Genomic DNA, 267,648 nt, shown 5'->3' with positions numbered 1-267,648 from the left:
CCATCGCAACGAAAATACGGTATTTTACCGCCATGACAGAATATTTGTAACTCCCAAAGCTGTACAGGTCCAAATATGATTTTAAGGTAAAGTAACTATCTTATCTGTGCGATGAGTTTTTCGAACACCACTAAATGTTACACACACAAATTAAACCAATATTTACATTCCAAACTAAACACATGGCTAATAGGAAACTTTTTTTCTTCCGTAAATGCTGTTTTTCGTTCGAATATTACTAACACATGACTTTGTCAATTTCCCGAAATGACTACGAACGTATACCTTGTTCAACAAATAATTTTTTTTAAACCGTCTCTTTCAATACCATATTATCTTCACTGGTTCTAATACAGAAACGCTAAAATTATTAGCACTATTGAAACAAATAATTGAATCGGGTAATCGTCGATTTAGGCCGCCGACTATAGAAACGTCCTGCGCAAAATACTAACTGTAAGTTTTAAACGGTTTATCACAAACCCAAGACATCAAAAAACACAGTACCACTTCACGAAGCACTGGGGTGTACGGCATTCCAGCACATGCATAAACTTCGCTCCAACCTCGCCGACACAATACTTTGGTGCGCTAGGAGTTAATCATTACTAACATAAAACCCTGGAGTGAATGCATCCCGATGCATTAAATCAGTCGGCGGGTGTGGGATGACATTAGCTGGTTGCAAATCAATGACGAAAAGCATTTACTTCAACTTGCCCACATGGCTGCGCCGTTAAGTTGATGTTTTACGGGCAAAAGCACAAAACCTATTTGACCCCGGAGCCCAACGCAAATAGGCTAAAAGTTATGAGTCTGTGCAAACACATTATACAAGATTTGAACTCAAATAGAGACTAATCTTTGCAAAACCGTTGCCATTTTCCAACCTTGATAAATCGAACTATAGATAAATGGAAACAATTGTAACTTTTTTAAATATTACCAGGTTAAATTGACTCTGTTTTCTGGCAAACCAAGGAGAAAATCTATTGGCAGTGTCAAATAAACCATAAAATGCGATAAAATTCAGCTCTTTGGCACCGCTCAGTGAATAGAATCACTGTGGTGGAGACTTATCTCTCAAAACTGATGAAAAACTGTGTTTCATAAGATTTAAATTAAACCCACGTTTCTTACAACAACAAATTTTACTTAAACATTTTACCAAATATGTATATATTAATCTTTTGCAAATGTGTATGTCCCCATTCGTTTGTCGAATTCTTAAACTATTTATAATGATAATATATGGCGCTTCGTAAATTGGTTTTATCGGAACCTTATTCAAATAGAATTTTAAAAACATAAGATGATTCCTTCAAGTAACTCAAGGGCAAACGAAGGTCAGTTAAATAAATTCTTATCGGTGAGAAGCCAGCACGGTGAACAAACATTCACCAAAATGACGTCATCACACGCTGTGACATCACAAACAGCGCACGCGTTTTGGCTGTACCTAAAACAAAGCTCAAGAACAGCCACAAAAGCATTTAGCGTTCGTCTTGGGTCAACAGCGTCCCAGGAGACGTCCAGTGGCGCCGGTGGTCAATGTAAACATCAGTAATAAGGTGATGTTTGGATTTCAGCGGGTGGTCGATGATAATAAGATACATTGTGTTGGTTGATAGATTCGTGAGACCGAGGAGAAAATAAAGGCAAAAATCTACGTTTTTTGTTTGACAAGCCTGAGTTGCCAGATTGCCAGAAGTAGATGATTATAAATCTTGTTAAATCCTACACCAAAAACACATATGTTTTTCATGTGTACTTTTAAATCTAGAGTTCTGTTTAAAATGCCTTTATTTTCTTTTGTAAGGTAAAATTTTGCTGGCTTTATACCTTTGGACGGCAAATATTAACATTTGTTTTTTCAGTTAATCGAAAACCCAGCAAACATTTGTCAAAAAAATTGAAACGTGAAAAAAATCTGTATTGCTTTCATAGGTTAGTTTGACCGACACTTTTGACTTTAATATGATTATCCGAAGGCAACTTTCAAAGTAACAGAGACTTGTTAAGAAATCAGGTCAAATCGATAAATCGCTTTTTGCCAATTTCAAAAGTTCGACGTTCCGGAAAAAATCAGCGCCGTGTTGTTGCAAAAAGGGAAAAATACGGAGCGTGAAAACAATATTCGAGGCTAATGAGTGATTAATCCCATCACGAGTTTGGAAACGTCCGAATTCAACTCATTGCGCAATGCGTCACGAGCGTGAGACGTGATCATTCTCGTCTCATTACACAAAACGTCACTTACAATGGTTCGCTTGATTGGGCGGCCGCTGACCCAAAACGGTTTGAGCCAGAATGTACCCTCCCCCTTTTGTTCAAAGCGTTTCCCAAGCCGTGCAGCTGAATAAGTGGAATCGCTCCGAGCCAAGGGCAGCCCCGCCCCTCTCGACACCCTCTTGTTTTGTTACGTCACAATGCCGTCTGGCAAGGTTGTTTACCTTCAAACTGCTGGATGCAAAACACATATTTGGGGGCGTGTACGGTCTGATGCGCGGTTTTTGGTCTGGATGCATTTTTGATGAAACACAATATGTCCGGTTTTTGAACCAATTCTTCGCAATGCTGCTGTGCATGGTAAGCGAGCACATATTAATTCGCCTTTAAAAAAAATTTTTTTTAAATGAATTGGAAATTATTTCAATGTTAAAAAATGACACATTGCTAAGAAACTATAACTTATCAAAAATATAATACAAATCCTCAAGAAACCAAACCAATATACTATTAAACTCATAAAACACCAACATTTTTTCAGGTCAAATTGTAAACCAAAAACTATTCCTTATTAACGAAATGCGATTGGCCACTTTCATATCCTTACTAAAGGTATTTGGCCCGAAACAGTGAATTGGTTCACCGCACGACATCACAATCAACTTTAAAAACTCCAACCGTTTAACAAAATTTCACTGTGTGAGTTTTGTAGGCAACTTAAAACCTTAATCTCCTGTCGGATATCGAGTTATTAAAACTATCCGGATTCGTTAAATTCTTAATATTATTCCCTGCGTGTGTTGTTTCTTTATAAAAAGGCATTAGTTTAAATTAAGAAAAAGAATCAATTTAGCAACTACAATATAAAAAGATACACAATTTTCAAAGCCCTGATTATTATTTTACTGTGCTTTATTTTAGGACAAGACTGAAATCAAGATTTCCTTGACAAATTGCCACTGAGCTTTACAAAATATAGAGAAAAACACAGAAAACATGTCTGTCTTTTAATCTGTCAAAATCTTTAAATCAAAAAACAATAAAACCTCCCTGAAAAAACGAAAAATAGTCTATCTAATTATATTTGACCACCTAGCAAGCTAATACAGATCAACAAATGTTAGAATTTTCGACAAAATTCTCAATCAGCCTGGTGGCGTGATATTGGAAAGGAAAACATAATTTCTCCTTAAGAGCGAATCTTAACACGGAATGCTCCCACCGAATCGGGAGTTTATACAGCAAGAAGAGCTGGTACAGTAGAGCCAGGGTCCCTCGATCTATGTAAACTTTTACAGAAATTCCCTCGATTCGTAATACGAACCTCTTGATAAGTCATTCGTTTTAAAGTGTGTTTTTCACTAAACTTGGTTTGAGTTTTTAATGGAATTTTGCTCCAAAATAGTTGACTTCAATTAAATGTTGTAATTATTTATTTTTTTAAATGACCAAAAAACCTGGTATGTACTGGACAATTCTGTTGCAGTAATAAAGAAAGGTGGTAATTATATATTTCTATTACATAATCCTCTCGGGTGGTTTTATTTGTGATCATTGAGGTCATTTTTACAATTTTTAAAGGTCATTTTTAAATCAATGGACAATATACTTCAACCAATCATTCATACTGTTTTACGAAAAACTATCCTAAATTTATAAACAATTATGAAATCCCAAAAGGTGTTTACGAATAAACGTTCCCCCTTTCGCCACTTTTCACTTTTACGACTTCGCACGTCTAATCACCGCCGGCACTTAGAAATCCAAACAAGTCGGCGGCGCTCACCGACTCTCCCAACATCACCAGCATCCACAAACTTTCCAACATTAAAGCCGGTTCTGGCGTTCAGCCGGGTGGAAGGGGCTCTCGACACCACGACACCCCTGTTCTGTAACAACACGGCCGGTGTGAAGCTGTTCTCGCCCGGGCACTTGTCCTAATTTGTGGGTCGCGTAGTTTGATAAATAGTTTTACGATGGTTCCCTAAACGAACGCTGGTTTTTTAGAGATATGTCGCTGCAAGTACCAGGGCGCGACACCTTTTAAAAGGTTTCTGGATTCGGAACGGCTTGCAAGAGGCCGTTTATGCATTTGACTTTACACAACCTCTGGAAAGCGGGTAGTTTTTACTGCAAATGCCACGTTCGCGTCTATGTACTGCAGCAAATAAACAATCAAGGCACATGCAAGTTGCAAGTAGGACCGGGCTTGACGGGTCGAGTTAAGGTTTCGGCTTAAGTTTGAATATAACGGTCTTGATTCGGATCTGACTTTAAACTCGGTATCTTTTGTGCCACAATTTTATCACTTGAAGGGCCTATTTCGACTTTTTTTAAAAACAAAATAGGAATTTGGACCAGATTCCGGGCTTGTTAATAACAATTAAAATACTTCTTTTCAAGCATAGTTGGTATGTGGTGACGATGCGTAACCTTGGAGTGGTACGTTACCGCAGAAGGTTGAATCACTGTTCTAACGCAACAAAACAGTGTTGAACACGGTTATTGTTAAATTGGTTTTTACCCATTTTTGCATTTGCGCATGTCATACGCTTTAATTCTCTCAATTGCTTTTAATTTTCGATCGCAATTTAATTCGGTAGGACAGGTGACGTCAAACATATCGTCTGTTACGCAATCGCAACGATGTTGCGTAGTGTGGGGGTGCTAAAAGTGGGGGGGATAAAAGCCCACTATTCCTCAGTGGAAAGATTGTTTGTCCACGCCTCTGAAAATAGTGGGTCAATTTAAAAAGCAGCGGCTCTTAAAACTCAAGGCTCGAAGCGTCAGTCGCAAGAACCTGCCTCGCACCACAAATTGTGTTAGCTCAAGTAGTTTTTGTGTTACCTAAAGAAGCTGATTACAAACGGCCGATGTGTTGTGCGCCTTCCAGGTCGGAAACCGAAGTATCTTCACACGGAAAGATTCGCGTTTCGTACAGGCGTCCGCTTTGTTGCTTTAATTCATTTGATTCATCGTTAACTTAAAAACACAAAGGTCTTACGGAAAGACATTTTTCTCAACTGAATCATATATTGTTTATATCGATTGCAAACTGATTCTTTTATATGAAACCTGTTTAGGCAATACTGAACCCCAAAGAACTAAAACAACCATTTGACAAAAGATGTTCTTTGTTTTTAGACATGGTAAAAAAATCTTTGTTGGATGAATAATGATAACTTCGGTTTATCACAAATTCAAAACTTTACATGCAAAGTTTGCCTTTCAGACACAAAATTCAATGTGTTGAACGCGATAACTTACATACGCAATTTGGAGGTTAACGAAAAGGCGTAATCTGATAAAAATAACTAACAAACGAGTTTTGTCGCAGTGTGTTTACTCATATGCAATTCTATTCTCGTACGGATCTAAATAGATCAAAGCTATTTTAACTTGAAACCACACGCAAACCCACGCCGCTAATATCAAATGCGCGTTTGCAAAACAGCTCGTGGCAACCACCTCAACGCCTTCCAACAAAACGCTCTTCATCTTGCAAATGTCACTCTAACGCACATCAAGAAAACCACAAGCACGTCTGACGTATTGCTAACTGCTGACAGTAAACCTGACATGAACAACTTCACCACAAACGGTGGTTGTTGACCACAGGCCGAGTACAAAAGCATAGGAATACACTATTTCTGCGAAAACAGCGCATTTCTATTCCAAGCGCACCCTGATCTACATTTAGCTGCGGTTTCTCGACCTTTGACTGTTCGAGGGCCCACAGGCACCTCACGCCCAATGTGGGCTTTCTGGCAAATTTGGAATCGCTGGAATGGCGATTGCCGGAAGACAATGGGCTTCGATCAGTGATCAGCTATTGTCTTCTACATCCGGACTTTGGAAGCTGTTTTGTCTTCCAACGCGCCTGTAGCTGTTTGTTGCGGCTTCTCTTTAAAACCGACGCAAGGTGTTTGTTGTGTTGTAAAGCTGTGCGCTCTGATGCTTGACAAGGGATTAGCCGTTTAAGCCGAGTAGCATTTTCTAAACACCGGACTATTTTCGAATTGTGTTAAACTTGGGGCTAATATTTTACCATTTTTTTTAACCAAAGTTGAAAATATTATCAAAGCGATGTTTGCAAATGACTTCACACAATGGTATTAAATTAAGCCAGAGAAATAACGTTATTTTACTGGTGCCACATAACTTTTTTGAGCACATTTTGTTAAAACTCCCTGTTAAAAGGTACAACGCTTCGGACAGGGCAACAAACACTGATGCCTTCCAACAACTCTTTGACAGCAAATTGCCGTTATCGTGCATAGGAAACAGTATTTAAATGCCTCTCGCAAAAGTTGTTTCAATTTTACCATGAGAAATCAAAGGGCATGATAGTATTGACCCTATGGTCATGCCAAGGACCAGTCGGAACGGCGACTACTACACGGACATGATAGCATCTTTCCAAATGGAATATTGCGCATTCTCATCATCAGAAAACATTGTTTGTCGCCTAAGTTATTTCGGGAGCAGAATAAATACCCTTTGGCGTGTTGACTGCTTCAGACGCAACTTTGTTTCACAACTTGTCATAATTCTGCGACCTTATGTTGCAACGTGTAAGATAAAACCATGCAATCATTATGTGAGCGTGTTTGGAACGTGAGGTCAGATAAAAGGGGCGCTGTGACATGGGAAATTTGCCTGGTGTAACCTACTACCCATAGAAATACTGTCACGTGTCCATATTGCGCAAAAGGACGTATTACTATATGCTGACGTCACTGAAGGATAATTACGTAGATTACGTCAGGTTTGCGTGGAGTAAATGTTGTACTTTACCCAACTCTTGTTTAAGGATGGGGTGGTTTGGGTGTGCCAACACTACGTTGTGTAAAACTCTTCCCAATTTTAGACGCGTTAATAGTTGTTAAACGACGTTTTGTCACCGTGATACAATTTAACCTAAAAAAATTTGAAAGAAGTGAAAAAGCTTAAAACGTTCGTATTGTCATTTGTTTGACACTTAATTTCGCACAAAATCGTCGTTTTTAAATGCAATGTGATATGAAACCTACCAGGCAACCACATATAAAACTTCTAAAAGAAACATTAGGCTGTTAGTAAATGTAACCAGTTTGTGTTTAGGAGACCTCTGTAGGTCAAAGGTTACGATAAACAATTTCTGATATCTGTGCCACATGCGAAATTTTAAAAGGGGTTCGAACCATTCTTGACCAAAAGCAAACGTACGTTGAAAAGTAATAGAGCAAAACAAAACAATGCCCAATGCAAGATAAAGTCCTTGTCATAAAAAAATGACCCCTGTAAGCAACTGTTAAAACAAATGTAGCCTATACAGTGTTTAGTTTTAACAAACAAAGCTATCGAATGAAACAACAAACAATTGTTTGCACACAATGCCTATGTCGAAGCAAGCAAGGACGGCCCAACCCAGGCATTTCACACATACCAGGGATGTTAACAATTCCTATTGTGATGTAATCAATCCCAGTGACGTATCAGGCGCGTCTCCGAAACTTTCGTTTGCCTTGTCTGATACAGTTTGTCCCTGGGACCATTTTAGTAGACCGCGTTTTTTTTTAGTTCTCAGGACAAATTTGCGTATAGCTTTTCAACACATGTGAATTAACTGTTCTTCATATCAACGATCACAAACCTATATATAGCCTACTTTAGAAAACCTGACAGAAATCAACCGAGGGATCTTAAAATTTTGCATTATTTTGTATGTGGGCTCATTGTAAGTCGATTCGTCCTCATTTTAAGCATATTTGTCTTCAGCGGTGTTTAGTGTGCCAAAAATCACTAGAAAAACTCGATCACCACAGACGTAAAATCAGGCCTGGATTGATTCCAGACAGACTTGATACTTGCATCATTCGTGAAGTAATTTCTGTAAATTTAGGGCTAAATGTGCTGTATTTAACAAAAAAGTCCCGACTTCAGCCCTCTTATAATTCTGAAACACCAAATCCGTGATTCTAGGACCTACAATCTAGGTAGAGAGTCGGGAAGTGACTCCAGGGCCCTGAAGAGGAAAAACATGTGTTAGTGCGAGTAATTTTCTGGACCCATACTCGAACACTAGACAAAACCAGATTGGAGAAACTAGGATGACAAATGGTACGGTATGATGCAAAGAGCCCCAAAGTACACCGTCCAACACCAGAAGGTAAAACAAAACAAGCGACAGCCAGTGGTGGGATTCAATTTTTTGTCAGCCGGTTCTACCACAAAAGTCATGTTTTTCAGCCGATACTGGTTCTGTTACTATTGACAGTAACCAGTAATGCTATCCGGTTGGCTGATCTCATAAAATTTCGTGAGACGGTTCTATAGAACCGGTGCGAACCGGCTGAATCCCACCACTAGTAACAGCAGACCTGGTAAAATGACCCGGATTTTAAGTAATGGACACATTAAATCACAACGGTCCATGATGTCCAGACACCGCATTCGTTTATTCACAAAACCGTCACCGCGCTTCACGGTTGGCTGCACACGCGTGAAGTCACGTGAGAACGCATCCGACAGGTTGAAAATTGAAAACAGTGCAACTGTACAACAAGTGTAAAATTGAATAAGAACGTGATCACATATTCAACACAATGTCGAACTGAAGGGCAGTGCCAGGGTTTGAAAAGAATGAAAACTGCCGCAAGATTTGAGCTTAGATGCCGAGGTCCTTCTTGTGTGCTTTCCACAATTCTTTGATCCACTGCAAAGCAAAAACAACATGTAACTTATTAGAAATTTGATTAAGTTTTGACCTTGCCAAACAGACTCAACAGAAAGTTATGAACACAATTTGCAGCAAACAAGTACAAACGTAGGACAAATAGGGCAATTTTTGGAACAAACTTTAAAGCAGCAACGACAGCAAAAATTAATGCTTAAAATCCCTTGCTAAAACGAAAAACTCAACAATAATTTATACTGCATAAAAAAAATTATAGCAAAATTGTTTTACACAAAATGTCAGCATTACCAACTACAAAGGCTGATAAAAAAGGGACAATGAAAAATCGTACCTCATCGTTCTTGACTTTAAACGCTGATTTCACCCAGTTGCAGAATTTGTCTTCCTTGCGTGGCTTGCCGCCGGGATACTGGAAACATATTGTTACGTCACAATGATGTCATATACTGAACTCAATTACGCAGCATACAATTTTGATCATGCGGCAAAAACTACAGAAGAGCTGCGAACTACCACAAGTTGTCACAAATAAACGCGGGTTACCTTTTTGATAGCAGCTTTTACTTCGTCAACGGATTCGTAAACTTTGCCAGGTGTTTTCTTGCCGCTCTGAAACAGAAACAATGATATAAAATGGACCTGTCACAGCAAATGCAAATACAGTAAACCTAGGTTAATCCGGACATTCGCCTAATTTGGACAAAATTCTAGGTACAAATGATTTGTAATGTGGTAAGGCTTTAACTAATCGACATTGGTTAATCCGGATCTTCGCATAATCCGGACAGTTTTATCGTCTAGGGTTGCATAATTTCAAAATGAACCTTACCAACCATAAAAGGCCTAATTTCAGACGAAATGCATTTTGCTAAAAAGTTACCAAAAGTTTTGGTTCAAACAAATTGACTGCTGACAAGACTCGAATTCTGAGAGTTTTTTTAGGGGTTTGTTGCTACGACTAAAAACCATTACCAACTTGGTGCGTTGTTTTTTACCCAAACACAAAAGTCAAGTTAGTGTCACTTTTACCCGGCTAACACATAATAATATAATTTCCCATTTTAAAGATAAAACAAATTAAAAAAGCAATATTTTTGATCAACACTAAGAGGCTACTTTTTGAACCCAAGTTAAACAATATTTTGTATTTAATCGACATTTTTTTCGTTTTTTTTTACAAGACAAAAGTATTTTATCATTTTATAAAAAAAATCACACGACCTAAAGAATTAGCTGGTCGGGGTTAGAAAACTATGATAGGGCTACCATATCTGAGTGATTAAAATTCCGGCCGGTTTAAATAAATATATCTGGGGCACCACCAAACATGCGTTACATCACATGTGGTTGCATGTTACCAACCAGAACAGTCCCATTTTTGACATAAAATGGCATTACTATCACGGATATAAAAAGCGCAGGTTTGTTTGAAAATAAGTTACAAAACAAAAAGTTGTCACAGGATCCGGTCCTTTTAACAGAGTATCGTCAGCTTTTAACGCGCCAAAATCAGTAAATAGTGTTTAATTTTAAGTTGTTTTGCATGAATGTTGGTCATACATCAAAATCAGCACATACAATAGGTGAAACGTAAACCTTTGAGTACCACAAGAATATAATTGTGAGAACTACTGAAGGTTATACGCTACATGACGCTAAAATTCCGGACGTTAAAGAGTATTTTTAAAAATTATTAATTCAAAGCCAGAATTGCGGATATGTCTGCAAAATCCAGGACGCTTGTTAACCCTAAGGCATGATTGCAAAGTTGGCAAAGCGTCAAAATCAAATTGTTTGCAACAAACGCCTAAGCAAGAACCAAGCGCCGACTACGGTAAAAGAGAGATACGTGACCGAATCGACGATATCACAGAGACTTGTAACTTTACATGGAATCGACCAAGACCACTGATCCCAATTAAATACGAGCAACAAGTAGCGAAGTTAAGCGGCCTGGCATTGTGAAGAAACAATAAGAGCGCGTTAACCACGTAAAGTCAAGTGTTTGAGCAGGCTTTTCGCTTTGTTCCGAGCAGAATGGCTGTAGCAAAGACGAAAGGCTTCAGGGGTTGGGGCCGGCGAGCCTAAGCTACACTCTGGGACTGCTTTCAAGACCCAATATTCCGTTGGAGGGTAAGAGTAAACACTAGAAACTTCCGGGAGTAAAGATCACTGGGACATTGAGTTGTGTACAGGGGTGAGATAAAATTTTTGATGGGAAAGGATTGGGGTCCGAAAAGATAGGTGGTAAATGGTTGTTATAAAATAAGACCTGTTCTGGAGTTTGTCACTGAAAAATTGTACATTGGTGTTTTGAAAGTTTGGAAACGTTTATTTACAGGTTAAATTATGTTTGCTTTTTTAATAATATATTTTGCAATAAAAGCACAGTCTGTGTCTATCATTCCAGAAACAATTTAACTAGAATCTACAAGTTTTTCAACGAGGATTTTTTTCGTTTTAGCATAAAACAAGTAAATGTTTAACCACAACAGTCCTACACGTTTGAAATAATGTAACCACAAATGACTTTAAAAAGCATTCCGTATTTTCTATTAACTACAAACATGGAATCATATGCAAGAGGTCTGGGTTCTATTCGACAACTTTATTTAATTAGACAAGAAGTTAAACGCGATTGTTTTCTTTTTAAAAAAAAATGATGCTTAACGCCTTTGTAAATGTGTGGCAGAAATTATATTTTCTGTGGCACATTATGACAATGTTTACGCAACGTAATTTCACTTCCCCATAGCGCGTTTTTAACATGGTTGTTTCACGCGAAATTTCAGCATAAAGTTCGTTGAAATATAAAATCACGCCATACTACAATGCGAGGCTTCTACGCTTTGACAGCAGTGCTTGTTACAAATCAGAGCGCGGTAGCAAAACCGCAACGCAAATGAGCCGCAAAACTGTCATTAATTAAGCAAGGGGGTCGGAAAACTACGATTTTACCACACAAAATGGGCGGCATAGACGACAGTCGTAATGAGATGACAAGCAGTTTTGTGGCGTGGGAGTGTACTTGTCCAGATTCGAATGGCTTTCCAAATAACAATGGCGAGAGGCGTCAATTTGCGTCAATGCATTCGCGGGGACAGAGCGAAGGAGGCTTAAGACTTTAGTTAAGTCGGGCGCATTGTTGAAAGGGGGCAACGTGGTTTTCGACGGCATGTCTGTCTGTGAGACTGTTACTAGATGGAGTTCAGGCGCGGATTTTAGATAATATTTTGAAATGTTTTCAACTCTTTGCAATGTAACAAATGAACAAAGTATAAAACTCATTGACCATGTACTTTCGCAATTACATCTGTTTTTGAGGTAACATGCTTTTAGGCCATGTAGGTGAACCGCTGGGTCACGCAGGGGTCAAACACTGGGAAGACTTCTCGTTTCGACCCAAGTTCCGAATAAGGCGTTTGAGGTGAATCGAGGTTTTCAACTTTTTATAAAATTTCTTCAAACACCTACAAATGCAAACCAGAGTGATTGGACTAAAACGCTGTTTTAAGACAAAATAAAAGGATATTTTTCCTTGTTACGTCACAACTCACAACCAATTTTTATTTAAAACACTCCACTTTAAAATGTCAAAAGAGGTCTGACGTGCAAGTCGCACCCATGTTTGTGGTAAAAAACATGGAAAACCCTGTCTCAAATAATCCAAAAACTACAAATTACAAATTTTCAAAAACAAATTTCTTAAAATTTAAATAAATGGTTGCTTTAAATTAACCAATAAATGCTTTACACAATTAATTTGGCCACTTACAAAACGCATGCGCTAAAATTAATTGAATATTTTTCTCCCTAGAGACAGAAATAACCCGAGCAGCGGTTGTTTAGCGTCGGGACGACACTATTATAATGGAATTATCATATTTTCAACAGACAGTCTGGCACGAGGCTAAACGTTTTTAGGAATTTTACTTAAAATGCATTGATTGCATAATAAGCAAGTAACTGAGCATGCAATAATGTAACAAAATATTGTTTTGTGCACAACAACTTACTTTCTAAATCCCTTCTGATACGTTGAAATACGTGATATTTTTATGATTTTCTGTTATAAACTGAAAAGTTTTTGTTTTTTGGTTGAACGTTACTTTTTTGCGGTACAGTTGGTTAAAAACGCAAACGTAGTTTGAAGACATCAATTTGCAGATTTATTTTGAAGAATGAGTTTTCTTTTTAGCTACAATAATGTAAAAATGAGGCTATATTATCGTCGTTTCGTACATAGGCCCTAATACAAAAATGAGTCGCATCATATGAAAGAAAATTTCGCGGCATACTTCACAACCCCAGACTACACACTTCAAAATCTACTGATTTGTTCGTCGAGATTTTTTTTCCGACAAAAAAGGTTTTTTTTGACAAAATATTGTGCAAACTACCATGCCTGTAAAAATTTATTAAAGTCGAACTTGTTTTCAAAAAAAAATTCTAAATCCAGTCAATTACATAAACAAACGTATCATCATCATAAATCACATGAGTTGACAGCAGAAGGAAAATGACACTCGAAATTCCGCCGCCTCAAGAAGTTGACTAACAATGGTAAATGTCGACAGCAGACGTGCGCGATTCGAACTTGCGCAGAAAGCGCGTTTTCATTTATTTGAGTGCAAGGCGCATACGCTTGACTTAATTGCCCCACCTAGCGGATCGGGTATTTTAAAAACATTGTCACCAAGGCTTGATCAAGAGCCCTGGACCATTCGGCTTGAGTACAAAAAACTGATTGAGATTTGTACTCAGGGGGTTGTGAAACCAAAGCCCGCAAATGGTGGCTGAAACAGACAGAGTGAGATTTAAATATTTTGAATGACAAGTCACCACAATAAAAGGTCAAAAAAGTTACATAATGTAATGGCACATAAGTTCCTAACATACAAAATTTGGTCAATTTTCAAACAACGAATTACTTTTCCCCAAGGAAATAAGTTGTATTTGACAAAGACACTGCTGTTCATGTATTTGACAAAGAAAAAAGAAATTCCTTTGAATCATGTAAATACATCTTTTGTAACTATGCTTGGAAAAGACAAATTCTGCTTAACTTAAGTGGTTTACATTGGATGTTTTTTTTTCACGAACCTGTGGCGTTTTATTTTCTTTTTGCTGCAGTGGTGTTGTGGGAGTGGATTCACTGTTTTTCTTCTTTTTTTGCGAAGGTGTGTTATCGGGTTTCTTGTTCTCATCACCAGCTTGTCCATTGGTCAATTTACGCTTCTGCGTGTCAGAAAACGTTAAGGGTTAATACTGGTGTGTGGACTAGAATGCTTGAACATCTTTGGCTGCGCTTACACCTTGCCATCTGTGGGAATGCTTGGTGAATTCGGTATGATGCCTTTAATAGATCTGTCGTACTAGGATTTATGTACGAGTGCAGGGGCGTATCCAGAAATTTTTTTGGGGGGCCCAACATTTTTTCGGGGAATTTCCCTAATGACATCATTAGATCTGGCAAATTTTCGGAAAATTTGCCACACAAATGTCCTAGACCGCAGACTGAATACCTAATTCACACGTCAAACTGCCACTAAATTGTTCCATTGCCTATTTCGTTTTCTGGTTCAAAACGACACGTTAAGTAGCAAAGCACTTTTTCCAAAATTGTAAGTACAAGACCTAAACCCGGCCTAACTTTCGACTTTGGCAGTTCTCTACCCGTCCAATTGACAGGAAGAACAGTTAATTTTAGCGAAAGCTTTGTAGTTTTCTGATTTCGCCGCTGATATCTAGCTTACTCAACAAAACTGCAGCTGCAAAATAAGCGTGACTGTCAGGTGATCAAATCGTCCAGACCCCCCCTCCCTGGATACGCCACTGTACGAGTGCCTTGTTATCACGAGTTGCATACACACTTCTGGGCTGATCTTAGTATTGAATTTATATTCATCTTACAACAGTTTAAGTACTAATTGGGGTCACATAAAAGGTTTTAGCAGGTCTTTGTTCTGGAAAATTTAAGTTTTAAATATCTAAAATGTATGTTTTGAATTTTCAATGAATTGTAAAATGCAAAGATCATTAAGTTTGTTTGAAAGTGCATTGGCCATAACTTTTTTTGTGCTATTAAATGTGTACATATTGTCAAATTTCATTAGACTGTTTATTTATTAAATTTGTTTTTTTAATTGTTTTTTACAATATCTCTTCTGAGATGTGAATCGTTATCCTAAAAATTACAGTTTCTTAACACGGTAAACTGTCACTAGAGCCTGGACTACATCTGAATAAAAAAAGGGATCCACTATGTGTAACAAACATGAGAGCTGCTTGTACCTTGTTTGGGGTTTTCTTTGCTTCAACTTTTACTTCTGGAACATCTTCTTCCATGCTTTCATCATCATCTTCATCATCGATGTCCTCATCGTCAAGACTAGAAATTTACAAAAGTTACCATATACAAAACAATACAAGTGTATTTAAATGTTGTTGCAGCTCCGACGTTAACCTTGTGTTAGTGTTCTGTAGAAACTGTTTGGTCAGTGTTTAGTTTAACTTCCTTATTGAATCGTTTGCAAAATATGCGTATGTTTATTTAAATAAAAACATAACTGCAAGAGAACTTGGGATATAGAACAGTAATTTGATGACAACAGAGATCGTTGAAACTGGTGCCCTAAGAAGTATATAAATTACCTGCTCTCAGGCAGTTCTGTTTTCGATTAAATTCGTTTTTAAGTGTGTATATTGTTCCTATGTATGTAGGAATATTGTTTATCGAGTATATAGAAATGCAATAAAAACTTTTGATCAACATTTTTTCCAGTTTGTCCAAGTTAACACTTTAACACAGTGGTTCCCAAACTTTTTTCTTTTAAGGCGCATTTTAGAAAAAAACAAAAATTAATTGGCGCACCTCGAACATTTGAATAATTTTTTCAGCTGACAAAGGCACTAACTATGAGGTCATAAAGCCGCTATACATGTCACTCTCATAGTTAAATAGCCTAGTTGAACATCTCAGAGACGTGGAGCATGTTGGCCTAGTGGTCTAAGCACCTGGTACTACTACTCTACTTGATTGATTTTAATTTCAATATTTTTTGCGGCACACCTAATGACATCTCGCGGCACACAAGTGTGCCACGGCGCATAGTTTGGGAACCACTGCTTTAACACCTAACTTAATGCCCCTCCAAAACATTGAGGTTTTAATTTATAGTAACCCAGGCCCATTGAAGGCCTTATAACGAATCAAGCCAGTCTCTCAAGCAATCCCATATGGTAAGACGCAGACTGGAGAAATCTAGCCTGCGGTGGGATTCCAAACCCTGACAGGAGTCTTTCCTGGACTAGCACATTATCAACTGAGCTACAAAGGCTCAGTGGTGAACCTGCCGAAGTCAAATCACAACACCGGTGCCTACCTCGTATGCTGCAAATTACCACAGACTAAAAATCTAGCCTGCAATGGGACAACTTTGGGTCCAGGAAATACAACTAGATGTTTCTGTGCCTTGCCATATGGAAATGCTTATATATTATATATGAGTATGTCATGATTGCTGGTCTGCATCGATCAGTGGTTCTCAAACCGCTGGAACTTTTTTTGTGGTACGCAAGCAGTTTTCTGCTACACTTAATTTAAGTCAGATCTAAAATTGCAGTTCAACTGACCCAACTGATCAGTTCTGGTTTGGGCGAAACTCTTATTTTGGACATTCTTTGAAATTGCTAAATATGCTAGCCAGGTTGAGAAAGGGACCTATTTCTTGGTCTATCCATTCAAACAGGGTTTAGTGGTATGCAGCGATAGAAAAAGTTGTCAGACGATTGTGTACGTGATCGATATTAGTTTGAGAACCACTGGCATAGATGCTTTACAGCTGATCCCAGTTTGAATGTATTCCCTTTATCTGAATTTTTGTTTTAACATTTGTTAAAAAAAAACTAGAAGATTTCTTACTCGTCCTCATCATCTTCTTCAGGTTCGACCTTCACTTGTTTCTTCGGTTTTGCATCACCCTGCAAAAAATGCAGTGAGTTTTGTTGGTTGAAGCAGACTTATTCATGTGAACTTGCGTATAAGGTGCAGTACGATAGAAAGTATGATTATAAACTTTCATGTGCATTATTCACATTTGCAACAATTTAAAACTGCAAGTAATATACTTTATTTATTTAAGCATCAATTTATGTATATATATATATATATATTAACTCCGAAACATTATATTCTGTGTATATATGTTTTTACTAATCATATTTTTGTTGGATTTAGAAAAGGTTTTTATTTGGTTCAAAAATGTTCTTTTAAAATTAAAGCATATTTCTACCCCAAGTGAAATTCTGTTTGATCAAAATCATGACAAACAAGATTACTTCAATGTTTTACCTTGGCAGAAGCTTTTCCTGGTTTTTGTGGTTCTCCCTTTGTTCCTTTTGGTTTCAATTCGACCATCTTCTCGTCCTCCATATCTGAGAGGTCACCTTCTGATACATCTTCCTCTGAAAAGTCTTCCTGCTCATCATCTGAAAGGTCATCTCCCTCATCTTGTGAAACAAGAGATCTTGGCATCAGGGATGGGCCAAAACTTTAAATGCTCTGTTTGGTTGAGCATCGAGCATCTCACATTATTGCTCGGTGCTCGGATAAACATGCTCAGTGCATTGAGACGTCACAAACATTCCCAATTCCACCTAGTTTGATAGCTTTTGCTTGGGTCAGTTTGTGCAACTGCCCGACCGAGCACCGAGCATAAAAAACAGTAATGTAAGTACTCAGGTTCTGGCTTGACTTGGCCCATTCCCTACTCGACATTTATTATGTGTTTATTATGTATACATTTGCAATGGGTAATTTGCTTGAGTTGGTGCAAAATAAATGATTGCTTTGTTTTTTGCTGACAAAAAAGATCAAATAGAATACCCAGGCATAGATACTTTGGTCAATGACATATCAATGCAACAAGTTTGTTTTACCTCAATTCACACTTTATGCATCTTACTTTTTTTCACTTAAGAAGTGTCTAATGATGTACAGCTATATATATCCTGGTAAATATTATACACCAAATCACTTCACTACCTTGACAATATCTTGTCACAAGTGTGTTCTACTAGTTGTACATCTAACATAATAATTTCAGTTCAATAATAGTACAAACTTACCCATCATCATATGATTTCCAACAAGATGAATTGGTCCACTACCTGAATTGTAATGTAAGTTGTTTTAATGGGGAAAATAACTAAACAATACAGGGTATGAAAACACACACTAAAGTAAAAAAGTGCTGAGAAAATTAGGATACGCTCACCAAACAAAAAAGAAGTCAATGAGCAAACTTTATACCTTCAACGAGTTTGAAAATGGCTGGTGGAAATATCGTTAAATCACCCAGACTGACATCCTCTTGTCCACCTCCTCGCAAACAACAAATGCACGCCTCAATCTTCTCCTGCTGATAGTCAAACGATGTCACTTCCACCAAATTTCTTTCACCATCCTTGGCACCCTTACCCAGACAAGCCTGTGAAAAAGCATTAAAATTGTAGAATTTACCATTAGCAGATTCGACAGCCAATTAGAAACACCACACAGAGGCCAAGAGGGGTGTAATTACCACAGTTGCCAACCTGTTTATACTGTGTGACTGCTGTGGCCAAGCTGTGTAGGTAAATGAGACCCGGGTAAAGTGTTATTTCCCTCACCTCAACCCATACCTCTAACTGTCAACGCTTTTGGTCACACTAGTCACACAGTATATACAGGTTGGCCACAGCATTTAGAAAGTGTGTACAGGCTGGCCATACCGGCCACCGCAGTCAAGTGGCATTTACATATAGCCGCCAAGAGGTGTCATCTCAGTAAATTATTTGCCTTGTTTGATTATAAATGTGATTTCTCTTGAATAATATTTATTACCAACGCTTATCCCAGGGTTGGCCAAACTGCGGCTCTCGAGCCGCATGCAGCTCTTTGAGCCTTTGATTGTGGCTCTTTAATGTTGCACATTCAATAACTGCAAAGTGTAGCCAAAAAAAAACGTTGTTGAGAAATAACTGCAAAAAAAGAATGATAAACAGAAAAATACTTTTAAAACAGAATGGGAGGAGGAGTTCGCATTCATTAATAATGGAGTTAAACCTGTGTGTCTTATTTGTCCAGTTTCGCCCAATCATTACAAAACTAGTAACTTGAAACGTCATTACGAAGCTAAACACAAAAACTTTCTCATCATATCAGCCTAATTTCAAACACCTTGCAGCCCAGGTGGAGACACACAGCATCACCATACAACAATCAATATTTGATAGCGTAGACTTCATTGTGAGTGAATAAATTCGTTTTTGATTTTTTGTCTTGCGGGTCTTTTTAAACTAAGTTTTGTGATATGCGGCTCGAGCATGAAGCAGGTCTGGCCACCCCTGGCTTATGCCATCATCGGTGCTTTTTCATCTAATTTTCTTGGGTTACTAATTTTTATGTTCCCCTGAGTTTTTCTTGTGGTTTCAAGTTTACCAATAAGATGCATGTTAATCACATAGCCTGTATGACCCCCATTAAAAAACCTATAAACTTTTTTGGTGTTGAGATTTTCAGTTGTGCAAACCAAGCAGTGAATCTCGATTCTGCTAATTTCAATCAATTGAGACAACTATTTTTACATTTAGTTTGGTTTGTAACATACCCTCTTTAGCACAAGCTGCTCCAGAACTCCGTCATCTCTGCCTTCCCACTGGTTTGTCTTTGCTGAAGTTCCTAACTTGGCACCTATAAGTAAAAAAATTGACTTACATATTTTTAGCAAATATTTCCAGGCCAAAAATTGTGAACACGTTTTATCGTAAATTGCAAAAATACATGTTTAAAAAAAATACTATAAATACTCAAATGTGGTATTACGGCGAAGGGACAGATATCAATTCCATTATGCCACATATATTATAGTTACAATACTAATACTTACACCACAGAAATTCTTTGCTTTCTGGTCCCACGTCCATTTTGAATAAGTGCAAACAAGTTTTTCTTTAAATTACAAAGAGAAAATACAAGATCTACTGCAACCCAACAGTTAACAGTCAAACTAGCACGTTGCAATTTGCTACACGAAAAGACCCACGTGTTTTCTCGAAGAAAAATACTGACTAATCCACAACGCAAGGGTTTTTTGTTCCTCGTGGTCTTGTCATAGAAATCATAAAATATTTTTTTTAAATATATCTACAAACTGCAAGTGCTAAGTAACCTCTTTGGCTAGCATTTTATATTGCACATAAACTTTGTCCATATCAGCTTATCTTAATCAAATCTTTTTTGTGGTAATATGCAGGTTGCAAAGATGTCAATTTAATCCATAGCAAAGCACTTGCTGTGCTAGTGCTAAAAAATATTCATAGCTTTTTTGACAACAATAAAAAATGTAATGAATAAAAGGATGCATAAACATCAGATTTGCAATAAACGTGTACTGCATAAACTGCAAAATAGGACAATACGTCAAAACTAGTACACCAACAACAATAAAACGGAAAAAACGAAAAAAAAACGACTTGTAAATCCAGAAATTAGTCATAAACGTCACTGATTTTTAAGGCGAGACAAAAGGGAACATAACGTGTTTAGACCAAACAAAAAACCGCTATCGCAACCACGATGAAGTCTTGTCTTATCTTGACCGGTTTTGCCAAACGAACAATGAGCAAAATCAACCAATCCTACTTTAATTAGCGGTTGGTCTCCATTCTCTCGTTTTACTTGGCCCCAAAGCTCCGGATTTGCGCCCTCATACAAAATAACGAGAGAGGTTCCAAATAATCTATAGTTATCAAGGCTTGATACTGCAGCAGCTAGTAATTCTATTTGTCTAATGATTGCATTAATAACATTTGTTCTAATTCCTGACTCATCGGTAAAGAACAGGCGAAGTGCTTCAAAGAATCCTTCCTCGGAAAGGCCACGCCCAAAGAATTTGTCCCTACAGACGTAACGAAAGTTCTGGAAGACCTGTATACAATGACACCGTGGTAAGTTACATTTAGCAGTAACTATAGCCTACATTGTATACATCTATTATATTCTTTCGGCTTATTGTTCTGCCAAAAGTACATTTTTTGTAACTACCTGCAAACCTGACAAACGTAATCCTAGTGACGATGTCGTTGACAAAAGGTTCTTTTCGTTGTGACGTAATATCTTATCACGTGGGCAGTCGTCACCATAGAGACGCGTGCCTATCTTCAGATCGAGTATGCAGGGATGTTTAAACTTGCACGAGAAGTTTTCAAGCATAATGCAAGCTTTTATGAGCTTACAGTTAAGGGAAATTAATTAACAGATTCAGTCATTTAGACATAAAAACATTTCGACAGTTTTTGTAATGTTGCGCATTTTGTTCCTAGATTGTTTTCCTCATGTCGACAGAGTAACATTTTTTTCCTAAAGTCGCTCAGGTTCATACGATTTTAGTGTAATGTCGATATCACTATTTTATGAAAACAAAACGTATTGAACCTAATGCATTTAAATGATTGTAGCTAACGTTGCATTCGTTAGTAAATTTGTGTGTAAAGTTGTGGATAAAAAGGTATCTTCTTGAAAGGATACGAATGATTTGTTCACCGGTTCCATTGATTTTGTTAATGGTATGTTGTTGGACCCGTTTGGCCCACGGATTTTGACCCAATCCAGAAGTGTCGGCTCTCGGGTCCTTATCCATCGTCCACCGGTTTTGTTGAAAACCAACGTTCCCATCAAAACTAGATCTTTCCAATCCACTGGTCCAGAAAAAAAAATTAATAAAAATACAGAAAAAACGACTAAAAACAAAACTAATTTGCAAAAAAAGAAGTGCATGAAACCGTAAAAGGTATACAACTGTTGTAGCCAATTTTTACTTACTCGTATGGGATTTGAACGTCACGCTCATCCGCTCTAATACTGTTTCTTGTCTTATATCGACCATTGTGACGTAATGGTATCTTTGCTACACACGTGACTTTGCCGTTTACTTCAGTGTACTCAATATCTGCGACGCCTGGAGTAGTAAAAAAAGATTGTGACGTTACTGAGCCAACACAATTTTTTTTAAGAATATTTATAGGGTTCTTGTCCGCTCATGTGGTAATGATTTGAGCCGTAGTCTCATTACGTCCTAGCAGTTACTATTTAAGTTGGTATTTTATTACTCTCTGTCTAAGTTAGTATTTACAGACCCATAAATTCACCCACTTTATTCGAGCAGTCATTACATGAAATGAATTTTAAGAGCAAATATACGATCAGCACAGTCGTGTTCCATTTGATCTTAATTGTATAGCGGTCATAAAATGGACATACGATTTTTTGTGTGTTTGTAAATGTTTTCATTTGCAAACAAGCGTAAAATGTTTACCTTTAACTTAACGTTAACAAGTAACATATTGTCTTTTGTCGTTCGGTGCTGCTAACCAAGAGTTTGTTTTGGGTATGCAGTAACTAACGAATCAAACACAAATTGACACAAGATCGGAGAAAATACACTATTACATTCTGACCTCTGAACTCCGGGGTGAAAGGTTCAAGCAATCGCGGCATATTGGCGTAAAAATCAAGCTCGGCAGGTATCAAAGGCTTCATTATGACGTCACAATTTTCGGTTGTCATGAGACCCGCGTGACCGCTCACCTAAAAATCGTAATGTCACGTGACAAGGTACTAACTATTTGCACGTTTTACATTCAAAATAATACATTACAATTAATTATCATGACCAAGTAACCTATGCGAAGCACAAACTTTTAAATATAAGTTATCACGGGATATACACAATGGGAAATCCGTACTTTGTTGGCTTATTTATCAAATACGTTAATTTATTGTGTACAAATTAAAGTCACAATTCAGTTTTACCAAGCACAAAATAACTGAAATTTAATTTGCCCTGCGCAACTGCTACAGTGCATTATACTTCATAGTTGACCCATTGATAGTAAACATGATGCTACTTAGGCGAAATATATTTCGACAGATTCTGTTTTAACCAGAGATTATTTCGTCTATTGGTTTTACTTTGTCGCATTGACAGTAGTTTGTTTATTCCTTTCACGCAGAAATATACATTTCATTTCACACCTACCTGATGTTGAAAAGGTCTTAAATTGACGAAAACAGACATCTTCAATTAGCAAAGCTGTTCAGAAGCTTGTCAAATTATACCAATCTGTGTTCTCTAAGCTTTCAAACCATCCGCTTGTAGAACGCAAAACCACATTCCTGGCAAAAATGCTGTTACGAGTCGGGTAGATAATTTACTAAATTGGGCACACATCTGAGCACACAAACCAGTTGCAATAACTTTTTCACTCTATGCTTTATATACAGTGCTAAAGGATAAGTAACTTTCGCTAACATACAATTCCATTATGTGAACGATAGCATGTATAAACGGTACGGGGTTATTTCCTGAATTGAATACGTATTCACATGCAAGAACTTTTGCCTAAAGTTTACATACCAACTTTAAAGGTTGAACGTGTGTTGGTCACATAAACTGATGTGTAAAAATTGTGGTTTAAAGTTGCCTGCAATCGTGATGAAATTTCATGAGGCAGCCTGGGGCATTAATGCAAACAGGTTGAGTTTAATGTAGAAGCGGTAAGACGCAATAATCACACCATCTGCATTCCTTCGTAAAATTCATAAACCATAAAAATGGACCTTACACTGTTTGATGCACATACCTTCTTGCAATGAACTGGGCTCAATAGAGAAACCAAGTATGATCGTTTCTGATGTCTGGTAAAATACGCTTTTAAATTTAACGTGCTAACATTGGCATATAAAATCCCCCCAAACTAGTTTGTAAATAACATGTGACCATTGAACTACCACTATGGCCAAAATCTGTCGCAACCGAATAAGTTTAAATTTTAACAAGCAGCCATTTTATCAGGGCATAAACAAAGTTTTAACCTTAGTTAAAACGGTATTTGTTTTGCAAAACTTCAACCCAAACAGCACCAACCGTCAGCATTTTAAAAGAATTGTACTTTTAAGTAGACTCTGCAATCATACAATTTTAAGTTGATCCAAGCGGTCACGGAGCATTTACAGGCCGGCCACTGTGGTCACAACGGTTAAGCGTTGTTTACAGACACCACCTGAAACTGCATGACTCCATTTCATGCCTGCGGTATGCTTTATATCACTGCTCGTTACTCTGCCAAGAAGCTTTACCAGTTTATACCCTACAAATATTTTTTAGAAAATCAACAGGACATTATCCGTGACAAATTTAAGCCTAAAACCAAAAGAACAGTTACAGTGCCAGTGCTTAATAAAACAAACACGAATATTTTAAAATAGTGTAGACTGCATGTGTTATCTAGTATTACGATGTTGTAGCTTATAAGGTATGTCACCGATTTTTACAAGTCATATGCCCAAGTAAAGTATGTAAAAACGGTGGCCGAGCTGTTGCCTGATTTCGTGTTTCACACCAACATTTCCCATCAACAATAAAGTCATTCAGTAACCGATACAAAACTGTATCCATGCGAAATATGGAAAACGCTGCCGTTACTGCTAAGTGTAAACTGACTTTCAACCCAATAGGCTACCCTATACTTATCTTCATATTCCATATCAGCTGGTTGGGTGCGAAGAAACTCGATCAAGCTTATACATAACTTAATTGCAACACAATAAAAACTGTTTTCCTTATTCTTCGAGTCTTGTGTTCTCAGCACATAAAAAGCAGAAAAATGGCTGAAAAGGCAAGCTGTCATACGCAAAATATGGTTAACTAGCATCAACAGACAAATTGTCATGTTCCTTAACCCTTGCACGTATTATTGCATCTTTTCTGTACCGATTTTTGCGGCCGTTTCCTGTTTGAGGCGCACACGATTTCAACAAAACGTTACCTATTATACGTCGTTGCATGCGCAGCAAAAAAACAATGCATATAGCCTCTTGAATTTTACGTTTTGGCGTTTCATGGCATTTTTTAGTACCTCCTATCCCTTTTAAAGACAAACTGCAAATCATATTTACTTTGTGGACAATGTTTCGTGCTGGAAAATTTCCCCTGTATTAGTCGCATAAATGATAAATTTTGCCGTGTGGTTTTTTTTATTTAACTGTTCAATTTTCAGCGCCCCTATAACTCCCAAACATGCCGAATTTTTATTTACTGTTTGATAGGTACGTTAAATCGTTTTGTTTTGGGGGCTCGTGAGGTAAACACTGGGTCGAAATATGCAAAATTCGACTTCAGATAACTATTCATCACGTGTGGAAACCTCAAAACGAAAAATACTCTCTCTATTGACCAAACAAGTGAAACAAACCCGAACTTGACTATCATACGGGTACGAAACGATTGTTCTCTTGAGGAACAGGGGACCCATAATAATTAAACATACATACAATTTATTACGCACACAGACGTTCGTCAAATGTGTTTATTTCCTGCATAGCGTGTTAAGTACTAGTAAACAGAAAACATCACCATCCTATACATTAAACCGCATACGTGCTATAGGGCGTATTAAACACCATCATTTATCAGCACCGTCCAAATTGACAACAAGCTAATGATTGTAGTTAACCATTGCCACACAAAACCGCCGACCGACTAGGATGTGGTTAACCAAACCTACATGGTAAAAGTATTTTACTCACAACAAGCACATCTATAATGCACTGCAGATAAGATAAACGAATGGGGTGTTACGCGAACAATGTCCACATAACAGACCATAATACGTTCACTGCATGCAGTCATGATACGGTTTGTTTTGCATTTATTTATTTTGGTAAAGGAAACAACGTCTGAAATTGCTGTAGCCATAACAGATGTTGTATGTTTGACTACGTGCAAGTTAAAATTTATTTTTATGTATTTGTGGATTTTTGTCATAAAGTGACTTTACAATATAGGATTACCACATCGGCGTAAGCAAAATTCAAGACGGTTTATTAATAAACTTAGGCGACACCAAAGTTGCGTTACAATGCATTAAATGGCATGTTGTTACACTTTAACAACCCAAAATAGTGCCATTTTTGTTAAAATATCATTACTATCCCAGAGACAAATAGCGCAGTTTTGTTTTGTAATAAGTCACTGAAAGTTTGAAAAAAACTGAAAGTTTTACACGATCCGGTTCTTTAATAGAGCATCAATAGTTTTCAATACGCGTTTTTTCGCATGAATGCACGGCAAATACAACAGTTATAACCAGTGGTGGGATTCAGCCGGTTCGCATAGGTTCTATAGAACCGTCTCACGAAATTTTATGAGTTCAGCGAAGTGAGCGAACCGGTGGTTTTACTGGTTACTCTCTATGGACTGTTTGTAACAGAACTGACTGTAAAATATGACTTTTGTGATAGAACCTGCTGACAAAAAATTTGAATCCCACCACTGGTTAAAACATTAACCTTCAAGTCCCCCATAAAATGAGAACTGCCGCGGGTTTGGCTTTAAGAGACGTTAAAATTCCGGACAGAACGAGAGTGTTTTTGGAAAATATTTCAGGACACAGATTTTACGCCAATGTTCCGCACATATCCAGGAAATTCCAACTGTCTGGCTAGTTTAGAATTAGATATAAACCTTCCTTATCAACGTCGTTTTACTAATTCTAAAATAAACGGAAAAGACGGGCTTCGAACTCATATCCTTGCGACTAATAGATGACACAAAGTTGCAACTGTTTTAGCAACCGAAAAACCTTGTTTGTCTTAGTTGAAACGATATGTCAACCTTCCGGCAAAGACAACACACATAATTTAGTGTGGACTTTTTTTTAACACGCTTAAACATTTTACGCCTTACGCATAGAAGCACAGGAATTGCACTAACGGAAAACGGGCGGATCATAATATGCAAAACACAAAGCAAATGTGGCATCACAGCGAAATGCACAGATCAGCTGACAGCGGTAACCATGACGACGATTTGTCATTGCTCATAGTTGGAAACATACAATGCAAAAAACTTTAAATTCCACATAAAGTACATGACTTGCTACAAGCTCAAAAATGGTGTAACTATTCTAATTTAGGCTACTGTTACCTATAGGCAATTGTTTACGTCGAGATTTATAATAGGGCAGCACATAGCTTTTCATAAAACATATTAGGTAGATGATTGGTTCCACAACATGGTTATCTTAATCAGGCGTGAATATCATTACTATAATTTAAATTTAAGAAAGCAAAAGTTCATAATAAATGCAGAAGGTTATGACAAATTTTAAGACTAAACTTTAACAACATAAAAGCCCAACAAGACAGTTAAACACGATTGCTCAATTGTGCCAGGGGTCTCCAAAGGACGTTCCGTCGGCCAAGCCTATTTGAAAAACTATGAAACAAACGTTAAAATGTATGCCAAAATCATAGAATGACATCTGGTACTTCACAACCCTATTCTCGACACCCAACCCACGAAATGTAAACATTTGTATATTTCCCCCAACCAAATGTATTGCACATTAAGAATTCCCACAAAACCCGCCCAGAAAGGTATTAAATTCAACAGTGTGGCCAAACTTTGGAAACCCCTGCTGTAACATTCATACAATGCACAATACAAACAGGTTGATGGCCTATATGTAAATTATACATGTCCGGTGGTAACAACAGTTTGCGCATCTTAACAATGCTTTATTTGAAACCATTTTTTATTTAGTAGGTATCTTCAACAGAAGGCTACTTTATTGAAACAAGAAATATTGCAAAGCTATCAGCAAAAAAGCTCACCATAAAATCTATAGCACTAATCCAGTGGTTATCAACCAACAAGCTTTTATAGCTATACTACATACCTTCTAAAAAAATTTGAAAGGCCGATTTTGCTTGCCCTGTATCGTATTATGCTGTAAACTTTAAAATTGTTTTGGAGGGAAAGAATATCGGTTGGGCAACCGTAGATGGAGAACCACTCGATTAAATGTGTAGCAGAGATTGGGTTCATAGTTAAGTACTTATACAACCACGCTAATCATATAAAGTCTACCCTATGAAGTCGACATGAGAAAAAAATCAAATAAAGCACGATATTATAGGTCTATAGCATATATCGCGATATTGTCACATACAGAACTATTTTACTAAAAATTTCTTTCCTAGTTCTACATTGAACCAAATGGCTTGGACCTTCGGGTATTTGTTGCCGTTTGTGTAAAAAATCCACTTTAACGCATAAACATATGAGAAACCATATGTTTGGAGGTATTTTACCCTAAGCATGTGCAATTCCGTTTGATTCAGTAACTTACAAGCAGCAAGTATTTTACTACGTGCTTCAAAAACTACCAGACTTACAAACAAACGTATTATTTGAATTTTGTCCCAACAACACTAGAGCCACCACTTTCACATTACTAATACATTTCTTTCCCAAATCAACAATCGTTCACATTCGCCAAGCAGACTTTCTCCAATGGCCAACTACATCGCTGAGGGGAATCCCCGCGGGACGATTCCCTACCGTTCTTCAGAAGCGGTTCCAGATTTTGTTTCACTGCAGAATTCCGCTGTCGCCACTCAATCTGCCAATGCAGTCAAGCAGCAGTTTGTACGGGGAATCCCCTGTGTGTGACGACGCGGCAGTGCTGAATGTAGCATGGAAAGACCTTCGATCAAGTTCCTCGCTTAGCTGAACATTGAAGCAAGTTTTAACTTGATAAAGACTGTTGTGTTAAGTAGAGACAATGAGGAAAGTAGAATGTTTTTTACCGTAACGAGTCTAGGGATGTGTCAAAACTGCAAATGTCCTGTTTGGTCGAGCACCGAGCATCCCACGTTAATGCTCAGTGCTCGGCCGAGCACGCTCGGTACATTATTACGTCACAAAATACCCCATTTTACGTTAGTTTTAGCTCTACAAGGTCTCTTACGTCACCAGCGGTGTAGCTGTACATGCCCATACGCGTTTTCCACGATCTAATATATTTGAAAAATCATTCGTTTTTGTTCATAGACACTCTTTCGAACACTAGTTTGGTATATTAACAGGCCATGAATATACAAATTTAACGCTCGGGTCAGTTTGTACAACTGCTCGGCCGAGTACCGAGCACCAAAAACAGCGATGCTCGGTACCGAGTACTCGGGTTCTGGCTCGGCTCGGCCCATCCCGTTATTTAACCCGTTATTTGTCAAAATTTTCTGTAAATTTCAACCTTAATTTTTACGAACACGGAAAGAAAAACAACAAGTGAGGGGTAAATAACACAAAACAATCGCAATGACAAAATATCAGACCTATTAAGCACGTTATATCAAATCAAGCAAGTTTCCAAAGCATTCCCTTCTGGCAAGGAAGCGATGGGATTTGAACGCACATACTTTGATTTTCAAGTATGTCATAATTGCTGGCCCAGTGATGTATGCACATCATAACATAACTGCGACGAAGTATTGAAGAAATTATCAATAGAATTCGAAAACTATCTACGGATTTTTCTATAAATTTATGATTTAGTTTCGCTAATATTCAACGCTGTTCCGGAAAATATTTTTTACCGGATAGGCGTTCCTGACCATTCAGGCTTAATTCCAAATAGAAGCGAAATTTACTTACTTGAAATCGGTAAAAGTCAAGTGCGGTTTTGCAGAAGAAATCCCAATCCTTTTCTGGTTCAACGCGGTTTCTGCGCACTGAAATCACTGGAAGTCTGATGCAAAGGTTAAAGAGTGTAAAGGTATTGGGAAATTTAAACAATGAAAATTGATAGAAACTACAGCATATGTTGGACATAGGTTTGAGAAGTACAGGTCCTCTTTTTGACTTCACAAAAAAGGATTGCATAAAAATCCTGACTTATAGCTCCTCAGAAATGTTTTTGTACGTAGGTGATTAACTAACTATGAAGATACAGTCAACTGGTAGAGTAACAGATTTTGCACAAATCAAGAAGTTAGAACGGTGACTTTCCTATATACCATTTTATATACTCCATATCCTACATTTACTATGCACACCATTTGATTTACACACATGATTGTTTTTCAGCGTTAAACAGACGGGAAGGGGACCCAATTACTTTTCGACAAAGCGGTGTAATAAAACAAATGCTAAAATTACGTAAAACCAAAGCTGTTCAAACAGTACATAGCTCTACTTACAGTGAATTGATCCATGGGTTGGTTGAAGCGCACGCAAAGAGACAAGTCAGACACCAGACAGCGGTAGAGAGCGGTGTGCGTTGGATAACGTTGCCTAGAGACAACATGACCCACTCTTGTACGAGCTGGGATTGGTCGCGGTTGTGAAGAGCCTGAAAGACCTGAGCAAAAGAGACACAAGTTATTTTCTAGGTATTATAAACTCAGGTTGTACAAGTCAACATCAAAACAAGGTCCGGAACATTATTATAGCAAGGTACTGGGTTTAATAAGCTAGATTTTTTAGGGTTTATGTATCAACTATTGAAACCGATTTTTTTTTAGAATTTGTGGATTTTTTTTTCATACCTTCGAAATTAAAACCAATGCACCGAAAGATTGAAGTACGCTGGGTCTGCAAGAGGTGAATTTAAGAAACTAGTTGATCTCATTGCGACGGGGTGTAGACAAAAATAAATCTAGCCTGCGGTGGGATTCGAACCCACAAAAGTAGCCTATTTCAGGTTGCCGCTCTACTAACTGAGCTACACAGGCTCCGTGGAGAAACCGCCGAAAGTTGAACTATATTGTCTAGTTTAGATAATAAATATATCGACGTATTAATGGTTTGTTTTACATAGGGTGTTTAAAAACCAATAGCGTGTGTACCAGTCACATTGAACACTAATTTATATATAAACCACTTTAGTGTCTGTTGTAGCCTCAATAGGCTCCTGTAGTGGGTTTGAATTTCACCACAGGCTAGATGTTTCTAACCTATACCATGTCATACCGGTATACTTGAGGGGGCCGTGATCGCAGGTCTTAACGCGACGCTTTAGGGCCGATCCAACTATGGAACTTATGTTCATCTTATCTGATCAATGGTCGAACTGGCGATTCAAGTTTAAACAGTTTCAGACTTTTTGTGAATATTACCTGGTTAACAACCTCAGCTATCAGGTCAGGAAAAGGTTGAAACGTTGAGATGAATTCGGCGATGACTTTATTCATCACATCCTGAGGAGGAAAGAAGTCATCCAGAAGGAGAGGAAGGATCCGAGTCATCACTCTCGCATCCCTGGAAAATCCTCTGCGGACCCTGGATTAAGAAAAATAGATTCAAAACGTTTGTACACATGATATAATCCATAAAAATAATGACTGATTTTTTTAAACATGGATAATGTTGGGGTGGCAAAATTTGACTTTTTTTTGGGTTTTTTTCGGTTCGCCCTGAATTAAAAAAAATTCCAAATCGCTGCTGTACAGTACTAATACACTAGCTAACTAATTAATTATTACAGAATAGGTTTAGCTCATACGGCCGATCTGCACTGATGGGACCTTGTAGACCGAATTAGGGTGCACTGTCTGTAGCTTGTTTTTGAAGAGATATTAGATAGACGTTTGTCAAAAATAATCTATGTTGAAACCGCTTTATAAACGCGGCCACGGACCTTTCAAACAGTAGTGAAACTCTCTCCATAGCGAGAAGTCGAATTTCCACTGCGTCCTCTTGCTCTGGTGCAACACTACCGCCCTCTGCTGGCGACGTTCGCATCCGTTCTGTGAAAACCAGGGTTTAATTTGTTATAATATGTTGCCTATGGCCCGCTATAGTGCTATAGTTTGGATTTTTGGGTTGTGACGACTTGATGCGACTTAAGCTTTCCATGGAACTTTATTTACCGGCAAAAAACAAGTATACACGGTGCTGACGCAACAAAAACAAATGTCCTTAAATCCCGTATATTTATGTTCTAATTCTACGGTCAAAACCATTAAAAAAGTGTGGACACCCTAACGCCGAGGTAACTTTTGTACTTACCACAATACATACATGTGAGCATAAGTCCGCAGGCCGCAGAAGATCTCGCAAGTTGAGTATTGTTCTGGAATTGTTCGGCTGCCGTTTTCAGCACAACATCGCACTCTAGTGACGAAAGTGCAAAAGCGAGGACCAACCGCTCCAAGCCATGCGTGACGGCGTGGTAGACACGTGACGAGGTGGGCGATGACGTAGATTCGGGTGTGGAAAGAAGTAAAGTGGACGCCTACGTCAAGAAAAAAAGCTGTTTAGTTATATGCTCTTTAGTTTAGTGGTTCTAACCTTTTTCGACGAATTCCTTCCCTAATATCTCAAAACATTTTCATTACTCTCTAATAGTAGATGGTAAGCCACACAGAGATCATTGAAAATTGGGTCTTTCATCAATTTCTCAAGTTATATTAATGAAAATAAAATTGCTGAGTTATATGCAGTTCAGTGGTTCCCAACATTTTTCAATAACATTTTCATTCCTCAATAATAGTAAATGATAAACGACACAAAGATTATTTAACATTGGGTCTTTTATTAACTTTACAGGCCACGTTCCCAAAGCTTAAGTGTTTATTTACAAATTACTTGAAAATTTGTGGTTGAGTGGCTGGTTTCTTAAATTTAATTCTGACTCATAATTATTTTTCTGGTTTAGCTACTTTTCAGTCTTAGACTTTGTGCAAAACACCGAACATGTGTATGTGTAGCGTTGGCAGATACACTTTTACGCCTATTCACTTTTCTGCTGGCCCTAAATATGGCTTGACCAAAGGAAAAAAATTGCAACTGGCAACTCTTGCCAAACAGACAATTACGTTTTCAAAAAAGCCATTTTCTTTCAGAGACTGTGGTACCGTTTGATTGAAAACACACATTGCAGTAGAATTCCACACTAATTAATTAACCTCAATGACTTTGGAAAAAAATACAATGAATTGGGGAATTTAAACTGACACATTTTTAATCACCTGGACAATGACTGAAATAAATTGGGGTGGAATCATTTCCGAACACTTCTCTATGACGTAAAAGGCTACTGACGCAAGCATGATGACGTAATCTTCGTTGTATATTGACTTCGATCTGAAAAAGACGATGATTTATTTTTTAGTTACCTTTATTTTAATTGGCACACATTTTTAGCTAACAAATTGTTTTTGGGTTAATTTTTGTTTAATTATGGGTAAAAACAGATTTATCCATAGAAACCAGTTACCTCAATTTTTAAATGGCACACATTTTTAGCTAACATATTGTTTTTGGGTTAATTTTTTTTAATTATGGTTAAAAACAGAAATATCCATAGAAATCAGTTACTTCCATTTTTAAATGGCACACATTTTTAGCTAACACTTGTTTTAGGATTATTTTTTTGAATTTTATATCGACAAAAACAGAAATATCCATAGAAATCAAATTTGCCCACGTGGTGGCGTTGACGAGTTTGGCGGGAATAAACTCAGCGAGTAAATCCACGATCGGTTGCAGATTGGCGTTCGGTGACCGCTCGAGGCAGTAGAGGGCACCTTGCAGTGCAGAGATATGCCAGGACACAGACGGGCAACTAAAACAAGGTTCCAATGCTCGTACCACAACCTCTGAAACATCCATGCTCTGTCAAAGCAAGAAATAATGGGGTCAGACCTATGCAGCCGGTGTGCCGTAAATGATGCTGTTACTTAAGTAGGAACGATATTAAGCTATACAACCGGCAGGCTACACAAAACCAGCTGAGATCTGTTAACAACAAGTGTTTTTGGAAGAAATGTTTCAGACTACAACTTTTGATTAGTTTAGAGTTTGAAATCTCTCTTAGAGTTTAACTACATCAAATGAATCATGAACGCTAGAAGCTTTCTAAAATGGGACACTATTGTAGTAAAACTACAGTACTTCGGGTCTGTAAAGACGTTATACCGAAGCGGAACGATCGAATTAATCCCAATTAGCTGCCGGGATGAGATATTTTTCACCCTTTTAAATACTGCAAATATTTTAGGTTTTTTCTTTCATTTAAATGTTTAAACATGTCGCTTTTTTCGGCTATTTGGGTCGTTGTATTCGTCACAAGACTGCTCTAATTGCCTTTAATTGATCTTCTTGGCGTAGAGTAATAGGTTTACATAGATTGCAATTGTTTTCACAAACAGTTTCGAAACGGACGTATAACCCACCAAGCCCAGCACTGATCCAGCTTTACAGATTGACGTCACAATGTACTGTAAAAGTATTTCGTCTTCTGGAGGTTGAACACTGAATAGAATTCAAAAAGTTCAATGGAGGTCTTAAGCAAATTTTACCTTCAGTATTTTAACTTGTTTTTGTTCGATGTGAATATCTACAATAGTTCCATTAGTTTATGAGTTCCACATACGAAAACACACACTTAACGCACAACAACTTTGTCCTGGTAACTAACAATGCCTATTCAATGAAAATGCAACTCAAGATTTTTTAATGGGATCATGTCAAATAACTAAACCTGTCTAAAAACAGCGTTCACTAATTTTTTGAAGGCGGTAAAATGTGCTAATATATCATAAGTTCAATTTCACAAAATCTAGAGGGGTAAGTAAAATACAGATTATTCGCAATCCAGATCATCACTTTTCAAGCATTTTTACAGTGTAATTTCGTTGGTAATTATTTACCTGTGCAATTGAATCAAGGCCGAATACATCCATTCGAATTGTTGTCGTTCAGTGAAGAGATCTGAGATCAGAAGTAGAGCTCTGACGCTCTCGCACAGGATTGGTCGAGCGATGGGAGAGGGCGGCGCTTGACCGCTACCTGGTTGCGTCTGATTGGCTTGCGCAGCGGTGCGAAACCACTCGGTGAAAAGGTCGAGAAGGAATTGCACGCATGAGTGCACATCGACACCGTCACGCACCTATGAACACGTGCAATGTAAATTAAAGTTTAACGAGAAAAAAATTGCAATGCAAAAATACGTTTAGCTTTGAGAGTTTTTGCGATTTAAGATGGTCTAACTACTCAAAATTAGACAATGCCCTATTATTTGTTTCTTTAACAAACTTGATTATGTTTTTAGCGTTTGAACATTGAAAACATAGCTTTTCAGTCGTGATGAAACTATTAAACGCATTAGAATGAAGTTTCAGATTACTTGTAACACTAATAATGGTATGAGTTAATTCCAACCGTTTTGAATATAAACCTGTATATTTATCACAGAACTTCAAATTCACTACAAAATCGAAAATCTACGTTATTTCTTGTGTGCACTTACACGAAGCGGAGAAAGTGCCACAGCTCCAGTCGACTCCGATCTTTGTTGTTGCTCAAAAACATCGCTAGCATCGCTCTCATCGCCTGCAACAACAGCTTATTAAGTCTGTTGTCAGCAATCAGTTATATGTTATTAAAAAAAGATTTATTATTCTTTTACCATCGACAAGCGACTGGTCCGGGCCGGATGACGTCACAGCCGATGAATCGTCATCGGACGAGTCGAAACTTGTGACGTCATCGATTGCGGGATGGATGCCGTAGACCTGTTGGAAGGCTCGAATCGAAACCTGAAATGTAAGATTAAAACCAGCGGATGTTATAGTTACAATTGGAGCAAATTACCCATTGTTTAAAACCCCTGGTTCAAAAGATATGTTAAAGTAAAATATTTGGGGCAGCATGTGTAAAAAAACAGATGCAAAACAACCCTTTGAAGAGACCATCAAAAAGCGAAGGACAAACTTTCAAAAGAAGGACAAAAAAGATCACCTGGCCAACTCCATATTCTGTGTTTGAAGTTAAAACCCGTTCCATGTTTTGTTCCAACCAATCAGCGGTGGCGGGGTCACGTGAACAAAACTGAAAACAACTTTTTTAATTAGGATTTTTTTACACACAATCATGTCTATAACCTATTCTAGAAGGCTTTTCTAGCAGCCAACAAAAGGTGTCGCCACGTTAAATTTTCAAAAGCGCAACTTTGCTTTTCAAAACTAGCCACAAAAGCCAGTAAATCAAAAACAGGCCTAATGTACGGTAAATTAATTGCTGATGAAGATACATATGTCAAAATGCAGGTGAAAACTAAAAAATTGATCTTTTGACAAACCGCCTAAAAAGCGCAACCCACAACTCGATGTCAAAAAGGAGCCCCAATTGGGCCACAAAAGCGCTATTTGGGAAAAAATGATAACAAACACTGTTGCACATAAAGTCAATACTTTGTGCTGTTTGTTCGCCTAAAAAATATTTATTGCTCAAATAACTACACAGTTTTTGCATGACCATGTACAGAACATTACCTGACTTACTTAAATTTAAAGAGTTCATACAATCCAAAGAAAAAAAGTGCACTCATGTGTTCATTACAATACGCCAGGGTTTTTTCACATACGTTGTAATGGTGGTGAGTGTCCATGTGATTTCGTTGGGCAAGCAAGGCGTTGATTTCTTCGTTCAAGATTGATCGAACGCGCAACAATTGTCGACCAGGCCGGGTGTGTGCAATTTTTAACGGGGTGTGCCTGTGAAGGACCTGTCAAATATGAAGTTGTGATTACAACAATTTTCACGAGCTGTTTGTGCTATAGGTGCACAGAATGTAGCCCTTGAAAAGTAAAATTGCCATGTAAGGAAAAAAGTAAAACAAAACTACTTATAAAAATTTTCTCTAATAATGAATTCTTCTTTCAAGTTAAGCATTTTTTTGTTTTTCAAACACTGACGGTGCTTATACGAAACGAAATGCATTTGTTTTGTGAATCAATAAAGTACAGCGACTGATTTAGTGTTTCCACTTTGAAATTTTCTTCAAGACAACTCTTTGTTATGTTACTTAAATAAAAATGTTCATAAAATGGATTTTTGTTGATTGGTAAAGTTCGCAATTATTCATTGATAGTGCTATACTCTGTAACGTCACTGCTTACCTCGAAGGAACCTGTTGCAGTTTGGCCTCCGTGTGGCAGCAGAGAGCAGTTAATAACCAGTGATGTCAGAGCTCGAATGGCGATGCAAGAAAGTTCGATGGCATCTTCGTTCTGAACACAAAGCATTGGACGAAATAAAACAAATTGATGTTTTTTTTAGAAAAGTATTGATAACAATTACATATCTATATGCAGGAACGCCGAAATTATTACATCTGGTCTTATTGATACGCAATCTACCACCAAACTAACTGTAGAAAAAAAACGAAAATGTTTTGCCACGTAAATGATGCTCAGTCGAACATGTTAAAGTTGTTAAGTAACAAAAGATTCAGTGGTGTTATTATTACCGGAATGATACCTTTCTTTATTACTACCGGAAAACTTTCGGATAAACTGAGTTTGATGAAGTTTACAACTGCACAAAGTCTTAATGACCACGAACTTTACAAACCTGTACTTCACCTTCAGAATCAACAACAACTGGTTGTGACACGAGAACTCCAAGCAAGCTGGCCCACGTTTCTTCGTACTGAGTTCGTCGGATCCAACCTTAAAATAAAATACAAACATTTTTTTAAGCCTTTTGCATGGCATAAGGCGTCACATTAAACACGATACCTGCTAAACAGATTTGATTTGTGACACGCTCAGAATCAAACAATATTGCGTTTTTAAAATACAAAGCAGCATTTTTTCAACTCAGTTTAAAGTAATCGATTTTTAACTAGTGTTTCGTGAAAGATCGTCAGGTGTTTACACCAGTGTTCCATAAAAAACAGAGCGAAAAATCGTTAGCATAACACAATGGGCGGAAAGAGCTTTTCTTTTATGAAACTAATTATCCACTATCACTGGTTTGAATGTTCCAGCGTGATTTGCCTCATTTATATTTGTGTAATAATATGAATGCAATTACATGAATCTGTCTCTCTGCATGCGTACAATAGTTGAGTGTGAGGTTGCTTATTTTATTGCGTTGTTGCACAACAATATTTTAATTAGGCGTTGCGTTATTAAAGAAAGGTTGAAAACACTGCGTTAATCAATTGTACATATACACAGCCGTAAATAAAAACTCAATATTATTTATGGTCGTCCTGGATTTGAACCACCACCTATCAGACTTTCATTAGCGGTGAAGCTCTTACTTAAATAGCATTCCACCATCGGGTACAGCCATCAACAGTTTTAAAAGCTTACCAAAACCAGCTACCAACACTAACTCTATCCATGCAAACACGTACACCGTCACAAGTTGGTCAGATCAAGGGCAGTATATTTCCATACTTACCTATACTGTTGATGATGCCCACAAAGTCTTCCAGGACATCTTTCTCCTGCAGATATTCAGATGGCAGATCTGGAAATGTGGTTCCATGTTCGCCTGTGATGGCCGGTTGCCATCCGAATTTCCATAGCAACCGTGGCACGCGCACGTAAGAGTTCGTATGTTGTGACGTCGATAGGTGAAGTACCTAACCCACAAAAAAGTGGAAAAAATAAAAAATTGTGTTTGTTTTGAGTACGGCAACTTTTTTATGAACGTTTGTACACGCAAATTCCGCAAAAGAAAAAAAAATATATCTTCTTTTTTTTCCAATAAATGTGTTTTGAATGTGTTTTTGAACAAAAAAAAGGCAATTTAAAAGTTTTTTTGATCCAATTACAAAGTAAGGGTTTATAAGGGTTTTGTTTTAGCAAAATAATATATTATATGTGAAAAATACAACTTTGTAGCCTTGGTAACGTACCAGGTTCTTGATTGGTCGAGCAAATTCGCCAGGCAACGAAACGCTGGAAACTGGAGCATCGGTTAAGTTTCTGAAGAAATCAACAAGTTGGGAAAGACGAACGCACGCAGAGAGAGGGTTCCCCGCGTCCGAAAGTATCTCGTGCGCTTGCTGTTTGCTCGTACTCTGAGGCAGGAAGGGTTTGTGCAGAGGGAGTTCCCCGATGTCTGAGAATCAATATTTTGTGAATGGAGACCGTGGGAATGTGATCGTGGATTAACTTACAATGCTGAACGACGTGAAACAAAGTTTGCGTCACACAAATCACAGATGGGAGATGCTCTAAGATCGACTGTCGGACCCCGTCATGCTTCAGTAATTGCTGGAGAGTCTCCACACAGGCAATGACGTCACTGAGACTCGGGGAAGTCCCACTGTGCAGTTGCCAGTAAAGAATCTGTTGAAAATAGGAAAAAAACGATCTTCAGCTTTCAGCTTGTGTTCGGTAAACATGTTTTACAGATTGTTAAAAGCCACTTAAGGTTTGACCGTTTTGCGTTTCATCATTAGTGTTTGTCCGAAGAATAATACACGAAAAGAGTTATAAAAGTTCAACCGTAACTATATTCCTATGCAACTGTAACATGATTTTATGATTTTAATCTCCCATACAACCTATTTGCTCATAGGCATACATAGCCTATTTACACTACCACTCACATTTACACTACTTTTTATAAAATTAAAGCTATATTGTGTATTGTAGGGCTAAGTTGGTACTAGGGATGGGCCGAGCCGAAACGGAACCCGAGTACTCGGTACCGAGCATCGCTGTTTTTAATGGTCGTTGCTCGGCCGAGCAGTTGCAAAAAATGACCCGAGCGTTAAATTTGCATATTCATGCCCTGTTAACATATGAAACCAGCGTTCGAAAAGGGTGTCTATGAACAAAAACGAATGATTTTTAAAATGTATTAGAAAGTGGAAAAACGCGTAGTTAAAGGACATGTACAGCTTAATAAAACACCGCCGGTGACGTTAGAGACTTTGTAGAGCTAAAATGTAGAAAGGGGATTTTTTGTGACGTTAAAATGAACCGAGCGTGCTCAGCCGAGCACCGAGCATTAAAGTGAGAAGCTCGGTGCTCGACCAAACAGAACATTTGCAGTTTTGGCATATCCCTAGTTGGTACCCATCAATTGTACAAAATAACCAGAGACAGCGGTTGCATCGAGGGTTTAGAAGCCCTGAATAGGTGACATCGGCAAAAATTTGTTGCCGTTTCACAACAAATCAATATCTGACAGTGTTACCTGAAATGCCTGCATTGATATTTTTTCACAGCTTTTAAACAATGTTGGTTGGAGCTGACATTCCGACGGAAGCAGTTTGTTGTATTTCAACTGCAGAGTGAGATTCGTGCAAAGTGCGAACACTTTATCAGTCCAATCCTCGTTCAGATATTCTTCCTTCAGTGGTTCACGAAAATCTGAATGAAAACATTTTTCGTGTAAATTCGTCTTTGTTTTTTATACATTTCTTCTCATAAATGTACACAGGTCTGAGATGCGTAACAAATTTCAGAAGATAGCTAAGTATAAAGCAAAGGATAAAAATTGCCTGTTAATCTTACGTATCTGCTCGATTTAATCATATAATTATTCAAAATGTTATTTGTCAATGGGGTCATGCATTTTTAGGGTCAGTCAGATAACAAAAGTTTGACAACCTCAACTAGTAACCGTATACTTTTTCGGGTATTTCTGTGAATAAATGATTGTTTTTATAACACTTTTACTTACCCGTCAGAGGATCGATGTACTGAGCAACCTCTTCCACGTGATTTGCCAACACATCTGACGCACACTTCATAATCGGGCTGCTTTGGTCGTCAGGGTATGGTGCTGCGCCTGAGGATAAATTCAAAGACTCGCGAACGCCAAAAGACAGGCAGGGTGTCAAGTAACGCAGTTTGAAATGCTAGAAAAGGAAAAATGCAAATGTTCATCCGCTAAAATATTAAAATTTATCCGACACGAGAAGTGATTTTTGGTTCTACATTCAATACTTTTGTTGAAAACTTGTAACAGTTATGTTTAAAAAAATTGTGCGCACCTCGTTCCGCATCACTTGCGCTATGTCGTCATAATCGCAGTTAGAAAGCGCTTTGGCGCACTCTGGTGTCCATGTATCTCTCTGACAGCCACCGATTAAAAATTGTTTGAACCAATCCTGTGACAGAACAAATCAATACAGATACAGTCATTGTGACCAGAATGTTTTGCAATACGAAAGCAAAGGTATTGTTTAGAAACCTACAACATCATAATAAGTTTATTGCAGTTTAATATGTCCACATTTTCAACGTTTTTGTCTGATAGCCTAAAACGCAATTAGCTGGCAGTTGATTCTGCACTGACAAGCTCTTTTTAAGGATGCTGAAATGGCAGGGGTACCGACATAAACCGAAAATTTGAATAGTTTGGTTTTGGATTCGAAAAGTTCAGGATTCGCATCCTTTTGGATTTGCTATTCTGTATTACCCATCCCAAATTGCAAACAAAAAATTCCTTGTTCTGGTTTTATATGCAATTGGGCCATTAAACGAAATATTTGTAAAACTAATGATATGCGGCAGTCCTATGTTCTGCACCTATGCATTAAAACGGAATTATGATTGTTTCAAAAAATTAACTAGACGTAGAAAACAGTTACCTTGCCAGGGTCTGTCAGGAGGGTCTCGATCTTGGGTGACGACGAGGGGTGACGGGTGCTTTCCCCAGTCAATTGATCACGTGATTTGAGAAGGAGATTGTAAAGACGACCAAATCTTCTGCGTCGAAACTCGTCTTTCGTCAAACGACTCTGTGAGAAAAAGGGTTGAAATTTAAACATGTAATTTGCAAACTGCTAAACATGTAATTTGGAGGCATTGAATAACGAAATCCGAAACAACAGTTTGCAGCAAATCAGACATGCCTTAATGCCATGTGACACCAACATAATACGAAATATGGCAAAGATTTCGTAGAGTTAAATGCATGACCTGGGCTTGTCTAGTGGGTATAACCCTTACCGTTGTATATCATTCAATAAAACCGTTTGATACTTCTAGGTTTTCGACCTTTTTTAATTTTCGAGGTAGAGATAAGACCTTTTTAAACTAGAAAGGTGGCTTTCTGATATACTTCCATTTTATATATTCTATACGATATTTACCAATTTACTATACAAATCATTTGATCTACATATATGATAGTTTTTGCAAGCAAAAACAGATGGGTCCCCACACGCGCGTTTGTGCGGATTTCATGTCCTGGTTATTTTTAGATTCTTAAGAAAAAACTTAACCAACTTTAGCAACAACCCTGTAAGTTTTGTCTGTATTCTTTTTGCATCATTATTGTCATATAATTACAAAAAAAAAACAGTACATAAAAACGGGAAAAATACTTTTAATTTAATCTCATGCTTTGACCTTGATATTGTCGTTCAAGGTCAGTTTTTAACACAATTTTCCACAACTGAAAATGTGCTTGATACTTAATAAAACGACATAGTATAGCTGCGCAAAAACAGCTGATTTCTAATCACCGAAACGGCTGTCTCGTAAAACGTCTATCCCAGTGGTTCCCAACCTTTCATGGACCGTGGCCCCCTCAAAGTAACTTTTTGGCCTCGTGGCCCCCTTCAAGTCACCATGTAGGACCTGTGGCCCCCTCAAAATGTAGATAACGATCTCGTGTTGGAAGGCGGTATTAATTTTGGCCTTAAACAGGTATAATAGAGTAAATGAGCGTGATAAACCTCACTACAAACAAATAGTATGTGAAATAGTTGATTAAATTCGGGAATAAAATTAAAGTTAAAATGACTTTTAGTGGGTGTTTCTTGTGAATCTATGCCCGTGGCCCCCCGGAACACAGCTCGTGGCCCCCCTGGGGGGCCATGGGCCCTGGTTGGGAACCACTGGTCTATCCGGACGTCAAGCTGAGCAATCCCGCTGCATTCACCCGCCTTAATCGTAAACAAGTGAATTACTCCCTTGAGAGTTGAGACTTCTATCTGACTGACAGTGTACACATATTATGGGCTGTAAAACTAACTATTTGGCTGATTAAAACAAAATTTTAAGTACTGACGAATAACCTACTGCAAACAATTGTTTAACATTTCAGCACATTAGGGTTTGTATTTTTGGCCTAAAACTTATTATTTGGGGGTTTAAGGGGTAAAATAGGTGAATCCAATAAAAAGTTACAAAATTCTTTAGAATACCTTACATTGCACCAACCAACAAACCATGAAACTCTCAGATTATGTACTTTAGTCAGTACAGCCGTTTTTAAATTTTTTTTTTTTTTGGGGGGGGGGCTGTGGGTGAACCACTGGGTCGTTTGGGGTCAAACTTCAGGAGGATCAAATTTGGAACAATAACTAACATCTGTGCAAATTTGAATAAATTTAAAGCACTCTTTCTTGACCAAACGCATTTAACAGACCAGCGTTAGACAGAAATGAATATTTGGGGGTTTAAGGGGTGAAAACGGGTGAATCGAAAAAAAGATATAAAATTCTTTGAAATATCTTATATTGCACCAAACAACAAAGCATATCACTCAGAGATGCTGTACTTTAGTCAGTACATCCGTTTTTAAAAAAATACGTTTTGGGGCCTGCGGGTGAACCGCTGGGTCATTTGGGGTCAAACTTCAGGAGGATCAAATTTGGATTAATAATTAACATTTGTGTAAATTTTATTAAATTTGGAGCACTCTTTCTTGACCAAACGCGTTTAACAAACCAGCGTTAGACAGAAAAAAGAAAAAAAGAAAAAATACGGACAAAAACAATATGTGTCCCCTTCATAGAAGGGGACCTATAAATAGGCTGTACCAACCCACTTAGACGTTTTGTAAAGTCGAGGGCAGAACTTATAGGGCCAAATAATACGAAATAGATTACATTTGCTGGAAAGAAATATTTAACTGGGCGGTGGGACTAAACGTTGAAGGCCTAGTTGAAATACAAATTGTGGGTCAATGCTACGTCTAACGCCACTACACAAAAACTCCCTTTGTTATCAGTTTCTGCCCAAAATTCAAACTATTCCCGAAAACCCAACATTTTTAAGTCAATATATTTAAGTACTATTTTTTAACACATGATACTTACCAGCAATTCTTCAATTTTCTCCAGTGATAAGATCTGACCGTCGCTGTTCCCATGAGCCAAAACCTTTTCCACGTGTTCGCAGGCGATTCGGTCACATGACTGTGAGATCACCAAGAAGGGAGAGAAGAGGAACTGGTTGCCTAGCAACACCTCCAGGAGCTCGCCTGTGCACGATACGGTTGAGCCGACAAGGCTGCGCAGAATATTGCGCAGTACGGTGGGCTGTCAAGATAAAAAAGAATGAAAAATACAAGATTACTTGCAATTTTCCTTTTGCTTAATAATAATTAAATTTGGTACGCCAGGCCCATTGAAGGCGCTATACCGAATCAGCCGGTCACCAAGCATTCACAATGGGCCTGGCGTACTGTGATTTATATATGAGTGTGCCGTGATCGCTGGTCTGCATAGACGCTTCAGGGCTGATCCCAGTTATGAATTTATGTTCATCTTAACTAATTAAATTTGGATGAACTATATGCACCTTGCACATACACCATCCTTTTTTTAAAGTATAAACTTAAATTTGTTGTCGCATTTTTGGAAACTTTCGTAGGTGACCTTCTCTGTGAGAGAAATTTAGCAGTTTTGCAGTTTGATCTTTTTCTAATTTCACACATTTTAGAAATATCCCTTCATTTACCGTATCCTTCAGTGCAATTTTTCAAAAGTGTTGTTTTTGATTTCAAACAGCAACCATACAAACATTTACTGCATATTCATTGGTCGCGGGACTTCGCAGGCTAATTTTTAGTCGTTTGAAACAGGTTGAAGATACTGTTCAAAAACATGTGGCAACTCTGGAATACTACAGTCACCAACCTGAGAATCGCTCTTGGGTATTTCAGCTACCGACTGAATGAACTTGGCAGCCAAGGAACTTCTGTGCACTGACGTCACAAGGTCTTGCACCGGCGGCTCGCTATGCAGCTCTATGACGTCACAGGTGTGGTTGTCAACGAGCCAGGCCATCAGATCGGTTTGTTGCATGTTTTGACACTAAAGATAAAAAATGTAATATTCTTGATAGATTTTAACCGTCAATATTGGAGCAGTTGAATCTGTTGGATGTTAAAACTTTGGGTTGAAACAATAAGTGGTTTTGATCATTTAACTACATTGTTAAAAAGCTGATCAATGTCAAAGCGTGTAAACTGCAAATGACACTACAAATGATGTTTTATTGAAGCTACCAAATATACTGTAATAATTGAAACTACCCAATATACTATAAAACCTTGAAAGCCATGATTTTATAAGCAGTTATAATCAGTTGGTATTTCAAATCATAAGGCAATAAATGGCTCCTTGAAATTGCGAGTTACAGAATGCCTTCTAAGTGTATTATGCCATTATGTAGATCTACTGGCCATTAGCAATTTGTTGCTTGGCACTAACAGGTATTACATTTAGCAAAGATTGTCTGTGATTAAAAATCTAAAACCTACCACCAGGCCACCACATGCGTGAAACACCAAGCAACCAAAAAAAATCGTTCAATAAATGCAACAACAGTTTTTGATAATCATGGTCGTTCGGAGATTTGAACCACCAACCTACTGCCTTTCAAAATTATTTCGATGGAAGTTAGTTCTTTACTACACAGTACACACTAATGGAACACTACCACCAGCTATAAATGCATGTTTAAAAGCGCGCTAAAGCCACCGACTTCATCGACACAATCATTTACACCGTCACATACTTGATTCAAACACAACGCGTGGTTTCTTTCGCGCCTGCTTGGATCCAAGTAAAACTGCAAAGAACCGTAGTAAAAAAAGAACCGTACCCTAAACATTAATTATGAATGGGACAATAGGGGCATCCCCTAAACATGGGACAATAGGGGCATCCCCAAAACATTAATTATGAATGGGACACTGGGGGCATCCCCTAAACATGTTTATGAATGGAAGACTAGGGACATCCCCTAAACATGGGACAATAGGGGCATCCCCAAAACATTAATTATGAATAGGACAATAGGGGCATCCCCTAAACCAGGGGTTCCCAACTGGGGGATTGAACATCAAGGGGTACGAAGATGCTTGGGCCACAAAGCAGTTTTAAAATAGATTTCACAGTACAGTTTTATTTTGGAATTGTAAATGATATTATGCCATTACGGTCTTTGCTTTTAAAAATAATTATCTGCAAACAATTGTTGTTATTTAGCAAGAAGCCTCATTGTTACATAACAATGTTGTTTTTACTTGCTGCCAGCATTAAACAACAAAGTATAAACTTAGGGAAAAAATGCACAGATAAAGGGGCATTCAATGTAGTCTTGCTGTAAATCTGCTACAAATGGTCTACTACCCATCTCTAGAACTAACGAAAGTAGGGGAAGGCAAGGCAAAACGGGCACTGCATTGTTTTCATATTAAATGAACTGTCACTACCATTTTGTTTTGCGTAACTAGAATTAAGACTAATAAATGTTATGTAAAACTTTAAAAAAACTGTTGCTCTTTCTAGAAGTCTAAAATAGAAAAAAATCTTAAATATGATAGCCTAATTTTATTCTTGGATAAAATGTTTAGTAAAATATTTTTACAAGTTTAGAATACCGGGTAAACGTTTAATGGAGCTATAAAAGCAATTTCATTTAGCAATATACATCTGAAAAATTCAATCACAATTTTTTGGGGGGTACGAAGAATGCTCTGACCTGACAAAAGGGTACGAGCAGCAAAAAAGGTTGGGAACCCCTGATCTAAACATTAAATGTGAATGGAACAATAGGGACATCCCCTAAACATGTTTATGAGTATGACACTAGTGGCGTCCCGTAAAGATATTTTTTATGAATGGGAGAGCAACCCATGAAATTAAATAAAATTAAAATCAAACTATCGCGAGGCAGGCAACATTCATTATGAGTGTGATACCAGGGAAATCCTCTCAAAAAAACTTTTTATGAATGAGACACCAACCAACGTAAATAAAATAAAAATAAAATCGAAGTATCGTGTGGTAGGCAACACTCTTTTACGAATGGGATACCAGGGGCATACCCCTAAAATATTTTTATGAATGAGAGACAAACAAGGCGAATGAACAAAAAACAAACGAAGTATCTTTATGCAGGCAAAGTTGCTTGACATTTTATCAACAAATTACGTAGATTCCATTCCTTGTTAGTAAAACCTTCCTCATAACGCCAACCCAGAAGAGGTACTAAATCTTAGAACAAAGTTAATTTCTTACCACGTAATCAGCAAGTAGTATAAGTGATCCTCGTCTTACAATCTCTCTGCTAATGACGCGTTTATCATCAGTAGCTGATTCTGAAGATAAAAAACACTGAATTTCGTATAGAGTTGGACACACACAAAAAAAAAACATTTTTACACAATGCAGTAACCAAAAGGTTTTAAATGTATGCAAATGAAGCACGCCGTTTTTACGTTAGACCCGGTAAGTATTTTCCTTCCTAAAAATATACCAGAAATTGTGAAAACAGTTGTCAAGCTTTTGTGCAATTAACCGTCTTTTGCAATAATTCGGATTCTCTTAACAAACGGCCACGGTTGGGATTTAGGATCTATATGCAATTAAACGGATTTTACGATTAACTGAATAACAATATGAATAGCAAATTACTCGCCTACATATCTTTGCCATGATTTAAGTTGCACGGCGTCCAAATGTGTGAGATATTGACACCATAAGAGAGTTAGAATCGGGAAGTCAGCTGACAGAGTCGCGAAAGTCACGTGCAACGTTTCAACCGAACTTGGTGACGTCACATCACCGGTTCCTGCTGCCAGTTGACGACATGCCGCCGTGAAGCGTTTGAAGGAACCTATCGAGGACCACGTTGTTCATAAAATTGTTTTTAAAGATAAAGTTATTTTCACTTCAAAAGTATATGTGTAAAAAATCTATTATTTATTTCTAAAAAGGAAAAAAATGTTTCTGCAAATTTAGTAGTGACGTCACCATCTATACACTGTGACGTAATCGCGTCTTACCCGATCGATGAATGTATGTAAGACTCAGGAGTAATTCGGCGATTTCTTGACAAATGAAAACGTTCGAATCGCGATCGAAATGAATTGAAGAAATTGAACATTGGTGAAGATATTTGCTAGAAACTTCTAAAACCTTGTGAAAGAATCTAAAAAAAAGGATTGAAAGGTAACTATTTACGTTGAGTACTTGTTGAGCAAAAATGACTTATACTTTGCAGCAAACATTTCACGGTTTTCGGATTTTTCTTCCACCACATCTTCAGAGGCCGACTTCGTAGTTGAAAGCTAAAATATGGAGGATTTGTGATATCAACAAAATGATTACAAGCAGCAAACAAAAACTGTTCATTGCAATCAACTGTATAATTGCTTTTTTGTAACACTATATACGGATCTGTTCATAAGTTTAACGATAAACAGGTGTAACTGAGTGGCCCTTCATATCACTGATGATGGTATGAACAACTGCCGAAGCATTTGAACAATATGCGCTGTTTTCGTCTATGTGGGTCGTTATTTTTAACATTATGCTTTTTTGTGTTTACAAAAAGTTAAGTTTAATTTAAAGTAACTCACTTGCTTATCAAGACTTTTTATGCTCTTCATTAAATCTTCTTCGCCAACGTGACAAATGAGTAATCGAAGAAGAACAAGAATTTTGCCGACCCATCGTTTAACATTTGACGTATTGTTCTGTCAAAACAGTTTATACTAACGATTAAACCAAGGTTAGGAAGCCTTTGAGACGCCGCCTGTGTAAAAATGATAATGACTTTGACATGCCAACACTTGTCGATTTGATGACGAAGACGACGGATTCGTGGGCTGGTTTTTAAGACTATTACATGATAGCAAACTAATAACAAGCAATCTAATAGTTTAAATTATATGTGAATTTTGTTTAATATGAACTTGTAAATCATTTGGCATTCCAAAAAAACATAACCTCGTGTGCCAACTTCCAACAGGTGTTAAATACCCGCGTATTAAATAATTACAGTTATGAAACCGGTTGTCGAAAGAAAGATATATTGCCGAAAAAGACAGTTCGATAGTTTTTTGATCAATAGAAAAAATCTCACCACGTCCGGCGGTACAGAAAACAAACACTCCACTATGACGTCACAGGGACGTAGTGACGTAGGCGAGATTGCTTCGAAGAGGCTGTGTAGGCTGCTGACGTCAGCTTGACTGTTTATTTCGATCTGCAGTGATAATTGCAACAAATGTTGTAACGTCCCAATTTTGAATCAAAATTTGCCAAGCTATACTACTCCACCGTATAGTATGCGATTAACCCGACGACTTTCTTAACAAAAGGCTACGGTTGGAATTTACGATGCCTAGGCAATTAACTGTTACTTAACATGTGGCGAATAACACGCGTTACACAAACAAAAAAACAAAAACAAATTTAATGAGCCTACACAAAAATAAAAAATAACCAAAAAGGTTTTGTTTATGTGTGGTTTGGGTATTGTTACCGAATTATTTCGGCAGGTCTGATAAATCGGTCTTATATACCTAGTCTGCTTACTTAATTCGTAAACTGCCCGTCACGACGACTAGCGACGCCCTATTTAAAGCATGTAGAATAGGAAGGTACATTTCGGCGTAATCAAAGGGGAAACAGCCATAATATAAACGTAACTACGGTGCCACAACAAAAAACAATGATTACAATAAAGTGACAAGCAAGTAAATCAAAATACACAGGTAACAAAATTTCGCTACAGTATGGTGGCAATATGCAGTCGGGCAACGTTCCAAGCATATTCTACTTTCGGTGTTCAACCGTTACAAAACGACCAAACCTGTAAGTTGTTGAGATGAGGTAAAATAACATTGGTAACTTGACGGGACAATTCCTTCCATGACTTTGGATTTTCTCGCCTACCGTGCTGCAACACAGCTGTCAGCATCCCAAATACCTGTGGCATTTAGATAAAAACAATAAATTGAGTTTAGGCAAAATATTTTTATGCAAAAACAAATTGCATTAAATCAAGGCTGATTATAATTGAATTGATTTTTAGAATTTGCTGCGAAATAAATTCTTGGTCATGTTGAGATTCGAAATTTTGGAGGAATGAAGTCATGATTAAAAGTATTAGTAAGTTTTAGAAACGTCCAATTTGATGATTCTGTCATAACGTTACAGAACAGCCATAAAAAAGTGATTTGAGGTCAACTCTTTGATTTGTATTATTTATTTTAAAAAAAAATTAGCATGGACGAAGTTTGGTGGCGAAATTAGTTTAAAAATCATTCTTAAATGCCACATGTCGACAGAACAAATAAACACTTTTACTCCAGACGCTAAAATAAACTGAAATTATAATCTTCACACACTCATCAATGAAATTTGGTTGTCTATAACAAACGCAATCTAATGAAAATGCCAAATATAATATTTCTTGCAAGCAATTGATGGAAGTGTTACGTTTTATGGTATTGATATGAATATGTAACTAAGTGTTTGGCTCATGTGAATGCAAACGTTTTTTTATGTGAGAAAAAAAGTCATGCACAAATCATGGCTTGGAAATTTTTCCAGCTGAGATTGCGAAAAAGAACAAATGAAATTATGACATCACAGTCGTTACCTGCTCCTTCAAAGTCTGCAGTTGTGCAAAAAATAAGCAATGTTAAAATTTCACAAAGAAAAACAAAATTTGCTACGTTGCTGGACAAGGTTAAAATTTTGGTTACAACTAAAAAGCAAAAATATTGTTAGAGCAACTAACACCATACCTCACGGCAGACCCACAATTAGCTCAATTTCGAAAGGTCTCGAAATACGCTGAATTATATATTTAGCGGCTGAAGAGGTGTAGGGATGGGATAAGTTTTTGAAACTTTTACATTAGAAAACAAGTTTTAAAGTTAGGTTTATTGATTTTTTTATGATAATACCTTACCACCATCCAAATAGCCTTAACCGTCAGCGTTTTTTGAGTAATACCGTTTTAAATAGGTTTTCGACTCTTTTGCGCCACCCAACGAAATTTAGCTAAAATGTGAATCTGCCGGGAGGTTTGGTGTTAGTAGATTTTCCAAAAATATCAAACCGTTTTAGAGGTGTTTCTATATTCTTGCAGGTTTTGAGAATCAGAATAGTAAAAACGCAACAAAAAACTTTTTTTTCGAGTTTCGCTTGGGCCTTCTGGTAAATTTGCAAACCAGAAACAACTACTAGACAAAAACAAAGTGGTAGAGCTGGTATTTGAACCCCAAACCGTTTGTTACCTGTGGATGTTGGATGAGTTTGATCATTGTGAACTGAACAACCTCACGTTGAGTGGTCATCTCTTTCATATCCTGACGTGATTGACTTTTCACCACAAACAGATCGTGTACAATCGGCTGCAGAGCTGGGATTACTGGGAGGAATAAAAGATGAAAAATACAAGGAAATTGCAGAGCACAGAAATATGGAAAAAATTGGAATTCTGTACCTTCATGACAAATCCTTTACGATTTCGTGTTTATGTTCAAAACAAACTATTGATAGCAAATCTGATCGAAAAGACAACAAATACTGATGCTTGAATATTTTGAACAGTGTTTCAAAAACGAAAATAATTTTAGTTTGCGAAACGGTCCGCAGTTTTATGAACACAGTACAGACACGGAGTTGTATAAAAACAAAACTGTGTTGGTTGTTGAAAATCTGCATTAAAACGTATTCATATTATTATATCCCTCTGGTAGTTAGTTTTGTTTTTAAATGGTGTCTTTGGCAGTTGTCTTGCCATCGTACCAATGCGAAAAACTAAAAAACGAAGCCGGAGTTAAGGCAGGCCCAAACATTCATTTATTTAACCTCACGGCGTATGTAGCAGAAGTATTGTGTATCGAATCTATAGCTTCTTACCGTGTGAAATCGCTCCCAACCCGCTCGCCATCAAACCATCGCACAACTGAATGATCTTGGGCATAGTGATGACGCTCTTTGACTGGTAACACTCGTACGAGAGAAGCACGAGAAAAAAGAAAACGTGCGGCACTAAGCCCTCGGAGTCACGGATCTAGAAATACATCAAAGGATTAAGTAAACATTGTTACATACAAAGACAAAATTATGGTGTGTGTGCTTGCCATAGAACCGTGTGATAGAGTTATGTTGAAGTTCACCGTGTGAGTGGGCCTGATTGTTAGTATCCTAAGCAAACCTGTTAAAGGTTATGGTTGGAGGGAGCAAGTAACAAATACGAGTCAAAATTGAGTTTGCCTACATTCTTTTATTATTGCATGAGCATCGTTGCGGTCCGCCTTAGCAATATCATTATTTTTTTGGCCCGCGCATACAAAAATGTTGTCCACCGCTGGGTTATACCTTTAGCAATTTAGACGAATTAGTAAAATTTAGAAAAAACTTGCAAAGTATATACTTAACAAACAAGTAGCATATGAACTAATAAAGTCTGTAACGTTTCTTTTTTAAAATAAGAAGTGTACTTCACCTGATTGTTAACTAAGCATGACTAGTACTGTATCATATTCAAATAGAATCAGTCTTTATTAAATTTTACAGTCTACTGAACCTGATGGCTTGTGAATCTATAAATAAACAGTATGTGCTACAAACAATTTTTCTTATACTTTACCATTGCAGTTTCGATGGATTCAAACTGTTTGATGATGAAAGTGATGAATACGAGATCGGAATCCAACATGCAATAGTTGACACGGAGTTGGACCAGCTGGGCTAAAAGGCATAACACTTCTTTCTGTGGGTAAAAAAAAACCACATTTTTCCACATTTTCGCCAATGTCGACCGCACCACAGGTCCCTGTTTCACTAGCGACAACCACAGAGTTCATTGAACCTAAATGACTTGGTATTTATTACAACTAAATAAAATGGTCTTTCATGTTAAACCTGTCACTTAAGCTTGCAAATTAATTAAAGAATCCTGTCGTGGGTTCGAATCCCACCACAGGCTAGATTTTTCTAGCCTACGCCTTGCCATATGGTGGTGAATGCTTGGTGACCGGCTGATTCGGTATGGCGCCTTCAATGGGCCTGGCGTACTGTAATCAAATTAATTAAATAAAGCCAACATTTCATTATCTAACAATCAATGCAGACTTCATGCCAAGGCAATCTACTCCAGTCACTTCACCTGTTCTTTTCACTGCAGAAAGGACTACAGAATAAACAAATACAGAGTTTATTTCGGGGCTGATCCCAGTTGTCATTAGAATAAACTCTTACATAATTTGGTATGATGCGTACTGTATTGTAAACTGCAAATCAAATTCCACAATAAATCATTAGATTATATGGCGTTTACAGCATAAAGCCTAAGCACCACATAGTACATTGCTATGTGTAGTTAAAGTAGATTGTGTTTTTCAAAGCGGGTCATTTCAAACCAGATTCAAAAGCCAAATATTCTGCAAGAGTTGCCAAATCTGATGCGCAATAACAAAATACTAAAACACACACATTAAAAAACACTGCTGTACAAAAAGCATCAGAAAAGAGAATACAATTGCTTTATAATTCAAAAACCCACCTGGAAGTCCACACTACTGGTGACTGTGTATCTGGTAAGAGATCGAATCACCAAACCCTCAAATAAGCGGATGTAGTTTTGAATCGATGACTTGTTGCTCTTTGCTAACTTCGAAGCACGGGATAGCTTGATTTCCATCTAAAGACGAAGCGGTAAAGGGTTTAATTTGATTATATAACTCCAATATGAGTAAAAAACGATCGTTTGTCGTTTTGAAAAAAGCTTATGAAGGGCAATAAAAATTGTTTTTGTTGGTGTCAGAAACTGACATGCATAAGACGTTTCGGTAAAAACGGTTTCCATCGACCTAAAGTCAAAAATAAGGACGGTTACTTGTTTCTATCTTAGGTGTTATACAAAACATTGTCAAATGGTTAGTTATGTGTTTACTTTTACACCATATATTTAATGAAACATTATCATTTAATAAATGGTAGGGATGTGCCAGCAAAAAAGCTATCCTAAGCGAACAATTCTAGTTACGGTCTCATCTGTAAAACGCAACTATTTTTTATTTTTTCTCTGATTTTGTTTGGCCAAAAAAACTTTGTGATATAAAACTCTACTTAAACCAAGATGAGGCATTCGTCAATTACAAAATACTACTTTGCTACTGGTTCGCCCCACATATGAGGTTGATTTTGGTGACACACGTCGTACTGACCTTTTTCTTGATGGAACCAAACCATCCTTCACCATCTTTAGACGTTGAATCGGAGTTGAGCGAATTGTGGAAGGAAGCGTTGGCAACTGACATTGTGAGGTGGTTGAGTGGGTGATGAAATACCTTAAGGTGGATGAAAGTGCATTACATTGTAAAACGTTAAAATGTTGACGAGATGTAAAAGTATACAAGCTGTTACTGCCAGGCATAATATCAAGTTTATAGAGCTCTTCTGGTAATTGTATTTTTATTCCGAGCATAAATAACCTGATAAAGGCGACCTGTATAGGATGTCGAAACGTCCGAATAAAAATGCTATTGCCAGAAGAGCTCTACAAATTTGAGCTTGTTAAAGATTCGAAGTAATAACTGCCCAAATTTTAGATCATGCGATATAAACGTTTGCAAATTTGGGCTAAGATCAACCATATTTTTCAGGCTACCAGCGAAACGCTGATAAAAATGCGATTAACAATAATCGCTTAAACTCTGATTTTGTTTTTTAATATTGAGTGCGAACAAACACACAAAAAACGTACATAACATTCAAATGAACGAAATTGTCTCTTAAGTTACATACAAGGGGGAAAAATCAGTATTAACCTGGTGGTAAAATGAGGACTTGTAGTCGGTTGTGGAATTGCTTCGCGGTGAAGTGAGCGTCGATTTCCCGCCGTTTGCATTTTCATCACTCGATGCTCGATGACTCACCAGGTTGGTCCCGAACAATGCTTTCAGCAATTGTTGAGTGCATCTTGACAAACGTAAAAAGACATTGCATTTTTGAATTAGAAAAAAAAATTCGTACATAAAAATTTCCTGGCAAAAAATACACAATAAAAGAAAAAAAGGTTGCTTTAAAACGTGCCGAATAGCTTTTTTCAAAAGAATGTATAACAAAAAATGATTTTTATTTCTTGGAAAAACTACTTTGATGATAACAACGTGTATTTTAAAGTAAAACAATTTCATTGCGTTGTCACAAAAAATGAAATACATGTATTTCATAAACAGCTATGACGATGTCCCTAAATATAGTCATAAGCTATTTACGTCCATTTGGGTCGTTATATTCCTCATTAGGCTTACCTAAGTTTTGTTTGTGCAACAGTGTTGCGGTATTAGTTTGTAAAAAATAGTTGAGAACGCTACTGTACATCGTTTACTGATAACTGATTTAAACAAACACAGTCAGCCAGGCCCATTGAAGGCGCCATACCGAATCTAGCCGGTCTCCGAAGCAATTACATATGGTAAAGACTAGAAAACTAGCCTGCGGTGGGATTCGAACCAACGACTCGAGTCTTTCCGGGACTCGCGTTTTACCAACTGAGCTACGCAGGCTCAGTGGATAAACCGGGGAAAGTTGAATCACAAGCACCGTTGCCTGCCTTGTGTGCTGCACATGTCAGCTTCGTTGTAGGGGATCGCCAGGTTGACCAGTATCAGTTAAGATAACAACAAACTCATAAGTTGGATCAGCCCTGAAGCGTCTATGCCAGGGGTCGCCAACCCGCGGCTCCGGCGCCGCATGCGGCTCTTTGATCCCTCTGATGCGGCTCAGTTTTTGAATTTACCAAATGTTGTACATTTGAATAAAAATTATGTGACGATTACGCCGAACACAAAAGTCAATATGAGACAATACTGCTTTTGTTTGCAGTTTGTGTGCGCGCGTAACAATAGCTGTTTGTTAATTGTTACGTAACAAACGCGTTAACAAAGGAATAAAAAACTGCAAAAACAGAATATGCAACGCTACGTAAAGTTGTTTTCTCTGCTGACGAGACTAGTATACCAGTGTGTCTAATATGCAAGGAAACACTAACTAACAACAAAAAGTCGAATGTCATAAGACTAAAAACGTTTTGCATTTTATTTTAAATTTTAAAACGACTTTGTGGCTCCCAGTGTTTTTTTTACGTGAAACTGGTCCGAGTGGCTCTTTGAGTAGTAAAGGTTGGCGACCCCTGGTCTATGCAGACCTCCAAGTGAGCTACGCTACGAGCTATTTAAACCATATTTGCACTTACAGTACAGCGGTATTGGCTTGCAAAGTAAAGTTGCTTTTCAGGTAGCTCAGAATCTCCTCAGTACAATTTGCCACATCTTGGAACGAAGCCAACTCGAGAATTTGACACGTGACATCCAACACTGAGTCTACGAACATCACAATCCGATCAGCGCGACCAAACTCCAAACTGCTCTGTACATGAAAAAGATAATTTAATTTTCAACGTGGGTTTCGTTTTTTTGAGGAGCAAAACTTGCCACAGAGCTGATTGTAAAGAATATTTGTTTGCAGACGTCAACTCGATTTATGTGATTATATAGGAATTATGCACAAAAAATAAGAAGGGCCTATACTTGAGCAAAATAGTACTTTCTCCATGTTTTGCATAAAATAGTACGACACATGTATTACATATAAACACGGTTGCCATACCGTCCTTATTTCTAAGATTTGTCCTTATTTTGAAGGGCAAAAAAAATTTATTGTCCCTATTTCCAAGAAATGTCCTTGTTTTTGACTTAAGTCCTTATTATATTGTATAAATGTAAAAATGTGTGCAAACACGTTTGTTTCGTTTGGTATTGAAATTTACTTTAAAACTGTAATCTTGTGGTGTCATAATTAGCAGGATAGGAACGTATTTTACCAAAAAAAGTAAGTAAGACACGCTTAAAGGGTAAATGTCTGTTCCACAGTTTTGTAATCACCAATTTTAAATCCGTGTCTTGGGCTTGACATAAAATGATATTTCAAATGTAAAAAAATACAATTTTGCTAATGCAATTATTGATATTTACCTTGTAGTTCTTGTAAGCTCCGTTCAACTGTTCGTAAAGTTTCATAAGAACTCGATTCTGGTAAAAGTTGCCCAAAGTCTTCTTGGTGTTTTTCTCCTTGTCGCCGTCCACAATCTAACCATTAAGTTTACAGTTTCAGAGGGTATGCAGTATTTAATGACAAATACAAGAGCCCGAACAGAGGTAAAAAGCGACCTGCTACATTATTCAAACGTTTTAGCAAATTTTCATGCCATGATCAGTGTAATGAGGGGCTACATCAGTTACATTCGTTTATAAACACTTATATCACATGCAAGACAACAGAAGTTTTAGGCTCTTAAAACCCAAATTGTTACGTCAGGCCTGCAAGAGACTTTAAGCCGAATGAAGCCTCCTGTTTTTGATTTAGAAGCAGTGCATTGGTATTACTGTTAATTGCTTGTATCTATTTTACACAGTAATGATCGAAATATAGCGTGCTAGTCAAGTGATAAATACTAAGTAAATCACAACTATTTACCCCTTTATTAGTTTCACTGCTCAATGGTGAGCTAGGCAATATTTTTCTTGCAGGTTTCGGTGATATTTTCGATTGATTTCCGCCTGTTTGATCCTTGATAGCCTTCTCCTTCCGCTTGATGGGGCTAGGGAGCGATGGGTTGGACGGAAGGTTGGGTAAGACACTCTGAACAAATAGAAATATACGCCTGTTCGTTCATTGAATGCGAACAGAAAAAAATTAACATAAACGATTGCTACCTTGTTTGATGAGGGCGTAGTCTCAGTGATCACGTGATGGTTGATTGACAGCAGCTTAACGAGATGAACAAAGAGCGACTGGGCGTAAGAAGATAATTTCGAGTCTTGGATACTGCTCCATGCCAGGTCTACGTGTAAACAAACGTTTATGTCCCGCCTTCAGTGGGATTCGAACCAACGGCGCGAACATTTTTAAGGGCTCTTATTTAAGTAATACTGTATATTTAGACTGTTTCATGAAGAACAGGTACAAAGCATAAATCATTTCTTTAAAAACAGAAATATATATTTCGCCTTGAATACACAGGCATCATCAGTTTCTGTAAAAAAGCAGACACATGGTGGACTCTAAATATATTACTGATAAGAAGCAAGAATCTTTCTTTTTTACATTCTATTGTCTGCGGGAGATTCCTTAGGTGACAAAAGTTTTTCAGTTAAGTAATACTGTACACTAATTTGTTGTTGTTTTTAAGATGCGAAAAATAGCGTCAATCGCATAACTTATTTTAATGTCGGATTCGTTTTATTGCATATAATACGTAAATTCCAACTATAGCTAATTATAAAAGAAATTAAATGGTTAGTCGGGTGTAGATTAAGATGGGTATTTGCATAACTTACAGATTTGAAAGTGTAGAAACATGTATTTTTATTACCCAACTTGAAATGTCTTCATAAACTATATAGTTTCGGCTGTTTTCTTAAATCTTGTATTTTTTACTTGAAGGTTTCTAAGTCGGTCGTAAACTTACTGTGTGACGGAACGGATGAGAAAGAGGAAGATCTACGGCTGTCGGTTGGTGACGCAGCTTCTGAATTTGTCTCACCAAGTATCCTGTATTCTAGTCATAGGAACAAAACGTACAGTAATATATAATACAGTACAGCCATGGGTAGGCATAGTTCACAAGATAGACACAAAAAGCTCATTTCTCTGCTTGGCTAAATTAAAAGATCGTCAAGGTTGACCGCACTTTGCTCGTTCAGAACTCACTTCAGTTTTTTGCGCATGTATTACTCAAAAGTGGAAAATGCGTAGACATTAAACAGCGAAAAATAAGGAAGGTTCAAACTAGAATAACTGAGTATTCTAGAATAAACGTTTCGAATCCAGAATATCGAATCCGAATCTTAAACTATTTTCAAAGGATTCGACATTTCGTTTTTTCAACGAACATCAGTGGAAAAAATGCCAAAAAAACATGATGAAAAGTCTTGGTTCTGAAGGAGCAAGTAACTTCAACAATTAAAGTTAAAAATATAAAGGTCTAGACAAGACTTACCGTGAGTTGCGGCGCCAGCAATTAGATTTCCAGCTAATATTAGACAATCCGAATGGGCCGTAATGTCCAGTGGTAACCAGTTGGTTTTTAATAAATCCATCACTAAGGGCAAGATACCGAGCTGCTGTAACTGAACATCGCTGTCTGTTGTGTCGTTGCTTGAAACGTTGCTACCAGAACGAAGCCTAAAAAAGAACGAAGGGTCAGAGTTGTATTTCGGGCATGAGCTTTTAGGGTTAGGTCAGGGCTTCAGCTTAAATAAAACAGACTTGATTCGGGCGCAATTTTACCAACTTTCGGGCCTTTTTCGGGATTTGTTTTAAATAATCGCGTCAGGGCCGATTTTGGGGCTTGTATTTTCGGGATAGCGACATAATTTCGGGCCCTCTAACAAGTATTGTAAAAAAAAAACTGACAGACAGCATACGATCAAGGAATGCTATTGCCATCATCACAACAAACGTGTATTGTATTCTAGTATTAGTTATCAGGTAAAGGTGGAAGGTTGTTTGCTGCTGTTGCTATAGAGAGAGAAAACGTAAAAAAAGGAACTTTAAGCAGTAGTACTTATTCACGATCAAAATTGGCTATTACAACGTTACAACATTTCCTTATTTAATCGCCGAGTTTCTTTAAGCCTAAAATATAAAGTCAAGCATCTAGCTGCATACTTTCCCTTGTATGCAATGCAAAACCATGTTTCTTTTAGGGGCAAAGGATATTAGACTAGTTGCAGTAACCACATATCTAGCAAAAAATGTATTAATGTATGGCTACAATTAGTAGTTAGTACCTATCGTATAAATTTGTATGCGCAAGGACAGACTAAGCACCTCATATTTGGGTTATGTAAGGGAAAAAAGCGAGACAGAAATACGATAAAAGCTAGTCTGGCAGAAATTGTGCACATCAAAACTTACCGTATGTCGTTATCCAGTGCTTTGGTAAAATGGCATCCCCACGCTTCGGGATATTGACAAACTGAAAATTTCATGGTGAGAAGTTTCAACGCAGCAATACAACCAAATGATGAGTGTTTCTTGGTCGATGTGCTCAGAATGGATGTGATGCTTTGGACGATCAACATTAAACTGGAAAACAAATTAAAATTCTATTTTTCAAATCAGGGTCATAATTCTAATCAAAACGTTTACAAAAAAATGTTTGGTTAGATTTAGGAACTGAAGAAAAGAATTATGATGATAGTGATTAGGGATGTGCCAAAACTGCAAATGTTCTGTTTGGTCGAGCACCGAGCATCTCACTTTAATGCTCGGTGCTCGGCCGAGCACGCTCGGCGCATTATGACGTCACAAAAAATCCCCTTTCTACGTTTTAGCTCTACAAGGCCTCTTACGTCACCGGCGGTGTTTTATTAAGCTGTACATGCCCATAAAGTACGCGTTTTCCACCATCTCGTGCATTTGAAAAATCATTCGTTTTTGTTCAAAGACACCCTTTAGAACACTAGTTACATATGTTAGAAGTGCATGAATATGCAAATTTAACGCTCGGGCCAGTTTGTGCAACTGCTCGGCCGAGCACCGAGCATTAAAAACAGCGATGCTCGGTACCGAGTACTCGGGTTCTGGCTCGGCTCGGCGCATCCCTAATAGTGATGACGTCATAACAAAATACGGACCAGACTAGGCCACATTTGTTACTTAATTTCACCTTTGTAAATGTAACGTTAATTCCGGCTTTATTTCAACAAAATTTCTGGTACGAGCCGGGTTTCGGGCTTCTACTTTTCGTTTAGGCACTGGTAATCATAAGACCTCAGTTTCAATGAACAGAAATAAACTTAATGCAAAAGTTATGAATTTTCATAAGTGACATTGTTCGGGACTGGCGTTAAGGGTTTGTAATTAAAATAAAATTCCACACTTTTTTTTCTACGCCCTATTGGAGCTTATGTTGTCAAATGCCACAGTATGTAGTGTTTTGTACCAACTGGGTATGGTTCCGCCAATTTCAGGCCTGGTTTTAACTGTGTTTTAGGCCTTTTAACCCTGCTTCTTCCACAAGACATTTCAAAACACCACCTTTCAGTAACATTTTCCTCCGGACTTGCAGACTTATATCCCCGATATGTCTTGAGCATGTTTTGAACTGATCCAATGTCGACTTCGGCTTCTGGGACTTCGTTAGTGTTGCTTCCTAGGTAGAGAAGGCCGAGCTGTTTTCGGCACAAAACGAATGCATCCGTGGAAACGTCGTCACCAAGCAACGACAGGTTTGTAACCATGGAAACCAATGTCTCTCCTGCAACCTTGCGGATTCTCGAATCGTCGCTTTCCAAACACTGAAGGGCGATAGAGAGAGCCTTGTCCTGGATGCTAAGGTTCTATGCAACATAAAAAAAACTTTTTTTACTTTTAAACAAATACTTACTATCAATTAGGAAAAACAACTTTATACAAAAAAATTTGTTGAGAACAATGGGGGCTTTTAGTTAAAGAAAATCATTCTTGTAAAGATGAAGATTAATTCACAACGGGATCAGCCCTGAAGGGGCTATGCAGACCAGCAATCACGGCATAATCATTTCTAAATCATAGTACGCCAGGTCCATTGAAGGCGCCATACCGAATCAGCCGGTCACCAAGCATTCACCACCATACGGCAAAGCGTATGCTACAAAAATCTAGCCTGCGGTGGGATTCGAACCCGCCATAATAGGCGTGGCGTACTGTGATTCTACAGAGTAATGCTACAATTTAATTTTCTATAACATTTTTTGTAGCGTCTTGACAAAATTGAGTGATATGAATTTCAAAGATAGGACCATTTTTTACAATGCCACTTAAATTGGTGTTTCAAATCTCAATGCAAAACAAACATCCAAAAATTCACAACCGTAGTAAACTCAAAATTGAGAATTATGTGGAGATTGTTACAAAAGAAATGAAAATTAGCATTAAGTTTACAAATGATATATTTCAATGCTACAAACCTTCAATAACATGGCAGGAGTTTGAGACTTCTTCAGCTGATTCTCTATGTGGGTTAACTGACGAAAATTGAGTGTTGCAATAATTTCAAGCAGATCGGTTTGCAGAAGCCAGTATGTGTTATGTTGAAGTGAAAAAACTCCATTAACCATCTCAAAACCAAGTTGGAAGTACTGCAAAATGTATATAAGGGTTGAAACTAAAGCCAAACAAAGTGTAGGTGTTGAAATTTAGGAAAATTTAAGATACGTAAATCAAACAAAGATTTTGTATCATCTTATACATAAACTACAGTCAGTAATTTTTGGGCAATATTACAGGTAAATTGCCAATCCAATTTACCAAGCACTTTATTGCATTTATTATTAGCTGGAAAATCTGCATGCTAGGATTAAATTGGAAAATGTAACTGATGATAGGCTAAATTTAGAATTCAGTTAGACTGCAATTGGACTAATCCAGTTTCTATGACAGTAATATATTTTGTTTTTGATACAAAATGCCATAATGTTCAACTGGTGTGCATTGAAACAACTATACATACATTTCTCCATGAAAGAATACAACAATAGCAAACATATATATTAGGTATTGGAGAAAACTGCAAATGTTCTGTTTGGTCGAGCATCCCACGTTAATGCTCGTTGCTCAGCCTTTTGTAGCTTTCCAAGGTCTCTTACGTCACCAGCAGTGTATTAAGCCATCTAACCGTCAAACGCATTTAATAAAACAGTCATTTATGTTCTTGGATACCTTTTGAAACTCTATTTTTGTATGCAGGGCAAGAATATGCAAATGCAATGCACAAGTCACTTTGTGCAACCACTCGGCCGAGCACCAAGCATTTCAAAACAGTGACACCCAGTGCTGGGTCCGGTTCTGGCTCAGCCCATCCATAATATATAACTTACCACACTGTTCAGGACCGTTTCAAGACAACTAGCTATTGCAGAGCACGCTTGTCGGACTGTGCCAGATGATTCATCAGAAAGAGCAGTAATCATCATTGTAACCAGTTTATTAATGTCAGGAGCTGATGATAATGTCACAAACCGATGATCGTTTGACTCCACTTCAACCCAAGACACTAGCCCTGACCTGTGAATTTTTTTCAATGGGATGTTGGTTGTTAATAACCGATAGGATGTTGCTATATTACAGTACACATAATGTTTAACTGTTTCATTAAAGAATTCGGCGTGAAAGCACACATACAAATTGAAATAGCACAGTCGCTTCTGGCTAAATGCATACTGGCTTCTGGCTAAATGCAATAGGATTAAGGATCCCATGCCTACCTATTGTTAAAAAGAATAGAATTTTGGAAAATTGCATACAAAGGTTAACTAGATTTGCAATTAACTAAATTGTCTGTAACTTTAAGCCAAAAAGTTCACAGTACAATTAACTCTAACACAAATTGACTTTGATTGGCACATTACACTTGGCAGAACTTCGAATAACTCAGACAGAAAGTTATCTACTATCTTACCTGTGTTTCATAACAACACTTGATATAAACATGCTTGCTATGGACAAAACTGCTCCCCTTAATTGTGGATCATCATGATTGCAATAAGAAAACACATCTTTCATCATAGTGGGTCGTGCTGTGCAGTCTGTTTCTTCAATCTAAACGTTAGCAAAAATAGGAAGTTAAACTATCTGTGTATATTTATTGTCAAGGTATATTTATTCTTATATGTATAGTTTTCGAGCTTCTACACATAGAGGAAACATGCTAAATATGAACTGTATGCACATTCTAGGAATAAAAAAATGCCTTACTGATTTGGCAAGCTTTTTTATGCAGTTCCCATATTTACTCAATTGTAAGCTGTATGTTGTGACATAAGGTACTATTGTTTAAAATACTTCTTACTGTTGCTACATTGTAAACAATTGATACTAAAGCAAATAATGTTACCCAGCAAAACGTATGTCAGCTTGTTATTACTACTTATATTTTATAAGCCGTGGCTTACATTTAAATAAATATGGTAACTAGAACATACAATTAAACAGCATTTTTTTCTCAAAAAATCCAGACGTTTACAAAATTGGCTTTCACAATCCAACGCAGTCAAATGCAATCAACTAATATTAATTGTAGCAGTACTTACAACATTGGAATAAAGTTGAAGACATAGAATTGCTGGTGAAATGTTGATGAGGTGTGAGAGACAAGTCAATGCTAGATTCTTCATGCTTACACGCACCTGTGAATGTATGTTGTTGCAGGTGCATTCAAGTCCATTCACCCGTAAACAAGCATTTACTTTGTGTTAAATGGGGTTAACAGTGTAACAAAAGCATATTTATAAAATCAAGAGTCACCTAAGACTCAGCATAAAGAATAAACAGCAGTCACATATAATGAATATGCTGTAACTATGACTTGAGATATTATTAAAGTTTACAGTTTATGTAACAAGGCAAGCATTAATTTGTCTCATGTGCCAATTGCCTAATTCAACACACACTAGCTACTTTAGTTATGGCAGTCAGCATACCTTGCGATTTTGTAGAAGTTCACCATTCTGCTTTGTCAAAAGAAACCTGCCAATAATAAGCACACCGTTAAATTTCTACATTGCACATTAAAGTACAATGAACATCTACCGTTGGCACAGCATGAGACCCAGAAGATATAAAGGTTCAATTTCAGGGACATCTTTATTTTTCGTCGCACTGGACGCAAAAAAATCCGAAAACTGAACTGCCAAAGTAGAGTCCTCCTCTTGGTCAGCAGTATTTGCAACTTCAGACACTTCAGTGATAGAGCTGTTGTCAGCTGACTCAGTCACAATTGGTGCTGGGTCTAGTAGGCTTTTGTTTTCAGAAGTTTCGATACTTGTTTGTACATCAGATTGGTGATCGTCTGCTTCTTGAGTGGGTTGTTCACCGTTTATGTGTAAGTTTAGGTCTTCACCACCGCTAACAACAGTCGATGCAAGATTGTCGCGAAGTAATTGATCTTCCTCGGCTGCCAAGTTGGAAAGGCTAGCTGATGAGGAAGCTAGAAATAGATAATATGCAAATCACATTGATTGGTAAAAAAGGCGTAAAAATGTGCTTATATAGTATATGTGGATCTTCATTATTAAAATTAATGCATTCTTTACGTTTTTGCAAACTTTAAAACAATTTAAACAATTCCAATGACTAATGCTTATGTCTTTAAAACTGTGTTTACCACAGAACTTGCTAAAATGCATGGAGATCGAACCACTTACAAAACTAATTCTCTGCATAGGTAGTAAAATAACACTTTCATCAACTTGTTAAGTATGAGAGTCTCTACATAAAATTTACTCAAAAAACTATTAAAAAAGTAACATTTGGTATGGCGTCTTTAATGGACCTGGCATACTGTGTAAAAGGTAACATATAACATTTTCCCAAATTAATGCTGGTGTTAAATATAAAAAAGACAGAAATCATAGTTATTTAAGTTGTTTAACAAAGAGTTTACATCAAAAGCTTACGTTTCAAAAAAACGCAGACACCCTAAAATCACTTCACACAGGACCTAGTTTGTAAAGCATGTTTCTACACATAGTAGCAACAAAAAAACTATCCGAATCATTTTATACCCCACAAAAAAACGGTATTTACTTACAAGTTGCCATGGAAACACTGTCATCTTGAGTTGGTGGAACATCACTTGGAACAAAAGATTGTGCAACAAACAAAGTAGAGAGGACAGTAGCAAACTGAAGAGAGAAGGATTTAAGAAGTTGCTCTAGGAGTTCGAGGGCTGAAGTCACAACTGTGTGATCTTTATGGCAAATGTAGTAAATGGAACTTTCAAATATCTGCAATACAAAATTTTAGGCAACATTGTTTACACTAAAAAAACAGTCATCTTAACCTTAAGCATACGAATACTTTTGAGGGTCGGTAAGGCATTTATGACTTACAAAAACTTTTTTTTTTCGATTATGAAGCATCTTTTTTCATTGTTTCGGAATTCAGATGTTTGTAAGTTTAGAAATGGTTACTCCAAGACCAAAACGGTGCATAAAAGGGTAAGAATTTTTTAGAATACCCATTAAAAACTCAATGAAAACAGTATCTATATTGGGAAAAACAGCATGAAGAAGTGTTTTTGTGTGGGAATTCACAGACTAACAAAACCTTTTACACAACTATTTTTACATATGCAGTATATGCAAGGTAATGCTAATGCACTTTAACACAGAAACAGGCATACTTGAGTAAGTAAGGCCTGGTGTTCTGAGCGGGATGAAGAAGATGGTTTAGTCTCCACTTGCAGAAGAGGAACAATTAAACGTAGAGTTTGCATACAACCCAGGACAGTGCTGCGATCAGTGTGTCGCTGGATCAGAATGTCTACAAACACAAACATTTTAACTTTCAAAAGTAAATCTATACCTACCAAATAATTATGAATATGGATATAGGTCAAAATTTTAAGTTGATCACTCAACTGATACAGACAAATTCGGCTAATCGCATACTGGTTAATCACATATTTTTTTAATTGTATGGGGATCATAAATCATTTTGAAGAAAATAAGTTGTTAATTGCATACTAGCCTAAAAGATGAAAAAAGGGTGGCTTTACCATTGTAGAAACACATGGGTCTGTCATTGAGAATGTAACTATAATATATATATATATATATATATATCTTTTCAACAAACACAAAATTTTTTTTTTAAATATAATAGTTACCTAATATTAGCTTATTTTGCTTAGTTTTGTATCACAACAAAAAGTACCATATATACTCGCCAATAGGTCGCGCCACCGTATAGGTCGCACTGTTAGTTTTGTGTTAAAAAAGTTTAATTTAGAGTTGACTCGCACATAAGTCGCACTGAAAATCTAGGGATTTAAAAGGCCCTTTCCCTAGCTTTTTTGGTTGCAATTGTTTGTTTTTTAGCATTGAACTGCATTGCATTGAAACCGCAAAACCATTTTTTCTCAACAAAGCGGGAAAATCCAACGCACGCTTAGCGATCGCATGTGCGTGTGCACTCATGAAACTGTCTCGCATTGGTATGTGTGTGCACGAGCGCATGCATCCGTATTTGCACTTATGTCGAGCGGATAGGTCGCACCTATAATTTTTTTTACAAATATAAGGAAAAAAGTTGCGACCTATCCGCGAGTATATACAGTAGCTTGTAATACAAAACTTTTGTGGTAAATCATACACACATTTTCATTCACAAACATAAATACAACAAGTTACCTAGAATTGAATGCAGCAGTGGTAAAAGTACAGGATCACGTTTTCTAGAGTTGACAATAATGGCATGTAGACAAGTGCTTGCTGATCTTCTGATGCTCAGCGATTTCGATGAAAGGTTCTTAAGAAAGGATGCAATCAGACCTTGTACTTCACCTTCACTTACAAATGCACCCAGCACTGAGAATATTTTCTGAAAACAAAAGTGAAACCTTTACACATAAATATGCCTAAAACAGTTTTCATCAAGTTTCAAGTCTGTACTGCAAGCATTGTATGTATTTTGCAAGTATATAAAAAATGTAGAGAATTTAGAAATATAAGTGTTTTATCATTGGCAGATTTAAGGAGTTTTTTTTCTTTTTTCTAAAAATAACAACAAGATTGGGTAAATTTGTGCCATGTTTACAGCAAGTCTTGACATTTGAAACAAACCCTGGAACCAAAAACTTGTGTATAAAAACAGTGTATAAAATGTATCTTTCCCTTAAACAAAACTACATGCTTTTTTGAAATTGCAAATGGGAAAACTTACAACTTTTACAAGTGGTCACTGTTTAAGTTAGTGACATGAAAGAGCTTTAGTTTTCCATCAAAGTACTTTAACTTACACAAGTTGACGTGGCCAAACATTCTTGCAAATAGTCTTCTTCTCTCTGTGAAATTCGGCATAGGCATGGCAACAAATTAAGTATGTAGGCTCGGCATTTACTGGGACGGATGTTGAAACAAAGACTCGCAAAACGACTTAATGATGCTCGTAGGCTTCTTGAATGACCATTCTGAAAAGCAGGGCAAATAATGTGTTTGGTTCGACAAGCTAACCACATTATACTGCATCAGGCTAAGTACTATAAAGTATATATAGTTTATACCAGTACCAGTACTTTTGTTTATAGTTAAGACTTATATATTCAGACAACATAGCAGCACATTTGTTTTTATCCTCAGTGAGCAAGCAGTACCTGAGTCAAAGAGAAAACATTTATGCATTTAATTCAAACTTCACAATGTCAGTTTCATAAGCTATCAAATCTGTTGTTATAATGCTTATTGGCACCAACCTTTTTAATGTCTTTGTACAGTTCAACTAATATTTTCCCAATCGCAGTTTCATGCAGGCATTTGATAATTTTGTTTAACGACTCGTCGGCATTAATTCTGACATCCGCACTTTCATCAGTACATGCTTGTAGCAGGATTTCTATGGATATTGCTGCAAACAGAAACATAAATAGCATCTCTCTTTATCAATTTTAAAATACCGAGATAGAAATGTATAAATGTAAATGCAGAGAAGTGCAAAACTATTTCAGATTATATGATTTCACATTGTTTTTTCAAATATGATGAACAATGACAAATTTGATAAAGTGACAATACAAAGAAACTTTATTTTGGCTTTGTTGAATAGCAGTTCAGAATAACTACTTAGTAGTCCAGGAAGGTCTGAGCTTGTCTTCAGAGATGAGGAACATAATGATTCAGCGATTGAATTGATATGAGTTTGACGTTCCTTAGGATTGAAAGCTGTATCCCGTTGGCTGCACAAATATCATGATTGTATTAAATGGTATAGCACAAAAATGTTTTGTTATTTTGTTTTCTTCAGAAAACAGAGTGCAGTAAACCAGTAATCTCAATTCTGGACCTATTTGGACCAAAAAAATATTTCTCTCGATTAGGTGAAAATCTGGATTAACTGATGCCAATTAGTCAAAGCCTACACTATACTACACTATACAAATCATTTGTTCCTTTTTTGTGCAAATTAGGCAAATATCCGGATTAACCGAATCCGGTTTAACTGAAATTTAGTTAACTGTGTGGCGATTTTGATCAAAATATAAAAATTTTAACATTTGACAAATCTTATTGTTATTAAAATTTACTTACTTTTTCTCTTCGGCTACCAATCCACCATAATGAAACTTTAGGGCATTCACAGATCTTATAAGCTTGTCCATTATCACCCCTTTAAGGTTTCTGTAACATCTATTCGTTTACACAAACATGGCTGCTTAAAGTGGTGACTACCTGACAACGACATAGTATACACATAAAAAACCTGTACTTGAAGTTAAAATCTTTTTGGAAAGTATTAAACCAGGGGTTCTTAAACTTTTTCGGTCGCGCCCCACTTTACACTAATTATTTATTCTCACGCCCCCCCTAAAAAACATTAGCACTAATGATGCTTGTCTTGTTTTTCGGAAACAACATACATGGTAGGTCCCCTTTAAGCTATACTGTCAAGTTAGTTCCGAACGTTGAAAAAAGCCACTTCAACACTGATAAGTTGCGTAGGCTTTTGCGAACACAGAGACACGTTGCCAGTATTCTTTTAAACTACGCATATGTTGCCCAGAAATCGTTGATTCACTTAAAGTCAGGGCAATCTCTAATGCGAAATTGCGCACAAATAAAGAATGTACAGCCGACTATATAGTACAGGGGTCACCAAACTACGGCCCGCGAGGTCATTTCATCCGGCTCGCGACCCAATTTTTGGTTTGCCAAATCGTATTGATAGCTTTGTTACTGTCAAAACTTAATCTACTCCTTACGAAAGTTTACTGTTACGACATGTAAAATTAATATTACCGACTCTCAAAGGATTGCAACGCCCAGGATTGATCCAAACCCAGTTTATTATGTCACAGACAAAACAAAAAGTGTTAATTGTGCGCAAACAATTGCCTTATTGTGTCACTTATGACATAATATACAAGCATTCCTTGTAAGATGAGACTAACTATACAATTTAAGAGATTTTAAATGGGGTTTTAAAAAGACCATTATCTTGGCGCCCATATAAAAATCGCCTCATGGGCTAAGTTTGAGAAGACGGCACTAGGGCATGTAAACTAGGCGGCGGCCCGCAGTGGGAAAAGTTTGGTTAATACAACTGGACATCCATTTCAGAGTATTGAAGCGTTTATACTTTAAACAATAAGTTCGAAATCAGCGCCGACATAATCCCAATGCATTAATTTACAATTGTTTGCAAGTGAAAACTTTGCTGCCAGATTGTGCTGCGCCCCCCTTGCGAACCCTTCACGCCCCCCAGTTTAAGAACCCCTGTATTAAACAAAAGGGTGAAATTGCAATGAAATGACAAGAGTTGTAAGGACTGGATTTTTTTTCCGAAAAAGCAACTGCAGACCTGCTTTTTTGTAAACTCGAAGGAAAAAACTTATCATTTTTCACGAAACATCCAAACTATTAAGTTTATCATTAGCAATATTTAGCAATCAATGATGAAAAACAGCATTATCCTGAAGATGCCTAAAGCTGGCTATTTGTACGAAGGAAGAGGTATTGTCGTAAAAACACAATTTAGTCATGCGTTACATTATTGTCACATAGAAACCATAATAATATGACGTAAATTAACTTTAATTAAGATTACACATAGCACAAAACGACAGCAAAAAAAATGCTTTTAACTGTAAAAACTGTGTTTAAAGAACTTCATATGTTAAAGGCAGAGAAATCGTGCGGAAGTCAACGCTCTACTTGGCCTTGCAGAAACTTCATTAGAACCGCGTTTAACAAGTATGATATAAAACAGACAGCAGCAAACTTCTCAATAAATTGAATTTTTCATACTTCGTTTGAAACATATTTTTGTCATTATTACATGGGTTGTTTTTGCTAACCAACCGGCCCGCAAAATTTGTTTTGAAAGTTTACCGGTCCGCAAGCTTAAAAGGTTGAGAACCACTGGTCTAAAGCTCTCAATTGACAAGACACTAGCTAGAAAAATCTAAAGAAATCTAACGGTGTGAATCGAATCCACGGCAGGGCCATTTCTAGGCTGAGACTCTACCAACTGAGCTGTATAGGATGGTTGAGAAGCCCGCTGTAAGTAAGTCACAAGTTTGGTAGCCTTAGTCGTACGTAGCACATATTAGTTTCGTAGTAAAGGATCGCCGGTTCTACCATTCCAGTAGAGAAAAAGTTTGGCGTTCTATGATTCATTCATTTATTTGAATAAGAAACTGATAATGCCATTTAGGCGAAACATGTAATATATTCTTTCACATGAAACTACCTGATCTGGTTTAAACCAAGGATTTAACCGTCCAATAGTTTTACTGTCTATAGTTAAAAAGGCAAACAGTGATCGTCAGTTGATGGTTTTATTCATTACTGAAACTGTCGTATGGTTCAAAAGGGTATGTTGTTATGCCTATAGTCTGCATTAACGCTCCAGAGCTAAACCAAGTAACTAATTTATGTTAATCTTTCTTGATAACAATTGACGAGATTAAGATTTATCAGTTCTGTATTTGGCAAATAATAACACAATGTTGCACATTTTCATACAATTTCTACATCTGAAAACGTTATTACATCTGAAACATCCTCTGCGGTGGATTTTAGGAGGAGTACAATTGGTGTAGTTAAAACTTAATGGGTATGCGAGGAAGTCCCATGTATCCGTTGCGCCAAATACAATGCCTCGTTACACCAAAATAAAATGGCATACAATTCGTTTGCGAGTATGGGAGGCCATGGCCAATCAGGTGTCTAGTTTGACATTCATTCTTTGGTCGAGGGTCCTGGAAAAGAATTATATTTTTACCGCTATCAGTAATAAAGTTATGAAAATTCCTTCATTTAAAAATGTAAGTAAAAACAAATTTTGTGAAATTTCAGAAGACAACTAAGAATTTAAACTCCTAAAAAGGTTGTATTCCGGAAAGCAAAGGGCTCTTAGGTAGGAGCTATCTTTAAACATTACTATCCAGTAGCCTTGTTTTATACCAACTGCCTTGAAGTCACAAAATTTCTGCATCTCACAAGTTTCTGACACTGTTTGCAAGCGTGAAGAGGGAATAATATTTTTGCATAACGGGATCAGATAGGTTACGGACAGACACATTGTTCGAACTATAAGGGCCCGGCAGTACAGCTGGTGACGAGAGATAGGCCGTATTGGCTAGTGCAACCATCCAAAGGCACTCCAGTTTGTTGGGAGTAACAGGGTAAAAACCCATGCCTCACCTATTTGGTGCGATGCCACAACTGGGCATACACCACAGAGGAAACTGGCTCAGAATATGAGATCAGTTAATTTGATGTATTGATGTACCTTACAGTCAACTTGAAACACGGTTTTAGAGATCCCGTGAGAAGGCCTACATGGGATGTCGCACTAGAGCCATCACGGGTCCTTAAAGTTTTGAGTTGTCCTCTAAAACTGCGAGCCTACCTGACCCCACCCAACCAATGCCTTCCCCTCCAAGTCCGTAAGCGCTCATTATATTTTTTTAATGAACGCAGTCAGGACTATCGGGGTTGGGTGAGGGTTTGTAATAAAAAATAAAAATCTCATGTAGGCTACCCGGGCTTAGCAATATCTTAGTGTGGACCAAGTTGCTATTGTGGGCCAGAGTTGCAAGTCGGGCCGGGTTCGGGCTTAGGATTAAAAAAAACGGGCTTGATTCGGACCTGATTTTATACTCTGTGTCAATATTTGTAAGAACAAAATTAAGTAGCCAGTTACTGGGCCTGACCGAATGTTAAACGCCCTGTTTTGGAGAGCAATTTTCTATTTTGTTCTGTCTTGGTCTTTCCTGAGGCTTCAATGTATAACTTGTCAATCAAACTTTTGGGCCTAAACAGGCTTCTCGAAAACGATTCGGATTCGGGCTGGATTTCAAGCTTGTATGTTCGGGTTTGGGCCGGGTTCGGGCCGTTTACAACTTTGGTTCGAGCTAAGCCTGCTTGCAGTTTTTTACGGCGCCCAACATTAATTTGGCGGTGTAATATGATTATAGCTTACCTCGCATTTGTCGAAGTTGCAATCCCTAACAGTGCACTTGCAGCCTTTTTTGAAGCCGTAGGCCATGTTCCAAGCGAGAGTCTCCCGTTGGCTCAAATCGAATTGATCCTTGTCGATGATGTGACTGCACGAAGCAATTTCCAATCGATTGTCCGAGTAATCACCTTAGAATAAAGTTCAGGTTAGGTATTTACTTTATTAGATAGCTGACGAAAATTGTAGGACATGGGTTTACGGCAGAGCCGCTTACACAAGAACTCACACTAAAAAGGTTCGCTTAATTACTGATAGGACGCATTTATAAAGAGCAAAGTTATTTAAATTAGCAGTATGACTGGGATTTTAAATATGACTGGCCAAAAAAAGGTTATTTTGGTAACACACGCAAACGTTAAATTACACACAGAATTTCTTGCTCTATAGTTTATATTTATATGATAGATTTGCTTAGTTCATTGTTATTAAACAAAGTAGAGCGGGGGCAATAATTGCTGACTCAGCAAATCGCTGACTGCTAACGCCTATGTTCCGTTGCGCTCCTTATCGTAAATAAGCCAACCTAACTAGTGGGAGTTCTTGTGCACGTCGCTCTACCATTAAATAAAAGACGGTTTTTTAGTAAAGAATATGTGATTGTGGCATACCTTCTTTGTAACATATAATTAGTTGAATAGAGTTGGCGCAGAATTAGATTGTAGCCTACTGGAAATCTTGATCCGCAAACCCACTTTGGGTTGTGCAAAAGTATTGTTAGGTGTAGACAATTGTTAGCAATAAAAAGTTTTACTTATTAGTTGACAGCCACGTGTTCGCTACTAAAGAAAAGCCTTGCAATAACAAGCGTACCTCCAATGACGAAGTATCTTCTGAAAACTGACAAGTTTGCGCCACATGAGGCGCTGTCGCCACTGGTGTAAATGAAGCGGATAGAAGACGAGTAGTTGAATTTTTCATTTCCCTGATAAAGCTGTGAAACACAATATGAATTTGTAAAATTAGTTTAGCGAAAGTTAACGGGCCATAAAATAGACAAAAAATAAATTGGCCTCGTTCGATGTTGTTGTTTTTTCGTCACAGTCCCTCGTCTAACGTCAATTTAAGAGTTAACGTGTTTACATGACTTTCAGCACTTGTAATACTGCCCTAACACTTTATATAACCAATACTACTTGTCTCAAATTTTGTAATGCATGCAATAAACTATTACAAAAATAACGACTTTTTACCGGTAGACCTACTAAAACAAAAACTCACGGCAAACACGGTTTGCTACATACCGATAGAGGGCGAAAAGAGCGGTTTTTTTCAAAAAAATACGGTGAAACTGGGATAGGGTTAGGGACTAAATTTAATTTAAAGAGCTGGGTTTTTAAGTGGATTTATTGTTTTTATTGTTATGAAACCTCAGACCAATCCTAATAGCCCTAACCGTCAGCACTTTTTCACGTTTTTTTCGAACCCACGACGCTTCCCAGGAATCCCGATCAAGGTTTTTTATGTCTGTATATGGGTCAGGCGCGCCGGACCATTCGGCCAAGTTTCACACAGCCTGCATTTAAATTATTTTCGTTGCGGCACCTGCCGAAAATTCTCAAACCTGGTGCTGTGAGTTCTTGTGTTAGCAGCTCTTCCCTTTTTACCAGTGCAGTTTAACGACTGGCTCGTTTCACCGCGCATTAAAAGACACCTACTGTGAAACGGAATGCCACGTAGCGAATCATTTCCCGTTGATACGTCGCTGGTGGTTGTATCAAATCATCACTACCACCAGCAGATGATTCCAAATTGATCGTGACGTTTACTCTGCTTTTGTGCATCACATCAAAACCAAATGCTGTCAGGAGAAAAATATATATTATTAACATTATACAAGTGTATGTAGAACGCATCTATACATGTTAAAAATGTGGGTTAATTTAGATTTGTCTGTTAGGGCAGGTAAACTTTATTCCACTTGCATAATGTATTGGGGTCTGCCCATTAGAGTTGTAAGTCGGGCCTGGTTCGGGCTTAGGTTTCTTTTAAACAAACGGCTTGATTCGGGCCTGACTTTACACTCTGTGTCAGTATTTTTTTGAATAAATTTCACTAGCTAAGTAGCCATTTGCTGGACCTAAACAATGTCAAACGCCTTGCTTAAGACCAATTGTCTATTGTGTCTGTGTTTGTTGTATTGGTCTTGATCCTTGCATGTATAGGCCTTTTAATCAAACTTTCGGGCCTAAACGGGCTTCTTTAAAAAACGTTTTGGGTTCGGGCCGGCTTTCAGGCTTGCACTTTCGGGTTTGGGCCCGTTCTGACTCCAATTTCAGGCCCGTTTACAACTCTGCTGGCAATTCATAAAATATTGCAAAAAATGAAGTGAAATAAACTTACCTAATGCTCCGTTACAGTAAGCTGTCTGTGGGTGACCTTGAAGGCAAGAACAAGACGCAGCGGTTTTTACCAAGTACACAAGAGCGACAAGCAACAAGAGTTTTTTTGCTGACAACATGTTTTTTTTTCGGTAATTCTTTACAATGGTTCTCTTTCTGCAAAAAATAGCTTATTTAGGTTATTTCACAAACTACTTATTATTGCTAAATATTTGTGTGTTTGTTTGTTTTTTGAAGACCGGTCCGCGATAAAATTTCACTTTCAAAACCGGTCCGCAGTGCAAAAAAGGTTGCCGATCTCTGCCTTAGAGCAGTTAACACTTTTCTAAAACACATTTTTTTCTTAAAACCCCAACGGCGCTATAACTCTTTTTTACGATTTTATATTTCTCCCATAATTTCAGAGGCAGTAGCAGATCTATCTAAAAAGGTGAAAGCTACTACTCTGACTATCTGACCAAATCTTGCCTCCTATATACTCATTTGAGGCAACACAGAAAATCGCCTGAAGCAAAAATCTGACATGGCGAATGAATCATGACAGCATTGGTAATCTTCGGCATAAATTCCCAGCGCAGCGGGAAATTTTGCTTCCGAATGCCGCGGATTATGAAAAACAACTTCGATAATTGGTACATATTGTCTTTTTGTTTGTTAAATCAAGGGGCTTTGACTCCTTGAGGCAATTAGAGCCCCTGTACGCAGGGAAATTTGTTAGCGTTACGTCGTTTTCGTCAACTGTTGTGAATATAACTTTGTCCAGCAAATTGATAACAATCGTCCGGTGACGTAACAGTTAGTGTTCGATTACGTGACAATTTATGTTCCATTGCGTAGCGTGAATTCCTGCTTACTGGCTACTGGGTACGTTGTAATTAGTGATGCACCTATGACCAAAGTTTCGGTTGGCCCAAACATTTCGGCCGAATACGCTGTTTTTCAACGTTTCGGTTTCGGCTGATATTTCAAAAAAGTTTTTGCAAAAAATTCGGCCGAAACCGAAATTTTCGATTGCATGGAATTACTGCCTAAACCAGTGGTTCTCAACCAGGACCCATGGCCCCCACGAGCTGTGTTCCAGGGGGGCATGGGTGTAGATTCACCAGAAACACCCACTAAAAGTCATTTTGTTTTTTGATAACTTTAACTTTGTTCCTAATTTAATCAACTGTTTTACACACTATTTTTTGCTATATTGAGGTTTTCTTGATTACGAATTCTTGTTCACTCTATTCGACCTGTTTAAAACCAAAATTAGTACCGAATTCCAACACGAGATTGCCATTTACAATTTTAAGGGGTCACAGGTCTTACAGGGTTACTTGAAGGGGGCCACGAGGCCAAAAAGTTACTTTTAGGGGGCCACGGCCCGCCAAACGTTGAGAACCACTGCCCTAAATTATCATTTTCACCAATACAAAACGTCATAAATAAACTAATTGTGTTATCTATAAAATACGAGCCATGTTGTCTGCAAGATATTACAAGTTTAGTGATTTTGATTTGTCATAATTCACTTCACTCGCATCAACGACACAATGTTCAGTTGAAAACATCCATAAGAACAGGATTTTAGGTTTGGCCTGATTCGGACGAAATTATTCGGCCTCGTAGCCGAGTATTCGGTTTCGGCCCGAACCTTTTTAGGCGGGTTCGGTGCATCACTAGTTGCAATCATTTAGTAACTTGCCTCGTGGTGTGCGCTCGTGAACTTTGACAGGTTATACTTTGAATTGAAGCCATTAAATCTAAATAATGAAACTTTTAGTTACCAGCTAAATATTAGGAATAAATTGCTGAAATTGATTATGCTTCATCTGTGAATTATTTTGCTGGTAAGTTTGGCTTTGTCATATATTGTGTAGTTTTGTTGTAAACCTGTATATGTTAATTGTCATGCAGGATTTGTTCGTCTTTTAAATCATCATTTAATGTCAAGAACCCCTGTGGCCAAACAGTCGGTATGTAACTTCATTGCCTGTTGTAGCGCGATTGACGTTTTATATGTTTTCGTTTTTCTTTCGCAGAAAAACCGGATTTGACCAGATAATTAAAAACGAATTGTCGTTCACTTGGTGTCCGCGTTTTGCTGAAGCCACATTGTGTGACGCTTGCGTGAAAAGAGGGGGAAACGCGAAAGAAAGCGTTACATAGAGTCGCTTTCAAATCCCCAGGAGGAACAACTGAATAAAGATTCAAAGAAACAACATTTTGACGACAATTGCCTTCATATTTATTGACCATTTCTCAAACCTCGTGTTCTGACGTCCGGCAATTACTACTGAGTTATATCGTAATCCCCAAGACATATGCTAAGAATGCTTGACAGACGGGCCTGGCGTACGTTAATTTATCAATGGGCCTGGCGTACGTTAATTTATCGATGAGTATGCCGTGATCGCTGCTCTACATCGACGCTTCAGGGCTGATCCCAGTATGAATGTTTTCGTCCTAGGTTTAACTCATAAACTCTATTAGTTATAATCTCGTATGTCCGAATACGTACAGCAATTTTTATGAACAAACTAAAATTTGCGTTGGGACGTCCTTATGATTGAGCCCTTTTATAAATGTCATAGGTCTGCGGACCCCCAACGTAATTAAGTCTTTCTATGTTTTTCACTTTTTGCATTATACGTTATACTTTCGCTTTTTGTGGCAGCATTTTAATCAATCTTTACAGTCCTTGATTTTCAACGAAGTTCTGTACTAGAGTAGCAATTTATGCAATCAAGACATAGATTTTCTATTGTACAAAACTTGAAACAAAGAACGATAAAGTATTTTGTCAGTGTGTTTTGTGATATCACAATGGAGATAACAATCACAAAAAAGTGTTTGCTCCTCCAAAGGTGCAACAAACAGTTTGCACTCGTATGCAGAATTGCGAAAAGGTTTAGAAACTTGAAAATATTGTATTGTGGGTAATGATACTAAAATTTAGTGATGCACCGAACCCGCCTAAAAAAAGAAGGTTTGTAACGTTTTGTATTGGTGAAAATGATAGTTTAGGCCAGTGGTTCCCGACCTTTCGTGGACCATGGCCCTCTACACGTAACTTTTTGACGTTGTGGCCCCCTTCAAGTAAGCCTGTAAGTCCTGTGGCCCCCTTAAAAAAATGAAATGGCAACCGTGTTGGAATGCGGTACTAATTTCGGCTTTAAACAGGTCGAATAGAGTGAAAAAGAATCCGTAATCGTGAAAAACCTCAATATAGGCAAATAGTGAGTGAAATAGTCGATTAAATTAGGAATAAAGTTATTTGCAACACACACTTAGTAATGGGCATTAAAAAAAGAAAATGGCTTTTTGTGGGTGTTTCTGGTGAATATACTTCTGTGGCCCCCCCCAGAACACAGCTCGTGGCCCCCCTGGGTGCCCTGGGCCCTGGTTGGGAACCACTGGTTTAGGCACTAATTCCATGCAACCAAAAATTTCGGTTTCGGCCGAATTTTCAAAACAGTTCGGGCCGAAACCCAAACATCGAAAAACAGCGCATTCGGCCGAAATGTTTGAGCGAACCGAAACTTCGGTGCATCACTACTAAAAATATGTGCTTCCTCGGACCCCCTAAATCTAAAATCATCTCACGAACCCCTTGGGTCTTCGCGAACCCTGGGTTGGAAACCACTGCTTTAGTCAAGTATTACCACATACAATGTTGTTTTCATGTTTTTAGCGAACACATTGCAAAGAACGCCTGCGAAACGACCGGTTTCAGAATCACTACTCATATCAAAATACTAAACAAACGTTTCGTCAAGCAGGTTGCATAACGTAGAAAAATGTTTTTCAACTAAAAACGAGTATACCATGGTAACTGCAGTTGGAAGAAAAATTTTGTAAAAAAATAGCGATCGCGCCTCAGGCAAGTGCAACGCATTGCGGTTTGGGCTTAATCTTTGCAAATATTAATCTTGCTGCCCGATTTTGCAAACGTTACGATGTTTAGAATCCTGAATCTTGAAGCACTACTGTAATAATTACCGTACTTATACGGTTGCGTCGCAAAGATATTTATCTGAATATAGTTTGATTCTGTTGCTAAGATGCAATTATTCGAACCAAGATTTAAACATTGATTTTTTGAAACACCAACCAGTCCCATGTCTTAGACGTTGCTTGCCTCGTACGCATATCAGCTTCGTAGTAAGGAACTCTACATCGACCACTGATCAGTTGCGGTAAAACAGGACCTATAACAGCGGTTCTCAAACTGGGGTCCGCGGTCCTTTCGGGGCCCGTAAGGCAATTTGGGGGGGACCGCGAAAAGGTTAAAGTAATTCTTTAATCTTATTTTGCGTCAGTTTGTGCCACTAAATAAGTTTAAATCAAAGTAGAATCGACTTGTGTTCATTGCTAAACAATTAGCCTATATTCCATAACAACTAACAAAAACGCAATTGTCCGCGCACGATCGTAATTGTTATGTGCAATTTTGTATAACCAGCTAAAATTCTGCAATCAATTTTCGTTTTTCTGAAATACACATTTAGGCTTAAAGACCGCGAGCCCTCGAAATAATGGCAAAGGGACCGCTTTGAAAAAATAATTAAAAAATTTGAGAACCACTGACCTATAATGTTCTATGTTGCGTAAGAGTGTTATGTGATAGGCCCCGTGTATTATCTTTTCAGGGCTTATCCCAGTATTTGATATTTTTTAAAATTTCTAGAAACGAATTGACGAGATTAAGATTTAAAAATTCTGTATTTGACAAATAATAACACAATGTCGCACAATTTCATAGATATCTGTCATTAAATCTGAAATATTATTCCTCGGATGTGGATTTTGGGAGGAGTACGACTGGTGTGGTTGAAACTTGGGGTTTGGGAGCAATAGTATTACTTCCGTCAAACCAAAGACAATTCCTCTTGTATGGCAGACAGGTAGTTTGCGAGTAGGGAATGCTGAGGCCGTTCAGGTCAGTTGTGTAACATTCATTACTTGGTCGGGGGTCCTGAAAAAGAATTGGATTTTTTACCGTTATTGATAAAAAGTTATAAAAAATTCTCTTCATTTAAAGATGTAAAAACAAATTTTGGTAACTTGCAGACAACAACCTAGAATTTTAACTCCTAAAAGGGTGTATCCACAAAAGAAAAGGGCTTCAATGTGACCTGGGCATGCCCTATATGCATATAGCGCGCTTGGCTATGTCGGCTGTGCGGGCCAGAGTTGTAAGTCGGGTCGGGTTCGGGCTTAGGTTTCTTAAAAAAGAGGCTTGATTCAGGCCTGACTTTACAATCTATGTCTGTATTTTTTTTTTAAATAAACTTAACTAGGTAAGTAGGCATTTACTTGAGCTGAGCTAGTGTCAAACAACCCTAAAACGCCTTGCTTTAAGACCAATTGTCTATTGTGTTAGTTGTCCTGTCAATCAAACTTTCGGGCCTAAACGAAAAAAAAACGATTCGAGTTCGGGCCGGGTTTCGGGCTTGGGCTCCATTTTCAGACCCGTTTACAACTCTGGTGCCGGCTAAGCGGGGTCGTAGTTTTTGACGGCCCTCAAAGTTTTGAATTCGGCGGGTATTTGTAATATGATCAGTGTTTTTTTAAGGTGTTTTGGGGGACCGTTTCGGATTTCTCCAGCGGTTTATCAAAATTTAATTTAACTAATAAATAATTCGTTTAAAGCAAATATGGCTATTTTTTTGGAATTTAAATGAAACACTTGCGGTCTCTTAACTAATAAATAATTCGTTTAAAGCAAATATGGCTATTTTTTTGGAATTTAAATGAAACACTTGCGGTCTCTTAAAACTACTTAGCGGTCACCCAAACCTTAAAAAACCCTGAATATGATCATAGTTTACCTCGCATTTGTCAAAATAGCAATTCTTAACAGTGCACTTGCAGCCTTGTTCGTAGCCGTACAGGATGTTCCAAGCGAGGACGAACTGCTGGACAAAAGTCAATTGCGCTTTTTCGATGATGTGATTGCACAAAGCGATTTCCAATCGATTGTGCGAGTAATAACCTAAAGCATAACATAGTTCGAGTTAGTATTTACTTTATTAGGTAACTAACAAAATTGTAAGATATGGATTTACGGTCGGGCGTTGGAGGACAAAAGTGTTCCATGCAATTGTTAAAAATGTCAAGCGTGAAAAATGTTTAGATATTAGTTGACGGTCACGTGTTCGCTACTAAAGAAAGGTCTAGCAGTGACAATCGTACCTCCAATGACGATGTATTTTCTGCCAACTTTCAAGTTTACGCCACATGAGGCGCTGCTACCACTGGTGTAAATGGAGCGGTATGACGAAGAAGAGTTGAAGTTTTCATTTCCCTGATAAAGCTGTGAAACACAATATAAATTTGTAAAATTAGTTTGGTAATATTAAACAGGCCATAAAATAGACCAAAAAGAAATTGGCCCTTTCAATGTTGTTGTTTTTTCGTCACCGTTACAATCCCTCGTCTGACGTCAATTTAAGAGTTTTAAGAGGTCTTTACATGACTTTTAGCACTTATGACACTGTCTTAACTCTTCATATAACCAATATTACTGCACTTTGTCTTATATTTTGTAACAAATGCAATAAACTGTTGCAAAAAATAACGAGTTTTAACCTGTAGAGCTACTATCACAAACTCTCAAAGCAAACAAGGTTTGATAATTTCCGGTAGGTAGCGCAACGGAGACAGCGAAAATAAAAGACACTTACTCTGAAACGCCTGACAACGTAGCGAACCATTTCGCGTTGATAGGAGGCTGGTTGTTGTATCAGACCACCTCCAATTGGTTCCAACTGCATTGTAACGTTTACTCTGCTCTTCCACAAAACTTGGAAACCAAATGCTGTTGGGATAAAAAACAAAATATTAACATGTAAGTGTGTCTAAAGTATCCATGTATGTTGAAAATCTGACCCATTTGTATTGACAAAATTGTATCTTTTTAGGCAGATTAAACTATAGAGAGTTGTCACTAAACTTTCAAGCTTGCCACATTCTGTAACAATCTATTCGCTGTGCATTTTGCAGGCAGAAAGATTAAATAATGTTCAATAAAATGTTTTGCAACAGGTGATGGTGTGAAGTTTAATGCTAGCGTGATTGTACACACCCAAAATTTCTTTAGAAACCTTTGGGGGTTGTCAGGTATTTTTGCTCTAGAGAATTAAATTTCAGTATATTCGCATTACACAATATGTATCAGCGGTCCGCTAATTCTCTTTCGCGTCACCTACTAAAGCAAGCCTTTTGGAGTCTCGCGTTCCAAAGTATATCAAAGCAAAGCATTGTGCCCAATTTGTTTTACACAATTTCCCCACCCAAAGTAAACAGTGCCTCTACTTAAATCTAGGTCGACATATACTTAGTTCTTTTTGAGGCCTCTGATACACAATGCCTAATGCCTGTCGTGAAAAGCATCAGTATCGCAAAAACGAAAGTGAAATAAACTCACCCAATGCTCCGTTACAGTAAGCTTGCTGCGGGTGACCGGGAAGGCAAGAACATGACTCAGCAGTTTTTACCAAGTACACCAGACCGACAAGCAACAAGAGTTTTTTTGCCGACAACATGTTTTTACTTTGTTCGTTAATTCTTTACTATGGTATTTTTTCTGCGAAACAAATAGCTTATTTAGGATATATCACAAACTACAGTACTTTGCTTTGCAAGAAACAAATGTATACAAGGCAAATATTAATAATGTCCCTTAAAGACATTCAAGGTTTTCCCAAATAAACTTTTTTGCCTAAACCTAAACATTGCTTGCTATGTTTCTTATTTACGTTGGGATCTTATACAAGATACCCAACCTTTTACCCTTTTATTTAAAGATAGTACTAGGCCTACCTAACGAAGGTGAAAGCTATCTCTCTGACGATCTGACCAAATCTCGCCTCTTATATACCTGTTTGAGGCAAGGCAGAAAAATGCCTTAAGCAAAAATCTGTCATGGTGAATGATTCATCACAGGTTTGATAATCGCCGGCATAAATTCCCAGCACAGCGGGAAATTTTGCTTCCGAATGCCGCGGATTATGAAAACAACTTCGATAATTGCTACATATTGTCTTTTTTGTTTATCAAATCAAGGGGCTTTGACTCCTTGAGGCAATTCGAGCGCCTGTGCGTTGGAAAGTTGTTAGCGTCGCTTTCAAATCCCCAGGAGGGAGAACTGTATGGCAATTCATAGAAACAGCACTTTGACGGCAATTGAACTACGGAAAGTGGCAATTAATTGGGTCCTTGTATTATTGACCATTTCTCAAACATCGTGTTCTGACTCTTCGCAATTACTGCAGTGCTGAATTATATTGTAATCTCCAAGGTTATTAGTGCAAATTTACGCATTTCGGATAAATGGTGTCATCGGCATTTGTTGGTTAACGTGTGCAAATACCAATTAGGCTTTGTTATACAATACTTCTGTTATTTTTCTGTGGATATGATTTGTTATAGTCCAATCTGTTGCAACGCAGAACTTCCTCTCATGAAAAAGTTAAAGTAAACGTAAATTTGTATTGCCAAGTTCAACGTAATATAGATTGTTCCTTAATTGAGGAAATATGTTTAACTCATAAAATTCAATCGTTATTATCCCGTAATTTCAAGTCGTACAAACAGGTCTTGTTGCGCTTAATTTTGGTAACATGGGCACGGTTATTTCGTAATGCATTTTAGCGAGAAAAGTCATTTTATTTTCCTGCCCTTAGGCTATTCAAGCTACGAAGTGACAATTTCTGACTCTTTGCGTTAAACCAATATTCTCCACTCACAATAAACAAGCTTATGGGTCCAGAAATTCCCAAATAAATTTTACATGATTTCCCACAAAACGATGAAATCAGCAAATTATGAACTCTGCGAATGCCATTTTTTGACCACAGAAATTGCTTCGTAACGGTTTAGTTGAAGTACGATGATGTTACAATGATATGACCTTTCGATCGCATCTGTTTTTTGTAGAGAAAACATTGCAAAGAACACGGTACACCATTTTGTTGGTAAATATCTTGACAAATACACTGACTCAGAGAGACCTACAAAGTACTAAAATTTAACAATAAAATCAAAACTGAACATTTCAAGTATGTTGAAAAAAAAATTTTTTGTCAAAATATAAGTGCTTTTACTACACTTTTTACTCAAATTTAAGTGTTGTTACTAAAAACACATATTTTGTATGTACCGTTGAGTTAACGAAACGTCTCAGTTTAAATTGAGCTATGCGATTTGTAAGTCCTATTTGATATGCACGAAGCTAGATATTTTAATTTTTATGATTTTGGGGAAGGCCGTCGCCTCCTAAACCTCAATCACATATACGCCCACTGTTTACACCTGAAAAATCGATCACTATTAATGTCCATACTTTCTTATCATTTAAAAAAAATGTTTTTGAAAATCTTGCTTTCTGCAAAAATGCTGACCCAGAATATATCTTTCTCCATCTAATACTTCTAACGCAGAAAAATTATTTTATTTGTCAAAATGTAGCCACTACACAACGACAGTTTATTATGTATCATATGCTGAGACAGAGCTGTTAGTCGGGCCGAGATCTTCGTGTCGGGTTCGGGCTTTAGATTTCTGGCCAAAATTCAGGCTCATCTACCTCTGTGTGCTGTGTAGGTGACGGTGCTGGGATGAAAGCCCCGTTGTTAAACCATCTGCAGTTTGGATCACCAAATGCAACACAAACACTGAGAAAGGGTTGTCGACTTTCTTCAATCGCTGTCACTTCGCACATGTCAGTGGTGTTTGCATTCTGAAATAATATGATCAGAATTTTTGTATTTAGTTTTTATTGTTCCCCCTCAAGTGGTTCTATCAATGTTTCCCCCAGTCAAGTTTACTCACTGCGCGCCACACTCATTTTATTGTGAGCTCCCGTCACATAACGCTTTATACACCGATTGTGCCCTCCACTGTTTTGTGCTTGAAATTGCTTAACTATTTCTAGCGTGGTGATTGTTTTAGTCAGTGCGTCGCTATGTTTTCTTACACCAAGCGAAATTAACTCAATTCAACTCGAATTAGTGTGATGCCGAGTTGTACCAAACTGTACAGTTAGTTTAGTGATCGAAAGATAATTCAGCAAAATGGAAAACAAAGTATTATTTTACTATATTATTTTAAGTCCTAATGAAAAATCAGGCCTATTTACTTCAGCAAAAACAGCAAAATGTTTGTTTTTTAATCTTTTTAGCAAAAATATATTTTCAGATTTCTCAATCACAATAACAAAACTTCTATCTGCAAATTGATTTACCAAACAGTCCGAACTTCCAGGTCTGCAGTCCGATACATGGCAGGAGTGACATCCATAGTGGTAGAAGGTCATCAAGTTGAATAAAGCCAGTGTCTTAAAGTGTCCAACAGTGTCCACGTTCAGAATGTTCATACAAGAATGTATGAAATATCGATTGTCCGTTACGTAACCTGCGTAAAATAAAATAAAATGCAGTTTAATTGTAAAAAAATAGGTTGCTTTGAAAAGAAAAAGTGGCACAAATGACGTGATATAACATGGGTGTTACTCATTGGAAAATCAACATTTCATGTCAAATATGTTTTTAACACACAAAAACGTAATCAAATTTGGCCAAATTTACCTCCAATAGTTGCATATGTGCTTCCTATTTCAAGGTATTGGCCACATGCGGTGCTATTTGTATTGGAATAGATATACGTCATGTCGACATCATTGAGGTTTGAATCGTTCTGGTAAATCTAAACGAAATTGTTAATTGCTGTAACCTTTGAATTTGCAGTGCGGCTAAAAGCACTTTGCAACCTTTCAAAGCAAACACAGCATGGAACACTAAGTCGGAGCAACAAATATAGGATTGCCTATAACAAGGCTTCTCAAACTGTGGGTGGGGTCGCGAAATATAATTTTGGGTTCGCGAAACACCATGCGTTATTATGTTATATTGTCACAATAAGTGGTGTACGTGCTTAAATTTGTTGTTTAAACATCATTCACGTGTATAGGCTATGCCCATCAAGGAGTCACATAGAAATTTCTTTTATAAAATAGGGTCGCAGAGCAAGAAAGTTTAAGACGCCCTGGCTTATAATTAACCGTGCCATTTGTTATTTTATATTTCCGGAAATCGATATCGTATTTACGTGCTTGAACTGATAGCATAATACGAATTTTAACTACAATGCTAGGTGATAACGGTTATATGTACGATAAATGAATCAACAAAATAAACAATCATACTGTAAGATCAGATATTCTGTATCTATAGAGCTCCTCAGCCTGTCCAGTTCCGTTGTATGTATCCATATACTGACCATTTACCCGATAAACCACGCTTCTCGTATCCACTTTAAACTTCAAAGCTGAAAAAAAACTTTGTAAATTGAATACAGCAAATGCAAAGTGGCTCTATTACTAATGCAGGTTTTTACCAACATCACATATTGGTGAAGGCAAAAACATTCAAAAAAACTATCAAATTTAAAACCCGGTATCAAATGTAATTAACCGGATTCTCTTGAGCTCATCAATGGCTGTATATAAAGACATATCTATATTTCTACATATATATATATATATTAGGCTTTGAAATACAAAAACAGACCCAACTAGATTTTTTTTTCACGAAGCTTGATTCAATCACGAAGTTTGGGCAATGAAGAGGTAAATTGCAACGAAACATAAAACAAGGTTACAGACAGGGTCCAATCTTGCAAGTTTACGATCTAAGCCCGAACCCGATCCGAAAATCCAGGCCTATCTTATTGCTCTTAGCCGGTAAAACTTTTTAAGTGATGAACAAAAATACTTACTGGTATCGCCACGACAGAAAGCGATTTGCTCGTGCTCCTGGTAACAATCGCATGACATTGAACTTGGCACAAGTAGTAGAACAACATTGAACAGACAGACAAAAATAAGATTGGAATATCTTGACATTGTACAACAACTTAGAACGAACCTGCGAAATTCCTTTAAAAAGTATGTCATTGAATACAACAGACAAAAAGATTTATTTATTGTTGCAAAGCAACCCACCTTTAAAATAATTTTTCAATTTTTTCACTTTTTGTCGAAATCAAATCGTATAGGCTATCACCTGTATTGTAGCCGATTTATATACGCCGAAGTTGGGTAAAAAACAAACGTTTTGCAAAACCTCTTTGCGGTTGTATGGAAATAAAAATTCAAATTTATGTAAACGACTTTTTTCCGGTAACAAATTTAACCATAATTCGTTTTGTTTTTAGTGCATGCCGCGCCAATTGGTCTGAATTCCATGCAAATATCGGAATTCTCCCATCCGCATCAATGCGTTGATGTTGAATAATATCAACAGCTTAAGGAATGTCTTATAAGTAAAAATAGTGACTTTTTATATCAAATCAATGAACATGAGAAAAACTGTTGATCGTGCCTTGGGCAAGTGCTTCGTAATCGAGGTTTTGCATTTATCTTCACGTAAATCGGACAGCGTTTTTGCAAAGGCTACGAAGATTAGAATCCCGTCGCTTTAAACAATGAGTTTCCCTACAGAAATAATTGTCGCAAAATTGATTCATGCAAGTAGGCTAGCCAGTGCGCAAACAACTTCATGGCTTATCACAAATTTACCTTGCAAGTGTATAGTCGTAATCATTCAATTTTCTCGACAATATGCCAAATTTACAAAAAGTGTTGTCTGCCAATTTGTCAAAAAATTTATCTTGTAACAAAAAGCAACAAATTTAATCCAAGGTTAAAAAAATAACAATTTCAAAAACCAACCAATCACGGGTAGCCTATGCAACCTGGTGGACGAAACGCCTGTTTAGAATTTTAACTTAGTCTAACTTTCAGGTCTAATTTATTTTGACAAGATTTTGGGATTGTACTTTTGAGATCGGGCCGAATTTGGGCCCCAATATCTGACTTGCCTACAAAATTGCCCTATGAATACATATTTGTGCAATGGAAGCAAAATTATGACGTAGGGCGAAGTTGAAACTGACGCCTGCATCTTGATTTTACGTTTTTTTAGCGCCAAGTCCTGATCCGGCTTACAGCTGCGCGTATTATTAATAGTTGTAGAAAACCTTTGTCAGTGAAACACCACATAAAAAATAATGCCATATTAAATATTGTATTTGTCATGCAAAAATCATTTCATAAACAAAGGATTTTCTTATCCAATGACAAACTTTTTCTTCATTGCTGGTGTCTTGAACAAGCCGTTTGCGAACCAAGTACAAGTCTTGGAAGCCAACTGAAAGCAAGAAGTCTGAAAGGGATCGCGATAGTCTCCTAGATCTTTCACTTCACACATGTTCGATGTTTTTGGAGTCTAAAGAACAACAGTTTGCAATATTTTTTTGTCTCTTTAAGATCTGCTGTTTCTGATTACAAAACCGTAAAAGTCTAAAAGATAATTGTGCTTGTACACGTAATTCATGTATTTGTTTTTCGGTTTGTTGATTTAAAGTTTTACTAGTTAAATTGTATGTTGTGTGCGGTGTCTCCATTATTTCACATTCTTTCATAACTTTGACCATTTTATACCTTTGAAATATATTAACACTTTTTTCATAAATGATGATGCCATATGAAAAGATCGAGGCTTGGCATTAGTGAGAATTTATAATATTTGTAACTGGTACATTTTCTTTTCTTTTTTAAATAAGTAACAAGTATGATGTTTACTTCAGCTTTTTAAATCTATGTACGATTTACCAGACAGTATTTAGTGTTGTATCGGCAATCAGACACACGACAGTTTTCACATCCCTTCTTGTACAAATATTGCAAGTTCATAATTGCAATGGTCCGGTTGAAATATCCCAAGCTATCAAGATTGATAACGCTCATGCAGGAGTCAATAAAAAATCGGTAATCTTGAATATAACCTGCAAAATCACAGAGAATTAACGCATAAAAATTTCAACAATCAGCATAGTTTAAGATGGTAAAGCGCAATAAGAGTTTAAGTCCAAAAAGTTTAACTGTCTAAATTAGAGCTGTAAGTCGGGCCGGCCTATTCGGGTCGGGTTCCGGTTCGTTTCTTTTTTTAAACTTAATTTGGGCCTGATATTAAATTATGTGTTCGTAGTTTAAAAAATAATTACCTAGCCAAGCAGCTAGTTGCTAGACTTAACCTAATGTCCAACAGTCCCCAAAATGTCATGTTAAGCTATTGTCTGTTATTGTCAAATGTGTATGTCTTCTATATTAAATTCTATGCAACCGTACATTTGTAGGCTTTGATGTGTAGGCCTGTCAATCAAACTTTTTGGCCTAAACGGGCTTTGAAAAATCAATTCGGGTTCGGGCCAGGCTTCGTGCTTGTACTTTTGGTTTTAGGCCGCGTTTGGGTCTGCTTACAAATTTGATGTAAGTATGTATAAGTTGTATTTGGCAATGCACTAATGTTACGAATTAAACTGCTTTTTTGTTGAATAATGTAAAATAAAAGTTTGTTGCTAATTACGAGTTTACCTCCAATGGTTGCGTAGGTCGTATCCGTTTCAAGACTTCGGCCACATGCGGCGCCACTCGCTCTAGCGTAGATGTACGTCATGTCGGCGCCAGGGCCAGGTTTTGTTTGATATGTCTAAAGAACACAATAAGCAAAAAGTTAGTTTTATCATAAATAATTATTTCAGCAGTCGTGGAGACACATAGGTACTTAGACTGGTAACATGAACCAAATGCGTGTTCGATGATTATAATAAGGAATGCCTCACCTGAAGACCAGATATTGTGAATCTATTGAATTGCTCGGCATAACCATTTCCGCTGTATGACTCAAGATATTGACCGTTTATCTTGTAGACTATGCTTCTCTCGACCACTCTAAATTTCAGAGCTGAAAAAATGTAAACTGGTGTTATTGCCTTATTCAAATAGAATCATAAACATATGCTTAACAAAAATGATTGTAGAGCACACATACAATAGTTAACATCAGTGAACTACAATTGTACACCAACTGTAACTGAACAGACTAAGTACAAGGTCATGTAATGTGCCACTTGTCAAATAGCAAGATCAGCCAAGCATCAAACTCGTTCAAGCATAACTAAATAAAACTTTGTTAAATTCAGTTGGAAACAAATTACAAACAAATTAAGTTATCCAAAGGAAGTATAAATTATTAAAAATTTGATTGATACTGAAAAATTTATGTAAAAAATTACCGTAATCGCCGCGACAGAAAGCGACATGTTCGTGTTCTTGGTAACATCTGCATGATAAAGAGCTTGGTACAAATAAGAGCACAACATTGAACAGGCAGACAAGCAGGAGACGAAAAATTTTTGACATCTTGCAGCAATTTTTATGATAAAAGTTTAAAAGTTTTTTTGCAATGTCTAAATTACATAAAACCGTTAGCCAAAGTAAAAACTTATATCATGGCTATACAGTGGCGAGTTTGATAGTATTTTCCATAAGCAACCTCTGCCACATAGGTTTTCAAACTTATATTGATCGTGTACCACCTGACGACTTTTTCTATCACTTCGTACCACCTAAATCTTGTTTTACGGGTTGACCAAGAGATAGGCCTATTTTTGCTCGACCAGGCTAGCCTATTTCTAAAACCAGCAAGTTTACAAATTAAAAAACAAAGTCCGAAAAACGAGTTTCGCTCAACCAGGGTTGATTACTTGAGCCTGTTAAGTTGCATCTGACTTCAATTAGCTATAGCAGAAAGCTACTTGCGTCACCACTTCAAAGCTCTGGCCTATATTGCTATACACAAACATACGGACGGCGCCAACTTATATACCTTAAACGTAGAAAAACAATTTAAATGACCTTTCAGGCGTGGTTCTCAGCCTGTGGCACGCGTACCAATTATCACGAGCCGAAACCAACCCGTATAGAGAAAGTTACAAACGATTGTAGCGTAGATAAGTGTGAAATGTCCTACTACATAATGTGCCTTTGGGTTTTTTCGTATCTTGATGACTTGTTTGTCATTCATTTGCTCTCTGATACAGAGTTACAAGTCGGCCCGGGCCTTTCGGGCTGGGGCGGGAGTTTTGGCTTGAGTTTAGATAAAGCGGGTTAGATTGGGCCCCAACTTCATTACCGCGCGGTCATTTTGTGTCATAGTTTTGTCTTAGGAAATCTAACTTTTGGGCCTCACTCGGGTTAAGTGTTTAAAACATCAGGTTCAGGCCGTGTTTCGGTTTGGGCGAAATCCATTTCATTCCCGCTTGCAAAAAAAAACAAAAGCCAAAATCCGACTCCTTTTTTGTCGATAATCAAATCTTTTTGTATAGTTTCTTCTCGGAATTAAATCTGTTATCATCTGTATTGTAGCAGACCTATATACCCTGGAATTCAAGGAAACAATGTTTGGCAAAACCAATTCGTGGTTGTATGGAAATAAAAATCTAAATTCAAATTTATACGTGAACGGTTTTTTCTTCCTTCACAAGCGTATCGTACAGTGGTGATTGATCCAAAATAGTTTTTTTCTTGTGTTGTTAAGAGATATCGTTCAAATTGGTCTTAATTCCATGTAAATGCCAAGATTCTCCTACCCGCAATAGGTCGTTGTTGGTAAATAATATTAACGACTTAAAGAAGCTTTTCACATCAAACCAACGAAAATAATGATGTGAAACACTATACGGACGCGCCTCAGGCAAGTTCTACGCAATATAGAATTTTATTTATTTATTATCACGTAAATTGGTCAGCTTTTCGTGCGATTTGTAAAGGTTAATAAACATTTAAAGGTTAGAATCACGTCGGTTCAAGCACTGTTACATAAGATTAAAATCCCGCCGCTTCAAGCATGAATTTCCCGCACAAACAATTGCGTCTAAAGTTGATTCATGCAATGTAGGCTACCCAGTGCTTAAACAGAGTACGGCGTGTTGTTTTTGTTTTTTTACACTAGTTTTTGTACCCTATACCTATATCTCTACACGACTTTGCAAATGCGTATATGTATATCTCATTTGCCTGAAAATGCGCAAAAATTTCAAAAAGGTTTACAAAGAAATTTATCTTTAAGGGTTGATTCGGTTGCAAAAGCAACTATTTTGATCCAAGGTTGTAGTATTTGTCATTCGAAATACCAACTGACCTTATCACAAACTTGTCATTAAATTTCGGCAATCTACAATGTTATAAAACAGGTTTATTTAAAGATTTCGTAACGCCGTATGCAAGCAATTGAACTTTAAACCAGTTAAACACAGCATAAGGTCAGTTTTAAGCTCATATAGTTCTGTCAAGTTGTAAGCGCGTCCAATTTTTAAACTAGAACCCGACCCGAATCCACATATTGTTTCAAAGCCTGCTGAATGTACCAATTTGTGATATATTTTTAGATACAGATCTACTTGATGTAAAGCTGTATGTCTCAAACTATTACACTGTAGAGTTGAGTTGAGTCGGACTTTTTGTGCCGGGTTTGAGCTTAAGTTTGCACAATACGGGCTTGATTCGGGTCTGGCCTCACGCTATCCTTATTTGTTGTCACAATTATCCTTGGTTTTAAAATGTCCTTTAAGCCGGTTAGTTTTGGGTTCGGTTCGGGTTCAAGCCCGCTTACAACTTTAACGCATACCAGCTTGCATGTACGTTCGTGTAGTAAATCATGTAAAGCGTTTTTTTAACGCCAGAAGAGCGATGACTGGGCTTTAAACTAGTGATGTACCGAATCGGCGAAATTTCGATTCGGCCGAAACCGAATATTCGGCGGTTTTGCCGAATAAATTCGGCCGAATCAACCGAATCATTTATGACGTCACGCGAAGTCGTACGCTACACATTATACATGAAAACATAAGTTTAACAGGTAATTAGTGCAGAATGGTTGTGTTTCGTCCTAGTTTTAGTTCTGTGAGGTTTAACATTGCCTCAAGCATCATTTCCAACCCTGATTTTACTGATTTTTTACTGATTTTTTTGCCTGCAGTGGCAAAAACGATACTGTGTTAAAAATATAATAATTGAGGCAATTTTCGTTAGTAATCAGCAGAAAAGACACGTTTAACGTTTTAAATGTGGGTTCGTAAAAGATTCGGTTTCGGCCGAATCGCAACAAATTATTCGGCCGAAACCGAATCTTTCGAAAAGTGGCCGATTCGGCCGAATAAATTCGGCAAACCGAATATTCGGTACATCTCTACTTTAAACCAATTGTTTGCTACAGGCAAGATTCAAGCCTATTCTTTCTGGTTATGTTTAGACGCAGTTAAACTACAACCTAAATCATAATACTGCATAATCCTGCAGTTAAGATGAACATAAATTCACAACTGGCATCAGTCCTGAAGCGTCTATGCAGACCAGCGATCACGGCATACTCATATATAAATCACAGTACGTCAGGCCCATTGACGGCGCCATACCAAATCAGTCAGTCACCAAGCATTCACTACCATATAGCAAGGCTTTGGCTAGAAAAAAGCTAGATTTTTAGACTATGATCTGCATAACCTTTTACAACTTTTACTGGTGAATTCCTTTCAAAGTCTATGACACGAATCGAGTAATGCAATAGTGTATTTGACGCTAAAAAATCATTTCAACAAAACAAGAAAAAAATCAATTATGTGCTGATGGACTTTTTCATCTGTGATGGAAGGAAGGAACCACTCACGTACCAGTAACAGTTTTTTGAGCTCATCGAGAAACATGCACTTTGAAAAGGCTGACGGCTATCTCCCAATGTTTGAACCTCACATATGCTTGAATTTTTTGGAGTCTGAAAAACAAACGTTTTGTATATTTTGTGATGGTTATAATGATATTTCTCAATTTATTTTTTTGTTATTTATTGTTTTACAACTTATTTTTAAAACAGAGTTCCCCGGATTGGTGCCCGTCCTTGATTTGATACTACGCGAAGCCCGCCCCGAAGCCAAATCGTTTTTGAGAAGCCCGTTTTGGCACAAAAGACAGGCCTATACAAAAAGCACGGCTGTACAGGGTATAATTAAACAAGTCGTTTTGGGCTTGTTTGGCATAAGTCCAGCAACTAGCTAACTAGCTGGAATATATTGAAATAGGATGTAACATCAGGCCCGTATCAAACCCATTTAAAAATGTACTTTTGTGACGTAATAGTTTGTAAGCTTATTTTTTGGAAGGCTGGTAGGTGCTTTTCAGGAGGAAACAATAAAAAAGGGTTAGGAACCGCAGCAACGTGATCAACGATTAGACCAGTGGCCCTGTATACCGCATTTCGGAGCACTTCAGTTAGATAAAATCTAAAAACAAAAGCATGAAAACAATGTGATTTACCAAGCAGTCAGGGGTGTTGTATCGGCAATCGGATACTTGGCAGAATTTACATCCTAGCTTGTACAGCACTTGCATGTTAAGAAGAGTCATTGTTTGGTTAAAAACATCCAAGCTATCAAGGTTGATAATGTTCATACAAGAATGGATGAAAAATCGGTTATCTTGGATGTAACCTAGAATAAAAAACGCGGGGTTAAAAGCTGAAGTTCAATGTAAAGCGGTCATTATTTAAAAAGCTGCATATGACAATCAATCTAATATATAAATGGAATATATAAATGCAACAATATAAAATTCTTGCGGCCAAAGAACCTAACTTTGTTTTGTACCTGTACTTTTTAACATATAAGGCAAAACAATGCAAAAGTTAAAAAATGAACTCAAAATGATTTGATTTTGATTTTCATCCACGCACAGTAATTTAACAGTATATATTTATTTGTCTGTGACAGTGGCTGGGAAATCTAAACATTTTCTCATTTGAAAACGAGAAAAAGTTTAGTTTCTCAAACACAATTTTACCTCCAACGGTCACATAGGTCGCATCAGTTTCAAGAAATCGGCCACATGCGGCGCCACTCACTCTAGAGTAAATGTACGTCATGTCGACGGTAGCGGCATCAGATTTTGTTTGATATTTCTAAACATAGCAACAAACATAAAATTGAGTTTGGTTAATTCATCCAGATACCTATATTACGTAATGATAAGGCAAAATATTAAACGGTGCATTTAACAAAATTTGTATTGAATATGTCTGATATATTTGAAGTTATATAATACCGTGAGATCAGATATTCTGTATCTGTAGAACTCCTCGGCGTATTCACTACCACTGTAGGATTCAAGATATTGTCCGTTTATCTTGTAAACTATGGTCCTCTCATCCACGGTAAACTTCAAAGCTAAAAACGAAAAAGAAATTGTTAAAATTGGGTAATTAAGCTTCTGTTGATCAATATCAATGTTCAAAATGTTTCATCTGTAGAAAGATCTACAAACAAAAATTACCGTTGTCGCCACGACAGTAAGCGATTTGCTCGTGTTCCTGGTAACACTTGCATGACATCGAACTTGGCACAAGTAGTAGAACAAAATTGATCAGACAGACAAGAAGAAGATTGGAATATCTTGACATAGTACGACAGTTTTTTTTACTTCCAGTACGTAAACGAGTTTATTTACCTAAATTTTAAAAACAAGATTTGTACAACATATAGCTATAGGGAACGAATAGCCGTTTGCTATTGCTGGCAGTAACACAGGTTTTCTCAAAACTGTACTAATGTCCGCCAGATCAATAAGCTTAAACAAAACGTCTAGCAGCAAAAGGTGATTTTAATGACACAATTCTGTCAGCTTTCTAATTTACACACAAAAACTTCGGCGCAAAGTTAGTGTAACATTAACACAAATAATAATTTGGCACTCAGCATTTAAACAGTTACCGAACCCCGAGTACTACAATGTAAATCCTTTAGTTCTATTGCACGAAATTGCTTTTTTTTAACAAAACAAAAACAAAACATAACAAAAGTTTTTTCTTCGCGCCCCCTCTGGGAGCTATGATGAAAAGCCCCCGTCAGGTAAGTATCACGAAATTGATAAAATTACACGAAATTGCTGACCAGTAATGTCCAAGTCAACTTTCCTACATAAAAACTTGCTGCACGCGCCGCCTTATATAAGTGCCTTCCTCGTAAGGAGAAAAAGCGCAAATAACCTTCCAAGCGGTGTGATGGCTATCAGGTAGTTTTAATGACTCACCAATACTGGCTCCTACCGGCGCAAACCGACGATTAGGAGAAAAAGTAACTGAGCAAATATTTTCAAGCTTCGCCAAGTATAAGGGGAATTCCCCGCTGAATGCGTAATCGGATTTTTTGTTTGTGGTCAACTTGTTTATCAGTTATTTATCGCCTGATACCAACGAGAAAGTTTGTTTAACGTGTTGTTTTCAAAACCAACTTTAAACATTTAAACTAATTTCAACTTAACAAAATAAAGCGTTGTAAATACAACAATGTATTGCTCATACAATCGAGGTGTATTTGGGTGCCCTTGGTTATATTGCAATCAGTAAAGTCAGCCATGTTGCTCCGTTTGACCTTGTTTGTGACAATTGTCCATGTTACATCTCATTGGCCAGTAACTGCTGATTTCTATTGAATCCCGCATTTCCTGACGACAACTTGTGTTGCAATCTATTGCGTTGTGTGACGTAATAATCAACTGCCAGCTTTGTGTGATAACGCAACGTGGTTTTGGTTTACTTCCGTGGAGCACGCGGTGCTGCGTCGGTTATATTGGAAAGTCGTGTTTATCGTAACTGTAAACGATTGTTGTTGGTGAGTAAATTAATGAATATGTGTTTGACTCCTAAATGTCAATTACTTTAAGGGTGAAAATTATTTGATGATGATTTAACTGTGATGACCTAATATGTCATTCTGCCTTACAATAATTGTCTTGAAAATTTAGCCAAGGTGCTTAAATTGCATTTTGTTTACACTGTTCTATCCTCACGTGAAGCGTGACTTATATTTGTACTGTCGCCCAACATAGCAAATCTGTAACTGCCGATGGGTGGCCAAAAGTTATTTGTACCAGTAAGCTTTTTTGAGACAAAGGCCACGTATTAAGCTTTAAAGTTGGATTGGTTAAAAATGCTCACGTCTATACTAAACATCCCTAGCCATCAGCTTTTCTTTTAAATATGCGCTCATTCATGTAGTATTAACGTAAATACATGTGGTATTTACAAGATTTTGTTTATATGAGTTACTATGTTAGTATCGATTTCCCTTATATAGACCTATGGTATGCACAAGTGATTATTTCAAGTTGGTGCCTTTGTGCGACTTTTTAGGCAGGTTATTACCGAAAAGGAATTCTATTACTTTGTGTTGTGCAACTACCATATCAAAGCATTTTTTATTACTTATGATCGCCACCCAGTGGTGCAAGTACAACGGCTTTTGAGTGTACCTCCAACGGTCGCATATGTCGTATCCATTTTAAGACTTTCCACTTAAATACCGAAAAGTGGAAAGGTGATCTTGCTTTAAGGCAGTGGTTCTCAAAGTATGGGTCGCGACCCAAACGTGGGTCGCGCAGGGTCAAAAAATGGGTCGCGCTATGGTGGTTCAATTCTACCCAAACGAATTTACTTAATGTAGTAGTAGTAAGTCCACTCACTCGACCACGTTGTACAGTAAAATGAACTAATCATTGCAAAATACTGACAATAGCCTTCCAATTGTACTGTTACGCACATGACGATTGTTACGTCACAGCACGGGGAATAAAAGTTAATCATGCGAAACTGAACGTGGAGATGTAACAGTTACCGTTTAAGGATTAGTAAGTATTCGTACAAGGAACCTTCTTTAGATTTGGGATTCACTTCTATGGTGCTGCAAAGCCACAATATGTGTTGTGTTATGTAGTATTGTTGAATCGAACTCGTTAAACCTGCAGCCATTTTGACATGGGCAGACAACCTAATGCGGCCACGACGTGGCCTCGAAATTGTTACATTTTTTGATATTTGAGGCTTGGGTCGTGAGATGTTCATAATGCTCAGATTTGGGTCGCGGTCAAAAAAGTTTGAGAACCACTGCTTTAAGGTATATCACCCAGTTTGCTGTTTGGGTAAGTGTCAGTAAAATGCGTTAAACGTTGAAATGTAATTCATGAACTTCAAGCAGCAACCCTCAGCTTCCAGTCAAGTGCTGGAAAGTCAATATTTGCCAAAATGTTCTTTTTTCGGTTTTGTGCTGTTTGCAGTAAAGCAACGGGCTATATTACATAATGGTAGCAAACGTTTCTTAAAATTTTAATATAGAATACGCGGGTCATCGTTGACAGTCTCACAAAACCATTTAGGTATTTTGTCCCTGAATTCACCTTGCCTCGTACTTTCAGCAAGCTCTGTTTTATGAACTTGATTTTGAAAGGAATTTGCCAAGCGACCGATTTAGCGATGACGTCATTTGACACGTGACCGTCTCAGTAAGTAAGGCAACTTTATCGAGATTTTAGAAAAGGGGCCGCTTAGCAAAATCAGCAACAAATTTTAACCGTTAAAATCACTTTCTGACGCCAGTTCCCTGTTATCGTCTGTGACGTCACTTCACACATCTGGCTTTTCCCTTTTTCCCTTAGTGCTTTATATACCGTGTTCTACAGCTTGATTGAAAACATGTACTGATGATGACAACAGAGATTGTCGAAACGTCTACACGATGTATTCTATATACACCACTACCTTGGAAGTAATGTTTATGATTAAAATCACTTGGTTTAAACATTTTCTACTCCTGTTGACGCTGCAGTTGTTGTTGCTTTTCGCGTTGTAAGGTTTTGTTGTCATTGCGTTTTTTCTTCATGTTTTTTTTTACCTAATTCTTTCCTGAAAAATAAAAAAACGAAAAGAAACCGCCCATTTAGTTGTTTGACGGTGAATTGCGGATTTTTATTTTCCAAATCACTGTTGGTATAGTTTGACGCAATAGCCATAAATTGCTGATTTGTCCGCGTTGCTGTTGTTTGCCAGGAAGTAGTTACAATTCACGATACCTCATAAAACGACGTCATGTTATCCAATACACTTAACTGGGCGAAATATGCTGCAATTTCAGGGTTCATTGAGTAACGCTAAAAATTATATTCCAACATGATGCAGTGATGCCGAAAAGATGTACATAAGTTTTGGCTGTAAAGACTTGTTCAAAAATAGTTTAAGAGAATTAAGTCGCAAGCAGGTCATAGCTGGCACCTGTAAAGTTGAAATCAGTAATAGGACGGCTTGTCAGTCAGAATTTTGTAAAGAAGGAACTTCGTCAAATATATACGCTGTTGTTGCCTGTATAGTGCAATATAGATTTTATTCGAAAATAAGCGACGTTTTCATATGATACGCCTTCATAAGGATAATGTCATGTTGTAAAACATAAATCTGTTTCTTGTTGTTTGTGGCAAACCAATAGCGCAGAAAAGTAGAGAAAATATTCAGTGACATTGTACATAAAATTTTACAATGACTTCAACAAACGAAGTAAGTAAAACTGCGATATTTTGCATCTTTAATTGTTTCGCCAGCATTTTGCAAACACTGTAATGATATGTAGAGAATTAAATTATCCAACTTTAACAAACCTGTAAATAGTTTTGTCGCTGTGGTCCAAAAGCCCACATGTCTAATAAGCATATATTTATGGTTGTTTGTACATGAAAACACGGGAGATATATAATTTGTTTTATTTCTTTGAAGTTGCAGGATTTGGACCGTGGTGACATACAGTCTATTCCTTCTCAACAAAGTGAAATCAGTAGCAAGTCACAGCAGCCGGGTATGAGATACATTGACATGTTGGAACTTGTAGTTATCCACATAATGTTGACAATTGCATTGTGACTGATAATTTTGTGATTTTTTTTAGATTCCATCGAAGGAACAGAGAGTAGGGAGGCCAATACATCTATAGAAATCACACAACCGAAAACATCATCCGGGGAAGTTTCAAGGGAAACCCCCCAATCTCAGCACCCGGGTATAAGAGGAAACTCTACTAACACAATAACTCACGTCAGCCGCACATTAAGCTAATTTTCGATAGGCCGTATATATTTTTTTCGATAGGCGGTATATGTATATTTTTTTTTTCACGGGGTTCGAACCCAGGACACTCCGGGAGACGAATCCCGATCAGGTTTTTTATGTCTGTATATGGGTCAGGCGCGCTGGAGCATTCGGCCAAGTTCCTACTCCCGATAGGCGGTAGACGAAAATTGAAAACCTAATCAACTGTGCTTGCGCTAACTAGCGGAATATAAACACAAATCGCGTTTTAAGCGCATTCTAAGGTCACTCTTTTTGCGTTTAGATTCCGGCAGTCGTGCAAATACCGAAGTTCAACGCTCCACCGAATCTACAGAGGATAGTTCCTATTCCAGCAAATCACCACAGCAACAACCGAGCGAACCAACAGGCGGCGCCCAAGAGCAAGTACCATCTTCTTCTCGCCAAAGAGAAATTCCCACCAGTAGCAGATCGCAACACGATGGTAAGAAAAGTTATTTTATCAAAAACGTTTTCAAAGTTTTTCGTTGTGTTTAGATCAAACAAGACCTGCACGAATGCTGGTGGTCAAAGAACTTCCTGTTACATGGACATCACCACCGCAACCTGAAGGTAAACCCAATAACAAATAAACACGTGAAAATTATCTGAAAGCCATATGTTGTGAAGGTGGGGCCTCATTCTTGAGCAGAGCTAAACGAAGCCTTCAAAAGCTCTTTGAAGCAAAAACGGGGGAAAGTTCAGTTTTCGGTCAAACACCAGGTATTTTGTTTTTGGTTTTCGAGAGATTCTTAGGTTGTAAAACAATCTGGTTTAAGTATTGGATATCGTACACATAAATAGTTTTTATTCAGCGGCAATCATCTTAGCATTGTGACATCGCATGTTTTGTTTACTTGAACCAGTGTGAATTAAATAGCGCAACCGTTAATTTGTAGAAACTATATTTATATTTTTTTTTAAATTACCTTATACTTGCTTTTAGATAAAAGTGTCGACTTCAATCAATTCATCAAAAAATATGTTAACTTATTAAAAACAAAAAAGTATGATGAAGCAAAAACGACAAAGCAACAACTTTCAAGGCTATTCGAAAGTCAACTGTCGGTCACTGCAGTAGACCTACAACGCGAAGCCAAAAAACGTCAAAATGACGGCAAATATTTGGAAGCTATTTTGTTTTCCAGCATTGCCGCACATTTCTATATGAAGAAAAATCCCTACTATGCTGCAGAAAGAAGGATGGCGGGTTGTGCTAAGGATATTGGAGAAACAAACCAACTTTTGATAAAAAATTCTAATTTATTTACGAAGTCGAGAAACAGAGAAATCGTGCGCGATCACGTGATCCCACTCTGATGCAGGACATAACTCAGCGAATCCGCGACCTTCAAATAAACGAAGAAATTCGAAGTGAATGGGAAGTTTGGTGTTTGTATTGCATTGAAATGAGTCAAGGTCACATCAAGGATTTGGCATCGAGAGAAACAACAATAAAACTTGGACTTGTTTTTTTTACCTAATTCTTTCCTGAAAAATAAAAAAACGAAAAGAAACCGCCCATTTAGTTGTTTGACGGTGAATTGCGGATTTTTATTTTCCAAATCACTGTTGGTATAGTTTGACGCAATAGCCATAAATTGCTGATTTGTCCGCGTTGCTGTTGTTTGCCAGGAAGTAGTTACAATTCACGATACCTCATAAAACGACGTCATGTTATCCAATACACTTAACTGGGCGAAATATGCTGCAATTTCAGGGTTCATTGAGTAACGCTAAAAATTATATTCCAACATGATGCAGTGATGCCGAAAAGATGTACATAAGTTTTGGCTGTAAAGACTTGTTCAAAAATAGTTTAAGAGAATTAAGTCGCAAGCATGTCATAGCTGGCACCTGTGAAGTTGAAATCAGTAGTAGGACGGCTTGTCAGTCAGAATTTTGTAAAGAAGGAACTTCGTCAAATATATACGCTGTTGTTGCCTGTATAGTGCAATATAGATTTTATTCGAAAATAAGCAACGTTTTCATATGATACGCCTTCATGAGGATAATGTCATGTTGTAAAACATAAATCTGTTTCTTGTTGTTTGTGGCAAACCAATAGCGCAGAAAAGTAGAGAAAATATTCAGTGACATTGTACATAAAATTTTACAATGACTTCAACAAACGAAGTAAGTAAAACTGCGATATTTTGCATCTTTAATTGTTTCGCCAGCATTTTGCAAACACTGTAATGATATGTAGAGAATTAAATTATCCAACTTTAACAAACCTGTAAATAGTTTTGTCGCTGTAGTCCAAAAGCCCACATGTCTAATAAGCATATATTTATGGTTGTTTGTACATGAAAACACGGGAGATATATAATTTGTTTTATTTCTTTGAAGTTGCAGGATTTGGACTGTGGTGACATACAGTCTATTCCTTCTCAACAAAGTGAAATCAGTAGCAAGTCGCAGCAGCCGGGTATGAGATACATAGACTTGTTGGAACTTGTAGTTATCCACATAATGTTGACAATTGCATTGTGACTGATAATTTTGTGATTTTTTTTAGATTTTTTAGAAGCACAAAATCTATGGTATCTTTTTGAACAATCTTGGTGTTGTTTGTGGTGAAACTTCACGATTTAAAGAAGCAGTCGAATATTTCACAAAAGCAATCGAAGTTTACAAAACAGCGGAGGATTTAACTCAGCAACAACAAGTAGATTTGATTAGAGAGGGAAATTTGCAAATAGACAAAGCAAAGTTGAACAAGTGATTAAGTTTGCTGGAAAACAACTAAAGTTTTTGTTGGCGACAAAATTATTGTGAAACAAATTAACAATTTCTTTGTAAATATACTTTTTCTTCGATTTGTTGTATTTGTGCACAACCTCTGTATTTTAGTGCCAATTGTTTGACAAATGTAAAAAAAAACTGCTCAAAATTTTAATGAAAATTAAAAATTCCTCATTTTCACAAACTATTCAGAATATTTGTCACAGAACATCAGTTTCTACACATAAAATCTTGAAAACAAAGAATTAGTCATGAATCCTGGGTTTGTTTGCAGTGAGAAAGTTGCAGGTTTTACAAATTTTCATTAAGCTCACTAAAATGGGGCCCTTCGTTACAGTTAAAAGAGCTTAGGTTCGCAAAATGGAGAATAAGTTTATCACAACACAAATATTTTGAATCTGGTTTTGGACATATCTTATATGTTTTGGATTTTATTCCGACCAAACACAAGCATCTGAACGTTTTCAAACCAACGAGTTTCCACAAGTTAACTGCAACTCTTGATAATTCAGCTTGCATACAGTCACATTTATTATCAATTTCTCCATAAAATCTGCAAAAGTAAATTTGTAATTAAAATCTTTGCTCCAAGAGTTTAAATTTGAACAAAAAGGTCAACTTAAAAATAGTCAGCAAATGGAACAACATAATTCGAAGAGTGTAACGCTCAGTACGGGACCACCGGTGTTTTTTTTAACGGGGTTCGAACCCAGGACACTCCGGTGATGAATCCCGATCACGTTTTTTTTTATGTCTGTATATGGGTCAGGCGCGCCGGACCATTCGGCCAAGTTCCTGACTACCGGTGTTGCAAAACGTAGCAAAAAATATGTATATGTTACGTGTTGGCGTGCACTGGTAACAGGTGATTGGCATTTGCTTGTCATTGCACTTTATCCCTTTGCCATATTCTACAACCACAACTGACGCGCGACGGCATTAGGACACTGAATCACTTCGATTGGAACAAATACCAACACATGGCGTGACCAGTTGTGTTTGAATAGTTGTGAGGCAAGGCAGAAGGCGAAAATTCGTCAGTTTTGCGAAAAGACAGGAACCTTGAGTTGATTTGCCAGTAAAATATACGTCGCAGGGATTGCGTCATAATATTTCGTTTCTTATTACAATTCGTTTGTGGCTTGCTTGGTAAAAATGCACTCCACTTGCCAAATACTGATAAATTTTGTTTTTTTAACTTTGGATTCACGCCCTCTTGGAAATGTTTGACGCCTCCCTGCTTAAGAACCACTGTTTTAAAGTAAGTATGTTTATGAATGTTTACACCAACCCAAATTGCACTGACCGTCAGCGTTTGCTTTTAAATATGTATCAGTTGTTTTTGCACATATCAGTATTTACAAAAAGTCGAATGTGACAACAGTTGCATATAACAACAGATGTACTGTAAACTTATGTTTTATTTGTCCTACATCCTGCTTATGGCATTTAATGCAGTTTTTTTACCAATGTTTTCCTCATTGTTTTTTTTACATTTACACGATTCCGTTTTACGTCCTTATGTGATCGTGTGTTTTTTTAATTACAGTAGTTTTGCGAAGTCTAAATTGCAATTACAGGAGTTACCACAAACAAACATCATCATTTCTTTAACACAATAAACTCGAATATCTTCATCAAAAAATTCAAACACAAAATTCTACTTTCTTACATTTACTCCGTGCATTACGTTAAATTTGCCACTTTTATAGAAGTGGATTTTTAACTCCAGTTACAAAACGCTGCTGTAGTTTTGTTTACATTACGTGTGAATTGGGTTTAAAGCCTTTCCATCAGCCGTTTAAGCGGAATGTCAAAGAATCTTTTAGTGTTGCAATAAATTGACCTCAAAGTTTTTTTGTCACCTTACCGCAAACAAATTGATCCAAGTTTTTCACACATTTTTTTGGTAAAAAAACGAAAACATATATTCCATTAATAACTTACAGATTTAGTCCATTTCTGATGGTAAGTTATTTCAAGTTGTATAAAACGATTTCTTAAAGAAGAACGGTGTTTGGGCTTTAAACCAATTGTTTGTACCAGGCAGGATTTGAACCATATACTTTTATGGCTTGTAGTTGCATTTACATGCTCCCTCCAAAACATTTTTTTGGCTTATTTGGATGCAGTAAAACTACAACCTACGTTTAAACACAAAACCTCTACCAATTATCACCAGTGAAAACCTTTCAAAATCTAACACATGAATAAAGTATTGCACTTCAAAAAATTTATTTGTCGCAAAAAATCATTTCACCAAAACAAGAAGAAATTCAATTATATCCATGATAGTTTCTCTTCTGTGGTCGAAGAAAGGAACCGCTCACATAGGCCTACCAGTAACAGTTTTTTTAGCTCATTGAGAAACATGCGCTTTGGAAAGGCTGACGACTATCTCCCAATGTCGTGACCTCACATATGCTTGAATTTTTTGGAGTCTAAAAAACAAACGTTTGTATGTATTGAATTGGTTTGAAATATGCTATGGACGTTTAATGCTAATTCGCCAATTCAGTTTTTGTTATAAATTCAAAAAAGTTTGTTTATGATGTTATCTTTTATGTTAGTAAAGTTTTTAGGGAATTAGATAACTCAGCATACCAGCATAATACAAAGACATTCAGGTCGGTCAAGGCCGGTCAGCAATAATAGCCTAATTATCATTTTTTGGGTTTCATGTCGTCATCTTTTTGTGACGTCATTAGTTTGCAATTGAAAAAAGGGGTAAATGAAACCAATTAGGTTCCTTTTAGGGAAACAATTACAAAAAGGTTAAGGATAAGACCAGTGGTCCTATATTTCGCGTTTCAAAAAAGATCAGATGAATTGTAAAAACAGAAAATAAGTGATTTACCAAGCAATCGTCGGAAGTGTTTGATCGACAATCGGATACTTGGCAGACATTACACCCAAGATTGTAGAGCACTTGCATGTTGAGACGAGCAGTTCTTTGTTTTGAAACTCCCAAGTGGTCAAGGTTTACGATGTTCATGCAAGAATGAATGAAAAATCGTTTATCTTGTATGTAACCTGGAATAAAAAATATGGTTAAAGTCTGATTCAAGTTGAAACGTTCATTATCTAAAATGTTTCGTATAAGGTTATAATTTGTAAACGCTACAAAAAAGTCTTGCACTAAATGATCCAAACTTTGTTAAGGGTTGGACGTATTTGAAATAGTTTGAGATGACTTGTTTAATGTTTAATCTCTTTTGTGTTGCCGTTTTTAGACAAGATGCTTGCATAAGCGTAAGTTACTGATTTCAGCCTTAAAGCAAACGTTTTCAAACTTCGGAAAAACAATGCGATACGACAGTTTTTTTTACGACAAATGTGCAAACGATTTATTTTACCTCAATTGCAAAAACAAAAGTTGTAACAAAAACCTAGAGCAAATGACTTTTTTGATATTGCTGACCGTAAATCAGGTTTTTGTATCATTATTGTTCAAACCAAGGCATAGATGAATAGCTGGGAGCAATGTTCGCGTAAGTGCCGGAAAGACTCCTGTCGTAGGTTCGAAACCCACCTTTTCAGACAAAAAAATGGACTATCGTTTTATATATTTTGTATGCCGACCAAACGTTGCGCACCCATATAATAAGCAAAACAATTCAACATTTTTTAACCTACACGGTCATTACTTGAAATTGAAACTTGAAGTTTTCAGTTTGTTATTATAATCGACTGTTGTCTTCATCGCCCGTACTGAATCACTGCGGTGACTCGTAATTTTATTATAAGCCACACACATTTAGGCTAATTAATAATTTGGCACTGGGCGTTCAAGAGGTTGTGGATTCCTGAGACGTAAAATATAAATCGTTCAATTTTACTATACCCGGTCAGCATTTAAAGTGTTAGTCGGCCCCTATCCATCCGTACAAAATTGTCGACAAGTAATGTGCAAGTCAACCTTCCTACGTAAACACTAATTGCTGCATGCACCGCCTTATATAAGTGCTTTCCTCGTAATGAGAAAAAACGCCAATAACCTTGCATGCGGTGTGATGGCTATCACGTAATTTTAATGACTCACCAATACTAAATGCGTATTCGAAATTTTTGTTTGTGGTTCTTACGGTAGTGGAATTTCTGTTTTTGCGTGTAATTATTTACAAAACAAACTGTAAGGCCAAGCCAATTATACGGTTTGACCTTGCTAGTGACAAACTTGAAGAAATGCTCACCAGGTTAACAAGGGCAAAACGGGACAATCTACTAACACCATACTTTACCGCAGACCCACATTTAGCTAATTTTTGATAGGTGGCGGAAACAGCACTTTTACCCATTTAAAAGAATACATCTCAAAAGTGTTTACGGTTAGAGCTTTTCTGGTCAGTATAGGGTAATAACATTCAATATTCAATAAAACTAGCAATATAACTTAGTTTCAAATGTAAAATTTTTAAAAACTTACATTCTAACTCCACCCCTCTTCAGCTGCTAAATAAATAATTCGGCTCTTTGCGCCACCTATCAAATTTTAGCTAAATGCGGGTCTGCCGTGAGGTATACTGCTGACTCTTACCGGCGCAAACCGCTAAATAAGAGAAAATTAAATGAGCAACTATTTTAAGCTTCGCTAAGTGTATGGGAAATCTCATGCTAAATGCGTATTCGGATTTTTCGTTTGTGGTCAAGTTGTCGATTGTTTACCGTGTAATATCAAAAAGGAGAGTTCGTTTAAACTTTCTGTGATGCGAGTTCTTTAGGTGGAATTTGCGTTCACTTATTGCAACTGTATAGCGAGCCCTATTATTACTCCGTTTGACTTGGTTTGTGACAAATGTGACGGGAGAAAAGCTCACCAGGTTACCAAGGACAACTAAATAGCGCAGAAAGAGCTTTTCTCGATGGTTTATTACTATTGTAAATTCCTGACAGGTTTAATATAGGGTTACCAAACATTGTCAGTTCAAAGCGGGTGGAGTTCCTAACATTAAGATCACATCACAAACATATTTGTAACTGCTGATAGGTGGTTAAGGTTACTTGCGCCTTTTTGTACACAGAGTTTATATGCAGAAGAAAAATTTCATTTTAAAACCCCACTCCATCCAAAATTTCCCTAACCGTCAGCTTTTTAAACACGCGCCATTACTCATACGTGTGGTATTAACGTAAACAGATTTGATATTTACAAAAACCTGTCTAATGTAAGTTATGGTAAGTTATTACCATAGTTTGCCGCAATTTCCCGGAAATGACTTTTCCCGGATATGACTAGGGTTCCTGAAATTTCCCCGGGTATGATTGGAATTCGGACGTAAAATCGGTGTTAGGGAATAATTTTCAAATACACTTCTAATGAACAGAATTCGGTATCCAGCAGCCTACAAGTTCTCAAAAGGCCAAAATAGCCTTGCTTGGGTGATTCAGCAACGGGACAAATGCCTCATCACGCTAATATTCAAAACCAACTGCTTGGTTTCTTCCTCATTTCAGTAAACAAAGATGTTTATCCAGTGGTGAGATTCAAATTCATTGTCAGCCGGTTCTATGACAAAAGTCATATTTTTCAGCCGGTTTATTGACAGTAAATCCATTGACAGTGATCAGTAATGCTAACCGGTTCGCTGATCTCATAAAATTTCGTAAGACGGTTCGAATAGAACCGGTGCGAACCGTCTGAATCCCACCACTCTGTTTGTCTGTTCAATATGGCGCCAGTTTGGTTTTGAAAAAGGCCGCACAAATTCGTCTCAACACCCACAGGTTGTGCACCCCTGTCGTAAAGGAATCCAATTGCTTTGTCTGGTGCAACTTTAACCTCAAAGCGCTTGCGACATTTTTGGTTACTCATGCCCGCCACCTTGCGGTGCCACTGATACGATTTATTTTCGTTACATGGATGGAGTTTGGGTGAAAATTTTGTCTTGGTTTTAACTAGGCTTTCTGGAAATAAGTTCAAGCCATTTTTTGGAAAGCGCAGAGTTGTAAATGCGCACAAGTTTAGGCTGAAACTTAAACTTTCCAAAACATGAATTAGGCCGAAAGTAACGACTGTTTAACGAACCAATTTTGACACAATACATGTGCACGCAATAAACACACACCCCTGTGAGCACGTACATTTGTGAAATTTAACTTTGGCGTTTATAAAAAATGAATTAAAAATTGCACGATGGAAAGCAATAAGAATAAAATTTGCGAGCAACATTAAAGCTACAAACGCACATTTACAAGTTCATATGGTATTAAAAAAGGCCAGCAGTACCCAAATCAGCAATCTCTATATCATGTGTATTAGTCAAAACACGTAAACAAGTGCTAGTACATGTGGTGAGTTTGTTATACAAGACTTGAGTTGGCAATGCACTTTCATGCAAACACGTTTGCAAAATTTGCTGATGCCGCAAAGTTTTAACATGGTGCCAATACTTCCATTACTTGTGGCACTGATAATGTTGACTAGGTGGCGGTTTTCACGCCAAAATGGGCTGTGTTTTACATCGAGTTGCGGGTTGTTTTTTAAAAATTGCGTTTGTTGTCTTTTTTGTTACTATTTATTATAGATTGAGCAGTCTACAAAACTAATAATATGGGGTTGACTTATTTAAACGTTTGCGCTGTTTTGACCTGGATTTTGGTGGTTTGTAAAAGTTTTAACTGGCACGCTGACAGATAAAACCTCTATCTACCACACTAGCCTCAATTCTAGATACAAATGGAATGTTCCCATGTGCACGTTTCCATTGGAAAACGATGTTGCGGCATATTGCCTGATCCGATACCTATAGTTTAACATCCAGTCGTAGCTAATTATACACCATTTTAAATTAAAGCTGAGAAATTGCCAGGGAATTCCTTAACCTAGTAAGATTTTGAAAATTTCTGTAGTAAATATTCATAGGCTGTTATAGGTTCACGTTCTTTATCAAGACTTTCATCATTTTTCGGCTCCTTGTACTCCAGAGGCATATTAATGAGAACGTCGTCATTTGGATGCACAAAGTAGGCGATCGATTGTCGAATAGTTTTTCTTTTTGTCTCTTCTTGGGGAACCAGTACTCGATGTTTCTACAATTTGTCGAAAACGAAACGATGTATTGATCAAACTTACAAACGAAATTGGCCACTTAGGATCCAATGACAAAATAGTTGCGATCATGTCAATGGTTGTTGAAGTTTGGTCAATTTTATGGTGGTTGGTGTGGTTAAGAGTGGTTGAAGTTGTGGTCAGGGTAATGGTGGTTGTGGTTAAGTAATGATGGTTGTTGTGGTCAAGTTAGTTCCGGTTTTAAGGTATTGCTGTTTATAGTCAAGTTGATAATGGTTGTCACAGTCAAGTTATTGGAGGTTGTGGACAAGGTAATGCTGTTTGCGGTCAAGTTAATGATCGTTGTTTTGGTCAGGGTAATGGTGGTAATGGTGAAGGTAACGGTGGTTGTGATCAGGGTAATGATAATGGGTATCATGGTCAAGTTATTGGAGGTTGTCGATATGTTAATGATGGTTGTTTTGGTCATGGTAATGATGGTTGTTTTGATCATGTTAATGATAGTTGTTTTGGTCAAGTTGATAGTGGTTGTTTTGGTCTGGGTAATGGTGGTTATGGTCCAGTTAAAGGCGAGTGTAGCTGTTGTCAAGGTAATAGTGGTTGTGGTCAAATAATGCTGGTTGTGGTCAAGTTTATGGTGACGGTTATGATCAAGTTTTTGAAAGTTGTGGACAAAATATAGCTGTTTGTCGTCAAGTTGATGATGGTTGTTGTGGTCAAGGTAATGGTAGTTTTTGTAGTTGGGTTCAAGTTAGTGATGGTACTGGTTGGTACACAAATAAAGGTAACAACACATAACTAAACTAATATGTATAATCTATACCGTTGATTTCATTTTTCCTCGTGTCCAAAATTGCAGTAAATCACCAATGTTGACCAACACAGTGTCTTTAATCGGTGTTGCATCAATGTATTCACCAGATAAATTTTCTACCTGTTTGGAAACATATGCAAAAACACATTAAAACCATATAAGTAACACTTGAAACTCTAGACCAGGGGTCACCAAACTATCCGAAACCAGCCCGCGAGTTCATTTTATCCGGCCTGCAACAACACTATTTTTCATATCTTTTTCAGTGTTATTGTGCGCAAACAATTGAGTTCTTTTGTTACTTGTTATGAAATATATAATAATTGCTCATAACATAAAAGTAATTATATGATTCAATAGTCACATCACCAGATTTTAAATGGGATAGAAAGACCATGTCTTGAGGTTCCTACAAAAATCGCCTTGCAGGCTAAGTTTGGAAAGATGCAAACTATGCGGCCCGCACAAATAATTATCCGGTCCGCAGTGAAAAAAGTTTGGTGACCCCTGTTCTAGACCAATGAAACTCTATAGAGCAGTAAATGATTGGTCTTCTATGCTTGGAGACTGACTTAATTCAGTAGGTATAATGCCATTAAAAAGCATTCTATAGCATACTGTCACTATTTACACATAAGTGCGCCACAACTGTTGGTGTGTATTAACTGTATTGAATACACTGTCCCATTAACTGTCACTGTTGTCTCAGTTTTAGCCTTGCAAAGTAAACTATTATCTGTATATAACTGTATATCTAAACTTATAAATATTCTGAGCAAAAGTACTTCGCAAAAAAATGGTTAAACAAACAAAAAATAACTAAAATAAAATTTGCATACTGCACACCAACCTGTAAACCTCCAATTTCATCTTGGAAAAGCAGAGTCAGCGACCCATAATCAGAATGCTCACCAAGACGAATTTGCCCAGGTTTTAGTGGAACTGTTAGTGGTGGGTAGTACAGAGTTCGCAAGGTTGTGCTGTTGTCTTTGTGATGAATGAGGGAATGGTGCTTGTCAAAAAAGTGTTCATCCTGCGAAGTTCCAAAAAATTAGCATCTGTACTTGTCACCAAGATGCCTGAGGATTTTTCGCAATAATTATTTGTTTACAAGAGCATGGGTTCTACTACTGTTGTGGTCACTTGGGTTTCCATTGAATCAGAAAATTAAGCAATGTTGCTCCAACCTAGTTGTTATCAACACACTAAAAACTAAAATCCTATAAAGAATGATCTTAAAGACTTAAAAAATGAAAAAGCTGGAAAAAAAACTTATTACACTTTCAGGCATTTGCTCATCAACAAATGGATATAAACAAACATCATGCAACCCATGCCTGTCACAATGAACTATATATGTAAAACATTCTTACTTGTCTGGATAGTGTTACTATCTATTAGTAAATATGTACATGCCTCTACTAAAACATTGTCGCCACACAAAATTGTGAACAAATTTTATTATCATGGAACCACAAATACGACTGCAAAAAGGCCATTTTTGCCCACCTACATATGAAACAGCACTTTACTTAAATGTTGATGTTAAATGTTGACTATTATAAATAAGTGCACAAAACCTATGCTTTGTTTACCTTTAATCCAAGACCTATTGATAAACCATGAAGAATAATTGATGTCATTTTTTTCGCTTCAGTCATAAACAGTTTCATCACAGTAGAAAACTTTGGTGATATGTTATCTGGCCATTTTATGTCAGAGTCTGAGTGTGCAAATCCACTGATGTTGAAGCTTTGTTTAAAATCTCCAGGCCTTTCTGGATTTACGCTGCAACAATTTGAGAAATGAATATCAAAAATTAAAGCATAAATATTTTACTGTTCGGTACATACCTTTCTAAACCAGTTTCACAGTAACCAAAGTTCAACAAAGGGTCTCTGGCAAAAACCTTTTTTTCTGTCTCATCACCCTCGAAAAATGTTTTGGATGCTTCTTTGGCATTTTCCACTAAAGACCTACAAAAACGTCAGCAATTTTTTAAATGTTTTTCAATTTTTTTTCGGAAAGTACACATCAGTAGTTTTTAAATCACAGTACGCCAGGCCCAATGAAGGCGCTATATACCGAATCAGCCGGTCACCAAGCATTCACCACCATATGGCAAGGCGTAGGCTAGAAAAATCTAGCCTGCGGTGGGATTCGAACCCACGACAGGAGTCTTTCTGGGACTCGCGCTCTACCAACTGAGCTACACAGGCTCAGTGGAGAATCCGCCAAAAGTCGAATCACAAGCACCGTTGCCTGCCTCGTATGCTGCACATGTCAGCTTCGTAGTAGGGGAGCTTCAGGGCTGATCCCAGTTATGAATTTATGTTCATCAGTAGTTTTTATGAAGTATTTTATAGTGTTCATTATTTATTTTGAAAATTTACATGCATGACAGTTGCAGTAAAATGCCAGCACTATATCAGTTTTGTTATAGGAATTAATGTGTCCACAAATTTGTGCATTTTACCTCTGTTTTAGACTTTTGCAACTTAACTACAATTGGCCAAAAAACTAGTATTATTAAAAGATAGAATGTTGTTCAGTTAATAAGCATTAAAAGGAAAAATAAATCTGCAGCAACTAAACATAACAATTCTTGAGTCACAATTGCAAGTTTTCATTTTAATTTATTGATTTGGTCCAAAAATGACAAAATAAATACAATACTGTTAGATTTGTAAGGAACTGTTAGATTTGTAAGGATTTGTAAATGAATTGCATAGATTCGTGGTTTGGTAAAATTTAAGTACAGTCTGCACATGTAATTACAACATACAAGCATGCAGACCAACCAACCCACATGGAAAATCCCGTGTTCTTCAAATATGCAAATCCAAATTCTGACAATGCTTTTGTTAGTTGCTTTCCCATCTCTGTTACATCTTTCTTTGAAGCAGATTCATCACTTGTCATAAGCTGTTTAAAATCGACCATAGGAATCGTATCCTCCATTTTTATTACTGATCAGCAAATTGAAAAAAATAACAGTAAAGTGCATAAATCCTGCCAAACTACCTGCTAATGGCAAATGAAATCTTTTTAAACAATAGGTGCTTTCAATTTTTTCAACAAAAACTTTCATCTCTCGCGCCTTGTGATTTGGGACTTACCCGTTTAACAATAGAAATAAAAATCACTAAAGAAATTTTCATCAAATATATCAAATTTACTGAGAGGTTTATATTTCAGTACAAGCATTATACATTTCAGTTTAAGTACATTTCAGTTCAAGTCACGCGTCCAACATACTGCAATTTTCAAAATGCCAAATTGCAGATTTGGGGATATCAAAGAACAGTTTGTTTTTTGGACAAACGTACTAGTTCATAATTTCAATAAAATTAATTAAAGTTTTCGGTTTTATTCTCCCTCCTTTAACAGCCCTATATTCTACCTCTTGTTATTTTTACCAGCAATTAATTTCACGCAACCAGTTTGAAGTGTTGCCAGCCTAAGGTATTGTTTTTATCCCTGTTCTTGTCGACCCCCCTTTAGAAATCATCCTGTTGAAGCGGTCCAAGCTTTATTGTGCAGCAGAGCCATTTCAGGGATATGTAATGTAAGTGACATATGAGAGAGAGAGAGTGAGTGGGAGAGAGAGAGAGAGAGAGAGGGAGAGAGAGAAAGAGAAAAAAAGAAGGAGAGAGAGAGAGAGAGGCAGAGAGAGAGAGGAACGCACCAAACTTTCGTTGTTTTTGCTCTTGCTTAAAAAACTTATGGTATAGAAAAAACTAAAAACGGCACTTCCATTTTACCTTGAGAGCTAAATCTAATAGTTTTTTTTGGCATTCTGAAATTCACGAGTAACTTTTGTACCACTCTAATAATTATTCATTTCGGCAAATTTTTTGTTAAGGTATTCCAAAGCAGTCAATAATTCACGTGTGCTACATGAAGACCTCCAATCTGATCCATAAACAAGAGAGTTATTGTTCCAAAATCGGAGTGTTCACCTATTCGCAGTTGTCCAGGTATTACCGGTTTTGTAATGGCAGGATAGTAAAGGTTTCTGAAGGTCGTGTGGCTGCCTTGTTGGTGGATCAAAGAATGACATTTTTCAAAAAAACTTTTATCCAAAAATTGTTAAAATGTTGGTTTTGAAGATGTTAAAATCTGACTTTAAGAATTTATAGCAAAGTTTTGTTCAATTAAGCTTATTAAACACATTGAAATGATGGTGACAGCGAGAGGATTTCAAAGCGATATATTCCGGAATGAAATTAGCCTTTTAAAAGTAACAAACCTGTAATTTTAGTCCAACAGACAAAATATTAAGAATTGTAAGAGTAATTAAGACTCTTGGCCTCATTCATCATTGTTTGGAACGCGATTGAAAACTGCGGGGACAAATTGTCAGGCCATACCACTCCAGAATCCGAGCCAAATTCCCCAGAAACATTGAAAGCCTCCTTGTAATCAAAAGGTCTTTTCGAATTGAGACTGCATAATTATGTAAAAAAATCATATTTCTCGCCAATGTACAACTTCGTAAAGTTAAGTGGTCTGCAAGTGTTGGAAAGCTCTAACCTTTGATTTACTTAACGGCCGTAATATTTGTTTTGCGAATTTTTTTTTAACGTTCCTATGCCCTTTTAAATACAGCTGCAATCTAACGCAGGGTTGCAAATGGGCCTGAAATTGGAGCCCGAACCCGGCCCAAACCCGAAACTCGCTCCGAATCGTTTCTGGGAAGCCTGCTTAGGCACGAAAGTTTGATTGATAAGCCCATACTTTGTTGCCTCATTGGGTCAGGTCCAGCAACTGGCTACTTAAACGTTTAAATTTTAAAAAAACTGCCTTCCAGCACGATTTACGTCATCAACCAACTGCCTACGAGAACAGAAACGAAGCTTAAAAAAGTCTTGTCATATTACCATGATAGTCCAGAGTTTTTCAAAAATGCAAATCCAACTTCCGAAAATACTTTAACCATCTGCTCTGCGATCTCCAGCAAATTATGATTAGTTAATTAGATTTTCATTTAAACAGTTTTTGCAATCGATAACAGGTACACTCTCAAAATCCATATTGAAACTATATTTCCTTGTTGCTAATCTAATAAACACTCGAAATGGTATTATAGCATAAGATACTTGTATACTTTTTTAACTTAAAACTGATTAGAATTGCAATTTAGGTTACGTTTTCAAATCAGCCAGCACATCAATATTAGCCAGCATATTTGCTAAGTCTTGTAGGACAAGACCTGTTGCATAGTTTCACAGTTCTTTTCGCCAACCTATAAATTTCATGCTTTACCACAACACACCACGAAGTAAGAAACTTGCAGCGTCGCACGGTTTTACGAGTTCTCTGGGGTTGCGGTTTGTACTGGTATTCAATGTACTTAGAAGAAACCACTCTTAAATGTTTTAAATCAAGCACATAATCTGAACTATAAAAAAGTTTATTTTTTGAATATTTTTTCTATTTAAAACTAAAAATGAGTTATCTTAAATACGTTAATAATAACGTTTCTTTACAGAATTTGGTTACAATTGATCATTTGTGTTGAAGAATTTTCTGTCTGTATGTTTATTTGTGGTGCGATAGTTAATTGCTTCTGTATTACTTTAAAAAATGTACCTAAACTGAACACAACACTTATTTTTAACATTTCTATTGTTGCCGAAAATGAATTTGAAAACACTGATAAAATGTTTGTGGGAAACACTGCAGTTTAATTTTCAATTTTAAAGGGGTTGATGGTTAAATTAACACATTTTACTTCCTTTCCCTCAACCTAGGGTTGATCAAAATCAACACCTCCATAATAGCAATACAATTTTGTCTTTCTACTACTGGACTTCGTCATGTCGGAAAGTGTAACGAAAAAAGTAAAGCCTCGATTTAGTTTTTATGAAAGACGGGAAAGTTTTTTCAAAAAAGAAGACAGAGGTAAGCTTTCAAGCTAGTATCTTCTTTAACGTTGATGGTATTCCTAAGTCCGATACATTAATAACAATACATATATTTGCCAACTATTAAAATACGTTTTTTCTGTGATTGAACATTAATTATTGTGGTACTGTTGTTGTTCACTTTTATGACCATAGTTAGGATGGTTCACTTAGTTTATTTGCCCTGTAGACTGTAGAGCAACTAAAAGGGTTTGTTTGTGAGTGTATGGTAGCAAAAGACTATATGTCAGCCAGTCTGCGGAGTATGGCAGCTGCACACCAATTTTATAGGGCTGCACACAGGCATTTAGCCCCATAGGCGTTTAATTGTCCTGCCTTAAACTCTACTACATTGCGCCTGCTGAAATTGATCTTACAAGCGGATCCTAGGATCCTGCTAGTGCACACATGGATCATGTTGGTCCTGCATGGCCAAGATCTTGTCCACAACTGCCATGTTCTGCCACATTGGATTTTATGGCACATTTCGCTGAGATCTCGGGTGTGCACGAAGAATTTTCAGGTGTGAAGGTGTGCACGAAGAAATTTTAAGGTGTGCATGAACCAGTTAAGTGTGCACCTCATCAAGAAAAATCTAACCGATTTGCAAATATTTAACAAAATCTCAAAATAACTGTCAAATGCAATCGCGCCACTGGTTAACTAATGTGAAACGAAAATTTCGAAGGCAAATTTTTTTTTAAAGTGAACAAACACACCAGGTGTCGCAGACCTAAAAAATGTCTCAAGTGTGCAATCAAACTTGAAAAAAATAGTCTCGGGTGTGCAGCTGCCATACTATCCATACCGGATGTTCTGCAGACTGGCATGTCAGTACCACTAAAGTTGCTTGCCCACCTTTGCAACATTGTACACTTTAACAACAAGTAAGGTACATTTTTTTGTTTCAGAATCTTCCTTGAAGTCCAGTAAAGCAGCATTTAGTGCCACAACTCAAAGAAAATCTGCTTCACACAACAAGTATGAAAAAAATTGCCTTTATGAATGTTTTTCTGTGTCTTTGTGAAAGTGATGTATATGAAGAGTTGAAGACTATGTGCTTTTCAGGTCACATACAATGTTTGACAAAATGTTTCGACAATCCCCAAACAAGTATGCCAACCGAATAGCAAAACATGTAAGAACATTTTTGCATACAATAATCATAGTATGACAGACCGATTGAAGGTATTATACCGAATCAGCTGGCCACCAAGCATTCACCATATGCCAAGGCATAGGCTAGAAAAAAAAACTAGACTGTAGCGGAAATCAAACCCACGCCAGGAGTCTTTCAGGAACTCGTGCTCTACCAACTGAGCTACACAGGCTCAGTTGATAACCTGCTAAAAGTTGGATCACAAGCACTGTTGCCTGCCTCAAATGAGGTGACCAGCTGATGCAGTATAACGCTTTCAATAATGAGTGTCCAGTAATTGCTGATCTGTATGGAAGCTTCATGACTGATTCCAGTTAATTATCTATGTCTTAACTGCTTATAATAACTATTTATTTGTTTGCTCTATTGTCGTCGATTCTACTTTATTATGTTGTTTAGCCATACAAGCGGCCGTGTCAGATCAACGAAATTGAAAGATGCACAGATATTAAACAACGAGACCAATACCGCCTTCTGATTGAACAATACAGGAACAAGTCTCTTGCTGAAACTGAGAACATATTTTGTAAACATCATTACTGGAAAAAAACTCCTGAACAACCAGAAACAAAAAAACAAGCGGACTTGTTTATTGACTTGTGTAGTACACCTAGCCCTTCCGAGAATTTAAGTGTAAGTAAACCATTTGTGTGAAAATAACTTTTGTGGATTTTGATTTTGGATCTATATTTTATTTTCAATTAGATAAGGAAAGGGAATGTTCCAGATTTATTGTCAATGAGTCGTAATGACACCTCCACATCTCAATTTATCATTCCAACCTCAAAGTACAAGGGGTAAGTACAATTAAGTGATGTAAATTACCTAAACAGTTATTGTAGCTTGTTCAAAACAGTCAGCCAAATAGCCTGTAAATAATAAATACAATTTATTGAAAATTTTTTCATTAATTGGTGTAGCTTTGATTAGTGTAAGAATTTATTTTTAATAAGCTTGGCTAGTCTATGTATCCTAGTTACAGTTAGTATGACCAATTTTTGTGCAGAGATCTTACAAAAAATGTACCCGCATCAACATTACAATCACGATTTGAAAAAGAAATCAAGTCTGAATCAGTTTTGAAAACACGTATGCTTGAATTTGATGGATTTGTTTTCATTATTTTTAAACAACCACAAATTTTTTTAGCTTCAAAAACCTTCACAGCACAAAATTTGTTTACACCTAAGACATCATCTAGTTCTCCGATTGACTGGTTTTCACCTAAAAGTCCATATCTCGCCAAGAATTTTGTCCATGATTTGTAAGTGTCTGTTGGTAAAAGGTTAAGCAATAAACTATGGATAAAATGTTCAGATAAAGTGGTTTGAAAACTTACAAAAAATAATAAAACTTATTGGAAAGTCCTGCTAAGTTATTAACCCTTTTTATTTTTGTCAATTTGAAAGGGTAAAACATAATCGAAACTCTTTGAAAGACTTTTTGTTTAATTTCAATTTAACCAATTTCACAGACAAATTAAAGTATTAAATTTATTGCACATGACTTAAGCAGTCTGTGTAAACCTAAAAATGAGCCAAATAAAAAAAGATAAAAGCTGGCTTTTTGCCCTCAATCTTAGTAACTACAATTGGTATTTTTGCTAACAGAGTAAAAACTTATGGTCGGCGAGAACAGGAAAGAAAAAGAATTCTTGTAGAGGAGGAAACAAGAGCTCGACTTCTCCACGAAAAGCGACAGATCAAAGAAGAACTTCTTGCTGAATTGCTGGAGCAGAGGTTAAAGGTCACCCCAAAGGAACCTGAACCAGTTGAAGAGCTATCCGAGGTTAGTGATGGTCACCACATAATTGTTATACCGCAAATTGTTCATTGGTATATGGCTACTGAACCAGGGCATTGTACTTGTTTGTTTAGTAAGGCAACTATGATTCAGCTGCTTCAGATCAGTTAACCAAAACTAACCTTGGTAAATAGAACATATTTTATTTTGAGACTTTTGTCTCCTATGAAATAAAAACATTTGCAACTGATTTGTTAAAAACAAAATCTAAACTAAATGTAACCCGACTTGTTGTGCAAAAGATACAAGTCCGAAGTAAATACTCTTGTTTGCATCCAGTTCAGTCCAATTTTCTGTACTGAACAACTACATTATTGCATCGTATTGATCAGCTTTTCAAATTATTTTTACAACATGTGCTTGTGATTTGCAGGAAGCTGAAAGTAAAGTAGATGATGCTTTAATTCCATTTCCCCCTCATCAAGTTCTTGTGGAAGCTTTTAACATCAGTATCACTCGAGAGCACATGGCAACGTTGAGTGGGTTGAACTGGCTCAATGATGAGGTAAGATCTTTGTTTAGTACATGGTAGGGAAGGGGTGAGCCAAGCATTTCTGTTTTTGCTGAGTGCTCAGCCGAACAGTTGTACAAACTGACCTGAACATTACATTTGAATATTCATTCCCTGCTATCGTGTGAAACTACTTTTTGAAAGGATTTCCAAGAACAAAAACGCTGTCTGTGATGTAACAATACACATATGCAATTTTTGCCCATCCCCAGTAAATGATGACTGTAATGACTTTGGATCGAAACAAGTGGAGTCTATATTTGTTGGTGTTTCTTTTCTGTTTTTTTGTGTGCTTGTTGCACAAGATTGCCAAATTTGCTGTTGGTAAACCATAAAATTAGAATTTAACACAAACATATTTTATAGAAGACTTTAATTTCTAACAATAAACCTTGGTTAATCCATATCTTCGCCTAGTTAGGACAAATATTTTGGTGTGAACAGGTCCAGATTAAGAGGTTTAGTTGTATATCTCATTTACTTCAGTAGTGTTGTGTATTTGTATGTGAAAATACAAACTGATCACAGGTGATCAACTTCTACATGGAATTAATCGTGGAGCGCTCAAAAGTCACAGACAACCTTCCATCTGCTCATGCCATGAACACTTTCTTCTACCCCAAGCTAAGCAAACAAGGTTACAAGTCTGTTCGAAGATGGACAAAGAAGGTTGATATCTTCTCAAAATCACTTGTCATATTCCCCGTACATCTTGGTGTCCATTGGACATTAGCAGTAAGTTACAATTTGTTGCGTATATTGAAATACATGCTCTTTCAACCATTTTTTTCTGATGATGAAGCGTTTTTCTGGGTCTGTGGCCTATAATATATGAAAGTTCATTGATACACTTTTTTATTTGGATCACTAATGTGGCAAAAATAGTCCAAAACCTAATAGTTTGGGAAAAAGTGCTCTAATGGTGGACTAAAACCAAAAAATCAGTTAGTTGACAAGCAAAACTCAATAGTATATTTATTGACCAAATCTTTGATAATTCCCCATTTTTGGATATGAAGTTAACACTTGTAACTTTTCTTATTTTTACGATGTATATGAAACATATTCATGTGATATAAAATATTTTTTTATATAAAGATTGCCGACTTTCGCTGCAAAGAGTTAAGATATTATGACTCAATGGGAGGCATTAACACAGAATGCCTTACAACATTGAAAGAATATCTAGAGAGTGAACACATGGATAAGAAGAAAACTACTTATGATGCGAGCGATTGGAAAACCATGTCTTGTTCAAATCAGGTAACTATATGCTGCTTCTCTCATTTATAGTTTGTGGAAAATCCATACAAAAACACACAGTGGGCCACACTTATTTAAAATTCAAACATCTCTGTGGGTCCCTAACCTTCTGGCCCACGGGCCGAACCTTAAACATTTCTGTCTAGGGTATTATTAGTTTTAATTGTTTGTATTCAGACCAAATTTGTGAGTCCAACTTATTACCCAACATTTTGCAGGACATTCCACAACAGCTGAACGGGTCAGATTGTGGAGTGTTTACTTGCACCTTTGCCGAATTCCTCAGTCGTGACGCCCCTCTTAACTTCACCCAATCCCATATGCCACTTCTGCGTCGAACTATGGTTTGGGAAATACTTAACAAATCGCTTACACGATAAATATCCCCACACGTTTTGTAACTCAGGTTCACAAATATGCCTTTCGAAAACCGTGTACTCATTTTACTCCTAATTTGAGCAAAGTTCTAATTTGTAAGAATAAAGACGACTATGTTATCAATGCGATACAAGTCGTTTTCCAGACGACATGTCTTTAGAACTGTACCTTATGGAGCGCTGTGCAGTGTTTCCAAAAGAGAAAAAAACCTTTATTTTTTTCGTCCGCACGTTTGTGAGTTCGATATCACCTTTCAACTGATTATTTATTGCAGTATTTCGATTTTTTGTTTTTGGTGCGAGGAACAAACGCTTTATTTTGTTTTTTCTTTTCTTCTTGACAAACAATCATACATTTCGCACAACACTCTGTGGTCTCCAAACAATATATAGTTGTGAAAAATAATGGAGCTTGCACAGACACAAGGAGATGAAAAGAAGGCACTTTGTTGTTGTGCTGGTGACAAAAAACGATATTACAGTGGCCTAGCTCAGCAAAAGTGTCAGCATTTGGTCAAACCACAGTTGTAACGTGAACCTTGGATACATACCCGAAACCGATCAATTTTAAGCAGTTAATAGACACACAAAAATTAGTAAGTTAAAATTCCCTCACCCCAACTGTCGTGTCATTTCGAAAATGTTAGGAGCTTGGCCGGTTAGGCAATGGTTACTACACGATTTCGGTTAATCAAATACCTCTTTTGGAAGCTTTTTATGTGCATTTACCCGGAGTAATTCTTCACAAATGAATACAGTTGAAGGGATTTACGATCCCCATGCAAATAAACGGACTATGCGGTTATCCGGATCCATCCGTACTCGGATATTGAAGTCGCGATATATATATTATCTGCAATATATATGTAATCAACACAAACACACACATGATTCGGAAAGTGCAATTTTACTACTAATATTTCCCCTGATTCAAATTCTTTTTCCATCCAGTCATCACGCTAAAATTCGTTTGATATGATGCTGAGAAGCTTTGCTTGACTTGGCTACGGCCTCTTCGCTCTGTGCACTGTTATTGCTATTATTAGCGTTAGCAAAACCGGGTACATAGTTGATCTGCTGATTTTGGGGGATTCTGGTGTTGTAGGGAAAATAGGGGTTAGGTGGGCCCCCAGGATACGCGACCCCCTGTTGGTGGAAGAGATTGGACTGACTACCAAGATCCGGATTATAAGTCACAGGCGTATGACCTACAACCTGGTTAAGGTTCTGGACAGCAGGATACATTCGACGGCTATTATCATTGCCGTGGTAGAATCGTATAGGAGTGGTGTTGGACTGTGGATGCAAGAATTGGGTTCTAGGACCAGCTCGCTGTGAAATATCAGGGGTAGCAGTTGGCTGAAGACCACAGTGTGTAGTTGAGGTGTCTGAAAAAATATGGATACTGATATCCAAAATGTCAACACTAACTCAATTGGGTTCTTAACCGGGGCCGGTGGACCTGTTTTAGGAGGTTCGAGCATGCTAAATCATTAAGGCAATAGAAGATGAGCTGCTTTGCCGAAAATGTAACAAGGGATGACAGAGAAACGTGCCTAACATAGGAGCTCGAACCCGAAACATTTTTGAAAAGCCCGTTTATGCCCGAAATTTTGATTGACAGGCCTATGCATTGAGCCTCAGGAAAGACCAAAACAACAAACACATAGACAATTGGTTTTGAACAAGGCGTTTTAGGGCTATTTACTTCAGGTCTAGCAACTGCCTACTTAGTTTGTTACATTTATTCAAATAAACTACTGACACAGAGTGTAAAGTCAGGTCCGAATCAAGCCCGTTTTTTTTAAGAAACCTAAGCCCGAACCCGGCCCGACTTACAACTCAAGAACTGATCGGCGATTTCAAAGCGACGCCGAGAAGACAAAAAGTTTAAAAATCACTGCACTAAAATGGTATTAATTCTCACCTTTAACCTGGTGTTTTTTCTTTCTACTTGACTGTGGTTGTTTAGACGCTTTCCGTTTCTTCGTCGGTGTAGGCTTCGTTTGTTCGGTTCTTACCGCTGGAACAAAAGATGAAGATATTTAGTCGGTGTTGTTTGTTCAACTAAACCAGGGGTGTGCAACCCGCTGCCCGCGGGCCAAGTTGGGCATTAACGGTTGTGCGGCCCGCTTGGATTTCAAATGTACTGGAAAACAAGTCCAATTATTATGTATTTTTGAGCAAAATAATGCGCACGGTGTTATTTTTCTGCGACCTGACCATAATACGGCTAAAATCAAATGCGAAAGCAAACTCAATATACGTATACATGGTACGCAAAAAAGTAAAATCACCTTGTGTTATATAAAGTTGCGGCCCGTGACCTAATCACATTAACTTTATTTGGCCCCACTGTGATAAAGGTTGTTTTGACAACATGCCTATTCACTACCAAGGAGGTTTAGGCCATATGATGCCGACTCAAGCGCATAACAAAACAGGTGTAAACAGTTAAAAACCTTACTAACCTTGCGCAGCGGTAGATCTAACATGTGTAGTATGAAGAGTAGTGCTCACTGTAGCCACCGTTTGCTTGTTGCTCGGCATCCAAGATACGCTCGGAGCCAGACTCTGACTTATTCTAGTGCTGTGTGACGAAGGCAAGAGTCTCTGATGGAAATGTGGAGTGCTTTGGTGACTTATATAGTGGCTTGACATAGGTGAAAAACAGTCTGAAAATCCGACGGCGCTCAGTTGCTTATTTGGAGTTAACTCAGCTATAGCAGGTTGCCATAATGAAGGGGCGGTTTGTTGGGAGTTTTGAGGAGGACACGTCTGGTGATGGAGATGGTGTGGGTTAGGGTAGACAATCTTTCCAACCGGTGTTTCGCTCGTGTTCAGCACCCTCGGGGTCATTACGTGCGACCTTGATGCCACAGAGACGGCGTAAGGCGAGGGGGCATCGACCGGTGGACAATGCACTGAATCGGGGTACAGGAACTCGTTTAAAGTGTTCGAGATGCTCTGATCTCGTTTTCGCGTGTCCGATGCTAATTGGTCGCCTCGTTCCGCTGTATTGATTCCCACACGCATGAATGCATCTAGTTTACCGGCTCCGTGTCGTGATGGCGGTTCAGGCGTGGTTAGTCCTTGCAAGCAGTCCAGGATGTCATTTTCGAATGACTGCTGGGTGATATCGCATGACGAGGCGGCGTTGAACTCTATGACGTCACTGTCCACGTGATCTTTGGTTCTTCCCGCTGCAGTGGTAGATGTAGCAGTGTCCGTATTCACGTCGCTTGGCTTCATTAGATTCGCAATGTCGAACGAATTCATATTTGACCTTTTCTGAGTAAACGGAGTCCTGGAGTTGACAAGGTCTTTGCCAGTGTGTATTGCTGCAGAGCCGGAAATTCGGTTTTGTAGGGAGGTCGAGACAGTTGGCACAGTGGTGGCTTCAGCATCCATTGAGGTATCTTCTGAGGAACGAAGCCAGGCTAAAAGGTTATCTGCCTGCGGGGATGGGGATATTTCTGGCAAAGTGGGGTCTGAAATCTTTTCTATTTGCAGCGTAGACGGCCTTTCTATATCTGGTGACAGTGCTTTAGTTTGTCTTGGGGTTGATACAGTAGGTATTTGGTTAACAGATGGCGTTTCCATTTCCCCCGAAGAACCAGACTTGGAAATGTTTGGTGAAACTGTGAGATTGCTTTGTAAATCCGGGGTTGATTTTGGACTAGAAAGTGCCTTGATTAGTTCATCAGTAGGCGGACTGGTAGAAACTTTTGCTGTATCTATTTCTTTTGTAATGGTGTTATGTTCAGAGGTGGTATTTCTCTCAGATGGATGAGTAATAGTAGACCCCTTGTCTCCTTCAGCAGTTACATCCGAAGAAATAGTTTTATTTTTGCTCCAAGGAAAGGTGGCACCATTAAGAAATTGTTGCACAAGACATAACAACAACATTATGTCCATCATTTGCCTGGCTAACTGCATTCCATTGTTATTCACACCAGTCAAATGGTTAGATGTTGAATTTATGCTTTCTTTTCTTGATAAATTGTTAACAGCAGTTGCCTGTCCATTTGATGCAACCTCAGGTAATGGTTTTACTATATTTGCTGTAGGTTTGACTTGATTAGTAGATGTTGGTGCTTCTGTTACAGCTGTTTTGTCTTTATGTGTTGCTTCAGACAAAGCACTTTTTGCCTTGGACTTTCGTACAATGGGCACTTTCGGCTTCTACAGAAACAAAAATCAAAAAGCTGTATTCTTTAAATAAGTGTAAGACTTTTTTGTCGCCCCCCACATAATTAACATAATCGGACCACTAGCCATATCTTTAAATATAACATGTTGGCTCTACTTTGTTGTGTACCTTAAAAATACAAAAATATGTTTACCTTTTGGACGTTGATATTGGCAGGAATAGCATGTGAAGCAAGAAGTGATTGATAAACTTTTTCTTGTTCTTTTAATTCAAGTACTTGTTTTCTCAATGCACTAAGCTCATTTACTGCAAAAAAACACATGGAATAATGGAACGTAACATAAAGTATTAGGGTAAAATCTTACATAAACACTCTGGTGCGTCGGTCTTTAACATATCTTCATGCTTTTGTTGTAGATCTTTAATGAAATTAATAGACTTTTCAATGATTGCTTCTTTTGTCTGTAATAAAAGCAACACAATCATCGAATTTCAATTCACAGAACCTTTTAAAAAAACTTAATTTGAAAATACCATGTTTGCTTTACATGCAGGAAGCAATTGTTTCAACTTTGCGATGCAAGTGGAAAGTCTTCCTTTTCTGTCCCGTTCAGCTAAGGCAATAAAACAACAGTTTTGAGTGAGAAATTATGATAAATATGTTCACATTGTTTTTTTCCACAGAAGAATTGACAGTGACAACCAACATTTGTATAGGGGATCACTTTTATAAGTTGATTCATTCTGTTAAGCCCTAGTTTCAATTACCACTTTTTACAGTCATTAAAATTACTCTGTATTTATTTTTTTAGGGCATTGTGAACGTCTCAAACCCCTTGGTGGTCTACAAAGCCCAGGTTGGGAACCTTGCCTTGAGGTGTTTGTATGCATATTGTCAGTCTATATTTTAGCTATATTACAATAGGGTGGAGTTATTTCTATTCTATTTTGTCAACTTAGGGAAGTTTACAGGTATAGGCACAACAAAGACTGAAGTATATCGGTTAGGTCATTTCATATACTTACAAGCATTTACACTAGCCTTATGTTGGTCCTTCCACTTTTTCTTAGATAAAGCTCTGCAAAAGATATGAGATGTTTTGTAAAATTCGCTATACACCATGTCTGAAATTTCTTTCAAAATTATGTACTTTTTATTCTACTGAATGCAAAACATCTTACAAAATCTGAGGGAATAACGTTTTTTAAAACAATTGTTATTTTAATATGCAATAGCACCAGTAAGTGTAGGTTTGGGGCTCTGTTTACATTTATTTAAATACAAGCTTACCTCTTCTCTGCATTGGCCAATGGAAGTTCACTTGCAGTCATGTTTTGAGTCGAAACAGCAATTGAGGAAGGGTTAACGTTTTCCGAAAGCACAACACAACTTTCATTTTCTTCATTTGAAACTGATTTTACGAGAGTTTGTAAATCGTTTAAACACGTTCCCATTATATTTTATTTATATTAAACCATTTCCATCACAGTACAGTACTACAGTTACAAACACTGCAAACAAAATCCAAAAAAATCTAAAACCAAAAAGGGTACATTTTCCGAACCTATGTGTGTCAGTATGTACATTTGTCGCTATTTGCTTGGTACCGAAAAACAAAAGTTTACATTGGTGTGCTTTCACATGTGATATATATAATCTGCATGATAATTTAACATTACGTAAATGTTATTTGTTTTAGGTACTAGAAAGTAGAAACGATTGACGTTCTTCTAAAGGTTCCAAAAGTTTAGTAAATTAAAGGGAAATACCCAGAAAATCACCTGAAATCGAATCTTCTTGTTTAAGGTCATGCTGAAGTGTAAACAAAATTTGTCTGTCTAATTTGGACGCATACTACAGACTGTTGCAAGTACTGTGTACTTTATTGATGCGTGAACGCAAATTGCCATGATTTGCATCTCTTGGTGTAAATAAAACAGCGCGATAGGCAAAAATAGGAACAAGGTTAACGTGGAACTGAAAAGAGTAAAAACGTACGATTGCAACAAATAAAAGACAATTTTCAACGCATTTACATGGCGAAGCATCTGCCATGCACCACTGAAAAACTGTCTGTAGAGCAAAATCTATCCGTCATTAATCCCTGTCATATGCTAGAATTGGACTAAGCCACGTCTCCACCTCTTGTACAGACACTCCTTTTCGGTTTGCGTAGTCAGTAACCTGAAAAAAGACGCAGAAATTTAATTTTACCGGCAGATTTTGCTCCACAGGTTCTTAACACAAGTTTTTCCCTTTATTTAATTAACAGTGATGCTGTAATGTAAACTACAGTAAGGCTAGGAACCATATTTTTTTCCTTCAGCAATATTAACAAAGGTACAAATCACACCGTTACCAAATTACTTACAGAAGTTTTTCCCAAAGTATAACCCCTTAAAAGGGTAATTTGATTTTAGTTAAGCAAGCCTGACAGGGCACAGTTCAGCGTGGCTGACTAGGTCAAGAACTTCAAATGTTTTTTCCCCCTAAATTGCCCTTTTTAAACGTTGATCCAGCATACCTGGTCGTTGGTGATTTTTCCAACGGCAAAGTACGTGGCTTGCGGGTGGGCAAAGTACAAACCACTGACAGAAGCTGCTGGGTTCATGGCTAGTGACTCTGTTAATGAGGTTCCAATGGCTTCTTCAGCACACATCAACTTCCACATGGACAGTTTTTCGGTGTGATCCGGTTGACTGGGATAACCTGGTGCTGGTCGAATTCCCTGTAGTATACCAACAGGATTTGGTCAAACTACAAAGATTGTTTCGAAAGCTTTAACAATACTGTTAGTTTAGAGTCGGGCTTTGGCACCAGCAGAAAAATTCCCTATTTGGCAAATCTTTTATTATTGACTTTTCTAATCATGTGATTTTTCAGATAGAACACATGTGATCAATAAAATACGTTTTTGGAATTACAGGAGGGGAAAATATACTGTCCTATTGGAACCCGTGTGTGTGGACAACATTGGCCGTATAATTAGACTTAGCGGGCCGCAGGCTGTCGACCACTAATCCAAGCGCTAATTAAGGCGTTTCAAAGCGGGGTTAATCAAATTGGACAAAATTTATGTTATAGCGTATACGAGGCAATAAATTGAGTTTTACCTGATATCGGACTCTGAGCAGATCGCCAGCCGATAGATCTTCACTTGTTGAGTAAGGCCATAAAACTGTGCGGACTTTTTCGTGCAACGCTTCGGCAAATGCCTGTTAAAAATAAGATAAAAAATATAATTTCGGTTTAAAAGTTTGTACTGTGCCCCTAAAGTAGGCGTTCGTGGAATATATATTTCGCAGTTCTCTTTTTGGTTGCAATTTCGTTAACTGAGCTTAGAATAACATTACATTCTTAAACCAAGTGCACAACCTTTTTTCCTATTGACAACCGCAATATATAGCATTCCAACCCACAAAATCCAGTTAGACCCTACCTAGCAAAGCGTTTTAATTCATCTACGGCCGGCAATACATAGTTAACACACATATTCACATCCACATAAATTCGTCGCCGTGGCCGCGGGTTGTGCACGCCTGCTTAAACGTACAAACTTGATTACAAAAGTCCATAGTAATAATATGAAACTGGTACAACGGCATTTTTTATCTACCTCAGCCAGTCTGTCAGCGAGTGCTTTCACCAGAATACTGTTGAAGTCGTCCATCTCAGCTTCGTATTTCGCGCACAGTTCAGCAGCACCAAAACACGACACAACGAACATTCCAATGTAGTCAGTTTTACCGCTTGACTTGGGTGCTATAAAATCTGATAAGCAGTAGTAAGGCTCGTTCGATTCTGCTTCCTTCTCTACCTAAAAAAATCGGTTTTATCAGAGCCCAACATACATTGCGTTTTGGACCAGGCTTGTTAATAAATTATGTTAAGCATTTGTGTTCATAGTACGCCAGGCTCATTGAATGCGTCATACCGAATCAAGTCGGTCTCCCAGGCATTCCCACAAAATCTAGCCTGCGATGGGATTCGAACTTACTACAGGAATCTTTTAGGGACTCGCGTTATAGAAACTGAGCTACACCGGCTTAGTGGTGCATCCGCCGAAATATTTATGTTAGTTGTAGTTTGGTGAAATAGTAGGGGTGCTTAAACATTAAAATAACATACAAGATTGCGCTTGATTGCGGTTATATATAAAACACCTGAAGGTATTACGGCCCACTGTTTAATTTTTTAATGTGGAAAAAGGGGTTTCTGGACTCAAAACTTCTACGTACTTACAACGGTTTACATAGTTTGAGACCTATATGTTCTTGATAATAGTTTTTTAGTTGTAGGGAAAAGTTTATTATTGGGCCTAATACATGTGGGTACCACAGATAAACTATGAGTGTTAAGGCTGTAAGATAGTCTGGAAAACAATAAGACACAAAATATCAGTTGGAATTTCGTACTTATTAGTTGAAACTCCGTGAAAACGCGATGTCAGACAGCAAGCATTTGTGCAAGGCAGAAAAGACCAAACAGTAAAAAAACAGGACCACTTGTATACAACTATTTCCTTGCACTCAACAGCAAATTTGTGTTGTCATGACGACCAGTAACGAGAACCGAAAAAATGTAATTTTTAATTTGTGAGTCACCAAACTAGCCACTGTCCGATTGCATGATAATGTTAAACTGTTGAAAAAATAAGATAAAAGCCTAACTTGTCGTCCTACCTGTTGTCTTAAACCGTAGAGAACACTGCTTGGCTGTGTATCTGCCATCGAGTGGACGTGAATATCATCACCTATTGAATTACACGGGTAAAATCCCACCATCCCTTCCATACGAAGCGAACCGTCTGTGATAACTTGTTGAAGCATGTCCTTTGCTTCATCGAATATTCTGAGGGCTTCCTCACCTAAAAACGCATGTGAGTTGTAAATACCAAAGCAGAGCTGTAAGTAGGCCCGAGCCTGAAAATGTTATCCAGAAACCCGACCCGAACACAATTAAAAAATGTGGCACAAGTATAAAGCCAAATCAGTCCATGTATGACTATCAAATGTGTGCAAGTTACTACGCAAAATTAAAAACGTTTGTGTTGTGACACAAGTATGAGGCAATGTAGTGCGGCTGTACTTGACAACCCTAGAAAATATTAACCTATTTGTTTCCAAAAAAACAGCCGCACTGAAACTAGTATTTAAGTCCGTGTCTTGTGTACCTTAACTTTCAATAACCTTTTCACATCTTCGACTGCAAAGTGTACCGGCCAAAATTAAGTTTATTATGATGCAAATTTAACTTCCTTGTAAAATTGGTTTTTAGTTTTAGCACACCGCAATTCGTAGGTTAGGTTATTTTCTTGAAACACGTTTTTTTTACCTACCAACGTTTTTATCGTTGAAAATCTTCGGGTAACCTCGATTCGGGTACTTCCCCCTCAGTTGCCAAACATCAAAGAAAGGTTTCCAGTCGATGTAAGGAACTAACTTCTCAATGTTGTAATCGTGGAAGGTTCTCGTTCCGATAAACGAGGGAGGAACTATATTTGTGTCGCGCCAGTTGATCTTTAAACCTGTCAAAAAATAAATAAAATGCTTTTTGTTACCATAACAACAGGAAGTAGCAGTAGTAAGGAGTGGTTCTGACTCAAAACCAGTCAAAGAAAATATATCAGACTTCGACCTAACCAGCAAGCCTGGTGTTTTGGTTTTTAACCATTGCTTTCTTGTTTACTTATTTTGCTTTTATACCTATACATTTTTATTTACCCCACGTTGTGTGTACATTGTATAGTGACTGGTAATGCATTTGCAGTTTAAATACATATGTGGGTATCAGAAGTGTTCTTAAGGAACATTTGCTTCTTCATAACTAGAAGGGTGGCTTAGCACATATTGCCCTTGCATATACACTATAACCTATTTTAAAACATAAATATATTTCCTATTCTTATTTTGTATTGGGTCCCATATTAGTCACTGTCTTTTATAACCTTAGTCGTTTCTACAGGCAAAAACTCATGGGTCCCCACACATGCAAAGTTGAAAATAAGGCAATTCACGAGATAACCATGAGAAATTAGGGTGTTGTAAGGTAAAACACAGTGATCGGGACTGGGCTTAAATAATTATTCTATGTAGAATACAAACTATAAAATTAGATTCACCCCAGATATTGTTTGAAGTATGTCCTATTTAACGTTTTAAAAAACTGAGCCATTTTAGGGGGCTAGTAGGGCAACTAATTGGGTTCGACACACAAACTAAAAAATATATAAAAACCACAATGACTTGCAAAATTTTAGCCCAATCCACCAATGTTAAAAATTTCAACCACTAGAGGTTTTTTGAGCAACAACCGTTAATGTTTCTGACGTCATAGGGCTGTTAACAAGCCCATAGCTGCCATGGCGCAAAAACGACTACCAAGCAACCCACCAACGAGCAACATACTGGTTGCCCTTGTAACACTATTGCGCCAAAGAAATCTTTCGTTTGTGGTGCCCAGTAACATCCAAATACGTTTTACACTTTAGGGGCTTGTGGGGTAAATGTTAGGACTACAGGGTTGAACACAACAATCGACACCTATAAATGGCATACTATACAAGAAATCCAAATTTCAGCCAATTCTCACACTGTTTAAAAACTCACCCATTTTAGGGGGCTAGCGGGGTAAATACTGGGATTATCAACAAAAACAAAGTGGGATGCACATCTACATGAATATATCTACCATCTGTGTAAATTTCAGCCAAATCCATCAAACATTTGATGGAAAAACGAATCGGACAAATTTTGGGTAAAAACACCCATTTTAGGGGGCTAGCGGGGTAAATACTGGGGTTATCAACAAAAACAAAGTGGGATGCACATCTACATCACTATATCTACCATCTGTGTAAATTTCAGCCAAATCCATCAAACATTTAATGGAAAAACGAGTCGGACGAACTTTGGGAAGAAAATAACCCATTTTAGGGGGCTAGCGGGGTAAATACTGGGGTTATCAACAAAAACAAAGTGGGATGCACATCTACATAACTATATCTACCACCTGTGTAAATTTCAGCCAAATCCATCAAACATTTGATGGAAAAACGAGTCGGACAAACTTTGGGAAGAAAAAAAAAAAAAAAAAAAAAGAAGAAAAAAGAAAAAACCAACAAAAACAAACAAACAATTTGAGTAAACTCAATGTGTCCCCTTCAGGGAAGGGGACCCATAATTACTTTCTAAACCAGTTAGACCTAGGAATCGCCGTTTTTTAAATTTCCACTATAAAAGAAATAGATGCCTTGCAAACCACAATCAACATATTTTTGGCTATTTTGTTTCAGTTTTATATTATTGTGTATTAGTATGCTGTCACCCATTTACACTTCCAACAACTAACCAGCATTTCTACACTTCGCTAGAGTGAGATATCGTCGATCGAGTAAAGAGTCGTAATGGTCTTGTCGCAATTCTTCATATTCTTCCGCCACCTCGTCCACATAATCCATCTTGGTGTCGTTGTTTAAAAGGTTTGAGCACTTAACACAAAACCAAAAAATGAAATCAGCTTCCTCATTTAGCATGAAAATAAGACCAGTCGATATAAAATTTGCAAGACACTATTGCCGTCCACATCTGACCAAGGAATGTTTAGGTTGAAATTGTTGGTCGCAAATTCCGTTTACTGCATAGGTACTGAATTGCAATTACACTATTCTTTGTCGAGAAAATGCTGCGGCTAACTGCAAACCGCTTATACGCATAATCCAGTTATTCCAAGTCCAGATAACCGCAAGTTATGAAAGTTTTTTTTTTGCTTCTTTACAGCTCAGATTCTTGATTTTTCCAGGTTTTGAGGAAAAAATTTAAACTAACTTTCACACCTATTGCTTAAAACCAAACAATTTTTGCTTACTACAATTTGCTTCTCAGGCACGTAAAATTTACTGCACACCTCTACTGCAGTAAACCCAGACGAATTGGAATAATCACATACCGGTTAACTGCATAATCCGTTTAAGCGCATAGGAATGGTGAAAATATAGCCACTGACTTGTTGGGAAAATCATAAACAACTTTGCACATTATTTTTTGCAATTACCTACAGAATCTAGGCCAGTGATTTTCAAATGCACACTCGAGTGCCGTGAAAGATTTCCAAGTGTGCCGCGAAAAATTCTATATTTTAATGTGCAAACATTTCCTGGTGTTTTAGGACTTCATGACGAAACACTGATGCGCATGTCAACGTTTCAAAGTTCTTGTTTTTATTATTAGTGATGAAGCGCCCTTACCCACCACAATAATCTTGAAAGTTAACATTATATGATAAACTCCTGTTATGTTTGCCTGGGAAGTGTGCCGCGGAAGAAATTTTTTAGTTCTTTAATGTGCCGCATGATTAAAAAGTTTGAGAACCACTAATCTAGGCGGTCGTGATATATAAACTTGTACTTACCACGACAACACTTTTTGATGCATCAAGCACGTGGATAGTTGGTTGACTGTAGCGAGGTGATATTTTCACAGCGGTATGTGTACGTGACGTCGTAGCACCTCCAATCAACAATGGCGTCTTCATACCTGTGTGTGACGGTGTCCACGATATTAGGGTTATATAAGTGATGCACCTAAGTATTGGTTGATCAAAAAATTCCGACCGAATATGCCGTTTTCCCGTGTTCCGGTTTCGGCCCGAACTTTTTTAAAAAATTCGCCGAAACCAAACTTTTTGATTTGTTTTAATTACATATGATTTATATGAAACTGTAAATATCGCCAATATGAAACATCACGAACTAACTAACTGTTGCGCGTAAAAAATAAAAATAATTGAAAACATCAAAGGATTTAAGATTCGGCTCAATCGCAAAATCAAGAAATTATTAGGGATGGGCCGAGCCCAGTCAGAACCCGAGTACTCGGTACCGAGCATCGCTGTTTTAGATGCTCGGTGCTCGGCCGAGTAGTTGCACAAACTGACCCGAGCGTTAAATTTGCATATTCACGCCCTGCTAACATATGTAACTAGTGTTCTAAAGGGTGACTATGAACAAAAACGAATGATTTTTCAAATGCACCAAATGGTGGAAAAACGCGTACGTTATGGGCATGTACACCTTAATAAAACACCGCCCCAGTGACATAAGAGGCCTTGTAGAGCTAAAACGTAGAAAGGGGATTTTTTTTGTGACGTCATAATGCACCGAGCGTGCTCGGCCGAGCAACGAGCATTGAAGTGAGATGCTCGGTGCTCGACCAAACAGAACATTTGCCGTTTTGGCACATCCCTAGAAATTATACTGTATATATTTTTTTCAATATTCGGTTTCGGCCCGAACCTTTTAAGGCGGGTTCGGTGCATCACTAGTTTATGTTACACAAAGCCCTGACAAACTAAAATCCAATGCTTGTTACAATTTCTTAGTACGAGTCGGATAAAAATAGTTATCAAATCATTTAATTTAGCTCTTGCCTCTTCTTTCCATCTCCTTAGCAACGTGTATCATCTCATCAAGTGAAGGAGTAATGAGACCCGACAACCCGACAATATCCGCTTTTTCGTCGATCGCCGTCTGTAGGATTCGCTCACACGGGGTCATGACCCCAAGGTCAATGACGCGGTAGTTGTTGCAGCCAAGAACGACCGCGACGATGTTTTTCCCGATGTCGTGTACGTCACCTTTGACCGTTGCTATGACGACTGTGCCGCTGTACGGATTCTGCCAAGATAATTATCAGTAGTGATTAGCGAGTGATTTGAATTTTGATTGCAGTACGGGATTTTTGTAATGCACACAATAAGTTGGTTATGGTGTTTTGCGTTTAAACACTCAATTTTATTTTATGCCATCCCTTCGTTTTGTGTGTACAATGCACAGTATATATTAATACATGGCTATTTCATTCCGTTTATCATGGCCATTTCCAAAATTTCGTTCTAAACTTTTCATTTTTGGAAATGAGTTTCAATCGACTTTATATATGATTTCTCCGACTTTGGTTACCACAAGCAAAATAAATGTAGGTAACTTCACATTTCAAAACTTGGTGCGCTCAGTACGTTATTTTCGCAACAGCTGGACATTGGTCCTGCGGGGTTACATTCAATTTAATGCTGTACTTACATTGTCGTCAACCTGCATACCAAGCTCAGCCATTCTGGATGCCTTTTCTTGTTTTTCTTGCTCCAGGAAAGGGATCAAGAATCCAACTGCCTTCTTCATCACACGAGCCGATTTGATCACCTGAAAAAGAATAAAGGTAAATATAGCAAAAATCTTCACGGAATTTTAACGACAACAGCACTGGCTTTGGTTGGTGATCGTCTATTAAATGTAGAAACCACTTTGATTTACAAATGGCACAGTGTTGCTGCCGAAGGTTGAAAAAGTAGGGCAAGTTAAATGCACAAATTATAAATAAAAGTTCGCTACAGGTCAGAGCCGCAATCTAGCCCGGCTTTTGGGATCGGCAGATTCGGACCTTGTCTTCGGGGGGATTAAAAATGAAAACACACTGAATTTAAACCCGGCTGCATTTGTTTCTTGATTCCACCTAATATTTTTTTTTCAGGTCTAATTAGGCTACATATTTATCAGGACTAATTAGATACATAAGGTATTTGTTTTTAACTGGATTTTTGGACTTGTCTTTCAGGTTCGGACTTGCTTATAGCTTTAGATCAGTGGTTCTTAACCTTCTTGTAGTCACGGACCCCCAACGCAATTTACCATAAGTCTTTTATGTTTCACGTTTCTTGCATTATACCCTGTCATACTTTTGAATCATTTAAATCCACCTTCACAGTCTTTTAAAATCAATGACGTTTCTGTATTGTAGTGGCCAACGCATCGAATTGATAATATTTCTGGTACATATAACTTGATAAATCACTTGTCCTATAAAGTCTATTGTCCATGTGTGTTTTGATGTCACAATAGAGAAGACAATCACAAAAACTAATTGTTCTTGCCATAATTAGGTGTAATAAACAGCGTGCAGTCCTGAGCAGGATTGTAAAAACGGTTGAGAAACTTAAAAATATTCTTCTGTTGGTTAATGATACTTAACATATTTCCCTCCGTGGACCCCCTGAAACCATCTCACGGAACCGTTGGGGGTCCACGAACCCCAGGTTAAGAACCACTGCTTTAGATAAACCTTCGAGGGTCTACCATAACATAACACATTTTGATTTTACTTTATTGTGTACCAGCAGCACCCAGTAAAAGAGATTTTATCCGTATTGTTCGGTTGCACAGAAATGGCACAGGACGCATTTATTTGCTAAGAAACAAAAAAAAAAACTAAGAAACATCAACTTCTTGCTAGCACTGCATTGCATTAGTAAATCAAGCCACACTTCTCTTAAAATCCAATAGTCTTCGCGGGAACACAGTCTTTTAGGTCTCATTTTGTTCCGTAAACCGGAGGTCACTCCGCTATAATAATCCTTGCCTGTTATCTCGAAATTTGGTAATTTTACTCTTATTACTATTTCTCGTATTCACCTGTGGAAGGAACATCTTTCCAGCGCCGAACAAATTTCCGACCACACTCATTCCATTCATAAGAGGACCTTCGATCACATTAAGTGTGCGAGGATATTTTTCTGTGTCCAATCTACATTCGGCCGTGTCTTCTATCACGTACTTGTCAATTCCCTGAAACATGTCAAACTTTTGTTAAGCAATTTTTTCGGTAAATAGTGTTTTTCGGCTTTTGGCGACAGATACGGGCCATATTGCCAAAGTTTAAGCATATATTCCATAACTGGAGGCTTTGGGGACTACGCAAAGCAAACTTGGTGCTTGAAATTTATTACAAGCCTTGGATGTCAAATTGCGCAACTGTATAAGTTTAAGTTTGCAGATACTGTGCAGAAATCTTTTTCGTTGAGCACAGCTAAAACATCACATGATTTTTATTGTTACCTACATAAGTCTCACAAATAACTTTTACCACATATTCATAACACTGGTCTGCATGAACGCTTCAGGGCTAAACCCAGTTACATATTCATGTTTATCTCAAGTGATTAATGGTCGACCTGCAGATCCCATATTTCGAAGGTTCCACTTTCGACGGGCTCAACACTGGACCGAATCCCACCGCAGGTTAGATTTTTTCAGCCTGTGCCTTGCCATATGGAACTGCTTGAGAGACCAGCTTGATTTGGTATTACCCCTTCAATAGGCCCGGCGTACAATAAATTACTTTTAAGTTAAAATGATTTTTAAGTAAACGTTTTTTACTTGAAAGTTTTTTTTTTTCGGTTTTAGCCTGCACAGCGCAAAGCGATTCGACTGTTGTAAGGTAATAACGTTAACCCCGAAATTCCAAATGTCCGAAAAAAGCAAAAAAAAATCCTCTTAGGCAGCCTGGGACCCACATTAATACAATCAACCACAACACAAAACAATTTCCAAACCTTTACAAGCGAGTGCTTTAATCTTTCCTCTACATCCCACGATCTCCATTCTTCGTTTTCTACGAGTTTTTTTCCACCCTTTCCCGCTGTTTGCGCAAACTTGAGAAGTTTATCCGTAGCCTCTGGGTCTTTGTTCCATATTATGTCCTCACAAAGACGCAGTAGGTTTTTCTGTATGTCGTCATAAACGGGCAAGTTGCCTGCGTTGACGATGCCCATGTCCAAACCAGCTGAAATTAAGTTTAATCTAAAGTTACCATTTAGTTTAGAACATGGCTTGTTCCAAAGTTATTATTGGACTCAGTTTCTAAGTTTTCTAAAATATAACCTTCCTGAACCAAGAATACGGTTTTAATTTAGTAATATCAAGTAAGTATTGACGTTAAAGCATCAAGCCAAAACTTGACAACCTGCAGACAATGCACACAGTTTCGACCTACAAGGCCTCAATAGTTAAGCCATGGCTTTTTAAGCCTGTTATTCAACAAACTGGAGTGCCGTTAGATAGCAACACTAGTCAATACGGTCTATCTCTCGTCCGCTGCACTGATGAGACCTTATAGGTCGAAACAGTGTGTACTTTTAAGATGAACATAAATTCATAACTGGGATCAGCCCTGAAGCGTCTATGCAGACCAGCGATCACGGCACACTCATATATAAATCACAGTACGCCAGGCCCATTGAAGGCGCTATACCGAGTGTGTACTTTCTGCAGCTTGTCAAGTAAGTATTAGTTCTTGCAACATTAAGTAGGCCAATACCAAACTTTCTATAACCAACTGATATATTCTAGTACCGTATATCAGCACAAAACAGACCAGCCAGTAAAAACGCATCAAACACTTTCATATATTTGGAAAAACGACTCGTGGCCTTAATACGATTTTTTTCACCATGTTCAGTGTTCCAATACAAACACGACAACCAGTCGATATTTCCATTCGAATTCCAGTACAAAAAACGAAAAAAGCATTTGTCCCTAAAATACCTTTTATAGCATGATACAGAAAAACCGAGTGCATCGCCTCCCGTATCACATCCATTCCTCTGAAGGAAAAAGATAAGTTAGAGAGTCCTCCGCTGACTCTGCATCCCGGAAGAAGCTCCTTGATCATCCTCGTTGCCTGGATGAAGTTGATCGCATACTCGTTGTGCTCTTCCATGCCTGTGCCGATCGTCAGGATGTTGGGATCAAAAATGATGTCATTCGGATCAAATTTCACTTTGTCGACCAGGATGCGGTATGATCTCTCGCAGATGCGGACCTTGTCTGCACTGGTGGTCGCCTGGCAACAAAAAGGTTTGAGATAAACTCCTTGCAGCATTAAATCGATGTTCCTTTATGCTGTTTGCACAAACACAAAATATTTTTAACATTAGATGCAGTGGTGGAATTCAAATGTTTTGTCAGACGGTTCTTTTACAAAAGTCATATACTTCAGCCAGTTCTATTGCAAAAAGTCCATTGACAGTAACCAGTAATAAAATATGCGCGCATTCCGAGGTGTAGATTTGTGCTCCAAGCAAGTGTAATAGTAGGCTACCAGGTAAAGATATGGGCAGTGGTGGGATTTAAATTTTTTGTCAGCCGGTTCTATCAGAAAAGCAATATTTTAAAACGTGAACTACATTCGATCTAAAAATCGTTGTATCAGATAAGATGCAACCATTGATAGTAACCAGTGGGGATGGGCCGAGCCGAGCCGAGCCGAGCCAGAACCCGAGTACTCGGTACAGAGCATCGCTGTTTTTAATGCTCGGTGCTCGGCCGAGTAGTTGCACAAACTGACCCGAGCGTTAAATTTGCATATTCATGCCCTGCTAACATACGAAACTAGCGTGCTAAAGGGTGTCTATGGACAAAAACGAATTATTTTTCGAATGTATTATATAGTGGAAAACGCGTACTCCAGGGCATGTACAGCTGCAATAAAACACCGCCGGTGACGGAAGAGACTTTGTAGAGCTAAAACGTACAAAACGGGATTTTTGTGACGTCATAATGCACCGAGGGTGCTCGGCCGAGCACCGAGCATTAAAGTGAGATGCTCGGTGCTCGACCAAACAGATCATTTGCAGTTTTAGCACATCCCTAGTAACCAGTAATGCTAACCAGTTCGCTGATCTCATAAAATTTCGTGAGACGGTTCTATACAACCGGCTGAATCCCACCACTGACTAAATGTGTAGTGACGATACTCCCGTTTATGCAAAGAATACAGTTTTATGTGTCCAGGCATACACACAAGCTACCAGAGTACACTGAGGACCACTGTGAGTTACATTAAATGTGCATGCTGTGACCACAAATTAGTTTATGCACAGAATAAATTTTCTTGGGCCCTGAGAGTGTACAAGCATAATACAACAGCGCAAGTACAAAGCATAGTAAAAATTTAGTTGAACAAACTCATAAAGCAAGGAATATGTTGAACAAACCGCTATTTGAAATTATCGATCAATTTAACAGAAACATGTAAGCAAGGATGTACAATATGAGGGACATGGAACACTTTTGTTGATTCAAAAAATGTAAGAAGTCAAGTTCATAAGTTTAAATCCCCCACAAAATCAGAACTTTGTAAAAATGTAAGTGTGTCCCAAAAAATAAGTTTTTCAAATCTGGTTTAGAAGAACATGCACATCCTGAACATATTTTACAAACCTGTCCTTCTTCATCAAATGCCATCACAACAACTGCTGCCCCAAATCTTCTCACTAATGTTGCTTTCTCAATGAAATCCTTCTCCCCTTCTTTTAAGCTTATACTGTTCACAATACACTTTCCCTGTGAAAAACTCCATTTGGGAAAATGCGTTTGAAATACGAAAAACAAAATTTTTTATAGTATGCAGTGATAAAAATATAGGTTTAAATCAGTATAACAATAGATTTGTACAGATAATTCTGGTAATCGATCATCAAAATTTCGATCATAGGCTTTTTTATGCAATTGACGAAACTATGCAATTATTTAGATATTTTTAACTTTAGCTTCAGATTTTAAGGAAAAAACTCATGGAATTAAATGGTATATGTTGGTAACTGGTTTGTGAAAATTGAATTTTCTGTTTGTAGGTAACTTAAATGAGATAAATTAAAGCAAAATACATTTACAAAAAACATAGGACAAGATAGTATAAACAGTTTTATAGTGATGGGACGAGTACCTGGTACTCTGTAAAGAACGATTTTAGTGGTATCGATACTCGTACTCGGTATCAAAATATTTTATCTCAGTTTTCGATACCATAGTTCGATACCGAAGGCCGGTTTACACCATAAGAATACGGGCAACTTTTTGCCAATATTTGCTTCGGACAGCACAAAATCGGGAAAAAGTTCCACAAGGTTATGTATATTTTTATGCGCTTTCGTGTGGAGATTACATTTTTCGGCATGTGTGTGTGCACGCCTGTACCCCGACCATGGCAGATAAATTAGCCAATGATATACAACTAAGTACAACACTATACTTAAGTACTCGGAATACACACGTGGTATTCGTACTCGGTATCGGTACTCGCTTCAAAACCTGGTATCGTCCCATCACTACAGTTTTGGCCACAGTCCAATTTTAAATATGCAGCCCTGTCCAATGTGATCATTCAGAATAAAGTTTAGTTGGAATAAATAAACAAGTTGTCTTTGCTTGTACCTGAGTGCACTTCAGACCAGCAAGCACAACATTAAAGTTTGATGAATCGATACAAAGGGGAACTTTTGCAGCATCTGGTTCCGATGAAATAAGGTTAACAAACTTCGACATCATCGATTTACCATCCAATAATCCCTCATCCATGTTAATGTCAAGAATCTTAACAAAAAGTTCCAAAAACAATTTAAGTAATTTGTTCTTGGTTTTGCAAAAAATTGCAAACGCACATAAGCATAGGAATATAAAACATAAATTCATCACTACATTAAAATTAAAAGAACAGTAACGATCCATGATAAAATATGTTCATTGCAATGTTAGAAATACATTTTTAATGGACCTATAAAATGTACAACTTTGATAAAAGAGCAGTTTCTATGAAACCAATGGCTTCCATTTCAGAAAAAATGATATATTGTTGCGCTTAAAGAGAAATTGAATTACTTTTGTTTTATACTTTTCAAAGTACATGTAAAATCACACGTTTATGAAAAAGAGAATGTTTAAGCATCAGATCAGAAAAGGAGTACAACACACCATAAGCAAAGTAGAACTCTTATTGCAACCATGAAAAAAGTATTCAACATTTTTTACCTGTGCCCCCATTTCCACTTGTTCCTTAGCAACTGCGAGGGCATCGTCAAATTTCTTTTTTTGTATGAGTCTTGAAAACCTTTTTGAACCAGACACATTACACCGTTCACCAATGTTCACAAAATTTGTGTACTTGTTGATCACTCTGGGCTCCAAACCACTGAGCATCATGCAATCCTGTGTTTCAAACAACATGGTAAAAATAATAGTAAATCAATTCTGGGAATCTTTCCCAATTTAATTGCATTTCTCATGATGATTTCTACCTCTCTTATTATGTACCACCATTTGGGAAACATTTATTTGTAGGTCAAAATCTGTAAGATTATTCATTTTACCTACAAAACAAAAAACATTATCAGTGTCTGCAAAGAGGGACATAGAAAGGGGATAAAAGGCTGATAGTGCTATCCCCAACACAACTAAAATACCTTGCATGCAAAACTGATTGGAAACACACAGCAAAAGAGAGAACAAATTCTTACAGAGTTCTTACAGACACTGACAATGCTTCAATATAATAATACTTACCTTAAATAAGAAAGCTAGAGGATTTTAACCTGAAACTAAATGTATTACTGCTAAAAAGAGCCAACATTACAGAAAAACTGCATCCAAAAAGTTTATATATATTGCCTTTTTGTCACGAAAGTTTGATACCCCCCAGTTGGAGAAACACTGCTCTAGAGGTTTAATTATCACAAAATCATCATCAGCAATTTTATTACTAACATAATGAAAGCAGTAATATACCACATAAATAGGACAACTACCTTGTGAGGATTAGTTGGAGGAATTCTCGGTGAAAATGGTTTTACAGCATCAGCAATAGCTCGAATATGTTCAGGTGTAGTTCCACAGCAGCCACCAACAATATTGACAAGACCATCTTTGGCAAACTCCTAATAATAAGTCAATGAAATCGTTGCAATAGAGAAAATGTAAAACACACCAAATTTTTATGACATCAAAGTTAGATTTATGATTTATTAAAAAAAAGACTTATATATATGGAAAAATCTGAGAGGCAATTCAAGTGAAGTTACAAATGTATTTAGTTTGTAACTTATTACCCTGTCACACCATTGTCGGTTTTCAGAATTTAATTGCAATTTATTTCCGTTTGAATGCATGGCAAATAAAGATATGAATTGCATGTTAAATATATTGACTACATTTTGTCATTGTTCTGTTTTGTAACTTACCGCTAGGAGCCCTGCAGTAACTTCTGGTGTTTCATCGTAACCACCGAATGTATTTGGAAGACCAGCATTAGGATAACAAATTACAAACGCATCAGTGTATTTCCCGACAATTTCAATAAATGGTCTCATTTCCTGAGCACCCAATGCACAGTTTAAACCCAAACTGCAAAATAAGTACATTGGATTAAACCAGGGGTCTAAAACCTGTGACCTGCAGATGGTTGTGTGCAACTTTTGCAGTCATGAATGTTTAATTACAATATTTGCTACAGAAAAACTGTTGAAAAAAAATTGTTTTATCTGACATGTATTGTTCATCTGAAAAGATATGTTGTCAAAGAATAAGTAAATGGCTGTGTCTAGCTGCTGAGCATTATTAAGCTTAGTGAAAACAATGTTAGCCAATAGCAGGATAACATTATGTAATGCACGCCTGACTTACATAAAATCTATATATTGTAGCACTAATTTACGGTGACTTACCATAATGGATTTGCATGAGAGACACTAATTACAAAAGCTTGTCCAGTTTGACCAGAAAGAGTCCGACCACTTTTGTCTACCACTGTACCGGATATAAAAATTGGCATTCCTTTGAACATGGCATATTCAGCTTCATCAAAGACTTGGTCAATGGCAAAGAGTGCTGCCTGTAAAATTTAGTGATGTATAAACTGTTGCATTTAAAATTTATTTTCGCGGTGTACCTTGGCATTTGCAGTGTCAAAGATTGTTTCAACAAGCAAAACGTCTGCACCCCCATCTAAAAGACCCTTAACCTGTTCGCTGTATGATGTAACAAGCTCATCAAATGCTAAAACGAGCATGATTTTAAGATCAACAACATATACATGCTACATATATACTTACTGATATTTCTGTAATCAGGTCTTTCTACGGATGGGGAGACAGAAAGAGTTTTATTGGTAGGTCCAACACTGCCAGCTACATATCGCTTCACACCTGAGAAGTAGACCAATGAATGATTTAAAAGTTATAAATATTGTGTTCCATCGTAACAAAAAACATTCAATTAAGTTCTTTCACATCACTTGTTTAGTTTGCAGGAAACTGAAGTATCCAATTACATTATGTTGTAGGAACGGTGCTTGATGCATGCAAATATACATACATGCAAATAACCCCATACATAACAAAAAATACACCACAATAATGTAAATGCAATGCTCGAACCTACCAGTTGATTCACCAACATCGGTTGCTGCCCGTTTTGCCAGTTGAGCAGATTCCTTGTTCAATCTGTACACTATATTTTCCAAACCATAATCTGCTTGGGCTATGCTGGTTCCACTGAATGTATTTGTCTCAACAAAATCAGCCCCAGCTTCTAAATAGGCCTTAAAAAACAGAAACACATTTTAAAGTTAACCTTTGACTGACTTAAGCATCAGTAGAAGACCTAGATTTATTAAAACAGGAAATTAGTCCATTTATTAATGGGACTAACTTGTAACATGAAGTAAAAACTAATTCTCAAGCCGTTTTCTTAGATTCTATTTTCACCATGTTTGCTGGGACAAAACTGCTGAACAAAGTTTATTTTGTCCAAACTCTACATCACCTTCTCAGCTAGTTATTACAAAAATTTGATTTTTGGTATCTTAACATGCAAAACTTGCTTTTAGCGGAAAGTTGTTATTCAATCACCTTGTGGATTTCGTAAATGCTTTCTGGCTGTGTCAGGGAAAGTAAATCATTGTTGCCTTTTAAAGATTTGGGATGATCCACAAATTCTTGACCACGAAAATCTTCTTCTTTGAACCGAAGAGCTTGAATCATTGTTCCCATGCCTCCGTCGAACACCATTATTCGCCTCTTCAGTGTTTCCGTAATTTCCATTGTAACTAAAAAGTAGGTGGATATAATGTATTAAATTATAATCACCAAAAAACAGCCAAAAGTTAACTAGGAAGCAAATATTGACAAAAACTAAAAAACAAGGTACAATAAAAAGGCATTTTGGTAAAATGATTCAACATGTATATATTAGGGCACCAATGAAAAACATGCTAATGAAGGGTGCATCCAAGATATACAAGATCTTTTAATGCATTATTATCACCACTTGGTGCACTCTTATGTCACTTGATGCACCTTTTTACTACTAGAGGTATAGGTGCACCTAGCATTGTACAGACCCACCAAGCGATATTAAGGTGCACCAATTTTAAATGCGCCGGTTAATGAAAGATAAATAACATTTAAAGTCAAAACGACAAATTTTACCAACTTTACATAAACCAAGCAGACGTATGTTCGAGATCTTACCTTCCATGGCGACGGGCAATTGCTCCAGCGTTCGTCTGTATCTGTATTTTAGCAACAATAATAAGCAAACTTCAGGAACACATGTGCACTCTCTGGCAGCACAACAACACAACTGCGGGACTTCCCGGCACAAACAGCGCGTTTATATAGCGGCAAGCGCAGTCAACCATATCAAACATTCATTGCTCAGCAGTTTTTATGTGACTCAACTATAATTTTAACGATTTCAGGGGAGTTAGTTTCGCAAAGTCTTGTGTTTTGCACAGTAAATAATTTAGATTCAAATAAAAGTTAGCATTATCCTGGGTTATTTAAATCTTTTAGTGGTATTTGTGTGGCAAATATTGTATGTTTTAGGAGATTGAAATTTGACATTGAACATTTTTTTTTAAAACGACTGTTCAAGTTCAAACAAGTTTTGCGCTTGTCCTTTTGAATTTTGATTGTGATTTTGAGTGCACTTAACTCAGTTATAGGATTATGACAGGGTTTAAAGCAGATGACATAGCAAAAGTATGTTTGGAAAAGTTTAAAAGTTTGCCTAAAAATGGAAAACCAGAAAATGGCAAACAATGGACTGTTCTGGCAGCATTTGTCCAAGAAAACCAGAACGAAGGTATGTGAAATGTAAATATTTTCTACTGATTATTCCACTTTAGGAGCTATTTTAAGTAAAACACTTAATTTGAGAGGCAAACCACAAAAATTTGGTACTATATTGTCTGTTTGTATTGATATATGTCTTAATGTTAAAATTTGCAGATCAAGAAACCATGTTGAAAGTCGTGTCACTTGCAACTGGCACAACATGTATTGGTTCAAGTCAAATGGATCCAACTGGAAAAATATTGCATGACTGTCATGCAGAAGTTTTGGCTAGACGAGCATTTACAAGGCAAGAAATATAGTTTTGCATAAAAGTGTCTCGAACTTTGTAGTGCTGACTCTCTGAAACAGCAAAAACCTCTTTCCACATTTTTTTCCATACAGCATTGCTTGTTTCTAAGAGATGTTACTGTAACATTATGTCAATTTCAAATTTGGAAGATAGTAACATTGTTGGAAATAGTAAAATACGGTGAACTTGTTTTATGATACTTTATTGACATTCTAAAAAAACTATTTTTTCCGATGTCATTTGTATTGTGTATCCAATAGTTGCTGTATTTTGTAACAAAACTTTGTGCTTTTAGGTATTTGTTTTGGGAAATTTCAAAGATACAAACCAGTAACAATCCATCGATTTTTGTGCATTCTGAAGAGAATAAATGCCTGAAACTGAAAGAGGGAATCTCATTTCACTTTTACACTTCACAAACACCATGTGGTGATGCTTCCATATTCCCCATCAAGACACAAAATTTTCAAAAAGACAGCTCATTTATTGTAAAGAAGAGAGCTGGTACCGATGACGGTTCACCATGTTTAAAACACAGAAGGCTTGAAAATTTGGATGATAATTTTTCTGGTGGGTTGAGCTATGCTTCAGAGAATGATCTAAACAGGTGTGTAGTCATCAATAAACTAATACTTTTTTAAAACCCTCAGTTCTAGCAATAATGGCCATAGAACCAAATCAATGCTTGCGTAAAACAAATTTATAGATTTCCTATAATTTGCAACTCTCTGTTACTGACTCCTGTTGTTTAAACAGACGAATCTGGTTAATCGCATCATCGATTTGCCAAGGGTATTTGATGCGATTAACCGGATTATGCGATAATCCGGTTGCTATGTAAACAGTACACGCCGTTAACAAAAGTGCTCATTTTCACTTCCCCAGCTGAAACAAAGTTGCCGTGACGCTCAACTATGGCAACGGAGCAGTATTTTCTCTCTTTTGTTGCCGAGAATTGAAAAAATTGCTGCTCTCAGCGCAATACATGACGTCATGCTTCCTAACTGTCATGGCTATGGTGCAATCGCCTAAGTGTGTTAAAGAAACAGTAGAAACGCACACACACACTCTTAATTGGCGCACACGCCACAGTTAGCTTGATTTGTGCTTTCTCTTGCAGTCAGGTTTATTAAGATATGTTACATCGCATCGTAGCTAAGCGGCCCAACATTTAAATTTGGGAACTTCCCTATGAAGACGGTTTATGACGTTTTAGTCTTGTTTTGGGTAGTTTTCTATATAAATGTGCCAGGCCTCTCGCCTAGTATACACGTAAAATGGCCTGTTGTTTCTAACCTATTTCGTTTTCTAGTTCAAACCAACGCGTTAAGCGGCAAAGTGCTAGGTGCATATTTGTAAACAAGCCCAAACCCGCAAGTACACGACCGAAACCTAGTTAAACCTAAAACTTTGGCACATTCTACAGCGCAAGGGCACTAAGGCGAGCTGCATCAGTTTCTATTATAACCCATTATCCAATTGACAAAAAGAATATTTGATTTTAGCAAAACTTTAACGACTCAGATTGTGGCGCTACTTTCTAGCTTACTCAGCTGCAGCTGCAAGATTAGCGTGACTGTCACGTGATCAACGTGTGATCGCTGCTTCAAAAATTTAAAGCAGCAACAAATACTACAGGAATAAATGCCTCTCTTAATCGGTGTTTTACCTGATAAGTTGCGCAAGGTCACGAACAGAAGACAAAATATGGCAATCATTGGCACGTTACCAACTACGTGAATCTAAACAACATGGTGTGATTACTTGCGATCTAACATTTTTTACAACCATTACGTGTTTGGCGGGTCATGAACAATATAACAGAAAACATTTTTAAACATTTGTTTTACATTTAACCTTGTTTAAATTTCAATACAGTTTAACACTTCGAATTTGGTGAAATTACAATCAGCGTCTTGCCGGAACACCAGTTTCGTAATTTTAACACGTTGAACTCTTTATTTAAACGCTTGATTTAAACTATTGGCGATTAGATAAGGCAATAAAAAAGGATCAATGTGCACGGCTGTGAGATAACGACTCCTTGTTATCGCACAGTGGTACACTCAACGCCGATTTAATCTTCTAATAACTTTTCCAAAATATTTTATGGTCGAGACGTGTCATTTTCAACGTTAAACGCGTTATTTGGTGTGGAATGCAAAAATGCATCTACGTCTTTTTCGCGTACATTACCTCCGGAGGATTTTACTATCATATCGTCGTTTTTTATTCCAAATACTCGGGCTGTTCGACTTTCACATAGAGATCATCCATCCGGTTAATCGCATATTTCGTGGAAAATCGATGCGAATATCCGGTTTATGCGATTAACCGGACGATTTGATGGGCGACGGTTTGGGATTTTTAATTGTGATGCAATTAAACGGATTATGCGATTAACCGGATTCGTCTGTATTAGGATTTTAAATTTAAGCAAAATACCAAATTCATTTTTTACAATGCGATAGTGCATTTGAGATATGTATTTCAGCTGAGTTTTAAATGTTAATTTAACAAGGCAATGATGCTTGTTTCTGCAGAACTGGAGCAAAGTCAGTTCCTGGCGAAACAGCTGACAAACTTGGTGAAGGTCTCGACTATCATGAAGTTGGAGTGTTAAGAATAAAACCTGGCCGTGGAATTCCAACCAACTCCATGTCATGCAGTGACAAGATGCTAAAGTGGAATTTGGTTGGATGTCAGGGTTCCATAATCAGTATCGTACTCAACCAACCAATATACCTAAAAAGCATTGTCATTGGAAAATGTACTTCTAACTTTCAAGCACTGCAAAGAGCCCTTGCAAATAGATTTGACATTAGTGGATGCGAAAATGAACTAAAGGATTCCACTTTTAGGCACAATAGGCCTGAAATATTGCTTTCGGGTTTGGAGTTTGAATTTAGTAAACCTGTAAGCTCTGATTCGTTGCTGAAACCATGTGGTAGCTCATTTGTGTGGTGTGATGTGCTTCCTTGCTCATGTGAGGTTGTAGCAAAAAATGGTTACAGACTTGGGGCTGTGAAGAAAACTCAAGGATTGCCACAATCTGTGTGCAGAGTAAGCAGATATTCCATGTTTGAACAATTTACAAAAGTTCTCCAAGACCTAAAGATGAAAAACTTTGCAACAAATGTTGAAACCGAACTTTTACCCGAAATGGACTATTCACAGATGAAAGCACTTTCTAAATGTTATTTATCAACTTGGAAAGTGTTAAGAAATAATTGTTTAGAAAACTGGCTGCAGCATGACAGAAGTTTAGACAATTTTACTTTGGACAAATGACAATGTGGATTGCAACATTGAAATGACATAAGATTAATTTTGCATTGTTTTACGGTTGTAGGTTGTTGGTAATTGACATTAAATATGAATGATTTAAGCACCTGGTTTTTTTCAACTGACAATTTGGAGGAATTTAGAGGTTGGTAACCAATTTTATAAACTACTGCTAAACTGAGTCAATGCTTTAAGTTATCTGACACAAATATAAGTCCAGTTTTTGTATGCTTGTAATCAGTTCTAAGGCATTGTATAGAGCACTATTTAAACCAAATTGAAAAAAAATCTTGTTTCGCTTTCGTAAAGCACTTTAATTATATGGGATGTAGTATTTGTACGAAACTAAATTGCTTTGTGAAACCATCATTTTGCAGATATGTGGTGGTGGATATTTCTTTGGGTTCTGTTTTCATCCATTTTTGTGTATGGTCTTGCTGCACTTATTGGATTTTGTACCTTACACAAACACAGTCAAGGTCGATGGTATTGTCTCTCTCTGGCAATCATTGGGGTAATTGTTCCTCTTACTGGAGGAATTATAACAAGTAAGACTTGAATATTTTTACCAAATGGTGGCGCTGTTTGGATCTTTAGTTATGTTCAGTAAATATAAAATTTGATATTATTTGAACTATTTTGTTTTTACAACCCATAAAATTAACCTCATGAAAGTATAGTGAATTTCCTGGACATACGTTTAAGGTGTGATTTTGTCCTCCCATAAAGTGAAAATTTGGTGTGCATGCCAATGTTGACATGTGAGCTGATGCTAAACAACTTGCTAATTCATCTTCATGTACTTTTTGAAAACTAATACATTTCAGGTTTTCAGTTCACTATGATATTTATTTCACCAGGCTCCACGCACGATTCTGCTTCCCTTTTATTGAAAATAATTCTTTTATTGAAATTAATTAGGCTACCTGGTAGAATAAACCTCTATTTCACACAAAAATGTTGGGTACTTTGGCATGCTGCCTTAAAAGGTTGCCGACCTCTAGTGTCTGATATTCTTATTTGGTTATTACAGGTGCAGTGATTGCAGGTGTATATGAAACGCTTGCATGGAAAATGCCGGCGCGAGTGGCGTTTATATGGGGCGCCGGTCAAACTGCTGTAGCCATTGCTTTGTCCTTCACAAGACTACTACCGACGCTGTGAGAAAACAACGCTGCAATTTACAATCACATGAAGCAAAGTTGAAACACGAGCAGTGTCCACTTGCAACTGGGTCTACGGCCAGAAGGGACGTTAACACGGCGGACAGTCTTCTATTCACGATCCTAGCGTTATGTTGAATTCTTCAAACAATATCTGTTTGACTGCATTAAGCTGGTGTAAAACTTGTCTACCCAGCTGCCAGGATCGTTTTGTTTGTTTGTTGTTTCATTTTATCATCGGTTGGGGGGGCAACGCCTTGACGCGGTATGCTGGCAATGAGTCCACCGCCGAGCTGTCTGTTTGAGCGCTAGTCGTTTGGGTTATTTCTATGTTTTTTTATTCGGTTACTTCAATTTAGTTCGAGGTTGGAACAGTGCCCCTTCAGTTTTCTTGCTTAGGGAAACACAAGCGGTCGAGGTGGGATTTAAACCCACACCACAACTCCATGGCGCCATAAACACTTAGCGATCTTCAAATTTCCTGTCGCAAATTTCTTCACCTAAAGAATATAACCTCAACCCAATTTGAGCATAAAACCATTATTTTTATGTTGTTTACATCTTAAACAAAAACAGCCCGAAAGCTTGGTTCGTCAAAGTGAAATTTAATTGTGTCCGAGTGTGAAGTCCTGCCCGATTTCATCACAAAACTGTTTCACAACTGATATAGATTGTCAGCGCGTATATGCATGGGATGTATGCCAACGGAAGTAGCTCGATTTTCACATTATTGTCACTTATTGTACCGTTTACCACTGTAAAAAAACGCACACGTTACGATTAAATATTGTGCTTGTTCAGTTTACTTGAAGAATTAGATAAAAATTTGATTTCCAACTGGTCTTTGTAGTTAAAAAAAGTGCGTACTTACGGTTGTTGCGACTAAAACAGCATCAGGATAATAGAAGAATAAATATGAACAGGTGTATTTGTATCAAGGCAGTGGCAAGTATTTTGATGGTGCAACTGACAGTCTTTCAGCTTCTACCGAAAAGGTAAACGAATTAGATCTATTCGTTTGTAAATAAGTTCACCAAACCAAGAACCTTACAAATGCCAGCTAGTCTAAATAATCTATTTCTTTGTTTGAGTAAATCTACGTTGTGTCGCCAATCCAATATATTATCGTAAAAGAAAGAGACAAAAATGCACTTTCAATTTAACTCTAAACATTTTGGTTGCCGGAGTATTTCAAAACTACGTTACTTTGTATATATTTTATTCGCAGAATGGGGATATTGACCTGTACATTATGCAGAGAAGGTAAGGATTGAATGTTGGCAATTTATGCGGTAAATTATCACCTCTTTGTTAACTTACAGACAGTCTGGCCATTGACACCGATTACAAGTAGGTAAATTATCCATATTCTAAATTTTGCAGATTGTGTGAGTTTGAGGACGTTTTGCCACTTCGTATTTTTTGCTGATTGTTGCTTTGTTGTATACGCAACTTTGAAGGCAATTCGCTGAATTTTTAAGTGTTTTTTTACTTTTACGAAATGGTGTGTTGGTCTTGAGCATCATCTAACTTAACATAGAAATATGTCAGTAGTTTTCACACGCCAATAGAAACTGTTAAATTGTGCAAAGTTTGAGAGTAAACATTTAGTTTCTGGCAGTAGTTATGTATTTCTGTTGCTATGTTTGCCCGGGAATGTGAAAATCCAGTATTTGATTTTTTCTGTCCACAGACCAGAAATATCGTGTTTACAGCAATCAAAAAATCAGGAATTGAAACGACTTGGAAATGTTGTCCAGAAAAAAATAGGTGAAATACAACAGGTATATTATTTGTGTCATAAAAATTAAGTCACTGTAACAGGTTATGATTTATTTTTGACTCAATGACCTGTACGCATATGTGTGATTCCGCTTAGAACTAGCACTCTTAAACACGAAAAAATTAAACATGTAAGCGGTGTTTTGTTCATAAAAAAGTTTGAAAAAGTTGTGAAATTATTAGGGTAAAAATATTTCCCTCAACAATTGAGTTGAGTTTATTTCGCCGGGCAAATCTGTAGCAGCACAATTGCGCTAACATATTCACCAAGCCGGAAATAGCTGCGCATAATGATCAGACGTAAAAAATCGCGACAAAGTTTAGGGCATAATCTGGGACCTAAAAGCTAACCACCCGTGTTAGGGAAAGAGGGTGGGGTTCAACATTTCATTTCTTTCTCATATATCACATAGTCGATGTTAATTAAACCAAAGATCTTTTGAAATTAGGTATTCTTATCACCTTCACATTCCCTGAGCTTAAAGTTCCCATTTACAAATCACGTAATAAAATTCCTTTCCTTTAGTTTTATATTTCTTTTCTAGGGAGAAATTCCTCCCCAGTTGGGAACCAAGTCCAAGGTTTTGCTTTTGCGCACACAATCCAAATTCGTGTTTATACCCTAAAACAGTGGTTCTCACCATTTTGTACACTGTGTCACAGTAACAGTTCGGGGTCGCGACCCCAGGTTGATAAACACTACCCTAAAAGAATTCTCGCAAATCTTGCTATTGTGATCTAACAAACGTATCTGTTTGTGCAGGCTGGACATGCTGTGTGCAAAGACAACCAGTTTTTCGAGTGCGTTCTCCCAACTTGTGGGTTCACATGCAGTGTCCATTTTCTTACCCCGTGTGTGCTGCTGGCTCTGCAATCCCGTAAAAGCTTCGTTATTGCATTTCGAAACGTAACAAGCACCTCAGACTTCAGACACATTAAAAGAGAGATTTTTGAAACTTCGTTCTTTCCAGTCGACAATCCATGCAACGCATTGTATATCCCCACACCGATTGAAGAAATTAAAGGCGAGTTTAATTAAGTTATCTATGGTTAAATATTGTGTTGACAAACAGATCATATTTTAATTTCTGTTTATGTATATAGTAGACAAGCAGCTTAAGGTCAATGCTTGAAATTTTGTGCAGATTTATTTATGTCGCAATGTGCACTATTTCTTTTTATTTTTCCCAAAAACGCAATCTTGCATTACACGACAACTATTCATATCACCCAGGTAACAATTCTCCTTTTGAATTCGATCTTACGTCAGTACCTGATGACGTAAAACGTCGGGTACGTGAGTTGCATAGCAACCCCATGGCATGGTGGATGGGCCAGGCGGCTTACTATTTGCTCAAACTACGACCCGAAGTGGGGGCGAAAATCGATGAAGGATTTGATTTTACACAACAGATAGTCGGGTAAGATCATGATACTTTATTTTGCCAAATACGGTTGCCTTTGTTAAGCCATTTTAATCCAAGTTTTTGACCTATTCAGCTGAAAAAGCGCCATTTTTTTCTTGTTATTTTTGTCTTTGTGAAAGAATAGTAGGTTTGTATATTTCCACAAAGAACGTAAGGATTTAAAGTAATTTGCAAGGCATGCCCGAAAAAGGGCAAAACCACCGCATTAGGATTGAAACAGATCTCGAAACAGTTTTTTAAATCTGTTGGCTTACAAATTCGATGGGAAAATTCCATAACATTCCTTAACCCGTGAGTTCCAATATTCCATGTGAGTTCTGAAAAGCTGTCTCTTTTAAAACATATATGTAAAGTATACTTTAAGTTCAGTTTTAGCATGACGCCACTGCCTGCAACATATGACGTCATTGAAATCATATCGTACTTATGGTTTCCCTCATATTCATAAGTTCATTTGTCTCTACAGAGTTCACATTAGAAGAACGGACAAACTGAAATACGAAAGCGAATATCATTCTGTGGAAGAATACATGGCGCCCGTTGAGGATTGGTTTAATCAACGAGAAATTGATATGATGGGAAAGAAAAACCTTCCGAGAAAAAGGGTTTTTATTGCAACCGATGACCCTACTGCTTTGGACGAAATAATCGAAAAGTTAGTGTTCAGCATGTTTCTTTATTCGGATGTTTCTAAGCAAAAAACGCCAGCTAAATTACTTTTTGAACTGAATGAAAGTATACGAAAAGATATCTACTTTTGGGCCGGTTTTGTTTGCATTTTTCGGGACTGGGTTTAAATGTAACCGGCTTACCTTATACAGTCCGCACCATTTGTATTGTATTTTGTCCTTATAGTTCTAACCTCTCGGGCCTATTTCGGAATTGTTTACAAACATCGGATTTAGACCGGATTCGGCCTAGGTTGACTTGAAACTTGCGCTTATAACTCGAAGCTGAAGGAGAAATGTGCTTCCGTCACATAAAGTTTCATAATGCGGTGTAGCTGCAGCGCGTTCATTCATGATCCACCATATTGTGCTATTACTATTTTGCGCTCCATAACGTTTTAAAATTGCATCAATTTCCGGCTTGGTGATTGTTCAGCTGAATTGTGTAGCTATGTATCCTTTCATCAAGCGAAAAAAAAAATCCGCACAATAACATTATTTGTATTTGGTTCATAGATACCCGGAGTACGATGTGAGTTACGACCAAGCGAGTATCGAAAATGCTTTCAACAAACACTCACGATATACTGATGTTGGCATACAGCATGTTGCACTGGACGTGTTTCGCCTCACAAGATGCACATTTGTCGTTTGTACGATGACATCTAACGTAAGTATAATGAATCAATGACCCTGATTGGCCAGACTGATGTTAGGTTAAAAAATCAGGGTAAATAGATTGCTATGACATATTTTACTATACTTTTGAATGTAGAACTCTAGCTCAATTTTACACATTATTTACCTATTTATTCTAAATGCTCCGCTGAACGCATTTGCCTGTGTTTTGCATTATTAATCCCATCAAGGCATCATACATCATCAATTCACGCAAAACCCCCTTTTTCCTTCTCTTAACCAACCTACGATCCAATAGTCCCGTTTTGGAATGTAAATCTTATCATTCAAACAGCAGGTAGAAGTGATGACATTAAGAAAAAACAGACTGATTGATTGACACAAAGCAATTTTTTTTTACTTATATATATTTTGTGCGCAAGAGTTTCCTGAGTTAACTTCTTGTAAAAGTGTTTTTTGTACCATTACTTTGAGCAGATCCATTCGGGGTTTTAACCCAGAATTTAAAATAGCTGCATATGAAAGCACGTTTCCAAAAAGCAAATTTAGTCGGTGTAAAACTTCGGAATGTACATTTCGCCTAAAATAGGCATCGTCAGTTTGTAATCCAAATAGAAATCACAGTACGCCAGGTCCATTAAATGCGTCTTAACGAATCAGCCGGTCACCAAGCATTCACCACCATATGGCAAGGCATAGGCTGGAAAAATCTAGCCTGTGGTGGGATAAGACCCCACAATAGGAGTCTTTCCGGGACTCGCGCTTTACCAACTAAGCTACACAGGCTAAGTGGTGAACCGCCGAGAGTTGAATCACAAGCACCGTTGCCTGCCTTATATAGCCTGCACATGTCAGCTTCGTAAATAAAAAAAATGAAAATAATTTACTCGGATACCTTCAAATTTCCCAGATATGTCGGCTCGTATTTGAACTCAAGCAAGTAAAGAATGGTGACGACACGCAAAGCGTCAAATCCATAGATTGGAGGTACAACTACCACAAAGCGGCGCTCCCGAGTTGGCACGTGGTCACCATCCAGCATCTTCCGTCGCATGGCAACGAACTGATGTTGGAGGTTGGGGATCGGATCAAGCCAATGACACAAGATTGGAGAAGCGGATATTGGAAAGGAATGAATGAAAGGAATAAGAAGATTGGAATTTATCCGGCAAATAAAGTGGTTGACTTCCAGAACATTCGATAGGCAAATAATCTGGTGGTGATTAATGTGGCCCATATTGTGTTTACTTACAAATTTTAGTTTGGTTTATTTGCCTTCGGGAGTTAATTAATGAACAATGCACAACTGGTTTTACCAAATAGGGTAATTTTTGTTTAAAGCAAAAATTTATGAAACTTCAATGGTTGGTGGATTTTGTGTTGGTATTTTTGGTCAGTGCTGAATTTTGTCATTAAGTTTGCATATTTCATTGCATTTTACCTATTACATTTATGATAAATGAGGAATGTTTCTGACATTTTGGTTAAACGAGCCTTCACTTCCTACTGGGACATTATCACTGAATTGTTTACAAAAAATGTTTTTTAAAGTTGGTCTTCTATTTTGAATTTCTTAACTTATACCAAGTAGTAGTAGAAACGTTTTATAGGATAGTGCAGGGGTCACCAAACCAGACATGGGGTCGAATACACGCGTCCTGTATTCGAATACTTTACGAATACCTGCATGACTGTATTCGAATTCATCAATACTTTGTAATTTTTGAGTGACAGCAATTCGAATGGTATTCGAATAAAACGAGTCAAGTATTTGTATTCATGAATTGTTGACTAAACTACAACGACAAGTAATTCGAATACTATTCGAATAAACCAAGGCATGTATTCGTATTCATGAATTCTACGCACTTTTTAAAGTTCGGCAATTCAAATTGTATTCGAATAATGCAAGTCAGGTATTCGTATTCACGAATTGTTTCGTAATGTTGAGGTGGCAGCAATTCGAATTGTATTCGAATAAAGCGTGTCAAGTATTAGTATTCATGAATAGATGACCAAAAAACAACAACGTGTAATTCGAATACTATTCGAATAAACCCCAAGCGTGTATTCGTATTCATGAATATTTCGTACTTTTTGAGATGAAGCAATCCGAATTGTATTCGAATTAATAGTTCTAGTTATTTGTATTCACGAACTGTTCAGTTGCTGTAAGAAGCAAACAATTCGAATGCACCGATTCGGATATTTGTAGTTGCGAAAAATAAAAGAAATAAAATGCCCCGAAACTTAAAAGGTATTCGATCAAAAAGTAACATGGGTTTATGAATTGCAAATTTATTGGTAAAAATGTAAACCAACGAGCTTTTTTGCCACATTAGCTTGACTGATTTAAGTCTCCGTCATAAAAATTTCACCAAATTTACATGAAATGTTTGCTTCATGAACACGCTACACCAGGGCTGCCAATGAGAGTTTCAACAAAACCCAAGACTCACAGCAAAACAACCCAAGAATTTAAATGAAAACCCAAGATTGCAAAATGTGGTTAGAAATGCAATTAATTAGGAAATTTACTCGTTTCATTGGCAAATTTACTGTCCGGAAATGCAACTTTACAAACTGGTAGGAAATGGTCAATGCAAGCATTATGTTCAATAAAATATGCAGCAATTGCCAGTTCACTCTTGGCTGTTTGATGATCATCATGTTTTCTTTTTCATAAAATTAGTAATGTCTACAGTATATTTAGCAGCTTTAAAACTTCTGTGATGGTTAGCAGAGTTTTTATGTTTAACGAGCATTGATTTATTTGCATTTTTAATTACAGCACCTACAATAGCTTGAAACGCTATCTTTAGAATCTTGAATCAGCCATTCTTTAAATTCTACTTCTTTCAACCATTCTTCTTTAAAACTCATAGCATACCATTTTCTCATTTATGCAACGATTGCTATCACTGTATACTAATCTAGAAAGAATTAAGGTATAGAAAAGAGAGAAAATAAAAGTGAGGCCTAAACAGTGCAGCTACCCGAAACACTTTTTTTGTTAAAAATAGTTCTTACATATATTTATTTCATCAATAGGACTCAAAACCCAAGAATTGCTATAATTTTCAAAATAAAACCCAAGAACCCAAGACGACAAGTAAAAACCCAAGATCTTGGGGCAAAACCCAAGCTTTGGCAGCCCTGCGCTACACCTGTCATGTGCTGAGAACAACCAAATGTTGCAAGCTTTGTAACACAATTCCATTTATGTAACGTCACAAGTAAACTTCTATATGTCATTGTTTCGTAACATAAACAAAAACTCGTCAAATCAGGTCACATTCACTGCCAATTTGAATTGTATTCGAATGTATTTGGCAAAAATATGTAGCAAAATATTCTCAACTACTTCTAGTCTGGAGGTAATCGACAATTCGAATTGTATTCGTAAAAATGTGGTCATGTATTCGATTTTACGTATCTTACGTTGCCAAAGGCTGACAACAATTCGAATTGTATTCGTAAAAATGTAGTCATGTATTCGATTTTGCGAATTGTTACGTAGCCACAGGCTGACAACAATTCGAATGGTATTCGTACAAATGTAGTCATGTATTCGATTTTAAGAATTGTTACCTTGCCAAAGGCCGACAACAATTCGAATTGTATTCGTAAAAAAATATCGAGTAGCCTATTCGAATTTGCAAATTCTTAGGTTGGCAAAAACCTACAACAATTCGAATTCTATTCGAATAAATTTACTCAAGTTTTTGTATTCATGAATTGTCGGTTCAAAAGTTAACTTCAACTCTTCGAATTGTATTCATGCACTATCGAACGAAAGCCAAAATCATTCGAATACAGCACGAAGGTGGCAAAACCTGTATTCGAATGCATTCGAATACGAATGGCCTCATGTCTGCACCAAACTCTGGCCGCATTTTTTGGTTTGCCAAATCGTATTGATAAGTTTGTAAGATTCAAAAATTAATCTACTCCTTACGAAAGTTGCCCTGTCGCGATAAGTAGATTAAATAGTTTCATAGGATTCGCCCGAGATTGATTCAAAGCCAGTTTGTTACGTCACAGACAAGACTACAAGTGTTAATTGTGCGCAAGCAATTGTCATCTGTTTTACTTGTGATGTAATATAAAAGCATTGCTCGTAAGATAAGACTAACTATACAGTTTTAAACAGTCGCACCACCAGATTTTAATGGGATTATAGAAAGACCATATCTTGGCGACCCTACAAACATTGCTTCGCGGGCTAAGTTTGGAAAGACGGCGCAAGGGCTTATAAACTATGCGGCCCGCGCGATTCAGTATTAAACATATCCGGCCCGCAGTGAAAAAAGTTTGGTGACCCCTGGCATAGTGTATAAGAAATGAACATAAAACAGTAAACGTACAGCGGTTTGAACATACTTGTTCGCCGTAACAAGGATTAAACCAAAGCAGTAGGTTTTGAACATTAAAGTGATGAGACATTTATCTCTTTTGCTTGAATCGGCAACTTTAAGAACTTGTTGACTATACTATAGATTTCGAATTCCGGACATTGGGACTGTAACTTATTTTTTTAAATTCCGGACACAAATTTTACGCCCGAATACTGGATATGTCCTGGAAATTCTGAACGCTCGGTAACCCTATAGTGCAGTGGTTCTCAAACTGTGCGTCGCGACGCCCTGGTGCGTCGTTTCAATTTTCCTAGGGCATCGCAGAATAGTTCCGTTTCGTGGATTTTTGTTGTTGTATCAAAAAACATAACTTTAATAATAAGTTACCTCATTAACTTTTATTTGCTGGTGCGTCGCAAGTCCAGAAAACTTGTCCAGAGGCGTCGCTATAAAAAAAAGTTTGAGAACCACTGCTATAGTAGAAAGATTTTTTAACGTTCCAAAATTGCAAGCTTGTTTATAACGAAGCCAAAGAAACAAATGCATCAATTAAAGGCGATGTAACATGGAGACTACACCAAGATAATGTTTAGAGTTTATTAAGAAAAACGCTTTTGAAAACCAGAATTGTAAATCGCGTTCGGACTTGATTAGGGCCTCCTTACACTTGGTACCGCCTTTGTGCCATTTTTATTAACTTTCAGGCCAAAATTGGTTTTTGAGAAAACGTTGGAAAGTGGCCGGGTTTGGGACTTTTTTGGGCTCAGGTCCTAACTTTATGACAGACTCAAGATAGTGCAGTACTTCGTCACATTTAAGTCGGCACTTTTCGGATCGTTTTGGCATACACTCACTATACTGCGTTTATCCTGATTTTATCAACTCGACAGCAAACTATAAAGAAACTGAATGGTCGAAATCCTATATTTGTCATTTGAGTCAGTAAATTCTCGTCTTATTAATGCTTTTCGAATGTAAATTTCCCTAGTAGGGATTTCCCTTTTTCTGGTTTAGAACACATGATTGGGAAAGAAAATACATTTCCTCGGACCATACCAATACCACCTAAACCTGAATGGAAAAAGCCAACTTTTCAATGCAGTTACGTTAGACAATGTATTATAGACTGTGTAAGGTTCAGTACGCTGGTCAAGTCCCATAAGCTGAAAAAAAGAAACAAACGCAAAAACACGAATGCGTTAGAACTATGAGAAAGAAAATTACATTATACCAGGTCCAAAAACAGCCGTTTCCAAGCTTCAAAATAAAAAAGTACTTAATGGCACAGCAAAAAAATCTAACGACATCAGAACACTGCAATGCACATATTGCTCCTTTAAACAAATGAAACACCCTAAATTGCACTTGCTTTAACTGCGTGATGATGATTGGCTGGAACTGGTGACGTAAAAAAGGGCGCGTAAGAGGCGTGGCAAACCGACAACAGTTAGTATTTACATTCTATACAACATCTGTGAACAACAATAAATTGCTAACTTGGATATGTTGTTACACAAAAAGTTACAATTGTTGATTAGAGATGCCGAAATTAATGCTAAAGTTAATATGTACCATGGTTAACATATACAACGGGTTACTGACAGTACCAATTGCCTTATTAGTACGGAAAATCTACTAACACCATAACTCTTGTCAGCCGCACAATTAGCTAATTTTCGATAGGTGGCGCAAAGAGCACAATTTCTATTGAAAACGGTATATCTCAAAATATGCTATTGGGGTTGGGGTTAGGTATTATCATCAAAATTTCAATGAAACTAACTCTAATTTAGTTATTGATGCAAAATTTTCAAAAACGTACTTCTCAACCCTACCCCTCTTAGCCGCTAAAGAAACAATTCAGCTTCGCGCAACCTATCGAAAATTAGCTAAATGTGCGGCTGACGTTAGTGATGGTGTAAGTAGCTCTACCTATGAGTACACGTTCAAGGTTAGGCAGTTACCCTTTGGGATACCCATAATCATATTACACTGATGTGAGATGCTGAACAGCGTTTCTCAAAACATTCTTGTTCGGGTTTTTACATTGAGATACTTAGTTGGGCAATATATCGTGAAATATAGATCTAACATGTAACGATGCTTTGGTGACGAGGTGTGATGATGACGCAATAGACAATGACGTAACAAACAAGGTAGCAGATAGTTGGTGACAGTGCGTGTGTGGTGGAGTATCGGCTGTAATAGAACGTTGCATTGGTGTCGGAATTTTGCATTTCGGGCTTAAGAAGCGGCAGTCTGTTCGTCTGCTTTTGTCTCGGCTTGTTCGACCTGTGAAAACAAAATAGTCACAACATTGTAGTGTTTTGTTAAAAATATAATTGCCAGCGATGTAGAATAAAGCGTAGAGATTTTATAAGGGAAACGTTTTGACAAAAACAATTGTCATCATCAGTGGAAATGAATAATGCACAACCGGAAACAACAGCGTTTTTGGTGCTTGTTTTAGAGTTAGACGGTGGTTTCCATTATTTCGGTAGGTTTTAGTACTTTTATAAATTAAAAGTATTTTGAATGCTCCACCAAATTACACCATTGTTTCTCAAGCAAGTACTTTATCAAATGCGTAACATTTTGATTTCAATTTTATCGGTGTTTTATAATAAAGAAATCTCGAATTTGCGCTTAGCTAGCTAAAACTACTTTGTTACATCATATGTGACAGGTAGAAAACTTCAACTGCATAGACTGCTGTTAAAAGTGATGACAGCTAAAGACCCAAAACTAGTGTGTTGTCAGAAACGAACTTGAAACAGCCATTTGTTTTTAGGTTTAGGTTTAACGAAACCACCAAAATTGTCGAATTCTAATCGGATTTTAACACCCAACCATGTTATTGATGTAACCGAAGTTTTAAAGCTCAAAAAAACACCATAAATCTGTTTCTCCTACTTACACGCAGTAACAACCACTATAGGCACCAGCTTTTACATGTTATGCATTATTTAACACGCGCAAAATGCCAGAGAGAAAACATGTCGATAACTGCCAAAGGTCAAGCCTGACGGTTGCTGTGACGACCGGATGTTTTGTGACTCTCATGCAAAAAGCGTCATTGAAATTATGTCCAGCAGGGCAAATTCAAAGGGATATGACATATATGTATGTGTGTGTATAGAAGATTTAACTTGTAACACTTAAATGTTGTTTCTGCTTTACACACAACAAAGAGTATAATTTGAAAATTAAAGTATCCTTAAAACGTTATCTTTGAGTTTACAAAACCACAGTTTCAGAAATGGAACGAAAAACCACCAACAGCAAGACTTAAGCTAACGATCACTGTTAGGTATTAATAAATTTAAAGTTTTTAGACGCTAAAAGCCTTAGATAAAACAAAAACAGTGATTTATGTGTTCAAATACGTATATATCCCCCTATTTGGTGTCACCAACACCGTATTAGAACGGTCAATACGGTTGATGCCATCATGTTAACTGTGTATTTAATCCCGAAGTGATGGGAGTTGCAACACCCCTTATGTAATATATTCAAACATGTCGAAACCCACAAACCAAAAGAACGTGCGATACTCTTACGTCATATCTCCAATGATCACTAAATTTCAACATCCCATAGAGCGTAGTTTATAAAAACCAAAAACCATTCTACAGGGGAAGGATAAAATACACGCCCAAGCACAAGATTCATATAATAATCCTAAAATTGCGGACAGCAGCAACACTTTACCTGTTCGGGTTCGGGTTTAGCATCGGTCTCTTGTGAAGGCTCAGCTTCACCGTTGGTTTGTTCTGCTGGAACATCACCTGCAAGACATTGACGTGTTTTAGGAGGAAAGAGTCAACGTGCTAGTCTGCTCAGATGTAAATTACATCCGGAAGGCAAGGGGACGTTGTAATCCCTTCCTGGTACGCAATTTGAGCAAGCAAGGGCAACACGACATTTCACCCACCTTAACTATATACAGGGTTGTCATACCTTCCTTATTTCTAAGATTTGTCCTTATTTAGAAGGTCTATGTCTTAGAAAAATGTCCTTGTTTTTGACTTGAGTCCTTTTTTGTTTTTAACAAATACGAGTCAAATCCCTGCTACAAGTAAAAATATACCTGGACCTGTCGTGAGATGCACACGTATTTCTACCAACAAAACTGTGGCATGTGATATGTCATAGGTCGTACTCGTATAAATGCAAAGATTGTTCAAAAAATGTTTGTTTTCATTTTAGACCAAAAAATTCGGTTGTCCTTACTTTGGGGTCCATGTCGGTGGCAACCCTGACTATATAGAAACCTGCTTTTAAACGAAGCAAATATAGATTTTTTGGATAAGTTTTCAGAGACTGAAGACGTACATTTCGATTTTTAACAACTTCGTGTTTACTGATTTTGAGTCACAAGCATTTGCTTTTATATTATTCAAACATAGCACTGCGTTTTGTTGGTATTCTATTTGAATGAGGTGTCGGTAGAAGTTTTTTTTAATCATGGGAATACATTGTCTTAAAATAACCTTTATTTGAAAATAGAATCTATCAGGCCCCCAATAAGGCCTTAAGAAATATTTACAACTACATGCTAGACTCAAATAAACTAGTACAAATGAATCTTCAGTCGCTGGTAAAGGCATTTTGTGTGTTCCTGTTGTAAAGCAAACTTTCACACTACATGTTTAGAGAATTGGCCTATACCAGGAATCGCTGCATATAATGGGTATAAATTGAAACGACACTTAAGGAAGAATTCAAAATAGGGTCATTATTGTTACTTAACTTAGTGCAAAGAGTTGCAGAAAAGCGCAAGGAGTTGCAAAACAGTAAACAGATTTCTAACGCTTTGGATACTTCCTTGTTTGCCCAGCACTGTACCACATGTGACCAGGCAGCCAAGTGAAAACAATCATTGGCTTGTTGCCATATTTGTACCCAGTTTGGGATGTGAACAACTGGACTATGCCTGGTCAAAGTACAAGGTTTTTTCTGGCCAGCTGAGCACCCCTAAACAGTTACTACTAAACGCGGAAAGCGATGACTTATAACAGTGGTTCTCAAACTGTGCGTCGCGACGCCCTGGTGCGTCGCTTCAATTTTCCAAGGGCGTCGCAGAATAGTTCCGTTTCGTAACTTTTTATTGTTGTATCAATAAACCCAACTTTAAAAATAAGTTTCCTCATTAACATTTATTTACTGGTGTGTCACAAGTCCAGAAAAACTTGTCCAGGGGCGTCGCAACAAAAAAAGTTTGAGAACCACTGACTTATAATATTGGAAATTACTAGATAAAAGGCAACAAAAACCAGGTGTACGTATTGTTTTGACGAATTTGAAATGTTGGGGTCAATTGCTTAAGGCACAACTAGGTATATGTCACATGGTCAAGTATGTGGATGCTAAAATCTGGTATATTTCAAGGGTAAACCAAATATATGTAGTGTTTTTTAAAGGGGGGATTTGGAGGGGAAATTTAAGCCAAAATATACATAATGTCTTTACAGGACATGTTCCAATAACTGGTCATTGTGACAGTACATCTATCACGACATATATATTTACATTGTCAAGAGCTAGCACAAAGGCAACACACACACACCAGCTTTGGAATTCAGTTCTCTGTCAAGATTCAAGCAAATCACATCAAACTCTGTCAAAGATACCAACATAGTAAAGGAATAAACCACACACACACTTGATATCACTAAATGGTGTGAGAAGCCTACTGTATTTTAGGAAACATGTTCCACAAACAAAAACATATCCAAAGCAGACATGACACAAGTCATATACATGTATTTAAACCACATAATCTTACCTGCTGCATTTTGTTCTTCGGCTCCTTCAGCTTGTTTTTCCTGCTCTCCATTCACAGCAGGTTCTTCAGGTTTTGCTTCTGCGTCTCCAGCAGCTGGCTCAGCTGGTTTTGCTGTAAAATGGGAAATTCATTTTATAAAATGTTAATGTATGAACTTTTACATGATGACTGTAAGAATTGTACTATCTCCAACAATGGCTAAAACATTGTGTATGTATTTTTCTGAACTACATGTTTAGCAACAACAAATGTTTTTCTGTTATTTATGTGAACATACCCAGATTTCTATATTGCACAATAAAACAACAACATTTGTTTGACAATATATGCTTGATCGCTAACAGCAAATGCAGCTATAAAGCTGTTTTTAACAAAGTTTGAAAAACTTATATGGGGCTAAAAAGTCTACAAAAGCAAATTGATAACGATTTTGAACCTTGGCTGGAAGATTTTTCTACACAAAGTTACAGACAACAAATTCAGGGACAGTGACAAATTACTAACCCTGATCTTGTGGTTTGTTGGCATCCGGATGTTGCAGGAGGCATTCTTGCCAATCTGGCCAGTATTTCTCCTTGATACGTTCACAGTATTCCACCAAATTTTTCGTGCTCTCCATAACATACTTTTTTAGCGGCGCATCAGGCAGTGCATATACCCACTGAGCTATGTTGCCAAACACAGTGGCGTCTACCTCTGATACTTCGTTGCCCATCAAATACGGTTTATCACCTAACCAGAAAGGTTTGAATAAAATTTTCAGAACAGTGGTTTTTGTGAATTAAGGAGGCATAACTATATATTTAAGTGTGACATAAAATATTGTTTTGTAGGTTTCAACTGCAACTGTTATTTTATGTTTTGCATAATTATTCTGCCAAGTGTGTCGCAAAAATACAGTCATTGTGCAAGTTTGAAAACTTAGAAAACTCTGATTTTGATAAAAATGCAGTCTGAAATTAGGGTTTTATAGATACATATAAAACATGAAGCTATAGACCAGCATATTTTCTGTTGTATAAACAGCAAAAAAGCCTGTCTTCCTCAATAAATAAAGTTAGTGATGTACAAAAATACTTAAATACTAATTTAGTACCTAGGTAGTCTGAAAGTGCTTTGATGTCATTTTCCCCAATTTCATAGATTTCTTCTTTGGTGTGACGGCCGATTCCATGACCCTGCACAATACAAAACCAATCAATCAACATTTTTTAAACTAGTTAAAAGTATTCGACTAGTGTTTTCAAACCATTTCTAGCATATTGGTAACAATGCATCAATAGCAATTTGGGAAAAATTTAAAAAAATGTTTGATCATAAACAAAACTGCAACAAGCTTGTATATAGTAACTAGCTTTATTAGAGAAGATGCAAGGTAGTACTTAGGGTTTCTTTCCCGGGAATCCCGGACAATTTCAGCAAAAAAAATTATCCCGGAATTTTCTCTGTGTCCCGGGATATCCCGGGACAAAAATTGATTGCTTTTTAAGTCACACTCTTCAACCAGAGGTGCGACACCCACAGGGTTTCCGTGAATTAAAGGGTTCCCCGAGGTTTCTTGTAACAATTCAAACTGGAATGACAAATAGTTCTATTGTTGCGAACAGTACAACAGTGTTAGAACCCATGTTATAGCTCAGTTTGTCAAATTCGCGTTATAGCTCGCCAGTTGGTGAAAATCTGTTAATTTGTAAAATGCTAAATGGCTGAGTGGTTATTGCGCTATCGACTTGTGTCACAAGGTTGTCGGTTCTAATCCTATCTCTGTAGCTTTTCGCCTAAATCGGAAACTGATTTCAATTTTTGAAAAGATCTAACAAAAAAAGATTCAATTAACTTGGAATATAACAGGCAGCTTACCGGCGGCCTAGACGAAATGCATTGATGCTTTGTTGGCCAATTAAAAATAAAAATGAAACAAACAAACAAACAAATGTTACAAATTTAACAAATTTCGAATAAGATCCCGGGATTAAGGTTGTTTTTGTCCCGGAATCCCGGGATAAGCCAAAGAGGCAAATTTGAGAAACCCTAGTAGTACTGTAATGCTATTGAAAACAGCAGCTATTTCTGGCTTGGTGATTGTTCAGTGCCATTTTGACGCTATATATACTTTTACCATACGAAATAAACTCAACCCAATTACTAAACTGTGTTTACTGCACACAAGCTCAATTTTTACAAAGTTTTTTTTTATTTGTGAGGTGTTTGTTTATTGATTATATGATTAATGTTTCTTACATGTAACTGGCTCTTAAGACCAGGTTTCACTTTAACTGCCAGAAGCACAGGCAAAAGCTTCTTTCTCATTCCAGTCATTGGCATTCTTTTCAGAAATGCTCCATTTTCCACCATCCATCGCTGGTACACAGCAACCCTAAACATATTTAGAAAGGATGTAAAACATGCAAATAAGGATAGAATAGCAAATCGCACACTGTTCAGATTCTCATTTTATATCATGACCATGTGTTCTTGGTTTCAAAAAAAAATCATCAAACGTATGTCATGCTGGTGCAATAAGGAACACACTAGTAGCTATGCTTCTACTAACTGCGTACAATTAGGTGAAGCACACATGCACATAAGGTAATATTTTTTTTACATTATATCATACATGGGCGCAACTAGGGGGGCAGGTTCGTCGGCATGCCAGGTCCCTTTTCTATCTGCGTTATTGCGTATAACGGCTCTCGTACAGCGCTCGTATCAAAGCTAAAAATAACTTTCAAATGACAGGACAAGGCGCCGGCACTGCAGTAAATCGCTTCATCGGTATGTATTGCGATGATAATTACCAGTGATATACCGAATCGACGAAATTTTGATTCGGCCGAAACCGAATATTCGGCGGTTTTGCCGAATAAATTCGGCCGAATCAACCGAATCATTTATGACGTCACGCGAAGTCGTGGTCTGTGAATGGACTTTGTGACTTACAAGTGTTACTTTTTCGCGGCATTCGGAGCCGTACAATCCAAGGACGAAACCCATTTTTTTTAGATTATTAGTGGAAAAGCGCGTCGGACCATTCGACCAATCTATGATACGCACTTAGCAATACAATCGTTTTTGGGAAAGTTGGTAGTTCGTTGCCTGCCCCCTCAATTTTCCGCTAGTTGCGCCACTGATATCATACTTTCTGTTACCGAAAAAATTACCCAATTAAAAAGAGATCAATTTACCACTTTAGAATGATGTTTTTCAAGTGCAGGATTACCTGCTACAAAACTCTGTTCTTAGTTATCAGTAAAAATCTTATTTGGTATATATAGCAATTTACACATTTTGTGAATGGGTGGGTTAACTATGTTGTGTACTTATCATGTACACAAATACAACAACACAGTGTTTGTATTCTTAGATTCAGAGACAATCAACAATATATGTTTGTGTGAAAGCCTGTTACAAATATTATATAAATACACTCTTGACTGTCTTTCAAACATTTTTCAGGTCATATTTAGCCACAACAGGACACACTCACTTTCTTATGAGGCCTTGCAACAAAACGCTTGTTAAAAAGATTTGGAAGCAACACATTCAAACTTAACCACCAACTGTGCCATCTACATTTATGCACTCCACAGCTTTTCACTTTGTGCAGGTGTTTCCTACTATGTAATATTAGCGCAAATAGCGCAATATTGTTGCTGTGATTTTATTCACCAAGTAAAAGAATTTCAACTCAATTTTTAAAACTTACCAATAAAGGTTTTCTTCACACATACGTTTAAATCCATGAGCTACAGCCTTCTCAGCAGGACTCAGATTGGCATCAAGGTCTATTTCTAACTCTTTATTTATGTATTTAATAATAAAGTTGGAGTCCTCCACTTGCTTGCCTTTGTGTGTGATGTAAGGTAGTTTCCCTTTCGAGGAGCCAGAGAATGTCCTTTCATTCTTAATAGCAAAGTATAGAATCTTTTATATTCATGTTATATAACAACATGACACAATACACACAAGCATATATGCATAAGCATAAGCATTCTTAGCATGTAAAACCAAAAACTTAATGTAGAATAATGCATTTGTGCATCAAAAACAAGTTTTCTTGCAAAGTGAAAAGCTATATTTGTGTAGCAAAGCAGTTAGTATTGAAAAAAAAAACCATTTTGCTGCAATTGCACAAAAACAGAAGTTTGTTCAAACCCATATCAAGGAAACTTAATGACTATATATTTGAATTTTAAATTTCAGGGTTCCCGTGCAATTTTGGTTTATAAATTCCATGACTTTTCCAAAACTTTTCAAAAAACCTCCCAAATTTCCATAACCTTATTCGAACAAAAATCAAGCATTTCCCATAGTAAAACTAGAAAAGCGGCTTTTGTATATGTAGCCAATTTACCATACTTTAAATGAATGTACATACATTACGTAATTAGAAATTTCTATCTTTATCTGGCATTTTCAGGGTAAAACTGGCGCCAAACTTTTTCAAGAGCTTTTGCAAAAGTTAGCTTTTTTCAAAACTTTTCCAGGCTTTAAAAATACAAATTTAAATTCCATAACTTTTCCAGGTTTTCCATACCAGCGGGAACCCTGAAATATGCATCTTGGTTTTACCTTGTAAGTGATGTTTGCCATACGCAGGAATGTTTCCAACTTAAGACAGAAAGCAGATGTGCTTGGGATTAACATGGATTTGGGAAACTGAAAAACTGTAACATCTGCATCTGGCGACCTGAAACAGAAAGATGTTTTTTATGGCAAATTCAATTTCATATTTGACACAATGCAATTTCTAAGTAAACTGGTTTTTGTTTTTTGAAGTTTTTTTTGTGTAAAAGTATTGTAATTGCTAGTATGTAGTATTTGTTGGGTCACATCTAAAACTGTGGGCCCGCTTGGCCCACTTGGCCCGTTTTTCCCTGCGAGAGACGGGACAAGCACTGGATATAGCGGGCCCGCAGTTTTTGTACTTAAAGATGGATGTCCTCACACAAAACAGATATATAATTGAAAAATATTTGAAAGCACTTACTTGAATGGCATTTTGATGTTTGAAGCTTTTCTTGTACAAAAAAATCTAGTTTGAATTAAAAAAATGCTGAACATACAAAGTGAGCCGAGAATTTTAACTTGAACTTAAATACAATGAAATCTTCATGCAAAACAGATAAGTTTACCAAATAGTCAAAAACAAACGTCTTTTTTAAACCCAATTTCATACACCACCTAAAAACACAGTCATACAACACCTTGCAAACAGAACATATGCGTTGTTGCTGCAAGCTTATTTTTATTTCGGAACTGTTTGACTACATTGAACAACAGTACAACAATCAGTAAGCGTGTGTGACCATAGAATACTTTAGTATTCTGTGGTGTGACACTGCAAAAAAATTTAATCCACGCTCCGCGGTTTACGCCCAGTTTTCAAATAATGATGTCATAAAAGTAGGACCGGTACTGCCGCGAAATCGTTACTCATGCATGATATTTTTTAAGGGATTACCGGTAGTACATTTGCCATGTTTGGCCGTGATTTACCAACTGGCAAGAACATATCTTTTAAAACAAAATAAGTATTGATTTAATTATATTATTTTGTAAATCTAAAAGTTATAGTTGTCCGGAAGCGTAATACCCGTAACTAAAGTGTTGTTGGTTGGGATAAACCAGCTGTAGCTTGCAATAAACACAGGTAAAGTGAAAAAATACATTTTATTTGAAACCATCGTACCTTACTTGTTAAGTACCGGTATTTTAAAAAATGCACTGCTTCATAAAAATATTACATACACATTTCCACTAGGTGGCAAAATATGCATGACTGAAAAACGTAACCACCCGGATGCCTTTTCCAAGTGCCTGTTTGGCCGGTAAGTTGGTGTGCGACAAGCGTGTGTAAATCTGTAAAAATCAGCCCTGTCAGTCTCTTAAATTTACCCAAAACAGCGTTTAGGTAACACTTAAAAGCTTCCAAGATACGCTGTTAATGTAAATGTTTTAAATGCAGCTCAAAGGTTAAGTAGAATGGCCTTTGTTGTCGCAGAGATTTTACGGCCATGGCGAAGATGCAGCAACCTCACGCGCCGAGGAACAAACCCCTCGGTGGTGGCATTAATCGTTACTCACGCTCTGTGATGTACGCCAAGCGATTTGCTTTCAAAAAACGAAAGAACATCACCATGATTGAAAAAAAGAGAGCAGAGAGGATGACTGAAAAGCCAATCGGAGGAGACAAAAATGGAGGAACTCGTCTTGTTCGAGTCAAGAAGATGGTAGGTTGTGTGTTTTAATCTTGTTCTGACAACGTAGTTCTTCTCTGATCAAACAAATATCTAACTTAATTGCAACTAAATTAAAGTTACTTGTGGACATAGACATGTAATTTTTAAACAGAATTGCATATTAATTGTTTGTAATGTAATGGGACATTTAGCAGCTTTGTTCTAGTGTTCAACAAAATAATAAAAAAACATAGTTTTATGACATTGCAATCAGCTGATTTTTCATGAATGATGAGCCTGGAAGTGCCGTCTGAAAATATACATATATTTTTATCCTATTTAACATGACGCTTCATCCATTTCTGACATGACAAAAAAACAGCTGTATGTATATCATTGTGCATTTGCAAAATGCTTGAAACACTTAAGGGTGTTCTAGCTTGTAAGTAAACTGATTGGTGACTCTGACTTCATGTTAAAAGTGACTCCACTTCACAAAACTCTAGTTGCTTGAAAAAATAATGATCATGAAGTGTATGTGATATTATTAAACCAAATTTATCATGGCCCCATACATTGATTGTAGTTTTAGCAGTTTTGTTCTCGTAACATTTTCAAACTTATTACAATTTTTTTGCAGCCACGTTACTACCCCACTGAGGAACTCCCCAGAAAATTGAAGTCACATGGCAAGAAACCATTTAGCCAACACAAACGCAAACTGAGGTCAACAATCACCCCAGGAACTGTGCTTATCCTTCTTGCTGGCCCCTACCGTGGAAAGCGAGTTGTTTTCTTGAAGCAATTAGACACTGGATTGTTGCTAATCACAGGTAATGCTACAAGTCCAACCCTAGCACAAAAGTGAAATAGGTTGATATTAGGGTTCCTCTATTTCTCGACTTTTTCATTTCTCGAGAAACGGGAAATTAAAAATCCATTTCTCGAGAATCTCAAAAGTCTCGAAATTTTTATTTGAGAAAAAAAAATCTGATTGTACTTTTTTTTTTTATTTTCAAGGATTGTGTTACTACTTATAACAGTAAAATTTTGGAATGTTTTGGTACAATTTGGTGTGATTTAATTCAACCAATTTTCACATAGCAGTAAAGCACTATGATAAATCCATTAATGCCCAGCCTCCCCTGCTTCAGAATCGCTGCTTTTACAGTAAAACTTTAGTATTAAGCACAATAACATTGCAATCAGCTGATTTCTCATGAATGATGAGCCTGGAAGTGCCGTCTGAAAAATATTTATATTTATCCTATTTAACATGACGCTTCATCCATTTCTGACATGACAAAAACAGCTGCTTTTTTTCTCATTGTGCATCTGCAAAAATGGTGTTTGCAGTTCTGTTTTTAATTTTTATTAATGTACCATTTCAGGCCCATTTAAAATCAATGGTGTTCCTATGCGACGAATCAATCAAGTTTATGTGCTTGCAACAAAAACGAAAATTGACATTTCTGGTTTGAAGATCCCTGAACGTGTCAATGATGCTTATTTCCGCAGGAAAAAACTTGCAAAGCCAAAACACGGCAAAGGCGAGATTTTTGAAACTGGCCAAGAGGTAAAATATATGTTCTCATATCAAATTAATGAAAGAGATATATATTAAGTGATTTAATGTCATTTTTCCTGTCAAGTGTTGACATTGTTTGGTTGGGTAGAGCTACTAATGTATGAACTTACAGTAGAAAAGGTTTGCTAAATACTGATAGAGGGTGTAAAAAACAGTTATTTAAATTAACAGTGAGGCTGGGTTTGGGCTAAGGGCTAAATTTAACATTAATAACTGAGTTTTAAGGTTGAGTCTAATGCTATTATTATTATGAAACCTCAGACCAACCTTAATATCCCTAACAATCAGCATTTTTTTACTCAAATTGCATTTAAAATTTTTGTGGGCACCACCTACCGGAAATTAGCCAACCTGGCTACTGTGAATTTTCAACGTTGGTAGCTCAGCAGTTTTATTGCGTATCTACTGAACTTCAAACTTTCAAGTTTTTTTTTACAATTCCTATATTTTTGTCTTTCTGAAAGTTGCCTATGATGTAAACTTGTTTCAGCTTTGGTTGATTCACAAATGAAATTACTTTCCAAAAACTGAGGCAATCTTCAAAAAACTGGCATATTTAAAATGTCTTACACTTACGAAATATATACTTATTTAATATCAATACAAAAAAACTATTATGTTTCAGAAATACACCGTTTCAGACGAAAGGATTGAGGATCAGAAGGTTGTTGACAACCAGATTTTGCCAACAATTAAAGCTGCTCAGTTCATGGAAGGGTATTTGGCATCCAAGTTTGGACTTCAGACCGGCGAATATCCGCATAAATTGGTTTTTTAAACCTGTTGGCGTCTTGCAAATACAAAAAAATCCCATAAACTTGCTGCTTTTTAATTGGAATTAACAGATATGGAAATCAGAAATTGAGAAATAGTTGCAGTCGGAAAGTCTCTTTGGGCTATTGCTGAGTTTACTTTGCTTGTTGAAAATGTTGTAGCAGCAGAATTGTACTAGCACAATCACCTGTGGATTTTACCCACAGAGTTAGCAAATCAGTAAGTCCAGTAGTGTGCATTTCTGGATTAGACTAACCACCCCCAGTTAAAAAAATCAGTTTAAAATCGACTAACTCAACCGGTATTAACGATGCAGTCTGTTTTGGCCTTGCCATTCAACGGTCAATCGCGGATTTGAGGCTGAACCGACTTAAACATAATTGGCTTTCGGATTGACTTGTTTACTAACCTTGCCGATATCTACTCATGTTTAATCCGGTGGTCTTGCTTGCTTCCACACCTAGGTTTCCCATATGTTTCTGATATGGAAACCTTTTATCAGTTCACCAAGTACGCAAAGTCCCAAATAATTTTGGATTACCAGCTACGACCTACGAGTTTTTGTAACTAAAACGCATTCACAAACTTTCTACGGCTCTTCACCTTTTTGGTCACGTTGTCTAAGATGTTTGTCCGACACTTCACGCCCCCTCTGAAACAGGCGAAAACGACTTTTTCTTTAGTGGAAAATGTACCCAAAGTTTTGAACACTTGCACCTGTAGCAATGGATGGTCCTTGAAATTTTGGAAATAGTAAGTTTAGGATGTGTTTTATTGCTTTGTGACACTAGTCGCCTGCCCTCTATAACCAAATTAACACAGAAAATACAATTTAAAGGCGTGAGATTTCTATGATACTACACAAAGCATGAATGAAAAATCACAAACTCTGAACTCGCGCCATGCTCGGTTTTAGCAATCGTGTGAAACAACGAACTTGCTTGGATTGAGAATTGTTGCATTTTTGTCTCGGAGGACACAAGCAGAATTAAGATTGTCTGTTTTTGGTTAGGTGCTGCAACTGTTCAATACATGGCTGTATTATAGGCTGACACATGCTCATGTAGCTTTCGGCATGTATGTGACGCTGGAAAAGAACAAATGCCAATTCAACTGCTGATGTTTGTAGCCGATGTATATATTTTCTGTCTTTTTTGTCATGTTTTTGTTCAAGCACGTGAAGGTTTGTTTGTCCTTTTTACCTATTTAAACTTATTTAATGGATCTGCAATCACACACTTTGTTTTTTGTGTAGTGGAAATTTTAAGTACCTCTAAAGCAACTTCGAACTTGGTTGGATGGAGAATAGAGAATTATGTGGATGGAATTAAGTCTAACAGTTCACTAGTACCTGGGGTAAGTTCTTTTTTGGTCCAATAAAATTGCAAAATATATTTAAGACTTTACATGTGCCAAACTTAAATGAGTTGAGTATTGCTTTTAATGACATATCTTAAAAAAGCGTCTCCTATGAGATGTTGAAAAAATGTCTATTTATAATAAAAACTGCTGAAAGAGCAGTCCTCGTTTGTACATTACGCATGACATTCTATCCTGGGCATTGCATTGTAAGTTTTTAATTTTAAAATGAATTCCGTTTACTTATTTGACACTGAGGAAAGAATGTTTTGTTTTTTAGTGGGGAGAAGTGAGTGTATTCAATGGAAAAGAATCGGTGCGGGGTTTCGAGGTCTGCCCAGAATCACAACCAGTTTCCAAAAGTGTAACCCAAAGTTGGCTCAGATCGCCAGTTCTTAATGTCACAGGTAAATTGTTGCACTTCCCAGAACAAAAAAGTCCAGTAATCCTCGGTTGAAACAGATTCGGTTAGATAAAAATGATTTGTAATGTGGTAACTAATCGACATCACTAAGTCTGGATCTGTGCCGAATCCAGGTCTTCTACTTCTACAGCATTTATATACTTTTTAATACAGAAGTGTTGAAATACAATTTACAATTGCCAGAAGGCAATATTGGATTCATACTATGCCTAACATTCACTGATTTTGTGAACAATAAGTATGTTTATTTGTACAAAATGTATTTTTTGTTTCAGGTGTTACTCGTCTATATGTGTCCTTCAAGTTCTGGATGAGAGAATGTCATGATCTTAAAGACACAATATGTAGGGAAACCTTCAAAGTTTTTTATCGCCTTATATCAAAAGATGAGCATCTGCCAGACACTGTCCCTCTTAATGAGAGTCATTTTACAAAAGTAGACACAGTTGCAGCCGAGGTGGGTGATCCCATTTTTATTTTTGAGTGGTCAAAACCTAGTTGATGTATTGTTGTATTGCCTGTATACTTAATTTTTTTCAAACTACTTAAAACGTTTAAACAAAGATGTGTTTAATATAATAAATTTGATGTTCGACTGGTGTGATGCTAAACAAAATACTAACTGTTTTTAAAAAAACTTGTTTTGCTGAGGCTTTTGCCCACCAGAACGGTAGGGCTTCTTTAGAGCAAAGTATGAAATATTGCAAGCACACAAGCGAAAACCTTTTTCTGTTGTTTTAAATTTTAAATACATTTTATGTGTTACCTTTTCAAATTTTAAGAAATGTAACTGTAAAGGCCGAGTTTTTTTCAAAGTGCACCATTGTTGCAATATCTTAATACCCAAAGCTAATCCAATATCAACTCACCCATATAACCTAATATATCCTAAGCCACAGGGTTGTCAACCCATTTGACAGTGTAATCACATTAATTCCTCTCCTCAGGTTCGTTTCCTGCCAAACCACCAGCCTGAATCGCACAAAATTAACAAAGAAATGGTCAGCATAGCAATACCGCCCTCCGCTGACCCCCAAGCACTTTATGTAGCTATTATGGACGAAGGCGCTTGTATCTCTTTGACTTCATTGAGAGTTTACTATATTATGTGTCCGAGTGTGGTGAATGAGTTGGCTGCTTTTCCTGAAACTCACACAGGCCAACAGGACACATCTTTAGTTGAAGTAAGTGCAATAGTTATGTGCAAACAAGATACAAAAGGCTACTTTTGACCTAGTATGTTTTTTTCTTTATTTGTTCACTTTCCCTGTAGCCAGGCTGAAGGGACACATATTGTTTACCCACTTTTTTGTGTTTTTATGTGTGTCTCTATTTTACTGTATTGTGTAGTTTTGTTCCTCACACAGAACTAGTGAGACATGGCTTTTCAGCCTGCTACTTCGAACAATGCGAGTGCCCTTAAATGGCAAAACTACCCCTTGTCATCAGCTGCACAAATCCTTATGGTTTGAAACAGTGTGCACTGTTTGCAGCTTTTATTTTGTACCTTTACACACATGTTACAATTTGTTTCTGAGCCCAAAGTTTCAATTGGTTTTGTGCTTTAGATAATTGTGCTTTATATATTGCCTACAGTTTAACATGCAAATTGCTTAACTTTCAAGACAACAAGGATACTTAAATCTTGTTGTAACTTAGGTTGTCGGACAGTGTGTAGCAAATGCTGTTCCAACCATTGAGTCCCAAACCTCAATATCTACCAACATTCCTGTTTATCGATGTACAAGTTCTGGGGATTGGAAAGTTCAAACTGGAGCATGTGAGTGCAAGGCTGGATATCAACCTGGTGCTACCAGCAAAAAATGCTCGCCATGTCCTATTGGATATTACAAGTAAGAAAATGAAATTGTTTAGTAAAGCCATTTATGGATATGCTGTAGTATGAGTGAATATACTGTACTTAAAATGAGATTATTTTGTTATGAATTAAATAGCTAAGCTTTTTCCAACTTTCATGTTTTACACTTTGTATCAAAGTTGTAAGTCAGCCTGGGTTTGCGCTTGGAGTTTTACTGAAACAGGCTTAAATCTGGCCTAGTTTGCACTCCACATTACTTTTGCCACATTTTTACCTACATTCGGGCGAATTTCAGGATTTGATTTTGATAAGGAAGGGTTAGGGCCTGTACTTTCACGTTTCATTCCCAAATTAATTTCAGGCCTGCTTACAAATCTGTTTGGTACACATGTAAACATTGTACAGTGCTTCATAAAGTACCTTTGCTGCATAGGCTATGCACTTTGGTAAAACTTGCATTCAATTTGCCATTATTACCCTTTGTGGAAACAGTTTTCACTAGCATTGTGTAAAATGTACTTGTTTGCAGACCTGCTCCAGGCAACACAGACTGCATTCATTGCCCAAGACATGCTTACACTACGCACTTGGGTTCAACACAGTGTCAGTGCTCAGGTGACGACAATGGACGTCAGCTGCCATTCCAAATGAACTCTGCCTCAGATTCAATCCGCCACGAATACGACTGTGAAGTTTGCTCCAAATTGCCCACTGCTCCTACTTCATATACTGTGAAGGCCTCATCTGAATCACTTGGTAGGTTTATTTAATGATTTTAAAATTTGGTACTTTGCCAAGGAAACTTGATGATACTATTGAAATTGAAGAGTCAATTTAATTTGTTTAAAATTTAAAAAAGCCAGCAAAGCTAAATTTATATTTTGTTAGAAGTCAGTTTTAAAATAGTTGCAATATCAGCATACTATTGTGTGAGAAGATTTGAGATTCTTTAAGAGATCTGTGGTTCTTTACAAACATAATGGCATGTTTCATTGAAATAGCTATATAATACAGGATATTGTAAATTTATTACATGCAGAAAACATCCATACATTTTATGGGTGTTAAAATTGTTGTTGGAAGCTTTTGTACATAACTCCTTTGTTTTTATTGTTAGGAACGATCCAACTGTCTTGGGAACAGCCTGAATATTTTGGTCGCTGTAGAAAAGTTACGTTTTGTATTTTATGCCATGCTTGCCCATTACCGGAAATCTCTTCTCAATCAGGTGTGTTTTTGTTTGTAACTTACCTCCCTTTCAAAAAATAAATGTGTATAAAAGTGTTTCTCGGCCTGGTGTTTGTATGCTCAAATGAGGCCGAGAAGTTTTTTTTTTTCAGTTTGTAAATGCCTTACGATTTTCAAACATATGTTTTGCAACCATACATTCTTTTTGGTCTACTAACAGTAATGCTAATGCAAAATGGGTTAATGACCTAAACAAAGTTGACTGTAACAAACTGTGTTCTTTGGCACCGCATAGTACGCCACATGGTTTGAGAAATGTGAGAATATGTCCCAAACGAGAGAAAATGAAAAAATATTAAAGTATTAGTTCAATTATAAACCCTCACCTTAACTCGAATAGCTCTAAATTACAATTTTCACATAAAGCATGTCAGTGTCCATTTAAAACTGCTTATTATGTGATAACATTTAGTAAGATGTGGTATACCAAGCAATACATACTACCACTGCTCTTTAGCTTACATTATTTTTGTGACAATTTTTTGAAATTATAGCCTCAGCATCATCTCCATTCTCTACCTCAAACCCATCATCGCTAAATAGCAATTGCTCGTTCATTCCAACCGATGCTCAAGTGAATCTTAACACATTTCAAACCACTGAGGATTACTGTGACCATCTCACCTACGATTCCCTGCGCTGCCAAACCGAAAAGTTGCACATAACTATCGGCAACCTTCGTGGCCAAACGCGTTACGGCTTTAGCGTTGTGGCTGTTAATGGATACACTGTGGAACAGTACCCTGCAGCTTTTGCGCTGCTGAAAGGACAGACCAACCTCAATTCTATGCGAGGCAGCAACAACTTGGAACAAGAGGTGAATGTTATAAAATTTTATTTGGCATTAATGAAAGGTTTTTAATTCTTTTGTTTGATGTAATAAAATGGTAATGAAAAATCAATCTATTTTATTCAATAAACATTACATATTGGTGGTAAGTCACAGTAAAAAAGTATTTTTTGAAAGTATTCTGTACGAGTAAATCGAAAACTAGCCAAAACAAACTTTATTTTATGTTTGCTGTATTGCAAAAATAGTATAATTTTCTGTATTGCACGGTGTTAATTATTAATAGGGCTATTATATTACTTGGCATGTACAAATATTATCCATAAATAATGCTATTTCTAATGCATTAATATTTGACCAGATGGTACTTGTCTTAAAAACGAGTGCAGCAACAGAATTTTTTACCACCAATGAAACACTTCCATCACCTGTAGTGGAGATGCGTCGGTTGCCTGGCAACCAATCATCTGCTGTTATTAAGTGGAACCCACCTCATTATCCAAACGGAAAGATCAAAGCTTATCAGGTCAGGATTAAAAGCAGTACACACAAATGCTTTTTTTTGACTATTTTATGCTTTTTTAAAGATAAACAGACACTTTTTATGCTAAGAGAGTTAAAGTTAGAAAAAAAGCAGTATAAATTACAAATGTGCCAATCAAAGAATGTATCATACTTGCATACCACCTGTTTAAAGTACTGTTTGCCCAATATAAAGATATTTATATAGCTGTTTTCACATAGAAATCTCTCATAAAACTATAAAATGTAGATTTAGGTAAAAGGAAATTAAATCAAAATAGGTAAAAGGAAATTGAATGTGTCCTTTATGAATGAAACTGTTGCTGCACAGATACTAATTTAGCCATTGTTGCTCTTTTAGCAGTTTTTATAACCAATGTTTTACCTTTTATGACAAGCAACAAAAATTTGAATTCAAAAGTTTAATTTAATCTACTGTATTTTGTCTGTAGGTTTGGTGGTTTCAAAGCAGCGATCTGGATCATTTTAATCTTTCAGTTGAAAGCCTGCTCAAGAACAATGCCACAAATCTATCCACAAGCGAAAACAGTGTTTATCTTAAATCTCTTCTTCCAAAAACTTCATATTATTTATCAGTCAGACCTGAAAATTCTGCAGGTAAACAAACTCTACTCTACGTCCAATATATTCGTGTATATTAGTTAAAATATGAAGCTTCTTTAAACCACATAAAGTATTTACTTATGTACAAGCTACTTTTTTCACAAAACCACACAGTAAGTGATGTTCGTGATTACTTGAACATTGTTGATTACAGGGTTCCCGCGGGTATGGAAAACCTGGAAAGGTTATGGAATTTAAATTGGTATTTTTAAGGCCTGGAAAAGTTTTGAAAAAAGCCAACTTTTGCAAAAGTCCTTGAAAAAGTATGGAATTTGGCACCTGAAAATGCCAGATAGAGATATAGGAATTTCAAATTACGTAACGTTTGTATATTCGTTGCAAGTATGGAAAATTGGCTACATATACCAAAGCCTCTTTACCAGTTTTACTATGGGAATTGCTCGATTTAAAAAAATAAGGGTATGGAAATTCGGGGGGTTTTTCTTGAAAAGTTTTGGAAAAGTCATGGAATTTATAAACAAAAATTGCGCGGGAACCCTGTGATTCAGTACTGAGATAGTTAAGTTTGTTAAATCTTCAAAAATTCTAAAAAAAAACTAAGGCCACCTTTTAGTTTGTGTTTTTACTTGCAATAAAATCATGGCATGTGTCTTAAACTTCATAAGAGGGTTGATAGGATATCTTGTTATAAAATAAGTACCATGTTTTTCATAAGTGTAATTTATAAACAGCAAACAAGGGCACTCTGACTGCTGTTTGTGAAGTAGGTGCTTACGGCTATTGTCAGCTAAAAGGTTGTGCACCCCTAGGTTGCAGATATATTGTGTATCAAAACCGTGTCATGGAAGACAGCAGATTTTCAGTTGATAATTTGGTGTTTTTGTCTTACAGGTTTTGGCAACTTTAGTCCCATTTTTGAGTTTTCTATTTTACCTGAGATACAAACCACAGAAGTTACACAGAATGTCACCACACCAGCTGCGTCTTTCTCCAATTATATCTACCTCATCGCTGCGGCTGTTGTGTTTTTTGTTTTAGTAAGTTACTAGATGGTTTACCTTGATGTCTATTGCATTTCAAATGATATTTCTCCAACTTGATTATTAAAGGGCCCCTTTACTGAAGAATCTAAATATAGTTGTACTTTTTTTGACCGTAACTGATTCACACAAACGCCTGTGTCCATTTATTTTTGTCAAAACAATCATGTTAGTAGGTGAAATGGTGTGTATAGTAAATCGGTTAAAATGGTATAGAATATATAAAATGGAAATATAAAAAAGCCACCTTTCCAGTTTTTAATGAATAATATCCATTATAGCCCTATTTAACTTATGATTGAAACAAATAGTAATGAATTTAAATCAATTATTTAAAGCTATTTAAAATTAAGTGTGTCAAATAAATGGCTGGAATTGTGTCTCACAGGTGGTTTTAAAAAATGTTTTTTTACCACAGTTTGCTACCTTTGTTGCGTTATGGTTCAAATGTTCACCTGGACGAAGAAACAAGAAAGCCAGCCACGCCCAGTACCACGCCCCTCAAAATGGCACAGGTCACCTTCAAAATGATGAGCATACAGAATGCACCACTGTACCAGGTATCAAATGTAGTTGCGTTTTTCTCTGGAATGTGTTAAGCAGTGTTTCTTAACCCTTTTTGCGCTTGTACCCTTTGAGCTTTCATGAAATTTTCTCCCTGTCTAAAATAGCCGACGGAAGTAAATAAAATTGTAACAATAGGAATTAAACTCAGTGTATTTATAACTTGGGTGTTGAATGCATGCATGAAAACAGTATTGTAACAAGTACAAAACTAACCCGTTCTAGATACTGTATAATATAACAAAGTAACTTGTTACTCATTCTTCACAAATATGCCTAAATAGTTTCACCCTGCATGTCGTACCCCCTGCTCCATACCCCCAAGGGTACACTTACCCCTGGTTAAGAACCCCTGTGTTAAAGTATACTCATCCTAAATTAAACTGTTGCATAAACAAAACTAGATAAAGTTATGGTATGCTGAAAAATGTACACTTATTGTTTTGTTTTGGGATAGCCCTTATAAAGGAAAACTAGGTAGTTGTAGATAAGACACATTGGTTATTACATCTTACACATCAGCATAGTTGAAACTTTTTTCCTTTTTCAAAAAAGTCAACTTTTCTTTACAAGTGTTTATAATGAAGCAACACTTGCCTCTTGTTCATATTATGGCACCTTAATAACCCATAAGTAGATCCCAAATTGTTTCAACTCATTTTTTTTGCAGAACAACGTACATATGTTGATCCCTTCTCACTAGGACCTATGTTACCTCATCAGTTCTCATGTGAAACCCTCCCAAACCTGATAACAACAGATAAAGTTATTGGATGTGGGGAATTTGGTGAGGTTTATCAAGGAAGACTACTCAAAACAGGTATTGTATTGTTTTAAGGGAGCAATCTCATCAGTCACATTCACATCCAACTATTTATATGTACAACCCATTTCTATAGAGTTTTTTTAAGTTTTGTTTAAACTTTTACAGTAAATGGAGCCTAGTAGATGTTTTTTTTTGTACATTTTGTGTGACTCTATAGCCATTTGACATGCTGTTAATCACCACAAATAAGCATTTTCTGTAGTGTAAAAATGACACTGTATTCTGTGTTATGTGTAAAGGATCTGTATGTGTTGTTTTAGTTGAACATATAGTTTTGTATCTTGATAACATACAACTGACATTTTTTAACAGTTTTTACTTACACAACTATATAAAAAGGAGTCTTGAAAAGCCATAGTCCAAATGACCATTGAGTTTTCACACAATAAGTTTATGATTTATAACGCAATTTCCAAAGCATGCTAACACCCTATGTGCAAATACAAAACATTTTTATACACTACAATATAACAAATAATGATGCAACTGCGCTGTTGTCCTATTTTTTGTTGGTGAAATTCCATTACCACTAAAATAGTAAAGCCAGCCGTAACACATTGTAGAAATAATGTTTGGTAAAAGTGGGACGTTTGTCAAATAAAATTCTAAATTTACACAATTTTTTTACTTTTAATACGTTCAAACCCATATGGTACCATTGATGGCAACGAAAAAAATGCTTTTCACGAAATCACAGGCACAAGACGGCCTTCATTGCTCATTACGCCATATACACGTTTCGGCCGTTTGTATCAACAACAAGCTTTTGACATTCCACGACTAGAGCGATTTTTGACGCGGTAATCGCTATTACCGTTCGCCCACGCGCAAAAAATTCCTTGTTCCAGCCCTCTACCTCTCATTAGCGGTGCCGGAAATGACCCATAATCACCTGTTTGTGAGGTCACAATTACCGTCTAAGCAAGTACAGTCTCGCGTAACAACGCTTTGCGGCTTGAAATGTTTTGACCGTGTTTAATTGAATTGATTGGATCGAAAACTTTCATCTACTAAATGAATAAACTTCAATCATCCGCCACCTAAGCGCCACTGAATAAAAAATCAATTTTGTTTGTATTTTTATTATTGATTGTTTAACAATCAGTGTGGTTATCGTAAGTGTAAAATATTAGAGGGTTTAAAACAGTGTTTCTTAACATGCAGGTATTTACCCTCTTAGGGCATTTTGACGTTTTTCGGGGGTTAATCCCACTTCCGTTCTGTAACAGTGTAATTTTTCTGTCACACTTTTGTGCCGTAGTAGTTGATATTTTTATTTTTTGAAATTGGAGGTAAATGAAATTTACCCACAAGGATAGCGTTAATAGAAGGTTAAAAACCATTGCTTTGAAACACAAAGAAAAACATAACCGTGACGTCATATGATATTAGGCAGATGAGATAAAAATAACTCGCGTGACGTAACATTGATAAAAACAACTACCCCAGAGTTGCAAGCGGGCTTGAAACTGGGTTTAGTAGCTGAAATTTCGGTAAATATAGATCAGATTTTACCATGTTGAAATTGCGACACTACTGTGGCCTAGTGTGAAGCCAGGCTAGAATCAAGCCCCTTATGTTCAAACTGAAATCCAAACCAGACCCGAAAAGCCCGGCCCAACTTACGAACCACTTGATAACCAAGTTCTAAAATAGCTTTTAGCCCTCTTATTGAACAGATTTTTTCCTTCATATGTTTTTTACGGTCTAAAACAGCGGTTCCCAAACTGGGGTCCGCGGTCCTTTAGGGGTCCGTGAGGCAATTTTTAGGGGACCGCAAAGCGGTTGAAGTAATTGTATAATCTTATTTGGCGTCAGTTTGTGCCACTAAATAAGTTTAAATCAAAGTAGAATTGAGAATCAACTGTCTCCATTGCTTAACAATAGCCTTTATTGAATGACAACCATCAAAAATGTAATTGTTCGCGCACAATTGTAGTGCATTTGTCTTGTCTGTGATGTCACAAGGTGTGTTTGGATGACTTTTATGCGCAATTTTGCATAACTAGCTAAAATCCTGAAATCAACAGTCGTTTTTATGAAATACATATTTAGGCTTAAGGATCGCGAGCCCTCAAAATAATGCAAAGGGACCGTTTTGAAAAAAGTAGGAAAAAGTTTGGGAACCGCTGGTCTAAAACGAGCTTTCTAGCTGTTTTCTAGTGGCCGAGAAAGACTGAAACAAATTTACATGCGATAGATTCAGCCATATCCCCACAAAACGTGACTAAATGTGTATTCAAATGACAAATGACTTACTTTTTATGTTGTAGACATTGTCACCGACACAGATGAGACACTAGATGTCGCCGTGAAGCAACTCCACGCCCAGTGTGAACCACACGAACAGGTATTAGTTTGTTCATCAAGGCTAGTTTCCGCTTTGGACCAAATACCCCGTTTTGTTTTTTTTGTGGTTCACTTGTACGTTTTAACTGAAACTAGTTTGTACACCACGGCGCAAGTATGTCAACCACATATGCTTAAACAATGGTAGCAAGTGCTTGGTCTTTTGTTTACTTTTGTCGTTAATGTAACACTTTTATTGACAAACGACTTTAGATGTATTGACTACCTACAGTTACCTACTGTGCACCCTCTGTAACGGGGGCATATTTTGTTATCGTGTTCTGCCTTTGTTATCTCTTTTTTCCGATTTACAACGGGGATGGTTTCTCTAATTTGATCTAAATGGAGTGGTTTATACGTTTTGCAATTTAAAGCGTGATAGACAACTTACTAAATTTTGAAATTTTTATTTTGACCCTAGTTGTCAAATCTGGCCTACGGCAGCTGAAATCAATTGCTTTAAGTTGGCCTTAAACAAGTCTAAAACATCTGTGTTCTCGATAGCTTGACTTTTTGCGGGAAGCCATGGCTTTGGAAAGATTCCAACATCCCAACATTGTCAAGCTTGAAGCGGTGGTAATGAAATCCCGGCCATTCATGATAGTAACAGAGCTTATGGACCACGGCTGCTTGGAGGCATTTCTTCGCGCCCACCGACAAGCCCACAAAGCGTTTCCCGCTGCTGTATTGGTGCGCATGTTAAGAGGTGTAGCGCTTGGTATGGAATACCTCAGTGGTATGCAGTACGTGCACAGGTAAGCTTGCACATCAGAAGACGGCAACCTACAGCCCTATTATTATTTTTCATTTTTTTTTATTTTTTTACTTACGTTAAAAAATATTTTGTTTGATTTTTTTTCCCTTGGTCCCGATTCGGCCCGAAGAAAACTATTTCAATTTACCTTATCGATGTTGACCAGTGGTTCTTAACCTGTGATACGCGTATCACTAGTGGTACCCAGAGCTTTTTCAGATGGTACGCGAGTAACGTTTTGCCATACAAAAAGTCAGATCAAGAATTGCAACTCAACTGACCTATTATAACTCATCATCCCTGGTTTGGGACAAACTCATGTCTTGGACATTCTTGTGAATTGCCAGGCTTGCTGTTTCGAAATATGCTGGCCTGGTCGAGAAAAAATAGGCCTATTTGTCAGTAGGGTTTAGGTGGCATGCAGCAAATGAAAAATCTTCATATGGTACGCTATTTTCGCAAGGTTGAAAAACATTAATGTAAACTTACGTTTGCTGTGCTTTGTTTTAATACTTATGTGATAAATGTTGTGGCACAGGTTAGGCCATACAGTAACCATTAGATTTACTGTTTAACGTAGCAGTTTGATGAAGGTTTGTTCCTTTAAACATATGACTTTCAATTCGGAGATACGTTATTTCTATTAAATACAAAGCAAAACAACTGATTGGGCAGTATTTTGTACATTAAACTTTAACCCTTTATCTGACCTTTGCACTTACAGAGACCTGGCTGCACGCAACGTGTTGGTGAACAGCGACCTCGTGTGTAAGGTGTCCGATTTTGGTCTGACTCGTCACATGGGAGCGAACGAGAGCGATTCTGATTGTTCCTGTCCCACATATACTACACAGGGCGGGAAGATCGCTATAAGATGGACGGCACCGGAGGCTGTAGCATTTAGAGCTTATTCACAGGTAATTATGGGTCCCCTTCCCTGAAGGGGACACATTTTGTTTTTGTCTATATTTTTTTTATCTTTTTTTTTCTAACGCAGGTTTGTTCCCACGTTTTGGTCAAGAAAGAATGGTTCAAACTCTTTCAAATTTACACACATTATAGATATTGGTCTAAAGATGGTCTATGTGAATTTTGACCCCGTTTGATCCCTCGGTTCACCCACAGCCCCCCAAAACGTGAAATTTTTGAAACGGCTATACTTGCTAAAGTACTTCATTTTGGAGTTATATGCTTTGTTGTTTTTAGACATAGACAGAGCTACTAACACCATAATGCAAATGACAACCTCGGGAGATTAGGGGGCGTAAAGAGCTGAATTTTTTATTTAGCGGCTATAAATGGGTTGGGTTGGTAAATAAGTTTTTAAAAATTTTACATTAGTAACTAATTTTTTGGGTTAGTTTTATTGAATTGTTAAGTGCTAATACCTTACCCCGACCCTAATAACCCTAACCGTGAGCATTTTTGGAGATATAACCAATCGACTTTTGGTTGTCATTTGCGTAATGGTGTCAGTAGCTCTACCTAGACTTACAAGTAGCATTGTCATTGTTTATTTCTGTGACGTAATCCTTCTGTGTCGCCATAGTTGGTAATATAAGTTTTTTGATTAGAGAGTAAATAAAATTCATCTGGTTATTCTCAGTCGTAACGATAATAAAAATACCAAAAAACACTGTATTAGAGGCTACAAGGTCTATCAACATGACCAATTACTGGTTTGGTCCTTCAACCGATGTTAAAAACAAAAAAAACGGCGAATTGACAGTCAATGGAAGGCTGATTGCACTTGGTCATAAACTCTCCTTTCATTCTTTCTCGTGACTTTTCAGGCATCAGACGTTTGGAGTTTTGGTGTTTTCGCGTGGGAAGTGACAACATACGGTGAAAAACCTTACTGGGATTTGACCAATCAGCAAGTTTTGCAAGCCGTAAATGAAGGATTCCGGCTTCCAGCCCCTGAAGTAAGTCGCCCGAAGTTGTAAAAGTATTGCAACAAGAAAGAATGATAATACCGATAAATCCGTTTAATCGCATAACCAATTTGCCATCCTTCGTATGCAATTAACTGAATTCTTAACGGTTTTTCGATTCCAGATTAACTTGGTGTTTTTAGACATGTGCTTTACTTTCGGGGCATATTCAGTTGAGTATATAGGTTTGGCACTATGTGTTTGGTCATACAATTAACTCCGAGATTATGTTTATTGTCAGATGCTTCTTAAACGAAACACACAAGCCAACCTATTTGCGTAAACATGCTGTTTTAATCCTTAGGTCATTTTCAAATCATAGTTAGGAGCACCTGTAACCGTAAAAAGTAAAAAAGTAATAGCGGCTTAAATGAATTTTAAAAACAATGAATTGTTCGCCAAATAAAAAAAATTGAACACATATAGTAGGGCCCCTGAAGGCATTAAGGTCCATAGGCCACTGATAATATTTTTAATGTACGGGAAAAAACGATTCTGGTTTTATCCAATTTTAAAATCTGTAAGTAACAACGTTTTCCTTGTTTTTCGACCTGTAATAATAGTTTTTGACTGGTAAGGATTGGTTGATATTTGGGCCTTAATACCTGCAGGTACCTCAAGGTCAAATAAAACGTTAGAAAACAGGATAAAAGCCCTGGTTTGAATAGTACAACTGCTCGTTCAGCCGACAAGGCGTGAACAGTGTCTTGGTGTTCGAGTTTACTGACATTGTCGTTTTTGTTTTAGGATTGTCCGTCTGTTCTCCACCAGCTGATGCTGTCATGCTGGCAAAGAGACAGACATGCGCGCCCCACATTTGCTGACGTCGGCAAGAGGTTAGAGGTTATGCTGGATGACCCGGACTCTCTGCTCATCCTCGCTAGTCCAGCAAGCACAGGGTACAAAATTTAATTGATTGAAAATAAGATAAAACTAATGCACCGAAATTGGGTTTGGGTCAAACCGAATGTTCGGCAGTTTTTGCCAAAATAATTCGCCGAAATAACCGAAGCGTTGTGACACTATATACCACGCTTTTGACTCAAACAAATGAGTGTTGCTGCCTCACAAACAGTGGTGTAGCGCCTTTCCCATTTATTACCCAGCCCCCAATGTGTTTCACTCAACCAAAGGCCGTCATCTGTTTACTTGACGTAAAACTTCTATTTGGAACACTATACACCAGTGGTTCTTAACCTTGTTATCACGGATGAACCCCTACAATATTCTTCAGCTTTTGGTCGAACTCGAACCCCGGTTAAGAACCACTGCTATACACGGATCTGTTCTCAAGTTTAATGACGAATATAACGACCTGAAAACATAAAATGCGACATGCTTTATTATTCAAACGTTTCGTCAAATGCTCATGTTTGTAAAACTTACATGTTTGCAGAGCCGACGATGCTTTCTTTAGCGATTCATCGTCTCCATCGCCGGTGCCGCCTATGCCGACGCTCACCGAAGGCCAGTCGCACCACAACTACGCCACGTGCCAAGAGGTCACCGACGATGCAGACTGCACCGATGACGCCGACGTTTTCGAGCAGAATTCCAGAACATTCGGGACTCTTCTAGCGAAACCGACCGATCACACTCATTATTCTTTTCCCTCGCGTCGCGACGAAAGCGCTGCGCGGGCGCCGTTGCTAGGCGACTCCGAGGAAATGACGTCATCGCCTGTCGTTACCAACCCGTACGCGGCATCCATTGTGTGACGTCATCGTGTTTTATGACGTCTAGGATTGTTGCACTCGATTTTTTCCGCACTAATCAATTTACTTTACAAAATGAAATTTATATTTCTATGCGTTCATGGGGTAAAGTCTTCAAGGTACAATGATAAAAATTTATGGCTGTTTTTTTTTATCCTATATGCCGTACTTAAAACCTCACTTAAAAACACTAAATGTCAAATACATCGTAAAAAGGGTAGTTGTGCCTGATATTTGAACAGTTAAACGTCCACTCTTTAAGCATTCCAATACCAAAATGGTGCTTCTAATATCATATATGTAGTGCTGTACAACTTGTTTTACATTTATTTTCACATCTAGTCGATTGCAAGGTGTCCATCAACGCTTCGGGTGCTGAACAAATCGAGTCGTATTTTTTAAATCCATTTATACTTGCCTAAGCCACTGTTGTGCGTTGGCCGTTGTTGTTGGTACTCGTATCTTAAGATTAGTTTTGTAGCCAAATAACCAGCAAAAACGCGCATTTTTATTTTTCGTTTGTTAGAATATATAGCCTTAACCCTTATAGAAATATAAACCGTCTTGCCTTTTTTGTGCGTTGCATTGTAATAATCAACTCATACTGAATTTCAACCTTATTTAGCTCTTTATCGCCACCTAGCGGAAGGAAAGTTTCAAATAAGATTGTCTTGGTGTTGAAAAGGAATTTCATCTACTCATTTTCACTGCTATACCTCTGTGTTTATTTGATAGCTTTTTTGTTGTTTAGTAGATGTCGTTTGTTTTAATCGCCCTGTTTATACATATTTTTTATTTTTCATGTGAAATAAAATTAGTTCCCTAACGTTGTGTAGTAATAGCAGTTTAACGGTGTTGATAATTTCGTATTGGGTAAACGAAAACTATAAAGAAAACATTTAGCAGTTCCCACCAAACCAATATCAAACACAAAACCTACAATAATTTCAATTAATGCAGTTTGGACTTTTTTTTGCGGGACTGTTTTAATAATATTTTTGCATTTAGTTTTGTTATATTATTTTCTATCCAGCGTTCATGCTATCTAATTTTGCTGCCATGTAAAAATATCGACACCCCTTTTAAGAAAAAAAATGTTTTTTTTATTCCGCCACAGGCTGCTTCGAGGCTCTTTGTTCCTCGCTAAAATTTTACGAGGCCATTTTTCGACTTAGGGACAACGATTTGAGAACAATATTTTCGGACAATTAGTCTTTTGATCGAGAATTTCAAATGTAAGCATATTATGTGTTGATTTACATTAAACTGGAATTTGGTTAAGTAGAAGTAGTTATGTTATGGCAATTTGCAAGTTTAAACAGGCTTAAAATTGTCGCCAGTGGTTTACTGTGAAAAGCAAAATGTAAACACATTTTAGCCTTAAAAATTACACCAATAACGGCCGAATTACACATAAAATAAAAAGTTTGTTTAACATGTAAAATGTTCAAAGTAGCTACACAGGATGGACGTTACATCTTCTAAGAATATCGGGATTTTGCGATTACATCATCGCCACAAAACTTAACTTTCATGTCATCAACAGATTGTGATTTTGTTCCTGTTTCTCTCAAAGTAAGTATAGTTTCTTTTGTGTGTATGTACACTTGCCAAACAAGTAAAAACAGTTTTGTACCACAAAATTAACAAGCAATCTAGGCTAAATTTGTTTTATTAAACATTTATATTGATCTGTTTTGTAAGAGGTTATTTGCTTCATTAGGCTATATTTTGTGTTTTAATTTTGCTTAATGCTAGTCTGATCAATATGCATCAACTTTAAATGTTACTGTATCATTTTAAGATCATTTTCTCCACAATCTGCCACAAGGGATTGTATGATCTCTTTCTTCACCAACTTGGCAGTGGTGGAAAATATGACCACATGCATTACGGTGAGTTGTCCACTAAAATTGTGGAAATGCTGTTTCGAATTGAAACCCAAAGTTCTTCGGAATTAACGTGGCAATTTTGTCTTGGTTGAATCAGATCATCTAAGACATTGTGTTCCCTTCCGCTGGCCCCCAGCAGGAGTTTTGATGGAACACTTCTAACATGTAACTTTTCTCTCCTTTGCATTTGAATGAAGGGGTTGGAAATATAATAGAGACCTGTTTCCGTCTTCAATGGATGAGGTATGTAATTTCTTCTACAAATTTTAAGAAATTAAAGGAACAAAAAACTGGTCTGTATTATTTATTTACATGTAAACAAAATTTGAAAAAGGTCACTTGATTTTATCTGGTCTCTGCTGTTTGTTGTAAATTTGATACTTTGTTTTTTGGTTGTGGCTTTTACAGCAAAGACTTGATTTTGCTGTCCAATTTGGCTTTGTTTCTGCAGTACCTTATACATTTTTGGTGGGTGTTTATATTAGTTATCTCACCAGCAACAATTCGAAGTCAGCTACTGCATAGTCAGATGTAGATAATTTTCAGATCATGGTGCTTGCACTGTCAGTCAGTATTCAACAGGAGTGCAGACAATATGAGCAAAGTTAAACTTGCTTTGTAAAAAGTGTCAGCTTAAAATATTTCTCTGAATAAAAGGCTTTAATTTATTAGTTTTCTTGATCTTCTATGGTTGTCCTGCTAATCCCTAAAATATTTGTGTGTTCAGCTATGTATTTTACTATCACTATTTGACTCACATTGGCATTTTTTGACTAGCACAAGAATATTACATGGCATATATATATTTTTTCCTCATTGAATATATAACTGTTGCAGCATGTTTGAACTTTGGCAATATTTTAACAGTAATTACCCCTGTCAAGAAGCGTAGCTATGGTCTGTTTTAGAATTGTGATTTAGCATAGGATCTGTTTCAAATGACATGTGTAAAATTTTGCCTGATTGAACCTTGTTTGATTTTTGCATTATTGATTGGAATTTGAGCATTTCATACATTGATTTTTTCGGTGTTGTGTGATGTTGTTAAAAATCTAGCTCACATGTTCCCAACTCAATGACATGTGTAAAATTTTGCCTGATTGAACCTTGTTTGATTTTTGCATTATTGATTGGAATTTGAGCATTTCATACATTGATTTTTTCGGTGTTGTGTGATGTTGTTAAAAATCTAGCTCACATGTTCCCAACTCATGGTCATGTCCAGAAATTTAAGGGCTTATTTCCACACTTTTCCCTGGTGAAAATTTGACCATATCCTGTGTCATCTACTGTTGTTGAGGTATTTCATGTATTTAGACCTGTGGTTCTCAAACTTTTTTATTGTCGGGGCCAAATGGTATTTTTTTAAGTGTGTAGGAAGCCGCAAAAAAATGAACCCTTGAGAAAATCACTAAAGATTAATACTTTGAAAGCTAAAATAGCAATCTTTGGTGGTTTTCTGAGGTCTGGTGCGAGTCGCAAAATTAGTAGTTGGGAGCCGCATGCGGCCCCGAAAACCGAGTTTGAGAACCACTGATTTAGACATGAATAAGATTGGCCACATTCACATACTTGTGAACTGCAAAATGGTATGTGCTTCACAATGTCAATATACTAGCTGCACATACTGTCAACTTGACCAGTAGTTGTTTTATTCTATGATTGCACATGAATATGTGAAAAGACAGTGATTGTAGTTAAAGGTTAATGTTAGCAGGTGATGTAAGGTCATCTACTTTAGGAAATGAACATTAAAATAATCCAAAATTCCATAGAAGAGCTAGTTAGCATGAGAGGTTAATCAAATGCATCAGTCACAGTGCGTTCTTATAAGCTGGGAGTTGCAGTTTTTGGATAGGTTGCTCTTTTCAACATTTGAAATACATTTTGTTTTTCTGGTCTTTAGGCACTGATTTACTGTGTGTTAGTATGTTGGCAAGACATTTTTGTGATATTAAATGAACCAGGAATTTTAAAATGTGAGCCCTGGTCCCTCAATCCTCTATGCGGGATTGACAACAACCTCATATCAATGATTAAGTTGTATATTAAATATATACCTTGACCTGTAGTTAGTTTCAACTACTGCAACAAGGTTTTGGTTTTGGGTGAAAATGCTCACACAAATATGAGGTTTGGTCATGTTATAGTTTTCTGTTCTTGTAGAATATTAAGCTAAAGGCACTTTTTTTTCTTTGGAAGCTAGTTGGCATGTAGCTGCTCAAAACTACTAGAAGCTGAAACACTACTAAGATCTCAAAATTCCCAAAAGTTTGGTGCTGGTACTTTCAGTGTAAAGAAAGATTCTAGTTGTGGTGCTTGTGGTTTTGTCTTTATGATTTCTTCTGGTTCAAGTATGCCTGTTAGTGATGGGACGATACCAGGTTTTGAAGCGAGTACCGATACCGAGTACAAGTACCACATGTATATACCTTCGATACCGAGTACTTAAGTGTAGTGTTGTACTTAGTTTTATATCACTGGCTAATTTATCTGCCATGGTCGGGGTACATGCGTGCACACACATGCCGAAAAATGTAATCACCACATGATAGCGAAAAAAATATATACGTAACTTGGCGGAACTTTTTCCCGATTTTGTGCTGTCCGAAGCAAATATTGGCCAAAAGTTGCCTGTATTCTTATGGTGTAAATTGGCCTTCGGTACTCATACATTGGTATCGAAAACTGAGACAAAATATTTCGATACCGAGTACGAGTATTGATACCACTGAAATCGTTCGAGTACCGGGTACTCGTCCCATCACTAATGCCTGTTTTTGATTGGATTGAACTGTATTGTTAGAATATGCACATTTCACTTTATTTGTAATTGACCAAATGACACTTATATTTTGGACAAGCGTTTATATATCACATGTGGTTCAACGTACTGCAGGACACGATCATCAATTTATAGCAAAAATATGTTAGTGATGTAATGGCTGCAGTGGACACTGGGAAAAGTTTATATCATTGTGATGGGAAGCGTTATTTGAACAGAGGACTATAAATTCATTTTGCAAAAGCAACAGGAATTGCAGTTTTGACAGGAAATTAACACATACGATGTTCAATGTTTTTGGCGGATGGAGATGGAGCTCTGTATGTGTATAACAATAATATGGCAGACTGCCGATTAACATCCAGAATACATAGTATACCATGAAAATTACATTATCCGGCGGACCAAACTTGACAAGTGTAGCTAAAAGAATTTCCTGTTGGTTGCTTTACATATGCAGTATACCACTGGTTAGAAGGAGCAATAAAATAAACACTTTAGGGCTGATCCCAGTTATTATTATCAAATTTACACAGATGTTAGCTATTGATCCAAATGTGATCCTCCTGAAGTTTAACCCCAAATGACCCAGTGGTTCACCCACAGGCCCCCAAAGCGTAAAAGTTATAAAAAGGCTGTACTGAATAACGTACATAATCTAGGAGTGTCATGCTTTGTTGGTTGATGCAATGTAAGGTATTCTAAGGAATTTTCTATTGGTTTACCCATTTTTTACCCCTTAACCCTGAAATAATCGGTTTTAGTGTTAGGCCAGAAATACAAGCCCTAATGTGCCGAAATTTTAAACAATTGTTTGCAGTAGGTTATTTGCTTAGTATTTAAAATTTTGCCTTAATCGGCCAAATCGTTACCTTTGCAGCCTATAATAAGTGTACACTGTATGTGAGATAGACTCCTGAGGGAGTAACTCACTGGTTTACAATTAGGGAGGTTTAATGTAGAGAGGGAGGGCTCCGTTTGACATCGGACAACAGACAGTCGTTTCAGGGATTATAAATCAGCTGTATTTGCGCAGCAATGCCATGCTATTTTACTAATTTATCATACACAGTTTCAGTTTTGGCGAAGGTTTTACACCTAAGACGTGATTTAAACTCGATAAACGTGCTTCGATTTCAGATATTTCAAGCAAAACTTTGTTGACCAACATCAAGATGAAAAAATAAACTTTTACAAAAGCCACACTAAACGGTCTTTAAATTCTTGTTGTCAGCTAGCTTCTTTATTCATGACAAATCAATTCAGGAATCAATACTTAGTTATGTCATGTATAAATCAGGCAAAATGGTGTTGTTGAACACTAAGGCCTGCATGTTATTGAAAACAGTGTCAAAAGGTTATTATGCGTTCATGTATGCAGGTCTCGGAAAGACTCCTGCCATGGGTTTGAATCCCACCGCAGGCTAGATTTTTCTAGCCCTACGCCTTGCCGTATGAGAATGCTCGATGACCTGCTAATTAGGTAGAACGCATTCAATTGGCTTGACATACTGTGATTTATATGTGAGTGTGCCCACTGGCACCCACTTACGGGGAGGCGCCGTCACCCCGGGTATCTACGTCGCTTACTACGTCATAAACAAGTTTTGCATTGATACACTTCTGTTCTAACTGTCATTACTGCTCAGTCAATGACTGTCTAGTTTGAACAGAAAATCCTTTCTGGAAAAAAAACAATGCATATTGTTACGTCACAAATGTACGTACTTCAAGTGTTATATGTAATCATTCATTGGATAAAATCATGCAATAAGCAACACCGACATAAGTTCAACAGGACATTGTTTAAAGCGGGGGTCACCAAATTATTTTCACTGCGAGCAGAATGATAAGAAAATGACATTCGATGGCCACATAGCTTGCAAGCCTTAACGCAGCGCTGTTTTATACTGTGGTCTGCTGAGCGCTTTTGCGGGATCAGCGGGAACTACAATATCCTTTAGAGTCCGATAGCGCTACTGTCGAAAAGTAAAAATTATTTGCATAAATTATCTTCTGGACTGACATGATTCAAATATTCTATTACAATCAACAATGAAGGCCAATTGTTCTCACAAAATCATGAAAGCATTTATACTTCTGCCTTTGGATCATTTTTATGCGTCCTGTAAAGAGTGAAACTAGGTGAAGTTTATCCCGCATGTTGTTGCAGGAATACTTTTGTTGCGCCGTACTTTGGTGACTCCTGATTTATGATAATAAATTAAACTTGAAAACTAAAAATACATTACACAGAATTCACTGCATAAATAGACAACACATTTGAAACGTACCAAATAACCTAGAAATGTTTTAAACGATTATTATAATGGGTTATTTACATGCAGATGTGCCTTGATTTTAGCAACTTGCATGAAAATAAAGCATAATATAGTTCGGTCGGAATAAGCTGCTAATGTATATTAATACAGAAACACACGGCAAAGAGTGTAATTAGGTGATGTCGAGGCTGGAAATATTTCTGTCTTTACTGAGTTATAAGATTCTGCTTCCACACCGACTTTAGCAAGTGGGCGCCTATGAGTGTGTCTTGTTCTCTGGTCTGCATATATGCCTCAGGGCTGATCCCAGTTATGAATTTATGTTCATCTTAACATACCTGGAATACACAAACATAAATTCAGTGCGAGGGAATTTTTGGAGTGGCAGCATAGCTATTTTATAAAGGCTGTTGTCACCCCGGGAAAATGTAAGGCCATGTTTATGTGGTGATTAGTTGCTAGAAAATTTTTTAAGGAGATGGTGTGTGCTGTGTAAAATTTCTAACTTGTAGATTCAGGACAATGGCCAGTTAGGGTATGAGAGCATTTTAAAAAACAGTGTATAGTGTGAATATCAACAAAAGTAAACTAAAACAAACAAAAATCACTTTTTTCTCCCTTACCCCTCTTTTGTGTTACATACAGACTTCTTGTACTTTTCATATTTAACAAACCGGCCTCAATAATGTATCTTATAAAAGCACAATGACTGTGTCAAAGCAACTACAAAAGATAAAATATCGAGGGAGGGGAGATATTGTTTAAAATGCATTTTTGAAGTGTGTTTTTTCAATTAAGCATGCTGATTCTGTACTCATGACCACATTCTTTACTTTCTGTACTGTGTTGTAAGGGCTGACCTAGCTAAAAGAACGTAATTTACTTAATTCTAGACTTGGAAAAAAAGAAGAAAGCATAACTTTTGCCTTGCATCAGCAGCATAGCTAACTTATTTCAACAAAGAAAGTGTAGTCTGTCTATAACATGCATTGTTGGTGCGAACTTTCAGTCTGCCAAGCTTCTTTTAGTAAAATAATTTGTTGTGATTCGGCCAAGACTTTTACTAACACAACTTTAGAATGCAAAACATGCCCTTTCGGCATACTTACCACAGAATCTTTTCGACTGCTCAGTTGATTAAATGGTATTTACTACATTACCAATTTTTCTATTTTAGGTTAACCAGTCAGTTAGGTCATGTCTGTGGTTTATCCTCCTGGTTGTTGGCTTGTCTGTGGTTGAGTCTGGTTGTTGGCTTGCCTTTGGTTGATCCTTTTGGTTGTTGGTTTACCTATGGTTGGTCCTCCTGGTTGTTGATTTGTCAGTGGTTGATCCTCCTGGTTATTATTTGGTCTATGGTTGATTCTGGTTTTCGCCTTGCCTATGGTTGATCCTCCTGGTTGTTATTATGGGTCCCCTTCCCTGAAGGGGACACATATTGTTTTTGTCTATATATTTTTTTTTTCTTTCTAACGCGGATTTGTTCCCACGTTTTGGTCAAGAAAGAATGGTTCAAACTTTTTCAAATTTGCACACATAGGTATTGGTCTAAAGATGGTCCATTTGAATTTTGACCCTGTTTGATCTTTCGGTTCACCCACAGCCCCCCAAAACGTGAAATTTTTAAAACAGCTATACTTGCTAAAGTACTTCATTTAGAAGTTTCATGCTTTGTCGTTTGGTGCAATATAAGGTATTTCAAAGAATTTTGTACCTTAAAAAAAGATTTACCCATTTTCACCCCTTAAACCCCAAAATATTCGTTTCTGTCTAACGCTGGTTTGTTAAATGCGTTTGGTCAAGAAAGAGTGCTTTAAATTTATTCAAATTTGCTCAGATGTTAGTTATTGTTCCGAATTAGATCCTCCTGAAGTTTGACCCCAAACGACCCAGCGGTTCACCCACAGGCCCCCAAAACGAAAAAAATTAAAAGCGGCTGTACTGACCCAAGTACATAATCTAAGGGTTTCATGCTTTGTTGGTTGGTGCAATGTAAGCTATTCTGAAGAATTTTGTAACTTTTTATTGAATTGACCCATTTTTACCCCTTAAACCAGTGGTTCTCAAACTCGGTTTTCGGGGCCGCATGCGGCTCCCAACTACTTATATTGCAGCTCGCACCAGACCTCAGAAAACCACCAAACATTGCTATTTTAGCTTTCAAAGTAATAATCTTTATTGATTTTCTCAAGGTTTCATTTTTTTGTGGCTCCCTACACACTTAAAAAAAACATTTGGCCCCGACAATAAAAAAGTTTGAGAACCACTGCCTTAAATCCTAAAATAATAAGTTTTAGGCCAGAAATACAAGCCCTTATGTGGTGAAATGTTAAACAATTGTTTGCAGTAGGTTGTTGGTTTAGTATTTGCCTTAATCGGCCAAATACCGTATTTTACGGACCATAAGGCGCAATTGAAATCTTTTTTTTCCTCATAAATTGATCGTGCGCCTTATAAGCCGTGCGCCTAATGTATGGATCAAGTAGTGCTTAATTGCCTAGGCTACACTCAAAACCAGTACCGATACTATTATTATATAAATAAACCACCGTCTTACACAATAAACTACAGTAAAGGCAACTAGCAACTGTGATATTCAGAGCTTTATGAGCTTTATACGGGACTTTAATGAGCTTCATACGGTAACCCATACTCCTTAAAATACGTTGCGTTTTATAGTCCGGTGCGCCTTATGTATGAACAAAAAACTAATCAAAGCAATTTATTGACAGTGCGCCTTATAATCGGGTGCGCTTTATGGTCCATAAAATACGGTAATTACTTTTACAGCCCATAATATGTATACACTGTCAGTCAGATAGAAGTCTCAACTCTCAAGGTAGTTCTTCACTTGTTTACGATTAGGGCGGGTGAATGCAGCGGGAGTGGTCAGAATTCGCTTGTTTACGATTAAGGCGGGGAAATCCGGACGGACATTTTACGAGACAGTCGTGTTTGTGATTAGAAATCAACTGTTATTGCGCAGCTATGCTATGTCATTTTATTAAGTTATCAAGCACATTTTCAGTTTTGGAAAATTGTGTTTAAAAACTGACCTTGACTGACAATATCAAGGTCAAAGCATGAGATTAAATTGAAAGTATTTTTCTTGTTTTTTGTAATTAATTATATGACAATTATGATGCAAAAAGAACAGGACAAAACTTTTAAAGTTGGGTTAAGGCTAAAGTTGGTTAAGTTTTTCCTTAAGAATCTGAATATAACCAGGATGTTTGTTTACCATAAATCCGCACAAACGCGCCTGTGGGGACCCATTCGTTTTTGCTTGCAAAAACAATCATATGTGTAGATAAAATGATGTGTATAGTAAATTGGTAAATATCTAACAATGATTGTGCCCTATTTTTACTGTTACCAAATCGCATATGCATATGTGTGCCGACCCATTAGATCAGGGGCGGGCAACTTCTCCAGTCGGCGGGCCTGATATGGGAAAATAAAGTACTTGGCGGGCCGGATTCCCGAATCGATACATTAATCGCGTATTTATCCAGTGATTTAAAACGGATTTTTGACCACCTAAACCAGTGGTCTTCAACCATTTTAGCGAAATCGCCCCCTTGCTAGGGCACTGACTCAATATCGCCCCCCATTATATCATTTTTTTTAAAGTTCTTGACTCTTGAGCATTTGCGTGCAATTAGATTTACCCAGCACCAACGAATGCTTATGTTAACAGTTAAAACCCAATTTAATTGCTACAACAACACTGAGGGTCAATTTCACGCAATTCTAACGCATCCAAGCAAAGTTTGTGACGTCATAGACAAGATAACATCATACGATTATGTGCAAACAATAGCTATTTTTGTTATTTTGATTAAAAGTAATGGGGCATTACTCGGCAAAAGAGAAACCCATACATTCCACATTAATAACTTACACTAGATTTATCAAATTTAAGGATGATACAAAAACTTCGCAGTTTTTGAAGCGCTAGCAGACCTATAGAAAGTGTAAAAGTGAAACAAGTTTGAGGGAAAGCTCGTTACCGTTATATAAAAAAGGTATAGCCGGTCACCATACATAGTGCATACACCAATTTAATGCATACACCACAGACTTAGATAGTAACGACGGGAAAGTTTTTTGCTATTGGGGAGCTTACTGTCCGTTACAACTATAATTTGACGTAGTATGCAAGTAGTGGGGGATTGCGGCAGACTGTGGCCGCGGGCCACATTACCATGTATGACCCGGAACCGGTCTGCGGGCTGGTCAAAATCCCGTGGCGGGTTGTATGTTGCCCGCCCATGCATTAGATTATGCTTGCAGAAACAATTAGGTTATAAAGTGCCAGGAAGAAAATAGGGACCCAATGAAATTTAGGTGCCAAATATATATCCATTATAAATATAGTAAATGGTATATGTGATACATCGTTAAATATGATGTAGTATATATAAACTGGCAATATTTAGGAAAACCACTATTCTAGTTTGGTCAATGGTTGATTCTGGTTTTCGCCTTGCCTATGGTTGATCCTCCTGGTTGTTGATTTGTCAGTGGCTGATCTTGGTTGTTGATTTGTCTATGGTTGATTCTGGTTATTGGCTTGCCTATGGTTGATCCTCCGGGTTGTTGATTTGTCTATGGTTGATTCTGGATATTGGCTTGCCTATGGTTGATCCTCCGGGTTGTTGATTTGTCTTATGGTTGATCCTCCTGGTTGTTGATTTATCTATGGTTGATTCTGGTTGTTGGTTTGTATGTGGTTGATCCTCCTGGTTGTTGGTTTGTCTATGGTTGATTCTGGATATTGGCTTGCCTATGGTTGATCCTCCGGGTTGTTGATTTGTCTATGGTTGTTTCTGGTTATTGGCTTGCCTATGGTTGATCCTCCGTGTTGTTGATTTGTCTATGGTTGATTCTGGTTGTTGGTTTGTATGTGGTTGATTCTGGTTGTTGGTTTGATTGTGGATGATTCTGGTTATTGGCTTGTATGTGGTTGATCCTCCTGGTTGTTAATTTGTATGTGGTTGATCCTCCTGGTTGTTGATTTGTTTATGGTTGATTCTGATTGTTGGTTTGTATGTGGTTGATCCTCCTGGTTGTTGGTTTGTCTGTAGTTGATCCTCCTGGTTGTTGATTTGTTTATGGTTGATTCTGATTGTTGGTTTGTATGTGGTTGATCCTCCTGGTTGTTGGTTTGTCTGTAGTTGAGGATTATCATGTTTATTAGTTTGCCCATGGTTGATTTTGGTTGTTGTCATGTCGGTTGTTGATCTTCCTGATTAGTGACATGTCTGTGGTGATTATTTCTATGACTTATTATTCCCCAAAGTGCTTCTGATGTTCTTGAATGACTTACCTTTGGCTCATAATGTTTTTTGGTAATTTTTAGCAGGATAGTTTTGTTTGTAAAGTGTTTAAAATTGCACTGGACAAGTAAAAAGAGATATTTTTAATTTTTTCAGGAATTTGGAACACCGTGCTGCAAAAGATCAACTGAGGTACAACAGATTCTGTCCTTATGAGACTTTGCAACAAATTCATTCTACTTATTTGGGGAAGGAAAATAAAAAATGAAACATAACAATTATATTTTAGCTTGGTAGCATCTCAGTATAAATAAATATACGTTTTATCGAGTTTGGCGTTTTATTTTGGTTTTATATTAGCATTAGCCACTTCCATAAGGCTCGCACAACATTGAAAAAATACTGTGCAATAGAAGCATTATTTAAAACTAGTCAGAAAAATTGTGCAAACCTTGCATGTTTTTGCACCGTGATTAAAAAGTAACAGGATTGTTGTCTGCTAACTGAAAACATGTCTATGCAGCAACAAAAACAATGAAATGAATTCAACTTTCTACAAACCACTTGTCTTAACCTTTATGCTTTTCTATTCCTGCTTCACAGAGGGTTAATTAAGTGATAAGAAATGGCAGCGTTATCTGCACTGTCTGCATATGTTGAATCTGATGAAGAGCATGAAGATGAACACGAGGGAGATGTCGGGGTTCTCATTACAAAACCTACTCCACCGGTGAACACTGAAGTCAAAAATGGCATGAGGAATGCCTCCCCGGCCTTCAGTGATAATATGGACGACATGGAAGGCTCCTTTAACATGGATGAAAAGGAAGAACACAAAGAAGAAGATGGTACAGAGTCTGTTGAAAAAGATAATGAGAAACCTATGGTGGTTTCTGATGAGGGAGAACCTGTGGAATCGGTTACTGAAAGAGTGAACGGTATTGGAGAGAAACCTGCCAAGAGGAAATATAAGCGTTACAGCTGTGAAAACGCGACTGCATTTGCTGCAAAACTAAGGACTTTACCGGAAGAAGAATTGCAGCTTCCTGCTGAGCCAGAAGTACAATGCATGCAGAATTTGCAAGATAAAATCAAACGTCTTTATGAAAAGAAAATCCGTGATGGCGAAAACCTTAACCAGACCATACAATCCCGAAAAGACTTTCGCAATCCTAGCATCTATGATAAACTTATCCTTTTCCTTGGCATCGAGGAGAGAGGCACAAACTTTCCGAAAGAAGAATTTGATCCGGACTTTTGGAGGAAATGTCCTTCGTATGAGGACCTTGCACGCACGCAGCGTGAAGAACTTGCCAAGAAAGAAAAGGACAAAAAGACTAAAGTGGAATTTGTCACTGGGACTGTAAAGAAAACTGCCTCCGGTTCAGGCAGTGGTGAAAGAGCGAAAAGGACTAAATGGGATGATAAGTCATCCAATATTTCTACTTCTAAACCTACAATAATTTCAGCAGTTGGGACAATAAAGAAAAACCGAGCATAGCCTTTGAATTGTTTGTTACACTTTTGCGCATAGCCAATCTAAATACAAATTTTCTGTGATTGTGAATACCAAATTTTGAAATTGCAAAAGGTTTACCTCAGTCAATTTGCTCATGTAGTTCAACATGTAATGGAGTGTTGCATAATAAAGTCCAAATCACATTTATTGTGTGCCAAATAACTCTTGTATATTGTCATTGTTTAATAATGATACTTGAGAAATTTTGTCATGTAAAGAGTATGTAGCCATATGCATTGTCTCCAGGTTTTCTTTTCATGAAAACTGACTTTGTTTTGCATCCGTCCCATATCACATGTTCTATACAACAGTCCCATATGTTGTATAGAACACTAAAAAACCAAATCAATTTGCTTCTCGGCCTATTCATTTACTGCCCCTTTAGTTGATATATCTGTTTCACCCAACAAGTGTATTTCATTTCAGGTTGCATTGATTGTATTTTCAGTTAGGAAATCTTGTTTTTTGACCCCGTTTACTTGTTGTTTTGATTTCACGAAACTGAAATCTCTTTTTGCGATGTTTATAACTGTCTTTTTTAATCTTGCAAGTTGGCCTAATTTGGACCACTTTGTGAATACATTCTTCTAACCAAACCAAAATGCAGTTTTTGTACTTTTTAGATTAGAAACTAAGCTGTAAAACTGCAACCGACTCCTGTGGTTTAATTAGAATGCGGGGCCATGCTCTGGCTTGCGCCGCGGGCCTATGTGCTGCCCTGGCGTCTGTAACAGGCAAATTTGCCACCGGGGATATGGAAAACATGCCACTGATCCCTAACCATTGGATTCTCAACTTGATCTTTCGCTTGTTGTTTATCACCTGTACTCTGGCCTTAAACAGTGTAATGTGGACGCTCTTTGTGGAATCCATGCAGCATTTGAACTCAGCCGAAGCTTCTGTTCTCAATGTTGGCTGCAATATATTGCTCTCTGGCGTCCTCGGGTGGTTTTGCTTCGGCGAATCAGTGCCTGCTATATGGTGGTGCGGGGCCTCGCTAATTGTGACAGGTATAGCGGTGATGCATACTGCTGAAAGTGACAAAGAGAAGATGTCTTGAAGAGGCCAAAACTTCTGCCGCAGTTCATTGGTACTGCATCATGAAGAAGGCTACAGTGGATGGTAAATAGTTGGTCAAGCACCAAACAGGCTCTACCGAAAAAAAACCTACCTCTTTTGAATGTGTATCTCAAACTCAATATGTAAACAGTTGAACTTAAAAACAAAAGTTGTTTTATTTGCAGAAACCTGATCAAATCCTGCTAACGGCATAGCTACCACAAAGTGCCCCAACGATTGACATTTTTATTGCAACTTTACATACTATAAACATAAAAAATAAAACTTGGAGTACTACATAAAAAATGCACACTTTTTAAACTTAAATTCACGATAATAAATTACTGCAAAATAACGATATGGGTCTTTTCGATTTAAGGCGTGTTGAGAACTTGACAGTACGAGTCGGTAAAAGTTGAGTTTCCGAAGCTTCCAGAAAAAACAATCTTCAACGTTTGCCCAGCGCTGATTGGTTCACGTCCAGTCACAATGAACCCCTTGCGACCATGAAGGACTTCTGTGACAGCCACTCCTGCTGAGTAGGGTTCTCTCAATATCTGTATCAATATTGGATGCATGGATTAGTACAGTGGTTCTCAACCTTTGGTGGACCGTGGCCCCCTAAAAGTAACTTTTTGGCCATTCATTTGCTTTTGCTGCTGACGAGACTGGTTTGCCAGGTGTGTTTAATATGCAAGAAACTATCTAACAGCAAAAGTCGAATATCGTGAGATGCTGTTTCACGTTACCAACCCAAACAGTGCCATTTTCGATAAAATACCATGACTATTACAGAGATAAAAAGCTCAGTTTTCTTTCTAAATAAATTACAAAGCAGACAATTTTACAAGATCCGGTCATTTTAACAGAATATTGTTAGCCTTCAGGACGGGTATTTTCGCATTAATGTACGCGCTATAATAAACCTTGTTATAGTCTCCCACCAAAAGAATTATGATAACTACACTAGGTTAAGCGATTTGACGTTAAAATTCCGGACATCCGGTAACTCTACTAAACGCTACTTCAGAAGACTGTAGTACCGATCTGCTCAAAAGTGTCATGACGAATATAACGGCCTAAATACACGTTAAAAGCAACATGACTGATGGAGGATCATATCACTGATGATGGCATGAGCTTCTGCCAAAACGTTTGGATAATAAAGCAGGTCGATTTGAGCCGTCATATTCATCATTTACTTGTTCACATTATAAACTCGAAAATTAGCCTACTTTACACATAGTATGTTTTGGATTTATATCTCCGGTTTAGTTCATTCTCACGTTAAAAAAACTGGTCTGCATAAATAGCTTTTCATAGATGTGCTTCACAAAAAGTTCTTTAAGTTTAAGGAAAAAAAAAAACTAAAAAATTTAGCAAACAAAAAAAACTAATAAAACTCACGCATAATGCTCCAGTGACTGGTTTCCGAAACTTCAAATATGCTGACCAACCGGCGGCGTAGCTTTTTTCCGCTTGTAAAACGATTTTGCCTTGGAACCCACTTTCCGAAGCATAATGGACTTTGCATGAAGCGCGAGCCAAGGCACCTGTGAATGAAAATCCAACTTTTAGGATTTGACTTATGAGTGGTTTTTCAGTGTATGTCTTTCGGCAATTTGCGTTATTCATCCCTGGCGGCTGATTAGCTACCGAAGTCACGTGGTTGCGCTACAGTAAACGGAAGTTTTATCCTAGCTTAAGAACTCACAACAAAAGTTGGCTAAATACCGGTGGGTTGCGCAAAAAGGATCAAAGAATACTTAACTGTGTAAAAATGCTGACGGTTAGGGCTGTTAGAGTTGGCGCAAGGTTTTGTAATATAGTTCCTAACCCAGTGGTTCTTAACCTTTTTATCACGACCGAACCCCTATGATACTCTTCAGCCTTTGATGGAACCCTAACAAGTTACATCCTAGGTTTCTAACTAATTTTGTGGTCTTTACCATACGTTTTTGCTGCCAACAAAGATTCGTTGTTTTGCTGCTTACAAACAATGCGCACAGTGTTCTTTGTTACATCAAATATAACCTATCAACATTCCAATGTTTTCAAAAGACCCTTGTCGAACCCCTGGATCAGCGTTGCCGAACCCCTGGGGTTCGATCGAACCCAGGTTAAGAACCACTGTCCCGACCCTAAATCAGTCTCACTGTAAATTTAAATAATTGTGCTCTTTACGCCATCTATCGGTTTCAGCTCTGTTGTGAGTTTTTATCTTAGTAGCTCTGTCGCAGTATACTTACTAGCTTTCTGGTAACAGTAACCGCCGTTCGGAATCCAGCAACAGCTTTTCGCGGTACATTGTTCCTTAGTGAGATAATCGTCCGGTGAATCGGCGCAATTCTTGATGTCGAAGGCAATAGGGTCGATTCCACATTTTCTGTCCACTTTACAAAAAACATAGATTCTTAAGAAACGAAAGTTTGTGGCTTGAAACGCCGTTTATAACAGTTAAGTATACTCAAAAGCAAAAGCAAAAATCGAGAAACAAGCAGTAGTTTTTCATAAATGTAAGGTATTTTTTGAAAATGTTATGTTAGTAAATCCACAGAACAAAAGACCAACAATGTTTTGTATGTAAATACTGCAATTAAGAAATTTACTTGGTAATTTGGAAGTAAGACAATTGCTTATTTTGTTGAATAGACTTTCCAAAAAACTTTTAACAAAACACAAAACTTTTTCCAGATACTCACAGTTTGCTTCGAAGCTGCAATCTTGAATTCCACCTGCGAGTAACAATAAATTTAGAACAATCTTATCATGACGCAGATGACGGTAAAATGAGACTTAAGAACAAAGAAACCACTTTATGTGTTGATGTTGTTATGTATATGAGTTATTGATTAAACTCTTTTTTGAAGTGTGGTAAACGTAGACCAGGGGTTTCCAACCTGTGGTACGCGTACTACTAGTGGTACGTGAAGGTTTTTCAGGTGGTACGCGAGTGGCTTCTGTTTTTTTCATAAAAACCTGTATTCAGAACTTTATATTTTGTTTCTTGGTTTTGTGTGCCAAACACAATTTTCCCGAAGTCTATATTCTTATTGTTACGTAACTATTCCTGTTTCGTATCATTGCGATCTTTAAAATACAGGTCATGTCAATTGTCAACAAGAAGCACAGTTGCTTGAAAAGCCGTACAACGCTGTGTGACAGTGGGCGTTAATTATTTCAAATAATTGCTCTTAAAAGATACCATCTACTGTTATATATCTTAAGCTACAAACTTAAGCTTTATATAGTGTTATTTTAGTAGGTCAATGTTATTATTCTGAATAAAATATGATTCGATCAAATTAGTTGTTCTGCAAGAAGTGGTACGCGTGGCAAAACAGAGCATCCAAGTGGTACGAGATCGTAAAAAGGTTGGGAACCCCTGACGTAGATGAATAGTCAGTAAAATTGTTTCTACTTTAATCATCCCAAAGTATGATTCACCAAGTTTACGCGGGTTAAATGCAAATTTTTCTAGTCGCTTTGACAAACAAATGCAGCAATTGAAAACCCTCTATACTTCAGTTATACATTATAAAAACCGACACTACATTTATAAATTTGCAACAAATGTAAACATTCTGGCAGCAACTTACTTCCGAAAGCACGCTGATGCTCTAGCTCGCGAAAACATACTTTTGTGCATTCTTCCATAGTGAAGAAAAGGTTCTTGGTACCTCCGCATCCACCGTACGAAAACTGGATACATCGTCCGAGAGCGCTATCAAACTGGTATCTCGTGTGATCAGCACGGCATGCCCCTTTTTCCGTTTTCAGATTGCAAAACGCTGGTGCCTGACTAGGGACTAGAAAAAGAAAATTAAACGTTTTATGCAAACAAATACTCCTTGCACTATATACAAGTGGTTCTCAATCTCTTTACTGGTCGTGTACCCACCTAACGATTTTTTTTATCGCTACAAATCACCCAAATCTTATGGGAATAAGTGAAAATGCATTAAGGTGGAATAAGAGTTTTTTTTAGCCTACTCAACAGATTTTTTTGCAATTCATGGTCTAACTGTTGTTAGACTCTAACAGTTAGACCAGTGGTTCTCAAACTTTTTTATTGTCGGGGCCAAATGGTAATTTTTAAGTGTGTAGGGAGCCACAAAAAACGAAACCTTGAGAAAATCACCAAAGATTATTACTTTCAAAGCTAAAATAGCAATGTTTGGTGGTTTTCTAAGGTCTGGTGCGAGGCGCAAAATAAGTAGTTAGGAGCCGCATGCGGCCCCAAAAACCGAATTTGAGAACCCCTGAGTTAGACTCTTAAATTCACCAACTGAATTTAACTTAATTTCACCAACTGAATTTTAAAAAGCCACTTGGTAAGCTATAGCGTGTACCACAGGTTGAAAACCACTGTCAAATACGGACCTGCTGTGCAAATAATTCTATTGAGAAAAATAACGACCCAAATTAACGTAAAAATCGACTTGCTTGATTGTTCAAACATTTCCAAAATGTTTTGTTTTAAAATCAAATCCTTGTGATTTTGGGGAGTCCCCTAGTTGGTTAAAAATATATATCAACAATGTATTGTGTCAATTACATAAAGAAAAACAGCCAAAGAGTTGTATATAGTAAACACATAGTATACAAACGTTTTAACAATGGCTGTTGTCATCATTACGAAATTCACTCTGGCAGTTATTTTTAATCGAACTAAGAAAGGAATGCAACCCATCTACGACAATCTACATCAAACAGGAAATCGCACTCACCATTATTTACGTTGAATGTTTCGGCAGAGACTTGGAAGACAACGCAAGTGAGTATTAAAAGACCAAACATACGATCCATTACAGAAGTCGTTTCAAAACGATATAAAATAGAAATCAAATACCTGCTGGTGAAAAACAAAAATATATATTCCGTTTTTTTTATTAAATTGGTATTAACTTCCCACTATAAACCATTGAAAATTTACTTTTAACTGCCAAACACTTTTTACGAAATAGTAGGTCACTAAATGTCACTTTTAATTTTAAAATAATATTTTTAACTTACAGGGCAGTATATGCCACACAAACCCCTCTCTAACGCCGAAAAACTGTTTAAACTCCCGACTGTTTAAAGTGTTTTTGTGGCTCTTCCGCCGCAAAAACAGTCAAAAGTCTACAAAAGGTTAAGAAACATTCCTCTAAAGGTGTCACATCCTTTGATCCAGCTACATCCGAAACTGTTTATTCTAACCTACACGTACAAGTAGTCTACATCATATTCGACCACATTTTAAAGTGCCAAATCACTGCAGCGTGGCTTAATTACAACACAGCATGTAGAAACAAAGGCCAGAAAACAATCACCAGTACTATTGCTCTGCCTCAGTGATCTCATTGTCACGAAACAGAGTAATTTGCCGCAGGCTAAATGGAGAAGTAAAAATAGCCTGACGTTTTTCTTGCACATATGTTTATGACTCATTACATTGACTTTTGAAATGTGTTAAATTTGACAGATTTGAAGATTTTATATATGTTTAGAATTATTTGACGTCACATATATACGTCCGCGTTGCGTAATAGTTCGATAAACAAGTGAAAAACCATTAATTGCCACTATTAGGTGATGAACTCGGACAAGTTCTTGCAACGTAAAACAAGGTTTAGCAATGTAGTTTCAAGCATACGGATAAATTGTCACAAGTCGAGGAGTTCGTTACTGGGCCGTTTAACTTTTCGGGGTAAATGCTTTGAAAATTTTCCTCGTTTATCCCAGGGATGATAAACTAATTTAGACGTTTTTATTGCTAAATATTTGTAGTTTTTTTAAGGCCGGTCCGCGACAAAATTTCAGTGTAAAAAACGGTCCACAGTGCAAAAAAGGTTGCCGACCCCTGATTTAAAGCAATAATTAGGACTTTTGTTGACTGTTTGCACATTAATTTCAATAAAACTGCAACCACATAGCAGCAGAAAACAACAATTTCACGAACATGTTAAATGCTACGCACGCGACATATTCCACATCGCAGACAGATGAGTATTTCGAGACATTCTGTACACAATAAGAGCGAATTCTGTCATTAAATCTTCAAAAGTAAACGCCGTTTCTGAAACTTTCTAATTTGAGAAATTTCAAGGTACAGATTTTTCTATGAATTATGTGGTATGGTGGGCTCCTATAAGTATGACCATATTTAGTAATATTAAATATATGAATGCAAAGTACTGGTTTTGCGATGTGACATATCAACAGCAAAAGCTTGGTGAGTCACATTTCGCCAAACGAAGATCAATAAAGTTTTATTTTGATGTTAAATTCGGTTTTTGGGTCAACTAAATCCTATGTCGGCATACACATAGTTGGATAAAACGCCTTTGTGTTAAAAAGCCATTCCCAATATCTTTTTGCGACGATAGAGCCCTTGCTTCTCGGGTCACGTCTAAAACTGCGGGCCCACTTGGCCCACTTGGCCCGCTAGGCCCAGCACTTGGCACGCCCCATGCAATAGAAAAAACTGCGGGCCCACAGTTTTCATACTTGCGAGAGACGCGACAAGCACTGGATATAATGGGCCCGCGGTTTTTCCTTGCGAGAGCCGCGACAAGCACTAGATATAGTGGGCCCGCGGTTTTTCCCTGCGAGAGGCGGGCCAAGCACTAGATATAGTGTGCCCGCAGTTTTCACACTTGCGAGAAGCGTGCCAAGCGGGCCCGCAGTTTTTTAATTGCATCCATGAAGCGAGCCAAGTGCTGTGCCAAGCGGGCCAAGTGATCCAAGTGGGCCCGCAGTTTTAGACGTGACCGCTTGCTTCTCACAAAATTAGCGCCATGATGAGTTTTATAACAAATTTACACAAACTAAATATTCGTTTTTTTTTTTTGGTGGCCAGTTCGCAAAATATATATAGATGCTTATAATTGCTTCAATCGGCACGTAGCGTAAAAATTAGCCGATACCTACACTCAACCATGCTTTACACATTGTTTTCAACAGACAAAAGATACACAGTCGACGGAACACAACAAAATTTCTAAAGCTAAGACAACTTTCTGCCCTTAACAAACAAAAAAGTTTATCAAATAACGGTTTTTGTTTACTTCACGACTGCATTTAAATACCCAAACTGTCACCAAAAAACCTGTATTTTGCAAAACAAACTAACTTTCTTAATCACATGATTAAGATCCGATTAGCGCAGAGCAAACTCACGGACTGCTGGTGTGACTAACATAAAGTTCCGGATGAAAGTTCCTTATATACAAGCAAATGGGATGACTTGGCGACAATTATATGTGGCAGTTGGTTAATAAACAAGCGGACATTGTTTTAAATCGTGACTTTATGCCCACTAAGATCCCCAGCCCATGACGTAAGATATCATCCCACGCGTGATTTTGCAACAATAGAACTGTTGGTGTTTTGCCTTGATTTGGGCTACATCACTACAAAAAGGCCGAATGTTTATCGATTGAGCGTCTCTAATTTGCCTCACAATGGCAATGAGGCTTTAATTGGCGCTTGCCGCGAGTAATTGTCTGTTTCAAGACGTTGGTTAGATTTGCGTAACACACTGGCCTACGCATCATTGGCAAGTGAATAGTTTGGGAGAATTTTTCCGTTTTCGGTAATCCTATATCAGCTGTGTTACATTTAACACTATTGTGACCACATAATATGAGGAGGTTAAACCGAATACTCAAAATATAAACACAAAATTGGTCATTTATGTTGCAATAATTTTAAAATTGCGTTTTTTGGTTCACGGTCTACGCGGTCAATTTAGCTTATTTTGGGTGTACACTTCAGACGCATGATTTCAATGAATTTCGCAATATAGTTTCAATCTCGTCTAATTTGCGTCATGATCAAGTCGATCAAACGATTTGTCGCCAACGCCGTATAAGGAAACGAACGACTTTTGGTCTGTCTAACCCAGTGGTTCTCGAACTGTGGTACGCGTACCACTGGTGGCACGCCGCAACTTTTCAGGTTGTACGCCAGTAGCTTTCCGTGATACCTAATTTAAGACCGATCTAAAATTGCAACTCAACTGACCCAATTGATCAGTCCCGGTTTGGTCGAAACTCGTGTTTTGGACATTCTTTGAAATTGCTAAATATGCTAGCCAGGTTGAGAAAGTGTACTTATTTCTTGGTCTATCCATTCAAACAGGGTTTAGGTTTGGGTGGTACGCAGCGATAGAAAAAGTTGTCGGTTGGTACGCGATCCGTACAAGATTGAGACCCACTGGAACCAGTAAATTCGACCATACGGTTTGGGTCATTAGACTTGACCAATATATTAGCCCATATTAAGCACATTATTTTATCTTGCACATATTAAGTCCAAGCCTGACTTTATAGCACAAGTCCAGGTTCACGTCTGACGAATAATTTAATTCGAAATTTGAAAACGCAAACTAGGTTTCGGCCTTTGTGGCGGTTAACACAGTGGTTCCCAACCGGGGAGGAGTTTTAAACTTGAGGGGAAGAATCGACTTTAATTTGTACATTTAGTTTGTAGATAAACACGTAAGCACTGGAAATACGACATAAAGTTGATAAAAGACCCAATTTTAAATAACCTATGTGGTAGAGCTACTAACACGGTGCCTCCTGGGTGATCCAAAAGTGCCTAATTTTTGAAACGGTATATTTAAAAAAATGCTAAAGGTTAGGGCTATTAGGCTCGGGGTAAGGTATTAGCATTTAAAATTCAATAAAACTAACCCAAAAAATTAGTTACTAATGTAAAATTTGTAAACATTTGCATCCTAAACCAACCCCTCTTTAGCCGCTAAATAAATAATTCAGCTCTTTACGCCACCTATCGAAAATTAAGCACTTTTGGATCACCCAGGAGGCGCCATGTTAGTAGCTCTGCCAACCTTTGTATGGTTTATCATCTACCGTGCAGCATATATGGAAGGAATAAATTTGTCTTTGTAAAGAGGGTAATTCTTGAAATGAGGTTGGGAACCACTATCAATCCTAAACCAACCATATCAAAGGACGATATGTATTCATATATAGATTGGAGACTTAGTCACAACAAAGAACTAAAATAAAGGAAAACGTACTTGAACACGCTCTGTGAAAACCACATGTCCAAGTCCCATAAGCTTGGTGTCGACTATTAAATTTGTGTATAATGAAAGTAATGCAAAAAAATAACAATCTAATAGAGCTCTCCTGGCAATTGTAGTTTTGTACCGACGTTTCGATGTCCTATAGGACAGCAGTGGTCGGCAACCGCCGGTCCGCGAGGAGTTTGTTACCGGGTCGTATATTTTTTCAGGTTAAATGCTTAAAACATTTTTCCCATGTATTCCGGGGATAATAAACAAATTTAGTCGTTTTTAATTGCTGAACATTTGTAGATTTTGCGAACGCCGGTCCGCGATAAATTTTCAGTTTCAAAAACGGTCCGCAAAACAAAAAAGGTTGCCGACGGAGGGTAAAATATACTAAATTAAACATACAATTGCCAGAAGGTCATCATCCGTAACTTGAACAGAGAACTGCCTTTTATTTTTTTAGCCGCCGTAACAAGCCAAGCAGTGTGCGATTCAGAATAATAAGTAGGATCAGGCTTGATGGTTTTTTTAAAAAGGGACCGTGTACGGTTTAACATTTTGCGTCGCGAATTTAACTTCCTGTACACGCATGCAGCGTGCTTAATAATTTGTTGCGTATGCATTTTAAAATTTTGCCTAATTCAGGCTTTGTTTAAATTTAGGCTCACTTAAAATGTGTGGTGCGTTAAATACTGCTCCAAGACTGTGCGTGTGTAATATCCCTACAATATGTTTTAGTATTACATGTCCCTTTTTTGCATATTTTATTTTTTCATAGTTTTTTTGGAGGGTAGACAAAAAAAGCCATGTAAACGCCTTCGTGTATATTTGTGAACTTCAAAGAAAACAAAAAAAGTAGCACAAAAATAATCAAAACAAAGTCACACTGCGGATTGAACTGAACTATCACTGCTAGCGGCGGTAGAGGGCAGTACAGGTCGAGTGGAATTCAAACAGCAACGTTTGTGTGTAGGAAAAAAACAAAACACAAATAAATAGTTGTACACAACAGAAAAAAAAAATCGCTCATGTGTACAGAAAGTTGGTAAATAAGATCTTCTGTTTCATTACTGTATTTGACTAGAAAGTGTTAGCTGTCTTAACAATGCGTACACATTTACCAAAATATATTTCCTGCAGAGGTTAAATAATATTAAGCTGGTCCGAAAAATTTGTGCAAAAAGTTTCAGACAACAGAATTTAGAACTTTTTTGAAAAAAATTAGGGCAATTTGTGACGACACAGTCAACGATTATGACAAAACAGTCGGTGTTGTATTGTTTAAGAGCGACCAAGATTGCTTATTACAGCGTTGGTGAATTCGGTGGTAGTGGCGTAACCCTTCAGATCTGTTGTGCGAATCTGCGGAAGTAAAATTTGCGTCATATTTTCTAAAGGATTACAAATACTCCAAAAGAATCACTGTCAATGTGACGAATAATTTATTTTGAAGTAAGGTCAGGTATGTTTGAACCTAGTGATGATATAAAAATAATACTCACTTTTTTGTCACGTAAAACTTTCATCAAAGAGCCTTTTACCAGATTCGCGTGGGTTGTAAGACTGAAAAACACGAAGTCATAAAATTAACCATACAAAGAAGGAAGCCATGTGTAAAATTGCCACCATCTCTTAACCAGCCTTAAACAAGCCATCATTTGCTCTGTAGCGTCCACCAGCGGTTGCGAATTTAGTAATATATTCAAATAGCGTTTTGTTCAATAAGTTCGCTACTTACTTCAAATGTGCGAGCATGTTTGCAGCACAGAGAAGCATTGCTGTTGGATTTGCGATGTTTCTTCCCACGGCTTGTGCGAAAGGATGCCGTGCTCCCTGCAAACCATAAATCAGCAAATTGTAAAACACATTATGTGTCCTCTTAAACCGAAACTGCGACTAAAATTATTATTTTCTTTAGTTTTCAGCATAGGTTAACTGAGTTTTTGCTGTTACTGATAAATCTGGTAACGCATATGGATTAACCGCATAAAATGTTAAATTACAAAATAATTGTAAAGCCCAATCAGAGACAAATCATATAGTTGTTAAAAAAATCGTTTATTTATAAATACGTTTATTTATAAAATACAAAATAAAACAGCTTAGTAAATCGGTTATGCCAGCAGTTCTCACTGTGCGTCGCAACGCCCTGGTGCGTCGTTTCAATTTTCCAAGGGCGTCGCAGAATATTTCCGTTTTGTGGCTTTTTTTGTTGTATCAATAAACCTAACTTTAATAATAATTTTCCCCATTAACTTTCATTCGGTGGTGCGTCACCAACCATTGAACCACTGGGTTATGCAATTACCTACATTTGTTTGTATAATTAAGCTTTCATATTCTACTCACACTTTCAAACACAACACAATCAGGGCTATAGCTTTCTCCAGGGACAACCCCAGCTCCTCCCACAAGCCCAGCAGCTAAATTGTCGATGATATTTCCATACAAGTTGGGCATTACCATCACATCGAACTGGCTGGGATTTGAGGCCAACTATATGAACAGAAAATAAATGTGAAGGTTGCTGCTTTTTCTGCATTAAATTTGGTTTTGTTTGATTTCGAACCTGCATGCAAGTGTTGTCCACAATCATCGATTCAAATTGAATTTTTGGGTAGAGCTTTGCAATTCCACGACAGGAGTCCAAAAACATTCCATCAGCAAGCTTCCTGCAAGAGAAAAGCAAAAATAGCAAAGTTTCGACCTCAATCCTACACATAAACATCATATTATTTTATACTTTTTCCTCAAAAAAAACGTTTATTAAAAAAAAGGTACTTACAGATGTTGCTTATTGGTACATTTTATTGCTTGCTGAATGGCAAACAACAACATTTTACTATTTAGGAAAACATAAAAAATCTTCCTATTATTCAGTTATTCACACAAAAGTGTGGCAAAAATTAATAAAAATTATAAGTATTTGTGCACAAACTGATACACTTACATTATATTTGCCTTGTGAACAGCAGTGACCTTGTTCCTTCCATGCTTTGTTGCATAATCAAAAGCAAACTTGGCAATCCTTTCAGACTTAGTGCGAGTTATGATTTTAAGTGACTCTACCACACCAGGTACACTCTGTAATAGGAGACATGTTCATTTCTATTTCTTAAAGTTGAAAAAAGTGCTAGAAGACATTAGACCACAATTTGCTAGATTGTTTTAGCAAAAGGGATTATATCAATTTCATTAAACTGTTTTGACAAGTCTTTGGCCACATGTATGTGTTTTAAATCTTGAGCTAGAAAAGTTGTCTTTTAACATTTTATGTTTTTATATCTTACCTCATGTTCAAGTGCACTGTATTCTCCTTCAGTCTGTTCACGAATGACAACAAAGTCAAGGTCACCATGTCGGGTTTTAACGCCCGGTAAACTTTTGACACGAACAACATTTGCAAACAGATCAAGCTTTTTTCTGCCAAAACAATCAAAAATTTACCATATTGTTCAACATTGACTGGATCAGTGTTTTTTTAAAGGTTTTTACTCCAACGGTTTCCCAAAATTTGGACTTGCAACTAATATGGCTATTTTTTGGTATTTAAATGAAACACTTGCGGTCTCTTAAAACTACTTAGCGGTCACCCAAACCAAACCTTAAAAAAACACCTGGACTGGATTATAACAAAAGCTTATTTCACCTTATTTGCATATTCACTGATTGCAGCTCTCCCATATCGAACCATGATGGTGTAGCAAGAATACCTGAAAACATGCAAATTTGACTTGTAAAGCTTTTCACCAATCAACACAATGGCAGAGGTTTTTTACATCCATCAAATATGCAGTACAGTACTAGCTCACCTTTAATAGCAACTTTATTTCGGTTGACAGAGTCAACGACTTCATTCATATGCTCAGCAGTACATCTATCTTGCACTTCACTGACCCAGAACTCTTCAAATTTGACTGGAACATCAGCAGCAGTGAACACTTCCTAGTAGCAAAGAAAGTCTTAAAATTGGGGCTATAATAGAAACCACATTTTTACCAGTAGTACTAAATACCATAATGTAGAAAGGTGTCATGAGCATGCTTTTGCAAAAATTTTAAATTTGCGGACTTTAAAAAGCGCTGACAGTTGGAGCTATTTGGGTTGAGCGAGGGTTTGTAATTAAAATGATACTTGATTCTGGTCTAATTTACTCTTGCTGGGGCTTGTATTCTCACATTTCACACACCATGTGGTATTCTAAGCAGTATGCCATGCGACATCATGCGGTAACATACAGCAGTAAACCCCATTTTGACACGCAAAAAAATAAAGTTATTTTAGGAAAAACAGAAATGAAAGATCTTAGTAGTAACAGAATATTTGATATGTGATAGTCTGTATTACTATTGAAATACAGTGTTGGATTCAATCCTCACATACACATTTAACAAACCTTCACTGAAAACATCAGCTCTGGTCCGATGCCATCACCTGGAATCATTGTCACCCTCATCTTGTCAGAATCAACTTTTGCTTCTGCTAGCTACATAAAGGCATACATACTTTTATTCAGACTCGACAATTGAGGTAATGTATGTCTAATTGCTATTAAATTAATGCAAAGATTTCAGTTTTAAAACGCAGATGTACCACTACCATACAAATATATTGTGAATAGAATAATGTGATTCTTAAACATTACATCATAAAAGACTTACTGAAGGTTTACCAAGGTGATAAAATCTTTGCGGGCCACATGTCATGCATGGAGTTTGTCTTTGCACAGCCTGGAACAAAATAAATTTGTTTTATTTTAAAAAAGAAATAAAAAAAAAACTTAAATCTAGCACTACTACTCACTCTGGATAAGATTCTGACAAGACTTTTGCCGCTCGCTGCCATTTGCACGCCCTTTTTAAATCCGCAAATAAATAAACCAAAAGAAAACGAACACGAGGTTTGTCAAGGACCTTCACTCGACCTGCTACTAAGTACAACAAATACAAATCATGCAATGTTTACTCCATAGCACCTTTTGTGACGACATAAAGAGATTAGTTTTCCGCCTTATGTCGCAACAGAGTCGACTATGACGCAATCAAATTCAAACGCTTCAGTAGTTATGCCGTCACACTCGGCGCACCATATTTGGCTATTTCCGGAAAACCACCGCCATATACAGATGGCAGAGTCGGAAAAGTAAACACGCAATTTGAGTGTATTTACTCGTTGTCGAGGCCGATAAGTCGAACTCACGTGACTATTTGATTTGTGTTTGTAGTTGTTGCTTCTAGGGTTTTCAGCTGCTGTAAATTCGCCTCTTATGGTGAGATCTTTGTCGAAGTATAGCGCAGGACCAATTTTGTCCCCGCTGTTTTGTTTGCGGAGAAACGGTACTGGCAAAACTCCAGCACTATATAAACACAAAAAATGGTGTCAGTTCTACATTCAAATACACGACATTCGGAAAAACTGTTAGATGAGGCCCAGTATTCAGGAAAGTTAATATTGAACAACAGAAAATTAAAGGATGTTGTGTTGTGTAGTGGAAAACACGACCTAACGGATGTAACAGTTGTGGATTTTTCGCGAAACGGACTGAACGAAGTGCCAATAGACTTGTGTGAGTGGTATTGTTTAAAAAATGTAACACTTTCCTACAATTTCATAAAAGTTGTCCCGGACTTTCTGATTCGACTACGCCTTGTCCAAGTTTTAGATCTTAGCAACAACTTGCTTTCACATCTGCCATCGACCATAAGCGAACTCAAAGACCTTGTCGTGCTTCGTCTTAATAACAACAACCTTGTATCAATTCCTGTTGAAATTGGAAAACTAAAAAAATGTCAGGAGTTCGACGTCAGTGGAAATTCGCTCAATATTCTTCCAGCCACTGTTGGCAAAATGGATGCCCTGCTTCATTTTGATGTGTCAAGAAATAATCTTGCGGACCTTCCTCATGAACTTTGTCAGTTGCCATTGGTGTACTTCAATGCAAGTGAAAACTGCATCACTAAAATCCCACTGTGTTTTCAAAATATGGAGTCAATCCAGCAACTCATCTTGGATCAAAATCCCCTTATGAACCCACCTGCCAAACTGCTGAAAAAGGGCAGGGTGCATCTGTTTAAGTATCTACAAATTGAATCAGCAAAATCATCAGATGCATCAGAATCCGTGACCAACTCAAGAGATGGTGATTTAAGTTCTCATCCCAATCTGAATTTCCTTGCGAATGTAGTCGACCAATTATCCACCTCAAGCATGGATGACATGACTAATGGTTCCGCTGATGAACGGCGGTCCGATTCAGTTTCGTCTGTATCGTCATCGCCAAGAAAACGAGCTTGTAATACAAATGTATTGCAATCACAAATTTCTGAGGAAAAGCTTGGTTCTGAATCTCCAACCCCTGTGAAACAAAATGGTACTGCGAGGAAACCATCAATTGCAGAAAAACCTGTTTCTTTGCCACAAGGCAGCCCAACGAAGCGCTTAGTTTCACCAAAAGGCAGTCCTAAAAAGCGAGTAAGCTCTCCGAAAACCAGCCCGGTAAAGAAGTTGGACCGTGAAATAAAAGTATTTAAGGAAACAAGCGAAAACGTACCTCGAAATTTGAACCATAACAGACGCAGTTCAAAAGAAGCCAAATTAAACCTAACGTCAAGTTTTCCTGGTTACACCCCTGTCCTGAAATCAACAAATAAAGGGCCAGTGCTGAAGCCAGATGGCTCTCGTGATGAGGCTCAATATCTTAATATCATTAAACCTAGAAAGGCTTACATCAATCGAAGGACAGCTCAGAAGGAAGATCAGTTAACATTTACGATGAGAAGAAGGGCTGAAAAGATGTACGAAGAGATGGAGAAGCTAGAAAAACTCCGGCAGTGCATTGAGGCAACTCTCAAAATGCCTCTACCACAAGATCTGCTTCCTGCATTAACTGATGGTGTAGTGTTGTGCCATTTAGCAAACCATGTTAAGGCACGGTCCATACCCACTATTCACGTGCCTTCCCCTGCTGTCCCTAAGCTATCGATGGCAAAATGTCGGCGAAATGTTGACAATTTTCTTGATGCCTGTATAAAACTTGGTGTTGAGGTGAGTCGTCTTCCTAACGCAGCAGACATTTTGCATGAGAGAGGAATTGCAAGACTGTCTGACACTGTTAATGACTTGTTAAAACTTAGTTCGAAGAATTCCAACGCTGGCTTTGCTTCACCAACTGTGAGAATCGCCCCCTCTTCACCATCTAGACAAAATCAGGTTTAATGGTGTATTACATTGTTGTTGCTTTTTATTGTCACAAAGTCAGTTAAGCATTTACATTTATTGTCAGATTTTTATTTAATAACCGTTGTTTACTAATGCACACAAGAATAAGTCATCATAAATTTTGGTGTGACAAAGTCCTGTAGTCATTCGGTGTTGATATCAAAATGTCTCCAAACCTTGCTTGTGTATAACTAGACCTTAGTTTTATGTTTGCCTTTAAAACTGTACAAGGATATTGCGTATTTCTCCAGCTAACTTAACAGTTCCATCCATAATTTGCAAAGCAGTTCCATTACATCAGACTTTTTTATCTTCAATACGCATTTGGACTTGTGCTGTATTAAGCAGTATTGTGTCGCAATGTTGCCTTTTTTGTATTTTTATTCACAAACCTAATATATGTGAAATCTGATTTTTGGTGTCCCCTTAAAATTGGTTCATAATGTTCCAATGTACTTTTTTGCATGAACGCAATGTTACCAGCCCAGCTCGTTGCATGTCAAAAAGCATATTACACAAATTATTGTTTTATACATACCCAGTGCAGTCACATGGCTAGATGTAAATAAATATATCGACAACTGTTTTTACTTTGTGCAATGCTGTGTTTCTTGTATATCTCCAACCAGTGATGCCTTAAATTAACCAATCATGCTAACCCAGAACCTGTCTTTGTATTTGCACCGCTTCTACCATGTATACTGTGTTGACTTAGTGAACTAACATTTATTTTCAACAAACTTGAATTAGCTGTTGGTTTGCTTGATAGTCCATTTCATGTTGTTTTCATTTTAGGTGATTAGATATTGCTAAGTTGAACTGAAGGACTTGTACAACACAAAGCTTCATAATGGTGAAAATAGACTTGAGTAAGTTCTTGATTTCACTTTTCTTGAAATAATTTTAGGATAACTTTATCTACAAATATTACCTTATTTTATAATCTGTTTACAGCTGTAAAAACTCTACCATATTATATAATATATTTACCTTTTCATTGAAAAAATGTTCCAAAATATTTTATTATTATGTTAAAGATTTTCACTTTTTGACCTGTGCCTTAAATCTTACATATATTGTGTATGATGTATGCTTTAGCTTCTACACAGTTTTGTCAATTTATTTCACAATTTTGAAATGATTTACGCTCCTCAGAATAATGGAATATTATAATATAGTTTTTTTTATCTACAATGTCATCACGAAACACAAATTTTGACACATTACATATAACACTCCAGTTTGCTGAATTTTAATTTTCTTGAGCAGAATCATCATTTGCGCCACTGCCCCCAACAGAGAGGGCAACAGCACTTGTCCTTGGACCTGACCCCAAAGGCAAGAACATCTTGTACTGTTCTGGAAATGCAGTCATTATCCGTGACATTGAGGTGAAATGTTTATTTTAGGAATAAAATTTAAAATAATTAAAGTTTATTGAAAGGCACTATTTCAAAACACAAGAAATCTCAAGTTATGTTTTTTTTAATGTTTTTTAAAGGGAAAATGTAAGAAATAAATGAGCGTTGGTCTTTCTGCAGTTTTATTTTAAATAATAATTAATGTTTTAATGTCCTATACAAAAAGCCTTCTTCAAGATAATGGGATATCTTGCAAGACAATTTTTTTAAAGCGACTAATTGCAACCAACCACACACTAAAAAACAACGATAACAAGATTGTATGGCTGCAAACTTGCACCAACATGGTGACAAAACAAGCTTAGTGGTGTAAAAGCTTCAGAACATTCTGTTTTAACGTTCATTGTGTTGGCCCATGAATGGATATTTCAAGACTTCAGGAAAATTCACTTGTGGTAATCCATTTGCAATTAAATGGAACAAGCAATTACAGTCAAACTTCAATACTATGCCACCCTTTGGGACCGAGAGAAAGTGGCATAGTAGCGAGGGTGGCATAATACCGAGATTTTTTTGTAAAAATAGACTTGTGACGTGACAATGTACTGTAATGCCAAGTTGTGTTGTACTATTATAATTTATTACAGTATAAGGTACAGTATACAGTATATTTTATTACAAAAATAGCCTTGTGACGTAACAATGTACTGTAATGCCAAGTTGTGTTGTACTATTATAATTTATTACAGTATAAGGTACAGTATACAGTATATTTTATTACAAAAATAGCCTTGTGACGTAACAATGTACTGTAATGCCATGTTGTGTTGTACGATTATAATTTATAGAACATGCGCCAGCTGACGATTCCTCAGAGTTTTGGACTGAGCTAAAGTAGATAACTTGAGAGAACACATTACATGCACATACATATACTTTTGCCGTTTCAAAGCCGTTTAATCATCTTGTTTGTAGCGTTTATTGTTTCGTTAATACAGTAATACTGTTCTCTCATGTGTCATAGTATCAAGGGTAAGGGGTGGCATAGTAAATATATTTTCTGTTCAATTTAGTTGGTGACAATCAAAAGTGGTATAGTAGCGAGGGTGGCATAATACCAAGGTGGCATAGTATCGAAGTTTGACTGTATCTGGTATGCAACAAACCAGAATTGCCTGCACTCAATTCCATCTGATTGCATTTTGTTTCAGTATTTGTTAACATAGATATTATCACAATAAACAAACATTTAAATAAATAATAACTATATTGTCTGATAACATTAGTTTTACCCGGTTGTCCTTTTTTGTAGAACCCTTTAAACTACGAAGTTTATGCTGAACATCAGAAACCACCAAAAGTTGCCAAATACTCTCATACAGGGTTTTACATTTGTTCTGGTGACACAGGGGGTAAAGTTCGAATTTGGGACACAACACAATCCACTCACATCTTAAAGGTATATCTTATTACACCTATTAACTGAGATTTTGTGTTGTTTTCCTGTTGTTTGTGTTTGGTCTTTAAAAGACTTCTGCTAGTACAAAACTTACATATAATTTTTTTTTCTTACTACAAGACATAAATACAGTAAACCTTGGTTAATCCGGCCCCGTTTGGACCAAAAATTGTCTGGATTAACCAATATTGAATAGTTCAAGCCTTGCCACATTACAAATCATTTGTACCTTAAGTTTTGCCTGAAATTGCAAAGACCTGAATTAACCAATTCTGAGATTTACTGTATATATATATACTGTTGTTATACATAATGATAAAATATGTGTTCATTTCAAAACTTGACAACATTTTGATAAATTGTGTAAACATTTTTAATGTTATAGATCAGGGGTCACCAAACTTGTTTCACAGATGAAATGGGGGTCAAATAAAATGACACATGATTTTGTAGTTTGGTGACTTCTGCTCTGGATTAATTGTTTGCAACCGTTATCACTGATCAGGCAAATACATTTAACATGATTAAACTGTGCCGTAGGACATACCTTAACATATGTATCAAATACATCACAGTTGACTTTACTCATTGAAAATCAAACTAGAGTTGTAAGCGGGCCTCAAATTTGAGCCCGAACCAGAAAGTATAAGCCCTAAGTCCAGACCAAGCTGGACGTAGAATGATAAGTCAGGCCTGAATCAAGCGTTTGTTACAAAAATCTAAGCTTGAACCTGGTCTGACTTACAACTCTAAACCTAACATACTTTAATTGATTGAACAGGTAATAGTAAAATTTTCAAGTGATTTTAACTGTACTGTTTAAAGCGGCACTGGGTGCAATGATCTGCTCACAAACAGACAAACAAGAATTAAACTTGCTCATAGCAATGTCTGCACCTCACAGCCTTCATTCGATGAGCCACAGGTTGCATCCCCCTGTTGTAGATTTTAGTACTGAATCCCAAACTTGTTTTTATCTGTGTAGTTTATAAACATATGTTTTAAAATCAAAGTTTTTATCCACAGTATGAGTATCAACCAATAAGTGGAGCCATCCGAGATATTGCATGGGACGCAGATAGCAAAAGGATCGCTGTTTGTGGACAGGGCAAGGAAAAGTAAGTTATGAAATTAGAAATTATTGTTTTACTTCTATTCTCTTTTTCTAACTAGCTAACACTTAACAATAGAATTAAGCAAAAATTTGAACCTATGTGTGTCAATGTAAATGTTAGTATAGTTATCATATTGTTTTTGTCTATGTTTTTTTTTTCTTTTTTTCTTTCTAACGCAGATTTGTTCCCACGTGTTTGGTCAAGAAAGAAAGGTTCAAACTTTTTCAAATTTACACACATTATAGATATTGGTCCAACGATGGTCCATGTGAATTTTGACCCCGTTTGATCCCTCGGTTCACCCACAGCCCCCCAAAACGTGAAATTTTTAAAATGGCTATACTTGCTAAAGCAGATGATTCTGGAGTTTCATACTTTTTTGATTGGTACATGGCAGCTTATTTTAAAGTATTTTCTGACTTGAAGTTGTATATATCCATTTTCACCCCTTTACCCCCAAATATTTGTTTGTTTGTTCACATCTTAATTAGGTCAGAAATACAAGACTTAACCTGCTGAAATTGTAAACAGCTGTGGATAGGGTGCTCCTTTTTGGCCGTTAAAAATTTCAGTGCAATTGGCTTAGTAATTACTCTTACAGCCCCAAATATGTTTTTACATGCTGTCTTTTGTCAAATTTGTGCTCGCTCAGTGCACAGCTGACGCAATAGGAGTGACTAACGATAGTGGCGCATGGAAAAAATGCCTCTGCCTCACGCATGAACGCAGTCGTCACTTGACCATTTTCTCACTGGTTGGAATTAAGATATCACGATGTTAGTTATATTGCGCTGTAAACGTTAGTGTAGGTCAACTTATTCATGTTTCGAAACGCAGAGTGACAACGCAGCACAATTTGTTACACCTGTGTAATGTGACTTCTCAAACTGAAAGCGTTAATAAAACTGTTTCAGAACAGGTTTTGGACATAAAAAACCCAGCTAAGCAATCGTATTGTTGGTATGTAGAAACTTAACAGGGCCAGGGAAAGCAATGTGCGGATTAAAGATCATAATTCAACAAACAAAGGGCTATTAAGGAAAAAAAAAGTTGAAACTTTGTTAAAAGCTTAAATAGTTGGACTTATCCATTTTCCACCTCGTGAAAACAACGCGCAACTCCATGTCGAAAAAAGCCCAATTGGTCGTGAAAAGTGCAAACCTGCCCCCTGAAAAGCGAATATCTCGGCCTCGCGCATAACTGGACGTGATATCAGGCAGTTTTTTTGCACTGTGCAATTAAGATATGTTTGTAGATCATTAATCACGTTAGTTATGCAATTGTTGTATCACGCAGTTTTTCGTCTTATGGCGGTTAACGACAGGCCCCTCCTGCCGCGATCGGCGCCATTTCTTTATCTAACAACATTCGCATGCCGCGAGACAATGATCCCTGACGGAAATGAAACTGTGAGAAATCGATGCTAACCATCAAATATATATCCCTTACAATTATAATGAATGGTGCGTAAATATGGCACAGTTTCTGTAAAATGGAATATATAGGAAAACCATTATTCCAGTTTAATAATGATTGTGCCCTATTTTTACTGTTACCAAATCGCATGTGCACATGTATGGGGACCCATTAGAATATGCTTGCAGAAACAATTATATATGTTATAAAGTGCCAGGAAAAAGATAGGGATCTAATGAAATGTAGGTGCCAAATATATATCCATTATAAATATAGTAAATGGTATATGTGATACATCGTTAAATATGATGTAGTATATATAAACTAGTAATATATAGGAAAACCACTATTCTAGTTGAAAATGATTCCTAGCGTTCAAATTGTCATTTCTTGATTTTGCCCCAAAAACAATTGTAGTTTGAAAAATGCTTGTTACAGTAACTCTTTTTCTTACTTGCACAAAACTTTTTTGTGATACTTGAATAAAAAACAAATTTAATGAAACTTATCATTGCACAACTAATTCTACAGCTTTTGTAGCTTTGTAAAATTTATTTTGTGGTCAAGAAATCTCCCTCAACTGTGGAGTAAAAAGTGACTGGAAACTTGTTCTTGATTGCAAGAATTGAAAGTGCTAGCTGGGCCAAAAAGGTTAAATGCTAAAAAACAAACAAACATTTCTTTACATACGGAGGGCTAAAAATGCATTAAGGAAAGAAAAAAAATCACTTTTCCACAGTATATGTCCCTTTTCTCTAGTGTTGCTCCCAACAAAATGGTGTTCCATTGAATGGCTACAGTGGCCAATACCACCTATCTCTTATCACCGACTGCACTAATGACACCATTAGGCTCAAAACAGTGTGCACTGTCTACAATATATGCATATGTTTCAGGTTTGCACATGCTTTTCTGTGGGATTCTGGGTCCTCGATTGGAAGTCTTGATAAAATTGGAAAATCTTCAAACTCGGTTGATATTAAAAGAACCCGACCATATCGATGTGTGGTTGGCAGCGAAGATTTTAGTGCGTATTTCTACGAAGGTCCACCATTCCGACACTTCAATACCCTAAGTGTGAGTGAGAATTTTTTTTTTTTTACTTTATGCATCCAACTTAGTTCTATTTCTCTGGTGTTTGTTTGCAAGACGAATAAAATTTGCTTGTGACCCAAATCCCAAAATTGTCCCTATTGCCTCCTCAGTGGACGAAATTGCCCCTGGCAGGCAAAATCGCCTCCGTTAAAGCAATAAATCATTGAAAAAGTTTTGCCATAAATTTCAAATTGAGTTCTGCTATGTATGTGTATAAACACACTTTAGCATTAGTCATAAGTGTAATCATTCAGTCATTTATCATTGACACCATGGTATATATACATAAAGGAAATATATTCTGATAGGGAGACTGTTATTGTTCTGTGGAGAAATGGCATCTTCAGCAGGAAACAAAATCGCTCGCCCATTGATTTACAATAAATGACTTGCTTCACATCACTGAACATGTTTTATGTAACATCACTTACATCCTACATAGTTTCTTTTGAAATTCGTTTGAATTAACTGGTACCTATTGTGCATGTATTGCAAACATTGTTGGGTTTTTAGGACTTTTTAGGAAGACAAAATGTCTTCTTTATTGCTTGGTGTATGTATAGTTGAATTTTTACGAACTAACACTTTAGTCATTAATTTGTCATCAAGCATGGCATGACTCAAATTGCAGTGTAAAAATTCTTAGTCGATAACGGAAGAAGGATATAGGCTTTGCATCACACAAACTTATAAAAATGCTTAAACTTTTGCACTCAAGTTTGTTTTAATTGTATATTAGTTCATTGCAGTGTACTCAACTGGTGTTACCAAACCAGCTTTCAATTGGGTTTGTAAGTGTCATTTGAAAATGTTACACTTTATCAATTTATTATCTTTTTTCAAAATTTTTAGGGATGTATTTTTGACCCATCAGCCCGCCCCTCATGAAAACAAAATGTTTATGTTGTGATAAACACTAAAAATAGAATTATATCTTCTAGGAAGGAATCCGTTTCTGCAACTGTGTGAGATTCTCACCAGATGGAAAATACATGGCATCAGCAAATTCAGATGGAAATATTTTCTTGTATGATGGAAAATCTGCAGAATTTGTAAGCTATGTGTATTATCTTCATGACCACTTGCCTGAAAAGATTTAATTAGAGCAGTGGTTCTTAACCTTTTTATAACTACCGAACCCCTACGACATTCTTCTGCCTTTGGTCGAACCCCAAGTTACATCCTAGGTTTTTAACACATTTTGTTTGGTGGGTCATAATTAGTTTTGGTTCAAACACTGTGGCAACAGTTACTGTTTGTCATTTTGTTAAATTCTGACATCATAATACAAGAATCTTGTTTCATGATTGCTTTAATTCCGTCAATTTTTAGTTTTTACCGAAATGAAGCATTGTATTTTTAGCATCTGTACAGTACACTAACATGAAAAGGATAAAGTAATAAGTTTTTGCTGCCAACAAAATTTCATTGTTTTTCTGCTTGCGAACAATGCTATTTGTTACGTCAAAAAAGAAAAGAAAACCGCAGGGTTGCACAACCATTTTGCTAGGACGGCCGCGTCGCAGATTCTTCACCAACGACTTCCTTCCTAGCTGCTTATTTTAGTTTTAAAAAGTTTGTATCGTGTATTTACCTTTAAATAGCCCCCAAAAAACCCAGATTATGCTTGTGGTACCTGTTTTGTTCGTATTGTTGGCATACAATAGGCGTTCAAAAAGACCTTCGTCGAACCCCTTATTCGGCGTGGCCGAACCCCTGGGGTTCGATCGAACACCGGTTAAGAACCACTGAATTAGAGCAAGGTTACTAAATTGAGCTGTACATTAGGTTTTAGTGCAATTACGAATTTTTGAGTAATAATGTCCAGTATTTTTCAACTCCAATACCTTGAAACACTATTTTGCCGAGAATAAATCATTTTTGAAAGTTGCAACTATCATATCTTGTTTAGTGCTTAATAATATACTAGAGCTCTATTTTGATATTTAATACAAGTGACATGATGTCTTTTAGGGATAGGCCCAAAACTGCAAATGTTCTGTTTGGTCAAACACCAAGCATCTCAATTGGTGTTTGGCTCAGTGCATTATGACTCCACAAATGTTCCCATTATCATGATAGTTTTGTAGTGTTCTAGGCTTCTTTACGTCACCAGCAGTGCATTAAGCTGTAAAGGCCCCAGAAGTATGTGGTTATCCACCTTATGATGCATTTTGAAAAGTGGCAATAGCAGGACAAGAATATGCAAATTAATGCTTGGGTCAGATTATCCAACTGCTTTGTCAAGTACAGCGCAACAAAAACGGTGATGCTTGGTGCTGAATACTCCGGTTCTGGCTCGCCTCTGCCCATTCCTACACAACGCGCCTGTTTACAAACACACTTAACAAGTTTAACTAGTACAGCATGTTCACCATACATTTAGAATCTAACGTTGCTGCAACAAGTTTGCATTTTGCTGTACAGAATACAATTAAAATTGTGGTTATGGCTTATGTCACCATGAATGTGTTTTTTATGTCAAGGTAAGCCAAAAACCACAATTCATAGAAGTCAATGGCAAATGCCGTTGCACCTATTCTAAATCAAACTGTCGTGTAAGTTAATATGCTAAACAGAAGTCATGGGCAACGTTTTTATAATTGGGATAAAATCATTGGGTTGCATCTTCACAACCCCCAGGTTGACAAACACTGCCCTAGAAAATAGTTTTTTTTTTTCAAAACACCAACTGATTGTTTATTATGTCATTGCAGATTGCAAAGTTTGGTGAAAAAGGACACGTAGGTGGAGTGTACAGCATTTGTTTTAGCCCTGACGGAACCGAGCTTCTGTCTGCTTCTGCAGATAAAACAGCAAAAATATGGAACGTGGAAACGCGACAGCAGACTGTGTATGTATTCCACTAAAACGTCTTGCGAGTAGACTGTGTGACCTGTAAAAATGATTTTGTTTTCAGGGAATTTGTTTTGGGAAAAGATATTATGAAACAACAGCTTTCGTGTTTGTGGCAAGGAGATTATTTGCTCACTGTGTCACTCACAGGTAAGGAAATAAGCTTTATGTTGAGTTGAGTTAAGTGGGTGTGGTGATACAAATGTAGTTACCTAAACCAATAAAAGCACCACAACTCAGGCCAGCTATATGGATTAAGAGTCAGAAAATGTGCGAAGCACCAATGAATTAAGGTTAAATATGCATCTGCAACATTGTCATTGCTGAGCTTAAGGTGTATAATGTTACAAGATTTTTTTCAAAACTTGCATACATTCGTTCATCTAATTTATTTATGTAAACATGAATTTAGTGCTGTGTCCATTTAAGTCGTCTATGTTTTGGTTACCTGCTGTGCACCAAACACACTCTCTTTTGACTGGTGATCTCCATTACATAACACTTTGTAGTGACATGGTAGTTTACAAATTTCTATGCATTCAGCCTTGGTGTATTATTTGCGACATGCACTTTTTGCACTCTCGCACTGTGCAGCTATTTCATCCAGGGAGTCGAACCGGAACTGAACCCGAACCCGCGAACCGGCTTGAGCGGTTAATTTCATTAAACCCGAACCGCTAATTATGGGTCCCCTTCCCTGAAGGGGACACATATTGTTTTTGTCTATATTTTTTTTTCTTTTTTCTTTTTTCTTTTTTTCTTTTTTCTTTTTTCTTTTTTTCTTTCTAACGCAGATTTGTTCCCACGTTTTGGTCAAGAAAGAATGGTTCAAACTTTTTCAAATTTACACACATTACAGATATTGATCTAAAGATGGTCCATGTGAATTTTGACCCCGTTTGATCCCTCGGTTCACCCACAGCCCCCCAAAACGTAAAATTTTTAACGCGAATTTGTTCCCACGTTTTGATCAAGAAAGAATGGTTCAACCCTTTTATATTTACACACATTATAGATATTGGTCTAAAGATGGTCCATCTGAATTTTGACCCCATTTGATCCCTCAGTTCGCCCACAGCCCCCCAAAACGTGATTTTTTTAACGCAGATTTGTTCCCACGTTTTGGTCAAGAAAGAATGGTTCAAACTTTTTCAAATTTACACTTATTATAGATATTGGTCAAAAGATGGTCCATGTGAATTTTGACCCCGATTGACCCCTCGGTTCACCCACAGCCCCCCAAAACGTTTAATTTTTAAAACGGCTATACTTGCTAAAGCAGATGTTTCTGGAGTTTCATACGTTTTGATTGGTACATTGCAGCCTATTTTAAACTATTTTGTAACTTGAAGTTGTATATATCCATTTTCACCCCTTTACCCCCAAATATTTGTTTGTTTGTTCACATGTTATTGAGGCCAGAAATACAGGACTTAGTGCACAGCTGACGCTCAGTGCACAGCTGACGCAATGGGAGTGATTAACGATAGTGGCACATGGAAAAAATGCCTCTGCTTCACGCATGAATGCAGTCGTCACTTGACCATTTTCTCATTGGTTGGAATTAAGATGATACGGTGTTAGTGATATTGCGCTGTAAACGTTAACGCTGCGGGGTCACGGCAGGGACACGCGATGCGTATGACGTCATGACCGTATTTGCCTGTCGCTCAGTGCACAGCTGACGCAATGGGAGTGATTGACCATAGTGGCGCATAGAAAAAAATGCCTCTGCTTCACGCATGAACGCAGTCGTTACGTGACCATTTTCTCAGTCAGATAGAAGTCTCAACCCTCAAGAGAGTAATTCACTTGTTTACGATTAAGGCGGGTGAATGCAGCGGGAGTGCTCAGCTTGACGTCCGGACCGACGTTTTATGAGGCAGTCGTGTCGGTGATTAAAAATCAGCTGTTTTTGCGCAGCTATGCTATGTCTTTTTAATAAGTTATCAAGCACATTTTAAGTTTTGGAAAATTGTGTTTAAAAACTGACCTTGAACGACAATATCAAGGTCAAAGCATGAGAATAAATTGAAAGTATTTTTCCTGTTCCTATTTACTGTTTTTTTGTAATTATATGACAATAATGATGCAAAAACAATACGGACAAAACTTTTTGGGTTAAGGCTAAAGTTGGTTAAGCTTGTCCTTAAGAATCTTAAAATAACCAGGATGTTTGTTTACCATAAATCCGCACAAACGCGCATGTGGGGACCCATTCGGTTTTGCTTGCAAAAACAATCATATGTGTAGATCAAATGATGTGTATAGTAAATTGGTAAATATCTAACAGTGATTGTGTCCTATTTTTACTGTTACCAAATCGCATATGCATATGTGTGGGGACCCATTAGATTATGCTTGCAGAAACAATTATGTTATAAAGTGCCAGGAAAAAGATAGGGACCCAATGAAATGTAGGTGCCAAATATATATCCATTATAAATATAGTAAATGGAATATGTGATACATCATTAAATATGATGTAGTATATATAACCCGGCAATATATAGGAAAACCACTATTCTAGTTACAATTTTTTTGAAACCCGAACCGGAGTTGAACCCCATATTTTGTTTGGCGTTGGTCCCAAACCGGAACAGAACCAGTAAAAACTGCAGTCTGTTATATAATTTGTGATTTTTTTTCAAAACACCGCACTGAAGAATACCCTATACGAGATAACACGACATATCAAAAATAACAGTGCACTGGCAAAATTCTTTTGGAGTTTGATAAGGCCAGGTAGATGATGGGTAGAATTAAACTAAAACGAAGAAAAATTTGAACTGGTTTAAAATCCACAAACCGGTTCGGACCGGATAATTTGCCCAAACCGGAACATACATTTTTGAAAACCTGAACCGAACCCTTAAAAACAAACCAAGTGAACCCGAACCGAACCTGAACCCATGTGACAAGCGGTTTGACTCCCTGATTTCATCACTACATTTTCTTTCATGAAAAAAAAAGCTCTACTTCGAGTAAATATAATTTGCTCTCTGAAATTAAGTTATTTAATTGATAAACAAGCATTATGCATATTTCAGGTGAAATCAACTACTTGGATCGCAACGACCCTTCGAAACCAGCCAAGGTTGTGACTGGCCACAACAAGACTATCACTTGTACAACTATTAAACCGAAAGAAGCCATATACTCAGGTACTATTTGTTTCAATACATGTGAAAAATCCGCATTATTTTGAATTTTGATCATGTATATACCTGTGTTAATTATAAATTCACAAGAAAAACATTTTCATATTTTTAACTAAATTCTTCTTGAACTAGATTGTAATAACAATTCCATTTGTTTGCAGCAAGTTTTGATGGAGTGGTTGTAAGGTGGGATGCATATACCGGAGATGGAAAGAGATTCACTGGCTTAGGTCATGCAAGCAAGGTGAGTTAGATGACCAAACAATTTTGGCCCAAAGTACTGAAAAAAAGGCACTTTAATAGTACAGTTCTGCAAGACTTTTGTTGCATTTTATGTTGCCAACGAAAATGTTTAGTCAAATGCAGTAGACCTTGATTAAACTGGATTCGGTTAATCCAGATCTTTGCTTAATTCGGGCAAAACTTGAGGAACAATTAATTTATAATATGGTAAGCATTTAATTAATCGACATTGGGTAATCTGGATCTTCACCCAATCTGGCCAAATTTTTGGTCCAAACATGTCCAGATTAACCAAGGTTTACTGTATGTTAAACCAAACCACAGTTACATTTGTTACAGTTTCAACTCTGTTCTTTAATTGAAAACAAAGCTATTATGTTACCTGTGTGCCCTTGCACCATATTTTGCAGTTTTTAAAAAAAAAAAGTGGGCTGAAATATACCAAAGTATAACAAATTTGTAAGCTGCAGACAGTACACACTGTTTCGACCTATAAGGTCTCAACACTGCAGCTGGTGACAAGAGATAGGCCGCATTGGCTAGGCACTGGAGTGCCGTTGGATAGCTACACTAGCCAATACGGCCGATTTCTCGTCACCAGCTGCACTGATGAGACCTTATAGGTTGAAACAGTTTGCACTGTCTGCAGCTTACAATTTATTGGCTCCATGCTTATACATATCACAAATTTCACAAAATAAAAAATGACTCTTGTAAAAAGTGTGACTCTCTCACTTTGACTATACAACGTGGTAACCTGAAACTATTGTTTTCAATTTTTTTAGGTCACCGCTATGTTGTATGTAGAAGAAACTAACACAATTGTGTCGATCGGACTTGATAACGCAGTTCGATTTACTGATGCTGACAGCTGTGATTTTGATGCCGGGAAATCAGTTACTCTTGAATCCCAACCTACGAGTATTGATTTAACCAATGAAGGAGCAATAGTTGTGGCTTGTGAGAAAGAGGTTGGTTGTTTTTGTCTCGTTTTTATTTCTTGTCAAATTGGTATCTTTAGAAACACCGTATAAGGATCTATCTATAAGTTTAATGATGAAAATAACCAACTAAATAGACATAAAAAGCGATATGCTGCACTGTTCAAACGTATCGGCAAATGCTCATGCCATCATTAGTGATATGAATGGGAGTTTTAGGTTTGGAAAAAAATGAACAAAAAATACAAATGTTTGTTTTTGTTGAAAGCATCCACTGTCAATTATGGTTTGTAGATAGCAACTTTAGGAAGTATTTTTGTGTGATTGACCGAAATATGTAGTTATTTGCAATATTTCCTTTACTGATGATAGGCTGCATGTAAATATTCAGTATGCAATAAAACGGAATTCATGGTTAGGCAAAATGGCCTGGATTTGGGTGTAATTTTTAGCACACAATGATTCCAACGTTGTTAATCGCATAATCAACTTGCCAAGCTTTTCTGTGCCGGTACCCGGATTCCAATAACCAGACGATTTTCTAGACAAATCCACATGCAATTAAACGAATTATTTGATTAACAGGACTCGCGTATTCGCGTATTCATTAGCTTCAACTGTATATTTTTTACCCATCAGGTTGTAATGATCAAGGATGGCAACAAGGTCGTTTCACAGTCGTGGTCAGCCAATCATCCTGCTAAAATCGTTGTCAGTGGATCAACAATGTTTGCAAGTGGCAAGGTAATGATTTTTGCAGAGTTATTGAATACTTTTTTTTATGGGTCCCCTTCCACGAAGGGTACACATATTGTTTTTGTCCGTATTTTTTTTCTTTTTTCTGTCTAACGCTGGTTTGTGATACGCGTTTGGTCAAGAAAGAAGGCTTCAAATGTATTTAAATTTGGACAGATGTTAGTTATTTATCCATATTTGATCCTCCTGAAGTTTGACCCCGAATGACCCAACGGTTCACCCACTGACCCTCAAAACGTAAAATTTTCAAAACGACTGTACTGACCAAAGTACATGATCTAGGAGTTTTATGCTTTGTTGTTTGGTGCAATGTAAGGTGTTCTAAAGAATTTTGTACCCTTAAAAAGGATTTACCCATTTTCACCACTTAAGCCCCAAAGTATTCGTTTCTGTCTAACGCTGGTTTGTTAAACGCGTTTGGTCAAGAAAGAGTGCTTCAAATTTATTCAAACTTGCTAAGATGTTAGCTATTGTTTCAAAGTTGGTCCTCCTGAAGTTTGACCCCAAATGACCCAGCGGTTCACCCACAGGCCCCCCAAAACGTTATTTTTTTTAAAACGAGTGTACTGACCAAAGTACATGATCTAGGAGTTTCATGCTTTGTTGGTGGTGCAATGTAAGATATTCTAAATAATTTTCTAACGTTTTATTGGATTCACCCATTTCATTTTATTGGATTGCACCCCTTAACCCTGAAATAATCGGTTTATGTTTTCCAGTTTCTTAGGTCAGAATTGCAAGCCCGTTAAATGTGCTAAAATGGAAAATTTTAAGAAAAAAAAGTTTGCGGTGGGTTATTCATTTAGTGTTCAAAATTTTGGCTTAATTTCCAAATGGTTACCATTACAGCCCATAATATGTGTACACTGGAAAGCCCAAGGGAGTAATTCACTGGTTTACAATAGCGGCGATTTAATGGATAGCGGGAGATCGCTGCTTGAAAAACTACATGTTTTCCAAAGATGCAGTAAAAAGTCATTAAACGGTCAATGACAAGTTGGCCGCCTTATGACGACTGGAGTTCAACTTGTAGGAAACGCAGAACAAATTTGAGAATGTTTTTTTTTCAACACAGCTTCTTTAATTTTTACACACATTATTGATAATCACTAAGGAATGCGTGCTGTTAAAAACCATGTCAAAAGATCTTTAAACGGTCGTTCGGCGACTACACCGCGATATCCTACTGAAGAACAACTAATTTACATGATAATAATGGTGCAAAAAGAATACAGACAAAACTTTTTTTGAAGTTGGGTTAATGCTTTCTAATAATTTGTCCTCAAGAATCTAAAAATAACCGCAACATTTGTTTCCGTAAATCCGCACAAACACGTGTGTGGGGACCCATTCGTTTTTGTTTGCAAAACCAATCGTTTGTGTAGATCAAATGATGTGTTATATACTAAATTGGTCAGAATACCACCTTTCTAGTTTATTGTGCGTTATTGTGCAACAGGGGTTGTTGTGTTGATTTTTTTTAGCTGAGAAAGACAATAAAGTGATATACTTTAAAAAACAGCGGTTCTTAACCAGGAGGACACGCTCCGTAGGGAGGCGTCAGACATTTCCAAGGGGGTGTGAGTCCAAACTTAAATAAACAAATATATTCAGTATTTTGCAAATGCAGTATTTTGCAAGTGCAAGTGGGATGTATTGTTTGTGAACAAACAAAAAACGAGATGTTAAAAGAAATGGAATATTATGACGCAATACTTTATGACGTAACAAACACATTTTAACTAATGACATACAGGCAAAGTTATTAGGTTATTTGTTTACAACATAAGCTGGGGAGACTTCTGGCAGTCCATTGGTACAACTGTTCAAAACTTTGGGTACATTTTCCACTAAAGAAAAACAGTCGTTTTTGCCTGTTTCAGAGGGGGCGTGAAGTGTCGGACAAACGTCTTATGAGGGCGTGGACAAATAAAGGTTAAGAACCGCTGCTTCAAAACGTCCAAACGCGAAAACTAGTTTTTTTTTAAATAAACACAACTAAATGTAATGTAACACGTTCAAGAAAATAGATTATAGATTAAAATTTATGCAAAGATTATTTGAACAGTGGGTTTTATATTAACCTTATTTACTGCTTCAGTGTTAAGAAATACAAACTAAGAGTTGTCTATGAGCCAGATGCAATGATCTAAATAAAGCTTCCGAGCCATAGGTTTCCGACCTCTGTCGTACAACAATATTTATAAGTGACGTAGGCAAACAGCGACCACGTCATATACAGGTGACGTTTTGGGATGCCTAGTGAGTGCGTCATATGTAAGTGAAGCAATTAACGAGCCGGTTTTGTTTTTCCTAGCCCCGCAGTAAAGATTATTTTTACGAAACAACTGCAAGTGTTCTATTTGGTCGAGCACGCTCGGGTGCATTGTGACGTCACAAACATCCCCTATCTCACGCTAGTTTTGGCATTACAGGGTCGCTTGTATTACAGCTTTACATGCCTTAAAAGTACGCGTTTTTTTACAATCATAGCGCATTTAAATAAACTGTCATTTTTATTCTTGTGTACCCTTTACAAATATTCGTATGTTATTACGAATATGCAAATTTGGTGCTCGGGTCAGTTTGTGCAACCGCTCGGCCGAGCACCGAGCATCAAAAACGGCGATGCTCGGTACCGAGTACTCGGGTTCTGGCTCGGCTCGGCCCATCCCTGGAAACAACCATGCACTGCAAAATGATGTTTAGAGAAAACAAAAATATTTGTCTTGGCAGCTTCTAACACATTGTTCGAAACTTGTTTGCTTAGAAACAAGGATCTGCACACACTGCATCACAAGCTTGCGACACTTACACTATTGATGGAAGTTCCATAACAAGGACTGATCAAACCATCCCGCTTCAGACCGAACTAACAACGATGGCTTGTAGCCCAAACGGAGCCAAACTTGCTGTGGCTGATGGAAAAGTCATTTCTGTGTACGATTTGGCGGATGGATTTTCGGTAAAGCTTTATGCGCGTGTGTGTTTATGAAAAACCTTTTTTTTCAAAAGTCTGTGCGCTGAAAAGCTGTAAAAGCGTAGAATATTGTGCCAAAATTTCAGTATCGTATCTTTTTGAGTTGATCATTGCATAAGAACTTACATCAGACAAGCTTGCTAAATACCGATAGGTGGCGCAAAAGCGTTAGCGATTATTGCGAGGGACAATTGTGTAAAAATGCTGATGGTCAGACTTAGGGTTATACTATGATTTGGGTGAATTATCATGATATAAATAAAAATAATTAAAAAAATGATATGAAAACTTGTTTCTATCTCCCTTTTTCTGTTTAAAATCTTACTCGCGCCAGTGCTGTTTACGCCTAGGCTTATACTTTCGGGTCTTGTTGACCCACCTCACTATTCGCATGCTTATACAGAACCACCCTCTTAACTTTATGTATTACCTTGTACAGAATCCGACAAAGCTTTCAGGGCATAGTAACAGCGTATCTTGTCTGGCCTGGTCTCCTGACAGCCTCTTTCTTGCTTCTGGCTCTACGGATACCAATGTAATGGCGTGGGATGTGGACTCCGGAAAGAAAGCCCTTTACACTGGTAGGTATTCCCTGTCCTCATTAAAATACTCACTTTTTCTTCACACATATAGCAACATCTAAAAAACTAATGTGTGATTACGGCCTGCACATAGCAGTGGTGCTCACATTGGACCTTAGAATACTGACGACATTTGTGAACATTTATTCAATTCTAAAATCTCGTTTAGTTTTTTTTAATGTGCGTGTAATGAAATCACAAGTTTGGTGGTTCAAATCCCAGCTCTGCCGACTTGTTTCAGACAACGAGTGGTTGACTTGTCAGTCAGTGTTTTATGTATTGGTGTTTTGTAATCGCAGGTTTCGTGGTTTAAATTCCATCTCTATCGGCTTATTTCATATGACGTGTAAATATAGTACCAACATAGATCGCAGTACGTCAGGCCCATTGAACGCGCTATACCGAGTCAGCTGGTCACCAAGCATTCCCATGTAGCAAAGCGTAGTAGACTAGAAAAATCTAGCCTTTGGTGGGACTCGAACCCCCGATTGCAGTCATTCCGGGACTCGCGTTCTACCATCTGAGCTAGGCTTAACGGTGAACCCTCCGAAAGTCGAATCACAAGCACCGTTGCCTGCCTCGTATGCCGCACATGTCAGCTTCGTAGTAGTGGATCGCCAGATTGACCATTATCAGACTGTGCTTTATATATGAGTGTGCCTTGTTCTGTGGTCTGCATAGACGTTTTAGGGCTGATCCCAGTTATGAATTTATGTTCATCTTAACTAATATAAATATAATGTGAATTGTATACTGAGCTATTGCTGATAGTCTTAACCTAATTTTCTCATTCACATTACAGCTGCTCACCCGAAAAAGCCGGTCACTGGCGTGATTTGGTTCGATAACAACACCTTTGTCTCAGTGGGCGAAGATTGTGCCGTTTGCCAGTGGTCGGTCTCTCGTTAAACTGCCTTTGCCACCAGGGGCGCCCTTGCTCATCGTAACCAGTAGGCTGATCATATTTTCAGCGCGCCGAAGCTGTTTCGTATCTTTATCTATTTCTCCAGCTTTCAATCGTGTTTCGTGTAGTTCTGTTTGTTTTTTCAAATTTTTGTCTATACTCGGCAATTAATCATTACGTAATCGGCTTTAGAATACCTAGATCATGTGTTCGAGTTAAAATGCGAGTTATTCTTCAGACCACCAACTACTCGAATAAACAAGCGAGTATTTTGCAAGCCTAGAACTCGGGTTGTTCAATCACCCGGTTTAACTACTCGGGTACTCGCGAAAATAAGCGAGTATTTTTGTATGCCTAGACTTCAGATCATCAAGTTGCCCAGTTTCATAAACTACTCGGGTACTCGCATGTGGACTCGATTTATCAAAGCAAATTATTGGTACTGTTGATAGTCGAGTTTTCGAGTAGTGACAACTCTGATACTCTTGCTGTACTGGATTCTTTACTCCTAAATGTAGTTTTCGATTTTTCGACTAATATGCATTCGGATAACTGTACTGGAACTAGAAAAGTTATAAAGGACCTACAAGCGAAATTTAAATTTACGACGACTTTGTAATGTTTAGTGAAAAAGAAATTCTTAGTCCTAAAAAAATGGCTCTTATAAAAGAGTGCATTATAACCAGTGGTGGGATTCAGCTGGTTAGCACCGGTTTTATAGAATCGTCTCACCTAATTTTATAAGATCAGCGAACCGGTTAGCATAACTGGTTACTGTTAATGGACTTTTTGTAACAGAACCGGCTGAAAAATATGACTTTTGTGATAGAACCGGCTGACACAAAAAATTAATCTCACCACTCACTATAACCCAGTAAATTAATAAGTTACATGATTCCAGGATAATTATGCCGATATGGTTGTTGCATAATATTCAAAATAAAGCGTCTTATAGACACATGCAAGTTGTTTTGCCTTCGTTAAACTGTCCTAAGACGGTATGTAATTGAGATCTTTTGTCACAAAAAATCGCTAAAAACAATATCTTCAGATGCTTCGTTTAACTGTTTACTGCCTCTATAAATACGAAATGATTCATTTATGCCGTCACAATTGGTCTACGGTTCGTGGTAAAGACACCGGTAGTTTGGAGAAGCGCGTGTTTGGCGGTTGTGGTCTGTAGAAGAAAAGACTTTTTTGGTTTCGCTGCGGCAAAAGGACTTTGAGCTGCTGTCTCTAAAAATAAATCATAGCGCTTAACCTTCAAGCCTCGTATTAGTTAAACCGCTAAAACCGCAGTTTAGGTCTTTTTACGACTAAACCTTCCTATACGGCAGATGCTTATGGCGTGGTATCACATGGCTTGCTTGCACATATCCAGCTGTTTTATCATATTGCTTTTACTTTAGGAATAAACAAGGGGCAAATGCTTTTGTGTTCCGAAATTCCAATTGTAACAATGCTGTAGTGTAGAATATTAGACAATACACCAATTATTGATTCTGCTTGGTTTGTCTTGTGTTTAGGAAAGTAATGGTTCTTAACTGGTGGCCTGTGATAATTTTCAGATGTACAAAGGAATCTCACTATGGTTGATAAACTGAAAATATTCCAGAAAACTGTGCTTAAATTTAAAGCAAATACATCGGATTTGAAAATAGATCATAGTCATAGCTTTCAAAGATTTTCTATCATTTTTGTCAATTCACTTTGAAGAAATAGGCCTATATTTCGACCTAAAAATGCTTGTTGTGTATGTTTAGTTTAATTTACTCAAAAATAAACTGATTCGCGACTGTTGCTTTTTGGACTGAAATGAGTTTGGAACCACTGATTTAGGAGAACTTAATCATTGTCAAACGACATATTAGTTTTATGGATGCCTTTTTAGGTTGCTGCTGTTTTGGCGAAGGGTCTTTAGTTTGAAGAAAATGTGCTTGATTCGGGCCTTACTACACAAAATTTCGTGTTGGGGCTTGTACTTACAGACTGTTTCGTTTTTGTGTGTTTTGTTGCTTTATTAGAAATTTATCATTCATCCTGATAAAGGCATCTTGTATGGGACATCGAAACGTCGATTATTTAAGATAAAAACTGCTGGAAGAGCAACTCGTTTTGTATTTCGGGTGTTAACCCCAATTGTAAGCCCGCTTACAACTCTAGGTCACTGAATATTCATAAAACATACAGTATATCAGCAGGTGTCATTGAACACCTTTATTCCCATTTGGAAGCAGCTATTTTTACTAGGACAGTGCTGTAACGTATTAATTTTGAGTTTTATTAATTTGTGCAGATTTCCTGGAATTTTCCACTAGTGAAATTTTGGCCGTTGTTTACTAGCAACGAACCGTTGGAATTTGAAAGGCCCTTTTGATATCTTGTCCAACGCCCTAAATAATGTTTGTCCACTAACAGCCGATTGAATGATTGCAGTAACGATCTTTTGTTCCCCTAGTAACTCGTTGTGTACGAAGTTGTTTGTGTTTACTCAGACCGCGTTGCACCACAAGCGCAGTCGTTGGAGAGTTGTTAAGATGCTGACCGTTATGTGGACAATAGTTTCTGAGTATGATATTGCATAACCGTTGAGCGTTGGTAAACAATATTTGAAATAACTGACGGTTTGTCTAGACTCTAGATCTATATATACGTAGTAAGTTTAGGCCGAGCGTTATTCTACTTCTACTTTTACTTCACTTCAACGTTCATTCATTATTCTCTGTTGTACTGTATTGAACTGATGTACGTGGATCGCTCTGAGTAGAATCGAATAAACTACAAAAAACAATCAAACTTCTGGAGCAATTAATATTCCAATCTTGAACACGCAAGGCTGTAAGACCTCAATCTTACAGTGCCATGATGACCAAAAGATGCCCTACCTCAGGGATGGCGAACCTTTTTAGTTGAATGGGTCATATATGAGATCATAATTCGAAAAGAAAACAAAGTGGGTCGCTAAGAAGCTTGTTGCTGCATCTTCTCTGCAATTCTTGCAATCCTAGGTCGTTTTCAGCTTAATACACGCGGTCATCAGCAGTCATATTTTAGCTAAGACGATTCCTGGCACTTGATTTTACCAAATTCATGTGTGAAAACAAAGATTCGCATGAATATGTTGAACCAAACAGCGTCAACAAAGTTACAACAAATCGTTTCAAGTTGTAAGTTTAAATAAACATATCTGTTGTCTCACAATTGACTAAACAATCTGCATTTTAAGACAATAGGCAATCTGGCAAAGGGCTTTAATTTAACTGTTGTTTTGCCGTTTAATCTTGGAATTCTAGTAACCCTACCTGTAGTAATCAGGAAATATATTTTAAAAACTACAAGTGGGTCACTAAAATTCACGTGGCGGGCCAGTGGTTCGCCATCCCTGCCCTGCCTAAAGCAGTTTTCAGTATGTTTCGGCCCCTGCTGTAAACAATACTAACGCAAAATGACAATAAAAAAACAATTTATTAGCACTGAACTAATCGCACGTTGAAGAAGCACGCAGTAGGTGGACACTGTTACGCGAAACAACATTATGCACTATAATGTCAAACACAAATACTGACTAAACGAGGCTTCTTAAAGGACAATAACGTATAACGTCTGCGCGATTTGCAAATTAGTTTCTGGGCAATTCACTTATGTGAGAAAATAAGAAAAACATTTCTCTGCTTGGATTAAACCATTATTATGAAATACCGAGAACAATTATCATTGTCCGTTTATCTTTTACTGTGTTTGTCACAATAGAAAATGATTACATTCAAATTGTTATGTTGTAACTGTAGCACATGTTTGTTGAGAGATTGTGTGCTTTGAGGTTCAACGGATAAATCTTTCTACTCAGATTAAAGTCGAGTCAATCACTCAGCAATTCTTAGTCAAGTCTAACTTTTTGAGGCCTCTGACTCAATTCAAGTGTATGAATTGAGTTCTTGAATTGACTAAGTACAACACTGAATTTTTTGTGAAGCCATAAGGACAGACTTTTGTAGTTGTGGTTATGCACTCAGCCAAAACGGTGGTTTTTAGTACGATATCTCCGATAGTAAAGTTGGTGGTAAGATTTTCACTCGTGTTTATGCCTGGGAAGTCATTTCAGTCTTCGAGTCGTCATGTTTTAGCTTTATAGATTCATCTTTCGATTCCGTATCGCTACAAAACAAATTGCGACAAGTTAGGATTTTATCGCAATTTACGTATTTTTGTTCCTAAGTTCCTTGCAATTAAACTGTGGTGTATCCTAGGGGTCGACAACATTTTTTGCACTATACGGACCGTTTTAAAATCGAACTTTTGGCTACGAAAATGTTTTAAAGCATTTGACCTGAAAAACATGAGGTCGGCTAAAAAACTGCACAGGGACTAGAACAAGAACGCGACCCAGTGGTTTCCGACCACTGGTTTATGCTACCAAACTATTGCTTATTCTTAGTGAAACAAAATCATTGACTAATTCGTTATAGGCAAGGTTGCCATATCGTCCTCATCTAAAAGATTCCTTATTTTGAAGGACAATGTGAAAAAAATATTGTCTTTATTTGTAAGAAATATCCTTGTTTGTGACTTGAGTCCTTATTTTGTCTTATTTTTAATAATTACAAGTCCAATCCCTGCCACAAGTAAAGTAAGCCTTCACTTGAGATGTTATGAGATGCACGGAGCATTTTTTTACTCTCAAGGTGTTGCTGGAACAGATTGTTTCTGGCAAAAAAGATGGCATGTGACCTGTCATGACGTGTATAAATGCAAAGATTTGTTCAAGAACGCGTTTGTTTCGTTTCTATGACAATTTAATTTTTCGGTTGTCCAAGTTTTTTTTTTTTTTTTTGGGGGGGGGGGGTTACTGCAAATTTTGTTTAATTATTTTTTATATTACCGTCACCTAACGAAGGCGCAAACCTTTGAAGTCTTTTTCCTTTCCACGACGCAATTCGAATCATGAACAGAAACAAAACGCCTAAGCAGCTTGCATAGATGAGCCCAAATATGAGAAAGAAGTATGGCTGGTCTTCGATAAGGTTTCCAACCGGAAGCGGAAGTAGCATTTCTCCCAAGGAAGCGCCAACAATAAATACGCTAGCGGCCCTGTAATTATACCAAAAGGATTATTTTGATAACTGTAACAAAGTGATTTAATGGTTTTCCATACTACTGGAAGAAGTATAATTGACTTCAATCTAGAAGATTCTAAAATTTCTAAAAACTCCAAAATAATATTTACGAAGGAGTAATTTTGGTATGCTTTTGGGGATAAATGTAAGTGATTATTTTTTGGCGTTGTGCGCGATTAGTGTGGTTAAAAAATATGAGTAATTTTCTAGAATATGCCAGGAGGTGAACGAGGGAAGGAAGTTCGAATCTCTAATCCAGTTTAAATTTGAATGACTTATATTTATTGCACCACTTGACATTTGTAAATTATACAATTGTAATATTAGATGCTGAAAATTTTGACAGGGTAAGGTTATTCTTAACGTAACTTGGATCACGCTATATTATTACCTTCCATTCACAGTTATATAGCGTTCAGCCCACAAGAACATAGTTCCATAAACACTGGCTCCAGACATCCCGGAAAACAACAGACCGACCCAGAACAACCGGTGTGTTACGGATGCGTAGAGAGGAAGAAAGGCCATGAGCAAAGCGGATGCCACCAGGACAATCAAATCCCCCGCCAGAATAACTAGGAATAATTTATTGTTGAGTAATAAAGGTCACTAGGGCAGTGATTCTCGAGCATCAGCCTAATACTTTTAGGTGCGAAAACATTAAAAAGCGGACTTGACTTTGAAAAAACATTGAATCATGTGAGGTAGTATTTTTTTATAATGTGAGGAGATCACGACTTTCATACAATCGTGAAAACGTCCACGGTATCATGGGAGGTATCAGTGATCGGAATTGACAAAAGTATAGTTTGTAAATCCCTGAAGATATTTTTATTTAAGCCAAAGACAGTGCAAACTGTTTCGTTCTATAAAGTCTAAAATGCAGCTGGTGACAAGACAAACGGCCCGTATGGGCCAATGCAGGGACACCTATAATAGCAATTTAATAAAACATCTGAACCCTTACGTAAGCGTAAATCCGTATAACTAATGCGTTTTCTAGATAGTCATATAATGTACGTTATAGACGCGGTCTAAAAATTTTTATGAATCATTGATAAAAGGTTTGCATAAAAAATAATTTATCGTTTCAGTTCTCTGGAAGTTATGTTTTAGGTCAAGTCGCCCATTTCATGTCAGTTACATTGCTTAGTTGCCTGGAATTTTCGTAAACTGATTTCCCGAACATTTGTTTTCATTAAAACAACTTTAAAAAAACAAAAAAAAAACACTGATGACCGTATAAGCACTTTCCTAAGCATCTGAACAATAAAGTGTATCGTTTTCTACATCTATTTGTGTCGTTGTATGCCCCAGTAAACTTAAAACACAAAAGTCATTTCTATGGGAACTAGAAGGGTGGCTTAGCACATATTGCCCTTGCATATACACTATAACCTATTTTAAAACATAAATATATTTCCTATGCTTATTAGTCACCGTCTTTTATAACTTTAGTCGTTTCTGCAGGCAAAAACTCATGGGTCCCCACACATGCAAAGTTGTAGATAATGCATTTCAAGAGATAACCATGCAAAAGTCGGGTGTTGTAAGGTAAAACACAGTGATCGGCACTGGGCTTAAATAATAATACTAAGGTACCTGCAGCTAACAAGGCCCATTAAAAAACTATTGCGTATAAGTGAAAAACCATTTAACCGTTCCGAGCCAAATTCGGCATGCTTGTTGCAGAGGTTGATATTAAACATCCATTAAATTTTGAGGACGTTTGCAAGTTTTGTTTTTGTAGGATAACAGTTTCAAAAAAAATAAAACTTGGGCCTTAATACAAACCTATGCTGTTAATAAAGCCCAACATTTTCATGTTTTTAAAAATAGTCTAGAAACCAATCAGACTCATTTAGGCTCTATACTTTGCTTCGGTCAAATAAAAGTTCAAACAAGCAACGTTATTAACTCATATTACGCATATACTGTTAACTAAGACATATAACTGTTAATCAGAAGCTACTAAAAAAAGAATAAACGACCCCTTGACATTTGATAACCAAAAATACTAAATGAAGATTACTTCCACAAACATCTTATTCGGACTATTTATCTCCCTAAGAAAGCAAAAAAGCAAATTTTGTGCATATCAGTCGCCTTTACTATAAAAGACACTTGAGAAAATAACAAATTATCGCTGGGCCTTATTGCAAGCAATGGCTGATAAACAAAACCGTAATAAAATTTATTTGAGGTAATTCTTTTTTCCAGATCGGATAATGCTCCAATTAAACTAAAATGACCCCATTACTAATATATCTTAATAAGTTTTCATTTCGACAACACAACCTTTTCATTTATGCTACCAATTTTAACAAAAAATAATAAAAAGTTGAAAATAAACCCTTCTTAATTTGGATTGGTCATGATAACGATTACATATAACTTGCAGGTCCAAAACTTTGTAAATCATTTCAAGTACATATGTATTTTAAAATTACATCAAAACGGAAGCATTTTTTCTGGCACATAAAAAAATATTAGCAGTGGGCCTTATTACCTTCTGGGCCTATATACCTTCAGGTACCTTATGTAGAATACAAACTATAAAATTAGATTCACCCCAGATATTGGTTGAAGTATGTCCTATTCAACGTTTTAAAAAAACTGACCCATTTTAGGGGGCTAGTAGGGTAACTAATTGGGTTCGACACACAAACTAAAAAATATATAAAAACCACAATGACTCAATCAATAGTACTGCAAAATTTCAGCCCAATCCGCCAATGTTTAAAATTTTGACCACTAGAGGCGTTTTGAGCAACAACCGATAATGTTTCTGACGTCATAGGGCTGTAGCCCCTAACTGCCATGGCGCAAAAACGACCACCAAGAAACCCACCAACGAGCAACAAACAACTGGTTGCCCTTGTAACACTATTGCTCCAAAGAAATCTTTCGTTTGTGGTGCCCAGTACCATACAAATACGTTTTACACTTTAGGGGCTTGTGGGGTAAATTTTAGAACTACAGGGTTGAACACAACAATTGACACCTATAAATGACATACTATACAAGAAATCCAAATTTCAGCCAATTCTGACACTGTTTAAAAACTCCCCCATTTTAGGGGGCTAGCGGGGTAAATACTGGGGTTATCAACACAAACAAAGTGGGATGCACATCTACATAACTATATCTACCATCTGTGTAAATTTCAGCCAAATCCATCAAACATTTGATGGAAAAACGAGTCGGACAAACTTTGGGGAGAAAAAAAAGGAAGAAAACAAAAGAAAAAAACAAAAACGATTTGAGTAAAATCAATATGTGTCCCCTTTAGGGAAGGGGACCCATAATTACCGGTCGGGGAAAATTTCTTCGACAGAAAAATTGCGAGAAGTTGCCCAACCGTGACGCTTGAGTAGAAGAGAGCATTGAGGTTCGACGCGCCGTCTTTGCTGTATCCCATCCCTTCTGCGTCACTCCCGCAAAACGTAAAGAGCAGAGTAAGAAAGGTGACCTCCATGCCGGAATAGATGACGTAGAAAATAAATATAAGTGCCATCATACCGAATCTACACATATCGAAGGTTGCTGTAAGTTTTTTTGAAACATTTTTATGATTTTATGAGGAAACATTAAATTAGTTTTGACCTAAACTGGATTTTTCGTTATTTAATCGCACTACCTTATTAGCTTGAAATAATTTACTCGTGTAACCAGTGGTTGGATTCAAATTTTATTTCAGCCGGTTTCTATCATGAAAGTCATATTTTTCAGCCGTTTCTGCTACAAAACGTTTTTGATCTTATAAAATTTTGTGAGACGGTTCTATAGAAGCGGTGCGAACCGACTGAATCCCACCACTGAGTGTAACTAATATATGGATTCCATTTGTACAGATTAAACAACAAAGTTTTTGTTAGCAGATTGTAAATAAAAACGATTTTGTTAATGGACCATTTGGAAAATGACCTCATTATCATAGGCTTGAAAAGTAACCTAATTAAACAAAAATGCTATGAAGCTTGAATATTTTAAATGGATTTTCTTGCAGACGGTATATTATCTAGAGATGTACCGAATTTATTCGGCCGAATCGGTCATTTTTTCAAAGATTCGGTTTCGGCCGAATAATTTGTTGCGATTCGGCCGAAACCGAATCTTTTACGAACACAAAATTTAAAGCGTTAAACGTGTCTTTTCTGCTTATTAAGGTACCACGCAATCTTTCAAAAGCCCAAACATAACGAAAATCGCGTCTCTGTTTATCTTTTTCAACACATTATCGTTTTTCACACTGTGGTCAAGAAATTAGTAATTCATTGGCAGGTTGCCAATCACGGCAATTTAAACCCACAGAACGAAAATGAGGACGAAACACAACTATCCTGCACTAGTTGCCTGGTAGATAAACAGTTTTTCACGTCAAACGCGTAGCGTACGACTTCGCGTGACGTCATAAATGATTCGGTTGATTCGGCCGAATTTATTCGGCAAAACCACCGAATATTCGGTTTCGGCCGAATCGAACTTTAGCCGATTCGGTACATCACTAATATTATCAACTGTGCAAAATGTCAGATAAGGTTCTTAAAACGCACGTTTTAAGCTCTTGACATGAAAAGGGGCCTTTTGTCAAAATATTTTCCCCAAGGCCTAAAATAGGCTTTCATAAAAACTTGTTCAATTTAATGTTTATTTTATCATGTTGTGACATTTAAATGAAAATTGCAAAATGTCCTCACCGGAAGAGTTTTCCTTCTTTCGGTATAGTATTTTTCTGTTTCGATTGAGGCATGCCGGTTTTTGAAAACAGTTTGAGTCCAACGAAAACCACTGCTATGCCGGTCGTCAAGGCAACAGTAAGAAAATAAACGATGCTGACGTAGGGGATTTCCGTGTTTTCAATCACTCGAAGGGAAAAGTCTTGTTCGGTCGCTGCAAAAAAATACAGTAAGGTCCATGGCTTAAAGCAGCGTTAACTGGATAAAAAATAACTGAAGATTACAAAAAATAAATTACCAAAAATATAAATTCGGCAATTAGGTTTATTTTATCAGTTGCGTGTTTAAGAGCTTCGTCACTTCTTTCGGAAGGTATGAAAATAAAATTTGCAACTGTTTTGTTGCGTAACAAAAACCAATTACGATTTATTTGTATATTTTAGATCCTTACATTTACAAGTTTAAAAGCAATTTTAACGATTTAGAAGAAAAGAAAGTTGACAGCTTTAAAATACAAAATATTTACCGAACAGCAGTGGTGCACGCAAAGATATAGCCCTTCATAACTATATTCAGCATCAAATCTAGCTATAAATGTTACCAGTCAGAGGAAAAGATACTGCTCCATTAATACTCACATATAATTATATTTTGCACGGCTTAAAGACAACACATCGGAATTCGCCATACGCAGCTATAACCATACGTAATTACAATCGTGACCTTTTAAACTGCCGTATTTTTAGGCTTTGCACTTTACACTCACGACTGCGGCGAAGTGCAAAAACACATGTAAATGTCACACCTGTGTGACTATTTTTAAACTAAAACTTTTAAATAGGCCTGTTTGAGATAATTTTACGCAGTGAGTTGTTGTCTTTTTGTGGCAAATTTCGCTTTATTATTGGCAGGTTAGTCAACCATTACAAGTGCGTATGGTGCCATTTAAACGCTTTCTATTTTAAACACCAGCACAGTACTTTGGTGGTTTGATTGGCCGCAAAACCGAACTCTAATTGCCGCGGAAGTTGCAGCCACTTACCGTTCTCGAAGCGAGGCTGGGTATTGTTTGCCAACATGCGTTTTTGGTGGTTGTGGTTTTCGTTGAGAAATGGGCGAGCGAGCAGCGGCGTAACCGCGCAACCGAGGCAGAAGCAAAAGTGGAGAAATTGAAGGTGAGGTTCGACCTCATCTCCCCACAGCTGAAGGCAGAGAACATTCCCGACTGTGAAAAAAACGGCAAAGGTTTGATTTCAAATGCTTAATTCAGGGCTTATAGTTTTAACTAAGAGCTAATAAAGTCATTTATTTAAAAATAGTTTTTTTTTAAACTTTACAAAAACAGTAACCTCGGTTAAACCGGATTCAAACAATCTGGATCTTTGAATAATTTGGACACAACTTGGGATACAAATGATTTTTAATGTGGTAAGGCTTGAACTAATCGACATCGGTTAATCCGGATCTTCGTCTAATTCGGACAATCTTTTTTTGTCTAAACGGGTCCGGATTTACCGAGTTTTACTGTGAATAGTAGTGTAAGATAAGAAACAAATAAAAAAGAAACTTTTCCACATTTTTCTTCTACCGGTGCTATACCAAGGATGCACTTATTGCCCCAAAAGGCCGCATGTGACCTTTACGCGCCGCCTGTTTGGGGCAAGCATCGTGAACTGATCTAAAAAATGTTTATTGGCGGTTGCGTCGAATAGGTACAGTGAGCAAACATATAGGTACAGTGCGTGAGGTAAACACAAAATAACCAAGTAATATTTAATTTTGTCTTTGTTGGAAAAAAACTTTTTGTAAGTTTTTGACACTTTGCACTGTAAGATGCCTGAATTCTTTCGAAATATTTTTGAGTTGCAAACAATAAATTTGTGCCACATGGACGGTGGCAATCCATGTTGATTGACTGGTGGTTAGTCCACAGACGCAATTTTGCCGTTTTAACCTCATTTTACCTTTATTTGAAACCAAATGTCGACCAATTTTCCACATAATTACACAGACATGTGGTTCGTTGGCGTGTTTTGCAAACTGAACGTCATTGCAAAGCTAAAATGCAAGCAGTTTGTAGCTGTGAATGGGCAGGGTACGAACATTTAATGACAGGATTTAGGCACATTTTTTTTATCTCAAACAACTTTTATGGTTTTTTATGACTTAACCTATAATTTGCATTTTTAGTTACTTTACTTTTCGAGTTTTTTTACCTGTGTAAAAAAGTTGCATTTTTATTGCACTAAAAATGTGGAAAAAGGCATTTAAAAAAATTTGCAATGCTTATGAAAATATATGAAACAGTTCAAACGAACTTTAAAAGCACCTTTAAAATATTAAGGTTTCAGTTATTTTCTACTCTCAAAATATTTGTCCTAACACAACCTTTCCCCCATGTGACCTATAACATAACCCCTATCTCTAACCTGTTTCGAGGCCACCAAGGCCCACCGAGGTTACGGCGAGCAACAGGAACAGAGCCATTTTGTTCAGCAGCACAGGCGTAAAAAATTGACCAATACTTGTGAGGAACAACGAGGATATTAATATTGCGTAGATGTCAACTTTTCTGCAATAAAATATCGTTTCAATTTCGGTTAATGCAGCAGAGATGTGGAGTTTTTTTGTTCATAACTTAGGACAAGAAATTTAAAACTTACATTATTTCATAATTTATGTGGTGATTTCAGTGTATTTTATTGGATAAAAGAAACGGCATTTGCACCAAAATACGGAACCGGCAATTTAGTCTTAGCGTTGTTTACAACAAATCGGTAAAAAGCCAAAAAAAAAGAAAAATACATTGTAAGTCAAATATAAACGTATTGGGTCAAAAATGTGAAGTGTAAGATTTGAAAAAAATTGGAGTGTTCAATTTGTTAGTAAGATTTAAACAACACTCACCCTTCAAGTGCCCCGCTGATCGCTGAACCGACCAAATATCCTGCCCCTCTTATCACAAGAGTTGGGGATAAACTTTCTACTGTTTCGTTCATGTTGCCGGCGATGGAAGGAAGAGTCAGACCGAAAATTGTGAGATTCACACCCTGCAAAAACAAAGGTACATGGCGATGGTAAAACTATTTAAATATTATGTATTGCGGCTGATTACTGTAAATACTTGAGGATATTTACTTATATTGGCAAATAGTGGTGGGAAATAAGTATATATTTCTTTCATAATTGTATTACTGATGTGTACTAATAATACCCTGAAACAAATTTTCGTATCATGTTCTATTTGAATAAGGTATTGATCGATAACGTCAGTAAACTTTTTGGTCAGAGTTTTGTGTATTCGTGTTTGGATTAGCAAACGTTGAAACCTGTAATGTCATTTAAACCTTTTTTGTTTTGGGATTAGGTTTATGTATTGAATACAACTAAAATTTAACGTTCTGCGTTTACCGGACCACAAATTCACCCAATCTGTCATCATTTACTTTTAAAACCACACTTTGACGCCTAATATAGCCACAATAGGCCGGAAACATACTGTCAACCCTCAAGGTCACGGGTGTTAGTGTCTAAGAAATCAGTTCTGTCCGACAACACCTAAAGTCGATGGTTTGCGGAACTGATCAATAAAACTTTCCCGATTTAATCTTGTATGGCTTCGAAATTTAATTACAGCTTAGTGACGTTTGAGAAAATCTTCATCGTATTTGAGGTAATGGGAATACCAGAAATTTACGGACTTGAAGCTATTTCATACAATATTTCCCACTCCTCACAAATTTACGTCTTTTGGTTTTTGTAAAGTGATTCCCAATCATTGGCAAGGGGCCCGAAAAAAAAACTTACCTATGTGCAGTGGTGGGATTCAGCCGTTTCGCACCGGTTCTACAGAACCGTCTCGCGTAAATGAGATCAGCGAACCGGTTATCATTACTGGTTACTGTCAATGGACTTTTTGTAACAGAACCGGTTAAAATATATGAATTTTGGGATAGAACCGGCTGACAAAAATTTTTTCCACCACTGCCTTTGTAAGAGGAACTAAATGAAACAAACAAGGACCTACCATAGCAATGAAAGCTGCCCCGAGCATTCCGGTGTTAATGTACAATGCCATGACATCCGATTTTTTCTTATTGCTGATCTCATCTTTACACTTATCTCTTTCTTCTTGTTTTAGATTTTCGTTTTTGCCATTAGGTGTCGCCTGGTCGAGGATCGTGGTTGTAACGTCACAATCCAACATGCCGCATTTTTACAATGTAAACTTTCAGGTGTTTTAAAGTTTTTAGTCTAAAACTGTTTGGAAAGTAAAATGAAATGGTTATTATGAGAAGGAAGAAGAGATATCCAGTAAAAAGTCTTGTGTAAAATAAACTCTAAAACTGCGTTTTATTAACGCTAGGCATGGAAGGTTCACTGTTACCATAGTTTCTTCCATTTTGCTGTTGAAAAATCAAAATCAAACTATTTTGACTAAAATTCATAAAAATAAATCTCCATTAGCTAGCGTGTGCGTTTAAGTGCATTTAGAAACTTACATACAGTTCGCTTCTCTTCTAGCTCAGGGGTTCTTAACCAGGGGTGCACGCACCCCCAAGGGGTACGAGAACTGTTCCTAGGGGGTGCGAGGATGCTGTACAAAAATTAAACTACCATGGCTTTAGTTGTTATTTAAGCAATTACAGAAGGGGGTGCGAAAATTGGTTGGTGATTTGAAAGGGATGCAGCGAGGAAAAAGGTTAAGAACCACTGCTTAGCGTATTGTTTGCATACTGGACACGCGTAAATATGGCATGATCATGGACCCATAAACTAATTTCGGCAATGTGACACCACAGTTTATTTGAAGTATTAACATTACACATGGTAGATGCATAATACCGACCACACAAGCTCAGTTTTGTCTTTGCTTGCTCTTCAAGGTACCCAAGACAATGCAAACATTCGATAAGCGTGCAGTGTTAATCAAGCGTGGCGGAAACAATAGCTGGACTACCACGTGAGTATATATTGTGGTGACACGTGGTTCCAAAATTGCCCAGCGACACGGTTTGGCCTCATTACAAAACCAATATTATCGTCAATTGATACTTTCTAAACCGTGTCTGTGTAAACGTCCACAATACGTTCGGTCATGGCCATACAAAGTCCACGGAGTGTGTGGTGTTTCGTATTCATAACACAAGAAAAAATATGGTAGCTGACTTCGATTTGCAAAGGTTTTCAAATTATCACCTCAAGAAACAACTATAAACTTTTGTTACAAAATGCTTTTAAATTTAAGTCATAAATGCAATACCAGTGGCGTGATCTATCAACAAAACTGGCTCATTGATGTTTTAAACTAAACAACTGCAAAAATATTGCCTGGAATTTCACAGTAATGTTACAAAAGCACAATCCACAATCCTTGCATTTTCTGTCAAACTTAAGTCAGCTAAAAGCGAACTGCCCACAATTCACACTTGGTTCTGGCTATTACACAACGTGCGCACTTTGCAGCAGATATACATCGCATGTTGTCACATATTTCTGCATAACTTTTGCCGTCGGGCAGCGGCTGCATATTAAGTGCTGCAGAGAATTACAGCAGCACTAGTTACTCAGCTGGCTAATTTTAACCACAGTGTTCGCCTTTTGGCATGCCATCAAGGTGCTCAATTGTCATGGTTTGGGCAGCTACCCGCATCCTGAAAAGTCAGGCCGCAGCGAACCACCCTGTCGGTGTATTTATTGGTACTTTGGCGAGCGAGAGAAGATCTTGAACCTTTGTGCTCCTTTTTCCTTTTTCTCTTTACTGCGTGAAATGTTTTAGCTCAGTTTTTGCAGGACCAAGTGTGGCGGTTTTTCGAAGAAGTTTTGACCGCGCTGTTTGCCACCGAAATATTTATGTTGCAACAATCAAACGCTTGCTTACCTTTTTAAATTGCAATGTTGCTCAGTTGTACGACTTCAACAATGCCCGTTTTTGGCGTAACAACGGGTTAGTTTTATTACAAAGGTTGCAATATCGGACCGATGAACCAAACAAAAACTTTTCAAAAATCTGTTCTAAAGACCATTCCTGGGAGGGCAAGGCCGGAAATTAAATGGACACGGCTAAGTTGCCTTGTATTAAGTGAAAGCCATACAAAGGCACAGGTTAAATATCAATGTAGAGGTATACGCCTGTTTCATGTCGTTTTGTGTAAGTGCCTTTTTCCTCACAAGCGGTTGCGGTGGCAAGGCTCGTCACAGCTGTTATTATAATCTGCCCATTGTCATGCTATTCTAGCCAGTTATCAGTCACACACAGGTAGGTCACAAATATGTCTTTTGGAAACTTAACCAAAAATCATCTATGGGACCGTTGAAAAGGCTTTTGACGTTTTTTTGAGATATAATCCTAATGTTGAATATGATAAAACTAAAATGAACTCAACGTTGCAAATAACTCCATATAAAATCCACGAAGCAACTTAAAAAAATATGTGGTGACAAATAAAGAAATTCTTCATAATAATTGACCGAGCCGAACATAGCAGTTGTAAGTTACTTAAAAACAAATAAGTTCTGCCCCGATTTTGATTGTTCAAATCCGGGAACAAACATGAAATTCGTTTTTGCTCGTTTCTTTTTTTGTAAGCGGGCCCGCAAACTAGAAAGTTGATAAACCTGCGGCACAAACAGTATCAAGTCTAAAATTAGGTCCGTATCGAACCCGGTTGATTCAAACTTAAACCCGAAGTATCTTGTTAATCAAACAGCTAAAAAATCTTTTAAACGCGATAGGCGGATTTATACATTTTTTATTATTTGGGGACTGACCCATATACATTTAATGACAATGGCAAAGGTATTTGCCAAAACGCTTATAGTAAAACAACGTCATTTTTGTCAGTTAGTAAAATTAACTTTCAGGTATTTTTAAGTTTTTCATTTAAAACTGTTTCAAAAGTAAAATAATATGGTAATACAACAGATTCAATATGTCGGGGCCTAATCACCACAAAACTCTTAATGTAAAATATTAAACCGACAATCATGGACAAAACCACAACAATATGTTTTATATCTGGTGTTTATGTGAAGCAGGACTTAAATCAGTTCACACGGGCTCAAGTAACATAAATAAGTTCACCTATCTTACAAACGCATCTTCCTTCAACAGATTAGATGTTTGCAAACGGATATTAGAACGGAAAAGATCACCTTTGTCAATTTAGCCTACGGAAGCTAGAAGATTTTAATTAACCAAAGTTGGTAATGTTTAATTGATGACTTGAGGGCAATACGCTTCACCTCACAGCTGAATCGAATCAAAGAGACTTTATCGGAAGCCTGCGGGCAAAGCATAACTTGTTTTTTGACCGTTCGTGCTGCTCAGGAATTTTCTGATCTCATACTCTATATACACACATGCAACATCGAACCTATAAGCCTCAGAGATTTTATCGGTTTTGTGGAAAATATTGATCAAAACGATTAAACCATCATCACGTGTGATTTTGACTTGTCTAATCCTACAATTTTTACCTTGTAAAAGTTTTGACATCCATCTTTAACCGACTATATTGGTAAAGAGTGGTTATGTTTATGGTTAAAGGCTTTGTAAATGTTTTTGATTCTACTCTAAAGCTTTGTTCCAGCAAGTTATAACCACAGAGGCCCGTTTTCACTTCGACATGCATTTTACGTTTTAAATTTGTTGTTTATACAAACATAAATAATAAAAATAGTTTTTGCGTTTCGAATCAGGTTAAGGGTATATTTAATCTCTTGGTTTGAATATTTTTTTTAAATCGCCCTGTTTCTTACTTAGCCTATTTATTTATTTAATCGCGATTAAATCACGTTTTTATTTTTAACTTTTTTATAAAATTCCACTAATTTACTTTATACAGAAGTCTTTGCAAATCTTTTAAAGTTACGTAAACGGTCAAATCAAATTGAAAGACGTCCACAATAAGCTTAGGCGCCTTTCCAATCGCTTTAATCAACTGAAAGGAATTTGGAAATGGCTGCTTCGCTCCGCTTAGTATGTTAGCAAATAGGAAGCAACCAGTCGTATATAATGATGCAAACACGCAAGAACGAGAACGGTGAGTCATTAGGGAGAGCAATCCGCTTGATTTAACAGCAAAGCCTTGACAACTGAGTTCCCCGAATTTGCGTGAGTCATTAACCGCGTGAAAAACCGCACCGGAAAGGAAAACAGACCACACGCCTCTCAAAACACGACACATTTTGGCGCTGATTTCGAAAAAAACATTACCTTGATACAGTGCCATTCAAATAAAACATTTTTTAAAGATTTTTCGCACACTAATCTATTAATCTTTTTAACACACTTTGCAGTCTTTAAACACAAAACTTACTCCATAAAATCAATTTTGCAACTTTTCTGCTATGAATTGAACTGCTTTTGATAACCTCTAAGATTCAGTTTTGATTCTATGTTTACAGCGTTGTCATACAAAACTGTAACTAAACTTGCCATTATGAAACATACGATAAGAATTGCACTCAGCACAAACGAGCTATTTCGCTACTCACATAGAAATCGCTTGCGGCACACGTTTGCAAAAAAACATCCCAAATTCGTTTCAGACTTAAACCGAAAATTTAACCGATCAAATGGATGCCGTACGAAAATCCTAAAACGCTATATAGAACGATAAAACATCGTTCTATATGGTCTGTAAAACGCAACCCTAAATCGAAATAAAAGCCTACATAACTGTGTATATATGTAGTTTGGTAACATAAACTGTACTGTTTGCGCTGTTAAGGGATTTTTGTCCCAAATCTAAGTCGACAAACCCATTTTTTTACAAAATATCATGCCCCACTTTTTTCTGTTATTTTTTGTTGTAATGGATGGATTAGGCCAAAAGTCGCACTTAAAAATTGGTAAACTTAACAAATATCCCTAATTGTTTTAACTACCGCAACGCGTCCTGGTGGCGTTTTAAATTTTTTGACAAAACAGAATACAGCTACAAAATTTGTCCACACAACTGCCCAACATAATTGTTATGTATTTTAATGCTAGACTATACTTCTAACATCTGAAGTTAACAAAACCTGTGTCAACATATGAGACAAAACACCATCGTTGAGTTTTTCTGTCAAGGGGCGTTTTGAAATCAACAAACTGCTAAGAGAGAGGCAAGAAAATAATAACAAAAACACTGCTATAAGAGGTTCAGATATGCGAAATCAATAAAGTTTAGGACTAATAATTACTCACCTGTAAATACAGCATGGGAAGAAAAGCTGTTTGATGATTTGTGCAACAAAGATGTCAACAAAAATAGATAACAACCAATTAACATTTTTTCAAATAGTCAAAAGATCGTGTCTAATATATAATCCCAATGATGGTCTGACACACATCATAAAGTTCTATGAAACCTTCTATCCGCAACTGAAGTCCAAAGTGAATTCAAAACCCCTTCGAGTTTTTCTGCTTCCTAACGTATTCTGATAGCTATGTAGCCTCACATACACACGTATTTAAATATTTTACAAGCACTTTAGGGCTTTCGTTTTAATTGGGCTTTGGTTGACCAGTTTTTATATTTGCCTTCGTGGGAAACGTCACGTTTCTCGTTCGTATGTTGTATGTCACATATGTACATATATATGTTGTGTTTTCTGGCAACTACATGTACACGTTTTTGTTAACCTTGCAACTATATCTTTTTGGTACACTTTCAAACAAAGTAGGCTATATAGTCTTTTTTAAAAAAAAAAATTGACAGCCAGTTTTTTTGCCGAATAGTGGAAAAACTATCGATGGAAAAACTAGAAATTTGTGTTACGCTTTTGAAACGACACCATAATATTTTTTCAAAACGTTAAAGGTGGGTTTTATATCCAGTGTATCTAAAATTATGGGCGCACAGCCTCAACCGTACAGCCGCACTGGGCTGCGCACACGTTAATTATTACACTTACTAGTCGCCAGCGAATCCAATAGGCTAGAAGCAAAAAGTCTAGCAGTTGGACACGTGCTTCTACTTGGACTTTTATAGGCCTATATATGTTACTTGAGCTGACCAGAATACTTTTGGACCAAAAAAACTTTTTAAAATTTGTTTTATAATGTTCAAATGTCAAGCAAAAAAGTAAGTTTTTATCCGTGCACAGCCACCAGCAGTATGCTCAAAATGTTGTGCGCTAAGTTTAGAATACACGATGACTACAAACTCAATATATTCGGTAGACAATTCTGACACATAGCATGAAAATTTTGAACATTACCCTTTCTGACAGATAATTGTTACAAAATGCTAAATACAACGTAAAATTCATGACATTCCGATCTCTTGGTTAAAATCACATTTTTACATTCATCTCTAAAATCTTTAAATCCGCTTTTCTGTGCATGCGGCGGAACGGGGGGTAAATTATAGCAATATCTGGTTACAGCTGCAACACTCAAATTGTGTTAACTGACACTAAAACGACTGCTAATTTGTCTTTGATGTATCTGACAGCTGTTATGGTCGCATGGTTGGGTGCACTGCAAAATGGCGGCATCGTTATCAAGCTACGATTTGGGTAGGTGTATGTGTAGGCCTTTCATGTGTTCATTGGGCAGTCTTGCTTCTGTTTTAAAGTTTGACTTTTTTAAACTGTTACGAATCTGTGTTTACAAAGTTACTTAAATGATATTATATTTCATCATTAAAAGACCATATTTATTTTAAATCCAAAACATGCCATCACTAAAATGCTTCTCGGTATTTAACTAAACATATTTTATACTTCTGATTACGCCTCAAACTTTTTTAAGTTATTGTAAACAGCACATTTCAATCTAAAAAACACGAACAAAAATCTCGCCAAAAGCGTGAAATCACGGCGTAAATGGCACACTTTTGCCCTGAATAAAGCACAAGTCACGAAAGTATGTGATAAACTGGTACAAGAAGCTAGGATATCCACCTCAACAAAACTTCCTATAACATCATACAGTACATTTTACATCCAAAGATATTAACACACTTTAATTAGTCTATTTGATTTCGTGTCATAACGTTTTTATGATGTAATTAAGTAGGTTGAAAACATATTTTTTCAGCAGGACATTGAAGACCTAGATGACAAAATGTACGTCTCTGACTTGACTGAAGGTTACACATAGTCTAAATTTGATGTTACTTATGTCTCCTTCTTTCGTAATGAGTCTCTAGTGACTCATGATGAAAAAAGGACCTGCAGGTATTAGGGTCCAACTGTAAACTCTACAACTAAAACGGGGCATCAGTACCTTCAGGTACCTATATACCCGGTGCGAACAGTTAGGTTTTTAAGGCATAAAGTGACAAAAACAGCAAACTAATTTAAACCAAAGCATCTACGCTCTTAACCCTTTTTTCTGCAAAAAACTGTAACGAAACATTGGGGGAGTAAAGCTCATGGAAAAAAGGGCCAAGCTATAGTCACGACTCGGAATATTACGGTACCGGTAAATATGTTAGTAGTTGACCAACGTCAAACAAGCGCAGGGACAAAATGGACGACGGACTACTAACTTTAATTGTGCCACGTGTAATTACTTAGCAAAAATAAGAATTTTTTTTGTGTTGTAAAACTTCATTAAAAGCCGTCGACAGCATCATTAAAAACCGTCTTTTATTATTTTATCTATTTTTACGCAAAATGTAAAGTAATTGTAAGCGATATAGAACAGAATTTAGGACAGTAATATACACTTTATAATTACTATATAAAACAGCGTTTGAATATATTATGGATTTAAAATTAAAACATTTAAAAGGGCAACATTACATGTTACTTTGCATCCAATCGCACTGTAATTCTAACCGATATTATTACTACAATAAAAATACACAGAATTATTTGATCAAAGCGACACATAACTTAACTTCTATTCAATTTAATTGCATTTTTAAGCAAGTTTTAAAATTTATATGAGGCAAAACTACTCTATTTCTCGTCCTAATTTTTTATAGTTACCCATTCCATTTACCGGCCTTTTCAATGTCAGCAACTTTTACTTTTTTATGTTCTGATGCGTAAAACTACAGTCAAAGCGTTTGACTCAAAGGCATCATTTCTGTGGCGAGACAGCCTCACTATACTCTTAACAAAACGGTCTTTTTCCTCTAAACTTACCGAAAAAGTCATCTAAACATATCTAGTTCAAGTTAAGTATCGTATAGTTGATGCTAACAAGAGATTGTCTTGCGCGTAAGCGCGTTCGGGCTTTTATACGACCGAGTTGTGAGAAAACAAGAAAAGAAAAGGTAGGTCATTGCAAAACTTGATAATCGCGTTGATCGTTAAGAGTGGGCACACGGGACCTTTCACACAATTTAATATGTACGTCATAATAATTCCAGTTCCGTTATTCAGTCCGCCAAAACTTGTTTTGCTGCTGTTTGCCAACGCATGCCGCAGTCCAAGGAGAAATGAGCTGCAGCGCGACCAAGTGTTTTTGACAAGTCCCTTTTCTCCTAACCGTACCATTTGCAGGTTGATTTTCGCCCACACTTTGGTTTACGCCGGCGACGAATTTAGCTTATCGTATTGTTATGTAGAATGTTTTGAAGTCGGTTTATGTTTGCCGAGGCCATTATTTTGGCACGCCCTTTATACGAAACGCCACATATTCGAAACTTGTGGAATGAAATCACTGCAAACTCTCTGTTGACAGGCGGCATGATATCCGCTGACATTTGTTTTAGTAGCACCGAAAGATACCAACTGTGTAGTGAGACGAATCATATCCTTTAGCCCAATTAAATTATGCTGAAAAGTTGTAGAATGAGTCATAAAGGATAGTTTACATCAGGGCCCTGGAGAGAAAAAATATATGCTGGTGCAAGCATGGGCACCGCCACGTAGGGGCAAGAGGGGGCACTTGCCCCCCCTTGGAATTTCAGTGTACCTCAATTTAACATATTTAGCAGCAAACCTAATTAAAGTGGCAGCGTGGGGATTTGTTACATCGGTAAATGCTTTAACTTTTAGGCAACTCAATTGTGAAGTACACGATTTATGGCTTCATATGTAACAAATTCTTTGATGCGGTAAAGTAGGTATCAGCCTAAATTTGCCCCCTCTTGCAAAATTTTCTGCCGGCGCCCATGGGTGCAAGTCAATTTCTGGGCCCCCCTTTGAACACTATTTATGTGCTGATGATCAAGCGTTTAATACGTTTATTCGCCAAAAGAATAAACGAAAGCTAGCTAGCCGCACTCATTAACAGCTTGGACAATAACGTCAAACCTTCAGAGTTTTAGAAACCTAAAATTCCTATATTTTTACTGCATGCACTATAGCGTTCGTACAGCAAAGTAAATGCTTAAAAGCAAATATTGGTCTTGACATGTACTGTGTTTGCTTAAACCAGGGGTCACCACAAACTTTTTTCAGCGCCAAGACATGGTATTTCTAAAATCCCAAAGTTTGGTAATGCGACTGTTAAACTGTATAGTTCAGGGGTCGGCAACCTTTTGACGATGCGTGCCAAAGGCTGAATTTTAAGACCATGGCATGATAAAAACTATAAACAAGCAGTGTAACAGGTTAAATTGTTACTTCAATATAAACACGCAAATCGGTTGGCGCGCCATAAAAAAACACCTAGCGTGCCAGGGATTGCCGACCCCTGGTATAGTTAATCTCATCTGACGAGCAATGCTTGTATATTACGTCACAAGTAACATAGGAAGGCAATTGTTTGCACACAATTAACACTTGTAGTCTTGTCTGTGACGTAACAAACTAGCTTTGAATCAATCATAGGCATTGTAATCCCATGAAACTATAGGCAATATCAATTCCACATATCGCGACAGGAAAACTTTCGTAGGAAGTAGTTTAATTTTTGAATGTTACAAAGTTATCAATACAATTTCGCAAACCAAAAAAATATGGTCAAGGGCCGGATGAAATGACTTAAAAAATATAAAATATATATACTCGGTATACCAACAAAAATACCTACAAATCGCACAGTAAAGTTCTGCTATTGTTTAGTTAAAGCCAACTGGACAGGTTATCTGGTAAAAGATGTTGTTGATATACCGAGTTAAGCCAAGTCTATCACAGTTGAGAAGACTCACGTCAAGTCAAGTTTTCGAAAAATGTGACTTAAGTCGGACATGAGACCCCATTACTGCTAATTTGTTTGAAATAATAACTGCTTTGACGGTAATTTTCACATAGGTGCGTACAGACCAATTAAAAATGTTAATACGAAGGCAGCAGACAGCAAAGTAAACGTCTTCACACACACACACACGCACGCACGCACGCACGCACGCACGCACGCACGCACGCACGCACGCACGCACGCACGCACGCACGCACGCACGCACGCACGCACGCACGCACGCACGCACGCACGCACGCACGCACACACACACACACATATGTATATAACTGTCGCTTTATCGCTTATGTACAATTAACAAATATGGTCCAATAAAGCAGTGCTCCAACCTTTTTTGGCTTGGTGAACCCTTAAAGTTGTTGTGACGAACTCATGCACCCTGTTTCAGTGGCGTAGGCAGCCAAACATTTTGGGAGGGGCCAAATAATTTGTTGTCTAATACAACTTTTTGCTAACGCTCGGCGTGCTGTTACCAAAAACGTGACTTGCCAAACTGTGGTTCGACGGGACAGCCAAACGCTTTGTTGATTTATTTCATGTCTGCATAAATAAAAAAGCATGGATTTCGGCTTACAACTTGATGACAAAATTCATTTTTAGTAATTTATATATTCCTTTGATAGTTGAGAAACGAAACCACAATGATGAGGGACGAAACTACACTAAATTAAAGTTTATCAATGTACAACTTTAAGAATTTGGGAGGGGCCATAGCCCCTTTGGCCCATCCCTGGCTACGCCACTGCCCTGTTTACCCAAAAGGTAAACTGAGGTAAAAGTGACATGAAAAATTATATTATTGTGTCAATTAAACCGAGCGGAACTGCCGAAGTATTACACACTGTCGTGCCCGTGAGACTTTTGACGTAAATTAACGTCAATCCGCACTCTACTACACAAAAAGTATTTTGACGTAGATGTACGTCAACCGCACTGAAAGTGTTAGACATCAACATTTAAAAAAATACAGAGGTTCATTTATACATTAGTTGAAACCTATATTTTTTTAGTATCCGGAAAAACAAATAATAATGGTCCATTAAAAGTTTGTGATGCTCACTTGTATACCTTTTTGTACTGGTCAAATACGTGCTATTATAAACAAATGTAGCCTATAACGAAACAACAAATGCTATTATAACGTCCATAAAACTCACCAGCACTATGTAGTCAGCGCAAATGTGCAGCATTCTTACCACACAACGGACACAACTGTGGCACAAAAACGTAGAAACATCCAAAAGAGATCTCGCTACAATTCGCGCATGCACCAACGTATAACAGTCATAAAACTTGTTGCATAGAGTTGCACTACAAACAAATCAAACTCCACATTCGACAATCAGCAACATTTTTTCGTTTTAAAGCAATTTTAAAAACTTAATAATAATGGCCCCCCAAGACTCTCATGGGCCCCGGTGCGGCGCACCGGCTGCACCCCCCTCTCGTGGGGCCTGGTTTACATTCCACCGATTCGTAAAAGGCAAAAAAGTAAAAATAAAGTTCAGTAGACCGGCAATATGATTTAACGACTCGACGGCGGACTTATTGTGATAATGTGAGTATAACACATTTAACCATTGTCCGCCCACCGAGGATAAAATGAAACAAAAAATACTGAATTACTGAAATGCGTTTTGCTTTAAACCAGGGGTGTCCAACCTTTTTGGCCAAAGGGCCACATGCGGTTTACGAATGATTGCGCGGGCCACTTGAGTGTTACTGCCAATTTGGAATCTCTGTCTTATAATTTCTGATTAAAATCCTCACACCGAAATTCTAATCTTAGAAATGTGTATTATCCTCGTTTACAGTTATAAGAACAATAAATACACACCAAGATACAGTTAAGTCAACAAAGTTTTTCCCACACGTCGACATTTCAATGTGCAAGTTTGGCACTGTTTTTCTTAAACAAGTTTGGCAATATTCGGTGAGATGGACGATGGAGAAATGCAGAGCGATTTTTCCATATGGCTTCCATATGGTTGCTTTTTATTTCCTGTTTGGCATAATCTATATCACTGCAGAGTGCGGAAGATGTTTTTCTGCTAAATGCGTTTTGCGCGAGTCTCTGATACCATGCAGATGTATTTCAATGAACCAAGAAACATTAGGCTACTGACTGACTCTTCAAGTACGAGTCAGATTGTGACGTAACAATGTACAAATTGTGATGCGTAAAGGCCCGTTTACACTGTGCGTAGCGGCGCCTAACCTAACCTAACCTTGCGACCCCTTCCGTTTACACTACGATTTTCGGCGCGTACCTAAGTGTACTAAATAACATACCCGACGTCATTTTTAGCTCACAGCAACTAGCGATGACCATCATTCATCACATAAATTCATTGTTACCTAGTTTGGATTCGAAAAAGATTTTTATGAATCAAAATTAAATGATATTTTGTTAGTAAACATGATTTTGCTTCTCGGTAATCATACAGGATTGTTTAATATGTTGTTGTATAGATTTATGGCATGTTTATCTTACTTTCATGTTTTTATAGCATGTAGTCCCCTGTACTGGGTAGAATGTACACTTTAAATGCACTTAATTACAATATTTGAACACAAAAAACCCAACATACAATCATAACAATGTAATAAATAATTAAATTTGAGGCAAATAGCGCACCATCATTTATTTTCGGCAAATGAACCAACTTTTTTTCAATTACAAACCCGCAAGCAGCGATAACACAAGCCGTTTTCGCAGGTTCAAGCAGCTTGATACGCAGAAAAACGCTCGGTAGGCGATCGCTCGCTCATTTCTACGAGACTTGAGCGCCCGAAATCAGTCAGGAGCGAAACCAGACAGAAAAAATGAAACAAACAAACTTACGCAGGTTTGAGCGAGCGCGTTACGCATAGTGTAAACGGGCCTTAACAATGCGCATTGTGACGCAACAAAAGTAACCTGAACAGTTGTGTATTACTACTTAACAAAGAAACAAGGCAAAAAACAATTAAAATGTCATTTTATCGGAATGAAAGTTTGCCATAAATTACGTAGGCGATTAAGTTGTCATTTAAAAAAATACTACGCGGGCCACTCAGAACCTTCCTGCGGGCCACGGGTTGGACGCACCTGCTTTAAACAAAGTACATCAAGGTACGACCCCGAAGTTAAGAACTCGTGGTCTTCCAACAGTCTAAAATTAAAAAAAAATACAGTTCGTAGTGTAAATATTTTTCCGTTAAAAGGCCATATATTGCTCTGTTACATCATTTTTTTGTTTATTACGCTGACAATAGATGAAACGCCCTATAAAGTACAACTTTTGTAAAAAAAATATGATCTCTACTGGTTCATTCAATACACAGTACACACATTTACATGATGCTGCATCGAGCGGACGTTGCTACCTCTTTTCTGGAACTGTTATGTTTTGAGAATTTTGCAGCTGTGACACTGACAATGATTTGTAATTGTATTGTTTACACATTTAGGTAACCTACATGCTCTGTAAGACCTATCGTGAAATTTAGGTTTATTATTTAGCCTTTATTTCTCCTGTAAAGCCACATAGATTCTTTGTTTAACCATTAAGTGTGAAACTGTGAATTTTGAGTTGAAATTGGAGTTATTAACGTCATGCGCTGCTAGTCTACCCTTTCTTTAAAACGCGGTTATTCCTGACACTAAAATACATTGATAGAAAAACTGTCAAT

General features: G+C 37.2%; 25 protein-coding genes, 3 long non-coding RNA genes and 1 other non-coding gene across 33 annotated transcripts; 13 read left to right on the top strand and 16 right to left on the bottom strand.

The window, feature by feature from the left end:
• Nucleotides 1–8,645: 8,645 nt before the first annotated feature.
• On the bottom strand, nt 8,646–20,048 carry LOC145224151 (uncharacterized). 2 transcript variants are annotated; one of them, XM_080090586.1, is made up of 11 exons: nt 19,840–20,048; nt 19,561–19,643; nt 18,222–18,399; nt 18,038–18,079; nt 17,262–17,419; nt 16,833–16,891; nt 15,203–15,299; nt 14,012–14,146; nt 9,452–9,517; nt 9,240–9,317; nt 8,646–8,926 (listed from the first exon to the last, which is right to left on the bottom strand). In XM_080090586.1, the coding sequence occupies exons 1-11, from the start codon at nt 19,874–19,876 to the stop codon at nt 8,879–8,881; spliced, it is 981 nt and encodes a 326-aa protein (XP_079946712.1). In that variant the 5' UTR covers nt 19,877–20,048; the 3' UTR covers nt 8,646–8,878. The 2 variants fall into 2 exon arrangements, with proteins under 2 accessions (XP_079946712.1, XP_079946713.1); XM_080090587.1 differs by lacking the exons at nt 8,646–8,926; nt 9,240–9,317 and having other exon boundaries at nt 9,453–13,704; nt 19,840–20,023.
• A 266-nt stretch (nt 20,049–20,314) lies between these two features.
• Nucleotides 20,315–23,301, bottom strand: LOC145223945 (inositol hexakisphosphate kinase 1-like). The gene is made up of 6 exons (XM_080090361.1): nt 22,990–23,301; nt 22,409–22,538; nt 21,774–21,909; nt 21,480–21,649; nt 20,997–21,172; nt 20,315–20,879 (listed from the first exon to the last, which is right to left on the bottom strand). The coding sequence occupies exons 1-6, from the start codon at nt 23,026–23,028 to the stop codon at nt 20,454–20,456; spliced, it is 1,077 nt and encodes a 358-aa protein (XP_079946487.1). The 5' UTR covers nt 23,029–23,301; the 3' UTR covers nt 20,315–20,453.
• Nucleotides 23,302–26,650: 3,349 nt separating this feature from the next.
• LOC145222725 (huntingtin-like) lies at nt 26,651–68,854 on the bottom strand. The gene is made up of 59 exons (XM_080088905.1): nt 68,689–68,854; nt 68,224–68,336; nt 67,857–68,008; nt 67,404–67,574; nt 66,796–66,985; nt 65,787–65,926; nt 65,193–65,388; nt 64,193–64,589; nt 64,084–64,129; nt 63,694–63,789; nt 63,063–63,202; nt 62,482–62,668; nt 61,573–61,743; nt 60,662–60,963; nt 59,537–59,707; nt 58,617–58,801; nt 58,086–58,175; nt 57,331–57,458; nt 57,092–57,256; nt 56,590–56,703; nt 55,812–55,984; nt 54,382–54,532; nt 53,779–53,901; nt 53,115–53,252; nt 52,200–52,322; nt 51,467–51,620; nt 50,839–50,972; nt 49,404–49,520; nt 48,672–48,794; nt 48,166–48,282; nt 47,801–47,874; nt 47,590–47,735; nt 47,223–47,420; nt 46,823–46,902; nt 44,432–44,608; nt 43,610–43,831; nt 41,150–41,299; nt 40,550–40,666; nt 40,237–40,414; nt 39,748–39,923; nt 38,720–38,891; nt 38,456–38,661; nt 37,996–38,179; nt 37,156–37,253; nt 36,702–36,812; nt 36,167–36,307; nt 35,542–35,631; nt 35,210–35,339; nt 35,051–35,133; nt 34,452–34,690; nt 33,975–34,053; nt 33,227–33,414; nt 32,769–32,883; nt 31,807–32,032; nt 31,436–31,544; nt 30,915–31,077; nt 29,997–30,157; nt 29,452–29,545; nt 26,651–28,524 (listed from the first exon to the last, which is right to left on the bottom strand). The coding sequence occupies exons 1-59, from the start codon at nt 68,757–68,759 to the stop codon at nt 28,387–28,389; spliced, it is 8,823 nt and encodes a 2,940-aa protein (XP_079945031.1). The 5' UTR covers nt 68,760–68,854; the 3' UTR covers nt 26,651–28,386.
• On the bottom strand, nt 55,049–55,122 carry Trnas-gga (transfer RNA serine (anticodon GGA)). Its single transcript has one exon. It is a non-coding gene; the product is annotated as a tRNA-Ser (tRNA).
• A 2,211-nt stretch (nt 68,855–71,065) lies between the features above and the next one.
• On the bottom strand, nt 71,066–75,080 carry LOC145223673 (metalloproteinase inhibitor 3-like). Its single transcript, XM_080090071.1, has 5 exons — nt 74,963–75,080; nt 74,278–74,420; nt 73,433–73,553; nt 72,587–72,750; nt 71,066–71,360 (listed from the first exon to the last, which is right to left on the bottom strand). The coding sequence occupies exons 1-5, from the start codon at nt 75,078–75,080 to the stop codon at nt 71,202–71,204; spliced, it is 705 nt and encodes a 234-aa protein (XP_079946197.1). The 3' UTR covers nt 71,066–71,201.
• A 4,572-nt stretch (nt 75,081–79,652) lies between these two features.
• LOC145225134 (metalloproteinase inhibitor 3-like) lies at nt 79,653–82,560 on the bottom strand. Its single transcript, XM_080091780.1, has 5 exons — nt 82,379–82,560; nt 81,636–81,769; nt 81,145–81,265; nt 80,781–80,944; nt 79,653–79,924 (listed from the first exon to the last, which is right to left on the bottom strand). The coding sequence occupies exons 1-5, from the start codon at nt 82,494–82,496 to the stop codon at nt 79,736–79,738; spliced, it is 726 nt and encodes a 241-aa protein (XP_079947906.1). The 5' UTR covers nt 82,497–82,560; the 3' UTR covers nt 79,653–79,735.
• Nucleotides 82,561–84,393: 1,833 nt separating this feature from the next.
• LOC145224894 (metalloproteinase inhibitor 2-like) lies at nt 84,394–86,882 on the bottom strand. Its single transcript, XM_080091506.1, has 5 exons — nt 86,728–86,882; nt 86,156–86,277; nt 85,539–85,656; nt 85,196–85,365; nt 84,394–84,691 (listed from the first exon to the last, which is right to left on the bottom strand). Exons 1-5 carry the CDS (start codon nt 86,852–86,854, stop codon nt 84,506–84,508), a joined length of 723 nt encoding a protein of 240 aa, XP_079947632.1. The 5' UTR covers nt 86,855–86,882; the 3' UTR covers nt 84,394–84,505.
• A 1,197-nt stretch (nt 86,883–88,079) lies between these two features.
• LOC145223672 (metalloproteinase inhibitor 2-like) lies at nt 88,080–90,250 on the bottom strand. The gene is made up of 5 exons (XM_080090069.1): nt 90,088–90,250; nt 89,635–89,756; nt 89,387–89,501; nt 88,625–88,797; nt 88,080–88,238 (listed from the first exon to the last, which is right to left on the bottom strand). The coding sequence occupies exons 1-5, from the start codon at nt 90,212–90,214 to the stop codon at nt 88,080–88,082; spliced, it is 696 nt and encodes a 231-aa protein (XP_079946195.1). The 5' UTR covers nt 90,215–90,250.
• A 3,153-nt stretch (nt 90,251–93,403) lies between these two features.
• Nucleotides 93,404–95,448, bottom strand: LOC145224376 (uncharacterized). The gene is made up of 5 exons (XM_080090869.1): nt 95,174–95,448; nt 94,946–95,067; nt 94,685–94,802; nt 94,163–94,335; nt 93,404–93,623 (listed from the first exon to the last, which is right to left on the bottom strand). The coding sequence occupies exons 1-5, from the start codon at nt 95,298–95,300 to the stop codon at nt 93,468–93,470; spliced, it is 696 nt and encodes a 231-aa protein (XP_079946995.1). The 5' UTR covers nt 95,301–95,448; the 3' UTR covers nt 93,404–93,467.
• Nucleotides 95,449–99,203: 3,755 nt separating this feature from the next.
• On the top strand, nt 99,204–101,489 carry LOC145223671 (uncharacterized). Its single transcript, XM_080090068.1, has 7 exons — nt 99,204–99,221; nt 99,438–99,516; nt 99,607–99,717; nt 100,051–100,230; nt 100,284–100,358; nt 100,416–100,508; nt 100,732–101,489. The coding sequence occupies exons 1-7, from the start codon at nt 99,204–99,206 to the stop codon at nt 101,103–101,105; spliced, it is 930 nt and encodes a 309-aa protein (XP_079946194.1). The 3' UTR covers nt 101,106–101,489.
• A 323-nt stretch (nt 101,490–101,812) lies between these two features.
• LOC145224565 (uncharacterized) lies at nt 101,813–102,761 on the top strand. The gene is made up of 3 exons (XR_013859691.1): nt 101,813–101,921; nt 102,138–102,216; nt 102,307–102,761. It is a non-coding gene; the product is annotated as an uncharacterized LOC145224565 (long non-coding RNA).
• A 5,778-nt stretch (nt 102,762–108,539) lies between these two features.
• Nucleotides 108,540–113,435, bottom strand: LOC145224422 (uncharacterized). Its single transcript, XM_080090911.1, has 6 exons — nt 113,166–113,435; nt 112,210–112,332; nt 111,952–112,144; nt 111,207–111,389; nt 110,366–110,476; nt 108,540–109,562 (listed from the first exon to the last, which is right to left on the bottom strand). The coding sequence occupies exons 1-6, from the start codon at nt 113,315–113,317 to the stop codon at nt 109,356–109,358; spliced, it is 969 nt and encodes a 322-aa protein (XP_079947037.1). The 5' UTR covers nt 113,318–113,435; the 3' UTR covers nt 108,540–109,355.
• Nucleotides 113,436–116,056: 2,621 nt separating this feature from the next.
• Nucleotides 116,057–121,745, top strand: LOC145222065 (uncharacterized). The gene is made up of 12 exons (XM_080088074.1): nt 116,057–116,263; nt 117,177–117,246; nt 117,334–117,403; nt 117,824–118,057; nt 118,130–118,221; nt 118,431–118,513; nt 118,574–118,688; nt 119,035–119,212; nt 119,601–119,732; nt 120,267–120,473; nt 120,837–121,001; nt 121,220–121,745. Exons 1-12 carry the CDS (start codon nt 116,179–116,181, stop codon nt 121,379–121,381), a joined length of 1,593 nt encoding a protein of 530 aa, XP_079944200.1. The 5' UTR covers nt 116,057–116,178; the 3' UTR covers nt 121,382–121,745.
• A 464-nt stretch (nt 121,746–122,209) lies between these two features.
• On the bottom strand, nt 122,210–127,062 carry LOC145222064 (uncharacterized). The gene is made up of 8 exons (XM_080088073.1): nt 126,823–127,062; nt 126,558–126,610; nt 126,066–126,145; nt 125,897–125,993; nt 125,725–125,837; nt 123,850–125,563; nt 123,306–123,401; nt 122,210–122,766 (listed from the first exon to the last, which is right to left on the bottom strand). The coding sequence occupies exons 1-8, from the start codon at nt 126,984–126,986 to the stop codon at nt 122,333–122,335; spliced, it is 2,751 nt and encodes a 916-aa protein (XP_079944199.1). The 5' UTR covers nt 126,987–127,062; the 3' UTR covers nt 122,210–122,332.
• On the top strand, nt 126,107–126,832 carry LOC145222068 (uncharacterized). Its single transcript, XR_013859288.1, has 2 exons — nt 126,107–126,171; nt 126,344–126,832. It is a non-coding gene; the product is annotated as an uncharacterized LOC145222068 (long non-coding RNA).
• A 341-nt stretch (nt 127,063–127,403) lies between the features above and the next one.
• On the bottom strand, nt 127,404–145,786 carry LOC145222062 (methionine synthase-like). 2 transcript variants are annotated; one of them, XM_080088071.1, is made up of 24 exons: nt 145,666–145,786; nt 145,045–145,241; nt 144,575–144,734; nt 144,247–144,339; nt 144,084–144,190; nt 143,860–144,026; nt 143,377–143,539; nt 142,945–143,073; nt 142,172–142,348; nt 141,578–141,736; nt 140,585–140,707; nt 138,908–139,205; nt 137,917–138,146; nt 136,997–137,149; nt 135,611–135,730; nt 134,959–135,205; nt 133,942–134,066; nt 132,883–133,021; nt 130,871–131,059; nt 130,215–130,399; nt 129,149–129,349; nt 128,646–128,747; nt 128,057–128,260; nt 127,404–127,716 (listed from the first exon to the last, which is right to left on the bottom strand). In XM_080088071.1, the coding sequence occupies exons 1-24, from the start codon at nt 145,670–145,672 to the stop codon at nt 127,630–127,632; spliced, it is 3,762 nt and encodes a 1,253-aa protein (XP_079944197.1). In that variant the 5' UTR covers nt 145,673–145,786; the 3' UTR covers nt 127,404–127,629. The 2 variants fall into 2 exon arrangements, with proteins under 2 accessions (XP_079944197.1, XP_079944198.1); XM_080088072.1 differs by lacking the exons at nt 144,084–144,190; nt 144,575–144,734; nt 145,045–145,241; nt 145,666–145,786 and having other exon boundaries at nt 144,247–144,312.
• Nucleotides 145,787–146,021: 235 nt separating this feature from the next.
• Nucleotides 146,022–149,915, top strand: LOC145222066 (tRNA-specific adenosine deaminase 1-like). Its single transcript, XM_080088075.1, has 4 exons — nt 146,022–146,281; nt 146,428–146,560; nt 146,859–147,170; nt 149,107–149,915. The coding sequence occupies exons 1-4, from the start codon at nt 146,146–146,148 to the stop codon at nt 149,852–149,854; spliced, it is 1,329 nt and encodes a 442-aa protein (XP_079944201.1). The 5' UTR covers nt 146,022–146,145; the 3' UTR covers nt 149,855–149,915.
• Nucleotides 149,916–149,931: 16 nt separating this feature from the next.
• Nucleotides 149,932–151,796, top strand: LOC145222067 (transmembrane protein 170B-like). Its single transcript, XM_080088077.1, has 3 exons — nt 149,932–149,993; nt 150,226–150,396; nt 150,882–151,796. The coding sequence occupies exons 1-3, from the start codon at nt 149,939–149,941 to the stop codon at nt 151,010–151,012; spliced, it is 357 nt and encodes a 118-aa protein (XP_079944203.1). The 5' UTR covers nt 149,932–149,938; the 3' UTR covers nt 151,013–151,796.
• Nucleotides 151,797–151,859: 63 nt separating this feature from the next.
• On the top strand, nt 151,860–156,890 carry LOC145223670 (alpha-(1,6)-fucosyltransferase-like). Its single transcript, XM_080090067.1, has 8 exons — nt 151,860–152,274; nt 152,334–152,361; nt 152,705–152,795; nt 153,557–153,818; nt 154,028–154,214; nt 154,687–154,875; nt 155,405–155,558; nt 156,438–156,890. Exons 1-8 carry the CDS (start codon nt 152,241–152,243, stop codon nt 156,729–156,731), a joined length of 1,239 nt encoding a protein of 412 aa, XP_079946193.1. The 5' UTR covers nt 151,860–152,240; the 3' UTR covers nt 156,732–156,890.
• A 4,092-nt stretch (nt 156,891–160,982) lies between these two features.
• LOC145223373 (failed axon connections homolog) lies at nt 160,983–170,809 on the bottom strand. Its single transcript, XM_080089790.1, has 9 exons — nt 170,664–170,809; nt 170,246–170,363; nt 169,380–169,576; nt 167,915–168,050; nt 166,770–166,851; nt 166,178–166,405; nt 165,674–165,784; nt 163,597–163,673; nt 160,983–162,177 (listed from the first exon to the last, which is right to left on the bottom strand). Exons 1-9 carry the CDS (start codon nt 170,735–170,737, stop codon nt 162,130–162,132), a joined length of 1,071 nt encoding a protein of 356 aa, XP_079945916.1. The 5' UTR covers nt 170,738–170,809; the 3' UTR covers nt 160,983–162,129.
• A 614-nt stretch (nt 170,810–171,423) lies between these two features.
• LOC145223374 (large ribosomal subunit protein eL6-like) lies at nt 171,424–174,260 on the top strand. 2 transcript variants are annotated; one of them, XM_080089791.1, is made up of 5 exons: nt 171,424–171,504; nt 171,678–171,906; nt 172,496–172,688; nt 173,247–173,431; nt 174,069–174,260. In XM_080089791.1, exons 1-5 carry the CDS (start codon nt 171,452–171,454, stop codon nt 174,219–174,221), a joined length of 813 nt encoding a protein of 270 aa, XP_079945917.1. In that variant the 5' UTR covers nt 171,424–171,451; the 3' UTR covers nt 174,222–174,260. The 2 variants fall into 2 exon arrangements, with proteins under 2 accessions (XP_079945917.1, XP_079945918.1); XM_080089792.1 differs by lacking the exon at nt 171,424–171,504 and adding an exon at nt 171,508–171,587.
• Nucleotides 174,261–175,133: 873 nt separating this feature from the next.
• Nucleotides 175,134–190,972, top strand: LOC145223827 (ephrin type-A receptor 4-like). Its single transcript, XM_080090220.1, has 20 exons — nt 175,134–175,400; nt 175,473–175,573; nt 175,857–175,983; nt 176,276–176,457; nt 176,948–177,184; nt 177,660–177,853; nt 178,349–178,575; nt 178,937–179,047; nt 179,562–179,884; nt 180,219–180,383; nt 180,832–180,997; nt 181,856–182,001; nt 182,423–182,564; nt 183,239–183,388; nt 185,668–185,744; nt 186,248–186,498; nt 187,222–187,414; nt 188,291–188,422; nt 189,179–189,330; nt 189,828–190,972. The coding sequence occupies exons 1-20, from the start codon at nt 175,319–175,321 to the stop codon at nt 190,147–190,149; spliced, it is 3,480 nt and encodes a 1,159-aa protein (XP_079946346.1). The 5' UTR covers nt 175,134–175,318; the 3' UTR covers nt 190,150–190,972.
• Nucleotides 190,973–191,320: 348 nt separating this feature from the next.
• LOC145223017 (SAP30-binding protein-like) lies at nt 191,321–204,530 on the top strand. Of its 2 annotated transcripts, XM_080089300.1 has the most exons (6): nt 191,321–191,381; nt 191,600–191,721; nt 191,951–192,041; nt 192,136–192,281; nt 202,544–202,579; nt 202,991–204,530. In XM_080089300.1, exon 6 carries the CDS (start codon nt 203,013–203,015, stop codon nt 203,886–203,888), a length of 876 nt encoding a protein of 291 aa, XP_079945426.1. In that variant the 5' UTR covers nt 191,321–191,381; nt 191,600–191,721; nt 191,951–192,041; nt 192,136–192,281; nt 202,544–202,579; nt 202,991–203,012; the 3' UTR covers nt 203,889–204,530. The 2 variants fall into 2 exon arrangements, with proteins under 2 accessions (XP_079945426.1, XP_079945428.1); XM_080089302.1 differs by lacking the exon at nt 191,321–191,381 and having other exon boundaries at nt 191,590–191,721.
• A 436-nt stretch (nt 204,531–204,966) lies between these two features.
• Nucleotides 204,967–205,320, top strand: LOC145223019 (uncharacterized). Its single transcript, XR_013859403.1, has 2 exons — nt 204,967–205,028; nt 205,151–205,320. It is a non-coding gene; the product is annotated as an uncharacterized LOC145223019 (long non-coding RNA).
• LOC145223018 (uncharacterized) lies at nt 205,192–209,816 on the bottom strand. Its single transcript, XM_080089303.1, has 6 exons — nt 209,696–209,816; nt 208,565–208,774; nt 207,668–207,700; nt 207,215–207,358; nt 206,373–206,518; nt 205,192–205,522 (listed from the first exon to the last, which is right to left on the bottom strand). The coding sequence occupies exons 1-6, from the start codon at nt 209,772–209,774 to the stop codon at nt 205,340–205,342; spliced, it is 795 nt and encodes a 264-aa protein (XP_079945429.1). The 5' UTR covers nt 209,775–209,816; the 3' UTR covers nt 205,192–205,339.
• Nucleotides 209,817–214,805: 4,989 nt separating this feature from the next.
• On the bottom strand, nt 214,806–218,952 carry LOC145225472 (isocitrate dehydrogenase [NAD] subunit beta, mitochondrial-like). The gene is made up of 12 exons (XM_080092179.1): nt 218,800–218,952; nt 218,658–218,726; nt 218,393–218,482; nt 217,809–217,941; nt 217,646–217,709; nt 217,287–217,419; nt 216,947–217,080; nt 216,566–216,668; nt 216,346–216,492; nt 215,735–215,829; nt 215,499–215,559; nt 214,806–215,358 (listed from the first exon to the last, which is right to left on the bottom strand). Exons 1-12 carry the CDS (start codon nt 218,839–218,841, stop codon nt 215,278–215,280), a joined length of 1,152 nt encoding a protein of 383 aa, XP_079948305.1. The 5' UTR covers nt 218,842–218,952; the 3' UTR covers nt 214,806–215,277.
• Nucleotides 218,953–219,088: 136 nt separating this feature from the next.
• On the top strand, nt 219,089–222,009 carry LOC145225468 (leucine-rich repeat and calponin homology domain-containing protein 1-like). The gene has a single exon (XM_080092176.1). It carries the CDS (start codon nt 219,370–219,372, stop codon nt 221,209–221,211), a length of 1,842 nt encoding a protein of 613 aa, XP_079948302.1. The 5' UTR covers nt 219,089–219,369; the 3' UTR covers nt 221,212–222,009.
• LOC145225469 (WD repeat-containing protein 1-B-like) lies at nt 222,003–241,587 on the top strand. The gene is made up of 15 exons (XM_080092177.1): nt 222,003–222,083; nt 222,484–222,605; nt 223,888–224,034; nt 225,061–225,152; nt 227,462–227,642; nt 228,602–228,712; nt 230,378–230,514; nt 230,581–230,666; nt 233,567–233,680; nt 233,839–233,921; nt 234,706–234,891; nt 235,501–235,605; nt 238,388–238,582; nt 239,037–239,178; nt 239,981–241,587. The coding sequence occupies exons 1-15, from the start codon at nt 222,065–222,067 to the stop codon at nt 240,085–240,087; spliced, it is 1,827 nt and encodes a 608-aa protein (XP_079948303.1). The 5' UTR covers nt 222,003–222,064; the 3' UTR covers nt 240,088–241,587.
• A 1,941-nt stretch (nt 241,588–243,528) lies between these two features.
• LOC145225471 (sodium-dependent glucose transporter 1A-like) lies at nt 243,529–254,143 on the bottom strand. Its single transcript, XM_080092178.1, has 9 exons — nt 253,903–254,143; nt 252,783–252,925; nt 252,305–252,447; nt 250,918–251,100; nt 249,897–250,089; nt 248,509–248,723; nt 245,588–245,771; nt 244,985–245,170; nt 243,529–244,237 (listed from the first exon to the last, which is right to left on the bottom strand). The coding sequence occupies exons 1-9, from the start codon at nt 254,080–254,082 to the stop codon at nt 244,162–244,164; spliced, it is 1,503 nt and encodes a 500-aa protein (XP_079948304.1). The 5' UTR covers nt 254,083–254,143; the 3' UTR covers nt 243,529–244,161.
• Nucleotides 254,144–267,648: the final 13,505 nt, after the last annotated feature.

This window comes from Phallusia mammillata, chromosome 4 (genome assembly GCF_965637545.1).
Source record: "Phallusia mammillata chromosome 4, kaPhaMamm4.hap1.1, whole genome shotgun sequence".
NCBI lineage: Eukaryota > Metazoa > Chordata > Ascidiacea > Phlebobranchia > Ascidiidae > Phallusia > Phallusia mammillata.
The sequence above is the reverse complement of the archived record's forward strand: the minus strand, read 5'-3'. Positions and strand labels throughout refer to the sequence as shown.

What these genes read in the sequence shown, in the direction of transcription:
- LOC145224151 (XM_080090586.1), bottom strand. Translation starts at nt 19,876, where the DNA reads ATGGACGTGGGACCAGAAAGCAAAGAATTTCTGTGGT. An exon ending in CATTTTCAAACTCGTTGAAG is followed by an intron (nt 18,080 to 18,221) that starts GTATAAAGTTTG and finishes ATTACAATTCAG; the next exon opens with GTAGTGGACCAATTCATCTT. An exon ending in TGGAAATCATATGATGATGG is followed by an intron (nt 17,420 to 18,037) that starts GTAAGTTTGTAC and finishes TTGTTTCACAAG; the next exon opens with ATGAGGGAGATGACCTTTCA.
- LOC145223945 (XM_080090361.1), bottom strand. Translation starts at nt 23,028, where the DNA reads ATGTCTGTTTTCGTCAATTTAAGACCTTTTCAACATCAG. An exon ending in TTTCACCCCGGAGTTCAGAG is followed by an intron (nt 21,910 to 22,408) that starts GTCAGAATGTAA and finishes TTACTACTCCAG; the next exon opens with GCGTCGCAGATATTGAGTAC. An exon ending in TACGTTTGTCAGGTTTGCAG is followed by an intron (nt 20,880 to 20,996) that starts GTAGTTACAAAA and finishes CATTGTATACAG; the next exon opens with GTCTTCCAGAACTTTCGTTA.
- LOC145222725 (XM_080088905.1), bottom strand. Translation starts at nt 68,759, where the DNA reads ATGGACAAGCTTATAAGATCTGTGAATGCCCTAAAGTTTCATTATGGT. An exon ending in GTTTGGCCACGTCAACTTGT is followed by an intron (nt 66,986 to 67,403) that starts GTAAGTTAAAGT and finishes TTTTGTTTTCAG; the next exon opens with AAAATATTCTCAGTGCTGGG. An exon ending in AACTCATCCAACATCCACAG is followed by an intron (nt 49,521 to 50,838) that starts GTAACAAACGGT and finishes TAAATGCCACAG; the next exon opens with GTATTTGGGATGCTGACAGC.
- LOC145223673 (XM_080090071.1), bottom strand. Translation starts at nt 75,080, where the DNA reads ATGTTGTCAGCAAAAAAACTCTTGTTGCTTGTCGCTCTTGTGTACTTG. An exon ending in TTACTGTAACGGAGCATTAG is followed by an intron (nt 74,421 to 74,962) that starts GTAAGTTTATTT and finishes TTCTCCTGACAG; the next exon opens with CATTTGGTTTTGATGTGATG. An exon ending in ACGTGGCATTCCGTTTCACA is followed by an intron (nt 73,554 to 74,277) that starts GTAGGTGTCTTT and finishes TGTGTTTCACAG; the next exon opens with CTTTATCAGGGAAATGAAAA.
- LOC145225134 (XM_080091780.1), bottom strand. Translation starts at nt 82,496, where the DNA reads ATGTTGTCGGCAAAAAAACTCTTGTTGCTTGTCGGTCTGGTGTACTTG. An exon ending in AAAATACATCGTCATTGGAG is followed by an intron (nt 80,945 to 81,144) that starts GTACGATTGTCA and finishes GTTATGCTTTAG; the next exon opens with GTTATTACTCGCACAATCGA. An exon ending in GCTATTTTGACAAATGCGAG is followed by an intron (nt 79,925 to 80,780) that starts GTAAACTATGAT and finishes ATTCTTTTTCAG; the next exon opens with GACCCCCGACCAAGTAATGA.
- LOC145224894 (XM_080091506.1), bottom strand. Translation starts at nt 86,854, where the DNA reads ATGTCAAGATATTCCAATCTTATTTTTGTCTGTCTGTTCAATGTTGTT. An exon ending in TTTCTGTCGTGGCGATACCA is followed by an intron (nt 86,278 to 86,727) that starts GTAAGTATTTTT and finishes GTTTTTTTTCAG; the next exon opens with CTTTGAAGTTTAAAGTGGAT. An exon ending in CTGGAAGTTCGGACTGTTTG is followed by an intron (nt 84,692 to 85,195) that starts GTAAATCAATTT and finishes ATATTATTTCAG; the next exon opens with AATGCAAACACCACTGACAT.
- LOC145223672 (XM_080090069.1), bottom strand. Translation starts at nt 90,214, where the DNA reads ATGTCAAAAATTTTTCGTCTCCTGCTTGTCTGCCTGTTCAATGTTGTG. An exon ending in TCACAATATCTGGTCTTCAG is followed by an intron (nt 89,502 to 89,634) that starts GTGAGGCATTCC and finishes TGTGTTCTTTAG; the next exon opens with ACATATCAAACAAAACCTGG. An exon ending in GACCTACGCAACCATTGGAG is followed by an intron (nt 88,798 to 89,386) that starts GTAAACTCGTAA and finishes GTGATTTTGCAG; the next exon opens with GTTATATTCAAGATTACCGA.
- LOC145224376 (XM_080090869.1), bottom strand. Translation starts at nt 95,300, where the DNA reads ATGTCAAGATATTCCAATCTTCTTCTTGTCTGTCTGATCAATTTTGTT. An exon ending in TTACTGTCGTGGCGACAACG is followed by an intron (nt 95,068 to 95,173) that starts GTAATTTTTGTT and finishes TTTCGTTTTTAG; the next exon opens with CTTTGAAGTTTACCGTGGAT. An exon ending in ACAACACCCCTGACTGCTTG is followed by an intron (nt 93,624 to 94,162) that starts GTAAATCACATT and finishes TTTGTTTTTCAG; the next exon opens with ACTCCAAAAAATTCAAGCAT.
- LOC145223671 (XM_080090068.1), top strand. An exon ending in CCCCCAATCTCAGCACCCGG is followed by an intron (nt 99,718 to 100,050) that starts GTATAAGAGGAA and finishes TTTTGCGTTTAG; the next exon opens with ATTCCGGCAGTCGTGCAAAT. An exon ending in AGTTTTCGGTCAAACACCAG is followed by an intron (nt 100,509 to 100,731) that starts GTATTTTGTTTT and finishes ACTTGCTTTTAG; the next exon opens with ATAAAAGTGTCGACTTCAAT.
- LOC145224422 (XM_080090911.1), bottom strand. Translation starts at nt 113,317, where the DNA reads ATGGAGGATACGATTCCTATGGTCGATTTTAAACAGCTTATGACAAGT. An exon ending in AAGAACACGGGATTTTCCAT is followed by an intron (nt 112,333 to 113,165) that starts GTGGGTTGGTTG and finishes ACGTTTTTGTAG; the next exon opens with GTCTTTAGTGGAAAATGCCA. An exon ending in ATGAAATTGGAGGTTTACAG is followed by an intron (nt 110,477 to 111,206) that starts GTTGGTGTGCAG and finishes GTTTCCAAACAG; the next exon opens with GTAGAAAATTTATCTGGTGA.
- LOC145222065 (XM_080088074.1), top strand. Translation starts at nt 116,179, where the DNA reads ATGTCGGAAAGTGTAACGAAAAAAGTAAAGCCTCGATTTAGTTTTTAT. An exon ending in AAATCTGCTTCACACAACAA is followed by an intron (nt 117,247 to 117,333) that starts GTATGAAAAAAA and finishes TGTGCTTTTCAG; the next exon opens with GTCACATACAATGTTTGACA. An exon ending in TGAACTGGCTCAATGATGAG is followed by an intron (nt 119,733 to 120,266) that starts GTAAGATCTTTG and finishes AACTGATCACAG; the next exon opens with GTGATCAACTTCTACATGGA.
- LOC145222064 (XM_080088073.1), bottom strand. Translation starts at nt 126,986, where the DNA reads ATGGGAACGTGTTTAAACGATTTACAAACTCTCGTAAAATCAGTTTCA. An exon ending in CCAATATCAACGTCCAAAAG is followed by an intron (nt 125,564 to 125,724) that starts GTAAACATATTT and finishes TTGTTTCTGTAG; the next exon opens with AAGCCGAAAGTGCCCATTGT. An exon ending in GAAAAAACACCAGGTTAAAG is followed by an intron (nt 122,767 to 123,305) that starts GTGAGAATTAAT and finishes ATATTTTTTCAG; the next exon opens with ACACCTCAACTACACACTGT.
- LOC145222062 (XM_080088071.1), bottom strand. An exon ending in AAGTGGAAATGGGGGCACAG is followed by an intron (nt 141,737 to 142,171) that starts GTAAAAAATGTT and finishes CTTTTTGTTAAG; the next exon opens with ATTCTTGACATTAACATGGA. An exon ending in TCGCTGACAGACTGGCTGAG is followed by an intron (nt 128,748 to 129,148) that starts GTAGATAAAAAA and finishes TATTTTTAACAG; the next exon opens with GCATTTGCCGAAGCGTTGCA.
- LOC145222066 (XM_080088075.1), top strand. Translation starts at nt 146,146, where the DNA reads ATGACAGGGTTTAAAGCAGATGACATAGCAAAAGTATGTTTGGAAAAG. An exon ending in GCTAGACGAGCATTTACAAG is followed by an intron (nt 146,561 to 146,858) that starts GCAAGAAATATA and finishes TTGTGCTTTTAG; the next exon opens with GTATTTGTTTTGGGAAATTT. An exon ending in TCAGAGAATGATCTAAACAG is followed by an intron (nt 147,171 to 149,106) that starts GTGTGTAGTCAT and finishes TTGTTTCTGCAG; the next exon opens with AACTGGAGCAAAGTCAGTTC.
- LOC145222067 (XM_080088077.1), top strand. Translation starts at nt 149,939, where the DNA reads ATGAATGATTTAAGCACCTGGTTTTTTTCAACTGACAATTTGGAGGAA. An exon ending in CAATTTGGAGGAATTTAGAG is followed by an intron (nt 149,994 to 150,225) that starts GTTGGTAACCAA and finishes ATCATTTTGCAG; the next exon opens with ATATGTGGTGGTGGATATTT. An exon ending in TACTGGAGGAATTATAACAA is followed by an intron (nt 150,397 to 150,881) that starts GTAAGACTTGAA and finishes TGGTTATTACAG; the next exon opens with GTGCAGTGATTGCAGGTGTA.
- LOC145223670 (XM_080090067.1), top strand. Translation starts at nt 152,241, where the DNA reads ATGGGGATATTGACCTGTACATTATGCAGAGAAG. An exon ending in GCCATTGACACCGATTACAA is followed by an intron (nt 152,362 to 152,704) that starts GTAGGTAAATTA and finishes TTCTGTCCACAG; the next exon opens with ACCAGAAATATCGTGTTTAC. An exon ending in ACCGATTGAAGAAATTAAAG is followed by an intron (nt 153,819 to 154,027) that starts GCGAGTTTAATT and finishes CATATCACCCAG; the next exon opens with GTAACAATTCTCCTTTTGAA.
- LOC145223373 (XM_080089790.1), bottom strand. Translation starts at nt 170,737, where the DNA reads ATGTTCAGCATTTTTTTAATTCAAACTAGATTTTTTTGTACAAGAAAA. An exon ending in TGGCAAACATCACTTACAAG is followed by an intron (nt 169,577 to 170,245) that starts GTAAAACCAAGA and finishes TTTGCTATTAAG; the next exon opens with AATGAAAGGACATTCTCTGG. An exon ending in AGCACTTTCAGACTACCTAG is followed by an intron (nt 166,406 to 166,769) that starts GTACTAAATTAG and finishes CTTTCTGGTTAG; the next exon opens with GTGATAAACCGTATTTGATG.
- LOC145223374 (XM_080089791.1), top strand. Translation starts at nt 171,452, where the DNA reads ATGACTGAAAAACGTAACCACCCGGATGCCTTTTCCAAGTGCCTGTTT. An exon ending in TCCAAGTGCCTGTTTGGCCG is followed by an intron (nt 171,505 to 171,677) that starts GTAAGTTGGTGT and finishes TTGTTGTCGCAG; the next exon opens with AGATTTTACGGCCATGGCGA. An exon ending in TTGTTCGAGTCAAGAAGATG is followed by an intron (nt 171,907 to 172,495) that starts GTAGGTTGTGTG and finishes ATTTTTTTGCAG; the next exon opens with CCACGTTACTACCCCACTGA.
- LOC145223827 (XM_080090220.1), top strand. Translation starts at nt 175,319, where the DNA reads ATGCCAATTCAACTGCTGATGTTTGTAGCCGATGTATATATTTTCTGT. An exon ending in GCCAGTTCTTAATGTCACAG is followed by an intron (nt 175,984 to 176,275) that starts GTAAATTGTTGC and finishes TTTTTGTTTCAG; the next exon opens with GTGTTACTCGTCTATATGTG. An exon ending in GAAAGATCAAAGCTTATCAG is followed by an intron (nt 180,384 to 180,831) that starts GTCAGGATTAAA and finishes TTTTGTCTGTAG; the next exon opens with GTTTGGTGGTTTCAAAGCAG.
- LOC145223017 (XM_080089300.1), top strand. Translation starts at nt 203,013, where the DNA reads ATGGCAGCGTTATCTGCACTGTCTGCATATGTTGAATCTGATGAAGAG.
- LOC145223018 (XM_080089303.1), bottom strand. Translation starts at nt 209,774, where the DNA reads ATGGATCGTATGTTTGGTCTTTTAATACTCACTTGCGTTGTCTTCCAA. An exon ending in TTGCAGCTTCGAAGCAAACT is followed by an intron (nt 207,359 to 207,667) that starts GTGAGTATCTGG and finishes TTTTTTGTAAAG; the next exon opens with TGGACAGAAAATGTGGAATC. An exon ending in CAGTCACTGGAGCATTATGC is followed by an intron (nt 205,523 to 206,372) that starts GTGAGTTTTATT and finishes ATATTGATACAG; the next exon opens with ATATTGAGAGAACCCTACTC.
- LOC145225472 (XM_080092179.1), bottom strand. Translation starts at nt 218,841, where the DNA reads ATGGCAGCGAGCGGCAAAAGTCTTGTCAGAATCTTATCCAGA. An exon ending in TCAGTGAATATGCAAATAAG is followed by an intron (nt 217,420 to 217,645) that starts GTGAAATAAGCT and finishes TTGTTTTGGCAG; the next exon opens with AAAAAAGCTTGATCTGTTTG. An exon ending in GTTCACAAGGCAAATATAAT is followed by an intron (nt 216,669 to 216,946) that starts GTAAGTGTATCA and finishes TTTCTCTTGCAG; the next exon opens with GAAGCTTGCTGATGGAATGT.
- LOC145225468 (XM_080092176.1), top strand. Translation starts at nt 219,370, where the DNA reads ATGGTGTCAGTTCTACATTCAAATACACGACATTCGGAAAAACTGTTA.
- LOC145225469 (XM_080092177.1), top strand. An exon ending in TCATTATCCGTGACATTGAG is followed by an intron (nt 222,606 to 223,887) that starts GTGAAATGTTTA and finishes CCTTTTTTGTAG; the next exon opens with AACCCTTTAAACTACGAAGT. An exon ending in TGTGGACAGGGCAAGGAAAA is followed by an intron (nt 225,153 to 227,461) that starts GTAAGTTATGAA and finishes CATATGTTTCAG; the next exon opens with GTTTGCACATGCTTTTCTGT.
- LOC145225471 (XM_080092178.1), bottom strand. Translation starts at nt 254,082, where the DNA reads ATGTTGGATTGTGACGTTACAACCACGATCCTCGACCAGGCGACACCT. An exon ending in CCAGCCTCGCTTCGAGAACG is followed by an intron (nt 250,090 to 250,917) that starts GTAAGTGGCTGC and finishes ATTTTTTTGCAG; the next exon opens with CGACCGAACAAGACTTTTCC. An exon ending in AAAGGAAAAAGACTTCAAAG is followed by an intron (nt 244,238 to 244,984) that starts GTTTGCGCCTTC and finishes TTTGTTTTGTAG; the next exon opens with CGATACGGAATCGAAAGATG.